This window comes from Martes martes (assembly GCF_963455335.1).
Source record: "Martes martes genome assembly, chromosome: 9".
Taxonomy (NCBI): Eukaryota; Metazoa; Chordata; class Mammalia; order Carnivora; family Mustelidae; genus Martes; species Martes martes.
In genome coordinates this window covers 21,237,033-21,517,675 of record NC_137896.1, presented here as the reverse complement: position 1 = coordinate 21,517,675, position 280,643 = coordinate 21,237,033, and the positions used below count along the sequence as shown (strand labels likewise).

At 42.1% G+C, this 280,643-nt stretch overlaps 5 protein-coding genes across 6 annotated transcripts in view; 1 reads left to right on the top strand and 4 right to left on the bottom strand.

Moving 5' to 3' along the window:
• The window catches only part of SAMHD1 (SAM and HD domain containing deoxynucleoside triphosphate triphosphohydrolase 1), a 59,707-nt gene extending 19,640 nt beyond the window's left edge, over positions 1–40,067 (bottom strand). Inside the window, exons 1-11 of the mRNA XM_080814522.1 lie at positions 39,757–40,067; positions 33,008–33,074; positions 27,895–27,967; positions 18,194–18,354; positions 16,193–16,308; positions 14,061–14,131; positions 6,786–6,941; positions 4,471–4,571; positions 4,190–4,298; positions 2,840–2,931; positions 1,678–1,793 (exon numbers count right to left, since the gene is read on the bottom strand). Coding sequence (XP_080670648.1) covers positions 1,678–1,793; positions 2,840–2,931; positions 4,190–4,298; positions 4,471–4,571; positions 6,786–6,941; positions 14,061–14,131; positions 16,193–16,308; positions 18,194–18,354; positions 27,895–27,967; positions 33,008–33,074; positions 39,757–39,964 — 1,270 coding nt within the window. The 5' untranslated portion in view covers positions 39,965–40,067. The remainder of the gene's footprint in view (positions 1–1,677; positions 1,794–2,839; positions 2,932–4,189; positions 4,299–4,470; positions 4,572–6,785; positions 6,942–14,060; positions 14,132–16,192; positions 16,309–18,193; positions 18,355–27,894; positions 27,968–33,007; positions 33,075–39,756) is intronic.
• A 20,726-nt stretch (positions 40,068–60,793) lies between these two features.
• RBL1 (RB transcriptional corepressor like 1) lies at positions 60,794–125,462 on the bottom strand (the record flags this gene model as incomplete). Its single annotated transcript, XM_080812704.1, has 22 exons — positions 125,234–125,462; positions 121,315–121,448; positions 113,029–113,229; positions 112,565–112,629; positions 112,336–112,464; positions 112,063–112,223; positions 109,622–109,671; positions 106,980–107,166; positions 105,579–105,745; positions 101,109–101,221; positions 100,812–100,915; positions 94,853–94,990; positions 92,877–93,041; positions 90,232–90,364; positions 83,854–84,120; positions 82,860–83,071; positions 75,160–75,336; positions 73,606–73,677; positions 71,933–72,023; positions 64,004–64,152; positions 61,837–62,001; positions 60,794–60,964 (listed from the first exon to the last, which is right to left on the bottom strand). Exons 1-22 carry the CDS (start codon positions 125,387–125,389, stop codon positions 60,794–60,796), a joined length of 3,207 nt encoding a protein of 1,068 aa, XP_080668830.1. The 5' UTR covers positions 125,390–125,462.
• Positions 125,463–135,345: 9,883 nt separating this feature from the next.
• MROH8 (maestro heat like repeat family member 8) lies at positions 135,346–197,765 on the bottom strand (the record flags this gene model as incomplete). Its single annotated transcript, XM_080812705.1, has 24 exons — positions 135,346–135,775; positions 138,722–138,879; positions 143,777–143,842; positions 144,091–144,190; positions 145,634–145,756; positions 147,687–147,842; positions 148,504–148,668; positions 149,780–149,920; positions 150,233–150,347; positions 150,622–150,759; positions 151,837–152,027; positions 155,263–155,398; positions 166,059–166,219; positions 168,776–168,928; positions 170,037–170,155; positions 171,689–171,824; positions 176,628–176,732; positions 178,383–178,478; positions 181,436–181,580; positions 182,326–182,405; positions 186,990–187,112; positions 189,693–189,838; positions 192,214–192,335; positions 197,476–197,765. 23 exons carry the CDS (start codon positions 197,763–197,765, stop codon positions 138,731–138,733), a joined length of 3,156 nt encoding a protein of 1,051 aa, XP_080668831.1. The 3' UTR covers positions 135,346–135,775; positions 138,722–138,730.
• Positions 197,303–253,507, top strand: RPN2 (ribophorin II). Of its 2 annotated transcripts, XM_080812706.1 has the most exons (18): positions 197,365–197,625; positions 202,355–202,548; positions 213,407–213,502; positions 214,058–214,233; positions 218,407–218,482; positions 219,483–219,617; positions 221,616–221,792; positions 223,069–223,187; positions 224,990–225,095; positions 237,283–237,374; positions 238,945–239,059; positions 241,848–242,042; positions 243,239–243,325; positions 245,180–245,275; positions 246,651–246,726; positions 248,515–248,644; positions 250,207–250,254; positions 253,179–253,507. In XM_080812706.1, the coding sequence occupies exons 1-18, from the start codon at positions 197,613–197,615 to the stop codon at positions 253,189–253,191; spliced, it is 1,944 nt and encodes a 647-aa protein (XP_080668832.1). In that variant the 5' UTR covers positions 197,365–197,612; the 3' UTR covers positions 253,192–253,507. The 2 variants fall into 2 exon arrangements, with proteins under 2 accessions (XP_080668833.1, XP_080668832.1); XM_080812707.1 differs by lacking the exon at positions 250,207–250,254 and having other exon boundaries at positions 197,303–197,625.
• Positions 253,508–260,284: 6,777 nt separating this feature from the next.
• Positions 260,285–262,293, bottom strand: GHRH (growth hormone releasing hormone; the record flags this gene model as incomplete). The annotated part of the gene is made up of 3 exons (XM_080813589.1): positions 260,285–260,408; positions 261,794–261,898; positions 262,214–262,293. The coding sequence occupies 3 exons, from the start codon at positions 262,291–262,293 to the stop codon at positions 260,285–260,287; spliced, it is 309 nt and encodes a 102-aa protein (XP_080669715.1).
• Positions 262,294–280,643: the final 18,350 nt, after the last annotated feature.

The window sequence follows — 280,643 nt, the reverse complement described above, 5'->3', positions numbered from 1 at the left end:
GGCTGTTTCATCAATCTAATTTAGATTAATTAAGAAGGAAAATCACTCATTACATTATAAACCTTAAACACTAATGTATACGATGTTCTGAGTGTACACAAAGATAATTAAAATGAGGAATCACTATTTCACTTCTAATTTTTGATTTACTTATGATTGGAAAATGACTAAAAAAGTTACAAGTATAATAGGGACTCTGTATTACCTACATGCATATTTTTAAAGAATAATACATATAACTTTTTAAATTTTGTTTCTCTTGATTATATTTACTGAAATATATGTTAAGTCTGTCAAACTCAGGGCACCTGGGTGGCTCAGTGGGTTAAAGCCTCTGCCTTCGGCTCAGGTCATGATCTCAGGGTCCTGGGATCAAGCCCCGCATCGGGCTCTCTGCTCAGCAGGGAGCCTGCTTCCTCCTCTCTCTCTGCCTGCCTCTCTGCCTACTTGTGATCTCTATCAAATAAATAAATAAAATCTTAAAAAAAAAAAAAAAAGTCTGTCAAACTCAATACTAAATGCTTGGGCTTGTATTTTGTATGTCCTGCCCCAACCCCCCCACCATTTCATTTCACTGGTAATTCATTTTTACTGTTCTACAAAAGTATCTAATCTGCAAATGGTTGGAAAGGAAGAACACTGGTTCTTCAAAGACAGTTTCAGAGTAAGGGGTGTGGGTCTCATTCTGGCAGTGCACTGCAGACAGAATCGAATAGTGACGGAACAGGGGCACCTGGGTGACTCAGTGGGTTAAAGCTTCTGCCTTTAGCTCAGGTCATGATCCCAGGGTCCTGGGATCAAGCTCCGAATAGGGTTCTCTGCTCAGCAGGGAGCCTGCTTCCCTTCCTCTCTCACTGCCTGCCTCTCTGCCTACTTGTGATCTCTGTCTGTCAAATAAATAAATAAAATCTTAAAAAAAAAAAAAAAAGCAACAGAACAGCAGTAGTATCACACAGAAAGCCCATGGAAAGGGATATTGGCTATCTTAGGCCACCGAGCTTGAGTTGCTTTTGCTCATTTTAAGACTCTCTAGCCTTTCCAGTGATTTTACGAGCTATGTGACTGCATTCTAACTTTTTAAACAGAGTCAGTTTTGTGATATGCAACTGGTACAAACTTTTTGGTCTACTCCTTTTGGTTTGCTCATCTTTATTGCTCAGTCTGCACTTCCGCACATGAAAGAACCAGCTACAACTCCTTCGCCTCCCCCTTCCCACCCTAAGCTGCAGGTTTCGTTTCTGCTGAAGTGTGGCAAAATGTTCCTGCTTCCCTGTGTCTTACAACAAAAATAATGTTAAAAGGGCAAATCTGCTATTAGTCCAGCTGTACTATTAAGTTAAATAATAGTAAATATTGGGTACTTATATGCCAAGTACTATATACTTGGTATATATACTATATAGGTGTTACGCCTCATTTAAATACTACAACAAAACTGTATGTGAGATAACAATACTCCCATTTTATAGATGAGGAAATTAAGGATCAGAGAGGTTAAATAACTTCATCCAGGTTATATGGTTAAAATCGCTTCTCGAATTTGGAATTGAGATAAAACTCAATTCCAAAAGCATATAATCACTTGAGAAGCTAAAGATATTGGAATGTTTAGAAAATAACCCACTCAGCTTGTACTTTATCTGAAATGGACCACCTGTATTACCTTCTGGTTCTTACCTGTTAGCTTCGTGAAGGCTTCCATGTCATCAATTGCTGTAGAGATGTGATACTTTTTTCCTTCAGCACCTGTAATCTCTATGTAGGGGTCTGCTTTGAGGAAAGCATTTGTAATCCTAAAGATCATTGCAGAAAAATTTATGTTTATGAGAAAATTTGAGTATTTGCTTAATGCCCACGCTTGAAGTTAAAGAAATCTTTCTACTTCAGAGAAGTAAAATCCTGAGACATGATGTTCTAAAGACAACTGTTTTTGGATCCTACATAAATGCATAAATAAGCCTATGGTGATTTGAGGGCTACCATGTTTACTGTGACCCAGGCATAATGTAGGGCTCTAGATAACATTATCTTATTTAATCTTTCCAACAAGATAGACATAATCAGACTCAATTTTACAGAGGAAGATATTAAGTAATTTTCATTTAACCAAGTTAGGAAGAAGTAGTACCAGGCTTTGCATCTAGATGTCTCTGACTCTCTGAATTAAAAACAAACAAAAACTTCTCATCAAAGGAACAACCATACAAACGGGTGAATGTATTCTAACTAGTCTGCTCATGTCAAGTTAAAACTATTTCAGAGACATGGAATTAACTCACACTCTACTTTCAAGAACTCTTCATGGGTCTGTGAGTCTCACAGAGACATATGGCTCTACTTTTATCTACCTGGCTGAACTTTTCTGCTATGGTTCTCACTAGGTCGGGGAGAAGAGGTGAAATTCCTATTGGTTTTATTATTTTCTACTAATTTTGACTAATAACTGACACAGTGAAGATAGACATTAATCTTAATTCTTAAAATTAATGTTTGTCATTAGTTTCAGAGTGTCAATTATTCATGTCCTATCTCCCACCTTGATCCTAATGTCTGGCACATAAGCAACTGCCTCTGGGGAGGTCTAAGCCATTGCCCCTTCATGTCTTGCTGAAGCCAACTCTTCCACACTTCATCTATCCCCTTTATTCATTCTCCTCTTTTTTCTCCAAGTTTACTTTTTGCTAGTTTTTGTTGTATTAAGGGAACCATTTCAGATTTATTCACTTAAAGTTCACTTAAAATTTGCTTGAATTCACCTAGAGAGCTCAACTTGACCCAAGAATGATCTAACAAAGCATCACAAAAAATTTTATAGGGAAATAGCAGTTGAATTTCTTACATTGTATCAATGATGTTGCCAATTTTGTGTTGATAAGCTCTGCGGTGCAAAGAGTTGCGAGTATGGAACATGTCATATAGATTCCCAACCTCCTGCAGGAAAACATAAAATAAATATTAATGCGGGATCAGGTTCTGTTACCCTTGTTAGTAGACAAGTACACAGGACAAGGAAAAGGGATGGTGACAGACAGACAAGAAAGCTATGCACAGGAGCTACCTCATTAAAATTCCTGAGCCCATTAAAAAACTAAGGGGCAGGAGAGTAAAACCATTTCTTGGTTTGCAACTTTTCTTCTTAGTAACAAAATCTATTGCTTTAACTCTGTAGCAGGTTGTTTTAGGCATCTTCAGTATGTTTTTTAATCTCAACAAGTCTAGAAATTAGGCATTATTCTTCTTATATTCTTTATTCTCAAAAGAAAGACTTTTTCTTTTCTTTTTTTTTTTTTTAAAGATTTTATGTAGTTGACAGAGTGAGAGAGAGAATGCGGAAGCAGAGGGAGAGCAGGCAGAGGGAGAAGCAGGCTCCCCGCTGAGCAAGGGAGTCGATCCCAGGACTGTGGGATCATTACCTGAGCCGAGGGCAGACACTTAACCATCTGAGCTACCCAGGTATCCCAAAGAAAGACTTTCTGTAGTATAATACCATATTACTCTTTAGTTACATGACTCTAATCTAGCAAGGACCTAATGACTTAGTATTTTACTTATTATGAAACACTAATATAGATCACTAACTATGGTTAAGGATGAGACTTGAGTCAAACTTTCTGGGCTGAAATTCTAGTTCTGCCATTTATTAACTCTATGTCTTCTTTGTGCTTCAACTTGCTCACCTGTTAAGTGGCATAAGAATAGTATCTATTTTATTGGGTTGTGAGGACTGAGTTAATCCACCTAAAGCATTTAAAACAGTGTCTAGCACAACACTCAATAAATGTCTGTTGTAATTTTGTTATTATTTAACAATGCAGAAAATGAAAAGAACTTTACGATACTTTTAAGTGCTAAGCATAAGTAAAAAGATTGACAATTTACCAGGTTGTGATTTTTCCAAATTATTATTATTATTTTTTAAGATTTTATTTATTTATTTGACAGACAGAGATCACAAGTAGACAGAGAAGCAGGCAGAGAGAGAAGAAGGGAAGCAGGCTCCCTGCCAAGCAGAGAGCCCGACGTGGGGCTCGATCCCAGGACCCCAGGACCATGACCTGAGCTGAAGGCAGAGGCTTTAACCCACTAAGCCACCCAGGCGCCCCAAGATTTTTCCAAATTATTGAATGATTACTTCTAGACTTCGAACTAGGAACAACACCTTCTTTATTGTTCCTTTGACATAGCTCACCTTATCTCTAGGACAAATACACTTCCCGTTCTCTACTTCACAGACACGGGCAAATTTAATAAAGCGCTTGTAGTCAAAATTATTTTGGATTCCAAGATGATGGCAGTCCCTGGAAAGATTCCAAAGCAGAGAGATGAAATTCTTCAATGAGGAAACTGTACCTTAAATATTAACACTGAATGTACCCAAGGATTTCATTTTTCATTTATTTAAATAAAAATAAAATATATTTAAATGATATAAGGGTTTTAACCAATTTTTCTGAAATGTTCAGTGCATACCTGGCAAAATAATCCCATTTGTCCACATCGATGCCAGTTCTTTTATTGGCCACTATCTCATAAAGGAAGCTCTTCTCTTTAGGACGCCCTTTATATGGCCACTGGAAGACAAGAAAACTCACCGTAGTTTTAGGATACGAATCTATTTACAAGCAAAGCAAAGCAACTGTGTTAACCTAAAAATTATAAACAGATACTTGAATGGGAATGCGAGATAACTTAGAAGGTTCTACTTTTTCCTTCTTCCACTTAATTCCTAAACGAGTAGAAAAAGGAAAAGAAATGCTAAGGTATGTGATATCCTGTTAATACTAAACCTTGTGCCACTGAAAGGATCCTCATTGCATTTTTTTTTTTTTAAGATTTTTATTTAGTTATTTGACAGACAGAGATCACAAGTAGGCAGAGGCAGGCACTGAGAGAGGAGGAAGCAGGCTCGCCGAGGAGCAGAGAGCCCGATGTGGGGCTCGATCCCAGGACCCTGGGATTATGACCTGAGCTGAAGGCAGAAGCTTTAACCCACTGAGCCACCCAGGTGCCCCTCACTGCATTTCTGATAACCAACATCTTTCTTCTTTTCTTGGCTTGAAAGTTTCTTTAAAATATAAAATTTAATTATAAATTGGTAAGAATGTCCCTCATATGCTAACGCTTAAATTCATGCATGAAAATAGTATGATCAAAGTAGTTACACATCTAGTCTAAATGAAATGATTCAGCCCCACGAGCCCCCACATCATGCTCCCTGCTCAGCACGGAGACTGTTATTCCCGTTCCCTCTGCAGCTCCCCCTGCTGATGTGCTCTCTCTCTCTCTCTGTCAAATAAATAAAATCTTTTTAAAAAAAGAATTTTTGAAGCTCCCATATTTTGGAAATAGAATATTTGCTTCAAAATCCAGCTCTTCACCTTCCATTTTACAAATAGATTTGTATATACTCACTGAAAAAAACTTAAACTCAGAGGGAAATTATTTTTCAACTTCTTTTTTATTATTTATTTTTAAAAGTATTTTATTTATTTATTTGAGAGAGAGAGCAAGCATGAGCAGGAGGAGGGGAAGAGGAAGAAGCAGACTTCCTGCTGAGCAGGAAGCTTGATCTCAGAACTCTGGGATCATGACCTGGGCGGAAGGCAGATGCTTAACCAACTTGGCCACCCAGGCGCCCCATTTATCTCTCTCTCTATCTAAGGGGGGAGGGGCAGATGGAGAAGGAGAGACAGAATCCCAAGTAGGCTCCAAGTCCAGCGCAGAGTCTGACCTGGGGCTCAATTCCATGACCCTGAGATCATCACCTGAGCCTAAACCAAAAGTTGGACACTTAACCAACCAAGCCACCCAGTCTTTAAGTGTCTGCCTTCGGCTCAGGTCATGATCCCAGGGTCCTGGGATCGAGCCCCACATCAGGCTCCCTGCTTGGCGGGAAGCTTGCTTCTCTCTCTCCTACTCCCCCTGCTTGTGTTCCCTCTTTCACTGTCTCTCTGTCAAATAAATGGATAAAATCTTTAAAAACAACAACAGCAGCAAAAACAAACAAACAAACAAAAAAAACAAGCCACCCAGGTGCCCCTCAGCTTCTTTTTAATTAAAACAAACAAACAAAAAAACCTAAACTTTCCTTTGAACTATTCAACTTTTTTTCTAGTTCCTCATATATCTAAATATTTCAGATGCGATTTTTAAAAAGATTTATTTATTTATTTGACAGAGATCACAAATAGGCAGAGATGCAGGCAGAGAGAGAGGGGGAAGCAGGGTCCCCCTGAGCAGAGAGCCCCATGGGGCTCGATCCCAGGATCCTGGGATCATGATCTGAGCCGAAGGCAGAGGCTTTAACCCACTGAGCCACCCAGGCGCTATTTTTTTATTTTATTTTTTTCTCTTCTTTTTAAATTTCCTTTTCTGAGCTCTGCCCCCTCTTATCCTTTCCTCCCCCCACTTCCCATTCCCTCCCATCTTTCCCCCCAGCACTCAAACATGTTAATTTTAATGGGGAAACAAGACACACACCTCTACATTTTCCAAACATTACCTCTGGCTCCTATATAGAATACTGCATATATATTCACCAAAAAATATTTACACATGTATTTTAACTTGGGGGGGGTAACTTCTAAAGATCTCAGTTAAGAGATTAAAAAAAAAATAGATAAGCCTTTCATTTTTTTGTATTAAAGAGTAGAAACATATAATGTATTTTATCACTTAGTCTCCCTAAAATAGCCAAATATCTCTTTTCAAATAGCTCTGAAGGAAACTAGGAAAGACTAGATGGGAAACACAGTCAATTCAAATTAAGTGGTACAAAAACTTACCGAAGAATCTTTGATTGGTGATTCAAGTGGTCCTGTAATTTGTTCCTTGATAAAGCAAATGTCTTCTTCAGGGACAAGACCATAGTATTTCATGACCGCTTTGAGTCCATTAGAATTAACGAGGTGCTCAAACATCATCACTGAGCCCTGTTCATGCTAAGAAAAGTCAACACAATATGGTCTGTTACAGACTCCAGTGCATTAGGGACCCCAGATAATCCAAATTATTCTTGATTCCAGGTAATTCAAAGATAAATTTCTACTGCATGTTAATTATCTAGCTTTCGACTACTGTCTTGCAGATATTTTCTTTTTAAAGTAGGCTACACACCCAGCATGGAGCCCAATGCAGGGCTTTAACTCATGATCCTGAGACCCAGACCTGAGCTGAGATCAAGAGTCAGATGCCTAACCAGCTGAGCACCCAGGCACCCCTTGCAGATATTTTTAAAAACCTGTCAAATTTGTCTGTATTTTACTAGCTTATAAATATTTTACATATCATGTTCATTATTATTTCATAAATATATTTAATATGGGGCACCTGGGTGGCTCAGTCAATTAAGCATCTGCCTTCGGCTGAGGTCATGATCCCAGGGTCCTGGGATGGAACCCCTCTTTCAGGCTCCTTGATCAACGAAGAGCCTGCTTCTCCCTCTGCCTGCCTGCCTGCTGCTTCCCTGCTTGTGCACTTGCTCTCTCTCTCACTCTGTCAAATAAATAAAATCTTTTTAAAAAAGTAATAAATATATTTAATGAGATATAATCATTTACACTACAGAAGTATTACACAGTATGATACTAGAAGAATATTACCCAGTCACACAGTAGAATCCTGCTTGAATGAGCATCACTATAAAATTCAGTTCAGTTGAGGGGCCTGGCTGGCTGAATTGGTGGAGCAATCTCGATCTTGGGTTGTGAGTTCAACCCCAACATGGGGTGTGAAGCCTACTTAAAATAAAATTAAAAATTTCAAAAAAGGGATGCCTGGGTGGCTCAGTGGGTTAAGCTTCTGCCTTCGCTCAGGTCATGACCTCAGGGTCCTGGGATCAAGCCCCGCCTTCGGCTCAGGTCATGATCTCAGGGTCGTGGGATTGAGCCCCCCATCGGGCTCTCTGCTCAGCGGGGAGCCTGCTTCCCCCTCTCTCTCTGCCTGCCTCTCTGCCTGCTTGTGATCTCTCTCTCTGTGACATATAAATAAATAAAATCTTTTAAAAATTAAAAAAAAAATCAGCTCTATTGTTTCACCAACCTTGAAACATCAAGTTACAAATTCTGTTAGCACTTCCATCTAGTGGCAAAACGGGGTAACTGCAAACTTGCCAGTAAAAACAAAAGTGTTTTGGAGCTCTGAGGTCAACATCTACATGGGAATCTTGAACTAGCCTCTTTCTATTCCTCTGTCTCTGCTCACTCACTCATAACTGTAAAGATCAAATGATCCCCTGAAGACATCGGTGCCATCACAGGTCTTACCAAAAACTGATTCAATATGAAAACAAAACACCTGAATGGACCTATAACTATTTTTTAAAAAATGAATAAGATGCATATTAATTATAAAGAGAAAAAATAGTTAGTTTATAGTGGAGAAATCTGGTAAACATTGCCTTAATCAAATGATCAAAGTTAGTAACACCAGCAATGTGCTAAACAGATTTTATGTGCCTCTGATGTGAAATACTAAGAAGATATAATGTGGCATTCTACTGAAAATACATACTCTGACAGTATGCAACAGAAAACTGCAAAAAGGGGCGCCTGGGTGGCTCAGTGGGTTAAGCCTCTGCCTTCGGCTCGGGTCGTGATCCCAGGGTCCTGGGATCGAGCCCCGCATCAGGCTCTCTGCTCAGCGGGGAGCCTGCTTCCTCCTCTCTCTTTGCCTGCTTCTCTGCCTACTTGTAATCTCTATCAAACAAATAAATAAAATCTTAAAAAAACACAAAAACTGCAAACATCCCAAATTGACAAATTGAGGGACATTCCAGAAACAACTCAACTGTACTCTTCAAAAATAACAAGGTTGTAAAAGATAAAGACTGAAGACTTATTCCAGATCAAAAGGAGAGTAAAGAGAAATCACAACTAAGTAGTATGTATGCATCAGGGAGGGGGGAAAAAAAGTTTTCTTCCTCCTTTTCTATATGGACAATAGTTGCAATTTGAAAGGAAGTAAAAATTAGATAATAGTATAGCACCAATATTAATTTTCTGATTTTGGTACTTGTACTGGGGTTATGTAAAATAATGTTCTTGATTTTTAGGAAATACCCACTGAAGTATTTAGGAATAAAGGGGTTTGTATACAACTTACTTTCAAATGGTTCAGAAAAAAAATATTACTTTTAAAAAGATTTTTATTAAGTAATCCCTACACCCCATATGGGGCTCAAACTCATAAGCCAGAGATCAAGAGTCCCATGCTCCACTGACTGAGCCAGCCAGGTACCCCCCAAAAATGAATATATTACAGAAAAACTTAAGTCCCCCAAAGATAGTATGGACAAGAGCAAGGAAAATTATAAGCAACTCAGGAGTAAATATAACAAAAGATGTATGAAGTCTTTATGGAGAAAATTATAAAATTTATAATAGAAGAGAATAGGGCCAAAGATACTCAATAAAAGAACAGGGTGCAGGGGCGCCTGGGTGGCTCAGCGGGTTAAAGCCTCTGCCTTCGGCTCAGGTCATGATCCCAGAGTCCTGGGATCGAGCCCCGCATCGGGCTTTCTGCTCAGCAGGGAGCCTGCTTCCCCCCCCCCCGCCTGCCTCTCTGCCTACTTGTGATCTCTCTCTGTCAAATAAATAAATAAAATCTTAAAAAAAAAAAAAAAAGAACAGGGTGTGAACAATTGTCCTACCAACTATCAAGACTTATTATAAAGTAATAGTAATTAAGAAAGTGTGGAATGGGGTACCTGGGTGAGTCAGTGGTTGTGTGTCTGACTCATGATTTCAGCTTGGGGGGGTGATCTTGGGGTCATGGGACTGAGCCCCATGTTGGGCTCCCCACTCAGTGTGGAGTCTGCTTGGGATTCTGTCTCTCTCCCTCTGCCCCTCCCCTGTTCCCATGCGTTCTCTCTCTCTCAAATAAATAAATAAATCTTTAAAAGAATAAATATAAAAATAAAAGAACAAAAACAAATAAATAGGGGACCTGGGTGGCTCAGTCAGGTAGACATCTGACTCTTGGTTTTAACTTTGGTCATGATCTTTTGGGTCATGGAATCTGCTCTCAGTAAAGGGGTCTGCTTGGGGATTCTCTCTCTCTGCCCCTCCCTCCACTCTCTCTCTTGCTCTATCAAAATAAATAAATCTTAAAAAAAACCCACAAAAATAGACAGAATCCTAAAGTGAAAAGCCAAAATTTTTTTTAATTTTAATTTTTTAAAGTTTATTTATTTATGTAATCTTCACACCCAATGTGGGGCTTGAACTCACAACCATGAAATCAAGAGCTGCATACTCTAGTGACTGAGCCAGCCACCCAGGCAGCCCTGAAAGGCCAATTTTTTTTTTTTTTTTTGGAAGTTGTACTTATTTATTTCAGAGACAGAGCACAAGTGGGAGGGGCAGAAGAAAAGAGAATCTCAAGCAGTCAGTGCCAAGCAAGGAGCCCCACATTGGTCTTGACTCCATGACCCGGAAATCAGGGTCTGAGCTGAAACCAAGAGTCAGACCCTAACTGACTGTGTCATCCATTTATTTATTTATTTATTTATTTATCCATTTATTTATTTTTATTCTTTTTGTTGTTGTTGTTCAAGATTTTATTTTTTATTTGACAGAGAGAGAAACACAGAGAGAAAAATACAAAGTCTTTCAAATACGAAGACTTGGAAATCAGGGTGCCTTGATCTCAGGGTTCTGAGCTCAAGCCCCATGTTGGGTGTGGAGCCTACTTTAAAAAATAAATACAAAGACTTGCAAATGGCTGAATAGATCCTATTTAGATCAGTCTTGCTGAAAAAAACTATTAAGTCTGGACAACTTCCTACAGGTACTGGCCAGTGACCAAAAGTGAACAGATGTGAGAAGGAAGTTAACACATAGAAGAAAAAAGCCTTGGGCAACATGCCAGTTCCTTCATGGCCTGTAGCATGAGGTCCCAAGGCAGCAAAACTACAGAGAAACTACCCATCTTAGTTGAAGAACTAGAATACTTCATCAGAATTTAAAATGTGTTTCTCAAAAGGCACCGTTAGAAAAAATGAATTGGCAAGTTCCAGACAGGAGAAAAATCTTCACAATTTATATAACTATTATGTGTGTGTGTGTATATATATATTATATATTATATATATATAGTTATTATATATATATAGTTAAATCATATATATATATATAAAATTACTCAAATCAACAATTAAAAGGCAAACAATGACATTTTTAATTTTTAAATGGGCTAATGTTGAAAGAACTCTTCATGAAAGATGTATCAATAAAGCACAGGGGCACCTGGGTGACTCAGCTGGTTAAACATCTGCCTTCGGCTCAGGTCATGATCTCAGAAGTCTGGGATTGAGCCCCACATCAGGCTCCCTGCTCAGCGAGAGCCTGCTTCTCCCTCTCCTCCCCATTTGTGCTCTCTCGTTATCTGTCACTATCTGTCTCTCTCTCTCAAATAAATAAATAAAATCTTTAAAAAAAAATAACCACAGGAAATAATATTCAATGTATATCAAAGAATGTCAATTTAAAAAAAACCCCAAACAAACCAAAAAACCCCACCTAAACCCCACAAAACACCACTGACACTTTTTAGGCAAATCTAAAAAAACAAATGTTAATGAGGCTACGGAACAGGAAATCTCCCACACTCCTGACAGAGCATAACATGGTACAGTATGGGAGAGGTCAAGGAGTTTCTTACAAAGCAAACATGCATCTACTTTATGATCTGGTACTTGTAGGCATTTTACCTAAAATAAATGAAGACATTTTCCATGAAAATCATGTACAGTGATGTGTATAGCAACCTCATTTGTAATAGTCAAAAAGTGAAAACAACCCAAATTCTATCAAAGGGAAAAAGGATAAATCAATCACAACTTACCCATACAATGGAATATTAACTCAGCAATAAGCAGGGATCAATAGGTGATGCACGCAACATGAAGGAAACTCACAACCATCATGTTGTGTGTGAATAAAAGCAAGACACAAGAGAGTATCTATGAAATGATTCTACTAATATTAAGTCTAAGAACAGGCAAAGCTAAGCTATGTTTATAAAAATCCAGATGAGGGAGAAGCAGGCATTGACTGAGAAAGGCAAGAAGATGAAGACATTCCATATCTTTTTTTTTTTTTAAGATTTTATTTATTTATTTGACAGAGAGAGATCATAAGCAGGCAGAGAGAAAGGCAGAGAGAGAGAAGGGGAAGCAGGCTCTCCGCTGAGCAGAGAGCCTGATGCGGAGCTCGATCCCAGGACTCTGAGATCATGACCTGAGCTGAAGGCAGAGGCTTTAACCCACTGAGCCACCCAGGCGCCCTGACATTCCATATCTTGACTTGGGTAGTGGTTACGTGGATGTATATAACCACCCAAATTCACTGAACCAGGGTCTCGGACTGGCTCAGTGGAGTGTGCGACTCTTGATCTTGGGGTTATGAGTTTGAGCCCCATGTTAGGTGTAGAGATGTCTTAAAATAAACAAACTTTAAAAAATTTTACTGAACTGTACACTTAAGATCAGTACAACTTACTTTATGTGAATATAGTTTTTTCTTTCTTTAAAAGAAAAAAAAATAGGGGCACCTGGTTGGCCCACTTGGTGAAGCATGTGACTCTTGATCTCAGGATCAAGAGTTCAAGCCCCACATTGGGTGTAAATGTTACTTAAGAAAAGTAAAATATTTTTTAAAAAGAAAGAAAATAGAGGTTGACATGGAAGAACCAACCATTCAGGACATACTAATATCCTTTTCTACTCCAGGTTCCAGAAATATAATGTGGCAAAAAATGGAAGCCAGCATAAGTTCACTTTTCAAAAACTGATTCCAAAGATATGGGTCAGCCACCTGCATATCCTTAATTATAAAATAGTTCAGTTAATATAAATGATGAAACTTGCCTGGTATCGGCTACTTCATGATAAAGAAAAAGTAAGTTAAAAAGGAGCTGGCCTTTTATTTAATTTTTTCAACAGTGTGATAGAACAGTAAGAGCATTAAATTAGCAGCTAGAGGGACAACTGGGTGGCTCAGACAGTTAAGCGTCAGCCTTTGGGTCAGGTCATGATCTTGGGGTCCTGGGACTGAACCCCGAGTTTCCTGCTCAGCAGGGAGTCTGCTTCTCCCTGTCCCTCTGCACCTCCACCCCACTTGTGGTCTGTGTGTGTCTCTCTCATATAAATAAATAAAATCTTTTTTAAAAAATTAGCAGCTAGGGGCTCCTGGGTGGTTCAGTGGGTTGAGCCTCTGCTTTCAGCTCAGGTCATGATCTCAGGGTCCTGGGACCGAGCCCAGCATCAGGCTCGCTGCTCAGCAGGGAGCCTGCTTCCCACACTCTCTCTGCCTGCCTCTCTGCCTACTGGTGATCTCTCTCTCTCTGTCAAATAAATAAATAAAAATTTTTTTAAAATTAGCAACTAGAAAACCTGGTTTTCTAGTGCTGGCTCTACCATTTAAAAGCTTTGTGATTTTTTTTTAAAGATTTATTTATTTATTTGAGAGAGAGAGACAAAGAGAGAGAGCATGTGAGCCAGGGGAAGAGGCAGAAGGAGAGGAAATAGACTCCACACTCAGCAAAGTGGGGCAAAATCTCACCACCAAGAGATCATGATCTGAGCCGAAACCAAGAGTCATTCACTTAACTGAGTAGCACCCAGGTGCCCCAAGCTTTGTGATTGTTTTGTATATCAGTACACTTTTGTGAGCTTCAAGTTCCTTTATACTTATAAAATGTAGATAATGGGGGTGCCTGGGTGGCTCAGTGGGTTTAGCCTCTGACTTTGGCTTGGGTCATGATCTCAGGGTCCTGGAATCGAGCCCCACAACAGGCCCCACAACAGGCTCTCTGCTCAGCAGGGAGCCTACTTCCTCCTCTCTCTCTGCCTGCCTCTCTGCCTCCTTGTGATCTCTCTCTCTCTGTGTCAAATAAATAAATAAAATCTTTTAAAAAAATGTAGATAATGATTCTTTCCTTAAAGACTACTGGGAGATCAAATGAAATATATATATATATATATATATATATATGAGTATACTGTAATGGGGAAGTATACTATCACACAGCAGTGGTTGCTTGAATATAGGACTACGTACCGTCCATTTCACATCTGGGCGAGCAAGTGGAATAAATCTTCCATCAAACATATGTGAAAATGGCCCATGACCTTAAAAACAAAAGCAGCCTTAGAACAAGGAAACTGTTTTTAAGCTGGTAAATAGTGAATCTATTTTTTTAATCTTTGAAGCTTAACTTGAAAACCAACGGAAATTAATAATCTATAAGTACATCACAAAATATGACAAAAAAATCCTCCCTTCCTGTTTTCTAAAACAAGAGAACAGGAAATAAAACCACATAGGAGGGGTGCCTGGGTGGCTCAGTGGGTTAAAGCCTCTGCCTTCGGCTCAGGTCATGATCCCAGGGTCCTGGGCTCGAGCCCCGCATTGGGCTCTCTGCTCATGGGGGAGCCTGCTTCCTCCTCTCTCTCTCTCTGCCTGCTTCTCTGCCTACTTGTGATCTCTGTCTGTCGAATAAAAAAAAAACAAAAACAAAAAAACAACCATATAGGAAAGTAAGCTGTCCATGGAAGGGTCTCTGAGCCATCAGAGCTTACATAATTCTGAGGAAAGGAGAGTTTTTGTGTAACTTAAAGGAATGTTAAGGAAAAAACTGGCATCTTCAGATTGAATATATTAGAATAGCCATTTTAAGGGTGCCTGGGTGACTCAGTGGGTTAAAGCCTCTGCCTTCGGCTCAGGTCATGATCCCAGGGTCCTGGGATCAAGCCCCGCATTGGGCTCTCTGCTCAGCAGGGAGCCTGCTTCCCTCTCTCTCTCTGCCTGCCTCTCTGCCTACTTGTGATCTCTGTCAAATAAATAAATAAAATCTTTAAAAAAAAAAGCCATTTTAAGACAATCCACTGGGATGCAGGAAGAAAATAATATAACTTTATTTTTCTACTCTCATCCTTTTAAAAGGGATCTCTTTTCATGTAAATTTTATAATGTACTTAATATATTTTATAGAAATATACACACTCAGATTTTTACTGCTGATGTAGGCAACCAAAAGTAGAGCTCACTAGTTCACCTTATTTATAAGTGATTTTTAATATTCCACTCATTTAATAATATGAAACTCTGTTGACACACAACTCTGTAATTATCAGAATTTCTGAAATGGGTTACTTGGCTGAAGAGGGACTCTACCTGGACCAGGCCAGGGCCTTTCTGCAAATCATAGTCTACAAAAAGCCTCATGAAAGCAGTGCTCCGAATCCTAGGGACTGGCAGTTTTCCCAATGATATCATCTCAAAATACCTAGATCTGTTAATTTATCATCTAGGAGTGTTACTGGTCTACTGAAATCTCCAAGCTAAAGAGAGTGCCCTACCCCTTTAAGAATCCGGCTGTTTGAAAGACTGAGACCTCCTTTTCTCTGACCTGAGGGCACACAAAAACTCTTAGGCTCCTCCAATAGGGTAGGAATAAATTACAAAGATAAGGGGTAAAAACTCCTATAACAAAAGAGGACAATCTCTTTTCTCTTTCTTTGTCAAAGAAGGATGATATTCTTCTACTTGGATTTAAGTGGTCCAAGACCTCACCTGGGTCAGGGAAGAAAAGCAGTTCTCTAAATCTGTTGTTAATCCGCTAGCACAGGGGCGCCTGGGTGGCTCAGTGGGTTAAAGCCTCTGCCTTCAGCTCAGGTCATGATCCCAGGGACCGAGCCCCCCATTGGGTTCTCTGCTCAGCGGCGAGCCTTCTTCCCCCTCTCTCTCTGCCTGCCTCTCTGCCTACTTGTGATCTCTCCTGTCAAATAGATAAATAAAATCTTAAAAAAAAAAAAAAATCTGCTAGCGCAGATTATGTATTCTAGGTATGAGAAGAATGGATTTGATAAAGTTACTGAAAGATAATGGCAATTTTTTAACAAGGACAGTAAAACAAAGATAATACAGCCTCCTAAACACAGTAGTCAAAAAATCTCACTATCCGAAAGTCCTTTCATATAACTTGTAGCAAAGATGTGGAATGCAGGAAATACACTGAACAACAAAAAGTAGCAATGCTTTGGGGTTATGAATCATTCCAGGAAGAAGCAGTGGCACATTTAGATTAATGTTAACTGCAGAATTAAAACACAATTTTCATGTATCTTTTGGTTAATAGGGTTTTTAAATTTCAAATTACGTGAACAGCTTTCATTCTTTGTACAGCATACCGAGATCATGACAAAGGCCAGCAATCTGAACACAGAGCACATCCCGTTCACTTATCTGCAGCTCTGGTTGTTTCTCCCGCAGTGCACGAACCAGACATCCTGCTAGATACCCTACACTGCAAAGTAAGCAAAACAAAAAAGCAACATAAAGTCACTCTTCCGTTTGAAAGATGATACTATTAGACCTCAAGAAATTTAACATGTTTCTCAAATGTTCTAATGTATCTCTACAACAAGTTAACAGAGTAGTCAAATAGTCTGTTTCAGAACTAAGCAGAAACACACAAACAGAATCCCCAAAGCAGGACCTCTTGGCTTACAATCAATAAACACTAGGGAAATGCAACATCAAAGCCACAATGAGATACCACCCTTACATGCATTAGAAAGGCCATTATAAAACCAAACCAAACCAAACCCCCCAAAAACAAAATAACAAATGTTGGCTAGGACAAAGAGAAATTAGAACCCTTATACACTTGTTGGGAATGTATAATGGCGCAGCCACTATGAAAAATAATATGGTGGCTGCTCAAAAAATTAAAAATAGAATTATCATATGTTCTAGCAGTATGTAGCCAAAACACTGAAAGCAGGGTCTCAAAGAGATATATGCACACCCATGTTCTTAGCAACACTATTCACAATAACCAGAGGTGGAAGCAACCTGAGTGTCCACTCACAAATAAAGGGATAAACAAAATATGGTATAACCATATAACTGAGTATTATCGTCTTAAAAAGGAAAGAAATTCTCACACATGCTCCAGCATAGGTGAACTTTGAGAAAATTATGCTAAGTGAAAGGAGCCAGTCACAAAAAGACAAATACTGTAGGATATTACTTATATGAGGTATCTAAAGTAGTTAAATTCACAGAAACAGAATGTAGAATGGTGATGACTGGGGGCTAGAAGGAGAGGAGAATGGGGAATTGTCATTTAATGGATATATAGAGTTTCAGTTTTGCAAAATGAAAAGGTTCTGGAGTTTAGCTGAAGAATAATATAGATATATTTAACACTACTGAACTGTATACTTAAAAATGGTTTAGATGGTAAATTTTATATTCTGTGTATTTTATCACACACAAAAAAATTTTTTTCAAAGAAGCAGGACTTCTGGCTTTTTAATATTTACAGCATAGATTGAAGATAAAGGGCTGACAAATGCTAAATGCACTTTTAGCACTTTCCCCCTGAAAGTAATCCTGAGAATACAGTATCTTTCTTTTCCCCTTTAACTCTGAACTCCACGAAGTTAGAAACAATTGCTACTCGTTGGTTTGGTAGGGCCTAGTGAGTTTTCAATAAATATGTGTTGATAAATGAATGCACATTTGAGTAGACACTTGTGTTGTTGCTATTAAAAACACTTCAAAAAAAAAAAACCCACAAAAGACAAAAAACATTTTAAAACAAACAAAACGAAGTAAAACAGTGTGAATACTTCACGAAACTTAGAACCGTCCAGTTCTTCCCAGCAGAGCCCATGTTCTCCAGGCTCCAGATTTTACAATGGAAAAACAGACCAAATTCTCAACTTAGTTGTATGTAACAGAGGTGTCACCGTCTCTAAGCCTGTGAATATTTTTCTGATCTACAAATTTCCTGATAGGTGAAGAAAATAATCTGCTTTCATAGGCAATTCTATACAAGACTAAACAGGAAAGTTAAATAATCAAACTTACAAAGTTAGTCATATCAGTAACCGACCGTGTTGGGTTTTAAATATTTCAACACAAATACATCATCCAAATGACCTATTAATAGACAGTTTGATTATCTTTCCAGTAAATATCTGAATTGGCTTATAAGAATACATAAAATAAACAGAATATAGCAAGGTAAATCAAAGCTTCAATTTTCTTATCAACAAAATATGGGTGTTATTACTATTTTGTAAAACTATTTATTCTCTAAAAGATGAGATGAGACAGTCATTTCATGCGATAAGGAAGGTGCTTAATAACTGTAAATTCCCCATTTACTGCCTTCTTACCCTAGACTGTGCTCAAATCGATTGTGCGAAGCACCTGGAAAAATGTAGTAACTGCCTCCCAACTGTTTGATATATCGAAGCCGCTGAAATTGAGGTGTGTCAATGATTCGGATGAGGAGAGGGTGGAGTTCAATGTGGCCATGGATAGGATCATTAATTACCTAGAAAATTATGTTTAAATTAATATCAGTAACAACATGTAAGTCCAACTAAAATTTTTGTGCAACTATTCCTACCTACAGTGCACAAAGCTATTCAATTGTTCTCAAGTAAGAACATGACTACAGGCAAGAATAAAATATTAATATCATTACCTTACTACCAGACAGATCAAGTATATTAGATCAGGGTATATTTTACTTCTTCTTAATGGATTCTAGTAATAGGAAGATAAGGATTTCAATCTTGTCATTTTGATTTGATTAGCCTTTAATAAGTTAGTCTTGTATTCAAGTTCAACATACTTAAGACACTCATTCAGATCATAAAAGCCATATTGCCATAGGCAATGTGTATATTTTCTCCCCTAAATGTATCTATATACTACCTAATAGGGAGAGAGGGAGGAAGAGAGGAAGAAAGAAAGCTTCCTATCATATACATAAGAAATCTGAGGCAGGAAAATAAAATTCTATACACTTAATATTACTCAGAAATACTTATATTTAGTAAAAATAAATTTTACAATTATTTGTTACTCTAAGTTTAAACAAGGTTAAACATAGGTCAAGATTTAATGCCTCTCTATATTCTCTAAATAAAGATACTTCTTGGGGCACCTGGGTGGCTCCATTGGTTAAGCAACTGACTCTTGGTTTCGGCTCAGTCATGATCTCAGGGTAGTGAGATGGAGCTCTATGTCAGGCTGTGCTCAGCACAGAGTATGCTTAAGATTCTCTCTCTCGGGGGGCCTGGGTGGCTCAGTGGGTTAAAGCCTCTGCCTTCGGCTCAGGTCATGATCCCAGGGTCCTGGGATTGAGCCCCTGAATTGGGCTCTCTGCTCAGCAGGGAGCCTGCTTCCTCCTCTCTCTGCCTGCCTCTCTGCCTACTTGTGATCTCTGTCTGTCAAATAAATAAATAAAAATTATTAAAAAAAAAAAAAAAAAAGGTTCTCTCTCTCTCTGTGGGGCCTCTGGGTGGCTCAGTTGTTAAGCATCTGCCTTTGGCCCAGGTCATGATCCCAGCATCCTCGGATAGAGCCCTATATCGGGCTCCCCAGTCAGCAGGGAGCCTGCTTCTCCGTCTCCAGCTCCCCTGTGCTTGTGTTACCTCTCTTGCTATATCTGTCATAAATAAATAAAATCTTAGGGGCACCCGGGTGGCTCAGTGGGTTAAAGCCTCTGCCTTCGGCTCAGGTCATGATCCCAGGGTTCTGGGATCGAGCCCCACATCGGCCTCTCTGTTCAGCAGGGGAGCCTGCTTCTTCCACTCCCTCTCTCTGCCTGCCTCTCTGCTTCCTTGTGATCTCTGTCTGTCAAATAAATAAATAAACATTTAATAAATAAATAAATAAATAAATAAAATCTTAAAAAAAAAGATTCTGTACCATTAATAAAGTATACTGTACCCAGCCAAAAAAAAAAAAAAAAAAAAAAAAGATTCTCTCTCTCCAAACTAAATAAATAAGTAAATATAAAAGTTAAGAAAAATTTTAAGGGAGGGGTGCCTGGGTGGCTCAGTGGGTTAAGCCTCTGCCCTTGGCACAGGTCATAATCCCAGGGTTCTGGGATTGAGCCCCACATCGGGCTCTCTGCTCAGCATGGAGCCTGCTTCCTCCTTTCTCTCTCTCTGCCTCTCTGCCTACTTGTGATCTCTATCAAATAAATAAATAAAATCTTAAAAAAAAAAAAAAAGAAAAATTTTAAGGGGTGCCTGGGTGGCTCAGTCATTAAGTGTCTGCCTTCAGCTCAGGTCATGATTCCAGGGTCCTTGGACTGAGTCTTGTATGGGACTCCCTGCTCAGCGGCGAGCCTGCTTCTCCCTCTCCCTCTCGACCTGCTTGTGTTCCCTCTCTCACTGTCTCTCTCTGTCGAATAAACAAATAAAATCTTAAGGAAAAAAAAAAGAAAAATTAAAAAAAGATTCTCGCTATCCCTCTCCCTTTGCCCTTCCGCTCAGTGTATGTGTCCTCCCTCTCTTGCTATAAAATAAATAAATAAAATCTCAAATAATAAATAAAGATACTTCTTTTTTAACTATCCACAACTGCCTTTTAAAGAGAAAGATACAAAAAAAAAAACAAAAAGAAATTTAATGAATGATCTAATTCGTGATTTTTTTTTTAATTCATGATTTTCAAACTGCTTCAAAATTTTCCATGAAGTTTCTTAAAAATGTATGGAATTCTGTGAGGTGAAGGGCGTTATATGTGTCATTTACTGCCATAGTCTTAGAACTCATTACACGGCATAGTGCCTGACAAATAGTAGGAGCTCAAATATGTTATATTTTTGTTTTTTTAAAGATTTTATTGATTTGAGAGAGAGAGAGAACAAGTGGTCAGGAGGGCCAGAGGGAGAGAGAAAGAGAGAGAGAGAGAGAAGCAGGCTTCTCACTGAGCAGGGAGAGGGATGTGGGGCTTGATCCTAGGACCTGGAGATCATGACCTGAGCCGAAGGCAGGTGCTTAACCCAGTGACTCACCCAGGCACCAACTAAGTGTTTTAAATGACTACTGCTGGGCGCCTGGGTGGCTCAGTCATTAAGTGTCTGCCTTTGATTCAGGTCATGATTCCAGGGTCCTTGGACTGAGTCCCACATGGGGCTCTCTGCTCATCGGGGAGCCTGTTTTTCCCTCTCTCCCTACTTGTGTTCCCTCTCTCACTGTCTCTCTCTGTCAAATAAATAAAATCTTTAAAATAAATAAATAAGGGGCGCCTGGGTGGCTCAGTGGATTAAAGCCTCTGCCTTCGGCTCAGGTCATGATCCCGGGTACTGGGATTGAGCCCCGCATCAGGCTCTCTACTCAGTGGGGAGCCTGCTTCCCCCTTCCTCTCTCCCCTTCCCTCTCTCTGCCTACTTGTGATCTCTGTCTGTCAAATAAATAAATAAAATCTTCCTAAAAATAAATAAATAAATCTTTTAAAAAAAGAAATATCTTTAAAATAAAAAAATAAATAAATAAATGACTACTGTTGAGGCAGCTGGGTGGCTCAGTGGGTTGACTGTCTACCTTTGGCTCAGGTCATGATCCCAGAGTCCCAGGATCGAGCCCCACATATGGTTCCCTGCTTAGCACGGAGTCTGCTTCTCCCTCTCCTTCTGCTTCTCCTCCTGCTCATCCTCTTTCTCTATCACTTACACTCTCTCACACATAAATAAAATCATTAAAAATAAATAAATAAATACTGTTAAACTGTCATTGAAATATACATATGTTAAGATACTACTATAGTTAAAGTGTACCATGCCCATACACAGAAATATATAAAATATGAATTAGAGAAGCTCAATGATGTAAAGAAGCTTAAAGGGGTCATCTGGCCCAACATCTGAAGATGCTGGTGATAAAGAAGTCATTTCCTTTAAAAATAACTCAATTCAAGTTGCATACTGACAGTGTGAGTCAAGTAATGACTAGAATTTACAACTTTGTTAAACAATTTGTATTCATATTAACAAAGATGAGATTTATTTTATTTTTTTTAAGATGAGATTTATGGTTGATGACTGATATATTTTTTCACCCTTCTCTACAAAGCCACTTTATCACCATAATAAACTATACCAAGTTCAGTCACCTCTAATAATATACCAAGAATGATGTCGGTATCCCTGGAATAGAAGACACAGTCAATATTGTTAAATTCAAACTTTGGATGTCCTTATCAGACAAGAAAATGTTCCAAAATCTTTAAAGATTTATGTATGTATTTGAGGGGGGCAGGCAGAGGGAGAGGGAGAGAGAGTACTAAGCAGACTCCACGCTGAGCTTGGAGCCCAAATCTGGTCTTGATCTCACCACCCTGAGTCAAAACCAAGAGTCAGATACTCAACTCAGGTGTCAAATCCCAAAATCTTTAAATATATGACAAGCAGGGGGGCACCTGGGTAGCTCAGTGAGTTAAAGCCTCTGCCTTCGGCTCAGGTCATGATCCCAGGGTCCTGGGATCGAGTCCCGTGTCGGGCTCTCTGCTCAGCAGGGAGCCTCTTTCCTCCTCTCGCTCTCTGTCTGCCTCTCTGCCTGCTTGTGATCTCTGTCAAATAAATAAATAAAATCTTAAAAAAAAAAATCTGTAAAATGATTACATGCCTTTGATGCATTTTGACATGAAAAGTGTATATTATATGTTAAAAATATTTTTCAGTGAGTTTATTTTTTTTATTTTTATCTTTTTAATAGATTTTGTTTATCTGTTTGAGAGAGAGAATGCATGGGGGAAGGGATAGAAGGAAATGGAGAGAGTACTCTCCACACTCTCATGACCTCAGGACCCTGAGACCATGACCTGAGCCGAAGGCAGAGGCAGAGGCACCCCTAATTGTGCTTTTTTTTTTTTTAAAGATTCATTTATTTGAGAGAGAGAGAGAGAGAGAGCATGCAATCGTGCACACGAAAGTGGGTAGAGGAGCAGAGGGAAAGCAAGAATCTCAAGCAGCTCCACGCTGAGCATAAGCCCAATAGCAGGGCTTGATTTCATGACTGGAGACCATGACCCGAGCTGAAATCAAGAGCCAGAGACTCTGGGGCGCCTGGGTGGCTTCTGCCTTCTGCTCGGGTCATGATCTCAGGGTCCTGGGATCGAGCCCCACATTGGGCTCTCTCCTCAGCAGGGTGCCTGATTTCCCCTCTCTCTCTGCCTGCCTCTCTGCCTGCTTGTGATCTCTCTCTGTCAGATAAATAAATAAAAAAGATCTCTCTCTGTCAGATAAATTAAAAAAAAAAAAAAGAGCCAGAGACTCAATGACTGAGCCACTCAGGTGCCCCATCCTTTTTTTTTTTTTTTAAAGCAAGCTCTATGCCCAGTGTGGGGCCTGAACTCACGACCTGAGATCAAGAATTGCATGCTAAGACAAAAAGAATCGCATGCCCTACAGACTGATAGACTGACCCAGGCACCCCAATAATTCTCCTTAGAGTGGCTCCATTTCATTAATGAACTTTTAAATTTTTAAAAAAATTTTTTAAAGATTTTATTTATTTATTTGACAGATCACAAGCAGGTAGAGAGGCAGGCAGAGAGAGGAAGGGAAGCAGGCTCCCTGCTGAGCAGAGAGCCCAATGCGGGGCTTGATCCCAGGACTCTGGGATCATGACCTGAGCTGAAGGCAGAGGCTTTAACCCACTGAGCCACCCAGGCGCCCCCATTAATGAACTTTTTCTAAAAAGATTTTTAAATTTATGTTGAGAGAGTGTGCATGCTTGTGCGAGTGCATGAGCAAGTGGGGGAACGAAGGGGCAGTGGAACAGGGAGAATCTCAACCAGACTCCACACTGAGCACAGAGCCGGACAGGAGGCTTAATCTCACACACAGAGATAATGACCTGAGCCAAAATCGAGAGTCAGATGCTTAACTGACTGAGCCACCTAGGTGCCCCTGATGAACTAACATTTTTAAACCATTCCCTAGTGCTGGGTAACAAGTTGCTGGTAATTCAAGTTATATTATTTCCTATTCCCTTTCCAACTCTTGAATATGAATATATTAAAGTGTTTTGATCAGTGTTTATACTGTTATTTTTATTCTCCCAGTATTATTTAATATAAACTACTCCTTACCCTTACTTGTCACTTTTAAAGATTATATGATACGTTTCAAACAATCCTTTTGTCTATGCCAAACACTGAGGATGAGATGAGTAAGGCACCATTCCTGTCCTCTGGGGGAGATAATAGAACATACGTCCAGAGTAGTGGCAAGAGAGAATGGGAAAAAAGAAAAAAGAGGGAGGGGGAGCCATCAGAGAGATACAGAGCTGGTGATGTTATAATTTAACACATATTAAGAGAAAGTACATAAAGCAGGCATTTCACTCCCTTAAGATTCATTTGACAAATTAGCACCCCTTAGGTGCTACTTTAGCACCTATTAGGTCGAACACTATAATTCCTCTTTACTGTTACACAATTCCCAGTTTCAGAGGCCAACTAAATTTAGCATGAAGAAAATTGACCCAAGAATAAAAGTTTTGATCTTGGGTTAGGCAATGGTTCCTTGGATATGATAAGAGACATCTTGGATATGATTGAGAGACAAAAAGAGAAAAAAACTAGGGGCGCCTGGATGGCTCAGTTGGTTAAGCATCTGCCTTCAGTTCAGGTCATGATCCCAGGGTCCTGGGACCAAGCCCCGCATTGGGCTCCCTGTTCAGCAGGTAGCCTGCTTCTCCCTCTCTCTCTGCTTGCTGCTCCCTTTGCTTGTGCTCTGTCAAATGAATAAATAAAAACTTATAAAAAGGGGCACCTGGGTGGCTCAGTGGGTTAAGCCTCTGCCTTCGGCTCAGGTCATGATCCCAGCGTCCTGGGATCGAGCCCCATATCAGGCTCTCTGCTAGCTCGGCGGGAGGCCTGCTTCTCCTTCTCCCACTCCCCCTGCTTGTATTCCCTCTCTCGCTGTGTCTCTCTCTGCCAAATAAATAAAATCTTAAAAAAAAAAAAAAACTTATAAAAAAATAAACTGTACTGTATCAAAATGAAAAACTTTTGTGCTTTAAATAACAGCACCAAAAGGGTGCCTAGGTGGCTCAGTGGGTTAAGCCTCTGCTTCGGCTCAGGTCGTGATCCCAGGGTCCTGGGGTCGAGCCCCGCATTGGGCTCTCTGCTCAGCAGGGAGCCTGCTTCCCCCTCTCTCTCTGCCTGCCTCTCTGCCTACTTGTGATCTCTCTCTCTGTGTCAAATAAATAAATAAAATCTTTAAAAATAAATAAATAAAATAAAATATAAAGAACAGCACCAAGAAAGTAAAGATGATCCAGAGAAGGGGGAAAAATTTGCATATCATATATCTGATAAGGGGCTTGTATCCAGAATACATAAAGAAATTTTTTTTTTTTTTTTAAGTAATCTCTATCCCGATGTGGGACTTTAACTCATGACCCTGAGATTGAGACCTGCACACGTTACTGACTGAGCCAGTCAGGAGCTCCAACTTGTAGGCTTTAAGTGACTGAATCATGAGCTTTGTGAAATATATCTCACTAAATCTGTTCTTTAAAAAAAAAAAAGGAGAATAAAAAGTTGATACCAAATTAGAGTAGGAATCAATTATTTGTTCCACTGTGCTGCTGCTGGAAGTAAAATCATATAAGCTATCAATTTTATTACTATACAGTGACTTACTGACTAAAGTATTTAGTAACTTTAACCTATATTCTCAACAACTGTAATTTATAATTTATAAATGTGGTTAGACAGTTTCCCATTTCTGATGAAAAACAGAGTAAAAGTGAGCAAATGAAACTATTGACCATCTTGAATATTACTGCAAAAATATTTTGTTGTTGGGGCGCCTGGGTGGCTCAGTGGGTTAAAGTCTCTGCCTTCGACTTAGGTCATGATCCCAGGGTCCCGGGATTGAACCCCGCATCAGGCTCTCTGCTCAGTGGGGAGCCTGCTTCCCCCTCTCTCTCTCTGCCTGCCTCTCTGCCTACTTGTGATCTCTGTCTGTCAAATAAATAAACTCTTTAAAAAAAATACCTATAGTTAAAAAATATATATTTTGTTGTAAATTGTAACTGTGAAAATGAGGTCACATGATCTCATCTAATAAAACTTATCTATGTCTTTTCTGAAGAAGACACCCTATGCTGCCCTTCTCATGAAGGACAAAATAGATTACAGAAGAGCAACTTTCTTCCAACAAGACAAAATTGTTAAATATCATCTTTGAAAAGTGGTAACTCTATTTAATTCTTCATGAAAAGAATGAGGCATTTTAATATTAGGAAGATTTTTCAGAAAGGGCTAGGATTTGATTATTCTTCAAATAAAATACTTGCTATAAGAACCACCACTTGGGGGGCGCCTGGGTGGCTCAGTGGGTTGAAGCCTCTGCCTTCAGCTCGGGTTGTGATCCCAGGGTCCTGGGATGGAGCCCCACGGCGGGCTCTCTGCTCAGCGGGGGGCCTGCTTCCACCCCCTCCCCCGCCTGCCTCTCTGCCTGCCTGTGATCTCTGTCAAATAAATAAATAAAATCTTAAAAAAAAAAAAAAAAAAAGAACCACCACTTGGTCTATAAAATTATTGTAGGCCCAAACCAAATACATTCATTAAATATTTTCAAAAATGGGATGCCTTACTGGCTTAGTCCATGGACCATGTGACTCTTGATCTTGGGGTTGTGAGTTCAAGCCCCGCTTTGGGTGTAGAGATTACTTAAAAATAAAATCTTCTAGGGACGCCTGGGTGGCTCAGTTGGTTAAACAGCTGCCTTCGGCTCAGGTCATGATCCCAGCGTCCTGGGATTGAGTCCCACATCGGCCTCCTTGCTCAGCGGGGAGCCTGCTTCTCCCTCTGCCTCTGCTTACCACTCTGTCTGCCTGTGCTCGCTCGTTCTCTCTCTAACAAATAATTAAATTAAAAAAAAAATCTTCTAAAAAAAGGCGAGGGAGGAGTACCTCGGTGGCTCAGTGGGTTAAGCCTCTGCTTTCGGCTCAGGTCATGATCTCAGGTCCTTGGGTCGAGCCCCGCATCAGGCTCTCTACTCAACAGGGAGCATGCTTCCCCCTCTCTCTCTGCCTACCTCTCTACCTACTTGTGATCTCTCTCTCTCTCTGTCAAATAAATAAATAAGATCTTAAAAAAAAAAAAAGGCAAGGGGGCTCCTGGGTGGCTCAGTCAATTCATCAGCCAAGTCTTGGTTTCAGGATAGGTCATGATCTCATTGTCATGGGATGGAGCTCTTTGTCAGGCTCTGTGCTCAGTGCAGTCTGCTTCATATTCTCTTTCCCTCACCTTCTCCCTCTAGCTCACACGTACCCTCTCTCAAGTAAATAAATAAAATCTTTAAAAATAAATAAATAGGGGTGCCTGGATGTTTCAGTCGTTAAACGTCTGCCTTCAGCTCAGGTCATGATCCCAGAGTCCTGGGATTGAACCGTGCATCTGGCTCTGCCCTCAGTGGGGAGTCTGCTTGAGATTCTCTCTCTCTGTGTGTCCCTCCCCTCAGCTTGTATGTGTGTGCTTGCACACCCTCTCTAAAATAAATAAATAAAATCTTTTAAAAAACTAATAAAATGAATTCCACATGTGTTCATTCTAAGTTATATCACTTTATATTAAAAAGAAACATGACACGGGGCGCCTGGGTGGCTCAGTGGGTTAAAGCCTCTGCCTTCAGCTCAGGTCATGATCCCAGGGTCTTGGGTTCGAGCCCCGCATTGGGCTCCCTGCTCAGCCGGTAGCCTGCTTCTCCCTCTCTCTCCTTGCTGCTCCCTTTGCTTGTGCTTTGTCAAATGAATAAATAAAAACTTAAGAAAAAAATAAACTGGACTGTATCAAAATGAAAAGCTTTTGTGCTTTAAATAACAGCACCGAAGGGGTGCCTGGGTGGCTCAGTGGGTTAAGCCTCTGCCTTCGGCTCAGGTCGTGATCTCAGGGTCCTGGGGTCGAGCCCCACATCAGGCTCTCTGCTCAGCAGGGAGCCTGCTTCCTCCTCTCTCCCTGCCTGCCTCTCTGCCTCCTTGTGATCTCTATCTGTCAAATAAATAAATAAAATCTTTAAAAAAAAAAAAGAAAGAAACATGACTCTGATTTCTCTTACCTTCATTGAATCACCATAAATCCCACTCAATTGTTGGATATAATTGTGCAGCTTCTTTCTGTCCCCCAAGGCACTAAAATTATAACAGGATAAGCAAATCTATCATTATTTGCTTAATAATAATCCCTAGAGTATATAATAGTATATAATCAACTCTAAATTATCTACATTAATATAATGAGAGGTCAGATTAAAAGGAACAATTAATAATTCAGACATACATCCCCTCCTAGAAATTCTCTCTTAAGCTTCTGCCCTTGGTAACTCAGACTTCAACATCTCCTATGTCTCTACTAAGTGCTCAATTGATACTTCAAACTTATTTTAATCTAACTGAAGTTGACATCTTCCCTCACAACCCTGAATTGCATGGCTTAAGATAGCACTCTGAAGCAGAGCACAGGGAAAAGGACTCTGAAATCTGAAGTAGAACACATGAAAAAGGACTTTGAAATTAGAAGTGATTCATATCTGTACACAGACTCTGTGTGACCTTGGGCGGGGGGGGGAAATCACTCGGCCTTTTTTAGTACATAAATGTTCTTATCCATAGCACAGGAAAAATGTGAGTACTAGGTATGACTCATGCACAAACCAAATCTATATGAAGGTTATACCTTTACTTGCACCCATCTTCTTTTGTCAGTAATCCCTCATAATGCTCTAGTTTCAATAAATAAGTTTAATGGTATTTAACATAAACAGCTCAAAATCCTATAATTCATTGTCCTGCATCATTTACACTTAGTGATCCAAGCAAGTTAGCCTGACACCTGGCTAATTATTAACAGAAGCAGCAGGCAAAGGGGCAGAATTTACTAATCTACTAGCTAATTAGACTGAAAAATAAATCTTGCGCTCAAAGTCCTAGATAGAATCACTACAATTGGCCTCTATATTGTACTCTATGACTTATGATAACTATATAATCTATGAATGATATTCTTGGGATGTACAGAAGCATTATTACAGCTGATAAATCATAAAGCAGCATACCTTGTGTTTCCCTATTTCCCTATCATCTTCATCAGGTTGTTAAGGGAAAGGCCAAGCTTGGAGAAGTAGTTATAGGTGATCTAAAACTGAGTGAGGTTAAGTATCGTCGCACAGTTGAGTATAACCACGAGTCACAGCATAAGACAGCAAACTTAAACCAATCTCGCTGCCCAATATTTCCCTGAACTAATACTCAACATTCATCATTTAATAAAACCCAAAAAGAAACTATTCACAAAGAAATCACTGATTAAAGTACATAAAAAAAGCCAACCAGAATGCAAGCTGTGCAACCACTCTGGAAAACAGTGTGGAGGTTCCTCAAAAAACTGAAAATAGAGCTACCCTACGACCCAGCAATTGCACTACTGGGTATATATCCTAAAGATACAAACGTGGTGCTCTGAAGGGGCACGTGCACCCGAATGTTTATAGCAGCAATGTCCACAATAGCCAAACTGTGGAAAGAGCCTAGATGTCCATCAACAGATGAATGGATAAAGAAGATGTGGTATATATACACAATGGAATACTATGCAGCCATCAAAAGACATGAAATCTTGCCATTTGCGACGACGTGGATGGAACTAGAGGGTATCATGCTTAGTGAAATAAGTCAATCGGAGAAAGACAACTATCATATGATCTCTTTGATATGAGGAAGTGGAGATGCAAGGCGGGGGGGTTGGGGGGAGGTAAGAAAAGAAAAAATGAAAAGATGGGATTGGGAGGGAGACAAACCATAAAAGACTCAATCTCAAGAAACAGACTGGGGGCACCTGGGTGGCTCAGTGGTTTAAGCCTCTGCCTTCGGCTCAGGTCATGATCTCAGGGTTCTGGGATCGAGCCCCACATCGGGCTCTCTGCTCAGCAGGAGCCTGCTTCCCCCTCTCTCTGTCTGCCTCTCTGCCTAGCTCTGATTTCTCTCTGTCAAATAAATAAAATCTTAAAAAAAAAAAAAAAAAAAAAAGAAACAGACTGAGGGTTGCGGGGGGGAGGGGGGACGGGAGAGGGTGGTGGGGAAATGGACATTGGGGAGGGTATGGGCTATGATGAGTGCTGTGAAATGTGTAAACCTGACAATTCACAGACCTGTACCCCTGGGGATAAAAATACATTATATGTTTATTAAAATAAAAAAATTAAAAAAAAAAAAGCCAACCAAAACCTAGCAGTTTTATTTTAACAAAGGCTATAAAAAATACAGTAATATACATATACATTTTGAAGATTTATTTATTTATTCTAGAAAGAGGGAGAGAGAGCCCCTGTGTGTGAGTCGGGGGTGGGGCAGAGGGAGAGGAGAGAACCCTCAAGCAGACTCCCTGCTGAGCATGGAGCCCAACATGGACCAGATCCAAGATCCCAAGATCATGAACGAGCTGAAATCAAGAGCTGGGGGCCAAACTGACTGTGCCACCCAGGCACCCCTAAATAAACAGTACTTTAAACAAAAATTTAAAGTAGTCATGGGCGGGGGTGCCTCGGTGGCTTAGTCGGTTGAGCCTCCTCCAACTCTTGATTTCAGCTCAGGTCATGATCTCAGCTCGGGTCATAATCTCAGGTTGGTGAGATCCAGCCCTGTGTGGGGCTCCATGCTCAGTGGAGAGTCTATTTCTCTAACTCTCCTTCTGGTCTTTCCCCCGCAGGTCATGCACACGGGTGCATTCTCTCTCTCTAAAAAATAAAGAAATAAATCTTTTTTTTTTTTTTAAAGAAATAAATCTTTAAAGTAGTCACAGGCCATAGTTAGACTACAGTAAGATTTTATTTTGGTATTTTATAATTTTTGAAATCTAAAATTTCTTACAACTGATTTGAATATTTAATATACCAATGTTTTTTACTTATTAGCAAAATCTTTTAGTGTAAGCCTGATGATTCACAGACCTGTATCCCTGGGCAAATAATACATTATATTAATAAATACATATGTTAACACATATGTTAATAAAAAATTTTTAAATCAATGGTTGATCATAAACTTGAGAAAATTTAAGTACTTGTCTAAACTGGATCCCCCCTAGAAAGCAGAGTCTAGAACAAGAGCTTACAGATAGGTCATTTATTTTAGAATATGAATCCTAGAAAAGGTGAAAGAGGAAAGGAGGGGAGAAGAGTACAAGGCTATATTAATAAATTGGTTGAACTTGTACTACTGTTAACAACTTTGACTGGTCCTACTGGGATCACCAAAGGCAGCTCTATACAGCAGAATTTTGCCATAATGGAAATGTCCTATATCTGCCCTGTCCAACATGGTAGCCACTAGTCATAAGTGGCTACTGAGCACTTGAAATATGGCTAGGTGAGGAATTGAAACTTTAATTTAATTTTAATTAATTTAAACATGGAGCTAGTGGCTGCTGCATTGGAAAACACAGCCCTGAGGAATCCTGAAGAATCCACATCAGAGTTATAATAAGGTAGGTAACAAGCTGTGCTGGATAACGTTCTGCTGAAATTCTATTTTGTTCACTCATGTCTCCCAAGTTCCTAGAAAAATTCCTAACACTCAGTGGGCCCTCCATAATATTTGTGGAATAAATAGTAGTATCCAGGTCCACAAAGTAAATGGTTCTCTTTAAAAGCACGACTCTATTAGAGCAAATGCAATTCAATTAAAATAGTAAGCAATTATTATACCTTAGTGGGCGCCTGGGTGGCTCAATGGGTTATACTTCTGCCTTCAGCTCAGGTCATGATCTCAGGGTCCTGAGATCGGGCCCGCATTGGGCTCGCTGCTCAGCAGAAAGCCTGCTTCCCCCTCTCTCCCTCTGCCTGCCTCTCTGCCTACTTGTGATTTTTCTCTTTCTGTTAAATAAATAAATAAAATCTTTTTTAAAAATTAAAAAAAAAAAAAAGTAGTAAGGGGGACTTTGAGGGGACTGAGTGGGCTGAAATGTGATTATGAAAGAGGCAAGATGAGGCTCTTGAAGATTCTGATCCAAAGGACACATTTATTAAAATTCAAGTAAATGTCCTAAGGTTAAAAAAAAAAAAAAGTTCTAAGGTTATCTTTTCTCACAATTTGCTTCTATTATCAACTACTAAACAATAGTGCAGGAAGTAATTAAGTATAATCCTTTGTTTTGATTCTTTGGTTACTGTTACTACAAACATTTAGCTAAATGGAATTCCAGAAGGAAAAAACCTTATTTCACCACTGTTGCCAATTCTCTAAAAAAAACAAAAAACAAAAAAAATCCCAAAGTCTCCATTTTAAGGAATATTTAAATATTTGCTCCTCATCTGTGATCTTTAAAGTGGATCCACACTAATCTAGACCCTGAAACCTCCAGCCTTATACAGGGATCTCTATAATTTATTAAGGGCCAACATGCGAATCACTTTATGTACATTGTCTCATTATTTTCCATTTGACAGGTATAGAAACTGAAGAGTTGGGGCGCCTGGGTGGCTCAGTGGTTTAAAGTCTCTGCCTTCAGCTTAGGTCATATTCCCAGGGACCTGGGATCAAGACCTAAATCAGGCTCTCTGCTCAGCAGAAAGCCTGCTTCCTCCTCTCTCTCTGCCTGCCTCTCTGCCTACTTGTGATCTCTGTCTGCCAAATAAATAAATTAAAAATCTTTAAAAAAAAAGGAAAAAAAAAAAAAAGAAACTGAAGAGTTAAATCACTTGTCCCAAATCACACAACCAAAAAAGGATGAAACTACTTTCAATTGCATCTTTAAATCTAATACCAGGGATACATCTCAGTCTTAAGATAGCTTTAGGAAGACCTAGAAACATGTTCAAGATAGGATACAGCCTTGATTTTTCTTGCCAACGTTTCCCCCATCAGTTCTTATATATTTTATGGTGTGTATAATCCAATTATTCTGAACTTGAGAATAAAAAGTTGATCACTGAAACTTCATGAAGGCTTGTCAGCAAAATTTTTTAAAATAGGAATCATTAGCAATAGTAACACAGGAATTGCACAACAAAAACAAAAACAACTGTGTTAACCAGAAGGCAAGGTATTCTGTTTTAAAACACTCTCTAGATTTAAAATGAGGACAGTTAATATTAGTGATTATGGGCTTTGTCCCTTAGAGGTGAATAAAAAGGTCATAAGTATGCTTGGCTACAAGGTGAATTTTATCATTCTTACCTTATCCCAAGACTTTCAAGATCTGACTCATTAAGATGGAGCAGTGTCAAACCTGTGATTTTATTTTCTTTGGAAGAAAGAGAGAAAAAAAAAAAAGAAAAAATGGTATCAATATTTACAGCATATGCTTTTTTATTTCTTTTAATTTAGATTTGCCAGAATTTAGTCCGATTGACATTTACTAACCACCCACTCCAGGCAATGAACTGTGTTAAGTACCATTTTCTTTTTTTTAAGATTTTATTTATTTATGAGGGGCGCCTGGTGGCTCAGTGGGTTAAGCCTCTGCTTTTGGCTCAGGTCATGTCAGCAGGGAGCCTGCTTCCCCCTCTCCCTCTGTCTGCCTCTCTGCCTACTTGTGATCTCTCTCCCTATGTCATATAAATAAATAAATAAATAAAATCTAAAAAAAAAAAAAGATTTTTTTTATTTATGGGAGAGAGAGAGAGAGCATGAGCAGGTGGCAGAGGGCAGAGGCAGAGGCAGAGGGAGAAACAGACTCCCAACTGAGCAGGAAGCCCCATGTGGGGCTCGATTCCAGGACCCTGGGATCATGGCCTGAGCTGAAGGCAGACGCTTAACCAACTGAGCCACCCAGGTGCCCCTAAGTACCACATTTTCATTTGTCACTTGGAAAGGTTTTTTTCTCAACATGGGGCTCAAACTCATATCCCCAGGTTCAAGAGCCACATGCTCTACTGACTGAGCAGCCAGGAGCCCCTGCCACTTGGAAGGTCTTCATTTTAATTAGATAACTATATCAACAGGCTTTTTTTGATAAATCAAGTAAAAAAAATTTTTTTTAAAGATTTTATTTATTTATTTGACAGACAGAGATCACAAGTAGGCAGAGAGGCAGGCAGAGAGGAGGAAGCAGGCTCCCTGTTGAGCAGAGAGCCCGACGTGGGGCTCAATCCCAGGGCTCTGGGATCGTGACCTGAGCTGAAGACAGAGGCTTTAACCCACTGAGCCACCCAGGCACCCCAAATCAAGTAAAATTTTTTAAAGATTGATTGATTTGTGAGAAAGCGTGTGCGTTTGAGCGAGTGCACAGGGAGGAGGGACAGAGGGAGAGGGACAGAGAGCCTCAAGTAGACTCCACAGATCCTGATGCAGGCTGGGCTCGATGTCATGACCTTGAGAGCAAGACTTGAGCTGAAGCCAAGAGTTGAGCGCTTAAAGGACTGCGCTACCCAGGCAACCCTCAAGTGAAATTTTTAAAATTATTTGAAAAATTATTTGCAGGGAATTCCACGTTGCAAAATTGGCAGCTTCCTTCTAAAACAGGTGAGTTTAAGGTGGGGAGAGGGGTGGGAAAGAAATGTAAATCTATTGTTCATAGAATAGTCAAGCCAAAACCATAGCCTGGGAACACTTAGGTGGTTCAGTAGGTTGAGTGGCAGACTCTTGATCTTGGCTTAGTTCTTGATCTCATGGTCGTGAGTTCAAATCCTGTGATAGGCTATGTCCAGGGCATGTAGCCTACTTAAAACACACAAAAACGGAAAAAAAGAATAATTTCAAGTTCAGTAAAATTTCATTTTGTATTTTTACTCTAGTGCTATCCTGGTTTTCTAAAAATACTCTCAATAAACTTTAAGACATATTTGAGATGCCTGGCTGGCTCAGTCAGTAAAGTATGCAACTCTTGATCTTGAGGTTGTTGAGTTTGAGCCCCACTTTGGATGTAGAGATTACTTAAATAAAAATTCTAAAAACTTCAGGAGCCTGGGTGGCTTAGTTGGTTAAGCATCCAACTCTTAATCTCAGCTCAGGTCTTGATCTCAGGGTTCTGAGTTCAAGCTCTGCATTGGGCTCCATGCAGGACATGGAGCCTACTAAAAAAAAAAAAAAAAAAAAAAATTTTTAATTTTTAAACTTAAAATTAAAAAATACTAATAAATTTGAAGACTTTTTTTTTCGAGTCATCCTTGCACAGGGGCCATGCTAATTTTCTCTATATCATCCCAATTTTAGTATATGTGCTGCTGAAGTGAGCACTTGAAGACATATTTTTCTAAAAAGATCCTGAGCTATGCAATTATGTAGTTTTCCACAAATGGAATTATGCTGTTTATAATTTATTTTTTCACACCTAAGATGTCACAGAAATCTTTTCTGTCAATTTTATTAAACCACATCATTTTTTTTTTTTAAAGATTTTATTTATTTATTTGACAGAGAGAGATCACAAGTAGGCAGAGAGGCAGGCAGAGAGAGTGAGAGTGAAGCAGGCTCCCTGCTGAGCAGAGAGCCCGACGCGGGGCTCGATCCCAGGACCCTGAGATCATGACCTGAGCCGAAGGCAGCGGCCCAAACCACTGAGCCACCCAGGTGCCCCAAACCACATCATTTTTAATGGCTACCTTATATTCTACAATTAGATGCCCCATAGTATATTTAACCAATTTTTTTCTGAGCCTTATGCTCAGAAATGAGGATACCTAAATGAGTATGTCTTAAAATGAGGATACCTAAACCGATATGATAGTTGTTGTAAAGATTTTACAAGATAAAATATGTACACAGAACAGTACTTCATACAAAGTAAATGCTGAGGAAATGTTAGCTATCACTATTATATATAACTATTATCAATGGATAGATTATTTCTACTTTCTTGCTATTTATAACCAATGGTTAAAAGAATGATCTTGAATATATTTCTTTGGACACCTGTACAATTCTATCTGTAAATTCCTCCAAGTGAAATTTCCTAAGTAAAAAAGTATTACGAAGCCACCCATGGTTTGACCCAATAGACACTTCCATCAACTTCACTGGATTACCCATTTCTCTTATTATCAATCTTTAAATATTTTTCTATTTAGGGTTGCCAGGGTGGCTCAGTTGGTTAAGAGTCTGCCTTGGGCTCAGCGGGAAGCCTGCTTCTCCCTCTCCCTCAGCGGCTCCCCCTGCTTGTGTTCCTTCTCTCACTGTGTCTCTCTCTGTCAAATAAATAAATAAAATCTTAAAAAAAAAAAAGGAAAGGGACCAACACTTTGTATGTAGTTTTGCCAAATAAAAATAAATCCAGGGACACCCGGGTGGCTCAGCTGGTTAAGCGGCTGCCTTCAGCTCAGGTCGTGATCCCAGCATCCTGGGATCGAGTCCCACATCCAGCCCCTTGCTCTGCAGGGAGCCTGCTTCTCCCTTTGCCTCTGCCTACCACTCTGTCTGCCTGTGCTCACTTCCTCTCTCTCTCTCTGACAAATAAATAAAATCTTTAAAAATAAATAAATAAATAAATAAATCCAGACTAAGATAGGGATTAGAAAAAAAGACTATTGCAATAGGGAGAATGTTGAGATTTCAGAAATCTCCAAAGTCAAACAGAAGATGGTGCTGCTGTTTTTTTATCAGGTAAAGGAGGGGCAAGCAGAATCTTTAGGAAGGAAGTGACCCCACTGGGGTCTGACATGACAATATCCTGCTATGCTCAGCCGGTTCCAAGAGAAGCTGATCATGGAGCATTCCGCTTTCTTAGTGCTTGCTCCAGTTTAGCGGCAAGCAAGAGTTCAGGGCCCTCTAAGAGAGAGAGAAGCCTGACTAATCTTTGGTCAAGACAAAACAAACAGTTAAGAAATGAGCAGTTGAGGGGGTGCCTGGCTGGCTCAGTCAGTGGAACCTATGACTCTTGATCTTGAGGTTTTAAGTTTGAGCCCCTGATAGGTATACAGATTACTTAAAAAAAAAAAAAAAAAAATCTTGGAGGCCCTGGATGGCACCTTAGTTGAGGGTCCAACTCTTGATTTCTGCTTTGGTCGAGATCTCAGGGTCATGGGATTGAGATCTCACGGCTGTGGGATGGAGCCCGGAATTGAGCTTTGGGCTCAGTAGGGAGTCTGCTTGGGATTCTCTCTCTCCTTCTCCCTGCCTCTCCCCGCCCTGCACTCTTTCTCTGAGAATAAATAAATATGTCTTCAAAAAAAATTTGTTTAAAAAATAAAAATAAAGAACTTTAAAAGAAAAAAAGAAATGAACAATTAATTTTACCATGTGGTCAGTTTGTTTGTTTTTTGTTTTGTGGGTTTTTTTGGTACCAATTAAAAGCATGTAGTGAGGGGTGCCTGGGTGGCTCAGTTGGCTAAGAGCCTGCCTTCAGGGACGCCTGGGTGGCTCAGTTGGTTAAGCAGCTGCCTTTGGCTCAGGTCATGGTCCCAGCGTCCTGGGATGGTGTCCCACATCAGGCTCCTTGCTCAGGAGGGGCCTACTTCTCCCTCTGCCTCTGCCTCTGCCTGCCTCTCTGTCTGCCTGTGCTCACTCTCTCTGACAAATAAATAAATAAAATCTTGGGGAAAAAAAAGAGTCTGCCTTCAGCTCAGGTCATGATCCCAGGGTGCTGGGATCCAGCCAGGCTGGACTCCCTGCTCAGCAGAGGAGTCTGCTTCTACCTCTCCCTCTAACCCTCCCCCCTGCTCATGCACTCGCACTTTCTCTCTCTCAAATAAATAAAATCTTTAAAAAAAAAAGAGGGGCACCTGGGTGGTTCAGTGGGTTAAAGCCTCTGCCTTCAGCTTAGGTCATGATCCCAGGGTCCTGGGATCGAGTCCTGCATCGGGCTTCTCTGCTCAGCAGGAAGCCTCCTTCCTCCTCTCTGCCTGCCTCTCTGCCTACTTGTGATCTCTGTCAAATAAATGAATAAAATCTTTAAGGAAAAAAAAAGCATGTAGTGAATTCGAATTCTGCTAGTATTAGACTAGTATTAGACTGTGCATTCAAGAGAAAAGATGATTCTGAAGGTTGATGAATTATTCTTCAGAACATCACTGATGGGCACCTGGGTGGCTCAGTTGGTTAAGCGTTGGCCTTCGGTTCATGTCATGGTCCCAGGGTGCTGGGATGGAGCCCTAGGGAGCCTGCTTCCTCCTCTCCTCCCCACTCATGATCTCTGACACTATTTCTGTCTGTCTCTCTTTCAAATAAATAAATAAGATCTTTAAAAAAAGAAAAACAGGGGAGCCTGGGTGGCTCAGTGGGTTAAAGCCTCTGTCTTTGGCTCAGGTCATGATCTTGGGGTCCTGGGATCGAGCCCCGCATCAGGCTCTCTGTTCAGTGGGGAGCCTGCTTCCTCCTCTCTCTCTCTCTGCGTGCCTCGCTGCCTACTTGTGATCTCTGTCAAATAAACAAATAAAATCTTTTTTTTTTTTTAATTATTTTTTTTTTTTTAAAGATTTTATTTATTTATTTGACAGACAGATCACAAGTAGGCAGAGAGGCAGGCAGAGAGAGAAGGGAGGAAGCAGGCTCCCTGCTGAGCAGAGAGCCCGATGCGGGGCTCGATCCCAGGACGCTGGGATCATGACCTGAGCCGAAGGCAGCGGCTTTAACCACTGAGCCACCCAGGCGCCCAACAAATAAAATCTTAAAAAAAAAAAAATTAAAAAAGAAGAAGTACAACACCACCATGGAAACAGAGCCAACAACATAGTCAATCATATTTTGGAGACATAAAATATAAAACTACTTCATTCCCACCTATTGCTATTCAGAGAAAGATTCCATCCAGAGTGGAGGAAAACCAAAGGGTAGAGGAGAAAAGAGAATTACGATTCCCAGCACCATTAATCTATATTTTTTGTCTTTGAACAGTTAAAGTTCCTCCTACCCTAGATAAATGGGACTCTACCCCATAATTGCAGAAGTTTACTAAATTTGTAAATGATACCACCTTCCTATAGAACACTTCAGAGGATAAGACAGAGAGAGGTTAAGCTTCATATCCATCAGGGGAAGTTGAGTAGATTTCAAGTGGATAGATACTTGAACTTGAGCCAGTTGCTTAAAATTCACAACCCACACATCTCCCGAAGAGATGTGGCCAAGTTGTGGACTGCTGGAAGTTCAGTGCTCAGATTTAACTAGGGAAATAGATTGTGGAGAGCAAAACATAAACATTACCAAGCTCTACAAGTACAGTCAACAAATATATTGAGCCCTACTGGGACGCTACGGTAAGGCAATGGGGATTCAGGGATTAACAAAGCATGTTTCCTCTCCCTTAGGAAAACGGCACCTAGCCTTGAGAGATGATGGGAGGAAACAGAAACTTAAAAGCAGCAGCACATACTCTAAGGTGGCAAGTGTTCAAGGAGCTGCAGTAGTAACACGGAGGGGTCTCCTGAGCCCAGGGTGCCTGAATGACAGGTCTGGGGAAAAAGTTCTAAGAAAAGGAACTGAGTCCGCCTATCCCGCGCTGAGGTGGCAAGTTTCCAAAGAAACCCACCAGCATCAGACCAGGCGCCCCGCACAAGTTCACAGTCCCCAAAGCTGTTTTTCTTCCAGCGGGTCCCCAACCCCAAAAGCCCCATTTCTCCTTACTCCTTCTCAGGGTGCACTCCGGGCGCCTTCTGTACCTCCAGCGCCTGCTCTCTCCTCGCCGCCTCAGGTTTCCGTTCTCAGACGCAGGTCATTCCTCCCGTAGGGGCCCCACCCCGACCCCCTCCCACCCCCACCCCCCGCCTCAGGTCCACCCCTGCGAGTGCCTCCCCGCGCACTCTTCCTTCCCTGCTTCAGGGCCCCTGCTCAGGAGGGCTCTTCGCCTCAGGTTTCCGTTCTCCGCCGCAGGTCAACCCTGGCTCGGCGCCTCAGGTCCACCCCTTTGGTACCTCCCCGAGCAGGTCTCCCTTCCCCGCTTCGGGACCTCTTTGAGGCCCCCAGCTCACTGTCCCAGGGCGCCCTCTCCTCAGGCCCTCCGCCTCCGCCTCGGGTCGCCGTCCCCCGGCCCCTCAGCCCTCTAGCCCTGCTACCTCGGAAGCGGTCCAGTAGTCGGGGATCACTGAAGCCACTGCGCTCTAGGAAGCGGCACACCTGCTCCGGGCCCCAGGTCTGGGGATCTGGGAGGAGCTCGGGGCCCGGGGACTTCGCCGCCGCCGCGGAACGGTTGTTTGGAGGGGTTCTTGGGCTGCCATCGCATCGGGGCCGCTTGAAGGGCTGTTCCGAGTTGGCTCCCTGCATGGCTACCACCAGCGCCCGGCACAGTACAGTCAAGAACCGCGGCGCTTAGACCGCGCGCAAGCGCACTGACTGCCGGTCGCTGAGGACGAGACCGCACAGCACTGCCAGCCAACTGGCCTCCCGCGCAGGCGTACTGACAGCTCAGACCTTGGGGCTGGGCAGCCCAGCCACTTCAGCCACCGGGCCCCCGTGCGCAGGCGCAATGACAGCCCAATGGTCCTCTACAGGTCCGGGAATTTACAGAAAGGGAGAGAGACTAGAAGTAGAGCCAAGGCCGTGCTAGTAAGGACGAGGTAAGGAAAGACTGTACCTAAGACCCGTGGAAATCCTCTCACAGTCCGGAGCAAGGCCTCTTCTGGTGAATTGAGGATGCCTTCCTCCAAATGAGTATCCCAGGTATACCCTTGGCCGTGTTTCAGATGCCCCAAACTTAAAGAAACCTAAAAGGCCATCAGGCTGGCCATCTTCTCAATTAGAGAAAAACGGGCAAGAAGCTGATCTGGAAGACCCTGGAATGATTTCAAATCTGATATGAAGGTAGTCTTATTGCGCTGCACAGGTTCTACAGTATTTCCAGCCAGTTAGAGGGCCGGGGGGTTCCTATCCATAAACTTTTTTTTTTTTTTTGTAATGTATATTATTCGGGGGTGGGGGCAGGTCTGTGATTCATCAGTCTTACACATATCTGTAAACTCTTATCTACAGGATTCCCTACAGAAGCAGACTTTAGACTTCTCTCCAAAAGAATCCTTAACTCCTCTCCCTATTCCAACTCCCCGTCCAGAGGAAAGGAAGTGGCCAATCTGATTACTGTTAAACAAAATTCACCTGAGTAGATTTGAAGATCTAACTGGCTTTATTCAATGATCCATGAATAGGGCAGCATCCCAGGAGCTGTACAGCATCCGAGGAGCTGTACAAAATGAAAGATTTTTAAAGGCAGAAATGGGGTAAGACAAGGAAGTCACAGCAAAAGAAAGGATGATTTTAGGCAAAGTCACCCAACTTTGGGGGAAAGGCAGGAGTCTACCAGGCTGCTACCTCACCAGTGTTGGCCAGGAAATTCCAGACTGACTAAAGTTCACAGTCCTGGGAAAGGTTGAAACTGCAATTAGGCTAGATATTAAGTCTTGGTTTGCTAATATGGGGCTTAGCACAGGTGACTTTATTTTGGGCCTGTTTCTTTTTCAACATTACTTAAAACTTATCTTCAAGGATTTTTACCACCTGGTGGTAACAGTCTGTAAAAATGAGAGGCATGTCCCCATCACCTTAATCACTCAGGGGCATGACCAAACTTCCCTATAAATCCTAGTGTGTGCAATTAACTGGTAATAGGACCACTACTCCCACCACTAAAGCCAATACACCACACCATCAACCCAGCCACAGACCCATCTAGGAGATAAGGGATGAATGAGCACCTAGCTGGCTCAGTTAGTAGAGCATTTGACACTTGATCCCAGGGGTCATGAGTTTGAGCCTCACTCTGGGTATAGAGATAACTTAAAAAGGCAAAACAAAACATGTAATTTAAAAAAAAAAGGATGAATGAAACAGATTATTATTAAGCAGTATGAACTAGTGGTCTGGTAGAGAGCAAAATATCTTTTTTTAAAAAAGCAATCTCTATAGCCAGTGTGGGGCTTGAACTCAAAACCCTGAGATCAAGTGCATGTTCTACTGACTGAGCCAGGTGGTCACCCCATAAAATATTCTTAGCATACACTTAGATCTTTACTCTGATGCCAGGCATTGTTCTAAGGGTTTTACAAATATATATTTTTTTAAGATTTTATTTATTTATTTGACAGAGATCACAAGTAGGCAGAGAGGCAGGTGGGCGGGATGGGGGTGGGGAGCAGGCTCCCTGCTGAGCAGAGAGCCCTATTCCGGGCTCAACCCAGGACCCTGGGATCATGACCTGAGCCGAAGGCAGAGACTTTAACCCACTGAGCCACCCAGGCACCTGGGCTTTACAAATATTAATTAATGTATGTATCATAACAATCCTAGGGTGTAAGGAACTGAGCTACAGAGAGAAATAAGTAATAATTTGCTCATGGTCTCACAGCTAGTAAGTGATGAAGCCTGGAACTTGCCCTCCATCTGCACAGAAGGGCCAGGCTCAGCAAAAATGCTCTTAAGTGCCAGAATAATTTGAGAAAAGAACAGAGTTGCCAAGACTCATGAAACCCAAACAAAGGGGTAAAAGAGACAATGAATAGCCCATGAATGAAAGCCTATTTCAACTTGGAAATGGCTGGCTTGAAAACTTGTATTTTTTTAGACTTGCAGGAAAATCTCCCCTGACTGCAAGGTTTCCTTGGCAGTAGAAGGTGATATAAGCAGGGTTTTAAATTTAATAGACTGGATTTGTTCAAAGCAGTTGCTTTTGAGAACTTTCATTTTCTGTTTGTTTGTGTTTGTTCAAGAGTGTCATTTAATGCCATGTTTATTATTCATCTCCTTATCCCTTCTTTTCTAGGGGCCCTAGATCTTGAGCAAGGTTGTTGGTTACTTGCTCAAGGTCACATGGCTAGTAAGTGACAGAATGGAAATTCACAGCTGACTCCAAAACTTCAGAGCTTTCCAGTTTGCCAGGGCAGTGAAGTCCACTCATAGCCCCAGTGATCTTGTTCTATCTCGCCTTTCTACAACATGAGAATAGTTACCTCCTTGACATAGGCCCTCTGGTGCTCTGGTCACCTTGAAAGAAATGACAGGTCAACCTCTCCTCTCATGCCAAACTTGTCATAGTTCACACTTGAAAAATCTGTAATGTTCATTAATTGAAGGCCCATTGTTTCATGACCTTGACTATCCCCAAGGATTTTTCCCTGCCCTTACATAGCTACCTTCCACCCACCTAGCTGAGCTGGGGAATTTTATTTCTGTCAGCATTAATTATGTGGTTTTATCTCTCTCCACAGCTTCCTCTTCAACCAGTGCTGCTGGTTCTCAATGCCAGCTGTCACTCTCTGTTTCACTTCCTCTTCACCCTTCGCTGAACTTAGCCTCCTTAAGACATTCTTTTTTTTTTTTTTTTAACATTTGCCACAAATCCCAAAGCCAAGCTAAAATTCATTTTTTTATTTTTAAGTAGGGTCTACACCTGACATGGGCCTTGAACTCACAGCACTGAGATCAAGAGTCGCACGATCCACCAACTAAGCCTACCAGGTGCCACCAAGCCAAAATTCTTTAAAAAAAAAAATAATTGATTTTCTCATCTGATAAAAATAATGCTCAGGAAGGAAAACGTGGAAAGCAAAATGTGTATATATGGTATATATATACCATATATATATGGTAGGTGCTCCATAAACATTTTTTTTTTTAAAGATTTTATTTATCTAGGGGCACCTGAGTGGCTCAGTGGGTTAAAGCCTCTGCCTTCGGCTCAGGTTATGATCCCAGGGTCCTGGGATCAAGCCCCGCATCGGGGTCTCTGCTCCGAGGGAAGTCTCCTTTCTCCTCTCTCTCTCTGCCTGCCTCTGCCTACTTGTGATCTGTCTGTCAAATAAATAAATAAAATCTTTAAAAAAATAAAAAACAAAACAAAAAAAAAAGATTTTATTTATCTATTTGTCAGAGAGAGAGAAACAGAGACAGAGCACAAGCTGGAGGAATGGCAGGCAGAGGGAGAGACAGGCTCCCCACCAAGTAAGGAGCCCGAAGCAGGGCTCATCCGGGGACCCCGGAATCATGACCTGAGTTGAAGGCAGATGCTTAACCAACTGAGCCACCCAGGCATCCCCATAAACCTTTTTCTGTTTCGTGAAAGTAGAAACTCATCTCCAGGTCTCGGAATCTTTGAAAAAAGAGACCTTGCAGAATGACAATAGTTAACCATATTTGAGTACCTAATATGACTCAGACATCCTACGTGTGCTTTACTTTATATCCATATTTTCTTTTTTTTTTTTTTTAAGATTTTATTTATTTATTTGTCAGAGAGAGTGAGCACAGGCAGACAGAGAGGCAGGCAAAGGCAGAGGGAGAAGCAGGCTCCTCGCTGAGCAAGGAGCCTGATGTGGGACTCGATCCCAGGACCCTGGGATCATGACCCGAGCTGAAGGCAGCTGCTTAACCAACTGAGCCACCCAGGTGTCCCAATATTTTCTAATCCTTATAATAACCTCAGTCCATACCTATTATACTAGTTAGACTTATTTGGTTATAAACACATTCATCCATTCATTCAAGAACTATATCTTTTTGGGGCATCTGTGTGGCTCAGTCAGTAGTAAACAGGGGCGCTTGGATGGCTCAGTTAAGCATCTGCCTTCAGTTCAGGTCGTGATCTCAGGTTCCTGGGATTGGTCCCCACATGGGGCTCCCTGCTCAGTGAGAAGTATCTTCTCCCTCTCCCTCTGCCCTCTCCCCCCTTCATGTACTCTCTCACTTTCTCTCAAATAAATAAATAAATAAATATTTTTTTAAAAGTAGCAAACATATTAGAAGTTAGTGATATGGAAAAAAATTTAAGAGGAGTGGAGAAGGACAGAGTCACAATTTTGGATAAGGTAGTCATGATAGGCCTTTTGAGAAAGTGCTATTTTAGCAGAGACTTGGAGGAGATGAAATGAAAGAAAGCTTCTGCTCCTCTAGTTCCAACAGAATAACTTCAACAAGCATGGATCATGTTCATTCCTGGACCAACTGCTGTGTTTTAAGATAATTGACACCCCCCCAAAAAATAATTAAAAAAAAAAAAAGTGGCATCTGGGTGGCTCAGTCAGTTGGGCATCTGCTTCGGCTCAGATCATGGTCTCGGGGTCCTGGGATCAAGCCCCGCATCGGGCTCCCTGCTTAGCGGGGAGTCTGCTCTTCTCTCTGTCCCTCCCCTCTGTGCTCCCTCTCTGGCTCTCTCTCACTCTCTCAAAAAAAAAAAAAAAAGATAATTGACCTAGTCGGGTCACATGTTACCTCTTGTGTTAGAAGACAAGGTCCTGTACAAGAAGAAGAGAATTGGTTCTGAACAAAGACCCGAGGTGTTGTTACACTCATTTAACGTGGAAGGAACTGAAGCTCAGAAAGGTGAAATGACTTGCCCGGGGTCACACACATGTATTAAGTGCTTGGGATTTCAACTAGTTTTGTCAGAAGAACCATTATTCTTGGGGTACCTGGGTGGTGCTGTCAGTTCAGCAGCTGACTCTTGGTTTTGGCTTAGGTCTGATTCTCAGGGTCATGAGATCAAGCTTCACGTTGGGCTTCCCACTCAACTGTTTGGTTGACTCTACCTCTCATTCTGCAACTTATTCCAAATAAGTAAATATATATATATATATATTTATTTTTAAGACTTTATTTATTTATTTGGCAGGCAGAGATCACAAGCAGGCAGAGAGAGAGAGAGATGGAAGCAGGCTCCCCGCTGAGCAGAGAGCCCAATGCGGGGCTTGATCCCAGGACCCTGGGATCATGACCTGAGCCGAAAGCAGAGGCTTTAACCCACTGAGCCACCCAGGCGCCCCAAGTAAATATATCTTTTAAAAAAATTGTTCTTTTCTGCAACTTGAGCTGGATACAAGTTCTGTTGCTTTTAGGCATAGACAGGGTCAGGCCATCCCAACCTAGAGTTTAGCTTATTGTGACTTCCTGTAACTAGCTCAATGTTTGGGGTGATGTGACCATGTATTTGGGGGTTGGGATGCTCAAAAACATAAGGGAGTGGCCAGACTTCAGGGACGGGGTACCGCTAGGTAAAAATAACTCATGGATACTTTTTTTTAAAAAAATAAACTCTGTGCACTGTGGGGCTCAAACTCATCACCCCAAGATCAGGATCTTGGGGTGATGAGTTCTATTGACTGAGCCAGCCAGGCACCCCACTCATCTCATGGATCCTTTTATTTATTTATTTATTTATTACTTTTTAAAGATTTATTTTTTTATTTTTTGAAGATATTTTTTAAAGGGGTGCCTGGGTGGCTCAGTCGTTAAGCATCTGCCTTCAGCTCAGGTCATGATCCCAGGGTCCTCTCCCACTCTTCATGTTTGTGTTCCCTCTCTCACTGTGTGTGTGTGTCTCTCTGTCAAATAAATAAACAAATAAAATCTTTTAAAAAACAGATTTTTAAAAAAAGATTTTATTTATTTATTTGACGAGAGAGATCACAAGTAGGCAGAGAGGCAGGCAGAGGGGGAGAGGGAAGCAGGCTCCCTGCTGAGCAGAGAGCCCAAAGCAGGGCTCCATCCCAGGACCCTGAGATCATGACCTGATCATGACCTGAGCCAAAGGCAGAGGCTTAACCCACTGAGCCACCCAGGCACCCCAGAAAAAAAAATTTTTTTTTAAAGTAATCTCCACATCCAGCCCGGTACTCAAACCCACAACCCTGAGATCAAGAGTTGTACGTTCCACCGACTGAGCCAGCCAGGCCCCCTAGACCTTGGATCTTTGATGAAAATATTTGCCATTTGACTGAGTAACTCAAGAGTTCATTCTTTCTTTGTACTTCCAAATTCATGAGCCAATAAACTTCCTTAGTTTTTAGGCCAGTGTAAGATGGATTTTCTCTTTTGTGTGTGTATGCTTTGAAGCTTTGGATTTTCCCTCATTTGTGGCTGAAAGCATCCCTGATAATACTTCATAACTTTACCATCTGAGAGGGCTGATTTTTTTTCCTTGTTGTGACATTGGTATCTAGACTAGTTTAGTCTGATTCCTCATCACTCATGTCATACTATCCTTAGTGAATACCACTGTCTGTTAGCCGAATTCACAAAGATCTTTGCCTCTGAGAAAGTTCTTGCCACTCATTGAGTGGACCCATATTGTTATGGACTGAATTGTGTCCCCCCAGAATCTCCAGTCCCCAGTGTGACAGGGCTTGCTGTATGTATGTATGTATGTATGTATCTATCTATCTATCTATCCATGCATCTATCATTTATTTATTTTAGGCTCTCCTCTCAACATGGGGCTTGAACTCAGAACCCCAAGATCAAGAGCTGCATGCTTGGGATGCCTGGGTGGTTTAGTCATTAAGCATCTGCTTTCAGCTCAGGTCATGATCCCAGGGTTCTGGGATCAAGTTCCATATCAGGCTCCTTGCTCAGTGAGGAGCCTGCTTCTCCCTCTACCTGCCACTCCCCTGCTTGTGCTCTCTCTCCAATAAATGAAAGAATGAAAGAATGAAAGAATTAATTAATTAATTAATTAAATTTAATTAAATCTTAAAGAAAAAAAAAGTTGCATGCTCTACTGACTGAGAGAGCCAGGTACCCCTGGCCTTTTTTTTTTTTTTTTTTAAAGATTTAATTTATTTATTTGACAGACAGAGATCACAAGTAGGCAGACAGGCAGGCAGAGAGAGAGAGGAGGTAGCAGGCTCCCTGCAGAGCAGAGAGGCTGATGCGGGGCTGTGATCCCGGGACCCTGGGACCATGACCTGAGCTGAAGGCAGAGGCTTTAACCCACTGAGCCACCCAGGCGCCCCACCCGTGGCCTTTTTAAGGAGGTAATTAAGGCTAAATGCAGTCATACAGGTAGGAGCCTAATCTAACAGAACTGATGTCCTTATAGGAAGTGGCACCAGAGATCTCTGAGGCTGGATGCTTGGTTCCTGGATCTCTTTTGAAAGCATAAAGCAAGGTTAAAGTTATATTAGTTATACCATTAATTTAGATGCACATTCTGGGCTTTTTGTTGTTGTTATGTTCCTCTACTTAATTGTGTTTTATGTTCCTCTCAGCCCGATGTATAGTAAATCATTAACTGTGCCTTTTCACTCCTTACTCCCTGTTCCCACTTTGGTTATAGAAACCCAGTGATAACCAGATGATGACATTTGTCTTGAAATTATCTGACATACTCTGATTGTACCAACTCCTGGATGGCACCTTACTATCCAGAAGAATGAGCCCATTCGGATGTTTAAAGGCTTCCCTGCTCTGAGATTTCAAGAAACACATCACCATCCTGATGTTGGCAGGCTGGGTCTAAGGACCAAGAGGAGCCCTGCAGGACCAGCCAAGAGGGTCCTTGGCTTTGCACAGGATAGAAATCAAATGCAAGCCAGTAGGGTTGGGTTATGGACACTGGGAAGGGTATGTGATATGGTGAGTGCTGTGAAGTTTGTAAGCTTGACGATTCACAAACCTGTACCCCCTGGGGTAAATAATACATTATATGTTAATAAAAATTAAAAAAATTTAAAAATGCAAGCCAGGAGGAAGTGAGCACAGAGTTTATGGAGTGGGGTAAGCAGTAAGAGTATAGCAGATGGAGTTCAGGGAGACCTGGGAAAGTGAGCCACACTGTTGCTTGGGGTTAGAGGTTTACATTGGAAACGGGTCCAGAGTACCTTTTGCTTTGGAAATCCAAATCACCTTCGGATTGAAGGTGAGTATCTGGTGAACAATAGGTGTTACTCCGTAAATCACCAAAGGTAGGGGGACTGATGACAGTGATGATGGAGGTTTGTTTGAAACCAGTGTCCTGGAACATGACTGGGATCCAGTTCTTAGATGTTAGCAGGTGTTTGGGGGCCTAGGTTGAAACTTAGAGAATGATTAACTCTCTTGTCTTACCTTGGAGTGGGAACATAGCTTCTTTGGTTTGGTTTGGCCTAAGTTTGGACATCTGGTTTACTCAGATGCAAAATACAGAGCATGAGGAAATGGCCCTTAGCAGAGAAACAGCAGAAAGGGAGCCTTTTTAAAAATGGAGTCCCTAAAAAAAAAAAAAAAAAAAAAAAAAAATGGAGTCCCTTCCATTTCCCCATCTTGTTCCTTTCATGTATTTACCTCCTCCCCCATGCACAAACTCTTCCTAGGCTCAGCAAAGCAAGGCAGCTTTGGGAAGAGCCCTCTGCCTTCTCGTTGGACTGTTTTTCTGATAATAAAGCTTTCTTTGCTTCAAAACCCTGAGTGACTCTCTCCATCGCATGGGAGCCTTCAAATTGGGGCGATGATTGGGTGGAAGCCTGGAAAGTGAAAGGTTTTGCCCAAGACAGAACAAAGGAGACAGAAGTTTACTGATTATAGGGCAAGGGAGCAGAGGACAAGACAGCAGAGAGGCTGTCTGCAATGATACAGTCAGTGGGGGCTGTTTTTAAAGGGGGAAGGTGAGGAGGTATGGCAACCTATGGAATTTTCCCTTTTTTGGTAACTGTGCCTGGTTGTAAGTAGCCCATTGGTTAGTTAGGGCCTATGGATGTTGTGAGTTGGGTCACCTGGTGGGCCTGTCTGGAATCAGCCAGGGGGTGGCTGTGGGCCCTTTCTGCATTCCATGGCTCAAGCCTGTTGCCTAAAAGCAGCTTCTATAGAAACTGCTTTGTCAGACATTGGCTTACTATGCATCAGGAGCATGGATGCACTTCCCCTTGGTAACATCTCCTTCCCCGTGCACACACAACAGAAAGGCCACGTGATAGCACAGCAAGAATGTGGCTGTCTGGAGGCCAGGAAGAGAGGTCTTACCAGAAACCGATTGTGCTAGCACCTTGATCGTGGACTTCCAGCCTCCAGAAGAGAAACTAAATTTCTGTTATTTAAGCTACTCAGTCTGCAGTATTTTGTTTGGGCAGTCTTGGCCTACACATGGCCAACATGTTCTAGATGACTCTACTCCTGAGCTGATGATCTAAGGTTGGACAGTTTGACTTTGTGGTTGCCAATCTTTGGGTCCAGGCTTCTTGGTTATTTTCCCAAACCCCTGTGCTGTAGGATATCATGCAAAATAAAGTCACACGTACTTGTCTATTTCCCCTTGCCGAAGTGCACTGTCTTTATTAACAAAAAACACCTGATGATTCATGTGTTAAGGGAGGCTTTCATCATTTTTTTTTTACATTTCCTCCCCAAGTGAAATACCTTGTTTACCCTGTGGTCCTTCTCATTTAAAAAACCTGACCCTTATCTCAAAGAGAATGTCTGAAGGCATTCATATGCTTGGGACTTGTTAACCACTGTTATTCACAAGGAAAAGAGTCTCAGAATTTCTACTATGGTAGAGCTTAAACCTGTAACCTGAGATTGGAGGATTTGTCTTTGGAGTTACATTTGCATAACAAACAGTGAATTTACCTATATTGTAAGTTCTAGTAGACCACTAAACATAGTGTTTAAAATGCTCTTACTCATTTTTCACAGGCCTGAGAAAAACCTCTATCCCTAGGAAAGAGAAATACCACTTCTATTTGAAGTGGCTGCAGGAGGGGCACCGGGCTGGCTCATCGCTAGAGTGTGTGACTCTTAATCTCAGGTAATGAGTTCAAGCCCAGGGCATTGGGGGCATGGAGCCTACTTTAAAAAAAAAAGAAAGAAAGAAAAGGTGAACTGACTGCAAGAAAGTGAACTTTCCTTAACTTAGAGCTCTCTGAGTATGGTTTGAGTGTCTGGGGGAGGTGGGGTGCAGAATTGGCACCAGATTCCTGGGAGGACAGCAGGGTTCCTTGGGGGAAAAGACCGTTTTCCTTGGGCAAGTAGTTAAGGGGGCACTGAAATTTCAGGGTGTTGGTGGAAGCCACTAGTGTTCGGCCTTCTGAGGTGGGAAGTTCAGGGAAGGCACAGTAAAGTCAATGCATCTGGGGTTTGCTGGAGGCAAGTGGGACAGAAGGTTTAGAAGAGGATTGAGTAAGGGGAGAAGAGTGGCGCTGGAGCACATCAGTACCCCCCTCCGCCCCCACCACTTTTGTTGCCCGGAAATTTTCCAACAGGCTGAGTTCTTTTTGTGGGAGATGGGGGTGGGAGGATCTGTGATGATGTGTCCCATGGCAAAGGAAGAAAACGAAATTTCAGGAGGAAAACGAAACTTAAGGACGAAAAGGAAACTCAACACGAGGGACTTCCCAGAATATGGGGGATGCTTAAATAAATCTGAGTCACACAAGACTAGTGTGGAAAGACATGCTACATCTTACAGATTAAAAATTGGGCTGCAGTCCAAGGACAGATGAATGGATGAAAAAATGTATTCACATACAATGGAATGTTATTGAGCCTTAAAGAGAAGGAAATTCGGGGAAGCCTGGGTGGCTCATTTGGTTAAGTGTCTGACTTTGGCTCTGGTCATGATCTCAGGGTCCTGGGATCCAGCCCCACATGGAGCCCCCACTTCACATCAGGCTCCCTGCTCAGCGGGGATTCTGCTTGTCACTCTCCTTTTGCCCCTCCCCCAGCTCATGCTCTCTCTCTCTCTTTCTCTCTCAAGTAGATAAATAAAATCTTTTTTTTTTTTTTAAGATTTTATTTATTTATTTGACAGACAGAGATCACAAGTAGGCAGAGAGGCAGGCAGAGAGAGAGGAAGGGAAGCAGGTTCCCCGCTGAGCAGAGAGCCTGATGCGGGGCTTGATCCCAGGACCCTGAGATCATGACCTGAGCCGAAGGCAGAGGCTTTAACCCACTGAGCCACCCAGGTGCCCCTCAAGTAGATAAATAAAATCTTATAAAGAATAAACTGATTTACCACTGCTTCTTTTAAAAAAAAAAGAAAAGAAAAGGGAATTTAGACATGCAACAACATGGATGAACTTGAGGACATTGTGTCAGGTGAAATAATCCAGTCACAAAAAGATGAATACTTTATGATTCCACTTATATGAAGGGTCTAGTGTAGTGTAACTCATAGACATTAGAATGGTGATTGCCAGGAACAGGAGGGAAGGAAAAAAGTAAAGTTGTTTACTGGGTGGAGAGTTGCAGTTTTGCAAGATGAAACAATTTTGAAGATCGGTTGCACAACAGTGGGAGTGGAGAGGGCAGAGTCACAGTTCTGGATAGGGTAGTTCCCAGGCCCTTTGAGAAAGTGCCGTTTAAGCAGAGACTTGAAGGAGATGAAGGAGTCAGCCATGCAGGTGTCTGGGGGGAAAGCATTCCAGTCAAAGAGAACAGCAGCTACAAAAGCTTTGAGACAGGATCATGTCTGGATATGGGAAAGGGCGAGGAGGCTGGTATGGATGGGAAAAGTGAAAAAGGGTTAAGTGTTCAAAGCTGAATGCAAACCATGTGGGAACATACAGGCTACAAGCTCTAAGTAGCTCTGAGGTCCCATTCAGTTAAAATACATTTCTAGGGGAGGTTGAAACTGCAGTAAGATTATGTATTAATTAAGCACCGGTTTGGGAAATTAGTGTAAGTAACACCATTTTGGGACTGTGTTTTCTTTTACTGTCCTTTTCCTTCCTTCTCCTTTTTTTTAAAAAAAAACAATCCATAGTATGGAAAATTGCTCAGCACAGAAACAAATTCTTTATATATCCAACATGAGTGAATCTCAGAAACATACTAAATGACAGAACTCAAATACAAAAGGTTACATACTGTGCATACATATATTTTATATGAAATTCTAGGAAAGGCAAAACTAGGGCACCTGGGTGGCTCAGTGGGTTAAAAGCCTCTGCCTTGGGCTCAGGTCATGATCCCAGGGTCCTGGGATCGAGCCCCACATCGGGCTCCCCCCGCCCCCCGCCCCTTCTGCCTGCCTCTCTGCCTACTTGTGATCTCTGTCAAATAAATAAAAAAAATCTTAAAAAAAAAAAAAAGAAAAGGCAAAACTCTAGTGACAAAAAGATTAGCAGTTGACTGATTGGAGTGTGTGGTGGGCAGGATGTGGGGAGGGCGGAGAAGATCAGAGGGCACAAGGAAACGTTTTGAAGTGGTGGAAATGTTCTATATATGGATTGTAGTGGTAGTTATACAACTACATACAATTACTGAAGTTCATCAAACTGTATACTGAAAATGGGTACATCTTACTCTATGTAAATTATACCTCAGTAAAGCTGGAAAAAATTCATTATAGCATATATAATTTAAGACTTACACCTTTCCTTCATGTGAAAAATAACTAACAAAAAAATTTTTTTTTTATTTATTTATTTGACAAAGATCACAAGTAGGCAGAGAGGCAGGCAGAGAGATAGAGAGGAAGGGAAGCAGGCTCCCTGCTGAGCAGAAAGCCTAATGTGGGGCTCGATCCCAGGATCCTGGGATCATGACCTGAGCTGAAGGCAGAGGCTTTAACCCACTGAGCCACCCAGGTGCCCCCAACAAAAATTTTTTAAAAGAGATTTTTAAGTAATCTCTACACCTGACTTGAGGTTCAAACTCACGACCCCAAGATCAACAGTCACTGGCTAGCTCAGTTGGGGGAATGCCTGACTGTTGATCTCAGGGTTGTGAGTTTGAGCCCCAAGTTGGGTGTAGAGGTACTTAAAAATAAAAATCTTTAAAAGGTGACCTCTGACTGCCTTCTGCTCAGGTCATGATCCCAGGGTCCTGAGATCGAGCCCCGAGTCAGGCTTCCTGGTGAGTGGAGTCTGCTTTTTTTTCTCCCTTGCCCTTCCCTACCTCCCACCCCTTGTGCTCTGTCTCTGTCTCTCAAATAAATAAAATCTTTAAAAAGACGATCTCTGAGTAGAGACTATAGGTTTTTTTGTTTGTTTGTTTGTTTGTTTTGTTTATGTATCTTCTAATTTCTGTACAATCAATGTCATTTTCTGTAATTATGTCCTAAGGTGATGATGAAGTCAGTCAGCAGCGCAGTTCAGTTTGTTTTGGTCGTGCAGTGTCAAGGAGGTTATTTGAACCTGGAGCTCCATACTCTTGGCCTTTATCCTCTTCTGCTGGCTTTGAACTTGCCTGGTTAAGAACAGCCTGGGATGCTTCACCAAACTGCACCACACTACCGATCTGTTAGTTAATACATCCTCAACAGTGATTCTTACCACTGGGCAATTTAATGAAACTACTGCCTAGATATAGGATCTGAAACCTCCAGAACAGCTTCTTTTCTTAACCTATTAAGGGTCTGTCGCTGATGCCAAATAACCTCACATGTGTATTAGTTACCCCACCTGGAATCTATTATCATTAATCCTTTCTGGAAAGTCATTCTTTTATTTTTTTTAAAAAGATTTTATTTATTTATTTGACAAAGAGAGATCACAAGTAGGCAGAGAGGCAGGCAGAGAGAGAGGAAGGGAAGCAGGCTCCCCAGTGAGCAGAGAGCCTGATGTGGGACTTGATCCCAGGGCCCTGAGATCATGACCTGAGCCGAAGGCAGAGGCTTTAACCCACTGAGCCACCCAGGTGCCCCTGGAAAGTCATTCTTGACTGGGACCCCATACACGCCCAGTTATGTTGTTCCTCTTCTATCCCCACTACCAGTATCTTAAAGCATACATTTCTTCTGGACCAGGTGTTCACTTTTTTCTTTTTTTTTTTTTTTTAAGATTTTATTTATTGGGCACCTGGGTGGCTCAGATAGTTAAGCGCCTGCCTTCAGGTCAGGTCATGATTTCCAAGTCCTGGGATCCAGCTCGACATTAGGCTCCTGGCTCAGCATGGAATCTGCTTCTATCTCTCCCTCTGCCTCTCCCCTTGCTCATGTTCTCTGTATCTCTCTGTATCAAATGAATAAATAAAATCTTTTAAAAAAGGATTTATTTATTTGAGAGAAAGAGCATGCAAACGAGAGCACAAGCAGGGGGAGCAGCAAAGGGAGAGGGAGAAGCAGACTTCCCCACTGAGTAGGGAGCCCAATGCGGGGCTTGATCTCAGGACCCAGAGATCATGACCTGAGCTGAAGGCTTAACCGACTGAGCCACCCAGGTGCCCACCAGATGTTTACTTAATTCAGGGATTGGCACTAGTGACATGTTGGGCTGGATAATTCTTTGTTATGGGGAGCTGTCCTGTGCATTGCAGGATGGTTAGTAGCATCCCTGGCTTCTACTCACTAGAAACCAGGTAGCAGATACTAGCTAGCATGCCCGGCCCTGGGAATTGTGACGACCAAAAATACAAACAACAATGCCTCCAGCCATTGCCAAATGTTCCTTAAGGGGACAAAATTACTCCAAGTTAAGAACTACTAACCTGGGGCACCGGGGTGTCTTAGTTGGTTAAGCGTCTGCCTTAGGCTCAGGTCCTGATCACAGGGTCCTGGGATTGAGCCCTGCATCAGACTCTCTGCTCCGTGAGGGGCCTGCTTCTGCCTCTCCTGCTCTCCCCCTGCCTGTGCTCTTCTGCTCTCTCTGTCAAATGAATTAAAAAAAAAAAAAAAAAAGAACAAACCTAATTTGTCTCTCATATCAGTCTACCCATCCTCTAATCCATCCTTGGCACAGCTTCCAGATTTCTAAACCTTGCTATTCAAAGTGCAGTCCTTGGGCTAGCAGCATTGATGTTAAGGGAGCTTGTTAGAAAAGCAGATTAGGCCCAACCTCAGATCTACTGAATTAGAATCCAAGTTTTAACAGGATTAACAGTCCCTGGTGATTCCTATGTTCATTAAATTTGAGAAGCACTACCAGGTCTCTAACTAGCTTGAGGGTAAGTATCACTTGGAACAGAGGTTAACAAAACAAAATTCCCAGGTCCTTCCCCTGGAGATTCTTCTTCCACGGTCAAGCTCAAGCGTGGGACCTAGGAAATCTGTATTGTTAACTTGTGTCTCAGGTAATCCTTATCCCTTGGGCAAGCCTGGGAATTGTTCCTCTAAAATAAACATCAGATTTTGTCGTTATCCACCTAAAATTAAATCCTCCTGGGGGGCGCCTGGGTGGATCAGTCATCAAGTGTCTGCCTTTGGCTCAGGTCATGATCCCAGGGTCCTGGGCTGGAGCCTAGCATTGGGCTTCCTGCTCAGTAAGAAGCCTGCTTCTCCCTCTCCCACTCACCCTCCTTGTACTCCCTCTCTCAAATTCCCTCTTTCTCTGTGTTAAATAAAATCTTAAAAAAAAAAAAAACCCAAAACACCAAAACTTCTTTAGTGACTTGCAGTCATCTATAGTAGTGATTCTCAACCTTAGGTGCTTACCTAGGGCATATTTAGAAACCCTGATGTTCCCCAAATCCATTAACAACTCTAGGGGAGGGACCCATCCATTGGAGTTTTTCGAAGCTCCTCAGTTATAGCCAATGTTGAGAACCACTGGAAATGATCAAGGCCTGAATTCCTTAACCTACATGTAAAAACCCTATTATGAAAGGCCCCTGCCTGTTTCCCTAGCCCTACATTGCATGGTATTTTTGCGTATGTACACTATAATCCAGCTTCACTAAATTACCTGCAATTCCCAAATCTGTGGAACTTTCATGCCTCTAGGACTTTCTACAGGTTGTGCTCTCTGAATGGCAAAGTTATGCATCCCTAAGGACTAAATTACCACTTAGCTTCCCCTTTAGAGTGATTTTAGATTTCCCTGACACACTTGCCCAGGCAGAGTAAATCATACCCTTCTGTATGCTAATACTATCCTTCTTGGAAGATTTATTTATTTGAGAGAGAGAGAGAGAGAACCAAGAAGGGACGGAGAATCTCAAGCAGACTCCCTGCTAATTGTGGAGCCTGACCTGAGGCTGGATCTCACAACCCAGAGATCATGACCTCAACGGAAACCAAGAATAAGACACACCCAACCAACCAACTGAGCCACCCTGGTGTCCCAACACCAATCCTCTTTGTGTAGAGCTCTATTACTATACTTATTCTACAGTTGACTCTTGAACAACATGTTTTGAACTGTGTGGGTCCACTTAACTTGCAGATTCTTCCTGATAATAGTATAGTACTATAAATGTATTTTCCTTATCATTTTCTTAACATTTAGAACATATTTTTAATTGTAAGAATACAGTGTGTAATACCTACAGCATACAAAGTAAGTGTTAATCAACTGTTTAGGATATTGGTAAGGCTTCCAGTCAAAAGTATGCTATTAGTAATTAAATATTTGGAAGGGAGTAAAAAATTATACATGGATCTTAAACAGTGGGCTGTGAGGCGTGTATGTGTGGAGATCCCTGGTACTTTCAAGGAACAACTGTAGTAATGGGTTACAATATCTCTAGCACAGGAACTATGGCTGGTTTATTTTTATATCCCTTGCACCCAGTTAAGGGCCAGGAATATAGCAGGCAGCTAGTAATGTTTTTCACTTAGCAAAAGTACTATAAAAGAAGGGGGAAAAAAAAGAAAATAAAAACAAGCAGGAATATTATTATTATTATTTTAAGGTTTTATTTACTTATTTGACAGAGATCACAAGTAGGCAGAGAGGCAGGCAGAGAGAGAGGAAGGGAAGCAGGCTCCCTGCCGAGCAGAGAGCCCGATGCGGGGCTTGATCCCAGGACCCTGGGATCATGACCTGAGCTGAAGGCAGAGGCTTTAACCCACTGAGCCACCCAGGCACCCCTGAAAAAATATTCTTAATTACAAAAGAACTTTAAGCTGTGAGTCTCATCTGGAGAAATGTCTGAATGGACTAAGAGTGCTTCCCTTAATTCAGTATCATAATTTGCTTCACAATTTCATTCTAAGGACTTCAAGTTGTCCTGTTTCTTTATGTGTCTAAGGCATTTTTTGAACTGAGGTGAAATTCCTCAAAAATAAAAATAATCATTTTTTTTGACGATTCATTATTTTGATACAAGAAATAAACCGTTCAACCTACAGAGTGTCACTTGTTTTCATATCACAGAGCAAATTTACAGAATAGGAATCTGTTACTAGCTCCAAGAATATCACATATGCTTTAGGAAAACTCATTGCTATTTGGATTCAAACAAACATCAGTATGGAAGGTGTAACTAACTACTTCCCTCTCCTGATTTTTTGTAATTTTGTTTTTTTTTTTGTTTTTTTTTTTTAAGATTTTATTTATTTGACAGAGATCACAAGTAGGCAGAGAGGCAGAGAGAGAGAGAGAGAGAGGGAAGCAGGCTCCCCGCTGAGCAGAGAGCCCGATGTGGGACTCGATCCCAGGACCCTGAGATCATGACCTGAGCCGAAGGCAGTGGCTTAACCCACTGAGCCACCCAGGCGCCCCTGATTTTTTGTAATTTTGTAAAATCATGACTAGGAAAGCTAAGTTAGGATGTCACATAATTATGCCAGACTCTGGTAAGGGCAGTGAAGCCAGCCATGTGAATCCAGTTAAACTACAAAAACATGACCTTTTATTGTCCTTCTCTCCTGTTTCTAGAGTAGGAAGGCTTTACTTTATAGCCCATGGGTCAGCAATACGCTTGAATTATAATATGTGGGTTCCTTCTGGTTATACTTGTAAAAGAAGCCATGAAATTCTTGAGGGTTGACTGCTGATCTGGTTTTACTTAGATGGAAAAAATTTATGTAAGCAGTCCAGTTGACAGGCGGTTAACGTTGGGAATAACCAAGGCTTGTGGCGCCTGGGTGGCTCAGTCAGCCAAGCATCCAACTCTTGATGTTGGCTCAGGTCATGATCTCAGGGTTGTGAGATCGAGCCCCACTTTGGGCTTGGCACTGGGCATGGAGCCTGCTTAAGATTCTCTCTCTCCCTCTGCCCCTCCCCACCCCCAAAGATATAATCAAGCCTGTACTCATCAACAAGTCCGATCAGCCGATCAGAATAATATATAGATAATACTAGAACTTTAAGCGACACATCTGAAGTTCTCACAGTAAAGTTGGGGCTCCATCAGCTGTGATAATCTTCTTTGATTTTAATGCCCATCAGTCTTTACCAGCTATAGCAGCCACTGCTCGTAAAACTGCCATAAAGTCTGACCTCCGGCTGCCTGACAAATTCATTGCACTCCTGCCCAGCCCAACCTCGAAACGACTGATCCCAAAGACGAACCCGGCACTCAAAGATATGAGCTAGTTGGTTTGCTCCAAACACATTAAGCTGCTCCAGCTCTTCCAGCAGTGGCTGTAATTTTCCTGGCACTGCCTTAGCTACCAGGTCCTGTAGGAAATCTTCATGCCGGGGACCTAACCAACTGGCAAACCAGTGCAGAATACACATCTCCTGGGAAGTGATGTAAGACACTGGGGGACGGGAAGAGTTAGTAATACTCTCTGGTACTGAGGGAAAGGGAGAAGGGAAGGATAGTGGGATCAAAGAGGAAGATGATTCCAGTGGCATCCTCCCCTTTCCTCTCACAGGGACCCAGAGACTGTCACAAAAGTGCTTAAACTCCAACTGTTGCCACCGATTCCATGTTTCCTGAAAATCCTAAGCAGGGCCAGCCCCTCATTTTACTTTTTAAAATAATAATTTTAAAGTGTCACTTAGTGGGGCACCTGGGTGGCTCAGTGGGTTAACCCTCTGCCTTCGGCTCAGGTCATGATCTCAGAGTCCTGAGATCGAGCCCCGCATCCGGCTCTCTGCTCAGTGGAGAGCTTGCTCCCCCCACCCCACCCCGGGCCCCACCTGCCTCTCTGCCTACTTGTGATCTCTTTGTCAAATAAATAAATAAAATCTTTAAAAAACAAAATTTAAAGTGTCACTTAGTAAATTCACACTATACAACCACCTTCTAGATCAAGTTCTAAAATGTTTTCACCTCCTCAAAAAAATACCCTGTATTCAAGCAGCCACTCCCCAATCTCTTCCTAGCCCCTGGAAACTACCAGACCATTAACTTTGAAGTTACACTAAAGTATTTAAAAGATATAAAGCAGGTATTTAAGAAGGTATAATATAGGTTGTAAATGGCTGCAGAATTGCTTCTAGTCATGCAGAAACAACACAAATACAGTGTCTTTAAATATCTCAAAAACTCCGTTTTATTAGCCATTTTATGTACACGGATACTGTCTTAAAAATTGATAAAAACATATCCAGAGCTTCTTATATAGTCAATGTACAATGCTCATGTATATTTTCCACATTAATAAGGAGGATGAAAATGACATAATAGTTACAGCTACATAAAAATATATACAAGGACTTTAGACAAATTTGATGTTATTTGGCTTACAACATGTGTAGATACTACACAAAAATGAGGATGTAATTTTCAGAAAAGTAATGTATTACCAAAATCACTTTTCTTAAAATTTAAAAATAAAATTCCCGACAATAGCAATTACAAATTTACAGCCAAATCTTAGACTAACTCGAATTAGCCAGGGTTAGATATAAGTTAAGTTAAACATTTTGTATTTAAAAAAATAAGGTTTGCAGTTTAAAAAAACATACATTTCATAACTTTCTCAAAATTAATTAAGAATGGTTTATCCATGTCCTTCCAGATTCTGGAAACACATTAGAAAAAGTGAATATTGAACAGCTGATTCTTTGGAAAGCTGCACCCAAGTACCCCTTTTATTAGGCTGTGACATCAACTAAGAGGGCTTAGGGTTAGAAGGCAAGAAGCATAGTAATGCATGGGCTCAAGTACAAATCTGCTTATGCTCAAAGAGAGAAAGGGCATGAGAAGGGAGCTAGACAATCCAGAATGGCAGTGGCACCTGGATGTGGAGTTGCCACAGTGGGTCAGAGGCAGACTAGTGCATCATCCCTTGGCCCAGGTGCTTTGGGAACCAAACCCTACCATATATATATATATATATATATATATATATAATTTTTAAAGTAATCTCTATGCCCAACATGGGGCTCAAACTCATGACCCTGAGATCAAGAGTCTCATGTTCTACCATCCAGGTGCCCCTCTACTCAATATTAAATCTAGAACAGAGATATCTCAAAGCATGCTTATTAAAAACAGATTATTTACCTTCCTATTACAAAGCACAGAAGGAGGAGACATTTATTTTTAAAAATGAGCTAAAAAATTATGAGTTATCTCCTGATTTCATCTTAAAAACTAAACCAAGGAATAGACATTTAAAAAATTCTTTAACTACTAAAATGTTTAAAAGGCACTTGAAATATTGCTTTCCAGTCCAACTCAAAATACGCTGTTAACTACATTTTGGATAAATGTTAAAAAAATAAAAAAGCACATAATTTTGGTGCAATTTTTTGTGTAACTTGATACTTTCCATCTACAGGGCTGAAAGTTTTGAAGGATAGAGCCCCTAACACTCTGCCACCTGAAAGTGCTTTTATCATAGAAATAGGAAGGGCATTAATGATTTGCTCTCTCACTGACAACATCCTGTAGTCGTTTAAGCAAAACATCATCATTTTCTTGACAGAGGCGTTTGGCAGGTGATTCTGCATCACCATCGATGGCTATTGCTCGCTTCTTGGTTCTCTGTTCACCCTGCCTTATCATATTGTTGATATCTTTTAAACTCTGCAAAATAGAGGACATGTGTAAGTAAAAAGGGGGAAAAAGAGGAAATAACAGCAAGGGACTAATAAGCTAACTGTTTTCTCCAGTACTCTATCCAAAGCTCAACAGTAGGGTAGAGATTATTATTTTTTTTAAAGATTTATTTAGTTATTTATTTGACACAGAGAGAGAGAGAGAGAGAGATATCACAAGTAGGCAGAGAGGCAGGCAGAGAGAGAGGGGGAAGCAGGCTCCCCGCTGAGCAGAGAACCTGATGCAGGGCTCAATCCCAGGACCCTGAGATCACGACCTGACTCGAAGCCAGAGGCTTAACCCATTGAGCCACCCAGGCGCCCCTTTTCTTAACTTTTTAAGTAATTTCTACACCGAACATGGAATTCAAACTTACAACCCAAGATCAAGAGTCACAGGCTCCATTGACTGAGTTAGCCAGGTGTCCCAGAGATTATTTTTTGAATCTAGACTAACCTAATAAGGATGATGAGAACTCATTTTCTCATGGCTTTGAAGATTGGATTGACCTTGGGACGCCTGGGTAGCTTAGTCGTTGAGCGTTTGCCTTTGGCTCAGGGCATGGTCCCAGGGTCCTGGGATCAAGACCCACATCGGGCTCCCTGCTTGGCGGGAAGCCCGATTCTCCCTCTCCCTTCTCCCTCTCCCACTCCCCCTGCTTGTGTTCCTGCTCTCACTGTGTCTCTCTCTGTGTCAAATAAATAAATAAATAAAATCTTAAAAAAAATTTGATATTATTATATTTATTAGTAGTAACTTTGCAGACAAAGAGCAAGATTAAAGATTACTAACTGGTAATCTGAAATCCAATTTTTAACACACGTATAGGTTGTTTCGGAGTAAGTCTATGTGTACCTTACCTTAGAAGGGCTGCCATTGAACCTATATAGCAGAGCACTCCTTGGTGTAAGGCCTGACCCATTCTTATGTGGGGAAACATAAACGGAGTGTTGCTGGGAAATGCGTCGTGGTGAGCCTGGTTGTTGCTTAATACGTGGAAAAGGAGAGAGAGGTGGAGCTTCCATCTGAAATAACCAAAAGTAAATTTTTGTAAGATAAGTTTCTTTTTTTTGAATCCCACCACTTTGTGTTTTCTTGTTCTTCTTCTTTTTTTTTTTAAAGTAGGTTTCATGCCCAACAGGGAGCTTGAACTCACGTACCCAAAATCAAGAGTTGCATCCTCTACTAAATGAGCCAGCCAGGCACCCCATATTTTTAATCTTTTTTTAAAATGGTATGTCTTACTTTTTTTTTTTTTTTAAGACTTTGTTTATTTGAATGAAAGGGGGAGAGAGAGAGAGGGTGAGGGTGTGCATGGGTGGGGTGAGGGGCAGAGGTAGGAGCAGACTTCCCACTGAGCAGGGAGCCTGAGGCAGGGCTTGATCCTGGGACTCCTGGATCATGACCTGAGTGGGTGCTTAACCCACTGAGCCACCCAGGTGCCCTCCATACTTTTATTCTCATTGAAATTTCTTAGTTAAGTGTCAGCAATACTGTAAGAGTTTATTTATGGCTGAAAAAAGAAAGACATGGTCCATTACCCCCTTGTTTTTCAACAATTACTAATGGATAAACTAAAATTTATTTTCCTGAATATTTTAGGAATCCTGAAGAATTCTGAGTGAGACGCCCAGAAGTGGTAAGCCAGCAGCACAGGAACCTCTTGATCATGAACAGAAAGTAGAGGCAAAGTAATCGATGTCCTAACACAAAAATAATCTTTCTCTACACACACACACACACACACACACACACACACACACGCACACTAACCAAAGTAGGAGCAGAGGGAATAAAAAAGAGACAGAACTTTCTGAGCCAGGAGAATGAGTTCCAACATGGAAAAAATCTGTTAGGGAAAGGGTTAAGACTCTATATTGAAATGCGAATGATTTAGAAATAGAGGAGCAGGTACTACACTTGACTTTAATATTCTGTATAATGTTTCCATTCTGGAATAAATGGAGACGGCTCCTTAATTAATAATTTCATTCATCATCTTTACTTGAAGCTAATAAAATTCTTTTTTTTTTTTAAAGCAGGCTCCATGCCCAGTCTGGAGCCCAGCGTGGGACTTGAACTCACAGCCTGGAGATTAAGACCTGAGCTGAAATCAAGAGAAACTAAACTGAGTCATCCAGGTGCCCCTAATAAAAGTAGTTCCAGGGGCGCCTGGGTGGCTCAGTGGGTTAAGGCCGCTGCCTTCGGCTCAGGTCATGATCCCAGCGTCCTGGGATCGAGCCCCGCATCGGGCTCTCTGCTCAGCAGAGAGCCTGCTTCCTCCCTTCTCTCTCTGCCTGCCTCTCTGCCTACTTGTGATCTGTCTGTCAAAAAAAAAAAAAAAAAAAAAAAGTAGTTCCAATTGGCTAATGATAATCATACTCATGGCAGGGGAGATGGAACTGATAGAACTGAATGAACAGTCAAAATCTCTGAGAATAGTCACAGACTACACTCCCTGAAAGGGACAAGGGCAGTGAGGGACAAGGACAAGAGATACAAATACACATATATGGCTACTGGCTAGATGCAGTTTCTTCTAGGTCCCTCTACAACTCATGTCTAGTTTCGTATAAACCTCAGTTTATACACTGGTGATACTTTCACAGACTTTCTGGTACTTCCTAATCTCCATAAAAATGTCTTAGTGTTGCCTCTATTAATGATTCACGTCTTTTTATTTCCTTTTTTCTTTATCTTGAGAAAAAGTTATCTCATATATAAATATAACAAGATAAATCAAAACAAAGGGAAAAAATGATCAGAATTGATTTCATTTTTCCATATTCTCATCTAGTACTTGCCCATATGTTAACATAATTTCCAGCAACATAATCACAGTATGGATAACATTTCCATGATTTCCCCTGGTCTGTGTTGTATCAATGCCTTAAACACTAATTACTAGCTTTTTTTCCTCATACATAATGTATCAGTGGCACTTTGCCTCTGAAACACTTACTTAGTAAGCTCACAGTACTCCCAACTATGACTATAAATATTCATACAGTAAAATATAAAACGTACCACATGGTCCTGATTTGACAAGTCGTATTTCAGTGCAAATGACTTCACTCTTCCTACATATATTGTATTGTAAAATTTGATAAGATCACCTCTTTCCTCTTTCACTGGTCCATTGGAACAGTCAGGTGTTTTTGTAGCATCTTCCAAGTCTGTTGAAAGAATTCAGTGTTATGATAGATGCACTTTAATATATAAAGTGGTGATTTGAATTACAACTCTCTCCACAACATAAAAAAAATCGAGTTAACACAAATCTTTATGTAAAGCAATTACTGTTTTTAGAAAAGGTTCAGAAATCCATTTATATGATGTATAAATTAAATTGGAATCCTGAGAAATGCAAATATGTAAACTTATGCTACTATATTTTACTCTAGATATTACTTCAGCAAGAGATGTTTTCACAACATTTTTGAGCTCACTGTCACTGGTGGCCAGAGGGACACTAGCTCTGGACTGGGATTTAGCTAAACTGAGCTCCAGAGTATGGATGGCTGTGGCAAATCATGAGCTTTGGGTAACAAAAGGCCTGCAGATATTCATAATGGCTCTTTGAGGAAGGTGGACAGACTCTAAAAAGGTAAAGCATACCCTCATAGGTGAAGGAAGAAGCAAGATAAATTGCTTGTGTTTATTTTTCTGCAAATACAAGGCAGGTGATTAAGTGTTCTAAGAGCCTTATTTTCCCCAAGCACAACAGAAACGTTGGTGCTCAGTTTACAGTTAGCATCCTCAGTTATAAAATGATAGCTTGCATTGAGGTGCTTTCCTATTTACTGTGTTGCTCTGGGATAGCTTACTGCACCATGAGGAACTTTACCTTACTCTTTCTTTGGGAAGAGTATTACAAACCATTGTCTACTTGAACATGTAAGAATCATCTGCTTACAGGAGTTAAGAAAACCCCTGGCAGTTAAAAATAATTCAGCACAGGGGCAGGTGGCTGTTGGCTGAACATCTACTTTTGGCTCTGGTCATGTTCCTGGGGTCTTGGGATCAAGTCTTGCATGAGGTTCCTTGCTCAGCTGGGCATCAGCTTCACCCTCTGCCCCTCCGCCCCATGTTCTCTTTCTCAAATAAATAAAATCTTAAAAAAAAAAAAAATTCTGCATATGAAAAAAAAGTTCTCATTCTCAATACACTGGCCTGCAAACACTGCAAACATGGATAAAAGCATCCTTCCGTCCTAGGAAAACCAGACAACTCAAACATAGTCCAAGGGCCAAGCAGCCCCAGGGAACTATAGGGATCTCAGTCACAATTTGGATGTCTTTTTTTCACTCTTTGTATTTAAAAAAAATTTTTTTTTAATTTTAAAGATTTTATTTATTTATTTGACAGACAAGTAGGCAGAGAGGCAGGCAGAGACAGAGAGAGGGGGAAACAGGCTCCCTGCTGAGCAGAGAGCCTGATGTGGGGCTTGATCCCAAGACCCTGGGATCATGACCTGAGCCGAAGGCAGAGGCTTAAATCCACTGAGCCACCCGGGGGGCCACTACTCTTGGTATTTTTAAAAAATTTTATTTATGTTTTAAAATATTTATTTACTTATTTATTTGAGACTGTACTTACACATGCGTGGCAGGAGGGGCAGAGGGAGAGGGAGAGAATCTCAGGTAGACTCCCTGATGAGTGAGGAGCCTGATGTGGGGCTCAATCTCACCACCTTGAGATCACGACCTGAGCCAAAATCAGAAGTTGGACCCTTAACTGACTGAACTACCCAGGCATCACTTTTTTTTTTTTTTTAGTTTATTTATTTTTAGCAATCTCTACACCCAGTGTGGGGCTGAAACTCACAATCCTGAAATCAAGACTCTCATGCTCTTTCTACTGAGCCAGTGAGACACCCCTCTTGCTATTTAAAAAAAAATTTTTATTTAATTTTTATTATTATTGTTACTTAAATATTTTATTTATTTGAGAGAAAGAGAGCACAAGCAGCAGGGGGGAGGAGCAGAGAGAGAAGCAAGCTCCCCGCCAAGCAGGGAGCCCAATGCAGAACTTGATCCCTGGACCCTGGGGATCATAACCTGAGCTGAAGGCAGATGCTTAACTGACTGAGCCACCCAGGCACCCAATTATTATTTTTTTTAAGTAAGCTCTATGCCCAATATAGGGCTTGAGCTCATGACTCCAAGATCAAGGGTCACATGTCTACCAACTGAACCAGAAAGGTGCCTCTCTTGCTATTCTGAAGGATTTTAATAGGTGGGAAAAAGCTATGAGGTTAAAGTAAGTTAAGGAAATGGTGCATTATTATACCCTCTCTTGGAAATTCAGAATCCATGTTAGTACATTAAAGGCTCTGAGAAGGGGTGCCTGAGTGCTCAGTCAATTAAGCATCTGCCTTCAGCTCAGGTCATGATCCCAGAGTCCTGGGATCGAGCCCCACATTGGGCTCCAGCAGAGAGCCTGCTTGTCCCTATCCTCCTTGCTTGTGCTCTCTCTCTCAAATAAATAAATAAAATCTTAAAAAAGGCTCCGAGAATTTTTGCAGTTGGAAAAAAACACATATTCATTTTAATTCCATGCTTCTCAAATTTTTTATGCATAGTCCCCCTTCCCTGTAACACCTCCTACCACCTAATGAACACTATTTTCAAGGCATATTGGCTTGGTAACGGGAGTTGTAGGTTATTCTCACGACATGGATCAATTAAAATTATTTAATATTCTTCTTGAATTAGAAATTTCTGGACATACAGACTATACATAGTATTCATATTTGTGTGTCATTCCAATTCTGGTCGTTAACATTTACATAAGGTTAAGAAGCTCTATTTATGGGGTGCCTGGGTGGCTCAGTGGGTTAAAAGCCTCTGCCTTCAGCTCGGGTCAAGATCTCAGGATCCTGGGATAGAGTCCTGCATTGGGCTCTTTGCTCAGCAGGAAGCCTGCTTCCCACCCACCCCCAACCACCTCTCTGCCTACTTGTGATCTCTCTCTGTCAAATAAATAAATAAAATCTTAAAAAAAAAAAATGGACACTTCTGTGCCATCTCCAAAAAAAGAAAAAAAAAGAAGCTCTATTTATTTTGAAGGAATCAAGCATTTAAAACTCTCTCAACCTTGGTGGGGCGCCTGGCTGCCTCAGTCAAGAGAGCATGCAACACTTGATCTCTGGGTTGTGGGTTCGAGTCCCATGTCGGGTGTATTACTTAAAAATAAAATCTTTTTTTTTAGAAGATTTTATTTATTTATTTGACAGAGATCATAAGTAGGCAGAGAGGCAGGCGGAGCGGGTGGGGGGCAGGCTCCCTGCTGAGCACAGAGCCTGATGCGGGGCTCGATCCTAGGACCCCGAGATCATGACCTAAGCTGAAGGCAGAGGGTTAATTAACCCACTGAGCCACCCAGGAGCCCCAAAAATAAAATAAGAAAAATTTTTAAAGATCTTATTTATTTATTTGACGTTTAATAACTGAGCCACCCAGGCACCCCTATTTTAAAAGATTTTTAAAATTTATTTTGAGAGGGGCACCTGGGTGGCTCAGTGGGTTAAAGCCTCTGCCTTCGGCTCAGATCATCATCCCAGGGTCCTGGGATCGAGCCCCACATCAGGCTCTCAGCTCCGCAGGGAGCCTGCTTCCTCCTCTCTCTCTGCCTGCCTCTCTGCCTACTTGTGATCTCTGTCTGGCAACTAACTAACTAACTAACCAAATAACTAAGTAACTAACTAACTAACTAAATAACTAAACACCTAACTAAATAAATAACTAAATAACTAACTAAATAACTGAATAGCTAACTAAATTAATTAATTAAAATAAATATTAAAAAAAGAAAATTTATTTTGAGAGACAGAGAGAGCAAGCGCGCGCGTGCGCGAGCACGCACCTGTGAGCAGGGGGAGGGATAGAGGGAGAGAGAGAATCTCAAGCTGACTCCACACCAAGTGCAGAGCGCCTGGCACGGAGCTTCATCTCACAACACTGATATCATGATCTAAGCTGAAACCAAGGGTCAGATGTTCAACCACCTGAGCCACTCAGGTGCCCTGACCCTGATAATTTTGTGATGAAATCAGTGAACTATTATGGCCTCATGATCCTCCCTACTGCTCCCATGAATAAGAGGAATGTCTTTTTGGATTATCATATAACTACCGTCAAGCAATTAAAATGTGATTTTATAACCACATTTATATAAATTATTAGTGAATGAGAATGTTTTCATTGTTTCTTTTTTGAATGTGTGACCTAGTCTTCAACATTTCAAGTATTTTATTTTTAACACTTTTAAAAAAATATTTTATGTATTTGTTTGACATAGAGAGAGAGCACATAATAAGCAGGGGGAGCAGCAGGCAGAGGGAGAGAGAGCACATAAGCAGGGGGAGCAGCAGGCAGAGGGAGAGAGAGAAGCAGGCTCCCCACTGAGCAGAGAGCCTGATGTGGGGATGACCTGAACCAAAGGCAGGCGCCTAACCAACTGAGCCACCCAGACACCCCTGAAAGTTTTTTTTTTTTTTTTAAAGACTTTATTTATTTGACAGACAGAGATCACCAGTAGGCAAAGAGGCAGGCAGAGAGAGGGGAGGAGGAAAAGCAGGCTCCCTGCTGAGCAGAGAGCCAGATTCGGGGCTCGATCCCAGGACCCTGGGATCATGACCTGAGCCAAAGGCAGAGGCTTTAACCCACTGAGCAACCTAGGTGCCCCACCCCTGAAAGTTTTATTTAACTAATCTCTACACTGAAAATGGGGCTCAAACTTAGGACCCTGTGATAGGAGTTACATGCTCCTCCAACTGAGCCAGCCAAGCACCCCTAACGTATTTTATTTATTTATTTTTGAGAGATTGAGAGAGACTGAGAGGGGGAGAGAGGGGAAGAAGGAGAGAAAGAATCTTAAGCAGGTTCCATGCCCAGTGTGGAGCTCGAGGTAGGGCTTAATCTCACAATCCTGAGATCATGACCTGAGCTGAAATTAAGAGTCAGATGGTTAACTGCTTAACCAACTGGGCCATCCAGGTGCCCTCTACAAAGTACTTTAAATAAAGAATATGGCCTTAGACAAATTAGCTTTTAAGGAAAAAAAAAAAAACATTTAAAATTCCATACTCATTAATAAAATACAGTAAATTTTATGTTACTTAAAAAAATAATAATAGCTATTACTTACTGAGGTCTTAGTATAAGCAGATCTTGTATTAAACATCACATACACATCATTCTTTGTAATCCTTAAAACAAGGCACTGAAGAAGTATTGTAGTTTTCAATGTACTATTATAATACACTTGAGTATTATATTTGTGTTACTTAAACTATAATCTGGGTCTCTCAAGTTTTCTTTTTCTTTAAAGATTGTATTTAGGGGCGCCTGGGTGGCTCAGTGGGCTAAAGCCTCTGCCTTCGGCTCAGGTCATGATCCCAGGGTCCTGGGATCGAGCCGCGCATCGGGCTCTCTGCTCAGCAGGGAGCCTGCTTCCTCCTCTCTCTCTCTGCATGTCTCTCTGCCTACTTGTGATCTCTGTCTGTCAAATAAATAAATAAAATCTTTTTTTTTTTTTAAAGATTTTATTTATTTGACAGACAGAGATCACAAGTAGGCAGAGAGGCAGGCAGAGAGAGGAAGGGGAGCAGGCTCCCTGCTGAGCAGAGAGCCCGATGCGGGGCTCGATCCCAGGACTCTGGGATCATGACCTGAGCCAAAGGCCGAGGCTTTAGCCCACTGAGCCACCCAGGAGCCCCTAAATAAATAAAATCTTTAAAAAAAAAAAAAAGATTGTATTTATTTGAGAGAGAGTGAGAGAGAGAGCTCACACAAGAGTGTGGGGGAGGGGCAGAGTGGAAGACAGAGGGACGAGCAGACTGCATGCTGATCTCAGAGACCCAGGCAGGCTCAACTCCACGAAACTGAGATCATGACCTGAGCTGAAATCAAGAGTTGGTCGCTCAACTGACTAAGCTACACAGGAGCCTCTCAAGTTTTCTAATCAATAAGGCCAGTTTGCGGGGCGCCTAGGTGGCTCAGTTAGTTGAGCATCTGCCTTCAGCTCGGGTCATGGTCCCAGGGTCCTGGGATCAAGCCCTGCATCAGGCTCCTTGCTCATTGGGAGGTCTGCTTCTCTCTCCCTCTCCCACCGCTTGTGTTCCCTCTCTCTCTGTCTTTCTCTCTGTCAAATAAATAAAATCTTAAATAAAAAATCTGCTAACAATAATGAAGAACGCATGGTCCATGAGTGAATTGGTTTTTTATTTTATTTTTTATAGATTTTATTTATTCATTTATTTGTCAGTGAGCGAGAGAATACACACAAGCAGGCAGAGTGGCAGGCAGAGGCAAGGAGAGAAGCAGGCACCTCCCCGAGCAAGGAGCCCAATGCGGGACTCAATCCCAGGACCCCAGGATCATGACCTGAGCCGAAGGCAGCGGCTTAACCAACTGAGCCACCCAGGCGTCCCTGAATCGGTGTTTTAATCAGGAAGCTCATTTGCAAGAGGTGGCTACTACAAGGGTTTCTGTTAGGCATATCTCAATCAAAGGCCAATGCTGTGCTAATTAACATATTCAGTGTCAGAAATGGGTTTTTATTGATGAAAATAGTAAGCATTTATTACCTATGCCTAATGCTTAAAACGGCGTTGGGGAAATTAGAAGTATTTATTTATTGAAAAGTTTTTATTTATTCATTTACTTATCTCTACACCCAATGTGGGGCTCAAACCTACAACCCCAAGATCAAGAGTCTCTTGCTCCACCAACTGAACCAGCTAGGTGCTCTTCTAGGACATTATTACTGAAGAATTTTTTGGTAAGGTCTTTAAAGTTCAGATCCCAGTAAACACCATAATGATCATGGATATTTATGTGATTAAAAAAGAGTCTCTGACTCAGCCAATTTTCTCTAAGAATTATTCTAAGGATGTGGATCAAAGATTAAGCTATAGTGATGTTCCTCATAAAGCTATGTATAATGGTTAACAATCTTAATGTCTCACACTGGTGCTCAGGTGGCTCAGTTGGTTAAGTGTCGAACTCTCGATTTCAGCTCAGGTCATGATCTCAGGGTCCTGGGACTGAGCCCTGTGTCAGGCTCCATGCTCAGTGTGGGGTCTGCTTGTCCCTCTCCTCTGCTCCTCCCTCCGTTCTCTCTCTTAAAAAGAAAATGTCTCACGCTGTGGAATTCGATAAATCATGGCACATGTGACAAACACGTACACAATAAGTAATGGAAAGCTGAGACAAGGAAAAGATGGGCGGAAGAGGCATTTTCACAACTTATCAAATGAATAATCACTGTCTGATTTTCCTTTCTTTGAAAAAAATTTACTAGTGCCTCAAGTCCTAGCATGATGGTAACAACAGGGTGGCAACTTTGCTGGTGGTGGCAGAATACGTATTAATGAACAAGATATTTCACTAATTGTCACCCCAGACAGATCACTGACACTGATCACTGATTACTTTCCCTATAATTCAGATTTATTTAAAAAATTTATTAAGAGCCTTTTATGTGTTTTATTGATGTATGTAAATAGACTATGAAACTTCTAAAACACAACTAACAGGTGACAAATTAATAGTTTCAACTTACAACCTCTTTGGAGGGAGGCAACTGACCCATATTTATCTCACTTGTTTCTTCCCAAATGCATTTACATACGCATTATCTATCCCACCTACATCATTGATTCCATGTTGCCTGACACCCACTGCATTAGATACAATGTAATCAAAGGTATATTACAGGACACCTGGGTGGTCTGTCCGTTAAGCCTCTACCCTTAGCTCAGGTCACGATCCCAGGGTCCTAGGACTGGTCCTGCAACAGGCTTCTTGCTCAGCAGGGAGCCTGCATCTCCCTCTGCCTGCAGCTCCCCGCTCCTGTGCGTTCTCTCTCTCTCTCTCTGACATTTAAATAAGTGAAATCTTAAAAAAAAAAAGATATGTTACATATAGAATATTAAATTGGGCAACTTACCACAATCTGTCATTTCAAAATCACCATTTATGTTTCTACTGTATGCCACAACTTCTCTTGGAATGCTTTTCAACAGTACACTTCTATAAACCTATAGGTCAGAGTAGGAAAAAAAGAAATGCTGAGTCACAAAGAGGCACAGGTTAAGCAAAACCAAAATAAGAAGAAAAAATAGGATGCCAGTGGAAAGCTATTTGTTTGTATGGGTGATAATCAAGGGAAAAGTGTTATTAGCCTGGTAAATGGAGATTACAGCAAATATCTTTACCTAAACCATGCCATTACAGGAGTTTACCAAATAGAAGACTTGAGTTAGTAAGTAGCAACTAAACACTGATGAGGTTTGCCAAATAAAAGCAACTTCAAATATCTGAGCTTGTTTTTCCTTTTTAATTCCTTACATGAGAATTGTCTGGTCTCATTAAGGCTTGTTTCCATCTCATTTCCATCTCCTTTCAGATGGCCACAGGAAAATCTGTTTCCCTTCCTTCCTCTAAATTCCTTCCTACCTCCAATACAGCTAAAAGGCATGATCTGTTTCCGGTCATCCTATGGGTACTGGTGATGAGAGAATATTTAGGAAGCTCTGGCTTGGTCCATTCTGGATCCACACTAACTTCACCTTAATGATCTTTGGGGATAATCTGGACCTCTCCAGGCTCTGCTCCTGAAGGAATTTTCTGAAGGGTCCAGAAAATCTTAGGCTGTCACAGGATATAACAAATGCCTGTACCAGCTCTTCTAATGTCTCTATTACCACCACTGTATTTTGGGACTTAGGTAAAGAAGTGAAACCATATGTGGGCTCTTTTAGAAAGGGGTGTGACTACCAGTACTTGAATATGGGATATCTGAGCAGCCACAACTTTCCTCCTAAGATGGCAGATCACCAAGGCCAGAAAAGAGGCCATTATGCTCTCTAGAGCACAGGAACCAGGCTCTCTAGTGGCCAACGCCTAAAGGTAGCCTAATCTTGTGTTCTTCAAGTACAGTAATTATGAATAATATGGAGATAACAGTCATTAAACACTATGTGCCAGGCCAATAGGCTAATATTTTATATTTCCATGACTGAAAGGCTGTATAGGATTTTCACCATGGCTATCACAAAACAAAATTATCAAAAATGCTTGATACCTATTTAATGATGAAAACATTAAGATTCTTAGTAAACGGCAAAAGAAGCTGGACTTAATAAATCCTCAAATTTCACTGGATTTAAACATCATTAGGGACTCAAGTCTCATACAATTAGAGAATATTATTATTATACATACTTTTCATTGGATTTTTTTTTTTTTTTTAATAAAAGTAGGCTCCATGCCCTATGTGGGGCTTGAACTCATGACCCCGAGACCAAGAGTCACATGCTCTACTGACTGAACCAGCCAGGTGCCCCTCATCAAATTTTTTGTGACAAATGTCCCCATTGTACAAATGAGCAAATGGTATAGGAGAACATGTAAGAAGTATATGCAAATATACGGACGAGTCAGAAATAGGCAATTTCCTGGCTTTTACTGAAACTGTCTTTAGGAGTTTAATGGTATGCATTAAACTAAAAAATCTAAAGTATAGTAAAACTGTAAAAGAAGTTTACCTTTTGTATGACTTGTCAACAGAGAAACAGTACAAATCTATTTTTGGACAGGAGAAAAAATAATGTAACTCACATGACTATTAGCCTGGGGCTGATTCCTGTAACTTTTCATTATTTCTTGAAAAGTTCTTTCTTCTTTTGTTACCTAAGGAAAATAAAAACTGCATTTATCAATTGCTCTTAGAAGAAAAATGGCTCTGAACAAAAACTTCAATTACAGGTTGGCATTGAGAGCAGTCTTGCAGAAAGCCATTAACCCCAGGCCAGTCCATGACTAAAAACTACTACCATTTATGATTTTTACTACCTTCAAAGTTCAGGCTTTGTGGCCTGTGGGGACTCGGCTAATAGTTTCATTAATCAAAAGCACTGATATTGTTATGGTATAACTCTACTGAAAATGCATTTCTTTTTATAAGAAGAATGATACAAGAAAACTCAGATCTGTTGCATACCCTGTAGTCTCTGATGTTATTAGCTTTTAAATTACTTACTTAAAAGTAAATTAACTACATACCAAAGGACAGAAAATGTCTTGCGGTGATTGCAAGAAAACTGAGCAGTTATTATAGGATGAGGTTTTTAACACTTTAGGACAGCTTATAGGGTTTCTAATGCTTAGACAGAAAAGTTACAGTGGGGGCCAAAATGAAGAAAATGGATTAGTGACCCGTAAAGGTATCCTTTCTGGCCTATTTATTATAAAGTTTACTTAAGTTATTCCTTCCCTCTGCTTCACTGAAGTCCATTAGCACTAAATCTGTTCTCTATGATGAGCTAGAAATGGCAAAGCCTGAACTATGATAGTTCTCTGGAAAACACAAATGTTAATAACATTTATTAATATCTATTTTGTATAGAGATTTTAAAAAGGGATTGTGAGAGAGGAGTCAAAAAGGAGTCTGAAAACATATTCTCTGCCTCAAAAAGCTTAAAAATTAGGTCTTAACTATGTACACGTACTAGGACTGCCAGTGTGGCCAATATGGTCCAGACCAAAGTTATAGGTGATTGTTTCAGATATATCAAAATTTTAAAAAGCAAGTAAGATATGTTATTTTATGACTGGAAACATTCAACGTTGTAGCAACTAGAATGTAAAATGCTCTTCTGAGGTGGTGCAACAAATTCCTAGAGAGTAATGTTACAGAAGCTATTTTATGAATTATGAATTCATTAAATTATAAAATAGGAAATCCTAGGTTGCCACTTATTAATTATGTAACTTTGACAAGTTACTTTCAGCTCTAGGCTTAGGCTACCAGCCTATAACACAATGATCATTTACTGTAAAGTACTAGATGGGAGGTATCACAGGGATGGGAGTGGAAATAGTATTGTCCACAGGAATAGTATGGAGAGCCACATACTACAAACAGTCTCTAAGATATTTTCCAATTTTATAACCAGTGTATTCTTATGATGTGGAAAATCTGATTATTATAAAGCGAAACGGAGAGTCCAGAGAATAGATGTAGTGGTTGGAAGTTACTAATTAATTAACAATGGTGGGCAGTGTTGGCATATAGCTTTTAAGGCAAAATAATAATCAAGCGCAAAAGATTTTCACTACATGCTTCAAAAATGGGTAACTAGAACAAAGAGCTTCCCCCAGCTTATACATTACCTTTGCCATGATGTAAAAGGCACAAAGGAGCAGCTGATCCAAATGTCTATCTTTCATTAGATCAGGGCAGTGAACTAAAGTGAATTCAAAACACGTCCATATCTTCCTTCGTAACTCATTTGAAACATCCAATTTTAAACATAAATCACGTAAGCGTACACTTGCCAAATGATAGACCTAAGATGGAAGGTAGTACGTTGATGCAAAAAAAAAACCAGTAAATAATTTCTCTAATTTATCTCTTAATGTGAACATGGGCTTTCAGGCCAAGATTAACAAAATACCTAGGCTGTTGATAAATGTTATCTAAAATTACATACAATTTCTGTTCTATAGTACTAGTTCACTGCTATGGCAGAAAACTATAGATTATTATTATTTTAAAAATATTTTTAAAAGATTTTATTTATTTTGTCAGAGAGAGAGAAAGAGAGTGAGCAGGGGGAGTGGCAGGCAGAGGGAGAAGCAGGCTCCCTGCTGGGAAAGGAGCTGGGTGTGGGACTTGATCCCAGGTCCCTGAGACTATGACTTGACCCAGAGGCAGATGATTAACCGACTGAGCCATCTAGTCATCCCAGAAGACTGCAGATTAAAACAAAATTCTCTTTAGAAAACCATTTAAAAATTCTTTTGGAAAAGATGTCTTCTATGCTGTCATCTATGTGAAGTAAGAAACACTAAAATGCAAGATTTACTTGCATCATAACCATAATGAATACATAATTTTTCAAGTGTTCAGAAATCCCCCCCACCCTTTTTTGTTCAGATAAAATTCAGATAAAATTGCTAGAAAGTCTAAAATGTCAGATAATAGGGGTGCCTGGCTGGCTCAGTTGGTGGAGCATACAACTCTTGATTGTGGGGTTGTGGGTTCAAGCCCCAGGCTGGGTGTAGAGATTACTTAAAAATACGATCATGAGGGGCACCTGGGTGGCTCAGTGGGTTAAAGCCTCTGCCTTCGGCTTGGGTCATGGTCCCAGGGTCCTGGGATAGAGCCCCGCCTCAGGCTCCCTGCTTGGCAGGGAGCCTGCCTCCTCCTCTCTTTCTCTCTGCCTGCCTCTCTGCCTACTTGTGATCTGTCAAACAAATAAATAAAATAAAATAAATAAATAAAATGTAAAATAAAATAAAATAAAATAAAATGTTTGATTTCAAGAATGAGTCAGAAAGCAAAACCCTGGGGCGCCTGGGTGGCTCAGTCAGTTAAGCATCTGCCATTAGCTCAGGTCATAATCCCAGGGTCCTGGGATAGAGCCCGGCAGAGAGCTCCCTGCTCAGCAGGGAGCCTGCTTCTCCCTCTTCCTCTGCCATACTCCCTGCTTGTGTGCTCTCTCTCTCTGTCAAATAAATAAATAAAATCTTTAAAAAAAGAAATTAAAAAAAAAAAAAAAAAGCAAAACCATTTAAGAAACTTCCTATTCTACGTTGTTTTCACAAGCATATAAATGTATTACTAAAGTAAATGAGATACCAAGTTTTTTGTTTCTGTTGTTTCTAAGTACATCAGAGTAAATTCAGTTCAATGCCATGAGCCTTTCATTTTTACAGTCTTTATAAGAACTGATACTAATGCAAATGACCTGAAGGTTCTGCAAGATTCTAAAATGGTTTCCAATCACCCAAGAAGAATTATGTTTTACTGTTTTAAAAACTGGTACCCTGCTGTGGTATTCCTAAATCATACTACTCTGTTTGAACTAAGTCTTTAAATTTAAATGTTCAGGGAAAAATAATGAAAAGAGTCAGGTATCCCTTATATAAAAGTATCTCTGGCAGGAACATAATCCACAGATTAGAGTTTAAAAACAAATGTAAGCTATCCAAAACACTAATCTGACAGAAAGACAAGTGGTTGACTCCAAAGCCACAACTGATTAATTTTATAGCAAACTCATTTTCTGTATCCTATCTCCTTATTTCTGGTCCAGCAGGCCAAGAGATAAACAGAATCCATTTGGGTCAGAGTAGTGGGAAAGATGCTAGAACTTTGTATTTGTGATAGGAAAAGAAAGATACAGTCCTAGTTAAAAAGATAAAAAATAATATGTAATTAGATAATACTTTTTTTTTTTTAATTTTATTTATTCATTTGACAGACAGAGATCACAAGCAGGCAGAGAGGCAGCAGAGAGGGAGAGAGGAGGAAGCAGGCTCCCCGCCGAGCAGAGAGCCCGATGCGGGGCTCGATCCCAGGACCCTGAGATCATGACCCCAGCCGAAGGCAGAGGCTTTAAACCACTGAGCCACCCAGGCGCCCCTAGATAATACTTCTTAAGTGTCTTTTACAGAGTTGATCCAATGAATTAAAGAAACATACTCTGGGAGTCGTCGTCTTCTACTTCTTTTTTTTTTTTTTTTTTAAGATTTTATTTATTTGACAGAGATCACAAGTAGGCAGAGAGGTAGGGGCGCCTGGGTGGCTCAGTGGGTTAAAGCCTCTGCCTTGGGCTCAGGTCATGATCCCAGGGTCCCGGGATTGAGCCCCGCATCGGGCTTTCTGCTCAGCGGGGAGCCTGCTTTCTCCTCTCTGCCTGCTTGTGATCTCTGTCTGTCAAATAAATAGATAAAATCTTTAAAAAAAAAAAAAAAAAGTAGGCAGAGAGGCAGACAGAGAGAGAGAGAGAGAGAGAAGCAGGCTCCCCACTGAGCAGAAAGTCCGGTGCGGGACTTGATCCCAGGACCCTGAGATCATGACCTGAGCCGAAGGCAGTGGCTTAACCCACTGAGCCACCCAGGCGCCCCCTTCTTTTTTTTTTTTTTTTTAAGATTTTATTTATTTATCTGACTGATAGAGTGAGAGAGCACAAGCAGGGGGAGCAGGAGAGGGAGAAATAGGCCCTGAGCAGGAAGCCTGATGCAGGACTTGATCCCAGGACCCTGGGATCATGACCTAAGCCAAAGGCAGATGCTTAACCATCAGAGTCACCCAAGTGCCCTACTGGAAGTTTTCTAACAAAAAATTCACAGAAAATTCTATTCTGGCACAGAACACCAGCAGCACACTGAATTCAGCATAGATAATAGCTGCAGTTTACTCAGGGAAGGGTTATTTTGAATTCACTATAGACATGGATAATTATGCTCTTTATAGATAAAGACATCCTATTAACTTTTAGGATAAAATTTTTCTAGCTTCTAATCTGTATCAAGCAGTCTATATTTATTTATTTATTAAAAAAAAAAAAGATTTTATTTATTTATTTATTTGACAATCAGAGATCACAAGTAGGCAGAGAGGCAGGCAGAGAGAGAAAGGCAGAGGCTTAACCCACTGAGTCGCCCAGGTGCCCCTAAAGCTTTATTTCTGTCAATCTCAGATTATCAAAATTTGTCATTTTGAACATTAAAAATAGGGAATAAATGGGAAAAAAAGTGCATTTTCCAACTCTGTTTTTAAAATAAGCCTTAGTTTGTGGCTCAGTAGGTTAAGCCTCTGCCTTTGGCTCGGGTCATGATCTCAGGGTCCTGGGATCAAGCCCTGCATTAGGCTCTCTGCTCAGCAGGGAGCCTGCTTCCCCCTCTCTCTCTCTGCCTGGTTCTCTGCCTACTTGTGATCTCTGTCAAATAAATAAATAAAATCTTTAAAAAAGAAAAAAAAAAAGAAAAAACAAAAAGCCTTAGAAAGGCACAAGGGGGAGATAGGATTTGGGGAGGTAGAGTAGAGGAGGCAGAGGGAAGAACAGAAAAGGGCAAGTTTTCAAGAATTATGATAAAAAAGACTAGAGGAAATAAACTTAAATTTGCATCAAAGATAATTTAGAAAAAATATTAATTTCTTAAAATGTTTAAGTCCTAAACCCTGGTCACAATGCTAAAACTCTCTGAAAAATAGTGCCTTCTTTTTCCTTTACAATTCTTAAGAATGGGCTAGCCAGCCAAGTTGTGGAGTAGACTAGAGAGATATCTTCCAGTTCTGGAATTTATTTCACAGAAGAGTCATGTTTGATTATAAAACCTGATTAACTCGTCTCTCTTATCAGAAGCTGACAGTGCTTTAAAAACAGGTAGGACAGAGGCACCTGGGTCGTACAGTTAGTTAAGAGTCCGCCTCTTGGTTTCAGCTCAGGTCATGATCTCAGGATCATGGGATAGAGCCCTGCGTGGGCCTCTCTGCTCATGTGAAGTCTGCTTATGACTCTTTCTCCCTTTTCTCCTCCCACCACCCCCTACCCTCTGCCTAAGCTCTCTCTTTCTCTAAAATAAATTAAAAAAATCTTAAAAAAAGAAAAAGATTATTTCAATTGAGGCAGAAAAAAATCTGAAAAATTCAAATCCTTTTTTTTCATAACACACTCAACAAACTAGGAATAGAAGAAAACTACCTCAACAGAATAAATGCCATATATGAAAAATCCAGAGCTAACATCACACTTAAAGTAAAACAAAGAAAACTTTTCCTTTAAGATCAGGAACAAGACAAGAATGCCCAATTTCAGCACTTCTTTTCAACACAGTACTAGCCAGAGCAATTAAGCAAGAAAAAGAAATAAAAAACATCAAAACTGGAAAATAAGTAAAGTCATCTGTTTGCAGATTATATGATTCTATGGTGTAGAAAACTGTAAAGGATCCCCCCAAAAGTGTTAGAAGTAATAAACGAATTCAGCAAAGTTGCAGACTATGAAATCATACAGGGGCACCTCACTGGCTCAGTCAGTATAACATGTGACTCCTGATCTTGGGGTTATAAATTCAAGCCCCGTGTTGGGTGTAGAGATTACTTAAATAAATAAATAAATAAATAAATAAATAATTCATAACAGGGACACCTGGTTGAGCATTTGCCTTCAGCTCAGGTGTTGATCTCAGGGTCCTGGGATAGAGGCTTGCATCGGGTCCCTGCTCAGTGGGGAGTATGCTTCTCCTTCTCCCTCTCCCTTTCCCTCTCTTCCAACCCTGCTCATGCTCTCTCAAATAAATAAATAAAAGCTTAGAAAAAAAAAACACACAAAAATCTATTTCATTCCTATACCACAAACAATAAATAATCCAAAAATAAAATTAAGAAAATGATTATATTTATAGTATCATGAAAAAGAATAAAATAACTTAGTAATCAACTTAACCAAGGAGGTAAAAGAGTATGTACTGAAAACTGCAAAATGCTGCTGAAAGAAATTAAAGATAAATAATAAAACACTCTGTCTTAACTAAAAAACAACAAAAGAAAACCAAAACAAAAAAACCCAAACACAAATAAATGTAAAGACATCCCATATTCATGGACTGGAAGACTTAGTAATGGTAATAAGATGTCAACACCATTCAAAGGATTCTATAGATTCAATGCAATCCCTATCAAAATCCCTATGATGTTTTTTGCAGAAATAGAAAAATCCATCCTAGGGATGCCTGGGTGGCTTCAGTTGGCTAAGTGTCTGCCTTCAGCTCAGGTCATGATCCCAGAGTCCTGGGACTGTCCTGCATTGGGATCCTTGCTCAGCAGGGAGCCTGTTTCTCCCTCTGCCTGCCACTGCCCCTGCTTGTGCTTGTGTGCGCTCTTTCTCTGACAAATAAATAAATAAAAATTTTTAAAAATCCTCAAAAATAAAAAAAAAAGAAAAAGAAAAATCCATCCTTAAAGTCATATGGAATCTCAAGGAACTCTGAATAGCCAAAATAATCTTGAAAAAGAACAAAGTTGGGAGGGCTCACATTTCCTAATTTCAAAACTTACTACAAAGTTACAGTAATCAAAACAGTATAGTACTGGCATACAGACAGACATAAAAAGGACAATGTTTAAAAAAGAGCCCAGAAATTAGCCCTCACATATATGGTGCAATGGCTTATGAAAATGGTGCCAAGACCATTCAAAGGAGAAACAACGGTCTTTTCAACAAATGGTGTTGAGAAAATGGATGCAAAAGAATGAAGCTAGATCCTCCCCTCAGACCATATACAAAATTAACTCAAAATGGATCAAGGAATTAAACACAAATGCTAAAACTATAAAATTCTTATAGGGAGAAAAGATGGGGAAAAGCTTCATGACATTGGAACGGTCAATGATTTTTTGGATGTGACACAAAAAGCAAAGACAGTAAAACAAAACAGAGAAATTGAACTTCATTAAAGTTAGAAACTTCTGTGCATCAAAGGATACTATCAATATGGTGAAAAGGCAACCCCTGGAATGGGAGAAAACATTTGCAAATCATAAATCTGATAAGGGATTCTATCCAGAATATATAAAGGATTAACTACAGCTCAATAGCAACAACAGTAAAACTCAAGCAAAAAATGGGCAAAGAACTTAAATAAATCTTTCTCTAAGGAAGACAGATAGATGGCCAATAAGCACATGAAAAGATGCTCAACATCACTAATAATTAGGGAAATGCAAATAAAAACTATTGAGATACCGCTTTATTCTAATTAGCATGGCTACTATAAAAAATAACAGAAAACAGTGTTGACAAGGATGTGGAGAACTTGGAAACCCATGTATTTGGAGCAGGAATGTAAAATGAAGCAGGCACTGTGGAAAATGGTATGGTAGTTCCTCAAAAAATTATATTCAGAATTATTATTCCACATCTGGGTATAAACCCAAGGGAACTGAGAGCAGACACTTGAATAGATATTTGTACACCTATGTTTATAGCAGCATTATTCACAATAACCAAAAGGTAGAAACACTGCAAATGTTCATCTACAGATGAATGGATAAACAAAATGTGGTATACACATACAATGGGATATTATTCCGGCTTAAAAAGGAAGGAAATTCTGAACAATGCTACAACATGGAAGAATCCTGAAGACTTATGCTAGGTGGAATAAACCTATTTAATATAACATTATATTAGGTGCCGGGTGGCTCAGTTGGTTAAGCAACTGCCTTCAGCTCAGGTCATGATCCTAAGAGTCCTGGGATCGAGTCCCACATCAGGGTCCCAGCTCCACAGGGAGTCTGCTTCTCCGTCTGACCTTCTCCCCTGTCATGCTCGTTCTCACTCTCTCAAATAAATAAAATATTTTTAAAAATATTATATCAATAATTATATTAATAAACTTAACATATTAACATAAATATTGTTTGAGTCTACTTATATGAGGTACCTAGAGTAATCAAATTCATAGAGACAGAAAGTAGAATGGTGGTTACCAGGAGCTGGTGGTGGGAAGAGGAATGGGGAATTATTTTAAGTGGAGGAGATTCTCAGTGTAGGAAGATGAAAAAGTTCTGGAGCTGGATGATGGTGAAAGCTGCACAACAATGTGAATGTACTTAATGACACTTCACTGTACACTAAAATATGGTTAAAATGGTAAATTTTATGTATATTTTACCACACAAAAAAGGAGGCTAAAGCTGCTCTGTTACTCAATATTTCTTGCACTGATTAAATGAGATCATTTTATTTTTATTTACTTTTTAAAAAGATTTTATCTATTTATTTGACAGAGAGAGCGCACAAGCAGGGGGAGCAGCAGAGGGAGAAAAGCAAGACCCCCATTGAGCAGGGAGCCTGATGCGGGGCTCGATCCTAGGTCTCTGGGATCATGACCTGAGCTGAAGGCAGACATTTAACTGACTTAGCCAGCCAGGCGCCCCTTAAAATATTTTATTTTTAAATAATCGCTATATCCAGTATAGGGCACGAACTTACAACCCTATGATCAAGAGTCCCAAGTTCCACTGAGCCAGCCACACACCCCAAATAAGATCTTTTGGATGCCATAAAATCACATACCTTTCTATAAAACAGTGCTAAAGACCCAGTTCTCTTTGGTTTGCTTATTCCAGTTGGATGTGCCTCTTGCACTTTAGTCAGATGGGTCTGTTTCGGAGAAGCACCAATTAATGACTGAGCAGTAAGTGATAGAGGACTCTCGACTTTGGACTCCTGAGCTGTGTTCATGGAAATTGGTATCAGTGTGATCTCTCCAGCGTCATTTGCGATACCTAAATGTATAAGCAAGAGTTTTCAGTTTTAGAAATAAGCAGCATGTATTCCAGAAAGGTTGTCAATTATATCTATCAATCTATCTATGTGTATAAACATAGGAATAGGTTAGAAAAGGAGATGAAAGCCACAAAAATAGTAATTCTAGGTTACAGCACTCTTGTTTTCTATTTCTGCTCTGAAATAATATTGTTTTTCTTTTGAACTTTTGAGTTCTTACAGAGATGTTTTTAATCATTTGTAAAGCTCATATAAGAAAATAAGTTCCAACAAAAAGGGCAGTATATTTAAAAAATGTTAAAACTCAATAAACAGTGTAAGTTCAAAACAAAACAAAAGGTAGAGCACAGAGGATTTTTATGGCAGTGAAACTATTTTGTATAATACTATAATGGTGGCTATGTGTCATTAAACATAGAAACTATAGAATGTATAATAGTGAGAGTAAACCATAATGTAAACTATGGACTTGAGGTGATAATGATGTGTCAATGTAAGTTCGTCAACTGTAACAAATATACCATTCTGGTGCAGGATGATGATGATGATCAAAGCTGTGTGTGTGTGTGTGTGTGTGTGTGGCAGTGGGTGTATGGGAAATCTCTATACCTTCGACTCAATTTTGCTTTGAACCCAAAACTGCTCTAAAATGATAAATTTTAAAAAACAGTATAGGTTCAGAAGAAACTGGATTAAAAAATGCCATGTGATCCAATCCAGCAAAACAAATCTTAATTAACTAATTCAGAAAAAATAGGAAATAAATGCATTAAAATGTTACCATGCAATGGGATTGTAACTTTATGTCCCATTGTTCCTGTGACTATGGCTGTGGCCATAGTTAGAAGACTTTGCCCAGGGGAAATTGATATATTTTCAGCAGTAAGGCTTGAAGAAGGGGCAATTTTCAATTTTGTTCCTTCGGTTATGATCCTGTCCATAAGTATTTCCTTTGGCGGGTCTTCCCCAAAAAGTCTTCTCTTGGCACTCCCCGCAGTAGGAGAACTGTAGCGTTCATGGACAGAAATTGGAGACAACGGTTGCATATCTAACAGAGAGAAAAATAAATTTAAAACAATTTGATACATATTCCAAAATAATAAATCTGGTTCATTCATTCAACAAATAGACTTTGAGTTACTATGGTAAGCCCTAGGGATTCAGCAGTAAATAACATGGCTTCTGTCTTCATGGAATATAGTCTAGTGAAAGAGGCATGAATAAAGTCATTACATGTGAAAATTATGATGGCTCATTTTCTTGGTTTCTTGAACCTGTCTACTATTAAAGGAGCAAAACATTAAGGGTATAGTAGAAGCTAAAAGGTAGAATGAGGTGACCAGTAAATTAAAATAGTCCAATTAGCATCTATCTCCCAATTTTACCTAGTAAATAACAGCTAAGAAGAAGGTAAATCAGTAATTTGGTTCACAGTTTGCCTCCTCCCACACGCCCATACTTAAGCAGTTTAAGGTACTATGGCTTTCTGATTTAGAAGATACACAGTCATCTTTTATGAGCCCTCTAGAAGATAAAGATGAGTAAAGGTGATATGATTCTGTTTAGCTTGCCTTAATCTGAGGGTTGGCAGTAGTATGTTGATCAAAAAGAAAGTTATAGTTTATATCTATTTTCAGTGCTCTTTCCACAGGAGAAGCCTTCCCTTTCTACCAGGTGCAAAGGTTCTCCTAGACCCTCAGAACCCTACATCTTTTTCTATAATCCTTACTTTCCCCAACCCATTGTTTCTTTACAGGTATATGATATGCTTTTATTTTTATTTTTTTTGAGAGATAGCAAGAGAGCATGTGCCAGAGAGAGAAAGCCAGTGAGCAAGCATGTGCACGTGGGGCGGGGGAAGAGCAAAATTAGAGGGAGAGGGAGAAGGAGAATCCCAAGCAGGTTCCATGCCTAGCACAGAACAGAAGCAGGGCTCAATCTCACAACCCTGAGATCATGACCAGAGCCAAAAATCAAGAGTCAGACACTTAACCAACTGAGCCAGTCAGGTGCCTCTTTATTTTTTATCTTATTTTATTTTTTTTAAAGATTTTATTTATTTATTTGACAGAGATCACAGGTAGGCAGAGAGGCAGGCAGAGAGAGAGGAGGAAGCAGGCTCCACGCTGAGGAGAGAGTCCAATGCAGGGCTCGATCCCAGGACCCTGGGATCATGACCTGAGCCAAAGGCAGAGGCTTTAACCCACTGAGACACCCAGGCGCCCCTATTTTTTATTTTAAAACTTTAAAAAATTTTTTTTATTTATTTGACAGAGAGAGAGAGTGAGAGAGCACAAGTATGGGGAGCAGCAAAGGCAGAGGGAGAAGAGGGCTCCCCCACCGATCAGGAAGCCTGATACAGAACTTGATCCCAGGACCTTAGGATCATGACCTGAGCTGAAGGCTGATGCTTAACCAACTGAGTCACCCAGGCACCCTATTTTAAAACCTTTTAAAGGTAATCTCTACACCCAATATGGGGCTTGAACTCACTACCGAGATCAAGTATTCCACACGCCACCAAGATGAGCCAGACAGGCACTCATATACTATCTATCCTTTCCTCCTTCCTTTATTCCTTCCTTCCTTCCTTCCATCCATCAATCCATCCATCCATCCTCCCACTTTCCCTCCCTCCCTCCCTCCCTTCCTAAGATTTTATTTATTTATTTACCAGAGAGAAAGAGAGCACAAGCACAGGGAGCATTAGGCAGAGGGAGAAGCTCTCTGCTGAGCTAGGAGCTTGATGTGGGACCCAATCCCAGGACCCTGAGATCACGACCTGAGTGGAAGTCAGATGCTCAACTGATTGAGCCACCCAGATGCCCCACGTATCCTATGCTTTTAAAGTGAAAGCATTTAAGGGCACCTGGCTGGCTCAGTTGATGGTGCATCGGACTCTTGTTCTCAGGGTCTTGAGTTTGAGCCCCATGTTGGGTGTGGTGATCACTTAAGTAAATAAATGTAAAAAAAAAAAAAGTGAAAGCATTTCACTGTTTATTTTTACATCCATTAGATAATTAGACAGTCATATAATCTATTTACAAAACATGCTTACGAGTTACAAAGGTTACTTCTGGCAATGATTTGACAGCTCTCTGTATTAATGAGGTGAGTGGAGAAATAATCATGGTTTAATAAAAATCTCTCAGTAATTCTGGGGCTTATGAAAGCAGCTCTGATTTTCCAATCTCAGTAGAAAGTATAAAGTGCTACTATAACTCCCATTATCCCTTTACAGGAGCCTACCTAGATCTCTTATACAAAAGAAATCCAAGGCAGCCCTTGAATCTGACTAGGAATGTTCAAAGCTGACATTTCAATAGAGGATTCACATTATAGCCATGAAGTTAGCTACAAACCCCTTCATATTATCTTTCCCTAGCACAGTAGTGGAAAAGCTACAGTGAACAACTAATAAATTTAGTAATTTTACAAATTAATAAATTGTCTTTTTCTCCCCAGTGTTAACGTTCAATATTGTTTTCTAAGGATTTTCCATTATTTGATTCTCTTGTCTGCATCCTTTTTTTTTTTTTTAAGATTTTATTTATTTATTTGACAGAGAGAGATTACAAGTAGGCAGAGGCAGGCAGAGAGAGGCAGGGAAGCAGGCTCCCCACTGAGCAGAGAGCCCGTTGTGGGGCTCGATCCCAGGACCCTGGGATCATGATCTGAGTGGAGGGCAGAGGCTTTAACCCACTGAGCCACCCAGACGCCCCTAATTAATTCATTTTTTAAAGTAATCTCTACACCCAACAGGGGGCTTGAACTTATGACCCCAAGATGAAGAGTCACATACTCTACCCAGTGCTCCTAATGACTGACAGTTTTAAAAACTTTTAAAAAGATTTCTTAAAAGTCATAAAATAATCTAAATCATTTCCATTGCTTATGAAGATTGTTTTTTCTGCACAGCATATTTTTATCTTCACTACATGTAAAGCAAAGACTATCAATGTGCCTGGATACACATACACAAAATTATAGTCCAAAAAAGGATCAAGAGCTTTGTGAAACCTAAATACTTGCTCATCAGAAGTTACTTCAGGGATATGTGATCAAAAGACTTAAACTGACTAAAAAAAAAAAAAAAAAAAAAAAAATTGAAGAGCCATATAATCCAGAAGATGCACTTATCAGATGCATACATAAGAGAAAATAAGGAAAATGCAATAAAATCTTCCTAGAAGTAAGGCTCAAAGTAACCATCTTAAGAGAGTATGGATAAAGTTATTTGTTAGCTGCATTTAAGCACTCCCAAAGAGTATTTTTGCTCTGCTTTAAACTCACACACACACACACACACGCGCACGCGCAACTTTTTAAACAATAGGCTCCATGCCCAGTGTAGAGCCCAATGCAGGACTTGAACTCATGATCTTCATATCAAGACCTGAGCTAAGATCAAGAACTGGATGCTCTATCAGATAAAGGGCTAGTATCCAAAATCTATAAAGAACTTACCAAACTCAACACCCAAAGAACAAATAATCCACTCAAGAAATGGGCAGAAGACATGAACAGACATTTCTGCAAAGAAGACATCCAGATGGACAACAGACACATGAAAAAGTGCTCCACATCACTCGGCATCAGGGAAATACAAATCAAAACCACAATGAGATACCACCTCACGCCAGTCTGAATGGCTAAAATTATCAAGTCTGGAAACGACAGATGCTGGCGGAGATGCGAAGAAAGGGGAACCCTCCTACACTGTTGGTGGGAATGCAACCTGGTGCAGCCACTCTGGAAAACAGCATGGAGGTTTCTCTAAAAGTTGAAAATAGAACTACCCTACGACCCAGCAATTGCACTACTGGGTATTTACCCTAAAAATACAAAGGTAGTGATCCGAAGGGGCACGTGCACCCAAATGTTTATAGCAGCAATGTCCACAATAGCCAAACTACGGAAAGAACCTAGATGCCTATCAAAAGACGAATGGATAAAGAAGATGTGGTGTGTGTGTGTGTGTATATATATGTATATACATATATATATGTGTGTGTGTGTGTGTGTATATATGTATACACATATATATATGTGTGTGTATATATATATGTGTGTGTATATATGTATATACATACATGTATGTGTGTGTATATACACACACACACATACATACATACAATGGAATACTACGCAGCCATCAAAAGAAATGAAATCCTGCCATTTGAGACGACATGTATAGAACTAGAGGCTAGAATGCTGAGTGAAATAAGTCAATCAGAGAAAGACAATTATCATATGATCTTCCTGATATGAGGAAGTTGAGAGGCAAAGTGGGGGGTCTGGGGGGTAGGGAAGGAAAAAATGAAACAAGATGGGATCAGAAGGGAGACAAACCATAATAGACTCTTAATTAATCTCACAAAACAAACTGAGGGTTGCTGGGAGGAGGGGGGTAGGGAGAGGGTTGTTGGGTTATGGACATTGGGTAAGGTAGCTGTGAAGTGTGTAAACCTGGCGATTCACAGACCTGTACCTCTGGGGCTAATAATACATTATACGTTAATAAAAAATTTAAAAAAAAATTGGATGCTCAACCAACTGAGCCACCCAGGTGCCCCTCTGCTTCAAACATGTATCTTTCTACAGACATACAGAGACAGAAAAAGAATATAACTTCTGTCACATTTGAAAAGTAGGTATTTTGCTTATTTACATAGTTTTCCATTAGCATTTAGAAAAGCTGTATATTGGGGTGCCTGAGTGGCTCAGTTGGTTAAGCATCTGCTTTCAGTTCAGGTCATGATACCACGGTCCTGAGATTGAGCCCTGCATTAGGCTCCCTGCTCAGTGGGGGGCCTGCTTCTCCATCTCACTCTGCCCTTCTCCTCCTCCCCCAGCTCAGGCTTGCTCTCTAATAAATAAATAAAATCATTTTTTAAAAAAGATTTTTGTTTATTTATTTGACAGAAAGATCACAAGTAGGCAGAGAGGCAGGCAGAGAGAGAGGGGGAAGCAGCCTCCCTGCTGAGCAGAGAGCCTGACTTGGGGCTTGATTCCAAGACCCTGAGATCATGACCTGAGCCGAAGGCAGAGGCTTAACTCACTGAGCCTTCCAAGCGCCCCAATAAATAAAATCTTAAAAAAAAAGAAAAAAAGAAAAGCTGTACGTTGGGGCACTGGGTGGCTCAGTTGAGGACCCTACTCTTGATTTGGCTCAGGTCATGAGCTCAAGCCCTGTGTTGGGCTTCAGGCTCAGTATGATATCTGTTTGAGATTCTTTCTCTCTCTCTCTCTCTCTGACCCTCCCCCTCACATAAATAAAATCCTAAAAAAAGAAAAGTTATATGTGTATTAAAAGGCTAAAATACTCTTTCCACAATTAACATGGCAATTTAAAAAATAGAAATTAAAAATCAGAGCAACAGGGCTCTGAGATAGAGCCCCGCATCCTGCTCTGTGCTGCCTGAGGTTCTCTCTCCCTCTTCCCCTGCCCCTCCAATGCCCTCCCCACTCTCTTTCTTTTAAAAAAAAAAACAAAAAAACAAAAAACAAACAAACAAACAAAACAGAGTGAAAATCTTACTACTTTGGTATGAGAAACTATACAATGGGCCACACAAGGGTGTTGGCAGAAGTCCCTTCTTATTTTTTCATTAAAAAAATTATTTTTTAAAGTTTTCATTTATTTATTTATTTATATATAGAGAGAGCATGAGCATGAATGGGGGGGGGGAAGCAGAGGGAGAGGGACAAGCAGATTCTGTGCTGAGCATGGAGTCTGATGTGGGGCTCTATCCCAGGACCCCAAGATCGTGACTTGAGCTCAAACCAAGACTCAGATGTTCAACTGACTGAGCCACCCAAGTGCCCCTTTAATTTTTTTTTTTTTGAAGATTTTATTTATTTATTTGAGAGAGAGAGCAAGAGCACCCAAGCAGGGGGAGCAGCAGGCAGAGGGAGAGGGAGAAGGAGAAGCAGGCTCCCTACTGAGTAAGGAGCCCAATGCGGGGCTTGATCCCAGGACCCTGGGATCATGACCTGACCGATTTAATTCTTTTTATAAGCCCCCTTTTAAATTCTGATGAAGAAAAAAAAATCCTGATGAAGAAATTAGATTTCATAATATTAGCAAGACTTGATATCTTCTCGGAGAAAATTATCTTTGTTATTTTGTTCACTGTTTTCCCCATGTTGAACCTACCCCTTCGAAGACTCCCACTGTCAGTCCGAACTTCTTTGACTCTTGGATGTATTAGAGGAGACATAGGCATCATGGGAAGATGTCCCTGTACATTTCCCCCATTTCCTGTTTCAAAGTTATTTGGGAATATAACCTGTGAAAAACAAAAACCTTCTGCTTTACATATTGATATACCCACTAATAAAAACCACGGAAAGTGAGAAAAAAGTCTTTTTAACTACTTTAAATGTTTTATTTCTCTTCCTTCTTGTTCACAAAATAGAACTTGCATTAAGTGTTCAATAGTTAATGCTGTTAAATATATTTCAATCTTATAATTGATCTACTTAAGTTTATTGACTACTTCTAGAAGCAAACTGATTCGGTAGGTACTATTTCCACTTAAGGATAAGAAAACAGAGGCTTGGGTGCCTGGGTAGCTCAGTTGGTTAAGTGACTGCCTTCAGCTCAGATCATGATCCCAGAGTCCCAGAATCGCATCTGGCATCAGGCTCCCTGCTCAGCGGGGAGTCTGTGTCTCCTTCTGTGCACCCCCCACCATGCTCACGCTCTTTTTCTCTCTCTCTCTCCGTCACTCTCTCTAAAATAAATAAAATCTTAAAAAAAAAAACAAAAAACAGGCTCAAAATATGAAATTTGCCCAAGGACGCACTACTATTAAATAACAGAGTAAGGGCTTCAACCCAAATCCTCTTTCTTCAAGTTCAGAGAGATTTTTTTCACTTTCCCAAGGGATTCTACAATGGAGATGAATACTAAAGATTGCCCAGTTAATCACAGTTTGCTACAAAAGTCCAAAGATGCACGGAAGAGAGATTTCAAGAAATCATCTTCTTGGGGTGCTTGGGTGGCTCAGTTGTTAAGCCTCTGCCTTTGGCTTGGGTCATGATCCCAGGATCCTGGGATCAAGCCCGATGTGGGGTTCCCTACTCAGTGGGAGGCCTGTTTCTCCCTCTCCCACTCCCTCTACTTGTGTTCCTTCTCTTGCTGTGTCTCTGTCAAACAAATAAATAAAATCTTAAAAAATAAAAATCATCTCCTTTTTAGTTCTTTCTGCTCTTGGATAGTCCTTCCAGTAGTTTGGAATTAGAGAAAAATTCTCAGGTTTCATGAAGTATAAGAAGACACAGAAAAGCAAATAAGGATGAGAAGACAGGAGTTACAAAAGAGCAACACAGGGGCGCCTGGGTGGCTCAGTGGGTTAAGCCTCTGCCTTCGGCTCAGGTCATGATCTCAGGGTCCTGTGATGGAGCCCTGCGTCGGGTTCTCTGCTCAGTAGGGAGCCTGCTTCACGCTCTCTCTCTCTGCCCACCTCTCTGCCTACTTGTGATCTCTGTCCAAAAAAAAAAAGGCAACACAGAGGTAAAGGGGAAAAAACTCAATTTCTCACCTAACATTAAACTGCAATGTGTCACTTGTATTAGTGACTTCTGATTTTTTTCAATTTTAACTACTACTAACTAAAAATGTTTTTTAGACAGAAATTCCAAAAGCTAAAAACGATAAAATTAACGGGCTTCTTGGATAAGACTTCAAAAGTACCAACAATAAAAGAAAAAATATAGGACATCATCAAAATTAAAAGTTGTAGTTGTATTTACAATATAAAAAGGACTCCTATAATTCAGTAATAAAAAAAACCCAATTAAAAAATGGGCAATGGATTTGGATAGATATTATTCCAAAGAAAAGACAGTAAGCATCTTTAGCCATCAGGGAAATGTAAATAGAAATCACAATGAACTATTACTTCATGCCTACTAATGGGCAGAATAACAAAGGTAAGTGTTAGGGGGAAAATAAAGGTAAGTGTTAGAGAAAATATGAAGAAATTGGAATCTTCATACACTGATGGTGGGAATGTTAAATGGTGCAGCCACTTTGAGAAGAGTCTGACAGTTTCCCCAAACTGGAGTATGTCCATACAAAAGTTGTGCATGAATGTTCACAGCAGCATTATTCATAGAAGCCAAAGGCTGAAACAACCCAAATGTCTATCAATTAATAAATGGAGGAACAAAATGATATATCCATGCAATGGAATATTAAGCCACGGAAAGAAATGAAGTGCTAATATATCCCATAACATGGATGAATCTTGAAAACATTATGCTAAGTGAAAGAAGCCAGTCACAAAGGACACATATTATATGATTCCACATATATGAAATGTCCAGAATAGAAAAATCAATAAAGATGGAAAGTAGATCACTGGTTGTTTAGGACTAGGGAGAGGAAGGGGTATAAGGAAGTGACAGCTAACAGGTACAGTTACTTGTTGAGGTGATGGCTGCACCTATACATGCATGTACTAAACACTAAATTGTATGTTTTTTAAATTATTTATTTTTTGGGAGAGAGGGTGCATGCAAGTGGGTGGAGAGAGAAAGAATCTCCAGCAGACTCCCTACTGAGCAGGACCCTGAGATCATGACGTGGGCTGAAATCAAGAGTTGGACACTTAACTGACTGAGCTACCCAAGCACACCTTGATTGGGTTTTTTTTTGATTTTTAAATGGATGAATTGTATGGTATGTGATTTATACCTCAATACAGCTTTTATTTATTTTTTTTTACAGTCGTTATTTTTTAAATGATTATCACCCTTGCCCCGATTCTGATTATCACTCTTGCCCTGACTCACTTCTTCACAGGTAGGAACCTTGTTTGCTGAAGCCTGGAGAGCCTCCCACAGTGCAGAATCATGACTCCATGCTAAACTCTCTAATATTTGTTCTTCGATGCTGTTGAGGTGTTTCACCATATCCCTGGAGAGTCCCTCCTCTGAGCGGATCACCACCTCAATAACCTGGTAAAGAGAAAATTGAAAAGGTAATATAGTCTCAGTCATTTCTATACTGGGCTTGCATGTATGACTAGCTTTGGTCTTATGATGACACAGAACCAATGATACTGTTGAACCATGATTCAATGGCTTATTAATGTGTTTTAATTTATAAAGGAGTTCTGAAGATCTTCAAAATACTTTCACATACATTTCTGCTTCTTATCCTTTTTGTATACATGGAAAAATGAGGCAATGATCGGTGGAAACTGGTCAACAGCTCAGTAGTAGCAGAACTCAGGTCTTGGGTTCCACTTCCCATGCTATTTTGAATTTACTGCTCATTCTCAGACTATTTTTCCCAATAGCTCAAAAGAACAGAATGAATAACATATTTAACCGTATGCGTGTTGTCAGGCCCGAGGGCCTCTTCCATCCTTGTCAAGGGGAGTGCTAACCTTCTCTCCTTTCATACAACACGAATAACATATTTAAAATAACATATTTAAATGCTTATATATTTAAAATAACATATATAACATATTTATATTATATATTACATATTTATATATTTATATAGAACATGTAACTTATATAACATATTTAAAGTAACATATTTAAAATGCTTATATAATTCCATTTTAATAAGAGTAAATCCTAGAACAAAGTCTGTAAGTATATACACAAAAGTATTAAGTGAGGGGCGCCTGGGTGGCTCAGTCGTTAAGCGTCTGCCTTCGGCTCAGGTCATGATCCCAGGATCGAGCCCCGCATCAGGCTCCCTGCTCAGTGGGGAGCCTGCTTCTCCCTCTCCCACTCCCTCTGCTTGTATTCCCTTTCTCGCCGTGTCTCTATCAAATGAATAAATAAAATCTTAACAAAAAAAGTATTAAGTGATTATTATTTATAATTAGGATTATAATGTATGGTTTTAATATTTATGTTTATATATACGTCCTGTTTTTCTTCAAGGAGAATGTATTATTTATGTGGTTAAAAAACAAAGGCATTTAACTTTTTTTTTTAAAGAATTTATTTATTTATTTGACAGAGAGATCACAAGTAGGCAGAGAGGCAGACAGAGAGAGAGAGGAGGAGACAGGCTCCCTGCCGAGCAGAGAGCCCGATGCGGGACTTGATCCCAGGATCTGATATCATGACCTGAGCCGAAGGCAGAGGCCCAACCCACTGAGCCACCCAGGCGCCAGGCATTTAACTTTTTGAATGAAAAAAGTATGTGAGAGGGGCGCCTGGGTGGCTCAGTTGCTTAAGCGGTTGCCTCCTGCTCAGGTCATGATCCCAGGGTTCTGGGATCAAGTGCCATAGTGGGCTCCCTGCTCAGTGGAGAGCCTGCTTCTCCCTCTCCCTCTGCCTGCCGCTCTGCCTACTTGTGCTCTCTATCTCTCTGTCAAATAAATAAATAAATCTTTAAAAAAAAAATGTATGTTACAAATAAAAATGAGTTGCTATCAGATAAGGTCAAAAACAATATAGTCCTGAATAAAATTACCTTAACTTCCTAAAAGAAAAATGTGAAAACACGCATCAACATTGCAGTAAATATACAGAAACAATTTTTCTTAAGTCACTAAAAAAATATTTAAACCCCACTCAGTCAGCAATTCAAATGGGTAAACTTTCCAATGATCTGCATTTTCCATAACTTTAGGCATATCTTAGGTATAAAAATTTAACTCTTCAAACTAACTTTCCTATCAATACTTTGAAAGTAGCACAGATGACAAAAAATTAACTAAATCATGTCAATAATAGTAGCACCAGTCTTAAATCAGGACACTAGGTAACATTAAATGTTATTGTAGCTCTCATCTCACCTTATAAAAATAAAATGGTCGTAAATTGAGAACTTCAATAATCCAGGGGAAAGTACGAGGTGAGCTATAGGCAAAGAGCACAATTTCCAAACAACAGGCCATCAAGGAATGATGAAATATATCCTGCTCTAAAAGAACCTTGGAGAACAGAAAAATCAGTTTAGTATTTCTCAGCAATTTCAGCCTTTGCCATTCTATAAAGATGACTATAGAAACAAGATAAAATAATCTCTGTACATTATATTATACCAGATTATCAAAGATAAAAATTTGAGTTCTCAAACTGATAGAGTTTTCTTAAAAAATATAATCTTGCTCAATGGTAGATCTTATATTTAAATGAGGCATACACAACAATCTGCTTTGAAATAATAAAACAGTCAATATTCCCATCAAATGGAAGCATCAGGATTAGTCCTATTTTTTTTTCTTTGGTTCCATTTGTTTAAATACCAGTTTAGGACAACTGTTTTGTCAACATAAAAATTTGTTAATCAAAACACTAAAATCAAAGGTATAATGTCACAGCTAAGATTTTTTAAAAGTTCAGAGAAGTTTTTTATTAAGAAGATAAAAGTCCTGCTCACCAAGGAATTTAAGATTTAACATAAGCTGGGGACTTGGTGGCTCAGTAGGTTAAGTATCCTACTCTCGGCTTCGGCTCAGGTCATGATCTCAGAGTCCTGAGATCAAGCCCTGAGTTGGGCTCTACACTCAGTGGGGATGTGCTTGAGATTCTCTCTCTCCCACTGCCCCTCCTCCTTCAAACCGCAGCCCCTCCCCCGACTTCCCACTCACAGGCATACTCTAAGCGTAAATAAATAAATCTTAAAAAAAGGGGGGGGAAGATTTAACATAAAATTTCAGTTTTAAAAAGTGTTTGTCATCATCCTTTTTCAAGTATCATGCCAAATCAGCAAAGAGAATAAGAAACAGAAACTACCTTGGATAAAACTAGAAGTCAGCTGTAACTACAAACTAGAGTACATGACAAATTACTTAGTAGAAAGTAGGATGGTCAAACAAGGGCCTCAAGAGAGACACTGAGAATTAATTAATTTGTTCCATACAACCTAGGAAAAACACAGCAATTGAGGGCACAGATAGAATGGAAAGCCCCACTCAAGCCCCATTCTGAATTAGGGAGAAGTGGAGCTTGAGAACACCAGGCAGAGAAAAGACTGTGGTTTTATGTGAAAGTCTGCATACTGCATTGTGAGACCAAGTTTCCCTTCTTTGCTCTGCTCCACAATACCAATGTTTAGGTAAGAGTTGAGCAGATACTTCTCTACAGAAACAGAAATATTTCAGAAGAACATTAAGGACACCAACAGTTGGGTTTCTGGGTGGCTCAGTCAGTTAAGTGTCTGTCTTCAGCTCAGGTCATGATCCGGGTGTCTTGGGACTGAGCCCCACATAGGGCTCCCTGCATAGCAGGGAGTCTGCTTCTCCCTATGCCCCTCACCCTGCTCATGCTCGCTCTTACTCTAATAAATAAATAAAATCTTAAAAAAGACACCAAGAGTTGAAGATCCCTAATACTACATGGTCACATGAGACTGCTGGACTTACATTCTCATTCTTGCATACAAAGCTTTGAAGCAAACTGCTCAGTCACCATAAGGGTTTATTAATGTTTCATTTTTAGTTTCATTTTTATTCAAATATATGTGGATATTCGAGAATAAGCCAACATATGAGGAAATCCTCCAACTGAAAGACAAAGATTAAGACAGAAAAAGAGCACCTGGCTGGGTCAGAGTTGGTGGAGCATGCAACTCTTGATTCTGGGGTTGTAAGTTTGAGTTCCATGGTAGGTGTAGGGATTACTTAAAAATAAAATCTCAAAGGGGCGCTTGGCTGGCTCAGTCGATAGAGCAAGTGATTCTTGATTTCAAGGTTGTGAGTTCGAGCTCTCTGGGGCATGAAGCCTACTTAAAATTTTTTTAAAAAATTATTAAATAAATAAATAAATAAACTCAGAAGAAAGGGACAACACATTCAACATAAGACAACAAAGAAATCTAAATTTAACCTCATGGAACAAGAAAGAGATCTTAGAAATGAGAATACACCTAAAATAAAAAAATTCACTATTACCGGAGGACAAAAAGTTGAGTAAATATCCTAAGAAGTAGAATAAAGTAAAGAAATGGAAAATAAGAGAAAAGGATCCATCCACAAAGTTCCTCATCTGAGTAATAATAGCTCCAGAAAGATAAACCAGTGGGCAATATATTATCTAAGAAATAATGCAATAAAATGATCCAGAACTGCAAGACATAAATTTCTGTACTAACAGGGCACCTCTGTAGGAATGCTCAACACATGAATGAAAAGACCACAATAAGACTTTACTGTAAATCTTAGAACATAAGACATAAAAGGAAGATACTACTAAGATTCCAGAAAATAAAAACAGGTCGCATAGCAGTAGTAAAAATTAGAATGCCGGGGCACCTGGGTGGCTCAGTGGGTTAAAGCCTCTGCCTTCAGCTCAAGTCATGATCCCAGGGTCCTGGGATTGAGCCCCACATCGGGCTCACTGCTCAGTGGGGAGCCTGCTTTCTCCTCTCTCTCTGCCTGCCTCTCTGCCTGCTTGTGATCTCTGCCTGTCAAATAAATAAATAAAATCTTAAAAAAAAATTAGAATGCCATTGGACTTCTAATTAGCAACACTGGAATGTAGAAGATAATGAAGTAATGCCTTCAAGATCATAAAGCAAAATGACTGTCAGTCTAAAATTCTATAAAGATGACCACCAATCAAGTGTGAATCTAAAGACTTTGTATGCAGAGTGTTTCAAGATTTATTTACTTATTTTTAGAGGTGGGGGAGTGGCAGAGGGAGAGCTTAAGCAGAGAGTCTGTACTGAGCGCAGAGCCCAACATGGGGTTCAATCTCATGACCCTGAGATCACCACCTGAGCTGAAACCAAGAGCTGGATGTTTAACCAACTGCACCATCCAGGTGCTCCCTTTATGCAGACTTTTTAAAAAGGGACTTAAGGCTTCCACATTTTATTGAACTACAAAATGTCTATACTAGTGGACTGTGAAGTTATGCATATATAATGTAATACCTAGAGCAGCCACTAAACAAATCTATAAACTCTAAAAAATGTTCAAGTAAGGGCACCAGGTTGGCTCAGTCAGTAGACTGCGTGACTTTTTTTTTTTAAGATTTTATTTATTTATTTGACAGAGAGTGAGAGAGAGCACGAGAGGGGAGAGGATCAGAGGGAGAAGCTAAGCTGGGAGCCCGATGTGGGACTCAATCCTGGGACTCCAAGATCATGATCTGAGCCAAAGGTAGCTACTCAACCAATTTAATCACCCAGGTGCCCCCATGTGACTCTTGATCTCAGGGGCATGAGTTCAATAACCATGTTGGGCACAGAGCTTACTAAATAATGTTCAAGTAATCAACAGGAAAGGGGGGGGGTAGCGAAAAGAACAATCAGAAAACAAGAAATAAAATGGCAGACTTATACCCTAATATATAATAATTAAATTTAAGTTGTCTAAATTTAACAATTTAAAGAAACTAAGAGAGTAGATTAAAAAACGTGACTCAGTTATACACTGCCTACAAGAAACTCACCTCAAAGGTAATGATACATGTAGGCTGAAAATAAAAGTATGGAAAAGGACAGACCATGCAAACATTAATCAAAAGAAGGCAGGGGTGGCTATATGTAAAAAAAATGACAGACTTTGTAACAGGGGTGCCTGGGTAGTTCAGTTGTTAAGCGTCTGCCTTTGGCTCAAGTCCTGATCCCAGGGTTCTGAGGGTGAGCCCGGTATGGGGCTCCCTGCCGAGCAGGGAGCCTGCTTCTCCCTCTCCCACTCCCTCTGTTTGTGTTCCCTCTCTCACTGTGTCACTCTCTGTCAAATAAAATCAAATCTTAAAAACAAATCAAAAACAGAGTTATCAGCTTCAGAAAGGACATTACCTCATGATAAAAGGATCAATTACCAAGAAGACATAGCAATCCTTAATGCGTATGTATCAAACAGCAGAGCTTCAAAATACATGGATTTAAAAAAATCTAATAGAACTGAAAGGAGAGGGGGGCCTGGCTGACTTTGTCAGTAAAGCATGCAAATCTTGATCTTGGGGTTGTGAGTTTGAGCCCTATACTGGGTGGAACTATTACTTAAAATCTTAAGAAAATAGAACTGAAAGGAGAAATAGATAAATCTATAATAACATTTGGAGACTTCAATACTGTTCTCTCAACACTTGATAAAACTAGGCAGAAGATCGGTAAGAATACAGAGGTCAACACCACCATCAACCAACACAATAGAACTGACATTTAGAGAACACTCCACCCAACAACAGCAGAATACACACTGGGGGTCATAAGATAAACCTCAACAAATTTGAAAGAACTGAACTCACAGGAAATGTGAGTGGAATAAGTGTGACTACAAAAGGTAGCATGAGGGAGATCATTGTGATAACAGAACAACTCAGAATCTTGATTTTTGGGGGCAGTTGAATTAACCTACAAGGATGCAATGATAAACAGGAAGGCAGATATTATTCCAACGTTCATTTCCTGGTTTTGATATTACACCATGTAAAATGCAGCTACTGGGTGCACCTGATCTCTGTACTACTTTTGTAATTTCCTATAATTCTATAATTATTTCAAAATAAAAAGTTGAAAATTTACTTCTTTTTCAGAAAGTTACGGAAGCATATGCTTTGTCAAATATTAGGATGAGGGGCCTGAGTGGCTCAGTTGTTAAGCATTTGCCTTCAGCTCAGGTCATGATCCTAGGGTCCTGGGATTGAGCCCCACATAGGGCTCTCTGGCTCATGGGAAGCCTGCATACCCTCTCCCACTCTCCCTGCTTGTGTTCCTGTTCTCACTGTCTCTCTGTCAAATAAATAAATAAAATCTTTTTAAAAAACCAAAACACATATATTAGGATAAATCATAAAAGAGAAAGCCATGGAATCCAGGAAAAAGGGTGACTAACTCAGAAGAGAGATGAAAATTTCCAGAAAAAGAAAAAAGAGAAATTTTATTACATTCGTTGTGAAGCACCCCTTGATATCAGCCTGTTCCTATTGGAATGCAAAGTCAGAGGACTCCAACAGTGACAAGGAGGAGGAGGAAACTGAAAGATCATATAAGAGCTTTGAGTTTTTATAAACTGTATGTATGTATGTGTGTGTGTGTGTGTGTGTGTGTGTGTGTGTGTATATATATATATATGTTTATTTGCTTATTTATAGTAAGCTCTACATCCAGCAGGCTTGAACTCATGACCCCAAGATCAAGAGTCACATACTCTATCAACTGAGCCAGGCAGGTGCCCCAGCATTCACTTTTTTAAAAAATTCCTTTATATAGCTATTGGAGAGAGTGGCCAGAGTTATCAAATGTTCCAAGAAAACAAAGCAATTTTTTTTTTTTTAGATAGAGTGAAAGAGTGCAAGCACGGAGGGGTGAAAGGAAGAAAGAGAATCCCAAGCAGGCTCCATGCTCAGCATGGAGCCTGATGCAGGTCTTGATCTCACAACCCTGAGATCATGACATGAACCAAAATCAAGTCTGACACTTAACTGACTGAGCCACATAGGCACCCCACAGAGCAATTTTTTAACAAGCATTTTATTCCTCCAAAATCCCTGGGAGGTATGAGCAAATATCTTAATTATCAGTTGGGTTAAGAGTGGGGGGGGGGGCACATCTCATTATTAGCTAGCTGGGATTGAAGGACAAAAAAAGGACCTGAAGGGAAATGATACTGATGGTATACCAGAGGTGGCTAGCTATGGATGTGCAAAAGACAACTAAGGCCAACTAGCAAATCATACTGGCTAAGTTTGGTATTAACTGCTGATTCCCAAGACACACTATGTAGCCTCTCAACACATTGCTTTCAGGCTTAGGAATTTTCAGACCTTGCCAGTGGCTGGAACAGTAGATTTACTTACTGACATGTCCATTCCATGAAGTCTTCGTGTTTCCTGTACCATTACAGTCTCTAATATTTTATAATACAAAATTTCTGCAAGCTTTAGTCTGTTTACAGCAAAGTCTAGGGAGGGGAATAAAAGGGAAAATACGTGTTAATGAAATGTAGCTGTTAAGGACCAAAGAACAAAACTTATATAAATTTAAATCTCATACATTAAGAACAGCTGGGAAGGAAAATAATTTAATTTCTACCTTTTTATCAGGCTAGTCTGTCTACTTTTAATGCTGCGTCAACTTTAGTTTTGTCTTCTTACCTATGTGCGATCCTGGCTGTTCATCTGTTGATTGAGTATAGTGTTGGCAGAAAGTCTCTCCTATTCCTTTCACTATTTTCATAATGTTTTCCATAGGATTACGCATACAAGATCTATGAAATACAAGAGGAAACTAATTACCAGGAGAAAAACACCAGACTACAAACATTTATTCCAATTCTGGTCCCAGTTGTAAGCCTTGATATATAAACAGTGTATTTCAAATAATTGAAAACTTTTTTTTTTTTTTTAAAGATTTTATTTATTTGACAGACAGAGATCACAAGTAGGCAGAGAGGCAGGCAGAGAGAGGGGGGTGAAGCAGGCTCCCTGCTGAGCAGAGAGCCTGATGCGGGGCTCGATCCCAGGACCCTGGGATCATGACCTGAGCCGAAGGCAGAGGCTTTAACCCACTGAGCCACCCAGGCGCCCCTAATTGAAAACTTTTAAACAAAATCATTTGGCATAATGTTTTGGAATTGCAACATTAGCAGAGTCAGTATTATCTCTTTTATGTTTCTATTTATGTAACATTTTAGAAAAGGCAAACTATAGGAATAGAAAATATATCAGTTGTTGCCAGAGGCTGGAGATGACATAGGGGTTGACTAAAAGGGGCATATATTTTGGGAGTTAATAGAATTATTTTAAGTCTTGATTGTGGTTCTGTAACTGCATGCATTTGTCAAATCTCATATAATTATACAGTTAAAAGGATGACTCCCATTGATATAAATTATAATTTAATAAACCCTCCATTTTTCTTTTTTTTTTAAAGATTTTATTTATTTATTTATTTATTTGACAGACAGAGATCACAAGTAGGCAGAAAGGCAGGCAGAGAGAGAGAGGGAAGCAGGCTCCCCACTGAGCAGAGAGCCCAACATGCGGCTCGATCCCAGGACCCTGAGATCATGACCTGAGCCGAAGGCAGAGGTTCAACCTACTGAGCCACCCAGGTGCCCCAAACCCTCTATTTTTCTTAAAATAGAGGTGTGCCTGTGTGGTTCAGTTGGTTAAGTGTCTGACTCTCGATCTTAGGGTTATGAGTTCAAGCCCTCAAATCGACTCCAAGTTCTACATGGAGCTTACTTAAAAAAAAAGAAAGATGATGTGGCAGTATTCATGTATCTATAAAATAGTTACAGTTGACCCTTGAACAAAATGGGTTTGAACTTTGCAAGTCTATTTATAAGTGGTTTTTTCAATAAATACAGTGTAGTATTATAAATGTATTCTCTTCTTAATGATTTTTTAAAGAAGATTTTATTTATTTGACAGAGAGAGACAGAGAGAGAGAGGGAACACACGCAGTGGGAGAGGGAGAAGGAGGGTCCCCGCTGAGCAGGGAGCCCAACGTGGGGCTCGATCCCAGGACCCCGGGATCATGACCTGAGCTGAAGGCAGACACTTAACAACTGAGCCACCCAGGCACCCTCCTTTATGATTCCTTAATAACATTTCCTTTCACTAGCTTAATTTATTCTAAGAATACAGTATTTAATACATACAATGTACAAAACATGTCTATCAACTGTTCATGTTATTGGTAAGTCTTCTTCTGATCAATAGTAGGATGTTACTAGTTAAGTTTATAAGGAGTCAAAAGTTATATACGGGCTGCCTGGCTGGCTCTGTCAGTAGAGCATGGGACTCTTGATTTTGGGGTTGTAAGTTTGAGCCCTATATTAGGTGTTGAGATTACTTAAAATCTTTTTTTTTTTTTTTTAAGATGTATTTATTTTAGAGAGAGAAGTCATAAGTTCCAGCCCCACGTTGGGTGGAGAGATTACTTTAAAAAAAAAAAAAAAAAAAAGCAAGTTTATATACAGATTTTCAACTGTGTGGGGGGGTTAGTGACCTTAACTCCCATGCTGTTCAAGGGTCAACTGTATATATTTATAGTGCTGGAACAATAAACTGCATGTAATTCTTATCAAACCCTACAGAATAACAAATTACAAAATACAGCACTAAAAAGGAAGTCACTTGGCATTACCTTTATATTAACTGTTACCTTTCTGTCATTCATTCAAACACAGAATCTTAATTAAGGAATGACAAATAAATTCAAGACTAAGAGAAAGAGAGTGATTTGCCCAGGGCCAGATAATTAGTGCAGGGTTCAAGGACTCCCAACTCCATGTTCAAACAGACCAGAATCATGTATAGACAGAGGTAGGGAGCACATATGGCAAAATATGTTCTTAGCAACTTCTTCTAATGCAAGCTGTGCCTCTTGAGTTATGTTTCTTCTATTTAGGGTTTTTTTTTTTTTTGAATTATGTATTAAAAAAACATATAACAACAAAAACCACATAACAAATTGACCTTAATTTTTAAGAGTACATTATAGTATTTTCCACTACATGCATACTGTTGTACAACAGATCTCTAAAGCTTTTTCATCTTTTAGGACCGCATCTCTATACCCATTGAACAACAACTTATTTCTCTTCCTTTCAACCCTGGCAACCTTTCTAATTTGTTTCTATCAGGCTGGTTACTTTTTTTTCCTTTGCTATACTTAAGTATTTAAGTTTGATGTATTCCCATTTGTCTATTTTTACTTTTGTTACCTGTACTTGTCATGTCCTATCCAAGAAATCATTGCCCATTTCAATGTCATAAAGCTTTTCTTCTATGCCTTCTTCTAGTTGTAGAGTTTCAGGTCTCGTGTTTAGGTTTTCAAACTTTACTGAGTTAACTTTTGGATATGGTGTGAGATAAGAGTTCATCTTCATTCTTTTGTATAGACATCCACGTTCCCCAGCACCATTTGTTGAAGAGATTATCCTTTCCCTATAGTGTAGTTTTGGCACCCTAGTCAAAGATCATTTCACCAAATACATGAAGATTTATTTTGGCATTCTCTAGTCTGTTCTATTGGTCTACATGCCTGTCTTTTTTTTTTTTTTTTTTAAGATTTTATTTATTTATTTGACACAGAGAGAGAGACAGCAAGAGAGGGAATACAAGCAGGGGTAGTGGGAGAGGGAGAAGCAGGCTTCCGGCTGAGCAGGGAGCCCGATGCGGGGCTTGATCCCAGGACCCTGGGTTCATGACCTGAACTGAAGACAGACACTTTTTTTTTTTTTTTAAAGATTTTATTTATTTGACAGACAGAGATAACAAATAGGCAGAGAGGCAGGCAGAGAGAGAGAGGAGGAAGCAGGCTCCCTGCTGAGCAGAGAGCCCGATGCGGGGCTAGATCCCAGGACCCTGAGATCATGACCTGAGCCAAAGGCAGAGGCTTTAACCCACTGAGCCACCTAGGCGCCCCGATATATGACTTTTTATTCAATTTGTTTACTCATTCATGTTTCTCTTTACATCTGGGGTATTAATGAGCATACTCAGTATCCATCAACATACCCTCTCTTTCTCCAGTAATGCTTCTTAGAGCTGGGCATATCAGAATCATTCCTTTCTTTCTTTCTTTTTAAGATTTTATTTATTTATTTGATAGGCAGAGATCACAAGTAGGCAGAGAGGCAGGCAGAGAAAGAGGGGGAAGCAGGCTCCCTGCTGAGCAGAGAGCCCAATGCAGGGCTTGATCCCAGGACCCTGAGATCATGACCTGAGCTGAAGGCAGAGGCTTTAACCCACTGAGCCACCCAGGCGCCCCTCATCCATTCCTTTCTTGACCATCATTTTGGAAAGTTATAGCATGAAATCATATCCTTTTCCTCATTTGGTTGCTGCTGGTTAAGTAGTTTGCTGGTTTTTACGATTCTCTTATTTCACTAAGTATTAGGAAATTAGGTTCTCTGATTTAGCTTTATTCTACCATCTTTGCTAGGACATATGCCTCTTTATCTTAAACAACTGCACAAAATTCCATTTATGGCTGCACAATCAATAAGTAATCAGTCACCTCATTGATGGGCATTTAGACTGAACCCATTTCAAGTCAATGTAAAAAGAAAAACAATAACTTAGGGGTAGGTACAAGAGTGGAATATTAGGGTTAAATAACCTTCAGAAGTATTTACCCTTTAAAGTCTATAATATGAAATAATATCTCTATTTAATTTTTAAAAAGATTTTATTTATTTGACAGGGAGAGAGAGAGAGAGCACAAGGAGGGGGAGCAAGGGAGAAGCAGGCTCCCCTGCAGAGCAGGGAGCCCAATGTGGGGCTCACCTGAGCTGAAGGCATTTGCTTAACCAACTGAGCTACACAGGTGCCCTCTAATTTTAATAGGTACTTTCATCTAATAGGTCAACATATTTTGTGATTAAAATTTATTTAGAGGGGTGCTTGGGTGGCTCAGTTGGTTAAGTGTCTGCCTTCAGCTCAGGTCATGATCTCAGGGTCCTGGGATTAAGCCCCGCATTGGGCTCCCTGCTAGGCAGGGAGTCTGTTTCTCCCTTTCCCTCTGCCCCTCTCTCTGGCTCGTGCTCTTTCTTCCAAATAAATAAATAAAATCTTTAAAAAATTTATTTAGAAAAATATTATTATACTTACTCAAAAATATTTATAAGTTGTTCACTTGGTGCATTTTTCAGTCCAGCCACAATACTCTGTAACCGGCTCACACTTTGAGTGGCTGAAGCAACAGGAGTAATGACTGCTTCTTTTTCTCGTAAATATCGCCGTCCTGTCAGTGGGGTAGAAGGTGCAAATGATGTTTTCTGTCAAAAAAGAAAAATCTGTGAAATTAAAAAGTTACCTTGCCTTCATTATGTGTTTAATTCAGTATATATACTATCCTCTCTATTCGTATTTAGTAGGACTTTTTTCCTCCCTCCTCTGGTTAACTATCAAAGTTTTACATTTGCTAATAACATCCTTACATTTAAGTAACACTTTTTCAAAGTACCTACTACCTATAATCTCATTTTATCATAATATTAATTTGAAATATACACATTTTCACTTTACATATGAAACAGGCAGAAAAGGTTAAAAAATTGTTTAAGCTCATAAGGTTAATGGCAGAGCTTGAACTGAGACTTAGGTTTTCTACCTTCTAGACCAGTGAATTTTCCATTAGACCTCATCCTCCAACCCCTTTTATTTTATTTTAATTAATTAATTAATTTATAAAAGATTTTACTTATTTGACATAGAGAGAGAGACACAGAGAGAGGGAACACAAGCTGGGAGAGTCGGAGAGGGAGAAGCAGGCTTCCCTGTGAGCAGGGAGCCCTATGCGGGACTCAATCTCAGGACCCTGGGATCATGACCTGAGCCAAAGGCAGATGCTTAAGGACTGAACCACCTGGGCACCCCCCCATCCCATCTTACATATAAAAACGGAATTAAGCCTTTACTATTAACAATCAAGTCCAGCATTCTATGGCTGAAGTTCAGGGAAAGCACAGAATAAATTTTAATGTAAAAGAACAGTGGCTAAGGTGATGCAAAGAAAGAATGATAAGAAAGCATAAATCCTTTTAAGAAAAGATTTTATTTACTTGAGAGCAAGTGAGCTTGTGGGTGGCAGTGGGGGGGCGGGCAGAAGGAGAGGGAGAGAGAAAGCAGACCCCCTGTTGAGCAGTGAGCCCAACATGAGGCTTGATCCCAGGACCCTTGAGATCATGACCTGAGTTGAAGTCAGATGCTTAGCTGACTGAGCCACCCAGGTACCCCACATAAATCCTTTTTAATGTCAAAAAGACACATACCCTACTGAAAAGCCCAGACATTCTGGGAAAATATATTAAAAATATGAAAAACATCAAGAAATGAGGTAAAAATACTAAATGCCATAGTTTAAAAAATTACCTTTTAAGGCTTTCATGGGAAATATAAATTAGTAGAAGAAACTCAAGATTTAACTTGAAAGATGCTTCTGTTGTTAGTAGAATCACACACAGAGAGAAAAAGATCATTCAAGACTGAGGCCAGGCTAAGTTATATTACTTTTTCAAAGTGTTGTTGAAGATTACAGTCCACATTAGCTTGTGCTGTCAGTTTCCCTACTGGGGTTTCACCAGTGAACTTTCGAGGAGTTCCAATTTCTTCTTCTGCATCTGCTCCCAAAAAGATCCTCTCATCAAAATCACCCACAGTTAAAACATATTCTTCATACTCCTTGTTCACGGCTTTGCTGAAAAGAGAATTATTTATTTATTTTAAAAAGATTTTATTTTGTTTTATTTTTATTTTTAAAATTTTTACTTAAATTCTAGTTAGTTAAACATACAGCGCTATGTTGGTTTCAGGAGAATTCAGTGATTCAACACCTTACATACAACACCCAGGGCTCATCATATCCAGTGCCCTTCTTAGTACCCATCACCCATCTAGGCCATCTCCCACCCACCTCCCTGCATCGCCTCTCAGTTTGTTCTCTAAGCGTCTCTTATGGTTTCCCTCTTCCCCTCCTCCCATATGTTCATCTGTTTTGTTTCTTAAATTATACATGAGTGAAATCACAGGGTATTTGTCCTTCTCTGCCTGACTTGTTTCACTTAGGATAATACACATTAGCTCCATCCATGTCATTGCAAAAGGCAAGATTTCATTCTTTTTGATGGCTGAGTAATATTCCATTGTCTATATATACCATGTCTTCTTTATCCATTCATCAGTCAATGGACATTTGGGCTCTCTACATAGTTTGGCTATTATTGTTCATGCTGCTATGAACATCAGGGTGCATGTACCCCTTCAAATCTGCATTTTTGTATGCTTTGGGTAATTATCTAGGAGTGTAACTGCAGGATTGCAGGGTAGTTCTATTTTTAACTTTTTGAGGAAGCTCCATACTGTTTTCTAGAGTGGCTTCACTAGTTTGAATTCCCACCAATAGTGCAAGAGGGCTCCCCTTTCTCTGCATCCTCAACACTTGTTGTTTCCTGTGTTATTGATTTTAGCAATTCTGACAGGTGTGAGGTAGTATCTCATCATGGTTTTGATTTATATTTCCCTATTGATGAGTGATGTTGAGCATCTCTTCATGTGTCTGTTAGCTATCTGGACGTCTTCTTTGGAAAAGTGTCTATTCATATCTTCTGCTCATTTCTTAACTGGATTACTTGCTTTTTGGCTGTTGCGTTTGATAAGTTCTTTATAGATTTTGGATACTAACCCTTGTGAGATATATAATTTGCAAATATCTTCTCCCACCTTGTAAGCTGCCTTACAGTTTTCTTGATTGTTTCCTTTGCTGTGCAGAAGCTTTTTATCTTGATGAAGTCCCAACAGTTCATTTTTGCTTTTGTTTCCCTTGCCTCTGGTGATGTGTTTGGTAAGAAGTTGCTACAGCTAATGTGAAAGAGGTTGCTGCCAATATTCTCCTCTAGGATTTTGATGGGTTTTCTACCTCACATTTAGGTCTTTTATCCATTTTGAATTTGTTTTTGTGTATGATGCAAGGAAGCTCTCCAGTTTGATTCTTCTGCATGTTGCTGTCCAATTTTCCCAGCACCATTTATTGAAGAGACTGCCTTTATTCCATTGGATATTTTTTCCTGTTTTGTCAGAGATTACTTGACCATATAGTTGTGGGTCTAAAGATTTTATTTTTAAGTAATCTCTACACCCAACTCCAACTCACAAGCCCAAGATCAAGAGTTGCATGCTCTTCTGACTGAGCAAGTCAGATAGCCCGAGAATTATGTTAAGCTGCTAGAATAAAACTAAGTTACACAGTGGATTTTTAAAAATATTTATTTAAGGGGCGCCTGGGTGGCTCAGTCATTAAGCATCTGCTTTTGGCTTAGGTCATGATCCCACGGACCTGGGATCAAGTCCTGTGTTGGGCTCCCCAGTCAGCGGGAAGCCTGCTTCTCCCTCTCCAACTCCCCCTGCTTGTGTTCCCTCTCTCTCTGTCTCTCTGTCAAATAAATAAATAAAATCCTTAAAAAATATATATATATATTTAAGTAACCTCTACATCCAACATGGGGTTCAAACCCATAACCCCAAGATTGAGAGTCCCACACTCTACTAACTGAGTCAGCCAGGTACCTCCACAATGGATTTATTTTGACTTGAAGATAAATTTAGACTCCAAGGCCTGGAAAAGCTAATAACTTTCCAGTTTTTAACTCTACCCACCTAACAATAGCAGACATTCCTATCTGGTTATGGACATGCTTCATGTTCACATATACAACAATAATAAATTACTTTGAAAGATGAGCAAAAAGAGAATATAAACTTAATCTGAAAACTACCTGAACCTAATTAAGATGTGATCACTAAGGGAACAATAATTGCTTTGTAATATAGGTATATTCTGAATTCGCCAATATTTCATTAGTAAAGGAACAAACACTCAAATACAGAAATCACTGGGTCTCTTTATGAGTTTCTCTGGAAGGAGCTCTTTTAAGTGCCAAAGATTTCTTTTCTTTTTTTTTAAGTGCCAAAGATTTCTTAAAATATGTCTACTTAGAGACAACAAGGATTAGTAACAACCTCAGTCAATGCCACTAATGCAGAAGGAACCTAAGTTTGGAGTAGTTACCTTAATAAAATGTTCCACTTAAAAAACTGCAATAAATCATCATCAACAGCCTATAATATGGCAGATACCATTAATGCTAGATACTTACCTATTATCGGTAAAACTCGAAAGGTCCAGGAGGCATTCTCCTTTTAAAATCTGAGAAGAAAAAGTCATTTTTTGACATGTAATTAAGCATAATAACATAGACACAAAAACCTGACATTTATCTAAATTTTCACATTGGCAGTTGTTATAAAAAGTATACACACATGGTGATTCACAGACCTGTACCCCGGGGATAAAAATACATTATATGTTTATTAAAATAAATAAATTAATTTAAAAAAAAATATATATATACACACAAAACAGAATTACTCAGTATTTCCTTTAAACCAGTAAAACCTATTTAGCACACAAATAAAATATTTAAAAAATGTAAAATGAACTTTTAAAAATACTTTTAAGTTAGCCTGTGGCAATGGTTTCTAAATTCTAGTGACATAAGAATCACTTAGAAATACATTTTTTTTTCCTAAAGATGTATTTATTTGAGAGAAAAGAGAGAGAGAGAAAGCACATGAACAGGAGGGAGGGGCAAAGGGAGACAGAGAATCTCAAGCAGGCTCAGCATGGAACCCAACTCAGGGTTTGGATCTCATGAGCCTGAGATCATGACCTGAGCCGAAACCAAGTTGGATGCTCAACCAACCGAGCCACTCAGGCAGTTACTTACAGGAATTTTTTAAAAAATGCAGACTGATGGACCACAAGTCCTGAGCTGAGGCAGCATTTTATATAAATTCCCCCAAGTGATTCTGACAAAAGCTGTCCAATTTTAAACATTGGCCTAAGGAGAAGGGAAACTAACATTTACTAAATGATAATATGTGTCAGGCAAGGAAAGATTCAAAGGGCATATAGGTACTATTGCTAGTGAGAGAAGAAAATTACACTGTTTATATAATATTTTCTTTTCTTTCTTTCTTTTTTTTAGGCTCCAACATGGGGCTTGAACTCACAACCCTGAGATCAAGACTTGGATGCTCCACCAATTGAGCTACCCAAGTGCCCCTGTTTATAATATTATCTATGCGCCCACACTATTCCTAGATTATGACATATAAGGGTTGTAAACTCAAATGCCTTCAGCAGTCAGGGTTCAACATACATAAATTTAAGAGGACAGAAAGCACACTTCCCATCTTAAAAAGAGGTGGGCATCACTTAACAATAGTTATCCATGTAGAAATTCATGTAAAAATTCTAACCTTGTATTGCCATAGTCCCTGATTTTTGAAAGAGATTTTCTTTCTTTTTTTTTTCTTTCCCAACATGGAGCTTAAACTCATGACCCCGATATCAAGACCTGAGCAGAGATCAAGTCAGACACTTAACTGAGCCAACCAGGTGCCCCTTGAAAGAGATTTTCATATTAAAAATCTTTATATATAAATTAGAATTGAATGAAATAAAAATAAAGAACACTCTACATAGGCAAAACAAAATATCTGCAGCCCATGAGTAGGAGGACAACTATCCAAACTAGGACTCTTTTGGAGTGAAAGGAGGTGCTATAATAATTATGCTAAGACAACAACCAAAACCTAGATAATCCAGGTAAACCAAAATTTATGCTCATTACACCCCAGGGCCACTAATGTGGTACTTCTGCAGAGCACAGAAGACAATTCTTGAGTTCCCTTCAAAGTTTACTTTGCTGGACGTGTTTAACTTGCAGGTAAGGAGCCATGATACACATAGGCACATACATATACACAGGAAGAAAGATAAAGCTAGATACAAAACTTTGTGTAACAGAAGAACCACCCAGTTAGAGATGACTTTATGACTGAAGAAAAATCTCGTATTATCTACAAAGAGTGGAAGGAACCACAGTGATGACCTAATCCACCCTCCTCCCGCTTTTTTTTTTACCAAAGAGAAAACTCAGGTACTAGCTAGATTAAATGGCTCAATGTTGGGAAAGTAAGAAATTGAGAACAAGAGGAATAAGCCATTTCATAAACACAGAAATAGCTAAGTAAATTGCTGAGAAAAAAAATCCAGAATGCATGCAGGTAGCTATAAAACTATAACAGATTTTCTGCTCTATTTATATAGAATTGAAGCTATAGTTGTTATATATCATCTCATCTTTAGTAAGTAGTCAGCAGTTATTCAAATTGTGGCAGTAAATTAATTTACTCTGATCTTCTGCTTTTCATAATTCTTTATTAGGCTTACTCCAATGTTCTATTCTTTATAATTCTTTTATTAAAACCTCTTACAGCCATCTCTGCCAGTGCATTTACTTGACAGTTTATATAGTTGGTCACAGTCTTTAATAGCTCAGTTTTGCACATCACAAAAGATCATAGGGTGATTCTGCATTACAGCATTTTAAATCACGGCAGAGACTGAAACCTGGAAATCTTGACCCTGAGTCCTATAATGCTGAGAACTTGCTTAAAACATTATTTTTTCCTTAGGGGTTTTTGCTGCTGACCTTTAAAAATCTTAGCCATTTACTTATAAGTGCAGTACCTTTCTGTCAAAGAGTTTTGAAATATATGGCTTAAAGTAGTGCTCCTTTATTCCTTTTGCTTCTACTAGAAGTCCGTCATGCAGTTCACACAGTACAGCAATGATGCAGGGAGGCTCTTCAGAAGCCCGAAAGTCAGCAGTATGGAAATCAGATGGTAAACCTAGTTTGACAGGATACGAAAAGCAAAAGGAAATGGTTAGAAGAATATGGTCAACATTTAAAACTTTTTCTAAATACTGATGACTAGTTTTCAAAAGTAAATAAGGTCTTACCTTTAAATGATGGATTCAGCAAGTCACGTCTATTTGGGCATATAATGGCATTGGCAAAAATCAGATCCAAGCAACACAGAAGTAAATGGTAAGAATTTACTAAGTCATCTCCAATCATACGAAAATTACCTTTATAAGAAAAAAAACCACAAAGACCAGAAACCCTTTATGTCAAATAACACCAAGTTCCCACAGCAGAAATGTAAAACCATTGAAAGTACCACCTTACCCTTAGTATAAACAAACAGTGTCCAACAGAAATTAAAGAGATCCTTAACACTGCAAGGAATCCTCCTAGAAAGGAAAAAATGTACTTTTTAACTAACTTGCTAAATATCACTCCACATGGTCATTTAAATTGAAGCAGCAAATATAAATAACAAATAGTAAAGTCAAATTACATGTAAAATTCCATTCACAAAGGACAACCTATGGTTCATTAAGTGGACTTAAATAAATATTTCTAATCTGCATAAAATAATCAGACCATTAAAAAAAAGTGAAAATATTACCCTGAATTTCCAGGGAATTCCATTATAAATGGATTAAAAAAATTTTTTTTATAAAAAAAAGGTTTTTTTACAAATGGATACTTCTGGTAAAAAGCAAACTTTCAAAAATGCAAATTTCCAAAGTTTATAGCATAATTTGTATATTTTTTAATGTCAATTATATAACAATTAAGAGTCTTACCTCTGCTTCCTGCTTCGTGGTAACTTGGGTGGCTCTTCATATGGATTTTGAAATATATCTAAAAAAATTGGCTCAAATTTTTTGAAAATGACAGTAGACACCTCAAAATTTCTTTCTAGCCTTTCTATACGTTCACGAAATTCTTGCGGCAGGTTTGACATGTCCATCCACTTCTTCATTTTACTAAAAAACTGTATTAAACTAAACAAAAAAAGCAACTTTATTTTTTTAAAAGCTCAACTTTAAAGTGAGTACATATAAAGGACAAGTTAACATTTTATTTATGCCTATGAATCTTAAGAATCTTGATTAAAGAAAAAAAATCTTTACTTAAAAGTGTAAATTTATTTAAAAAAAAAAAAAAAGGCAACCGAAAAACCTTATTCCCAAGTGCTATGAAATACCTCTGGCTTACAGAATCACTATGGGAATATAGATATTGAATTAGTGGTCATTACATAAATGTCTTCTATCCATGAAGTAATGGTACCTATCTACTTCTTTCATTCCCTACAGCACCCAGACAATAATTTGTATATATATTAAAGTAATGTGAACAGATTGAGTTCATGAAATTAGTTTGAAGACAAACAGAATCTCCCAAGTAGTGGATTGTGGAAGTTGATCACAAAGCACCAGACAGTTATAGTTTAGGAATAAAATTCAAGTGTTTGTGTTCCAATATGTGGTTCCACCACCAAATATAAATGAAGAAAGTAGTTCATACCCAGAAAATTACTTAATAGATTATTAGTCCACCTTTTTGGCTTATTCAATCATGAGTACATTTTTTATGTCCTCATGTTAGTATGGTTTTAGATTGAAAATTTGTAGCGTTCATTTAAGTGTCTAGTGCTATATACAGAATTTTTTTTTAAGATTTCATTTTTAAGTAATGTCTATATCCAACATGGGGCTTGAATTTACAAACCTGAGATTAAGAATTGCATGCTTTACTGACTGAACCAGCCAGGTTCAGTAAAGACTGAACCAGCCCCAGAATGATACCTTTTTTTTTTTTTTTAAAGACTTTATTTATTTGACAGAGAGAGAGCACAAGTAAGCAGAGCAGCAGGCAGAAGGAGAGAGAAGCAGGCTCTTTGCTAAGCAGGGAGCCTGATACGGGGCTTGATCCCAGGACCCTGGAATCATGACCTGAGCCAAAGGCAGCTGCTTAACCAACTGAGCCATCCAGGCGCCCCAGTGGGTTAAAGCCTCTGCCTTTGGCTTGGGTCGTGGACCCAGGGTCCTGCGATCGAGCCCCGCATCAGGCTCTCTGCTCAGCGGGGAGCCTGCTTTCTCCCCTCTCTCTGCCTGCTTCTCTGCCTACTTGTGATCTCTGTCAAATGAGTAAATAAAATCTTTAAAAAAAAAAAAAAGGTGGTGAAAGATATCATCAGCTAATTATCCATAGGTATTCAAACTCCAGATATGCAGACTGAAATCTGAGGCTCTTTAAAAGATTCTTAGCAATAATAGCAACAATTTTTTTTTTTTTTTTTTTTTGCTGGATTACTAAATATTTATTTTGGGTAACAAGTTAGAGTCCCTATAGGAGACTGTTTTGGAGGCAGGGATGCTCAGCATGTGAAATTCTTTCTTTTGTTCAAAGAATTCCCCAATTTTGAGTCTTGCTGTCTACTAGATAGATCAGCTTCACTGAAGTTAGGGTGAAGGCATAAAACCTGAGGTCTTTGATATATGTTTGGGATTTTGAAACTGGAGCTGGTGGTGCACAGAACTGAGCAAGTGATAAATTCTTATAGCAGGATCATCAGCAATATTCAGCTATTAGGGACAAACACAGTGGCAATGTCCAGGAATGGCACTGCCAGCCATGTAAGTCGTGTCCTTGTTAGGTGAATTCTTGTGATAACGCTTTTTGGCTCTACCCAGTCTTATTTTATTCCTGGACATTTTCCAACTCTGTTTTCTCAAGTTATCCTAAAGACTCTGTCTAAAGAACAGTTAGCTAGTCAGTAGTTGGTATATCTGTTTTTTTATAAACAAGATGCTTGACTAATATATGCTTATATAAATCCATTGTATTTATTGCTATTCCTAGTATGGCTGTTCTAACCTGGAACAAAGCACATCAGAATGTTTGGAAACAAAAAAATTTATAGCATTATTATTACTTAACCTAGGAGTATGATTTTTTAAAGTAAAATAAGAAGCAAAGTAAACTTCACAGCTTTCAAAACAATTCTGTTCACTGGAATTCTGTTGTAAAGAATACATTACTCTAGGGCAGCTGGGTGACTCATCAGTTAAGTGTCTGCCTTCGGCTCAGGTCATGATCCCAGGGTCCTGGGATCAAGCCCCAAATTGGGATCCGTGCCCAGTGGACAGCATGCTCCTCCCTCTCCTTCTGCCCGCCCCTCACCACTTGTGCTCTCTCGTTATCTCAAATAAATTAAATCTGGGGAAAAAAAATCATACTCCAATAAGCATATGAAAAGAAACTCCACATCACTGGCCATTCGGGAAGTATAAGATACCATTTCATGCCCACTAGAATGGCCTTAAAGAAAAGACAGATAATAACAAGTATTGGCAAGGATATGCATAAAATGGAACCCTCAAACTCTGCTGGTGGGAATGTAAACTTGTGTAGTCACTTTGGAAAACAATCTGACAGTACATCAAAAGATTAAACATGGTGTTCTCATAGGACCCAACAATTCCATTCATACATATATACTCAAGAGAAATGAAAACATATGTCTACATAAAAACTTATACACAAATGTTCATAGCAGCATTATTCATAATGGTCAAAAGGTGGAAACAACTCAAGTATCCATCAACTAATACGCAGATAAACAAAATGTGGTATATATGCAATGGAATATTATTCAGCCATAAAAAGGAATGAAGTACTGATACATGCCAAGGGCTAGGAGGGAGAAGGAAGCTTTTGTTTAATTGTTATGAGGTTTCACTGAGAAGTTGAACAAATTCTGGAAACGGATGGTGGTGATGACTGCACAACAATGTAAATGTATTTAATGCCACTGAACTGTACACTTAAAGTTGGTTAGATGGTAAATTTTATGTATATATATTGTTTAAAGATTCATTTTTTTTAAATATTTTATTTATTTATTTGACAGACATAGATCACAAGTAGGCAGAGAGGCAGGCAGAGAGAGAGGAGGAAGCAGGCTCACTGATGAGCAGAGAGCCCGATGTGGGGCTGGATCCCAGGACCCTGGGATCATGACCTGAGCCAAAGGCAGAGGTTTTAACCCGCTGAGCCATCCAGGCGCCCCAAAGATTCATTTTTATTTATTTTTTTATTTTTTATTTTTTTTAGATTTTATTTATTTATTTGACAGACAGAGATCACAAGTAGGCAGAGAGGCAGGCAAAGAGAGAGAGGAGGAAGCAGGCCCCCCGCTGAGCAGAGAGCCCGACGCGGGGCTCGATCCCAGGACCCCGAGATCATGACCCGAGCTGAAGGCAGAGGCTTTAACCCACTGAGCCACCCAGGCGCCCCAAGATTAATTTTTATATACAGAGAGCGAGCAGGTAGGGGGAGGGGCAGAAGAAGGAGAGAAGCAAACTTTCTGCTGAGCTGGGAGCCTAACAGGGGGCCAAATCCCACAACCCAGAGACGATGATCTGAGCCAAAATCAAGAGGCAGATGCCCAACTGACTAGCCACCCAGGTGCCCCAATGTTATGTATATTTTACCACACGTACACCCCGAAAATAAGTGTAGAGTACGGATGGTAAATATGGGGTGTATGTCCCAATAGCAGAATACTACTGAATTTTAATGGTACTCAAAACATAAAAAAGAAAATTATTTTGTAAAAATTTAGTATCATCAGTGTTCCAGTTAAAATGTATGAAAAATAATTTTTCATGAAATATTCATTCAGATTCTATTATAATATGAAAATAATGAATGAATGGATGTCATCTTGATTTAAACCCTAAGTAACTGAAAAACTTGTGGAAAATGTGGAAAATTACTTCTCAATACTTAAAACAATGAGATGCAGACTTCTTTACTAAATTAAAAATTCAAATTGCACAACAGACACTACTTTTTTTTTTCAAGATTATATTTATTTATTTGAGAGAGAGAGAGAGAGCAGGAGAGGGGGAAGGGTCAGAGGGAGAAGCAGACTCCCTGCCGAGTGGGGAGCCCAATACTGGGGTGGATCCGGGGACTCCAGGATCATAACCTGAATCGAAGGCCGTCGATTAACCAACTGAGCCACCCAGGCACCCCAAAATACTACTTTTTTTTAAAAATTTTATTTATTTTTATTTGACAGACAGAGATCACAAGTAGGCAGAGAGGAAGGCAGAGAGAGAGGAAGAAGCAGGCTCCCTGCTGAGCAGAGAGCCCGATGCAGGGCTCGATCCCAGGATCCTGAGATCATGACCTGAGCCGAAGGCAGAGGCCTTAACCCACTGAGCCACTCGGGTGCCCCCAAATACTACTTTTTAATATTACACTTAATAGCAAAATAAACTTTTATTTGAAACTTTTTTTAAAAGACTTTATTTATTTATTTATTTGTCAGAGAGAGAGAGAGAGAGAGAGAGAGAGAGAATGTGAACAAAAAGGGAGAGTGGCAGGCTGAGCAAGCAGAGGGAGAAACAGGCTCCCTGCTGAGAAAAGACCTGGATGCAGTACTCGACCTGAGACAAAGACAGGAACTTAACTGACTGAGCCACCCAGATGTCCCAGTTGAAACTTATTTTTAAGTTGGAAGTTGTTTTGTTTTTTTCACAAACTGAAGCTGAATATAAATACAGTTCAAAACAGACATATTAATATTATGGGTAGATACATATGTAATACAGTATGGATTTGGGATACTCTGCTACCTGCTAGGTATAAAACCTTTGGGAAGTAATTTAAGCTCTAGGTGACTACGTTTCCTTATCTACAAAATGAGATTTATTTCATGGGATTAACTGTGAGGATTAAATGGATAAAGACATAAAAACCCTTAGCACACATTAAATGCCTAGCTCACAGGTACTCAATAAAAACCTGCTAGTATTACATGTACATCTATAATCTGCACTTATATATATTTTGCAGTATGATTTATTAGCAATATTTGGTATTTTTCCCTATCTATAAAGATATTAAATAATCATTTAAAATTATACTTAAAATTGGAATTTCATAAACAGCCCAAATTATTATAAATCAATGAAAATAATAACATCACTTGTAATTCTTTTTTGTCGGAATGAACATGATGATACTCTTATGCTCTTTTAGTAGTTAAGAATCTGACACCTAAAAAAAAATTTGTACCACTCTACATTTAAAAAATGGGGGTCTTTTGACCCATCCCTACACTTTTAGGAATTTATCTGAAATACATTTCATAATAATCTGTCTGTAATTACAAGGAATTGGATACAATCTAAATGGTCATCAGTAAGGGGTTGGCTAAATATATGAAATATCCTTATATCTTAAGTCCTAAAGTGAGGAAGAGCTACTTATGGTGATATGGAAGAATTACCAGAATATAAAGTAAGAAAAGCAACAACAGGGGCACCTGGGTGGCTCAATTGTTAAGCACCTGCCTTTGGCTCAGGTCATGATCTTAGGGTTCTGGGATTGAGCCCCGTGTCTGGTTCCTGTCTGCTTTGCCCTCTCCTACTCCCCCTGCTTGTGTTCCCTCTTTTGCTGTGTCTGTCAAATAAGTAAATAAAATATTTAAAGGAAAAAAAAAAGAAAAACAACAATACTTAGAGTATGATCTCATTATGTTTTAAAAAAACTAAAACACTGAAAAACAGATTTTTTTTTTTTAGATTTATTTTTTATTTATTTGACAGAGAGAGAGATCACAAGTAGGTAGAGAGGCAGGCAGAGAGAGAGGCGGAAGCAGGCTCCCTGCCAAGCAGAAAGCCCGATGCGGGGCTCGATCCCAGGACCCTGAGATCATGACCTGAGCCGAAGGCAGAGGCCCAACCCACTGAGCCACCCAGGCGCCCCAGATTTTTTTATATTATTTGAAAGTTTGTGAACCTTTTTAAAAATTTTGGTAGAAGTATGTATAATATAAAATTTACTATTTTAACCATGTTTAAGTGTACAGTTAAGTGGTATTAAGTATATTCCCATTGTGTAATCATCACCATCTATTTCCAGAATATTTCATTATTTGAAATTTTTATCATGTACTCCAAATTTTAAGTTATTCTTTTTTTGTTCTGTTTCCCCAACAACCTAGTATTATAAAGATTTTAAAAATTTTATACAGTCAATGATGAGAAGCACTGATAGAAAAAAGTCAGATTATTTTATACTGCAGCAATTAAAAAATTAAAAAAATTACTCAATTAAAAAAATTACTTGAACTCCCATCAATCTTAATTATACTTTCATTTTATTTTTATCATAAATTAAAAAATTGTTATCTACTGAATTTTTTTTTTTGGTATTCTACTGAAGGTTTTTTTTTTTTTTTTTTAAGATTTTTATTTATTTATTTGACAGACAGAGATCACAAGTAGGCAGAGAGGCAGGCAGAGAGTGAGAGAGAAGCAGGTTCCCTGCTGAGCAGAGAGCCCGATGCGGGGCTCAATCCCAGGACCCTGAGATCATGACCTGAGCCGAAGGCAGAGGCTTTAACCCACTGAGCCACCCAGGCACCCCTCTACTGAAGTTTTAAAAATTGTCTTGAATGTATTATTTTTCCACTTATGCAAACTAAAATTGTTCTGAGAAAAAAATTTTTTTTTAAATTTTGCATAAACTGAAACTTAATTGCTCTTCCTCGATAGGTCTTTTAAAGTTTGTTTGTCTTCCATGCTGGAAACCCAGGAAAGCAAATGGACAACAACCTCGAATAGTTTTGTCATGGGTGAAAAACCCAGAAACAGAGAACATTACCACCTATCCAAATCTGGATCCTTCCATTTCTTTTGTTTTGTATCCAGGCAAATAAATAGTTCCATATGGTTAATGCCAGGGCAAGTAAAAGCTATAGCTAAGGGGCGCCTGGGTGGCTCAGTGGGTTAAAACCTCTGCCTTCGGCTCAGGTCATGATCCCAGGGTCCTGGGATAGAGCCCCGCATCGGGCTCTCTGCTCAGCAGGGAGCCTGCGTCCTCCCTTCTCTCTCTCTGCCTACTTGTGATCTGTCTGTCAAATAAATAAATAAAATCTTAAAAAAAAAAAAAGCTATAGCTAAGACCTACTGATTGCTTACTTGTTGCACAGTAAAAAATATTAACTCTATAGTAGAAAAATTGTAGGACAACACACTGAGCAGATTATCAAAATTAACACAAGCAAAGCACAAGGATATTGTGCCTCCAGATGTGATACAGCAAGGACACAAAATTACTTATGTAGTTTTCTATCTGGGGTGTATAATGGGGTGTCTCTAATCATAAGAAAACATAAGACAAATCCAAAATGAGGAGCAATCTATTAAAAAGGGGTTGGAGTGTTTGTGGACTACATTCTTGCAAATATTCCTGATTAAAGGAAACTAAACAGATATAGTAAGTGAATGTAGTACCTAATCCTTGATTGGAATATTCTTTCAAAAAATTGCTATAAAGGGGCGCCTGGGTGGCTCAGTGGGTTAAAGCCTCTGCCTTTGGCTCAGGTCATGATTTCAGGGTCCTGGGATCGAGCCCTGCATCAGGCTCTCTGCTCAGCAGGGAGCCTGCTTCCTTTCCTCTCTCTCTGCCTGCCTCTCTGCCTACTTGTGATCTGTCTGTCAAATAAATAAATAAAATCTTAAAAAAAATTGCTATAAAGATTATTATTGGATCAACTAATAAAACTAGAATAGAGATGACAGATTAAATTATGATATCAATGTTAACTCTGCTGAAGTTGGTAACTGTGGTAGTTATCCAAATACACAATGAAGTATTTAGGGGTAAAGGGCTATAATGCATGCTACTTACTTTGAGATGATTGAGGAAAAAATATTTGAGAATGATCAAATGACAAAGCAAATGGAGTAAAGTGTCAATAAGAGGTGAATTTAGGTCAAGGGTATATGAGTGTTAGGTGCTTTCCTTATTTTGCAGCTTTTCTAAAAGCTTGGAATTCTTTCTAAATCTTAAAAAAATAATGAAAAAATTACAGATTAAAAAATAGTATAAATTCTTCTGTCTGAAGTCAGAATTTGAGGAAGAAAGGCAATGGAAGAATATGAGAATTGGAAAAGGATACCTATAGGACAACAAACTTTAAATGGAATAGAGTTGCAGAAACTAAATTCTAAAAGTAAATTTAGGACTTATAGAAGTGTTTGAAAAATCAAGTGTTTTACCTTAGTTTAGCTGAACGCAGTATTCTGGTAAGTGATACACAATTTCCTTCCATGATACCTTTCCCAACAGTGGGAATAATGCTTTTGCGGCATGCAACATACAATGAACATGCCAACCAGTGTATAACTTCTCCCTGGCAGGCAAAAAACAAACAGCAAAATGAATATATTATGTTAAATTGCTTGAGTTCTAAAACCAGAAAGGATCTTAGAACTATCTGGTCTTATTTTCGTTATGTATCTAACAGGCCAGAGCAGTGAAGATATTTGCCCAAGATCACACAAAGCTTAGTTTTACAGAAATGAGTATAAAACTCCTTACTTTCAGTCCTGTGTAAGATGACATATCAGCATTAATCTAAAAATAGATCTCTCATCTATACCCCAAATCTGATATTATTTGAAGGAGTTCTCTTAAAATTTTTCAGCCTCAGCATTAGCTTACTTGATTTGAAAACACCAGTCATGGCCTTGATGATGCTCAAGTTCCTTTCCACCACTTCAGTTTTATGTCTCCTTTTTTTTTTTTTTTAAAGATTTTATTTATTTATTTGTCAGAGAGATAGAGAGAGTAGAGGCAGGCAGAGTGGCAGGCAGAGGCAGAGGGTTTAGAGGCTTTAAATTGAGGCAGAGGCTTTAGACTTGAGATCTCTCCAAGCTAAAATTACTTCATGACTTTACCACTGAACTACATATGTAATTTAAGGATTAAAAATTAGACACAAATCTTATAGCACAGTTCTGCAGAGCCTCTTTAAGACCAGTCTCTAAAAGAATAAAAACATTGAAAGATTTCTTGTAATAATCCAAAACGGAGGACAGAAATGGGTGGCAACCAATAGAATTAAAACCCAGTGTTAAAAAAACAAAAACAAAAACAAAAACAAAAAAAAACAAAAAGAAAACCCCAGTGTTATACCCTAATGTATGGACAAGTCTTATTTGCTCAAGGTACTAAATGAGGCATGTAAGCTTGTGGCTGAATACTTTTAGAAGCCTTGATTAACAAATTTTGGGGAATAGTATCCAAGTATTAGAGAGCCACCAGATACAAGTTACTAGATGAAAACACCACTAAGAGAAAACTTAAGTACCAGTATTTTTGCTTTTTCTCCCTAAAAAAAAAAAAAAAAAGGAAAAAAAAAGTCAACTATATTACTTATTTTAATTCTTTGATGTTAGACCTTAGAATACAAAGATGGTTTCTGACCTCATATAATATCAAATCTAGAGTAAAGAAAAGGAACAAATAACGGTTATCTTTAATTGGTGAGATGTATGCTATAAGAATTGAAGATAAAGTGTGAGAGAATATATAGTAGAGTAACAGATTTTGAGGAGAGGTTAGAGAATTCAGAAGAAGACTTAAAACTCGTTAAGTGGTGAATCATCAAAATATAAGGGGTGAGAGGGAAAGGCAAGGGGGAAATATAAGTGGGGGCTTGTCAGGTATACTGACAGGGATAGGAGCTGGGGAGAGGGTTTCTTTCTTTCTTTCTTTTTAAAGATTTTATTATTTATTTGTCAGAGAGGGGAAGAGAGAGAGAGAGCGCGCACGCACACAAGCAGGCAGAGTGGCAGGCAGAGGTGGAAAGAGAAGCAGGCTCCCTGCCAAGCAAGAAGCCCGATGTGGCACTCGATCCCAGGACCCTGGGATCATGACCTGAGCTGAAGGCAGAGGCTTAACCGACTGAGCCACCCAGGCATCCCTGGGGACACGGTTAGGGAGAAAGAGTAGATATGGGGCATCTGGGTGGCTCAGTGGGTTAAAGCCTCTGTCTTCGGCTTAGGTCATGATTCTAGGATCCTGGGATGGAGCCCCACATCAGGCTCTCCGCTCGGCGGGGAGCCTGCTTCCCTTCCTCTCTGCCTACTTGTGATCTCTGTCAAATAAATAAAATCTTAAAAAAAAAAAAAGTAGATATATGAAAAGACCTACTCCAAGAGCCTTTCACCAAAAACAAACAAAAGAAAAAAAAGAGGAGGAAGAAAATAAAAAACTTGGGACAAAATAACAGTCCCCAAATCTTAATTCATACATCTGTGCTTTTTTTTTTTTAAAGAATTTATTTATTCATTTGACAGAGAGATCACAAGTAGGCAGAGAGGCAGGCAGAGAGAGAGGAGGAAGCAGGCTCCCTGCGGAGCAGAGAGCCCGATTCGGGGCTCGATCCCACAACACCGGGACCATGCCCTGAGCCGAAGGCAGAGGCTTTAACCCACTGAGCCACCCAGGCGCCCCACATCTGTGCTTTCTGAATCAAACATTTAAGGTGTCCTGATCAACTTCATCTTGTTCACTTAGCTCTTCAGACTTACTTCTTCAATCTGCCTGTTGTAGGGAGTGAGGGAAAGGTTTCCAGACAGAGGGAATGGCACGGAGAAAACATGCAAGTGGGAAGAAACTTGGTATATTCAAGAATTTGAGGGGCACCTGGGTGGGGCAGTTGGTTGAGCATCTGACTCTTGGTTTCTGGTCAGGTCATGATCTCAGGGTCCTGGGATCAAGTCCTGTACCTGGCTAACAGCACAGTCAGCTTGAGACTTTCTCTCTGCCCCTCCCCTCTGCATGCTCTCTTTTTTCTCTCTTAACAGATAAATCTTAAGTTTCTTTTGAAAGAGGTGTCGAGTTTAGTGCCTTGACTACACTTTGCACTCAGTAAATGTTTATTCAATGACAGATCAAAGGAGGGCTTAGGAAGTCAGAAATGCCTTCTCAGGCTTTTAAAAATTAGTTTGTTTTCACTGAGTGGCCATAATTCATAATCTCCCTTACTTGCCTATTCTTCCTTCAGCCACCCATGGATGCAGGTCACAGTCCTTTATCCAATCTACCAGTCCTACCCCAGAGACATACAAGGGCGTCTCTTAGGTATTTTCTCCCTCAACACTCAACTCCAAATATCCAACTACATGCCTCTGAACGCAATTAATTATTTCATTAGTAATAGTAATAATTCATTCATGAATTAACTATTTCACCGGGTGGTAAGTCAGTGAATCCAGGCCCCTTGGATTATGCAGGAAAGTCTCTGAATTTAAGGTTACTGGAGGAGTATGCTGGAATACATCCTATCGCAATGCTATCTCTATACTGGAGTCCTTTAATAATTAGCAGAATGACCTTGAGCAGCACAGTCCTCTGGGCCTTGATATTACTACCTGGAAAGCAGGTATAATACTGCCCTGCCACATTCACAGGGCTGCTGGGGGGGCTTCATGCGAGAACGATTGGGGGGAAAACCCAGTAATGACGGCACTTATTTAATTCAAAGTCAGGCGCTGCGCTAAGCATCAGGATACTGAGACGGGAGGAGGCTGGGGCTGAGGGCTGAGCCCCACTTGCTGATGATGGCTTTCATCAAAGCGAGCAGCCCACAGCTCCGCCCGCCGGGGTGAGGCCGCACCGTGGGGCGGTTCCAAGGCTCGGACTCCGCCCGGCTCCACCACTAACCGCGCGGCCTTGGGCACGTAGCTTGGGCACTCCGGTGGAACGGTTCCCAGGATTGTGGCGAGAACGGAGCGAGATGACATATTTAAAGGGCTGGGCGGTGGTGTCGGCACTACAACTAACTTCAGCTTTTACCATTCCGGCATTTGGTTTTTTAATAGATTTATGGGCGCTATCGTGACGTCTGCGGCTCTCGGCGGGAAGCTGGTGTGGAGTCTAGGGGACCCCCGAGGGGCGTGCGACCGCGGACAAGCCGCCCCTCTTCCGGACTTCAGTTTCCCGCCTCAGAAAGAAAATGGATAGATGGGTCTACACCCGCCCTTCCAACTCCGCACTCGGCGGCGCCCGGCGGGGAAGCGACCCTTCCCGGTGGGGAAACTCCCACCGCCCCACAAGGTGGGGTAGGGGCGGGGCGGGGGTGGGGCCTGGCGGGGGTCGGGTCCGGCCGCCCCACCTGCCGCCGCTCACCTCTAGGCTGTAGTTGCCCCGGATGGCGGTGAAGTCGTCCAGGGCTTCGGCCGCGCTCCCCTCGTCGAGGTTCAGCTCCTGGCACAGGGCCTGCAGCGCCTCCCCGGCCGCGGCGACGACCGCTGCCCCCTCAGCGTGGGGTTCGTGCTCGAACATCCCCTCTGGCCGCGGTCACAGCCCCCCGACTCCTTTCTCCCTCCTGGGCGCTCTACCCACAACCACCCGCGCCAAAGCGCGCGAAAGTCGGTGGCTTCAGAGCGACCGCTGTCCGCTAGTCTGCATCCGCGTTTCTCCTCAAAAAGTCCGTTTCACCTCCAGGGCATTCCGTGGTCTCTCTCTGAAACTGTGATAAGAAGATGGACCTCGGTTCCAGGAAAAAAACCTAGGCTTGGTCCTTGGCGGGCCGTGGTGAACAGCAGGCGGAGTAAATTGGTGCGGAGGGATCGGCAGCCGCGCGCAGAGTCTGTTGGGAATTGTAGTCCATATCCTGCCTTGACTCCCGCGGGTCCACTCTGGTCTCACCAGCTCATTGGTTCGGGCCGGGCTGCCTATCCCGAGGTGTCCTCCATCGTCTTAGGGAGAAGCCTCGTTTGTACCACTAACCCATGGGCCTGGATTTGTCACTGCCCCGCCAAACATAGTCTGACTGCCCCATTAGGAGGGAGGCAGGAACAGAAAAAAAGTGGTTCTGTGACAGCGGGAGACCCCAGGACTCTGTCCCCTGTGCCCAGTGAGTGGTTTGTTGAGCGATTGAAGGGCTGGCGAGGCAAACCAGGCTTGACCTAGGCTGAAAGCACTGCAGTGATAAGCTCTCAGGAGCCTGGGAACTGTCCTGGGAAAGACCATCGTCGTTCCAGGCTTGAACATGGCCTGAGCATAAGCCTGAAGGCATGGAACTGGTCTCCAAGCCGAAACCCCTTCTCCAGGAAGAGCCAGAGTGATCCAGAGCATGTCCATCCTTGGCTCAAAATCTTTCAGTGTATTCCTTTTACCCTTGAAATAGTATCCAAACTCCTTTGGATGCCCCACAGGGTCCCTGTGATCTGGCCTCACCTCATTGCCCCCACCCAAGTGTCTAATGAGGTGCAGCCTCACTGCTTTGTTTTGGGACCTTGAAAATGCCAAGTGCCCAAGCTAGTTCTTGCCTCAAGGCCTTTGTCACACACTGGTCAAATGGCCCCAAATACTCTATACCAGGTCTTTGCTTGTCTGGCTCCTCCTTGTCATTCAAGATCAACCGTTACCTTCTCAGCTCCTTCCTGAGCGCTAAAGGAGCTGACCCCCCCCCCCCGCCCCCATTTAATTGTCTTCATAGCCCCATATCACTATCTGAAATTATCTTGTTTATTCACTGGCTCTTCCTACTAAAATGTGAGTTGCATGAGAGCAGGGGCCTTTTTTTTCCTGTTCACTGTATTACAAAGTTTAGATTAGTGCCTGGCTCATAGCTGGCACTTAGTACTTAACAAAGTATGTTTGAAAAGCTGCAAAGAGCCCACTGATTTTGGATGAGGGAAGGAGTCACCAGTGATGAAAATGGAAGGCAGGTCAAGGTAGGTTGCAAAGGACCTCATATACCCCACTAAAAGCCTAAACATTGTCAGTGGGGGTTTTAATGAAAAGACGTGAGGAATGACCAATAATGTTCTGGGAAGGTCCCTCTGGCTACAGCAGGACACATGGATTGGATGGGGTAGAGACTAGAGGTATGGAGATAGTAGGAGCTGGTCCAGCATTGAAAGGAGCCAGTCTGGAGGGAGGTCTCTTAGAACAGAATGGGGCACTGCTAGAGGGGGAAGAGTCCCCAGTAACAGAAGTTTCTATCTAAGTCAAGAGGGTGAAAGGTAATGTTGTTAACAAAATGGTAGTAGAAGCAGAATGACGAGATCAGTTCCAGAGCAGTTGTGTTTGTGATGCCTCAGATACTTTAAGAGGAGACTGTTGGATCCTAGAAGGTATTCCCTCTCCTCTCTCCCAGCAATTTCCCAGTCTTCTACACTGTCCACACCTGGAGAAGGGTGGGACTTGGGAACCCCCTGCAAGCTGGGTCTCAGATAAGTAAAGACTCAAACTTCTCTCACCCTCCAAATTCAAAATCAAACAGAAACATCCATGTGGCACTTCCAACGCTTCTTCCTTCTAGAAGCTACTACTGCAGTTGACTTTAGCACCACCTCATTATTCTTGGGAGAAGACGTAGTGTCTGCACAGAGACTCCCCTCCCGTTAGTATTTAGAGGATTGGTATGTGTAGTTGAGGGGAAGTCTGTCTCCCATGCCAAGGGGTCTGTAACAGGGTTTATCATCCTTTCCCCTAACTTTTCTTTTCCTGTCAGCAAAGAAATGTCAGGATTAGTGGAGATAACATGAGTGAAGTCCCTCTTGGAGTGGCTTATTTTCTAATTAACCTGTGTTTATTTGAGAGAGAGCTTCAGGAGTAGGGACATGAGGATTTGGGAATATTCAGGCAATACCTGAAGCCTAGGGAGCAGGGAGGGAGGGTGTTGGCATAAGAGGGGACTCAAGGGGAGAAACTTTAGACATGCTTAAATTTCAGGGATGGGCAGAATTTGAGGAATGAATGAGTTAAACTGTCTACAGAGGTATAAAAATAAAGGAGTGGTATCTCAGAGGCCAGGAAAGAAGTACTCCATGGAGCCTAACACTGCAGATAATTCAAATAGAATTCAAAGAAGACCTCTTATATTATCATTCATGTGTTTTCTTTAAAGATTTTATTTACTTATTTGACAGAGAGATCACAAGTTGACAGAGCAGCAGGCAGAGAGAGAGGAGGAAGCAGGTTCCTCCTGAGCAGAGAGCCCGATGCGGGGCTCAATCCCAGGACTCTGGCTGGGATCATGACCTGAGCGGAGGCAGAGGCTTTAACCCACTGAGCCACCCAGGTGCCCCTATCATTCACGTTTTTTTTTTTTTAAGATTTTATTTATTTATTTGACAGAGAGAGATCACAAGTAGACAGAGAGGCAGGCAGAGAGAGAGAGAGAGGGAAGCAGGCTCCCTGCCAAGCAGAGAGCCCGATGCGGGACTCGATCCCAGGACCCTGAGATCATGACCTGAGCCGAAGGCAGCGGCTTAACCCACTGAGCCACCCAGGCGCCCCCCTATCATTCATGTTTTTAGTGACATTTGCCAGAGCAGTTTTCTGTACCATGTGGGAATGAAAGCTGGGAAGGAAGGTCAGAAAGTTGAAAGTAGGAAGTAAAAGCTTCTAAGAAGTTTGGTGGTGGAGAGGAAAAAGGAAGGGAATTTTCTAGCATAGAGGAAACAAGTATGTGAATAATCAGGGACAGGAGCAGGCGGAGAGAGATTGAAGATAAAGAGCTTATTCAGTTAGCCAGGCCCTAGAAAAGTGACCAAGCCAAGAATCTGGAGCTTGGCCTTCCTCTTGGTATAGCTCCTGTCTGGAAGGTTATAACCTTATATCTAGATTAAGCAGAACTGCTAGGTGCTCTGCTGAGTGCAAAATAGAGCAACATGCAGTAGGGAGTTGAGAGTGGTAAAGGTTTGGAACAACTGTTGAGAAATATCACTTGGTCTGTCAAATGCAAACATTATGGTCGGAATTTTTTGAGGAGAAATAAAGTAAAACTAAGTCTGCCCCCCATGAGATCCTGGCTTTCATAGCTGGTCCTGGACAAGATCACTAGAGTTGAGAAGCCTCAAGTTTTTTGCTTTTGCCATAACTAATCACTTTTTTTCTTTAAAAAAAAAAAGACATTTATTTGAGAGAGAGTCAGTGAGAGAGAGCATGAGAGAGCAGAAAGTCAGAGGGAGAAGCAGACTCCCCATGGAGCTGGGAGCCGGATGCAGGACTCAATCCTGGGACTCCAGGATCATGACCTGAGCCAAAGGCAGTTGCTTAACCAACTGAGCCACCCAGGCACCCAACCAATTTCCTTTTTAATCCAGATCTGAACTGTAGAAGGTGATTCTGAGCTTGAAAAGAAACCAAGAAAAAAGGAAAGAGCTCTCAGGGATTATAATCCAAGCCAAACCAGAAACTCCCCCATTTTTCATTTTTATAGTGGTTTGGCTTTCAGTGAATTGCAGTATATGGACTCTAACCTGTTTCTACTTTGCTACTGGATTTGGTTCTCCTGATTCTTTTCACACTTCATGCATACTGAGTCCTGAAAATCCTTCATTTCTTCATTCTACAAATGTTTACTGAATGCCTGCTATGTGCAAGATACTGATTCTTCCTTTGCTGTGACTTTCAGATCACCCAGACTTGAACTGATGGGCTTTGCTGGCTTAAAAATGATCCAAGAACAAAAGAAGCCCCTCTCAAATGTTATCCAGCAAACAAAAAATGAGAAACGTTACACATTTTTCCTTCTCTTCAGGACTGGATCTAGGCTCTTTGGATTTTCAGTAAGTCATATCCTGTCTGCATAAGGCTTCCACTTTCATTCCCTATCTTATGATTCACCTGATCTGTAACCTTTTACATCAAATCAATGAGTTACTTTTTTTTTTAAGATTTTATTTATTTATTTGACACAGAGAGAGAGAGAGATCACAAGCAGGCAGAGAAGCAGGCAGAGAGAGAGGAGGATGCAGGCTCCCTGCCGAGCAGAGAGCCCGATGCGGGTCTCGATCCCAGGACCTGAGATCATGACCTGAGCCGAAGGCAGAGGCTTTAACCCACTGAGCCACCCAGGCATCCCGTATGTCTTTGGTTTTCAATAAATAATACTGCCATGGTCACCAACCTCCCTCTACCACCTGCCCCCAAACGAGCCCATGGTTTCCTCTTAATCATTGACTCTTCAGCTCCTTCATCCCCTATAGCTACATCACTAAATCTTGTGGATTCCTCTTCTATCAGGTTTCTAGTTATCTTTCAATATTTTATGTTTTCTCTTCCAATCCATCTTACGTTTCGTTACTAGTTTTTCTCAAGCAGCATTTATATCATGTCAGTTCTTTTCTCAAAACTCTGCAGGGGTTCACACTATTACAGCTGAATCAGGCTTAGGCAGCTTAGCGTCGAGGACACATCTCTCAGATCCAGCTACACCTGCATGCTTCTTTTTCTTTCATCAATATGCTCTCCCTACTTTTTTAAAATCAGGGTTCATGTTGGTTTTATTTTTTTCTTATTATCCAGTGGTGTGCCCATTTAACACTAAACTGAATTTTGAATAGGAAAGTATGGATAGTGAAACATTTATTCTGCCTTTCATTTCTGCTCTGCTACATCCTCTAGGTTGTTTCTATTTTGATTCCACTGTGTGACGGGCTCTATGATTAGCCTCCTGTGGTTTACTATTTCATAATTCCCCAGAGCATGCGTCCAGAGCCTGATTAAGGCCTTTGGAGGCTCCAAAACTGAAAAGATTATAGTGTACACCCTCTCAATTGTCATTTAAAATATAAACAATTCTAAACTACAGAGTAAGTGTATGAAAGTATAACAAAGTTCTGGCTTTTTCCCAGCATGGCTATTTCATTTTGAAATTCCTTCAAAAACTTTTTATCCCTCGGCTTTGCTATGCCTAAGTAGGTACTTGGTGTGCACATGTTCCTCTAATAAAAAACTACTTACCTAACCTTCTAACTGTCAAAAAAAGCAGTTAGTAGTTGTGGGGGAGGGGCTAGACCTGACCTCATCATTCTTGCTGTTCTTGGTCCTCAAAAGAAACACTAAAGTGGTGGTCCTTAAGCTGGGTCCCTACCAGGAAAGTAGTGCCCAGTCCTAGTCACAAGGACAATTAAGTGATTTTTGTCCCTCTTCCTTTACACTTTGGGGAAATCAGAAACTGAAAAGACCATTTTAACTTAAAAATGTAATTCTAGGGTTTATTCAACAAAATCTATACCTATGGCACTCAATTTGGTCAAAGGAGGATATTTCAAGATAGCATTTTCTTTTAAGTTTTCCTTTAAGAGATTGTCTGACATAGACGTAATTCTACCTATGACCAAAACTTATGACCACTTTTGTTTCCCGAATCCATACATACCTGGATTAATCCTGCTCCCCCTTAAAAAAAGGAGAGAGGGGGGTGCCTGGGTGGCTCAGTGGGTTGGGGCTCTGCCTTTGGCTCAGGTCATGATCCCAGGGTCTTGGGATAAGAGCCCCACATCGGGCTCTCTGCTCAGTGGGGTGCCTGCTTCCTTCTCTCTCTCTCTGCCTGCCTCTCTCCCTGCTTGTGATCTCTGTCAAGTCAATGAATACAATCTTTAAAAAAAAAAAACAACTATAATAAACCAAGAAAAACAAAAATGTTTTCTGAACTTCTCTTTGTAAACACTGTTTTTTAATTTCAAATAAATCCTGATTTAATATCCTGATTAAAGTGTTCAGGTACAGGGTTTTCACATAAGGAATCAGATGCAGAAGTGTCTTGAGATTATTTTGGGATGTGGTCACTTACCGATTTTTTTCCCAAGGCAAAACCACTTAACTAATGTCTATTTCGCACACGTGTGTGTGTTTTGAAGATTTTATTTATTTGAGAGAGAGTGAGTGAGCGAGCAAGAGAGCACAAGTGGGGGGCTGGTGTCAGAGGGAGAAGCAGGCTCCCCTTTGAGAAGGGAGCCCAATGCAGGGATTGATCCCAGGACCTGGCATCATGACCTGAGCTGAAGGCAGAGGCTAGACTAACTGAACCACTCAGGTGCTCCTGTGTGTGTGTGTGTGTGTGTTTTAAGTAGGCTCCCCAGCATGGGGCTTGAACTTGTGACCCTCAGATAAAGAATCAGATGCTCTACAGACTGAGCTAGCCAGGGACCCCAATCTATTTCATGTTTTTATTTCACTTTTGGAGGTGTCAAGGCCTGGGTGGTATTACAGTATTAATATTTCAAATATCTTAAAAGATTCTTTCAAAAATGAGAATGCTATAACAATTTCATTAATTGTTAAGTATCAAAAAGTTCTGAAGTTCTGAATTAAAAGACCCTTTTATAACTTTTTTTAAAACATTTTTTTAAGATTTTATTTATTTATTTGACAGAGAGAGAAATCACAAGTAGGCAGAGAGGCAGGCAGAGAGAGAGGAGGAAGCAGGTTCCCCGCTGAGCAGAGAGCCCGATGCGGGGCTCGATCCCAGGACCCTGAAATCATGACCTGAGCCGAAGGCAGAGGCTTTAATCCACTGAGCCACCCAGGCGCCCCCCTTTTATAACTTTTTAAATGCCATTTTCAATTGTTTTAATAATTCAGTTGATGAAAATAATTTTGCAAAGGACTTTTGGCTTAGAAACCTGAAAAAAGAAAAAAATTCTGACAAGATTACTTAAAGCTCTGAAACAGGATACCACAAAGGAAGTTGTAGAAATGTGTTTGGCCTAATACCTATTTGAAAAAAAATTTCTTTTTAAAAAATGCAGTGGGGGGCACCTGGGTGGCTTAGTTGGTTAAGCGGCTGCCTTTGGCTCAGGTCATGATTCCAGGGTCCTGAGATCGAGCCCCACATCAGGCTCCCTGCTCAGCAGAGAGCCTGTTTCTCTCTCTCTCCCTCTGCCTGCTGCTCTGCTTACTTGTGCTCTCTCTCTCTGTCAAATAAACAAATAAAATCTTGAAAAAAAAATAAAAAATGCAGTGGGAGGGCCACCTGGATGGCTCAGCGGGTTAAAGCCTCTGCCTTCGGCTCGGGTCATGGTCCCAGAGTCCTGGGATCCAGCTCCGCATCAGGCTCTCTGCTCAGCCGGGAGCCTGCTTCCCTTCCCCTCTCTCTGCCTGCCTCTCTGACTACTTGTAATCTCTGCCTGTGGGATAAATAAATAAAATCTTTAAAAAAAATGCAGTGGGATTGGTTAGCCAGACTTTATAATTCTGTGGGCTGTTAAACTGAAATGATAATCTGGGCAGTAATATAACAAAAAAACTTCTTAGAAATCATCAAGGCTCTTGCAGAGGAAACACTGTCTTTCCTAGAAAAATCAGTTTCTTTAATTTTAAGGTCAGAATACCTGAACTGCCTACAAATTCTTTTCCTTTTTAGTGTCCTGCCCTTTTTGCCACAAAAGTGACTTCCTAAGATCATCTGATACACAACCAAGAGTTTAGGTCAGTAGGGTTTAGTAGGTTTGATTCGGTTGGTGGATGGTTAAAAGACAAAGGTTTGGGAGATACATTCTTATACGGAGTAAAGAGAACTGTGACCTCTTGTATATACTTGAGTGACTGGAGAGGCAGGTTCTTTGATTGTGGTGCTCTGAAGTGGTCTGGGGCAAGGTTTCACTAAAAACAACTGTGTGAGGGCCCAATAAGGCTGGATTCCATATTTGATATATCTTCTGTACCGTCTCAACTTTCTACCTTTTATCTCATTCACAGGTGAGCATCCTTTCTGGATTCTCAGATCCATCCCCTTTGTAATCTCTTCCTATATCCCTGCTTCCTTTAAAAATGTCCCTTTCTATATTCACACCACCATCTCTGTTAAAAGAAAATGGGGGAGGGAGGGACGGATAGCGCCTTCATAAAGATTCTTTGGTATTCACAGGAACCATTTTAAACCAGTGCCATCTTCCTTGGACATCAGACTATAAACTCTACGGGGTGAGAGAAAGTATAGAAGACAAATCATTCAATAACGGGCACACAGTCATCTTTTGTGGTGGAAGTCCTCACCATTGTTCAGGAAGAATAGAATCCATCACTTCCTCTGTGTTTTGTATAACAGAAGGCAGTTGTTGATTACCCTTTCTAATCCTTTTCCTTTGCTGTGTTCTGATAAGGGTTTGGGAAGAGGTAGAGAAAGCAACTGATATGATAAAGGGCACCTGGGTGGCTCAGTGGGTTAAGCTTCTCCCTTTCGCTCAGGTCCTGCTCTCAGGATCTGGGATCAAGCCCTGCATGTGGCTCTCTGCTCAGCAGGGAGCCTGCTTCCCCCTCTCTGCCTGCTGCTCTGCCTACTTGTGATCCCTCTCTCTGTGTCAAATAAATAAATAAAAATCTTAAAAAAAAAAAAAAGAAAGCAACTGATATGATATGGTTTCTGGGATGACAGGAAAATCTCTGTTTCCCACCATCACCTCCAGCCTCATTTCCAAATATCTCCTCTCCCCCTTATGCTCAATATGCCTAACACTTCTCAATTAGAGATTCATGCCTTTGGCTTAAGAGCTCTATCTTGTTGAGTTCTTGGGTGGCTCAGTTGGTTAACCGTCTGCCTTTGGCTCAGATCATGATTTCTGGGTCCTGGTATTGAGTCCCATACTCAGTGGGGAGTCGGCTTCTCCCTCTCCCTCTGCCCCTCCCCCTGCTTGTGCTCTCTGGCTCTGTCTCTCTCTCTCAAATAAATAAATAAAATCTTAAAAAAAAAAAAAACCAAAAAACCTCTACCTTATTAAAAAGCAAACATCCATGGTGCCTGGGTGGCTCAGTGGGTTAAAGCCTCTGTCTTCAGCTCAGGTCATGATCCCAGGGTCTTGGGATCAAGCCCCACATCAGGCTCTCTGCTCAGAAGGGTCCCGGCTTCCCCCTGCCTCTCTCTGTCTGCCTCTCTGCCTACTTGTGATCTCTGTCTGTCAAATAAATAAATAAAATCTTAAAAAAAAAAGCAAATACCCCTGGAAGAGTTAAGGTCATTAAAACTTGCATTATTAATCATTTCCACATAACAACCAGTTCATTAGAGAAAGGATAGAAAAGGATCTTGGAGCCAGGAAGGAGGGGGAATCTGAGAGGAGAGAGATTTTAGTTTTACCTAGTGCAAGTTTACTTGCCAGGATTGATGTCTAGGAAATTCTACCCTCCCCCCAATCCCATCTTTTACTTACTCGATAGTTTAATCTTTTTTTTTTTTTTAAGATTTTATTTATTTATTTGACAGAGAGAGAGACAGCAAGCTAGGGAATACAAGCAGGGAGAGTGGGAGAGGGAGAAGAAGCAGGCTTCCCGCCAAGCGGGGAGCCTGATAGGGGGCTCAATCCCAGGATGTTGGGATCATGACCTGAGCCAAACGCAGACGGTTAACAACTGAGCCACCCAGGAGCTCCAGTTTAATCTTTCAATAAGAAAAAAAAAGTAATTTCTTAAAAAGATGTATCTCAGTACAAGGAAGTAAAACAATATTCAGAGTAAAAAAAGTAAGACTCTAAAATAATAAAGACTTGGCTGGGTCAATAATAGATAGTGAATAATACCTTTTAATAGTATATGATGAAAATAAAACTGAAACCATATTCAATTATATTGAACTTTTAACATATTCTAACACAAATGTTCAGACATTTTTGATTTGTATATTTAAAAAATTCTATAAAACACAAACCTATGTCTGAGGAGAGCCTTGTAAAAAAAAAAAAGGAGATATTTAGAATTACAGGACTTGTTACTGTAATCATTATTAAGTACTTCTTCAGCCTTTCCCAAACTGTTGAGGTAGTAAAAAGCAGACCTCTGCTTCTTCTTCTTCTTCTTCTTCTTCTTTTTTTTTTTTTAAGTAATCTCTATATCCAACATTGGGCTTGAACTCTCAACTCCGAGATCAAGTTGCATGTTCCACCAACTGGCCTTGCCAGGCATCCCAGACCTCTGCTTCTTAATGGATGCTTCTCTCTGTGAATTTTAACACAATGAAACATAAGTAAGTACTGTGTGTGCCCCTCCCTGTTGGTGGTATTACTCAGAAAATAAAAATCTGCTTGGAAGGAAAGGGACTCTGGCATAAATATGAGTGAGGAGAACGGATTCTTTTCAAACTCTTACATGTCTCTGGGGATCTAAACCACATCCTAAACCTTGAGGTCTGTTCACTGCTGTGAGACAGGGTAGTACATGCGATCAAACCCAGGATTCAAACAATATTTCTTAAGGAAAACCACCACCTTTTGTTCTAAGTCCACTCTCCCATGGTGTTTGAAGCACATTCTATTCTATTGAAAAATGAGGTATGCTAATTTTGTTTTTATTATTTGGGGCTCAATATCACTTTACAACTTTTTTTTTTTTTTGTTATATGAATTTGGAGTATGAGTTCAGCAACTGGGATTCATGGTAGAGTAGTTCTGTATTTATTGACCACAGAGAGAGAGAGTAGAGGAGAAAAGGGCAGAGCCGACCAGCCAAGGGTGTGGACTTTGCGGCCAGATTCTTGAGTTTGAATTCCGGCATTCACTAGTTATGTGACTTAGGGCAAGTCATTTTCATCTTCTGTCCCTCAGTTTTCCCACATGTAAAATGGGGAGAACCATACATGGAGTGGTTGAGGACTGAAAAAGTTAATCATAAAATGTCCTTAGAGTCTGGCTCATTGTAAACATTCAGTAAGTGTTATTTTCACTGGATAACCCATAAAATGGATAGTTCAAAAGGGGAGAGTGAAGGTGGTTTAATGCAGTGAGGCCAAGGAGTAATTCAAATGTGCTCAGTGCACTGAAGTTTAGCATCCAGCGTCCATCCTCCAGGTGTCCTCTTGGCTCTGCTCAAGGGTGAAGATTTAATTCAGCAGACAGCTGGGGCCTGCACTTGGCTCAAAACTCCTAACTGCTAGTCTCAAATATGAAGACCTCCCTTGGGCAGGGATCCTCTTGAGGTGACACTTGGCATGCTGAGACAGTCCCTAAAACAAACCCAACTCACCATTAATCATAAAGAAGTGTATAAAGATGTCTTGGCAGAGGGCTGGGGGTGAAAGGTGAAAATCAGGGGGACAGGGTGGTGAGGACTCGTGTTGCTCACTTTACAACAAAAACTTCATGTAATTCACCGTTGGGTGTGTCTGTTTTTCACGTGCTGGTTGACTCATTTCCTCTCTTTTCTCATACCACATCCCGGAGGCCTCTCCATTGCCCTAGACAGTTCTGCTGTGGCTCTCCACTTACCTTCCTCAACCGAACAAAAGCCTGGCAAGTAGACCAACAGTGACCATTTCTAATTAATTTGGTATACCTCTTGGGGGTTCCCGCCCTTCTACGTGCAGCTTATCCAAGTATTCACCTAACACAAACTAGTCTCTTTTTGGGGACACTTCTTGAAAATGTTCTCCATCTATGCTTAAAGCAGACAGGTGGGTGCTCAACAAACAGTAGTTCCTATCCTGGAGTCACTTGAGGATCTGACAGTGGTTGTAGGAGAGGGAATCAGGAAAATGAAAAAGGGAAGGAAAGAGTGAAAATCTTACGGGACTGGGGTAGATTTAGTATTATATTACTTCAAAAATTTTTTCTTGCTTCAAGGTTTTTAAGGGAAAGACAAAGAAGGAAAAAGGCCACAGGGATTTTATAAAAATACATCAATAAATATCAAACTATGAGAATTCGTTGTTACTTTATTCTTAAGATTGTTGACAAGTAGATGGGGCTTTGACGAAAGACCCAACGGTACTAACATTGCAATTTTTTTTTAATAATTTGAAAATTTTTTTATAAACACATAATGTATTATTAGCCCCAGGGGTACAGGTGTGTGAATTGCCAGGTTTACACACTTCACAGCACTCACCATAGCACATACCCTCCCCAATGTCTATAACCCCACCACCCTCTCCCGACCCCCCTCCCCCCAGCAACCCTCTGTTTTGTGAGATTAAGAGTCTCTTATGGTTTGCCTCCCTCCTGATCCCAGCTTGTTTCGTTTATTCTTTTCCTACCCCCAACCCCCCCACGTTGCATCTCCACCTCCTCATATCAGGGAGATATGATAGTTGCCTTTCTCCGATTGACTTATTTTGCTAAGCATAATACCCTTTAGTTCCATCCACGTCGTCGCAAATGGCAAGATTTCATTTCTTTTGATGGCTGCATAGTATTTCGTTGTATATATATATACACCACATCTTCTTTATCCATTCATCTGTTGATGGACATCTAGTTTCTTTCCATAGTTTGGCTATTGTGGACATTGCTGCTGTAAACACTCGGGTGAACATGCCCCTTTGGATCACTACGTTTGTATCTTTAGGGTAAATACCCAGTAGTGCAATTGCTGGGTCATACGGTAGCTCTATTTTCAACTTTTTGAGGAACCTCCATGCCTAACATTGCAATATTAACATTTATTTCGAATCTCTTTTGAAGCTGTGCTCGACCTGTTTACCAAGACTGTAACGTCATGGCAGTTCTGGCATGCCTCAGAAACTCAGCAGAATTTCACTATTTCTGCAGATTTAACCAAGAGCTGCCCTCCCTTATATATTCTAATTCTTTTTTTTTTTTTTAAGATTTTATTTATTTATTGTCAGAGAGAGAGAGGGAGAGAACAGCAAGGGGAGCACCAGGCAGAGAGAGAAGCAGACTCTCTGCTGAGTGGGGAGCCTGATGCGGGGACTCAATCCCAGCACCCTGGGGATTATGACCTGAGCCAAAGGCAGACACTTAACTGACTGAGCCAGGGGCCCCTATATTTTAATTTCTTAGAGATTTGGACAGCAAAAAATATGTTCTGAGGTAATTAAATGGGTGGAGGTAGCTTCAGGCTGACATTGCTTGAAGTCTGATTTAAAAAATGGGGCACTATTGTTTTTGTGGTTTCTGAAAGAATTAGTTTTTACCCGATGTTACTTACCTTGCATTTCTAAGTAGGAAGACAGCCCATGAGCTTCCTCAACCCGCAAACGGACTGCCTGGTATCTGGTTCAGCCCCCAACTTGTGCACTCGGAAGAGAGCCCGAGAGGCGAAGATGCGCAGGGAGGGCTCAGGATCACCCAGCAGATCTCTCAGATCTAAATGGTCAGACAACCCAGGTTGGAGGTGAAGATCTATGGAAATGATCACTGTTCCAGACCCCAAACAGCCAACAAGCCTATAGCAGCTGAGATAAAGGACTAACTTTTTCTAAAACCATTTGAAAGCTATACATTTGTAGACCAATTCCAATTTTGACCCATGAAACTTACTCACTTTGAATTGCCAAATAGTTTTTTTCCTTTACAATAACCACACTGCTAAGTAGTCCACCTAAAGTCAAATCATCTGTACCTGTCAAGCTATGTTTAAGATTGTTGATTTCTAAGTTCCTGTGTTGGTCCTAGACGCTACGCTTAAATCATTACTCCCTTTTAAGTTTTTTTCTTAATTTTTTTTTTTAGTTTTTATGTTTCTTATTGCAAAATAAATAAATGTTAATTGTGTAAAAATTTACATAACAGATAAGCACTAGAAGAAAATCAGTTACCCATCATTCGACCACCTGAGAAAATCACTGTTGTTTCCGTTTCTTTTTTCTATTCAGTTACACGTGTGCCTTTTTGTTCAAATGGAACCTCAATATACATATTACCTAATAATTGCTTATTTAATATTGCACATTACTTATCCAAGTCATTAAAATTTCTTTCTGTAATATTTTTCATAGCTTTGGGGTGCCTGGCTGACCTAGTTGGTAGAGCATGCAACTTTTCATCTTGGGGTTGTGAGTTCAAGTCCCATGTTGGGCATAGAGATTATACTTAATTTAAAAAAAATATTTTTCATGGCTTCATATGATTCTGTAATATGGATATACTATACTTTATGAAACTAATTTTTTTGTATTTCTAATCTTGGATGTTTTCCATTTTTTGCTATTTTAAATAACACTGGAATGAATATTCCTGTACCTATTTCTGCTTATTTTCATAGGTTAAATTCTTAGCAGTGAGATTGATACATCAAAGTATATATTTACTTAAAGGGTTTGATACATACTGCCAAACTCCCGTATAAAAAAGGTATATCAATCCATGCTCATACCAGCACAGTGTATAATAATGTCAGTTTTTGGGTGCCTGGCTGGAACATGCAGAAGAGCATGTGATTCTTGATCTCAGGGTCGTGAGTTCAAGCCCCACATTGGATGTGGAGATTACTAGAAAAAATAAATAAACATTATTTTTAATTTTTATTTTTTAATGATAAACTTTAAAAAAAGATAATGTGGGGCACCTGGGTGGCTCAGTGGGTTAAAGCCTCTGTCTTCGGGTCAGGTCATGGTCCCAGGTCCTGGGATCGAGCCCTGCATTGGGCTCTCTGCTCAGCAGGGAGCCTGCTTCCCCTCCTCTCTCTGCCTGCCTCTCTGCCTACTTGTGATCTCTTGTCTGTCAAATAAATAAATAAAATTAAAAAAAATAAGGATAATGTCAGCTTTCCCTTAACATATCTGTGTTAGGTATTAATTAGTATGCTTTGCCATTTTGACAGAAAAACTTATACTGGTTTCTCATCATTGTTTTGTTTTACAAACTGAAAAATTAATTTTTAAAAAAGATTTAATAATTTACTTGAGAGAGGAAGAGAGCAGAAGGAGCAGAGGGAGAGGGAGATGTAGCCTCCCGCTGAGCAGGGAGTCTGATGCAAGGCTCTATCCCAGGACCTTGGGGTCATGACCTGTGCTATGCTGAAGGCAGATGCTTAACTGACTGAGCCACCCAGGTGCCCCCACATGTTTTTTTAAGATTTTATTTATTTATTTGAGAGGGAGCAAGCGTGCACGTGCACAAGTCAGGAGAGGGGCAGTGAGGAGGGAGAGGGAAAGACTCTCAAGCAGACTCCATGCTGAGCACAGAGCCCACATGGAGCTCGAGCTCACAACCCCAAGATCACAACCTGAGCAGAAACCAAGAGTTGGGTGCCCAACCTACCTACCACCCAGGTGCCCCTGTTTTCAAAATTTTAATTACTAGTAATAGTGAATATTTTTTCATACATTTATTGGCCATTCATCTCCTATGAACTGCTTATTCATATTGCTTTCCACTTTTCTTTTGAGATCTACTGATTTATTTAAAGGATATGAACCCTTTATCATATTGCAAATATATTCCCTAAATTTTTGTTTAGTTTTCAGTTTTGTCTGCTTTTTTCCAAAGATGATTTAAAATTTTTTATATAGATAAATCTATCATTCTTTTACTTTATGGATCTGTCTTTGGTATCATACTTAGACAAAGCTCTCTTTTAAAAAAAGTTTTATTTAATTAAGTAATCTTTACACTCACTGTGGGGCTCAAACTCATGACCCCAAGATCAAGAGTCATATGCTTTACCAACTGAGCCAGCCGGGTGCCCCTAGATAAGGTTTTGTGTTTAATTTCCAATTCTCTAAGAACTCGAAAATGCTCAGGGCGTCTTCATAGTTTGAAGTTTTTAATTTTTTATTTTTTTTTAAGATTTTATTTATTTATTTGAGAGAGAGAATGAGAAAGAACATGAGAAGAGGGAAGGTCAGAGGGAGAAGCAGACTCCCTGCCAAGTAGGGAGCCTGAGGCGGGACTTCAGAATCATGACCTGAGCCAAAGGCAGTCACTTAGCCAACTTAGCCACCCAGGCGCCCTCTTTTATAATTTTTAAAAAATTTTATTTTTAAATTTTTTTTTTAAAGAATTTATTTACTTACTTATTTTTAAAGATTTTATTTATTTATTTGACAGACAGAGATCACAAGTAGGCAGAGAAGCAGGCAGAGAGAGAGGCGGGGAAGCAGGCTCCCCGCCGAGCAGGGAGCCCGATGCGGGGCTCGATCCCAGGACCCTGGAATCATGACCTGAGCCAAAGGCAGAGGCTTTAACCCACTGAGCCACCCAGGCACCCCTATTTTTAAATTTTTAAAAAAGATTTTATCTATTTATTTGACACACAGAGAGCACAAGCAGGCAGAATGGCAGGCAGAGGGAGAGAGAGAGAAGCAGGCTCCCCGCCGAGCAAGGAGCCCGATGTGGGACTTGATCCCAGGACCCTGGGATCATATCTGAGCCGAAGGCAGCCGTTTAACCAACTGAGCCACCCAGATGCCCCTATTTTTAATTTTTTTAAGGATTTTGTCTATTTGAGATAGAGTGAGTGAGCACAAGTTGTGGGGGTGGGGTGGGGTAGGCAGAGGGTGAGGGACAAGCAGAGGCTTGAGCAGGGAGCCTAATGGGGCTTGATCCCAGAACCCTGGGATCATGACCTGAGCCAAAGGCAGACACTTAACTGACTGAGCCAGCTAGCTGCCCCTAAAGATTTTAAGTAATCTCTACACTCAGTATGGGGCTGGAACTCATTGTATATACTACAGAATGATCACCACTACAACAAATCTAGTTAATATCTCTAATAATCTTTTTCTACAAGTGTTTTCCTTTTAATTTAATAAATTTATTTTACGTGAACTCTACCCCTGATGTGGGGCTCAAACTTATGACCCTGAGACCAAGAGTTGCATGCTCTATTGACTGAGCCAGCCAGACATCCCTCGCATAATCTTTCTTTTTCTTTTTAAAGGTTTTATTTATTTATTGACAGAGAGAAAGAAAGCACAAGCAGGGGAGTGGGAGGCAGAGTGAGAGGGAGAAGCAGGCTTCCCACCGAGCAGGGAGCTCGATGTGGGGCTTGATCCCAGGACCCTGGGATTGTGATTGTGACCAGAGCCAAAGGCAGATGCTTAACTGACTGAGTCACCAAGGAGCTGCACCTCATAATCTTTCTTTTTCTTAAGATTTTATTTGTCAGAGAGAGAGAGAGAGAAAGAGTGAGCATAAGCAGGGGGGAATGGCAGGCAGTGGGAGAAGTAGGCTTCCTTCCTGCTGAGCAAGGAGCCCAATGTGGGACTTGATCCCAGCACCCTTGGATCATGACCTGGGCCCAAGACAGATGCTTAACCGACTGAGCCACCCAGGCCTCCCATTCTCATAATCTTTCTTAAATAAGGTCCAGCTTCTGGCAATTTTACCAGTTACATATTTTTATTTTAAAAGCAGTGAATTGTTCAGAATTTTTTAAGATTTTTTTTCTCAAGATTTATTTATTTGAGAGTCAGAGAGCTGGGGAGGGGCAGACGGAAAAGGGAAGCTGACTCGCTGCTGAGCGTGGAGCCTGAAGTGGGACTCAATCCCACAACCATGAGATCACAAGCTGAGCTGAAATGAAGAGTTGGACACTTAACCAACTCAGCCACCCAGGCGTCCCTGGAAGATTTTATTTTTAAGTAATCTTTCCATCCAACATGGGGCTTAAACTCAGCATCTAGGTTCAAGAGTCTCATGCTCTATCGACTGAGCCAGCCAGGTGCCCCCAGGATTTTAATTTGGTTCTCACAATACTTTTGAGTTTTGAGGCTTGGTGTTTTCATGGCATTTTCTAATTGTACGACTACTTCTTGAGTGGGAATAAATAATTCTTTGAGAGCTAAATCTTCAAAGCTGTATCGTTATAGAAAATTTCCACTTGCTGCCAATTCAGGAAACCACTTATTTATATGAGGCTTGCCTTATATGACTCTAAACCTCTGTATTACCAAGTCCTGCCCCCTCACAGGACAACCACTTATAGAAAATAGTGCTTCAGGCATCCACATGGGTACTTGGGAGCTATCGTCATAACTTACTAAGATGGTATTTCTAGGTGGAATCAGGAATTGTTCCTGAGACACTCATCAAAGTGGTTTCCAGACCAGTAGGGTCGTGTCCTTTCCTAATGGGGGGACTTGGACTGGGATGAGATTGTCATTCACTTGAGGTCTCCAAGGTCTTCATTATTGCAAAAATCAGGTCCTCTGGTTCCCAGGGTTTGAGCTCTGTCAGACAGCCTGCCCACAGCCATCACCTCCGATCCCTTTTGAAATGTGAGGCACCCCAAACCAAACCCAGGTCTGTGATCACTCACCATTCTCTATCCAGTCAGTGCCCTTCATCCTGAGCTCATTTTGATCCACGTACTTTAATAAGAGTCCTAAATGCAGGAGAAAGTCAGTGAGGCTGGGGTCTGGCTTTGGCTCTAAGCAGTTGGCAGAATTGGTCTTTTGATAATTAGATTCTAAAACTTGACTTTCAAGTGCCTGAAAGTTACCTAGAGATAATAGCCCTTTTCTCCAAAGAAGTGTTTTCAAGGTCATCTTCATAAAGAACTGGGATACCCAACAACACAATTTGGGAAAATATAGGATAAAGTGACTGTAGAAATGAAATGATTGTTTATACCTACAAATAAGACTGCTGCTCTTCTAATAGGAAGTTTTGCATTCTTGGAGAACATCAATGTTTGGGCGAGGAGGTTAACTTTCCCCTGGCATTTTTTTCCCTAAGTGGGGGGAAAAAAAGGAAGAGTAGGAAGGAGTGAAATACACCACAGTTTTTGTCAGCCTCGCTGTAGTTTCCAGAGCCAGGGACGATGCCAGACATGAGACACACAGAATATGGGGCTCGAAATAATAACTACAGTTGCTTACTGAATGTTATGTCACAACAACGTCCCTAGACAGAGTTACATCCTCTGGACACACTGTGCTCACAGTCCCTCACTCCGCAGATTGTGTCCGTGGTGACTCTAAGTCCATCTCCACTTCTCTGTATCTGTCTTCTCTGTTCCCTCAGCTCTGCCTCCCGATTGGCTCCTCCTGGATCGCTCACTCTGCTCTGAGCATTTCTGCAGGTACCCCTCTCTTGGCACATATCATTTTCCATCTTGAGTTTCTATTTAATTTTCCATAGCGGTTTTATTGCCCTTACTAGCTAGCAAGCTCCCTTAGGAAGTTTCTGGCATTGCCATGTTTCTGGGTTCTCCATGGCCTGCTGCATATTGGATGTATTGTGCTTACTGGGTGAATAAATGGACCTTTCGGTGGTTCTGTTACAAAGACAGGCAGCTCAGGGAGAGGAGGAGGATCATCAGAATCTGTCCCCAGAGATCTTATGATGTCACATTGAGAGCACCGAGTTTCTGCTCCCAGTGCCTTGGATATAGGTTCGGGTACAGGTCAGAGAGAGAATCCTCAGTGGAAAGGCTGACACAATGGTACTGTGAGGCTTCCTAGCCCCATTAAGTCTGATCAGAGGAGCCTGCAGTGGGTCCTAAACAGGTTACGCATATGGAAGATCCCTGGGAATAGTCAGTCCTAGCATCTTTGTAGTAGGATCCCAGCAGTCCTAGAGTCAGAAGTCCAGAAAACCATGGATGGGCCCCCTGAAGCTTCCCTGGCTTGAGTCTGCCCCTGAGATGGGCCCCAGTAACCTTTGTCAAGTTTGTGAGGGGAAAGGACGCCATCTGGGCCCTAGCAGAGCCAGTGGCGTGCTGCCATCATGCTGCGTGGCTTACAACAGCAAGGCAACCCTTGCTCGGGGCCCCCTAAACACGCTCTAGTGGAGGGTAAGACAATCCGCTCTATCCAAGAAAAGGATGAGAGATCATTGTAAAGGCGATACACAACCCAGTTCCACCCACTTGCATGTACCATTATCAGCCTGACCCATAGCCTCTGACCCAGGTTAGTGGGGGCTCCCAAGAATTCAAAAGAGAGTCTTTTTTATGAGGAAACGTGGTAACAGAAAGTGAGTCTGTGACTCAGTTCGGAGGAAACTAGAGAAACAGATTCCTCATACAAGACAGTTCATGGATATCAGCTGCTGATGTGAAGGGATGAGAAATGTTTCCTTTATGTCGTGTTCCTCCATTAAAAACTACATCAGAAAAAAATAAGTATGCTAGCCTATAAACGAGTGAACCAAGCCATTATTGCTCACATACAAAGAATTTGCAGACTGCTCCAGCTTCACTAGGGCGGATGTACCAGGGATCTTTGCAGTACACTTCCGGGGGCAGCTTCCACTTCAGGAACTGGGCACATATCGTTAGGACTTGTCTGCTTTCCTGTGAAACGGATTATCCAAGATCAGTATCTTCAGACATTTTTTAGCTGAAGTAAACTTTCTTCAAATAAAACTGGCTAAAGTGAGGGCAGGGATAGAAAGGAACCACAGTCCTGCCCTCTTTCAATTTCCCCAAACAGTCCCCCTAAAGGGGACCCATGAAGCCTGCAGAGTTGTGTGCAGGCTGTAGAAACCACTGGTCTGAGACAGAAGTGAGAGCTATCCGGTATAATACCAGAGCAGGGACTGGGGCAGGGGTTCCCACGAGCCCACGCATGACACATAGGGCTCTTCCACCCACCTGCTGCTCTGTGACATTCTCCTGTCACTTTACACAGGGAAGTGGAGCTCCTCTCCTCACAGCCCTTGTGGAATCTCTGGCTTGGGAGGAATTCTGGACAGTACTGATCCCCTCCCCATCCAGATGCTTGAGTAAAATTTAGCAAGATGCTAAAAATTAGCAAGCTAATGGGTTACTCTGTTCACAGCTCTCAGAATGCCTCCCAGGTACCACACACCACCCCTTACAAGTATTCAAGCAAATACCTTGTCCCAGGTCCACTACATTTGGGCCATTAAAATTCCTTTGGGGACTGATGGGAATACAAGTTAGTTCAGTTACTTTGTTTATTTGTAAATATATAGTAAAAGTTAAAGATACCCAGATATTCTACTTCTGGGTTTGTGCCCTCAAGAAATTCTCACACAGGTACACAAAGAAATACATAAAAGAATGCTCATTGCAGCATTGTAATAATGAAAAACGGGAGACACTCTAAATGTCCAAGAATAGGAGCACCGGAGAAATATGAGGATATCCTCAAGATGCGATTCTGCATAGCAGTGAGAATAAATGAACTAGAGCCTACAACGTTGAGCCAAAGGCAGATGCCCAACTAGCTGAACCACCCAGGTGCCCCTGAAATAGTCCGTATTTCTGGTTACAAGACCATAATATTCCTCCCAGGTTAAGGTACCAGGGCCCACCATAATATTAAGTCTTGTTTCTGATCCTGCTTTTATTTCTGTAATGGGGAACATGGGTAGGGGAAAGCTCCAGCATTTTTCCAGAATCCGGGAACATGGGTAGGGGAAAACTCCAGCATTTTTTCAGAATCCTTGCAGCCTAAACATACTTCTGGACTATTGTATCTGGTGGTCATAGCTAGCAGATTGGAATGAACAGGCTCCTGAGTAATGAGACAGTACCAAAAATGATGACCTCCTACCCACAACTCTATGGCAGAAACTCTTGGAAGATTAAGGAGACGTAGAGGCTTCCCTAGATTGTCAGAGAAGCTACTATTTCTTTCTTTCTTTTTTTTTTTTTTTTAAGATTTTACTTATTTATGACAGAAAGAGAGATCACAAGCAGGCAGAGAGACAGGCGCGGGGGCGGGGGGAAGCAGGCTCCCCACTGAGCAGAGAGCCTGATGCGGGGCTCAATCCCAGGACCCTGAGATCATGACCCGAGCCGAAGGCAGAGGCCCAACCCACTAAGCCACCCAGGCCCCCAAGAAGCTATTTCTGACTTAGCCTCAACACAAGTCTATTTGTCTAAAGGCCAGAAGGCAGTTCTTGAATAAAGGAAAAAGATAATGGGATATTGTCATTGTCAACAAAAAGAGTTTGTTGAATCGGGCACTGTATTTAGGCTCTGTGCTAGGCTAAACACTGGGGTGGGGCTACAAAATGGTATAATAGATTGTTCTTACCCACAAAGGACCATGATATGCTATACAGAAATAAGGAGTAAGATTTTTCACACAATTCACTTAGGCAAAATAATTGAAAGGTAGCCTGTGTTATAGGAGATGGTGAATAAAGATGGTATCACAAAGTCCCCACCCTCAAAGATGGAATGCTTATTTGCAGATTTGGCTTTGGATTGGAAGTTATTCGGGCATGAAAAAAGTTGACAGAGGGATTACCTTTGCTACTGCATCATTTTCATCCTGAGAATACAGAAGTAGTGGAACCAAGCTGTCCAGGACTTGATTCTCTACACCCTTCTTATCTGTGTATTTCACAGACTTTATGGAGGCTCCAAAGAGGGTCATGGAGAAACGATGAACATCAGGTCTCACCTACAAAGGGAGTATCCAAAGGGAAGCAAGTCACTGAAAGTGTTCACGCTTAACTTATAAGGGTTAGGTTGGGTGAAACCCCAGTCCTAACATGAGGCTATTTAGCTGTAGGTAGCTGAGGGCAAGAAGCCAAATATATAGAGATAGCAGGACCTGCTGCTTTGTAGAACTGGTTGTTCTCTCATTCTGCGACTAGGAATTGTGGTCAGCACAGCTACATGCTGTTTTGCTGAAATTCAGAATCCCAGCCTTGCCATACTTGACTCTTCCAAGGAAGAGTTCATTGTGCTCCACGAACTTTTTTGTTTAATCTTTGGGATATGGGATGGGGACAGATGTATAGTCCACCACCCTGACCCAGTCCTGATTGTTCCTTGAAAGACATCTTTTCTTATACAAACTCCTTCCCCAACCCATGATCAGGGTGGTACCCCGGCAAGTCTCTACATCTCAGTTTTTGTTTTTGTTTTTGAATCTGAAAAACAGTTAACACCAGTCCTACTAACATCACAGGTTACCTGGAAGGGTCTTATTAAGAAAGGAGATGTGAACATAAAAAGATCTATATAAAATAGAATATATTTATTACTATCCCAATTTCTATTTCCTGTCATGTTGATTACTCTCCCCTAGGAAAGTCTCTCCTCTCTCATTGTCTTACATCACCAAATAGGGAGAACAGAGTCTTCATCATGGCTGTCAAGGTGGTGAAATCCATTGTTCCAACGAGTTGTAGGAGTATCTGGATGGCCAACAAAACAATCTTCTCATCGGTTTCACATAAGAGGTCTAAGATGCACGGCAACAGACTCTTGATGCCTTCCCTCTGTGTGTCCAAAGGGAGTGCACCATCACCCTCCTGAGAGCATTTCATCTGATAGCAAAGTAGGGCTCCCCACCTTTACTCAGTACCTGGTGCTTGTTGAATTGGTAGCACTGGCTAGTTGAGAGCAGAAAAGTAATCAGAGGCCATGACTGCCCTCTCAGTATTGGCAGGGCTGATACATAGAGAAGGGGGCAGAGCTATTTTAAGTTGCCTCATTGGTCAGAAGTGGGGCCCAGTGGGGACGGCCAGTAACAGATTTAGGATTAATGTAAGAAAGTGCTTCCTATGAGAGAAAAGTGGAATGGCTAGCTCAGGTCATAGTGAGTTCTCTAATATGGAATGTATCCAGAGGCAATAAGATTCCTTAGAGGAATTCAGGCAGAGATTGAGGACTGTTAAGCGTCCTTCCCATTCTGAATTGGGGTTCTATTCTTCTCAAATTCCCAAAAGGAAGCAATTTCAGAGTTTTACAGTTTAAAATATACATGTAAAAAGTAAATAGAATAAGGCAACAAATATTCATGCATCCAAACAACCAGAATTAATATGCTAGCATCTGTCATCTTTGTTTCAGATATAGATACATATTTAAATATTTAAAAAAATAGAACTCAAGTGATAAAATTGAAGGCCCAGGGATTGATTTTTCCTTCTGATCCAGGCCTCATTTCTAGCTAGGTCTGTAGAAAATGAGCTCTCTTTCAACATGAATGTCAGCAATCCTTGTTTAGATGATACGCATCCTGGGAGCAGATATCATGATCTATCCAATGTACTCCTTAGGGCAACACAGTACAAGACATAAAAGGACACCTGTATGTCACCCAGGCTGTGATGACAGTGAGGGTACCACCTTACACAAATTATAGGTTTCAAATATTATGAATATACATGACTTGGAATTATTTCTTAGGATTTCATGAAATACTTAAGTCAGTACTTACATATTTCCTAGGTATAACATTTAAAAGGTATAAAGGGATGTATTCCTACTTGCTCCTATTCCCAGGCTACCCAATTTCCTTCTCGGCTGTTACCAGTTTCTTGGGTATCTTTCTGGGGTATGTTTGATTTGTGACTTACGAATCAATGGTCTGGGGGCCCCTCCTACCATCTCCTGGTGTTTGATAAGATAGCGCAGTCCCTTTAGGGCAAGAAATTTGAAGACGCTATTTCCGTGATGTAGCCAGTCTTTCAAGCGGACGACAGAGTATATGCTGGGTAGTCTCCTAGCCACTGGACTCTGGAGAAGCTGGAAGAACCCAGAAATCAGCCAAAGAAGTTACCTTTAAGCCCTTTTTCATGAGGGGAACGACCTTCCCACCAACTCCAAAATGTATTATTTTCCTCTACTATGTGACAGGGTGATGTTTACACTGTAGGTACATCAAGAATGCTGAATAATGAATATATGGCAAGAAGAATTTCAGTAGGCTTGAATCTGAAACTCTTTCTATCCCATATCTGAAGTGGATCCCAGCCTGCCATGAAGTTGGATAGGGCCCAGGAAGGCAGATACTGTGGCTTTACAGGCTTCTGGAATCCAGTTTCCAACGAATCTTACCTCCACAAAAAATCCTGCAGATGTGAGTTTATGTTTATCATTCCCTCGGTTAAGAAGAGGGACCAACAAGTACATGACTTTATGTGCAAGGAGGTGATTTCTTTCCAGCAATGCACTGCAAAACAGAACACCCAACAGGACACCTCTTAGAAATGCTCCTATCCAGACTGCATTATGCCCGGGGCCAGGGGCCCACTGAAGATTTTGCCCAGCTTTAAGTGCACAGGACGGTATGGCAGTGGCAGGACGTCTGAAAAAAATCTGCCTGAAATTATGGGTATTTTAACCTGTGATGTTATCCAACCTTGGTTGCTATTTTAACTAGAAGGGGGAAAAATATCTAAAGCAATGCTGATTTAGAGCAGGTATGTACGGCAAGGAAATCTTACTTGGCCAGGAGAGATACTCCCTGAAGATGGCACTCTTTTCCTTCCAGGAGGGTCCATCCTTTATTCTTTTCCATGATGTTGAATTCCTGCCAGCACAGTGTTCTGAGGAGGAGAGTCTTTGTAGCTTGTATGGCAAAGCTAAATCAAACCAAACCAGCACAAATGAATAGAATAGGTCCCTCCAACTCCTCAGCACACAATCACCCTGCTCTACCACAGAGGACGGTCATTCATTGATAGCTCTGGATGGTACTTCTCTTCTTTCTAATTTTTCCCCTAAGACTCTTAATGCTCTTAATAACCTGAAAGGCTCCTTCACACAAATTTTTAGTGTAAAGAAATCTAACTAGATTTTGTTTCCCTGGGAGTTTGAAAAGAAATCTATGATAAAATAGATGATATGGGATGCTAAACCCATACCCACTGCTTTTTTAAAAAAGCTTTATTTAGATACAGTATATACCCCTCCCCCCATAAAATATACCCATACTGCTTTTTATTATATTTTATTTATTTATTTTTGAAGTAGGCTCCATGCCATCATGAGTTCAATGAGGGGCTTGAACTCATGACCCTGCAATCAAGAGTCAGGTGCTTAATCGACTGAGCCACCCAGGTGCCCTCAACACTAACCCTACAACTTTAAACTACCCCTACAACTGGGGCCAGTAGAGCATGTGACTCTCGATCTCTGGTTCATGAGTTTAAGCCCACATTTGGTGGAGAGATTACTTAAAAAAATAAAATTAACTATCTCTATTACTTACCGAACTAGTAAGCTAGGTATAACACCAGAGAATCCTAAAACTAGAGGGTCCTTGGAGAACACCTAGTCTGACCTAATTTACGGACAGGAAAACCAAGACACAGAACAAAGGAAGATTTGCCCTAGAGTACATAGCTAGTTCAACGAATGAGAACTATAATTCAGTTCTCCTGATTTTTAGTGAGGTGTTCTTGAATAATCCACATTACAGCACTTCCTCTGAAAGAAAGTCATGTGACACTAACGAATTTCTACTGAGTTTATCTTGGTGCCAATAAAACAACCAGACAACCAACCAGTGAGACCCCAGAATGATTCCTGGGCGTTTCATCCTGATGTCCCATGATAGCAGACTGTAAGCTGGAACCACATCTTGGCTATCTTTGTATCTACTACTATGCATAGAGCTTAGTGTTAGTTAAGGTCAATGAAATCATGACAGGCAGTACCACAAAGGGGTGACCTCTGAAGACATTTCCTGTTCCGCGTACAGGCCACTTGGGATGGCGACATCAGACATAGTGAGACCGATGCTGTGGTGTATCTGGATAAGCAGTGTCATGAGAAGCTGAGGAAAGAGTCGGAATGTAGCTGCTCGGAGCCTGTTCCCCACAAACACCTCATAAAGGGCATCTGTTGCCTGTGGTAGAAAAGGCATAACATAGAGCTGAACTCCTGCTAGCACTGCTCCTTACTTTTGCTTTATTTCTGATTGTGCCTGAGTACTTAACTAACTGAGCCACCCAGGCACCCCAATGTGATATTTTTAATAAATAAACTCCTTTTATGTATTAGTAAGAAAAAAATGGAAAGGCTACTCAAAGTGTGGGCCACATACCAGCAGCACTGGTATCATCTGGGAGATGGTTAGAAATGCAAGCCCCACCCCGGATCTGCTGCATTAGAATGTGCGTTTCAGTAAGACCCTCAGCTGACTGTGGCTTGTGTGCATATTTAATATGAGGAGCTCTGGTATACAGAACATGAGTCATAAAATGTAACGGCAAATTAAAAAACATATATGGGTCGCCTGGGTGGCTCAGTCATTAAGCATCTGCCTTCAGCTCAGGTCATGATCCCAGGGTCCTGGGATCGAGCCCTGCATGGGGCTCCCTGCTCTGCAAGGAGCCTGCTTCTCCCTCTCCCACTCCCCCCACTTCTGTTCCCTCTTTCACTGTCTCTCTATCAAATAAATAAAATCTTTGAAAAAAAAACCCCAAAACATATACAAATGTTTAATCTCACCAATAACAATAATATAATTAAAATAATAATCTTTTTTCACCTATCAGCTAGGCAGCAATGAAAAGGCTAGGAATGCTCAGTGTGGTAAGGGTGTGGGTAAATGGGCATTCTCATATATGACTGGTAGAAGGCAATGTTTTAGAGGACCATCTGGGAATTCTCAAAAATTTAAGTAAGCCTACCCCTTGAGCTAGAAATTCCCCTACAATGGTCTTAATCCTAAGAAAATAATTAGGGGGTGCCTGGGTGGCTTAGTCGGTTAAGTGTCCAACTCTTCTTTTAAAAAAAGATAGATAAATAGATAGATTGATTGTAGAGAGAGAGCATGGCAGGACAAGGAAGAGAGAGTCTTAAAGAGACTCATGATGAGTGGGGAGCCCAATGTGGGGCTCAATCTTACGACCTGGGCCGAAACCAAGAGTCAGGTGCTTAACTGACTGTAGCACCCAGGTGCTCCAAGCATCCTACTCCTGATGTCAGATCAGGTCTTTTTTTTTCTTTTTCAGATCAGTGTTTGATCTTAGGGTTGTGAGTTTAAGCCCCACATTAGGCTCCACACTGGGGGTGGAGCTTAATTAAAAAAGTAATAGTGATTGGGTATGTATGACAAGATTTTATATGCATGATTAAGTTTACTGTAGCTCTGTTTTAATGGCAAAAGTTTAAAAATTGTCAACATGTTCACTAAGAGGAAACCTGGAAATCAAATAAATGGTTCTGTACCATGTTACATATTATCTATTTTTAAGAAGTTAATAATTAATAAATTACTATGTAGCCATGAAAAGGATAACAGAGAGTCTCATATTTTGACATGGAAAGTAGTTCATATATTATTAAATTAAAAAAGCAGATCATCAAATGATATATGTAATTTGATCCTACTAATATATACATACAATTTTATAGGCTAACATGATTAAGTATATAACTTTATCTGACCCAACTCCTAAAACTAAGATAACTTTATAGGGATTAAAAAAAAAGTATAAATCCACAAGAACAGAGAGAATAGGGGAGGAGACAATGGCAGATTAGAGATGTCAGAAAAATTTTGGAAGCTAAAGAAAACTTATATGATAATAACTTAGGTCAGAGAAAGCTGAACTATAAGCTGGTAGGGAAGAAAATAAAATAAAAGTATATATTGATAGTGGGGAGGCTGTACATGTAGGGGACAGAGTAGAAACTGTACTTTCTGCTCAATTTTGTTGTAAACCTAAAACTACTCTAAAAATGTCTACTTAAAAATGTCTACTTCCTTTCCTTAAAAGGAAAAAAATGGGGAAAAGCTATACCAAATAAATATATACACAAAAAAATTTATATATCTATAAATACTTCTAGAAAGTTCATTTTTAGGGAGAAGATACAGCTAGGCTAAGAATGGTCTTTAGATTCTTGAAAGACTGTTTTTTAAAAAATGGAGGGATGCCTGGGTGGCTCAGTTGGTTAAGCGGCTGCCTTCGGCTCAGGTCATGATCCCAGCATCTTGGGATTGAGTCCCAGATCGGGCTCCTTGGTCGGCGGGGAGCCTGCTTCTCCCTCTGCCTCTGCCTGCCACTCTGTCTGCCTGTGCTCGATCGCTCGCTCTCTCTAACAAATAAATAAATTAAAAAAATTTTTTTAAAAATGGAAAGAAGGGGCACCTGGGTGGCTCAGTAGGTTAAGCCTCTGCCTTCGGCTCAGGTCATGATCCCAGAGTCCTGGGATTGAGCCCCGCATCGGGCTCTCTGCTCAGCAGGGAGCCTGCTTCCCCCTCTCTCTCTGCCTGCCTCTCTGCCTACTTGTAATCTCTCTCTCTGTGTCAAATAAATAAATAAATAAAATTTTAAAAAAATCAAAAGAATACGTTTTGGAGACTGTGGGGACTGAAAACCCAAAATATTTGCCTTCTGGTCCTTTACAGAAAATGTTTGCCAACCTCTGCTCAAAAAGAACCTTTTCTATGTTATATTCTTCCATATTATTTGACTCTTTTCTTTACAAGTTGTGTATTACTCTTTAACTATGATGAATATTTCATTTCATTTCATTTCATTTTATGTAGGCTCCATGCCCGAGGTAGAGCCCAATGTGGACCCTGAACTCACAACCCTGAGATGAGACCAGAGGTGAGATCAAGAGCCAGACAATTAACCCAACTGAGACACCCAGGTGCCCCAGATGATACATATTTTTTATTTTATTTTTTAAAGATTCTATTTATTTATTTGACAGAGATCACAGGTAGGCAGAGAGGCAGGCAGAGAGAGAGGAGGAAGCAGGCTCCCTGCCGAGCAGAGAGCCAGATGCAGGGCTTGATCCCAGGACCCTGGAATCATGACCTGAGCCAAAGACAGAGGTTTAACCCACTGAGCCACCCAGGCGCCCCGATACACATTTTTTAAAGGGAACATTTAACCACACGGATTAAGCCAAACTTCATTACCATCCGGATTCCTTCATTCTCCGGAGCCCCCTCCATGTCAATCCCTTGGTAGAGACATTATAGATTTATATATGGATGACAGAAGCAAACTTTGAGAGGGATGAAGAGAGACACCCTCCAAACGGAGTGTTGGACCAGTTATCCCAAGAGAGGGAGCATGTTGTGCTGAAGTAGGGAGGGGCAAATCTCAGTGGCTTACAGCAACAGCCACGTAGGCCATCTTCTCTTGGGTGGGCGCATTATGGCATTTCTGTAGCTTCCTTAGAAGTCTCCACAGAATCCAGGTAGTGCTGGGCAGTTCCACCTCCAGAGTTCTCCACACCTCAGCCAGATGCCTAGAAATCCCAAAGAACAGGAGGCTTTAGGCGATAGCTTATCCCAAGCCCACCATGATGACCATAACCTTTCTAGAATCTGGAATCTGATCTAGAAGTGGTTTTCCTCTCTGCTCAGCTCTTTAGGGTATGAAAAGTCTTATAATCTGATTTCACTACAGTTACTCTTAGTTTTTTTTAAAAAGATTTTATTTATTTGTCAGAGAGAGGGGTGGCTCAGTCGGTTAAGCAGATCATGATCCCAGATCAGCTCAGATCATGATCCCAGTGTCCTGGGATCCAGGCCCATGTCTGGCTCCCCACTCAGTGGGGAGTTTGCCTCTCCCTTTTCCCTGGCCTTGCTTGTGCTCTCTCTCTCACTCTTTCTCAAATAAATAAATAAAATCTTTAAAAAAGAGAGAGGAAAAGTGAGTGAACAAGCAGGGGGAATGGCAGGCAGAGGGAGAAGCAGGCTCCCTGCTGAGCAAGGAGCCTGATGTGGGACTCAATCCCAGGACCCTGGGATCATGATCTGAGCTGAAGTCAGATGCTTAGCTGACTGAACCACGCAGGTGCCCCACTCTCAGGGTTTTATAAACTCAAGTTCCTATGCCTCATCATGGACTTCAGGACAAACTTGTCCTAATTTACCTTTTCAATCTCACCTTTTATTCTGCCAAAAATATGTCACATACATACCTGTGCCTTGGCTATCCCAGACCATTCACCTTTACCAAACTAACAACAGACTTCGACAGCTCTAGCTCTGCTCATCTCATTTCCTTAAACTGGAAGGTCCCTTCCAAAACTCTCCCTTGCCCATCAAAACCCTTCTAGGTCCTGCTCCAATGTCCTCTCTTCTGTGAAGCTCTTGCTGCTTCTTAACCATGTCTCTTATGAGGGTTCTCATAACACTTCCAAAATTTTTTTTAAACTTTATTTTTTTCAAAATTTCTCCCATACAGAGGTTGCCTCAATCTTACGTCTGCTATTTTCAGTTCTCTGTACATGTCTATCTGTTCCCTCTGGAGGCAGGGATGATGCCCAGTTTTTCTTCCATGAATCCCTCAATGTCTAGCACAATGCCAGGCCCACAGAAGGCATTCACAGATAGATTTATTTAACCCAGTCTGTGGTCCTTAAATTTTGGACAAGCGCAAGCACAGAAATAAAACTTTGATTTTCTCTAGAAAAGATCTCTTCTCTCTCTCTCTCTTTTTAAAGACTTTATTTATTTGACGGATAGAGGGGAGGTGCACACAAACAGGGGAAGCTGCAGAGGGGTTGGGAGAAGCAGGCTCTCCGCTGAACAGGGAGCCTGATGCGGGGCTCGATCCCAGGACCCTGGGATCACGACCTGAGCTGATGGCAAATGCTTAACCAACTGAACCAACCAGGCACCAGGAAGAGATCTCCTCTTGAAGAAAGACAGTGTGTAATAACTACCTTCTATTGTTGACTCAAAGGTGGGACATGAGTCATATATATATAACTGTATATAAACACTGTAAAGGAGCATTATGGGGGGAAGACTGGGAGTTACTCATGGTTTTGATCCATTCTCTTTTTTGGAATCTATCACAAGGTATCTTTGTGTGCTAGATCAAATGTGGTCTTCCAGTCTATGTATCAGAATTGCTCTAAAAATTGAGAGGCTTAAGGACTATTACAACATGTCACTCCCTACTCTGATAATTCTAATCTGTGAATAAAACAGAGTAAGAAGGTCCTAAAGGACTCCTAAAGGGAAATCCAGAAAGGCAATGTGAAATGCTGAAAAGGCTCATAGCTGGTGAAGTAGACTACAGAAGATGAACATTCATTCTTGGGATGAAATTAAGAAATTCCTATACTTACTTACCCTTGGTTTTTTTTTTTTTTTCTCTCTCTGAATTCCTGAGGGTGTAAATGAAGTAATTTGAAAAGCTATTTATTGTGAAAGAAGTGTTTTAAAAATGCTTTTGGTCTGCTGCACAGTTGTAAGTGTGCTGGGAATGCAACTGAATTAGGAAAACACAATGTTAGCCGATAAAGCAATGGTTTACATATTTTAGTGTGAAAAAAAAAATCATCTGGAGAGTTTGCTAAAAATATGGGACAGGTTTCACCTCCAGTGATACTGATCCTGTAGATGTGACATGGTTTTTGTTTGTCCATCAGCCCTTTGGGGATGGGAATTCATCAAGCTGTTTCATCCCTTCCTTGTGTTTCGTTTTGCCTTTCCCTTCTGCCTGGAATGCCTTTTCCACTGCCCTGTCCCACCTCCTAGTTGGCTAACTTACACTAAATACTCGGCTTGGGCAGCCCTGCTTTTAGCAATCCCTCCACAGTCTTTCATAGTTAAGTCATCTCCTATGAGCTTCCAAAGAACTGTCTTATATTGCTTTGGAATCCTGTTATTCGTCTGTGTCTGCTCCCAGACTGTGCACTGCCTGAGGTCAGGGTCCGTGTCCTGTCCCTTACCTCCCCAGCCCAAACAGCACCTTGCACATAGCAGATGCTTTGAACAGACTCCTAAAAACAATCGCCCAATCTGCATGTAAACCAGCTAAAAGACTTCAGGTAAATGAATAATAAGAATGAAATTTTCTGACTATGCCATTTTCATTTCTAGCAGATTCCACAATTCTCATATGATCTAAAGCAGTAGGTTCTCAAATTCATCCAAGAGCTAGAACAAATACAAACAATAAAATAATGCTAAAGTTACACTTTAAAATAACTAAGTATATTTAATATTTTGTACTAAATCATGTTTCATATAAGGATCTAGTGTAGATAAGATGAAGCAAGTAGTAAAGATTTTGTTTTGTTTTGTTTTTGTTTTAATTTTATTTATTTGACAGAGAGAAAGAGAGAGCGTGCCAGCAGGGGGAGCAGCAGGCAGAGGGAGAAGAAGACTCCTTGAAGAGCAGGGAGCCCAATGCAGAACTTGATCCCAGGACCCTGGGATTATGACCTGAGCTGAGGGCAGGCGTTTAACGACTGAGACAACCAGGCATCCCGACAAGTAGTAAAGATAACAATAATGTATTAGAGAAACGTATAAAAGAATATTCTATTTTATTTTAGTCAATTAATTTACTTTAAAGATTTTATTTTTAGGTAATCTCTACACCCAATGTGGGGCTTGAACTTACAGCCCTGAAATAGAGTTGTATGCTCTACCAACTGAGTAGAGTTTTTCTTCTTATTAAAGAATAAAATTCTTTAATAAATAAAATTCTTTAATAAATAATAAATAAAATTTATAAAATTCTTTAATAATATTCTTTAATAAAGAATATTAAAAAATAGATATGTATTAACTCATTTTTTTCTTTGGATGGGTAAAAATCTTCTTTTATTTGATTTACTGGTAGAGTGTCTTATATTCAGCTTAAACCAATCAAAATCAGTAAAAAAAGAAAGTCACTAAAAAAAAAAATCAGCACTACACCAAGACACTGTGAGAACCACTCACTGAAAGTGGTTTTCAAACAGTTTAAAGCTAGGAAATCTGGAGGAGTCAAGATGGCAGAGAAGTAGCAGGCTGAGACGACATCGGGTAGCAGGAGATCAGCTAGATAGCTTATCTAACCATCGTGAACACCTACAAATCCAACGGGAAATCGAAGAGAAGAAGAGCAACAATTCTAGAAACAGAAAATCGATCACTTTCTGAAAGGTAGGACCTGCGGAGAAGTGAATCCAAAGCGATGGGAAGATAGACCCCAGGGGGAGGGGCCGGCTCCCGGCAAGCGACGGAGCAACGGAGCACAAAATCGGGACTTTTAAAAGTCGGCTCCACTGGGAGACATCGCTCCAGAGGCTAAACCGGGGGGAAACCCAGGCGGGGTCAGCATAACCCCAGGTCTCGCGGGGTCACAGAAGGACCGGGGGTGTCTGAGTGCCACAGAGCTCGCAGGTATTAGAGCGGGGAAGCTGGCTACAGTGACAAAGCCGAGTGAGCTCTAAGCCCGGGTTACCTTGTGCCGGTCGCAGGCTGGGTGGGCTCGGAGCGCGGCCGGAGGCCACGGAGATCAAAGCGATCGGGTGCTTTTCTCCAGGTTCCAGCAATTGACTGCTTTCCTCAAGGCGCTACCGCAGGCCAGGGAGGCGGGGCGGTTGGGCGCTTTTCTGGGAGGGCGCACTGAGGAGCGGAACCCCAAGCTCTCGGCTCCTCTGGGCAGAGAGATTGGGAGGCCACCATCTTCATTCCCGTCCTCCGGAACTCTACGGAAAGCGCTCAGGGAACAAAAGCTCCCGAAAGCAAACCCGAGCGGATTACTTAGCCCGGCCTCTGGCAAGGGCGGTGCAATTCCGCCTGCGGCAAAGACACTTGAGAATCCCTACAACAGGCCCCTCCCCCAGAAGATCAACAAGAAACCCAGCCAAAACCAACTTCGCACACCAAGAACAGCGGAATTCCACAGCAGGAGAAAGCAAATCTTATCTGGACAAAATGACAAGGCGGAAAAACTCACCTCAAAAAAAAGAACACGAGGCCGTACCCGAAGGCTGGAGACCTAATCAATACGGACATTGGTAACATGACAGATCTAGAGTTCAAAATGACAATTCTCAAGGTTCTAGCCGGGCTTGAAAAAGGCATAGAAGATATTAGAGAAACTCTCTCTGGAGAGATAAAAGCCCTTTCTGGAGAAATAAAAGAACTAAAATCTAACCAAGTTGAAATAAAAAAAGCTATTAATGAGGTGCAATAAAAAATGGAAGCTCTCACTGCTAGGATAAATGAGGCAGAAGAAAGAATTAGTGACATAGAAGACCAAATGACAGAGACTAAAGAAGCTGAGCAAAAGAGAGCTAAATACTGGAGCACGAGGAGAGAATTCGAGAGATAAGCGACATCATAAGATGATACAACATTAGAATAATTGGGATTCCAGAAGAAGAAGAAAGAGAGAGGGGAGCAGAAGGTATATTGGAGACAAATATTGGAGAGAATTTCCCTAATATGGCAAAGGGAACAAACATCAAAATGCAGATGCTAAGAACGCCCCTCAAAATCAATAAAAATAGGTCCACACCTCATCACCTGATAGTAAAATTTACAAGTCTTAGTGACAAAGAGAAAATCCTGAAAGCAGCCCGGGAAAAGAAGTCTGTAACATACAAGGGTAAAAACATTAGATTGGCAGCGGACCTATCCACAGAGACCTGGCAGGCCAGCAAGAACTGGCATGATATATTCAGAGCACTAAACGAGAAAAACATGCAGCCAAGAATACTATATCCGGCTAGGATATCATTGAAAATAGAAGGAGAGATAAAGAGCTTCCAGGACAAACAAAAGCTGAAAGAATTTGCAAACACCAAACCAGCTCTAAAGGAAATATTGAAAGGGGTTCTCTAAGCAAAGAGAGACCCTAAAAGTAGTAGATCAGAAAGAAACAGAGACAATATACAGTAACAGTCACCTTACAGGCAATACAATGGCAATAAATTCATATCTCTCAATAGTTACCCTGAATGTTAATGGGCTCAATGCCCCAATCAAAAGACACAGGGTATCAGAATGGATAAAAAAACAAAACCCATCAATATGCTGCCTACAAGAAACTCATTTTAGACCCGAAGACACCTCCAGATTTAAAGTGAGGGGGTGGAAAACAATGTACCATGCTAATGGACATCAGAAGAAAGCTGGGGTGGCAATCCTTATATCAGATCAATTAGATTTTAAGCCAAAGACTATAATAAGAGATGAGGAAGGACACTATATCATACTCAAAAGGGTCTGTCCAACAAGAAGACCTAACAATCTTAAATATCTATGCCCCTAACATGGGAGCAGCCAACTATATAAACCACTTAATAACAAAATCAAAGAAATACATCGACAGTAATACAATAATAGCAGGGGACTTTAACACTCCCCTCACTGAAATGGACAGATCATCTAAGCAAAAGATCAACAAGGAAATAAAGGCCTTAAATGACACACTGGACCAGATGGACATCACAGATGTATTCAGAAAATTCCATCCCAAAGCAACAGAATATACATTCTTCTCTAGTGCACATGGAACATTCTCCAGAATAGACCACATCCTGGGTCATAAATCAGGTCTCAATCGGTACCAAAAGATTGAGATCATTCCCTGCATATTTTCAGACCACAATGCTCTGAAGCTAGAACTCAATCACAAGAGGAAATTTGGAAAGAACGCAAATACATGGAGACTAAACAGCATCCTTCTAAAAAATGAATGGGTCAACCAGGAAATTAAAGAAGAATTGAAAAAATTCATGGAAACAAATGATAATGAAAACACAACGGTTCAAAATCTGTGGGACACAACAAAGGCAGTCCTGAGAGGAAAATATATAGCGGTGCAAGCCTTTCTCAAGAAACAAGAAAGGTCTCAAATACACAACCTAACCCTACACCTAAAGGAGCTGGAGAGAGAACAACAAAGAAAGTCTAAACCCAGCAGGAGAAGAGAAATCATAAAGATCAGAGCAGAAATCAATGAAATAGAAACTAAAAAAAACAATAGAACAAATCAACGAAACTAGGAGCTGGTTCTTTGAAAGAATTAATAGGATTGAAAAACCCCTGGCAAGACTTATCAAAAAGAAAAGAGAAAGGACGCAAATAAATAAAATCATGAATGAAAGAGGAGAGATCACAACCAACACCAAAGAAATACAAACAATTATAAGAACATACTACGAGCAACTCTACGCAACAAATTTGACAATCTGGAAGAAATGGATACATTTCTAGAGACATATAAACTACCACAACTGAACCAGGAAGAAATAGATAACCTGAACAGACCCATAACCAGTAAGGAGATTGAAACAGTCATCAAAAATCTCCAAACAAACAAAAGTCCAGGACCAGACGGCTTCCCAGGGGAATTCTACCAAAGATTTAAAGAAGAATTAATTCCTATTCTCCTGAAACTGTTCCAAAAAATAGAAATGGAAGGAAAACTTCCAAACTCATTCTATGAGGCCAGCATCACCTTGATCCCAAAACCAGACAAGGATCCCACCAAAAAAGAGAATTACAGACCAATATCCTTGATGAACACAGATGCGAAAATTCTCACCAAAATACTGGCCAATAGGATCCAACAGTACATTAAAAGGATTATTCACCAGGACCAAGTGGGATTTATTCCAGGGCTGCAAGGTTGGTTCAACATCCGCAAATCCATCAATACAATACATTATACATGATACAATACATTAATAAAAGAAAGAGTAAGAACCATATGATACTCTCAATAGATGCCGAAAAAGCATTTGACAAAGTGCAGCATCCCTTCCTGATTAAAACTCTTCAAAGTGTAGGGATAAAAGGCACATACCTCAATATTATCAAAGCCATCTATGAAAAACCCACCGCAAATATCATTCTCAATGGAGAAAAACTGAAAGCTTTTCCGCTAAGGTCAGGAACACGGCAGGGATGTCCGTTATCACCACTGCTGTTCAACATAGTGCTAGAAGTCCTAGCCTCAGCAATCAGACAACAAAAAGAAATTAAAGGCATCCAAACTGGCAAAGAAGAAGTCAAACTATCACTCTTTGCAGATGAGATGATACTATATGTGGAAAACCCAAAAGCCTCCACTCCAAAACTGCTAGAACTTATACAGGAATTCAGTAAAGTGTCAGGATATAAAGTTAATGCACAGAAATCAGTCGCATTTCTTTACACTAACAACAAGACAGAAGAAAGAGAAATTGAGGAGTCAGTCCCATTTACAATCGCACCCAAAACCATAAGATACCTAGGAATAAATCTAACCAAAGAGGCAAAGAATCTGTACTCAGAAAACTATAAAGTACTCATGAAAGAAATTGAGGGAGACACAAAGAAATGGAAAAATATTCCATGCTCATGGATTGGAAGAACAAATATTGTGAAAATGTCTATTCTACCTAAAGCAATCTACACATTTAATGCAATCCCTATCAAAATCCCATCCATTTTTTTTAAAGAAATAGAACAAATAATCCTAAAATTCATATGGAACCAGAAAAGACCTCGAATAGCCAAAGGAATATTGAAAAAGAAAGCCAAAGTCGGTGGCATCACAATTCCAGACTTCAAGCTCTATTACAAAGCTGTCATCATCAAGACAGTATGGTACTGGCACAAAAACAGACATATAGATCAATGGAACAGAATAGAGAGCCCAGAAATAGACCCTCAACTCTATGGTCAACTAATCTTCGACAAAGCAGGAAAGAATATCCAATGGAAAAAAGACAGCCTCTTCAACAAATGGTGCTGGGAAAATTGGACAGCCACATGCAGAAAAATGAAATTGGACCATTTCCTTACACCACACACGAAAATAGACTCAAAATGGATGAAGGACCTCAATGTGAGAAAGGAATCTATCAAAATCCTTGAGGAGAATGCAGGCAGCAACCTCTTTGACCTCAACCGCAGCAACTTCTTCCTAGGAACATCGCCAAAGGCAACAGAAGCAAGGGCAAAAATGAACTATTGGGATTTCATCAAGATCAAAAGCTTTTGCACAGCAAAGGAAACAGTTAACAAAACCAAAAGACAACTGAGAGAATGGGAGAAGATATTTGCAAACGACATATCAGATAAAGGGCTAGTATCCAAAATCTATAAAGAGCTTATCAAACTCAATACCCAAAGAACAAATAATCCAGTCAAGAAATGGGCAGAGGACATGAACAGACATTTCTGCAAAGAAGACATCCAGATGGCCAACAGACACATGAAAAAATGCTCCATATCACTGGGCATCAGGGAAATACAAATAAAACCCACAATGAGATACCACCTCACACCAGTCAGAATGGCTAAAATTAACAAGTCAAGAAATGACAGATGCTGGCAAGGATGCGGAGAGAGGGGAACCCTCCTTCACTGCTGGTGGGAATGCAAGCTGGTGCAACCACTCTGGAAAACAGTGTGGAGGTTCCTCAAAAAACTGAAAATAGAGCTACCCTATGACCCAGCAATTGCACTACTGGGTATATATCCTAAAGATACAAACGTGGTGCTCCGAAGGGGCACGTGCACCCGAATGTTTATAGCAGCAGTGTCCACAATAGCCAAACTGTGGAAAGAGCCTAGATGTCCATCAACAGATGAATGGATAAAGAAGATGTGGTATATATACACAATGGAATACTATGCAGCCATCAAAAGACATGAAATCTTGCCATTTGCAACGACGTGGATGGAACTAGAGGGTATCATGCTTAGCGAAATAAGTCAATCGGAGAAAGAACTATCATATGATCTCTTTGATATGAGGAAGTGGAGATGCAATGCGGGGGGGTTGGGGGGAGGTAGGAAAAGAAAAAATGAAAAGATGGGATTGGGAGGGAGACAAACCATAAAAGACTCAATCTCAAAAAACAGACTGAGGGTTGCTGGGGGGAGGGGGGACGGGAGAGGGTGGTGGGGAAATGGACATTGGGGAGGGTATGTGCTATGATGAGTGCTGTGAAATGTGTAAACCTGGCGATTCACAGACCTGTACCCCTGGGGATAAAAATACATTATATGTTTATTAAAAAAAAAAAAAGCTAGGAAATCTTTTCTCCAAATACAATAACTACCGAGAATCGTGATACATGAAGTAGACAAGATGAGATGCCACTTTGGGGCATCTGGCTGGCTCAGTTGGTAGAGCATGCAACTCAGTCTTGGGGTTATGAGTTTGAGCCCCAAGTTGGGTGTACAGCTTACATTAAAAAAAAAAAAAAGAAAAGTAAGAGACAGATGACACTCTAGTTGAAGGGGGTGGGGGCCTAGAACCTTCTCTTAATGCCTCACTGCCTTCCTCAGAAGGGATCTCTTGGAAATTCCAGGATGTCTCCAACTCTGAAAGCCACAAGTCTAAAAAAAAAATCATTTTGTTTGTTCCTCCAAATGATTTATTCTTATTTATGGATTTATTTTTATTTTCTTTTTTGTGTTTATGTTCTGGCTAAATCTCAAGTACGTCACAGACATCATGATATTTACCCCTAAATCACTTCAGTATTGATCTCCTAGCAATAAGAACATTTTTCTGTATAACCACATTGCCATTTCATTTCTAAGAACGTTACACTAATTCAGTAATCAATTACAGAGTCTATATTTAAATTTTCTCAAAATGTTCTCTTCGTAGCTTTTATTTTCATCCAGGATCCAATAAAGTTCACATATTGCATTTGGTTATGTTTCTTTAGTGTCTTTTTATTTAGAATAGTGCCCCAGCATGTTTTCTTTCATGACATTAACTTTTTTGAAGAGTTCAATCCAGCTGTCTTATAAAATGTTCTCATTCTGGATTTGTTGGATTGTTTCCTTATGTTTATGCATTATATCCTCATTTATATTGCAGTATCTGTCTATATCTTATCTCGTCTACAAGAATATCATCAGATTTTTTTTTTTAAGATTTTGTTTATTTATTTGACAGAGAGAGAGAGATTACAAGTAGACAGAGAGGCAGGCAGAGAGAGAAGGGGAAGCAGGCTCCCCGCTGAGCAGAGAGCCCGATGCGGGGCTCGATCCCAGGACCCTGAGATCATGACCTGAGCCGAAGGCAGAGGCTTAACCCACTGAGCCACCCAGGCGCCCCTATCATCAGATTTTTGAGAGCAGCCACATTCAACAATACCAGGGGCTGTGTCACCCACCCCAGTTTAATTCAGAGGCTGTGCCAGGTTCTGTTACCTGTCATATGGTACTGGATGACACAGAAGGTGGCTGATCACTGTATCTGTGTACTTGGGCCTGGAGATAAACAAACTCACAGTATTTATGATTTGTCGTCGGACTCTAGGCTGGCTGATTATGGAGAGCCGGGCACAGATCACTCCCATAATTTCTGGCACCTGAAGAAGGAAAACAAATCACTAAGACCTTAATCCTATGGGACAATGACAGTTACTGAGGATACTGTGGCTCTTTCTGAAAGGTCCTGGGGGGGTGACAAGAATGTTTAATATATTATCAGAACTACTTAAGGGGCACCTGGGGTGGCATAGTCGGTTGAGCTCTTGGTTTCTGCTCTGGTTGTGATCTCATGGGTCATGATCTCATGGGTTGTGAGAATGAGCCCCACGTCAGCCCCAGCTCTCTCTACCCCCCCATAAATAAATCTTAAAAAAATATTTTATCTATTTATTTGAGAGAGAGAGAGAGAGAGAGAGCGCGTGCACAAGCAAGGGGGAGGGGGCAGAGGGAGAAACCAATTCCCTGCTAAGCTGGGAGCCTGACATAGGCCTCGAACCCAGGACCCTAGGATCACCACCTGAGCCAAAGGCAGACGCTTAATGGCCTGAGGCCCCCAGGCACGCTAATAAATCAATCTCAAAAAAAAAAACTTAAAATAAATCTGCATGTATGTGTATATACATAAAATGATTTAGAGGAACTTACAAAGATATTAATAATATGACTTTGAATGATGGGATATTTATTTTTTTGCTTACATATTTTAAAATTTCTCTTTGATGACTATATATTGATTTTATAATAAACCAAAATAGTATAAGTGTTGCAAGGAATTTGGGATTTTTTTTCCCTTCTGACTCTGAGAATGTCAGAGGAGTCCATACTTGCCTTCCACCCAGAGATGTCTACCATACTCAGGAGAAGCAAACAGGAGCCACCGAGTTTTGGTCCATTATTTTGCTTGGCCTACTCTGCCCACTCATAGACTCATGGCTTCAAGTCTGTGGCAATGTCAGCCTCTCAGAGAGGCAGTCATCAACACCCTTATAATAAAATGGCTCTCATTACGCCCAGTTGCCGGGAGCTGGTTTAAGCTGGCATGCGATGCAATTCTGGTCACTGAAACATGGGGGAAGAAAAACCTTTTGGGAAACACATTTCTCCCTGATTAAAGGGACAAAAGGAGGACAACATCTCTCTTCTTTGCTGGATATAGCCTTATTTTCTCATAAAGTCTAAAATTGCTGTGACCACCTTATGACTACATGAACGGGAAGCGTGGCAGATGGAAAAGCCCCTGGCTCTTTGATGACACTGCTGAGTTGCTGAGCCAGGTTCTAGAAAATGCTTCCAGCCTTCTTCTTATACAAGAAGATAAACCCTTTATTTTTTTTTTTTAAGTTTTATTTATTTATTTATTTGACAGACAGAGATCACAAGTAGGCTGAGAGGCAGGTAGAGAGAGAGGTGGGGCTGAGCAGAGAGCCCGATGTGGGGCTCGATCCCAGGACCCTGGGATCATGACCTGAGCCGAAGGCAGAGGCTTTAACCCACTGAGCCACCCAGGCACCCCTAAACCCTTTATTTTTAAAGATTTATTTATTTGAGAGAAAAAGAGGCACATATGCGAAGCTGCAGGAGGGGCAGGGGCAGAGGCAAAGAGGGAGAGACCATCTCAGGCAGCGTCTCACGCTGGGTGCAGAGCCTGATGTGGAGCTGGAGCTCCATCCCATGACCCTGAGATCACGACCTGAACTGAAACCGAGAGTCAGATGCTTAACCTACTGGGCCACCTAGACGCCGAGATAAACCCTTTAAACTTAAATTGTGTGTAAGCTTCTCAGAGTTGGTCTTTTTGCAGCTGAAAGCACACAACTGATAAAAAGGTCCATCTCACCGTGTTCTCATCACATTGTTTTTTTTGCATCTTTGCTATTATAAGAGGTTAAAGAGTGGGTTTTCGTCATTTCAAAATTAATTTTTTTATTTTTATCAAAGTGCAACATGTATCAATTTAAGTTCAGTGGTATTTCAAGGCTCTCTCCTGCTTATTCCCCATGTACGCTTTCTAGGGACTACTATTTTTATCCTTTTTATCTCTTTCAGCATGTCCTCTCATACTTCTTTTTTCTTTTTAAGATTTTACTTATTTGACTCAGAGAGAGAGAGTGTGTGAATGCATAAGCAGAGGGAGAGGGAGTCCAATGCTGGGTTTGATCCCAGGACTCTGGGATCTTGAACTCAGCCAAAGGCAGACATTTAACTGACTGAACCATCCAGGTGCCCCTCCTCTCATATTTCTAAATGATATCATTGTATTGTTATTTCTATATCTGTTGATTTTAAGCTTACTAAGTTGGCCTCCTTCAAGGATTGATGATGACTTGATTTTTAAAAGTCTGACACCTTTATTAACCTGGATGAGGAAGTAAATTGAAGTTACCATTCTCGTAAGTGCTAATTATATCTTCCCCTATACTGTTCTGGAAAATATGGAGCACACCTTGGATTTTAAAACTATCCATCCCTAGTTGCACATACGGTGGTTGTTTTTCACATGCTTGTCGAATGGAAGTCCCTGGCCCATGGACCCTGGGCCTGTTCAGTTGTTACTCTCTGCGGAACAGGAGCAGCAGGAGAGCCCTTAGCAGCTGCAGGAGGGGAGATGTCTTGCCAATATTTCAAACCCAGGAAATGGCTACTGAGCTTTTTACCTTCTCAAATCGGGACTCCGCATTTTTTACCAAAGTTATCAGCAATTCTCCTGCTGACTGCTGGGTGCAGGGATGTTTCAGATTTTTGAGGCTATCCAATGTAGTCATTACAAACTGGCAGAGCTCATTGGAATTGAGAAAAACTTCGAAGACCTGAAATGATTCATGGAAGATGCATTTTCAAGAGACTTAGTATGATAGAATGCTGAATAAGGAATATTACCGTAATTTTGTTAGGCTAATCAGAGAGGCATACAAATATGTACAAGGCTGTTTATTTCAGTCTTGTCTGCAGAAGTAAAAAACTAGAAGCAAAATGCCCACTAGGGTCTGTGTGTGGCTTTTCTACAGTTCTGAGTTTTAGAAAGAGGTTTTATCACTGAGATCCTCAGAAAGAGTCACACTTTTATAGGAACAGAACTCAAGGAGCTATATAGCTCAAAGTGTCCAGCCACAGCTAAAATACCTTGGCTGGAGACAATCTATTAAAAGAATGTTTCATTCTGCTTCTCATTGTACTTGGCAGTGTATAAGGTCCTTCACATGACGGTAACAGGTATAATCTACTGGGCACTTACTGTATGACAGGCACTAAGCAAAGCATTTTCTGTACAATATCTCATCTAACCTTTACAACCCAATTTTTATAGATCCTCTGTACAGAAGAGGAAACAGACGCACAGAGAATTTAAACTACCTGACACCTTAGACCCTACCTGAGTAAAATCTGTAGGTTTTCTTTTTTCCCCTATCTCCAAGAGAGTGCTGGGTACCTAGTGCTTAAATGTTTGTTGAATAATGAATATATATATTAATTAAAAAGTGTATGGCTTGTCAGGTCAACTACAGCCTCTAACAGCTCCTTTGTTTTTGTTTATTTTTAACAGTTCCTTGTTGGACAAGAGTTTATCACTAGTACGAGGCTAGCTAAGGTTAAGAGAGCGATCAATGAAGCAGAGCTTTTCTGAAGAAACATCCAGAGCTACCAGGCCCACCGACAGGTTGATCTAAACCATTAAACTAATAGGGCAAGGTGTATAAGAGTCACAACCATGGTGCCTTGTCTCCAAACAATGGAATGTTTAGAGAGCAAATTCTCTGGGCAATCTTCTACATTTAGTTTTATAAGAAATTACAAGAACTTTTCCCAAAGTGGTTTTACCAATTTACATTCTCATGACAAAATGTATGGGACTTCTGGTGATTTCCCAACCCCTCCAACATTTCAAGTTGTCTTTATAATTTTAGTCATTCTGATTACCTGGGCAATTTTGAAGGGACAACTGTAGAACCGTTTAATACTGTAGAGTTCGAGGAGTTCTCGACACTTTTTCATTGCTCTTCTCAAGCTTGGGTGATTTTTCTTCTCATAACTGATATCTGAGAAGAAAATGTGAAATATTAATACTTCCTGGTTTCTTTCTTTCTTTCTTTTTTTTTTTTTTTTGATTTTGCAAGTTTGGTCAATCCCCAGGTTGAAGTGAATCCTAAGATCTCATTCCTCTTATCTTTCCCAGTTGGATAAAAACGCCTGGGGGATGGAGTGTGTGTGTTAGCCTGAAGGCTGATTTTTCCCGCTCTGTGGTCAGACAATATATAAAAAAAGGCTGAAAGAAAAAGAGAAGTGCTTTTTTAAGAACAGAACTTTCTGAGTGATTTGGAAGTACAACCATGCCAAACCATTTCGCCAATGGTGAGGACTTTTGAGGGGTTTCCTTTGAAGCTCACATCCCCCCAAAAAAATCGTACAGTTTTGCAGTGTCTGATAATTCCAATACTAGAACTCTTTCTGTGTCCAGTTTTGCTGATTAATGAGTCTGCCAATACTCCGTCATGGTGCTCTGTTTTCATGTTGTGTCGTGACTCATGTTTGTTGGAAATTTATTTATGGGAAGTCTTTGAATGCTTGGTTGGGGATACTGTCTCTCCAACTGGAAAACACACTCTTTGGGGGAAGGGACTTCATCTGTCTTGTTCACCAAGGTACCCCTAGGACAGCAAGTGTTTCATAAATATTTGTTGAATGAATAATCAGTTGTATTTCCTTGGCTATATGTCTACGTACTCAGAGCTGCCCAGAGATGCAATGGCTATTTTGGGAAGCACAGAGCTTCCTTATCCTTGGGATGAAGAAGCCCAGGCAGGGCAACTACTTGGTGGGGGTAGATTAGAGTGAGACTCAAATGCTGGCAGGACACTGGGCTAGATACCTTCTAAAGTCTGTCTTATGTGGTGGGGGGGCCAATGATTAATTCCTTGACCACAGTGGCCCTCTTTCTATTTTTCAAACTCCTCAAGTTCATACCTCTTCCTCCCTCTGCTCAATATGCTCTTCTGACATCTTTACCTGGCTGAAGGTATCTTCAGAGAGGCCTTTTCTGAATCCCACAACTAAATGGGATTCTTCCTCATGGCCCCCGCATTTCCCTTTTAGCACTTATCTTTGTTTATGATAACAGACTTATTTGTTGATTCTTTGATGGTTTGATTCCCTCACTAGACTAAGTTTCATGTAAGGATAGGACCACTTGCGTTCTGGTTACTGTTAGATCCTGAGTAAGCACTCAGAAAACATTTGTGGGATAAATAAATAAATGAAGGCCCAAAAGATGGCAAAAACTTCTTCTACTTCTGACCAAACTAATCAGTCCAGTTCGTCCACAGGGCCATATGTTTGGCTGCTCCAACTCCACGGCCACGCAGACAGCCGACACTGATGGGTCTGACCTGGTGTTCTGATTCTGATCGTTAAGTCCGTGTTCCTTTATCTCTGTCTGTGGATGGTGTACCTTTCTCTTTACAAACTACTGTAAGAAGTCCTAGAAGGTGGGGAATGAGGGCACAAAGAGGACTGGTGCTTGCACTGTGCTAGAGGGTTGACTCGGGACCTCGCTGCCTTCAGCAGAGCCTTACACTTCAGCCTCAGGGTGATACGCAGCAGGTAGTGCGTGCCCTCTGCGGCCTCCTCAGCTACCTGCTTCACTGGGTCCCCGCACAGTAGGGCCATCAGAGCCACTAGGTGCCCAAGCCTTTGGAATCGCAGTGGAAGCTAGTCGGGAAGAAAAAGAAGAAATCCCATTAGCATGCAGGTGCATCTTATGCCTTAGATTTGAATTCTTTTTTTTTTTTTTTTTAAAGATTTTATTTATTTATTTATTTGACAGACAGAGATCACAAGTAGGCAGAGAGGCAGGCAGGGAGAAAGGGGGAAGCAGGCTCCCCACTGAGCAGAGAGCCTGATGCGGGGCTTGATCCCAGAACCCTGGGATCATGACCTGAGCTGAAAGCAGAGGTTTAAACCCACCGAGCCACCCGGGTGCCCCTTAGATTTGAGTTCTTAAGAAGTGATTCCACTTCTCCTCTTGACTCAGGAAAGTGCAAGAGTTACATTCAGCCCCTGGATCTCTTTAGGGTAAACACTTAACATGCATAGATACACTATGTACATCAGATGATATTAAATAGGACAGAGTCCAACCTAAATAGCAATCTGAAAACTGAAAAAGCTTTATATATAGAGATGTTCATTCTAAGAAGATTAAATTCTACTTTAAAAAAACCACAAAGCACTAATTTCTTGTTTAAATTGATGACCTTCCCATGTGTAACAATGGAATAAAAAAGCTAAAACCTGTTATTTCTATTAACATTGTTTTTAAATCAGATTTTTCAAATGTTAGAAACAATGATATAAAGTGCTCTTATCTGCTCAGACCTAAGGAAGAACATTTTAAAGTGGTGTCATACAGGAAACGATTATGTTTCGATTTTGTACTAGTTAAAAAGTGCTAAATTTAACCACATGAAATTATTGTTTACAGATTAGGGACAAGGGCTGATGACAGGATCCAGTGGGGCTGTGACTTCCAGATGCCCTCAAACATACAGTACTTCTAAACTCAAGTCTGGCCAGAAGCTATTTTGCTAGCATGTCAGAGTAACCTGTATTTTTATAAGTGATTTCTTTTTTTTTTTTTTTTAAGATTTTTATTTATTTGACAGAGATCACAAGTAGGCAGAGAGGCAGGCAGAGAGAAAGGAGGAAGTAGGCTCCTCGTGGAGCAGAGAGACCGATATGGGGCTCAATCCCAGGACGCTGGGATCATGCCCTGAGCTGAAGGCAGAGGCTTTAACCACTGAGCCACCCAAGCGCTCCTGATTTCTACTTTTATAGACCTCTTTTTTAAAAAAAAACATTTTTATAAAAATGAAAAAAAAATAGAGGTGCCTGGGTGGCTTGGTCAGTTAAGTGTTTGCCTTTGACTCAGGTCATGTTCCCAGCCAGGGTCCTGGGATCAAGCCCAAGTAGGGCTCCCTGCTTATTGGGAAGCCTGCTTCTCCCTCTGCCTCTGCACAGCTCCCCCTGCTTATGCTCTGCCTCTCTGTCAGATAAGTAAATAAAATCTTTTAAAAATGAAAAGAAAAGGGGCACCTGGGCGGCTCAGTGGGTTAAAGCCTCTGCCTTCAGCTCAGGTCATGATCCCAGGGTCCTGGGGTTGAGCCCCGTATCAGGCTCTCTGCTCAGCGAGGATCCTGCTTCCCTTCCTCTCTCTCTGCCTACTTGTGATCTCTGTCTGTCAAATACATAAATAAATATCTTAAAAAAAATGAAAGGAAAAGAAAAAGATATTTATTCTAGGACTGTTTTTAAAGACCACATATTGGAAATAATTGCCCAATAGTAAAGAGAACTATGGTACAACCACTCCATGAATATAACCATTAGGAATCAAGTATCCCAGGAATTTATAATAAGGCGGGAAAATGTGCTAGTTTGCTAAGTGAAAAAGTTGGATGCAAACTTGACGTGCATCATTTAATACAATTTTAAAAATTTGTCTATTGATTATTTTGCTTATTAGGGAAAAAAGAAATATAATTTAAAATAAATAGTGAAAAAAGTAAAAAGAGTAAAAGTAAATGAACAAAGACAAACTAGAAAGTGAAGGTAGCAAAGATAAATGTTATGAATTTGGTTAGCGTGCAGAATGCACAATCATTTGCTCAAGGTAGGCCCCAGAACTAGGCTCTGAACTTTCTCGGGGCTGATGTGGAGTTACATACTATGTCTCATGTAATATGATTCACACTGCCCATAAGAGAAGCAGCAAACACCAGGCAGAGGAAGCACAACTGTTCCCAGGACTGAAGCAAAGAGAAATTCCTTCTGTGGCTCTTTAGAAAAATGGACTGAGATATTGTGAACAGTAGCCTGTCTCACTGATTTACAATCAGCACAGCAACACCTACACACAGCTGTGTAATGTCTTCCGCTCACAGATATAACCATTCATCCCCTCGACAGATACTGAGTGTCACTTATGAACCGGGAATGGTTACGAGAACGACACTTAACGGTCGCGGCACTGTGACCGGCATGGCGGATACAAGCTGTGAACAAAAGATCACATCCCTGGTCATGGAAGGGATATTCTAGTTGGAGGAACACAAAATAGCAAAGAAATAAAATTTATTATGTATTAAATGGTCATAATTGCTGTGTAAAAAAAAATGTACAGAAGAAAAGACAGGAATTGCAGTTTTAGAATGAGGAGGGAAGACCTCACTGATGTTGAAAGGAGGGACTGAGCCCCGTAGAGATCTGGGAGACCAGCATTCTGGGCAGACGGAACAGCAAGCAAACGTGAAGAGAAAGGGCTGTGTTTGCTGTTTCTGAGGAATGAGTAGGTTGGGTTGGCTGGAGCAAATGAGAGCAAAAGAAATAGGAGCTAGATGAGGCTGATGGTATGGCAATGTAGGCAACACTTGAAGGATTTTGGATATTTTTTCTGTGGAGAGTTGTGAACAGAGAAGGGACATGAGCTGACCCATGTTTGTTGAATACATCTTTTTTTTTTTTTTGAAGATTTTATTTATTTGACAGACAGAGATCACAAGTAGGCAGAGAAGCAGGCAGAGAGAGAGGGGGAAGCAGGCTCCCTGCTGAGCAGAGAGCCCAATGCGGGGCTTGATCCCAGGACCCTGGGATCGTGACCTGAACCGAAGGCAGAGGCTTTAACCCACTGAGCCACCCAGGCACCCCTGCTGAATGCATATTTGATTGAGCATCTACGGTGTGACATAGCTTGTGTTAGGCACTGGGGATGTTCTGGTGAACAAGACAAGGATAATCACCCATGGAATTTACATTCTCTAAGAGAAAAACAGGCAATAAATAAGGAAACAAACATGATAACCTTATTCTAAGAAGCCTTAAGAAGGAAAGAGTGATGAGACAGAGTGTAATCATAGATCTATTTGTAAGTAAATGCCTTTTTGAGGTGGAAATACTTGAACTAAGCACTAAAGAATGAGGAGGAGTTAGCTATGTGAAGAGTTGGGGGAAGTCATTCCAAGCAGAGGAAGTAGTAAGTGCAAAGGCCAGGAGGCAGGAAGAGCTTTATATGGTAAGGAATAGAAAGGAGGCCAGTGTGGCTGGAGTAAGTCAGGGAGTGCAAGGAGGCAGGCAGGAACTAGATCATACAAGACCTTGTATTCTAGGAACAGCTGAAAATCACTGGAGCAAAAGAGTGACATGGGTTTCAAGATGATAACTCTGGCCACATGGGGAGAACTAGAAGGAACTAAAGTGCACACTCATGCACAAGTGTTCTCAGAAGGAATAAATAAAATTGTTAGCACTGCCTATCTCTGGATGATAACAACTCAATTAAGCTGATAAAGCTATGGACCTTCCAGAAAACTCCAGAAGACTACACCACACAAAATTCTGCCTACAGCATTCCAGATGTTTACAGACTCCAACGGCATCTCGGTTTAGCACCCTTAAATGAGCAGATCTCCCTAGGAAGAAAACTCTAAGGAAGACGTTCAGGGCCTAGGGAAAGATTATGTATAAGAGGGAGTCATTTGAAACTCATCTTTAGTCTACAGCCAACATTAGAGGTGGAAAAATGTAGAAGGGAAAACAATGTGATGATAGAATAACAGGGTAGTCAGTGGTGGCTAAAAGTTACTTGTTTTCATTGGCTAAAGAGAGAAAAAAGGAAGTAGCATAATTTGAGGGACTGAACTTACTTCAGTAAGGAGGTGGAAAGTTTGGACATATGTCCAGTAGGAGAAATAAGAAAGTTAGTGGGATGCCAACCTTTTAATAAGCATGACTGTTAGAATATTTATATCAAGGACAAATTCTCGAAGGAAAATTAGCATTAGGACCTAGAATTCCTACCCCACCAACTTCTCTTGCAATTCCCAGGCCTTGTAATGCAGACTGGGGAAATGATGGCTGGAGCACAGAAGCTGTAGTGCCTGGAAGATCTATTAGGAAAGAGGAAAGAGACTCACAGATGAAGAAAGGAATAAATCCAGGAAGGAAGATCTTCCTTCTGAGGAACTCTTTTCAGAAGGCATGGAGAAGCATTCAGAAGAACTGAGAAGCGAGAGAGTGAAAGAGATAAATGAGAGGGTTTAAAAAGAGGAGGCCCAGAACCTTTCTCCGTGAGATGCTGGGAGATATTTAACTTGATTTACTTACATTTGCTGCTGGACTTTGTTACTCTAAATACAACGCTGACAGAGTCCAAGCCACTGGGGAACCTCAGATATTTTTAGGTCACATTTATTCCTTCCTTCATTCAAAAATGTTTACTGTATTGTTATGTTCCAGCTCTTGTGTTAAGCAACAGGGATACAAGATTAATCAACATAGTACCCAGCCTCAAACTGCTCAAATTTTAGAGGGGCAGATATGCAAATAATGCTAAGTGCCATGGTATTATCTGGGGCACCAAGTGAATCACCAGTTTGGGGAGTCATACAGTGGAGGAGAAATAAGCAGTAATGGGATGGCTTTGGATCCTTCCTCCTGAGTGACTGAAGGGCTGCTTACCTTCAGGCTGAGGTGTCCGGATAAGCACTTTAGAACTTGAGCCATGCTGGCTGTGGCCCTTTCCCGCTCATGGTCTTTGGCTGATTGTAACCAGGGGTCCATTTGCTGTGAAAAAAATAAAGGAAGCCTAAATGATTTACCAGGAAGATTTGGGATAACGCCTTTGTTCTGCTTTGAAGAAAATGTAGATAGAGAAGGTCCACAGGTCATCACTATATCTGAAAATGTCTTCCTAAAATGATAAGCCAGTTGGGATTAGAAATGAAAGTGGTGGGAAGGCAAACAGATTTGGAATCAATGGCCTGGCTTCCAAAGAGGCTTATTTTCCAGACTTATTTTCTGTTCATCCCACTTTCTTCAATTATTTATCCTATTCTCCTGTATGTTTCTAGTTTTCTGAAATGTGCTTTGGGAGGAAAGAACACCAATGTCATGTTATTAAAGAACTCTGAGGATGGAGAAATTGCATCGGCCTGCAACAGTCTGGGAAGAATTCCTAGAGAAGGTAACATTCACGACTAGGATCTTCATAAAGGTGCCATTTCGTGGCCCCATGTGTCCAAGAAAAAACTTCTCCTTTTTGGTAAAAGGAAGAGTTTGAATTAAGCTGCCAACACAGAAAAGTACAAGGCACAACTGCATAAAGGGGAGAAACCCAATCTGGCTGGAGTGTTGATGTACAAACAGAAGAAGAATGAGAACTCAAGTTAAGGTCAACTGTGGCAAAGATAAATGTCCATCTACACTTAGGCACAGATGATTAATAATATTTTAAAGGGTCATTCCTTTCTGGGATATCTGTATCTTAAAAGGGGACAAGACAGTAAGACTCTTGAAGTGCAGTGAATGCACTCTAGAGAAAACATCTCTAATGACAGAATGGCATATGCTGGAAGGGGTACAGGTGGGGACAGGCAGTAATTAATGACCTTGAATCCTGCCTGGTGGGCACCTGCCTATTTACTCACTCATGAGGTGACCCTGTTCTCTGGCCACCGACTGAAACCCTTCTACGATAGTAAGCAATAGAAATTTAAGGAACAATAATAGCAACCATTAAACCACTTACTGAAGGTCATTTATTGAATACTCACCATAATTATTATCTCAGTTTGAAAGTGAAGAAATAAGATTCTGAGAGATTACATTCTTTGCTGACTTTATACCCCAGGAATGGCACAGAGTCAGAACTGGAAGCCAAGTCTAATGCAAAATTGATAGCTGATACTCTTAACTACCATACTCTTTTTTTTTTTTTAAAGATATATTTATTTATTTTAGAGAGAGAGAGAAGTGTGTGCACTTCTCTCTGTGGGGGGAGAGAGAGAGGGAGAGAATCTCAAGCAGACTCCCCACTGAGTGCGGAGCCTGACACAGGGCTCAATCTCACGACCCCGAGATCATGACTTGAGCTGAAATCAAGAGTCAGACACTTAACCAACTGTGCCACCCACACACCCCTATGCTAGCTCTTTAAACTTAATTCTTCCACATTTTAAAAAAATTTATTTACTTGACAGAGAGACACAGCGAGAGAGGGAACAGAAGCAGGGGGAGTGTGAGAGGGTGAAGCAGGCTTCCCGATGAGCAGAGAGCCCGATGCGGGGCTCGATCCCAGGACCCTGGGATCATGACCTGAGCTGAAGGCAGCCGCTTAATGACCGAGCCACCCAGGCGCCCACCTTCCACATTTTCTTCTTCCACTTTCACGAGGTAATAGAAATAGTTTCCCTTTTTCTCTGTATCCTAATTTACCTTAAAAATGGTGTCAAGATTTTCCAGATGTGGGTCTTTTACTACCAAACTCTGGAGCATCTCAGAGAATGCTTGAAATGTCTGCCTGTAGAGACACTGAAAAGGCACAGGATCAGTGATGTCCCCCGCCCCCACCAACAGGAAGTTCCCCAACTCTATACAATTTTTTTTTTTTTGCTTCTACACAGTTTATTTTTTCTTCTTTCCAAGTTTTTTTTTTTTAAAGATGTTATTTATTTATTTGAGAGAGAGCAAGAGAGAGCACGAGTGGAGTGAAGGATCAGAGGGAGAAGCAGACTCGCTGCTAAGCAGGGAGCCCAACGTGGGGCTCAATCCTGGACTCTGGGATCACAGCCTGAGCCAAACGGAGACACTTAACCGACTGAGCCACCCAGGTGCTCCTCTTCTTTCCAAGTTTTTGCTTAAATTCCTTTTAGTTAGGGGTACCTGCATGGCTCTGTTGGTTAAGTGTCTGCCTTCGGTTCAGGTCATGATCCTGGGGTCCTGGGATCGAGCCCATATTGGGCTCTCTGCTCAGCGGGGAGCCTGTTTCTTCCACTGCCTGCTGGTCTGCCTACCTGTGCTCCCCCTCTCCCTCTGTGTCAAATAAATTGGTAAAATCTTTAAAACAAACAAACAAAAATCATGTTTAAAAAAATAAATTCCTGTTAACAGAGTGTAATATTAGTTTCAGGTGTAGAATTTAGTGATTCATCACTTATACACAACACCTGGTGCTCTACAGTTCAGCGTCTGCTTCTTGGTTTCCTCTCTCTCCCCACCATGTTCATTTGTTTTGTTTCCTAAATTCCACATAAGAGTGAAATCATATGGTATTTGTCTTTCTCTGCCTGGCTTATTTCACTTAGCATAATACTCTCTAGCTCTATCCACATCTTTGCAAATGGCAAGATGTCCTTCTTTTTTATGGCTGGGTAATATTCCATTGTGTGTATGTGTGTATATATATTCACACCACTTCTTTATCCATTCATCAGTCAACAAACACTTGGGCTCCTTCCATAATTAGGCTATTGGTGACAATGTGGCTGTAAACATCAGGGTGCATGTATCCCTTTGATTTAGTGTTTTTGTTTCCTTTGGGTAAGTTGCTGGATCATAGGTTAGTTCTATCTGTAACTTTTGGAGGAATGTCCACACTCTTTTCCCGAGTGGCTGCACCGGTTTGCATTCCCACCAATTACAACGTACACTATTAATTAAGGCTCTTATCTTGTGACTTTACTCAAAGGCACAGAACCAGTGTAAAAGTACTGGTAGGCAGTTTGCGAGCTGAGGTGAAACAATATATTCATTTTCTTTTCTTTTTCTTTTTTTCTTAAGATTTTATTTTTAAGTAATCTCTACATGGGGCTTGAATTTCCAATCCAGAGATCAAGAGTCACATGTGCCACCAACTGAGCCAACCAGGTGCCCCACAATACGTTCATTTTATTTTTTATTTTATTTATTTATTTTTTTAAACGATTTTATTTATTCATTCGACACAGAGAGAGAGATCACAAGTAGGCAGAGAGGCAGGCAGAGAGAGAGGAGGAAGCAGGCTCCCCGCTGTGCAGAGAGCCCGATGTGGGGCTCGATCCCAGGACCCTGAGATCATGACCCAAGCCGAAGGCAGAGGCTTAACCCACTGAGCCACCCAGGCGCCCCAATACATTCATTTTAAATGGACATCTCAGCATTACTGGGAACACAGTTAATGATTCTAACTATATTTGGGAAGTTAGTTAGGGTCATCAAGATAGTTTTAAAATTCAACTTGTGAATCTTTCTGACATCTTGAAACAAAGGGGAATAAAGTCCCCTTTGGCAACTGCTTTACCAACCAGTTTATTAGCTGCAGAAGAAAATCAAGGCCTTTGCATTTCCTCTTCTCCGCCTGAAAGTTTCTCCTCCCGAGAGACCCATCTCCTCTTTTCAACTGTCACATCAGGAGGACTTTCCCTGACCACCCTACGTACAAAAGCCTCCCAACCACAGTACTCTTTATCTCCTCTTTCCCTGTTCAATTTCTAAAAAAAATTTTTTTATTTGAGAGATCCAGAGAAACAGAAAGCATGCATGTGAGCAGGGGCAGCGGGAGACGGAGAGAGAGAATCTCCAGCAGACTCCATGAAAAGCAGGAGCCTGACACAGGGCTGGATCCCAGGACCCTGAGATCATGATCTGAGCCGAAGTCAAGAGTCAGTCACTTAACCAACTGAGCCATCCAGATGCCCCGTTCTATTTTTTTTTTAATATAGCACATATTACCACCTGATATACTTATCATTGGTTTGTATGTCTACACTAGGATATAAGCTCCCCAGGAGAGAGAGGTTACCACTGTATTTCTGTTGCCTCTCATGATGTTTAGCATATGGTAACTCTAAGTATCTGCCAAGTATATGAACACTCTCACCTTATTTTAAAGCCAAAAGCCAGGAAAGAGGGAATGAAGGGGGAAAAAAAGACAAAGAGAGCACGCACTTGGTTGGCTCAGTTGGTTTAAGCATCTGATTCTTGATTTTGGCTCAGAACATCCCACCACAGGGATGTGGGATGGAGCCCCATGTCGGGCTCAGAGACCGCTTGTCCCTCTTCTTCTGCGCCTCTCTCCCCTTATGCACATGTATACGTGCTCTCTTTCTCAAATAAGTAAAAATCTTAAAAAAAAATAATACAGAGGGGCGCCTGGGTGGCACAGTCAGTTAAGTGTCTGACTCTTGGCTTCAGCTCAGGTCGTGATCTCAGGGTGGTCAGATCTATCGAGCCCCACATCGGGCTCCGTGCTCAGCACAGAGTCTGCTTGAGGTTCTCTCTCCCTCTTCCTCTCTTTCTTAAATAAGTAAATAAATAAATAAGAAAAGGAAAGAGAAGAGAAGAAAGGAAAATAAAGAGGGGGAAAAGCTATTTAATTTAACTGCTTATCTTATTCACCAGACCTGGCTGAAATGACTTTTGGCTAGTTCCACAAAATTAAATGCACTCTCAAAGGGCCATGAGCAGCTGACCCTGTGGATGGCAAGTTAGTAAACCAAAGCAGGAGTTACCTCTGTGTTGTAGGACCCACTTGGCATGATTTCCTGCAGCTGGATAAGAGTCGTTACAGAGGGCAGAGTGATTATACTTTTTGTAATAAGACTGAACAAATCAGCTTGATCTTCAGAGCCAAACAGCAAGTGGACATCTTGGTAACTAAGAAAAGACAGTTTAGGAAGAGTAAGCTGGGAAGAGTTTGATTTGACATTGGTAAGCAGGGGTTGAAGGAACCCAAGAGGAAAGGTGGACTAATTGGTGTGTAATTCTGATGGAAGAGACAAAGGGCGTGCTTCTTAGCCTGTTTAGACAAATCTCACAAAATGCTGGAGGAAGAGTTTCAGGGCTCAGAGCCTCCATCCTTCTTCCCTGTCCCTCCCCGCCTTCCCAAGAGGTTACTAGAATGATATTCTTCTAGGGTTTCCTTCAGCTTAACTACGGAGGAAAGCCTGCTATAGTCTAACATGTAAACCATGATTTTCTGAAAGATGTTCTGCTGAATGTTTGTTAGTTTGGGGATGGTGGATTGAACCAAGTAAAAAAACTTTTTAACTACAGGATATCTTAGGGCCTTTTAGTAAGTTAAATAAACAGCAGGCAGCCCTTCCAAATTTCTTGGACCGTGGAACTCTACTGTCATGAAGCACTCAGGAGAGTAACTTTCCACTGAATATACCATGGACAAAACTGAACTCCAAAGAGGTTCCAGTAAGGTCTTTCAGATATGGAGGGCAGCATATATGAAATCAAATTTCTTACACAGGGAACACGGATTAGTGTCCCCTTCCCTCTATAAATAGTTTGCCAAAGTTAAAGATATGGAGCACGTCAGTTGGCTCTGGTATTGGCCATGCCCAAGAGAGCAGTACATGTGTGTGTGGGGGAGGGGCCGTGTGGGTGTCACCTGAGGTCAGCAATGGTGACAAAGACCTCCTGGCGCACGGAGCTGAAGAGAGAATGCACAGGCTCCTCTTCTACCAGCATCTGCAATGAGAGGGCAAGGACTTTAAACTAGAGTCGAGAACGTGCCACGTCCTTGGGCCAGATGATCGCAGATGTAGATGGCCTGCAAGAACCACTGCAGGGACTTCATCAGGTCCTGCTTTCGGCTCCGCAGGACCAGCAGCAGGACAGTGGCCAGGCCAGGAGTTTAGTCTCTGGAGCCAGAGCCTCAAACCCGGCGCGGCCTATTACTAGCTGTTGGAGCAGACACAAGTTATTTAACCTCCATGTACCTCAGTTTCCCCATTGTAAAATGAGGTAACCGTACTGTTTACCATCACAAGGCAACTGGGAACACTAAGGAGTTAATTCATAATTCCTAGTAGCCCTTGAGAACTGTTAGCATCTATTACTCATTATTTTTGCTACTTGTGATTATTTCCAGTTTAGGCCTCCTAACTCCTCTTTCTACCAAGCAGCAATCTTTATGATAGTGCCTAATATTATTACGTGCTTGTCCTAGAAAAGGAATAGTTTTCCAAATTCCAAACTGGCAGTTTGGAAAGCTGCCTTGCTTTCCAGAAAAATCTGCACAGTGACAAGAGAGGAAAAAAGAGGCTCTGGAGCTAGACAGCATCTGGGTTTGGGCACGGGCTCTGCCACTCCCTCCCTGTGTCACCTGGAATGTAGCATTTACTTTTCCTGGGCCCGAGTTTCCTGCTATGTGTGGAGGAAAAGAGAGAAATCTCGGGGAGTTGACAGAAAGAGCAAAAGCAAATGGTTGCAATGGAAGCCTTCCTGGGCTGTCTACCCAGCCTCTCTGGAAAATGTCCCTGGATCACAGAATGGGCACCTCATAGCCATGCTTCTGCTAAGTCATTCTGTCCCAATAACCACAGCTTATTTGGACAGGAGTGGAGTCTTTTTCTCAGCACTCTGGAATTGAGACCAAGAGCCTCGATCTCAGTCTGGCTGGCCTACTGAAAAGAGAAAATTGAAAATTTGGGAGCCCTGTACCCTGTGGAAAAGGTGACAGAGAGAGCCAATTTTGGGAAGAGAGGTGAGGGACAGAGAGAAATGAAAGTATACACAAAGGAGCAAAGATGAGAGATGGAGAGAAAGTTCTGAGTATGTGAAAATTTTTGTTTTTTGGTTTTTTTCTGGCTTCATTCTCTTCTTGGAGCATGTTGGTCTTCCTGTTACAGGATTCTGGGAACCCAGTTATCCTAAGACTCAATCTCCCCTTTAGTGTTTCAGTTGCCTCTAGTAGATTTCTCTAACCTGCCACCAAAAAGACCCACCAGGAACTTAGTGTCCGGGAGGCAGCATTCAATAATTATTACTGTGTTCTCTTTCTTGCCCCTTCCGGACTCTTCCCCCCTCTTTTTTTTTTTTAGATTTTATTTATTTATTTGACACAGAGAGAGATCACAAGTAGGCAGAGAGGCAGGCAGAGAGAGAGGGGGAAGCAGGCTCCCCGCTGAGCAGAGAGCCCTATGCGGGGCTCAATCCCAGGACCCTGAGATCATGACCTGAGCCGAAGGCAAGAGGCTTTAACCCACTGAGCCACCTAGGTGCCCCTTTCTCCCTTTCCAACTCTGGTCAGATCTTGCTGGTGGCCTGATGCTCTTTCTTGTTTCCCTCAGGAACTCACTTAATTTCATGGCTTCAGCCTCCCAGAGCTCTACTAACCTAAATCTAGCTATCTCACAGGCATCACCACTAAGAGCCTAGCTGCCTCTGGCAATTTGGTGTTAAAAAGTGAGTTCATTATCTTCCTCCTCCAAAGGACAGACCTTCCCAGCCTAAGACTGCTTCCCAGCCTAAGCCTAATGGTACTCTTTCCCAGGGCTCATGAAAGAGATGACCTATGATTTACATTTCTCCCTTTATTCGTTTCCTGCATCCAGTCAACCACGATGATGGCCACTGCCTGCTCTGCACAGTTTCTGACTGTCCATCCCTACAGCCACACGCCTCACATGTGGATGAAGGCGGTGCCCCTTAGCTAAACCACCAGGCCTGCAATTCCTTTTTTCAATCAGTTAGGTATCAAAGGCTTATTATTTATTCACAGTTACGCTAACTTTAATGGGGAATTCAGAAACGAGAGGCTATTTTTTGTTTGTAAAGTATTTGTGTAGTAGGAACCTTTTGGGGTGACTATCCAGATCACAGCAATCATCCCTTCTCTGGGAATGGCCTCCAAGACACAGAGAGGGATGCCCAGAAGTCATGCCCTTCCTATATGATGCTGCCCCCCAAACATGCCTGGTTGAGGAAGGAGGAGAGAACAGACCCAGTCTGGGCCAGTCAGGTTCTTTCTCCCAGCATGTGGAATTTTTGAATGACAGACACAGATTGGGAGCAGCTAAAGATGTAAGTCATCCTGATAGGAGAGCAACCCCCCACCCCCCTTTGAAACCCTAGGAGTTGTCCTGGAACATACTCTTCTGGAGGCTTGATTGATAAAAGTCTTAGATTCTAGGGAGATATCCCAGCCTCCTGTTTGTTTGTTTTCTTGCTTGCTTGCTTGCTTCCTTCCTTTCTTCCTCCTTTTTTTAACTTAAGTGAGCCAGAGTTGATTTTTATTGCTTTCTCCAAGAAGAATCTTAACCAAATGAGACATTTTGTCTCAAAAAGGCCTTAACAAAAGCCAGACAGATATTACTATCTCCATTTTCCAGGTGGAGCTAGAGGTTCAGAGAAGCTAAGTGATCTGCCTCAGATCACACAGGTTGCGCCTGACAGCACCGGAACTAGAAATTGTATCTTCTAATTCATAAAACAGCTCCCTTTCTTCTTCACCGTCGTGCTTCAGGGAGCTCAAAGTCTCACTGGCACAACTGGGCAGTCTTTTTTTTTTTTAATTTTTTTTTCGAAGATTTTATTTATTTATTTGACAGACAGAGATCACAAGTAAACAGAGAAGCAGGCAGAGGGAGAGGAGGAAGCAGGCTCCCTGCTGAGCAGAGAGCCCGATTCAGGACTCGATCCCAGGACCCTGGGATCATGACCTGAGCCGAAGGCAGAGGCTTAACCCACTGAGCCACCTAGGAGCCCCTGGGCAGTCTTTTCATGTTAGTTCAGTCTACTGTGAACTGTTCATCCTCCAAAATCCTTCAGCATTTATTACCCATGCCACTGAAGAGACTTCCTGAAAAGTCTTTCTCATCTACTGCCTGCCTCACGGCTCACGTGATCTGTTCAATGGTGCCTGTTCAATGATGAGTGTAACTTTATTTACCAAACAACATGGAAATAGTAGGATCTTGTGGAGGACCACAGGTGCAGAATTAGATTGGACCCCCAAGCACAAGCTTGACGCCATGAACATTCCAGGATTGTAGGTCTTAGTGCTCACGTCTGCTGTGGGGCACCAGGAGCATCTAAAAAGTACCTGCACTGACATTCTGTCTTGACATAGCTAGGTAGGAATCTGCCGATCAAAGCCCCTACACTCTGGTCCCTTCTGTCTACCCTATCCAGCACATCCTTTGAGGCTTAGATCAGGAGATCTATCTGGATTAATTTCATGCCAATCTTGTCATCTTCCTTCGTATCCTAGCTGCCACTGCATTTCTTATTTTCGATTAAAGTTCTCAACAGAATTTTTTACAGCTTTTTTGACTTTGAGGTAATAGACACACAACAAACTGTACGTATTTTAAGTGTATAGTTTGAGATTTTTGACTTACGTATACATTTGCAAAACACTATCACCACAATCAAGATAATGAACATATGGATTACTCCCAAAAGTTTGTTTGTACAAACTTTGTAATTGCACACTCCTGTTCCTCCCCATTCTACTCCTATTTTCAGGTAACCACTGACCTGATGTCACTTTATATCAGTTGGCATTTTTGAGAATTTTCTACAAATAGAATCATATGACCTGTATCTTCTTCATCTGGCTTCTTTCACACAGCATGATTATTTTGAGATTCATTCACGTTTTAGCATGTATCAATAGCTCATTTCTTTCTATCTTTTTTTTTTTTTAAAGATTTTATTTGTTTATTTGACAGAGATCACAAGTAGGCAAAGAAGCAGGTCGGGGGGTGGGGAAGCAGGCTCCCTGCCGAGCAAGGAGCCCAATGCGGGGCTCAATCCCAGGACCCTGGGATCATGACCTGAGCCGAAAGCAGACGCTTTAACCCACTGAACCATGCAGGCGCCCATGTATGTTTATTTTTAATTTAATACTCTCAATAGCTCTGTGAAGGATACAGCTATTCTTATTTTGTAGATGAGGAAGCTGAGGCACTGAGAAGTTGCACAGATTCCCAAAGTCACACACAGCGGGAAAGAGGCACAGCTGGCAACCTGAACCTGGGCATTGGATTATAGAGTTTGCCTCACGTCTATGGCTTCATTAACAAGAATGCAGTATTGTCCTTACTGAGAATTTGCATGCTGTTTCCCACCTTTCTACTCATCTTTTAGTTGGTTTTCAAGCGTAATTATATTTGTGGAGTACGCCTATTTCTCCTCCATACACAGATACTGACATGAGAAGAGGTCAAGGAAATTGATAATATACATGAAACCACTAAAACATCTATTAGTCAAGTCATGAATTTGTGTGGTCCTGATAATTTCTGATAAGGTCACAATACTTACCTTTAGGATACGCACAATGTCTGCTATGTGGTTGTGAATGAATGATTCTGTGGTTTCATCGTAAGGTAAAGTTCGGCTGAGAGAAGACAAAGATTGTAGGAATGCCAGCTTCTCAAGTTCACTCTGAATTTGTGGAAAAATGATAAAGACACAATTACATATTACAATCTCATTTGATAATTTTAGAGGGTTTTTGAGAAGTTTCTCGTAATGTTCTAAACATCTGACATCTCATTCAAACTAGTCTCAGGTCTTTTATCTATCTATTTATTTATTTTTAAAAAGATTTTATTTATTTGAGAGAGAGGGAAAGAGAGAGAATGAAGGGGAGTAGGGTGAGAGGGAGAAGCAGACTCTCCTCTGAGCAGGGAGCCCAATGCAGGACTGGATCCTGTGACTTCAGATCATTACCTGAGCTGAAGCAGTCATTTAACTGACTGAGCCACCCAGGCGCCCTCAGGTCTTTTATTATAAGGAATGAATAAATTACAGAGGAATGGAACTCTTTGTCCACTCGCCCTGCCTGGGTTTGGGACTTCGTTTTCCCTCTCAGCTAGATGAAATCCTGGATTACTAACTGCTCCATGATGGCTCTCCCCACCTTTAGTCTTTGCTTCCCCATCTACCCATCCTGTCTATATACTGCTGTCTGATTAAACTTCCTAACTTTGACTGTTACTTCTAGATCTCTTGATGTCATTAAATATTATTTTGAGTCTTTAAGGTTCCCTATTAAAATACAAGTTTTTATTTAAAAAGTAAAATCTTTTGTATTATTCTTTTTCTGATTATAAAAGCAGTATCTATCACAGAAACTTGGAAAAAAATAAAGTATGAAGAAGACAATAAAAGATGTCAATAATTCCACAATCTTGGGAAAATTTCTTCCTATCTTTCCCTCCCAACCTATAGATAGTATAACCTGGTATAAGATCTCCACTACAGCAAGTAGTGATATATACAGCCAGAAGCTGACTTCATGGACTAATTCTTTCTCAACTACATTAATGTAACAATCAACATTGAGCTTCTCTGCTCCAGTTTTGCCCCCCTCCAATGTATTCCTCTATCACCACATTCATCTTCATTAAGTGAAAACTTGATCAGGTAACTCCCTACCAACATATCTTTCAATAGCACCCATGGAGGTCAAGGCCTTCCCAATGTGACCCCAGCTAACCTCTTCAAATTCATCTCCTCCTTGCCTGCAGCTTTCTGAGCTTTAGACAGATTAACTTTTATGCTGCCCTTTCTTGGTTCTGGGTCTTTGCACCTACTGAATTCTCTATACCTACTTTGCTTACTGACTAAAATCTATATATCCTTTAAGACTAGAAAAATGCATTTTCTCGTGAACCAGCATTGGGTGCCCTTCCCAGGAGTATCCATAAAGCACATAGTATATATTGCTATCATGGTATTTGTGATACTCTGACAAAATCACCTTCTTATTCATCTATTTTCCCGCCTGGTTGTGGATTCAGGTCAAAGCAGGGAACGGATTTTCTCTTTTTTTCAATTAACTCCAGCAATCCCTGCCCTTTATTAATTACAAAGAAATGTTTTATAAAGTCCTGATGACATGAAGTGTAAAGAAACGTCTGAGTCAAAAGGGAAGACCAACATTCTGGCTTTAAGTGTTTTTCCAAAAAAAAGTTTTTATTAGCATTATATACAGAGAAAATGTAAAGTGTGACAAATTTTCCCAAACTAGAATCCTCTGCGTATATATATTCAAAGGAAATGAAATCTGGATCTGAAAGAGGTAATGTGCACTCCCATGTTCACAGCAACATTATTCATAAGAGCCAAGATATGGAAGCAACCTAAGTGTCTGTTGACAAAGGACAGACAGACATACCAGGCTTCTGTGAGTTTATCAAACATGCTCTGCTCCTTTCTGCCTCAAGGTTGTTACACAGACAATGCCCTATTTCTGGAATACTTCCTCCAATTCTGACTTCTCTTAGTTTTTCCTATTCATTCCTCAGATCTGATCTCAAGGGTTCTTTCCTCAGAAATTCCTTCCCTTACTCCCAGGGTAAGATAAAATTTTCTCTTATGTGCTCTCGCAGAATAAATGAATGAATGAATGAATGTTTTACTAAACAACGGAATACTGTATTAAGTAGGGTAATATAGATCCAAAGCTATTCACCTAGAAAATCTTTTTCCTCCCACCATGTCTGATGTTTATTTTTCTATAATTACATGCATTTGTATGTACAGAAGAAAAAGACTGAAAATATACATACTAAAATGTTAACAGTTATCTCAGGAGAGTGGATTAGGGAAGATTCATTTTTCTTCTTTTCTTTTAGTAGACATTTTATAGTTTTTGTAAACAGAAGCATAAATATAAATACAATTTATAAATGTATATAAATGTTTAATATAAACATAAATATAAACATAAATTTTATAGTCTAAAATATCAATTATCCATATGATAAAGAAATCATAAATGTTTTGGGGTGCCTGGGTGGCTCAGTGGGTTAAGCCTCTGCCTTCGGCTCAGGTCATGATCTCAGGGTCCCGGGATCGAGCCCTGCATTGAGCTCTCTGCTCCGCAGAGATCTTGTGATCTCTGTCTGTCAAATAAATAAATAAAATCTTAAAAAAAAAAAGAAATCATAAATGTTTAAAATAGTTGTTAAAATGGAGGAATAAGTTGGATGACTCAGTATGATTGCTTGTGCATACCTGTAGCTCACCATCAAAAACCTCCTGGATAGATCGGATCAGCCTCTCAACAATGGCCTCACTGAGGGCGCCCTTTTGGGTCAGGTGGCTGAAGCTATCTGTGAGCGAATCCCAAGACAGTCCAGCAATGTCAGAGATGTCGGAGTCTAATACCAAAAGAAACACAGCAGATGACATATCTGTACCACATAGAGTTCTACAGTCATAACGGGAGATCCACTGGTTGTCAGGATAGTCATGTCCTGGTCTCACCCTTACTATCTGCTCCACAACCTCGACGAAGTCCCTTCTGCTCTCCAAGTCTCAGTCTTCCCAATTACAAATTCAGTGTTCTCTAAGGCCCTCCTAAGCTACAAAAACCTTCAAGACTGAGCTACAGCACAGTGGTTAAGAGCATGGACTTTTTTTTTTTTTAAAGATTTTATTTATTTATTTGATAGAGATCCCAAGTAGGCAGAGAGAGAGAGGAAGGGAAGCAGGCTCCCTGCTGAGCAGAGAGCCCGATGTGGGGCTCGATCCCAGGACCCTGGGATCATGACCTGAGCTGAAGGCAGAGGCTTTAACCCACTGAGCCACCCAGGCGCCCCAAGAGCATGGACTTTTTATCTCAGTCTGAGATTAATTTGAATCCTGGCTCTACACCTTATTTATTCTATGATATTTATCAAGTTAGTTTGCCTCTTGGAACCTTAGTTTCTTCACCTGTAAAACAGGGTTATCAGGCTCAGTCTTGGGGCGCCTGGGTGGCTCAGTGGGTTAAAGCCTCTGCCTTCGGCTCGGGTCATGATCCCAGGGTCCTGGGATCGAGCCCCGCATCAGGCTCTCTGCTCAGCGGGAAGCCTGCTTCCTCCTCTCTCTGCCTGTCTCTCTGCCTACTTGTGATCTCTGTCTGTCAAATAAATAAATAAAAATCTTTAAAAAAAAAGCAAACAGGGTTATCATGATGACTAAGTGAGGTACTGAATATAAAGACTTATCTCAGTATGTGGTCCATAGTACTTAAATGGTAGATACTATTATTGAATTCAAACATCTATGACTCTGTGGTGACAAGAGCTTCAAATACAGTAGCATCCGCTTGCTGATCTCTTCCCACTGGACCAGGCTACAGTAAGTGCTTGAGGGATCCTCATTCCAGACCTGGGGTAGACTCTGATAAAGGGCACAGGCTCCGGAGCTGGTCTGCCTAGGCTTGGATCCTTGCTCTGCTATTTTCTAGCATTCTGACCATGTGTGATCTTACTTTTTCTGGGTCTATTTCTTTATTTCCTAGATGGGGATGATAACAGAACCTACCTCATTTAGTTGACACAGAGCTAGCACCAAGAAGTGTTGGCAAATATTATTCCTCTGCTGAGCGACAATGATTAGGGTGGTATCATTTCCCTCTTCATATAGCTTTACATCCTTACCTCCTCTGTTTTCCAAAACCAAGTTCTTTATTCCTGTTGGGGAAACAGTCTTACTATTTCCCTTTTAACACACCCATCATCAGGAATTCTACCCCTCCACTTCTGCACACTTTTTGGTCTCCTGAATTATAGCCTCTTTCCAAATTCCTGCGACCCACTGTCACATTCTTCTCATGCACTAGAAGCCCCATCTCATTTAGGGCTTCTCCCCACCTGTTTCTCCTTCTTCGTCCCCACCTTCCCTACCTCCTACCTCCTTTGCCTAGCTAACTCCTACTCATCCTTCAGGGATCTGCTCCAGGATGCCTTTCTTGAATCACCTCTTAGCCCATTTTGACCAAATATCCTCCTAGCTGCTAAAAAGCTTCTTTATATTTGCTCCCTACTTCCCCACTCCCAATCACCCATATTAAACTGAGTTCCAATCATCTATCCATAAATACGCTGTGTCTGTTCTGTTCATTACTAAATCTCCAGTAGCTAGATCCATGTTTACAACATAGTAGGACTTCAATAAATGTTTGTTGAATGAATGTAGATACGGGAAATGTAGATCCTCAAATAGTCTTTCTGTCTCATGCACATGCTATTATATCCACCTGGGATGTTCGTTCCTCTGCTTCTCACATGGGTTTCTCTTTCACGTCCTCAAGGCCTCCTTTAGGTTTAAACAGTGCTGTCTTAGATAGGCGTTCTCTGACAGCCGTGGCTTAAAATAGGTTCTCATCCCCCTTATTTTTTGGTCTCAGTCCCTTGTATAATTCTTTCATAGTATTAACTACAATTTATAATTATTTAATATCTGTTTACTTACTACTCCTTTTCAGCAAATTCTGTGAGGGCAGGGACCATGTCAGTCTTGTTCATTGCTATATGTTCAACAACTGGTACTCAGTAAATGCTTGCAGAATAAATGAAAAGATAGATATTCTGTAGCCCAATCAAGGGTCCACCCACAACCACCTTTCCCTTCTTAGAATCCTTCTAGCACTTAGACTCTGTGCAAGTCTGCAGGCTTATCTATCTCAGTTTCTTATTATGTCTAGACTAATATATTTTATGTCATTGTGCCAACCATATTCCAAGGTCAATCTTTCCCCCCCTCTTACCTGTAAGTTCAAGGCTACTTGGATCTTTTCTAATATTCTCTAAGTTGCTCAGCTGCAAATCCACACTTCCTGAATCATTGTCAGAAGCACAAGGGATCACTACTTCTTCCCGACTACAGATCCTAGGAATGAAGAGGGGATTAGAAATATTTGTATTTATTTATTTATTTTAGAATCAGTAAATTAACGTATAGTGTGTTATTAATTTCAGAGATTCATCGATTGCATATAACACCTAGTGCTCATTGCATCAAGTGCCCTCCTTAATGCCCCTCAACCAATTACCTCAACCCCACACCCACCTCCCCTCCACCGAACTTCAGTTTGTTTCCTAGAGTTAAGAGTCTCTTACGGTTTGTCAAGAAATATTAGTATTTCAGGACTGCTTCTGTCTCATCACTTGAGACAATGCTTAAATGTCACCTTCTCAGAGAAGCATTTATTGATCACCGGTCTAGGTTAGGCAGCTTCTCCCCAACCCCCTCCCACAGTATTTAACCATTACCTACAATTATCAAGTTCATTTGTGTTTGCTGATGGTCTCCCATCAGACTATAAGCTCCATGAAGGGAGACACCTGTCTACATGGTCACGGTTGAACTGCCAGCACCTAGCATATTGTCAGCCTCATGGGGCATGAATGGATAGGTAAGAAATACTAGGCTGCTGTTAAAAAAAAACTCAGATACAACACCCTTCCCCCCAATTCCTGTTACCCTTTCTTACTTTTTCTTGCTTCTGTAGCATACAATACCTTCTAATATATCAATCTCCTATTTATGATATTGTTCACCATTTATCTCCTCCTGCTAAAGTGTATGCTCCATGAAGGCAAAGATCGGTGGCTGCTTTGTTGATGGATGTATTCGTAGAGACTAGAATGCCTGGTGCATGGTAATGCTCAATGAATATTGGCTGAGTGAGGGAATAGATCTCTATTTGCTAAATGTTTAGCATCTATTAATAGATGAAAAATCAAGTTGTCAAGCAATGTATGTAAACTGTGTGCACCTACAGACACACAGACACATACAAATGTTGGGATACGTGTAGAAAAACTTCAGGTATTCAAACCAAACCTCTGTAGAGTGGAACTGAGAAAAAATTTAGTTTTTAAACTTTTTTTTTTTTAAGATTTTATTTATTTGACAGACAGGCAGAATGGCAGGCAGAGAGAGAGGAGGAAGCACGTACCCCGCGGAGCAGAGAGCCTGATGTGGGGTTTGATCCCAGATCCCTGGGATCATGACCTGAGCCAAAGGCAGAGGCTTTAACCCACTGAGCCACCCAGTGCCCCAAACTTTTTAAACTTTTGCCTGAAATTTTTTTATTGGCATGAATAGCAAATATTGACAAAGATGTGGAGCAGAGAACTCTTACAAATCACATTTGTAGTGTAAATTGGTACAGCCATTTGGGAAATAATTTGGCATTATCTAGTAAAGTTGCAAAGATGCCTCTACCATGACTCACTATTTTACTCCCAGGAATGTATTTCAGTGAAACTCTTACCTGTGTGCATTAGGAATATATGCAAGAATTTTCACAGCAGTATTCATCATAGCAAAAACCTAGAGACATCCAATGGCCTACCAACAGGAGAATAAACTGTAGTAATTCATCCGATAAAGTACTATACAATAGTGAAAATGAATGAGTTCTAGCTATGCACAGCAAAGCAGATAAATCTTAACAATGCTGAGAGAAAAAAGAAAGTCACAGAAAAAATATATAGCAAACTCCATTTATATAAAGTTAAGAAATATGCAAGAGCAAAAAAGTACTGTTTGGAGTTATAAACATACACAGTAAAACTATGAAAAAAAGCAAGGAACCAATATAACCTATAACCTGCAAGATGGGGATCTCTGAGCAGGGAGAAAGGGGATGGAATGCGTAAGACTAGAAAGAGGACCTCAAAGTTATGGTTATGTCTTTTTCTTTCTTTCTTCCTTTCTTTTTTTTTAAGTAGGCTCCACTTCCAGTGTGCAGTGTGGAGCCCAACGTGGGGCTTGAACTCACGACCATGAGAGCAAGACCTGAGCTGAAATCAAGTCAGATGCTTAACTGACACAGTCACCCAGGCGACCCTATCTTTTCTTTAATAGGACGGCAAGTACACAATTTCACTGGATCATTCTTTTTTCTTTATGTATGTTTATAAATATGTTTTTTTCATTTAGTCAATAGTAAATAAAATAATTTTGGGAAAAAACCCAAACCAATAAAATTTGAGCTTCTTCCTGTGTACTTATATTTCTTTAATAATCAAAAGAACTAGTTAATTAAAAACAAACAAACCGGGGCACCTGGGTGGCTTAGTCAGTTAAGCGTCTATCTTTTGCTCAGGTCATGATCCCAGAGGCCTGGGATGCGACCGTGCGTCAGCTGCCTGTTCATCAGGGAGTCTGCTTCTCCCTCTGCCCCTCTCCCTGCTCATTCTCATGTTCCCTCTCCCTCTCAAATAAATAAATAAAATCAACAACAAACAAACAAAATAAAACAAACAAACCCTTTAAGAGTAGAATGGCTGGGTCATGCAGTAGGTCATATAACTGGCTATTTAAAAAGCTACAAATCTGTTTTCCAATATGATTGCACCATTTTCCATGTTCACCAGCAATATATGTGAGTTCCAGTTGTTCCACATCCTTGCCAGTGTTTGGTATTATTGGTCTTTTTTATATTAACTATTTCAGTGGATGTATAGCAATGTCTCCTGGGGACTTAATATACAATGCAATCAATATGTAATGATGTTGATTATCTTTTCATGTGCTTATCTGCCCTACGTGTATCTTGATGAAGTGCCTATTCAAGTCTTTTGCCCGTGTTTTTTACTGGGTTACTTGCAGTGGTATACTGGTAAATGTTTAAAGCAGACTTTCTAAGTGCAGTTTTTAAGTGAATGCTGGTTGATATTTTCATTTACGTTAATGAGTAAGATGTAACCAAAACTTCAGAAGTGACTTCTTTGAGTTGGATAATAGTTTTCAAACACTAGAATGATATTTCCTTAAGTTTTGGGGCTATTTACAATGTAAAGCCTATAGACATGACACACTTCTAAACTTAATCTTTATTAACATTTTTCCATCATTAACTTTAGACATAACAAAGCAAAAAATCAAGCCCTGGTATGTAGCATTTGCTGATTCTATGGTGTAAATATCCCACTGTGGCCAAAATCAAGTTACTGATGTTACTTTGGAAAAAGATGTGCAGTAACACAACACCATATAATATTTCCACCATATAGATGCAATAGATATGAGCAACCACAAAAGCATACAAGATGGTAAAATAATAATGGAATGAACTGGTTTTCAATAGACTTTATTTCATTGTAAGTGTGTATAATTTAATTTTTCTAAATAGCTGTATTTAGCAATCAATTTGCAGAACTTTTGCTAAATTTAAAGATTTTATTTATTTATTTTGAGAGAGGGGAAGTGAGAGCAGGCAGAGGAACAGAAGGGGAGCGAGAGGAAGGGGTAAAGAATCCCAAACAGGCTCTACCCTGAGCCTGGAGCCCTATGTGGTGCTCAATTCTATGACCCCAAGATCATGACCTGAACTGACATCAAGATGCTCAACCGACTGAGCCACCCAGCCATCCCCCTTGCTAAATTTCACAAGTGACTCTTGCAAGCCACTATGAGATGGCTTCAGCACCACAGCAGTTGTCTTACTTTGAATTGGAAGAGGGTTTTTTTTGTTTGTTTGTTTGTTTTTTAAGATTTATTTATTTTGGTGGGTGGGGGGAAGAGGGAGTAGAGGCAAGGGGCAGAGGTGGAGGGAGAGAGGGTCTCAAGCAGATTCCACAATGAGTGCGGATTCTGAGATCAGGACCCTGAAACTATGCCTGGAGCTGAAACCAAAAGTCCCAGGCTCAACCTTGTGCTCTATTCAGACACCCTGGAAGAGTTTTTTTATGTATTCTGTATCAGCACCATCCAATAGAACTTTCTGTGATATTGGAAATATTCTCTAATTCTGTGCTATCCAAAATGATATCCAGTAGCCACATGTGGCCAATGAGCTCTTGAAATGTGCGTAGCACCACTGAGGAATGGAGTTTTAAAATTTAAAATTTTAATTAATTTAAACTCAAATTCAGATAGCCACGTACAGCTAGTATTTACTTTACTGAATAGCACAGCAGCAGAAAGAACTCACTCTTCCCTATCTGGGTTAATAACATCTGGGACACAGTAAGATTTACCATATTGTGCATATGTTGTATGTTGAGTTAAAAGCAGAGATTATGGGGTCAGCCTGTCTGGGTTCAAATCTTTTAGTTTCTTTCTCTATAAAATGGGAGTAACACAGTACAGACCTCACAGAATGGTGATAAGGAGTAAATCAAATAACGTACTTGAATCTTAATACACTGTTAGGCTAACCTATAGATGTCCAATAATTGTAGTTAGTTATTATGGAGTTCCTAGGTAAGTCGCTTCCTTTTTTTTTTTTTTTTTAAAGATTTTATTTATTTATTTGACAGAGAGAGATCACAAGGAAGCAGACAGAGAGAGGGGGAAGCAGGCTCCCCCCCAAGTGGAAAGCCCAATGCGGGCCTCGGACCTAGGACCCACTGAGCCACCCAGGCGCCCGTCCTTTTTTTTTTTTTTTCTTTTTTTTTAATTACTGGATTCTTCTTATTTTAAAACAAGCGAAGCTGTTTTCATCTCGAGTTACTTTTTTTTTCTTTTTCTATTTTTGACCCTCCTCCTTCTGTAACATTGGGCTAATACGTTCCTCAAAGTTATCTAAGTCTACAGAAATGCTCTGCAAACCAAAGAAAACATCACTCGCTAGGTCAGTTATTCACAGGCGAAACAATCTTTGGCAGACATTGCCATAATTTCCTAAAGAGGAAAAAAAAAAAAAAGAACGAACGAAAAAAGAAAACCCAAGCTCCGGAGCACTACTTGCCCTTCCTCCCTGGACCCTTCCCATTCCTTTAAAATTGGCCGGGCTGCCGAGAGACGACTGAGTGACGGCGCCATCGGCCAATCACCGCGGTCATCCAATCAGCGGAGGCCCCGTTTCAGGCCCACCCCGAAGCCTCGTCCAACCGCGTACTGGTAGCACCCGGATTAGGACGGTTGCGAGGCGGCCGGTTCCAAGTGGTCCAGGTCGCGGGGGGAGGGAGGCGGGCCTGTACGCGAGGACGGCGTCGCCCTTTCGCGCGGGAACTGGAATTTGGGCCGCGGCCTGCGGGGACCGGGCCGACCCAGCGGGACGGCGGAGACTGACCTGTGCCTAGATCCCATCCCAGCACGCGCAGCCTGCCGCGAGTCCCTGGCGTCCCCTCCGGCGCGCTTTTGGAGCCACTTCCCCGAGCGGAAGTCAGCCTGCGGCTCGGGCCCTGGTGGTGGGACCTGCTCGGAGGAATGGCGTCGCCGGGTGAGGCGTTGTGCATGGCTCGACGACGGGGCCCCGCGGCCGGCACGCCTTGGCGAGTGGGCCGTAGCCCGCGGGAGGCTAGTGCTCGCCACTCGGGAGCCGGCCACGCGGGAGCCTCTTCCCCTGTGGGGCAGGGGCATGGGCTCGGGCTCGGGCTCTTTTGGGGTCGAGTGTGTGACGGAGGGCCGGCGAGCGGGTGGGACTGCGGGCGAGTAGAGGTGGGGTAGGTGCCAGTGCGGCACGGAGCTACGGGTGCCCCCAAGGCCCAGCCGGGGGCCGCGGTTAACCTTAGATGTGGCTTCACTCATTCATTTGACTCGCGGAGTCTCCTGGGCCGGGTGGCCTACGAGTGAGCTTTTGGCCAAGTCGACCGTGGCCTCCTTTTTAGTAAAAAGGAGCAAGGAAAGCACTCACTTCTCTGGGAGCTTAGACTATAAATTCTGAAGTTAGATTCTCCTGGTGCAAACTTGTAGTGTGCCAAGTATTCGTTATGTGATCCGGTCCAAGTTCCTTAACCCCTCTGCATCTCAGTTTCTGATCTGTAAAGTAGGTTAGTCACATTTTCTGCCGCATAAGTTGCTGCATTAAATAAGCTGAGCCCCGTGCATAGTTGAGAATAGTACACGGCGCTACGCAAGCATCAATAAAGTTAACTGCATTGCTAGTTACGGAGCGGGCACTGCATGATGGACCCTCATATAGTCTCACCGCGGCGTGGGGAACGTGTACTATTATGTACGTTTGACAGATAGGAAGACAAAATTTCAGAGAAAAAAAGTAGCTTGCCCAAGATAGCAGTGAATAAGACAGTGGGTCATTGCTCCATTTTTGGAAAAGTTGAGGGTAATAGAGTGGTTAAAAACAAACTGTATTCAAACTGCCTGCATTTTGTTTGTCAGTTATGTGTCTTAGGGAAGTAACTCCTAGTAGAGTCTCAATTTCTTGGTATGTAAACTACACTCACTTGGATGTTGTGAAGATTTAATGACTCAGTGTATGCCAGCTACTTAGCATAGTATGGGCATACCCCACACATGTTAAGTGCTCAATTTTAGCCAAAAATGTTGTCGCTATTAAATCGAGGTGGGAGGATTAGAATTCTGACACAGATGCTGTGTTAGGGGAATTTATAGTCTAGCTGGGGAAATGCCGGTTGTCATTTACTAAATCTTAGTCTATTGAGTACATGCATGTACACAAGGCACTGGAATTCAGCATTAGTATCTTGGCTCCTCTTTTTCTTATATTTTTCTATTCTTTAGCACTTCTGGCTTTGACTTTGAATTCTAGCCAGACTCTGACCACTTCTCATCTCTACTGCTGTCACTCTGGCTGTGACCACATCATCTTTTTACTTGGATTATTACTAACTGGTGACCCTCTTCAGGTTCTTTCTCCTGCCTAGTCTCAACACAGTTTTGTTTATTCTTAACACAATGATCCTGTTAAATTGTAAGTCAAATCACTCCTCTTCTCGAAACTTTCTGTTGGGTCCCATCTCAGTATAAGCCAGAGTCCCTACAGAGGTTTAAAAGGCCCTTCATATTTTGCCTCTGCTACCTCTGTTGCCTCTTCCATACTTTTCACCCTTTGCTTATGCCACTCTAGCTGTACTTTATTCTTTGCTAATGTCAAAGAATACCATATATACAGGGTCTTTGCACTTGCTTTTCTTCTTAGGATAGTTTCCCCCAAAATATCCTTGTGACACTCCCTTATTTTCCCTCAGGTCTACACACAGTCACTTTATTTCTTAGTTAGATCTTCATAGACTACCATATTTAAAATCGTTCTGGGGTGCCTGGGTGGCTCAGTCTGTTAGTCATCTGCCTTTGGCTTAGATCATGTTCCCAGGGTCTTGGGATTAAGCCCCGAGTTGGGCTCCCTACTTTGTAGAGAGCCTGCTTTTCCCTCTCCCTTTGCTTCTCCCGCCCTTGTGTGTGTTCTCTCTCTAAATAAATAAATAAATAAAATCTTTTAAAAAATAAAATAAAATGTAGCTTTTCTCAGATCTCTTCTGTGCTTTATTTTTCTCCATAGCACTTTTCACCTTGTAACATGATAATGGTTTTTTTTTTTTAAAGACTTTATTTGCAAGAGCACAAGAGAGAGCCCAAGAGGTGGCATGAGAGGGAGGTAGGGCAGAAGGAGAGCGAAGAAGAGGCTCTGTTGAACAGGGAGCCCGATTGGGTTCGATCCCAGGACCCAAGATCATGACCTGAGCTGAAGGCAGAGGCTCATCCTACTGAGCTACCCAGGTGCCCCAGCTTTATTATTTATTTATTTATTTAAAAAAAAAGATTTTATTTATTTATTTATTTGACAGACAGAGATCACAAGTAGGCAGAGAGGCAGGCCGAGAGAGGAGGAAACAGGCTTCCTGCTGAGCAGAGCCTGACGTGGGGCTTAATCCCAGGACCCTGGCATCATGACCTGAGCAGAAGGCAGAGGCTTTAACCCACTGAGCCACCCAGGCGCCCCCCGCCTACTTTATTTTTAATACCAAAAATAGTGCTTGGTAAGCATTCAGTAAATATTTTATAATTGAATACTGCACGCTATAGGTCCCTTTCTGGCGTTTTAAAAAAACTTCCACATTCTTTAGATTATCTAACACATACAAGGATTTAAATAGAACTAGCCTTCATAGAAGAACAATTCTGAGGTACCGCTAATATAGCCATTGTTTCTACCACAATCTCCCCAAAAATAGTGGAGTGTAAACTGTATAGTTAGATTTGAGTTTGAGTCCAAGATTGTAAGGTACTCTTGTTCTCAGTTCTCTTATTTGTAAAATAGATACAATGATGCCTTTTTTTTTTTTTTAAAGTAATCTATGCCCAATGTGGGGCTTGAATTCACATTGCAAGATCAAGAGTCCCATGCTCCACCGACGGAGCCCGACAAGCTCCCCCTAATAAAGCCTTTCTTGAGGGATTCTAGTTCAAACTAAATTTGACACTGTGAGCAGAGGATTTAGTACCATTACCATTAGCCTTGCAATTACAGTAGTGCTCCCTTATCTGCAGGGCTCACTTTCCAAGATCCTCAGTAGATGCCTGAAACTGCAGATAGTACTGAACCCTTATATATATTGTGGTTTTTTCCCATACATACATAACTGATAAAATTTAATTTATAAGTTAGGCACAGTAAGATTAACAATGATAACTAATAATGAAAGAACAATTAAGATATTGTAATAAAAGTCATGTGAATGTGGTTTCTCAAAATATCTTGTACTGTACTCACCCTTCTTGATAATAGATGCCTTTGTGATAAAATGTCTGCATGATGAGATGAAGTAAGGTGAATGACGTAGGCATTGTGTTGTAGCATTAGGCTACTACTGACCTGACCTGACAATACTGGACCATGGCTGAACGTGGGTGACTGAAATCGTGGAGAATGGATAACGTGGGTGGTTGTGGGGGGTGGTGGTGGATACTGTTGTGTTAATTGGATGGCAGTCAATTCATGAAGCAGCCCAGAGAATGTACCACTTAAAACTGCTTCCTGTCTCCTAGAGCATTGTAGACAAGGATTAATTTTTCTTTCCACTTACTTAGCAAATATTAATTCAGTACTACTACGTGCCAAGGATCGTTTAATACTTGGAAATACTGGGATGTATAGAAGAAACTGTCTCTTCTCTTGGAGTTTACAGTTTAGCAGAGGAATCAGACATTACAGTATGAGTTATAGTTCTGAAAAAGACTACATAGAAGTTCAGGTTGCTATGCATGAATATAGCAACAACAATAGTAACGGTAATAGAAGTACCTAACATGTAGCTCTTGTTACAAGCCAGTCACTATTCTAAGATCTTTCTCTGTTAACTCATGTAATCCTTATTACACCTCTGAGGTAGGTACTGTTATTATCCCACTTTACACTTGAGGAAACTGAGGACAGACTGGCCACATTGTAACTGCCAGAGCCATATTGCTAATAAATGGCAGAACTCGGATTTATTCATTTATTTTCAAAGTATGTATGTATTTATTTGTTTAGAGAGTGCGCAAGCAGGCTTCCTTTCCAGTGCAGAGTGTGATGAGGGGCTCATTCTCAACCCTAAGATCACGACCTGAGCCAAAACCAAGAGTCGACACTGAACCGACTGACTGAGCCACTGGGGCATCCAGGCAAACTAGTATTTAAACCTGGCCTCAGAGGTCACATTCTTTAGTACTTCATAGTACTGGCGACCTAACCCAAGGAAGGGCTGTTGGGGAGACTTCTTGAGGAGGAGATACTTGAACTAAAATCAGAGAGTTAAAAAAAAAGTTGGAAGTTGAAGTAAGGGAAAGCATGAAAAAGTTCTGGGTAGCGTACAACGTGACTTGTTAGAGGAACAGAGAAGGGTCCAGAGAGCCACAGATGGAGGAAAGAGTAACTGAAGGAAGAAATCTGGTGAGAGGCGGGTGAGGCCACGGGGATTCAGGATTGGCTCTATCTTAGAGGCATAGGTGTTACAAATGTATTTGAAATCGGAATGGCATGCTGGGTCCTGTGCTTTAGCGACACAGGCTACTGGGAGGACTGTCCTTCAGAGGGATGAAGACAGTGCCCGCCATTTTCCCAGGACTTCTCTCCCAATTAAACCTCCCATTTGCCTTCCCCTTCCTCACATGATTTGGTTCCCAAACCTTGATGCACACCACCATTGGAACTGTATATAGAACTTTGGAATCATTTGGATTGTGTTTAATAGTCATTTTCCCCCAAGGTTCAAGCACTGTCTTCCTGTTGGCCCTGACAATCATAGCCAGGACTCAGGCTCTGACGCCCACTCACTACCTCACCAAGCCAGATGTGGAGAGACTGAAAGCCTCACTGGATCGCCCTTTCACAAGTTTGGAATCTGCTTTCTACTCCATCGTGGGACTCAGCAGCCTAGGTGCCCAGGTGCCAGATGTAAAGGTAAGGCTGCTTTTGTCTTGGTCTCATCCCTTAACTATGGTCCCTGTGTGTACTTTAGAACTCTTGCTCATTTGAGGATGACCCAAGGCTATTCCAATATATAAATACTTAGTTCAGTCTGCCAGATGTTTTTCTCTTTTAATGCCTAATGTATGTTTGGGGCCATGAGAGGTGTTTTAGTAGAATATAAAGAAGAACAAGTCTTAGAAACTTTACTTTTTATTAGCTTAAATTTTGCCTATAGAACCTATTGATAGAGTTCTGAGTGAGACTGTATAGTACCACATGTACTTGTTAGGTGCCGTGTATGTGTGACTTATAAACAGTAAAGGAGTTCAAGATGGAGGCATTCATTTTTACTAAACACTGACAGTCACTGCATCAGGCAGTTTTTTTTTTTTAAGAATCTTTTTTTAAAAGATTTTATTTATTAATTTGTCAGATCACAAGTAGGCAGAGAGGCAGGCAGAGAGAGGGGGAAGCAGGCTCCCTGCTGAGCAGAGAGCCCGATGCGGGGGTCGATCCCAGGACCCTGGGACCATGACCTGAGCCGAAGGCAGAGGCTTTAAACCACTGAGCCACCCAGGCGCCCCGCATCAGGCAGTTTTGATATACTTTTTGGAACTTTGATGAGGAAAATGCATCACAACTAAAACTCTTCCTGGATTTAGGAAAAGGTTCAGTCTTTTTTTTTTAGAGATTTTATCTGTTCATTTGAGAGAGAGAGTGTGAGTGCACACAAGCAGGCGGGAGGGGCAGAGGCAGAGGGAGAGGGAGAAGAAGACTTCCTGCTGAGCAGGGAGCCTGATATGGGGTTCCATCCCAGGACCTTGAGATCATGACCTGAGCTGAAGGCAGAGGCTTAACTGACTGAGCCACCCAGGAGTCCTGGAAAATGTTCAGTCTTAAGTGAATTTACATTTTATTCGCTACAGTAGCGTGGACTACTAGGGCAAAGAAGTTAAGGCCAGGTTTCCTATATAAGCCTTGTGTATTAGTTTTCCTTTTTTTTTTTTTTAAGATTTATTTATTTATTTTAGAGAAAGAGAAAGAGAATGTGAGTGGGGGAAGGAGCAGAGGGAGAGAATCTCAAGTAGACTCCTGTTAAGTGTAGAGCCCATCGCAGGGCTCAATATCTGAGCCTTGGGATCAAAGACCCTGGGATCAAAATCATGAATTGGCCACTTCACTGAGCCACCCAGGTGCCCCTGTGTATTAGTTTTCTATGGCTGCATAACAAATGACCATACATGTAGTTATTTAAAATAGCGCTCATTTATTAGCTAATGGTTCTGTGGTCAGAAGTCCAGGCAGGCTTGGCAGGGCTCCCTAGTTAGTGTCTCAGAAGGTCAAAATAATGGTGTCAACCAGACTGGGTTCTTATCTGGCCATTCTGGGGAAGAATCTGCTTCAGTCTCTTGTTCAGGCGGTTAACAGAATGCTTGCAGTTCCTTGTGGTTGTAAGTCTGAGATCTCTGTTTTCTTGTGGGCTGTCAGCCAAAGGCTGCTCTCTGTTCCTCTTGGCCACCCACTTTTTTTCTTATGTTGTCCCCTCCCCATTTAAATCAGTAATGATATATTGAGTTCTTACTCTTCAAATCTCTGACCTCTTCTGCTACCAATAGGAGAAAAGTCTGCTTTTAAAGACTTTGTTCATCTATAACAGTTTGCATCTCCCCTCTTCCACCCCCAACCACTATCTTTTATTTGTGGAACAAGCCAGATCATTTATCCTGGAGAAGATCCACATTCTGCCTTCGATTAATAGCATCCTCATGCTGTTTGTTTGTGGATTTTTAAAGTTTTTAAAAAAATTAATTTGAAAGAGAGAAAGAGCATGATCTGGGGGAAGGGGCACAGGAAGAGGGAGAAGCACTCTCCCCACTCAACAGGGAGCCCTATGTTGAGCTCATCCCAGGACCCCAGCATGATGACCTGAGCTGAAGGCAGGCACTTAGCCTCCTAAGCCATCTAGGTGCCCCTCATGCTGTTTTTGAACATACTTCCTATCTTTTATAGTCCTATAAACTGGTGATTAGCTCTTGAGGCTTAATTAGATTCAGGTCAGTTTTCTTGGCATAAGTATTTCATAGGTGGTGATGTGTACTTCCTGTCATTGGTGCATGGTATCTGGTTATTTCACTTTTAGTTATGATAAAGTTGGGTCAGTAGATTTGGGTATTGTCACATTAACCTATCTCTTGTAAACAGTATATAGTAGGGACTTGTTTTTTTGTTTTTTATTTTTAATACAGTCTGACAATCTCTATCTTTTCATTGGGGAGTTTAGTCTGTTGATGTTTAATGTAACTATACTGTTGGGTTGAAGTCTACTATCTTGTTATTTGTTTTTTATTTGTCTAACCATTTTTTTCCTCCTTCTTTCCTGTCTTAGATTGAATAATTTTTTATTATTTTGTTTGATCTCTTCTGTTGGTTTTTTAGCTCTACTTATTTTTTTAGTAGTTGCTCTAGAGATTGTAATATGCATTTGAATTTATCACAGTGTACTTTGAATTCTTATTTCACCATGTCACAAGTAATGAAAGAACCTTAGAAGAGTATATTTCTATTTAAATTCCCATCATTTGTGCTCTCATTTTCACACTTTTACTTTCTTTTAAGTATCACAGCCTTATACTGTCTGTTGTCCAGTGTCTTCATATATTTTTTCAGTTTTATAGTTATTTATGGGAGGAGGGTAAGTTCAATACCTTTAATTCTGCCATGGCCAGAACTGGTAGTCCCAGTTAATGTTTTGCAATCCATGCAGTTGCTATTCTTTTTTTTTTTTTTTCTTTTTTGAAGTGTAGTTGACATACAGTAATAGTTATTGTTCTTTTTGATGCCCAAAATGTCCCATTTTGACAAGTGGGCTGAAATGTCTTTCTGTATGTGTTTTTTGTTTGTTTTTATGCGATATGATGTCTTAGGCTTACTTTTACATTTCCTGCTCCAGCCTAGAATCAGTAATCGCTACTGATTTGTTGACTGCCTTGTATATGCTGGGTACAGTAGATATGTTATCTTGAGTTAATTGTCTTAATTCTATGTGGTCAGAAATATTATCCTGTAATAGAGGAGGAAATGGAAGCTCAGAGAGGTTAAGTAGTTTGCCTGATGTCTGCCAGGCATCATCTGAATACCATATGGCAGAACTGTTGACAAACTATGGCCTCCAGAGTCAAATCCAGCTTAAAGCCCGTTTTTGTAAATAAAGTTTTATTGAAACAGCCATGCCCACTCATTTATATATTGACTTTGGCTGCTTTTGCACTTTGGTGCTAGAGTTGACTAGTTACTTAAGAGACTGGCCCCCCAAACCTGAAACATTTACTCTGTGGTCCTTTGCAGAAAATTTGCTAATCCCTGCTATGTGAGGTCCACACTCATTCAGGTTTCTTCCTGATAGTTGTTTCTTATTTCTGCCTGCTGTTTCCTTCCTGTGTTTGACTGTATTAAGGAAACAGACTTTTCCTTGTGATTGCCCTGTTACAAATCCTGTAGGGGAATGTATCTTTTTAGTAAAATTAGTTTCACTTCAAAGAAAGAGTGCAAGCATCAGTGCTACTGAACCCAAGTTTGTTTTTAAAGATTTTATTTGTTTATTGGAGAGAGAGAGTGCAGAGCAAGTGAGTGAGAGAGTGAGCGAGCGAGAGAGCAAGAGAAGTCATGAGCTAGGGCGGGGGAGAGGGAGAGGCAAATTCCCCACTTAGCAGGGAGCCTGATGCGGGCTTGATCCCAGGCTCCTGGGATCATGACCTGAGCAGAAGGCAGATGCTTAACTGACAACCACCCAGGCACCCCTTGCCCCAGTTTTTGATTCTGGTTCCATTTCTCTGTAAAAGAGGAGTTATGATGCCTTCCTCACTGGATCATTGTAAAGATAAAGGGAAATCATATTATGCCAAGTAAGTGATTGGCCCCCAAAAGGCCCTTTAAGTGGTAGTTATTATCATCATCAATATTTAAAAAGTTTTGCCTCTATTTACAATTTATTCACTTGAGTTCAGATAATGCCTGGCACAGAGACTGAAATGTACAGAAGGCTGCAGTGTCTGTAGAGGGGGGATGCCTGGCGAAGAGAGAAAACTGGGAGACACAGTGGAGCAGCCTTGACTCGTAGAGGTTTTGTATGGTGAGGTGTAAGAGATAAAATTGGAATATTAGGTCAAGGTTGAATTTTGGTGGATTCGAATGCAGGAAGAGCGGTTTATACTGGTCATTTTCAAGCTTCCATGGAACTGTAGGTTTCAGTTCCATGAACTGTAGATTCAGGAGGGATCATGGGGGAGTGAGCCGCTCTCACATTAGTTAGAACAATGCCTTTTTCTCAGTCTTCGTGATTGGGAGTTCCACATGGATTTAGGTTGAACACATACTCCTAGAGGTATTCCCTACGGATGTCCTGAATTTGAAGAGACATTGATCAGGGCTGAAGATACAGACTGAAGCTATCCAGACAACTGCACACTACACTGTGGTCAGGGTATTGCATGATTGGGCCAGCTGTGGCTTTAGGTTTATAAAGTCAGACTTCACAACCAAGTGACATGTGCAGCTTACTGAACCTTTCAGAATCTGTTTTTCTCATCTGTAAGATAGAAATAATAATAATAATAGTCTGCTCACAGGTGATGCATGTTAGGGTAGTTAGCATGGTGCTGGCATATGTGAGTATGTACTAGTATTAGCTCTCAGCTCTTCTCTATAGTAATAGGGTTAATGTACATTGATTGACATTTTTCCTCAAACTGTCCTCCCCACTGCTTGATGTCTAATAAACACAGGGTGTTCAACAAATAGTTGTTGAATGAATTGTAAATGTTAGCATATTAGAAATGAAAGCTCTCAGATGTGCCTGTTGATTAGAAAATAAATGGGCGAATCACATACTTCACTTTCCCAGTAGCTTATGGAGTGTGCTGTGGTGATTGTGTGATGTTTGCGTTATAAGCAATGGAAGGAAGAGAATTGTATGGAAGTTTCAAGTGATCGAATTGCCTTATTGGATGTGCACACTAAACAAATTCATTGAGGACAGTCTCCATTACTGCCACTTTTGTGTGGTGGAATGTGTCCTGCTCCATTGTTGTTGCTTTCAGCTGAGCAGAGGGAACTCCGGTCCTGCTAGGGGCACTGAACTGGTTGTTCTCACAGATAGGTTCTTAGGGGAGATTTTGGTTATTCTACCAGAGATTTTAGCAGCAAAACCAAGAGGAATGGGGCTTAATTAGAAGATGAGGATAGAAAGCAGTTCTAGGACAGCGGAGTGTGGGATGAGAGTTGATTTTAGGTGTTATGAAGAGTGAACAACTTTCATTTTAATAGTCAGGTACTGTACACATGTATTTAAAAACCATAAGCACATGAGAAGGGTGATTTTATAGATATATTGCTCAGCTTTCTCTAAGATTTAAGAACAATGGCAGGAGTTTTGTATTCATTATACTGAAAATTTGAAGTAAGTAGGATATATACTATGGCAAAAATTGTGATGTAGTATTTGTGCAACGGCAGTCAGTGAACTTTAGGCACTGTAACAGGTTGTCAATGATACACTTTCCCTGTTGGTAAAAGAGGGTGGTGAACCCCTTACAGGGTTGTTTTGGGTACTAAATGAGATGCTAAGGCTAAAGTGCTTAGCTCAGTACCTGGTACGTGGTGAGTACTTAGGAAGGTCAGTATATTGTACCATTCAACAAGGACTGAGTACGTGCCGAGGGCCAGCTACTCAGCTGGTTGCTGGGCATAGGAGGCAGCCAGATATTTCTTCCAGCAGTAGTTATTTATGGAGCATCTGCTGTGTGCCAGGCATTATGCTAAGTGCAGAGAGACAACAGCTTATTATCTAGTGAAAGGCAGGGGACATGATAGTGAGACCAGGTGCTGCGTGCAAAGGGGCACCTAGTGCGTGGAAAGTCCCAGACACATGTGTGTGAGAGTCCAGCAGAGGGAGCAGCGCTCACCCTGTCTGCTGAGAAAGCTCACTATAAGCCCCGACCTTGTGCAGGGGGTTGTGGTCTGTACTGGCCGCTGCACAGTTTAGTCAGTCACTCAATAGATACTTAGTAAGTTTCTGCTCTGTGCTAGGCACTGGGGATTCAGTGTTGAACAGTGAGAGAGAGCCTCTGCCCTCTTGGAATGTATACTCCAATAGTGGAGATTGGCATTGGTCATATAATCAAATAGATGTATGAATATTTGTAACAATGCTAAATTTTATGAAGGTGAGATAGATGGTGCTATAAATAGGGAACTTTGACCTGGTCAGGGATGGCTTTCCCAAAGAAATCTCTGAACCTAAATCTCACTCTGTATCCCCCTAAGTTACAGCTCCTTGAGGGCAGGGACTGTATTCATTTTATTTGTCGTGCTTCTCCAAGGCCTAGAGTAGCACCTGCTAGGCACTCAGTAGCTGTTTACTAAGTGAAGGAAGGTATAGTTGATCTGAGTTCTGAAGGGAAAGTAGGAGTTAACTGGGAGACAGGGGAGGGAAGGAACTTCAGGCAGCGGGAATGGCAGGTGCAAGGGTCCTGTGCAGGCAGGGAGCAGATTACATTTGAGAGACTGAGAGGAGGCAGCATGTGGAGCGGACCATGGGAGAGAGAGAGAGAGACAGGGAGGAGTGGAGCCTGGGGGGAAAGTGAGGGCTAAGTCTCAGTGCCTTGGCAGCCACAGGAAAATGTTTACTTTTTCTCTAAAGAGCAGTTGATTTTAAGCAGCAGTTATCAGGATCCATTTTCATTTTGGAGAGGTTTCTCTCCTGTTCTGTAGAGGACAGACTTTGGCAGGGGAATATGGGGCAGGACTGAATACAGAAAGGGTTCAAAAGATAACACCCAGACTTCCAACTTCTGCTGCACAGGTGGGTGGTTGGGCCATTCTGTAAGATAGAAACACAGAAGGAGAATTAGGTTTGTGTGGGCAAGATCATGGGTTTGGTCTTAAACATGTTGAGCTTGAAGTGCCTTTGAGTTATTTCAGTGGCCATTGAGAGAAGTCTGGCCCGGGAGTACAACTCTGAGATGATCTGCACAGGGGTTCTGTAGAAGTCGTGGGTGTGAATGAGATTGCCTAGGGAGAGAGAGAATGAATGAGAAATGGGCCAAGGAGTTTAAAAACTCCAGTGTTGAATGGTCAGGTAGAAGAAAATGAAAATAAGGAGCAGCTGAGAGTAGGATAAGAGCCAGGAGAGTGCAGGGGAATCCTGGAAGGGAAGGGAGGGAATATTTCAGAATGAGGACGTGATCAGTTCTGTCCAGTGTCGAGGGAGGGAGCTTTTCTAATTTGGAGATTCACTGGTAGAGAAAGAAGGTAGCAGGTTGGGTGGAGGGGTGTGGGGAGAAGGATCAAGGAAAGCTTATTTTATTTTACTTTTTTAAAGATTTTATTTATTTATTTGACAGACAGAGATCACAAGTAGGCAGAGAGGCAGGCAGAGAAAGAGGAAGGGAAGCAGGCTCCCCACTGAGCAGAGAGCCTAATGCGGTGCTCCATCCCAGGATCCGGGGATCATGACCTGAGCCAAAGGCAGAGGCTTTAACCCACTGAGCCACCCGGGAGCCCCAAGGAAAGCTTATTTTAAAAGAAGTCTTGAGTTTGTTTGTTTTTTTTCAAGATTTTATTTATTTATTTATTTGTCAGAGAGAGAGAAAGAGAGAGAGCGGGAGCACACAAGCAGGCAGAGTGGCAGGCAGAGGGGGAGAGTGAAGCAAGTTCCCTGCCCAGCGAGGAGCCCAATGTGGGACTTGATCCCAGGACCTTGGGATCATGACCTGAGCCAAAGGCAGTGGCTTAACCGACTGAGCCACCCAGGCGTCCCTGGAGTTTTGTTAGTATGTCGGGAGTTACCTGTTGAAAGGGAGAAGTTGAACTGACAAGGTAAATGAGCTTCCAGATGGAGAGAAGAGCCTGTACTAAGCCTGGAGGCTTAACTGTGCTTGTTGGGTGTTGTGGGGGCAGTGGGTTGATTGTCCGGGGCAGCTGGAGGAGAGGCGTGGGGAGAAGTGTGGTAAGAAGTGCATATGAAAAAGGTAGGCCCAGTTACAAAGGACCTGTTGCGGAGGCTCTCGTCTGGGTATGCCTCGACAGCACAACGCCATAACAGAGTCTGGCGAGAATACAGAGTGTGGTGTGAGAGGAGTTAAGAGTAGTTGGGAGACGTTAATGGAGAAAATAAGGGAGAGGTAAGCGTAGCTGAGAGATTTCGGTGTCTTTTCTTGGCTGCTGATTCTGTTCGGGGAACTGGAGGGAAGCATGGGTAGAGAAAAGCACTGACGTTCTTCGCTCAGGAGGATGTTTAGATAATTGGAGTCTCAATAGAGGGCACAGAAGGTTGGAGAGGAGCAGATAGGGAAGGACATTTAGGGGGGTGATTTGCAGGCGTCAGTTGGGAGGATGAATCTAGAATGAGGACAGCTGAAGTCAAAATTACAGTGGCCAGTTGAGGCCTCAGCCCTGGGTGGGCTTACTGAGCCTCCAGGGTGTGTCTCCTGGGGCCTTCTCTCCCTTCTGCTGCTGCTTTTAAAACCAAGTTGACATTGGGAGCTTGGAAGCCACTGACTGCTTGTACTGTTTACCTTGATTTGTCTGGGCGAAGATTTAGAATTGGCATGTTGCTGGTTTTCTTCCAGCACAAATCAGAGGTTGTGCAGCTCAGACTGTGGAGCCAGGCTGCCTGGGTTTGAATTCCAGCTCCTCCATTAAGAGCTGAGTGACCTTGGATAAGTCACTCTGGCTCTCTGATGTTTCAGTTTTCTTATCTGTAAACTTAAGATAATAGGAGGACCCAATGCATAATGAGAAATGCACATAAAGCACTTAGAAGAGCGTTGACACATTTTAAGTCCTCAAAAAGGGGTAGCAATGACCATAATCCATGTTTGAGGTCTCAGATGCTGTTATTCTATCGTTGAAGCACCAGATGGCGACAAAGCACATGGCTTAAGCTTACCCACGGTCTGCAGAGGGATTCCTTGACTAGATTGTTTTCTTCAAACCCCTAATTTGTGCAGTGTGAAGTATTCCTTTCTTTGTTTTCTTTCTTTCTTTCTTTTTTAAAGATTTTATTTATTTATTTGTCAGAGAGAGAGAGAGAGGGAGAGAGCACAAGCATGGGGAGCAGTGGGGAGAGGGAGAATAGGCTCCCTGCCAAGCAGGGAGTCCTCTGATGGGGGACTTGATCCCAGGGCCCTGGGATCATGACTCAAGCCAAAGGCATACGCTTAACTGTCTGAGTCACCCAGGCTTCCCTCTTCGGTTTCTTTCGAACTTCTGGTTGAAGCTCATTTGTTTTGAGACTGCTATTTAAATTTTATTTATAAAATTAAAAAATAGGTTTTTGGTTAAAGTAACACATGTACACAGTTAAACGTCAGATAATACAGCACAGCAGTTAGTAGAAAGCAGGAATCTATTATATACGTGGCCCACCTTGCCCTATACCCTGTCCTACTCCTCAGAAGCACCCACTTTTAACTATTTCATTGCCATTTAATTATGAATAGGTAGATTTTGTGTTACCTCAATCAAAATATTTAGTGATAGAACTATTAAATAATATGTCTTTGAGTTTGATACAGTAAGAATAGTATCGGTTTTATAATGTGCCTACTTTGTGGCAGACACTGTGATTGGGGTTCATCAAAGTCTTTGCTCTTAGGTAACTTAGGTAGTTAGTACCATATGGTAAGTGCTTTGGGGAAGCACTGTGGAGAGAAGGCACCTGGCCTAACTTGAATGGCCTACCTTGAATGAGCAGAGATGTGGATAGGAGCTGGGTTGGCAGATGGGAGGGACAACGGACCCGTGCTTCCAGTGGCAGGAATAGCAGGGTCACATACATGCCAAGGCGAGATTCTAGTGTCTTTGGGTTGCCACAGTAGGCTGGAGGGCAAGATTTGGGAATTTTGAGGTGGTGTAGTGATAAAGCTGGCACTGAAAGTGAATGTCAGTCATGAGGGCATTTTACGCTGTATCAGAAACTTGGAATCTTGTTCTGAGGATAATAAGGAACTACCCAAGGGTCTCGAGAGCAAAGTAACATGGTTGCATTTGTATTTTGTAAAGATCACCCTTGAGCAGTCAGTATACAGAATGGACTATGTGATTTGAGACCAGTTAGGAGATGATTGTAACAATCTAGGTGAGAGATGGCAAGTGCCTGAAATAAGGCAATGAGAGAAGCCCGAGGGTGGGGATTGGGTTTGAAAAATGCGAAGGGAGGTAAGCTCACTAGGCCTGTAGGGTAAGGGAAAAGTCAAGAATGATTCCTAGGTTTCTGCCTCAGGTAGTTGGGTACGTGGTGATGCCTAACACGAGCTAGAAAGTCCAGGTGAACAAATAAAAGGTTTCAAGCTCGTTTTAGATGTGTTGAACCTGACTTAGCTTTGGAAACATCTAAGTGGAGACCCCAGTACATTTAGAATCAGAGGAAACACTTAGCTTTGTCACCTTCACCAGGTAACTTACTACTCCGAGCCTCAGTTTCTTTTTCTGTTAAATGGGAATGATAATATCTACCACAGGGTTCTTAGGTGTTCATTAAAAGGGAGAACATCATAAACTTCCAGCACAGATTATGGCCAGAGCAGGTGGTCAGTGGAAGCGGTTTCTTTCCTTTTTTCTAGGGTTCGGAAGGACTAAAGTACTTGAGGTTTGTTGCTTTGGGCATGAACTCAGCAATTTTGTGTAATATAGTGTCCTATGGAAAATACCTGCTTAAAACATGAACTCTTGCATAGCTCATACTTTAAGCCATCACAGATTGCTTAGAATTTTGTCATCAAAATGCATGTATACTTTCCTAGTCTCTGTGTATATCACCACTTATCACTGACTTTCCACCCCTGTTTAGAAAGCGTGCACCTTCATTAAGTCAAACCTTGATCCAGGCAATGTGGATTCCCTTTTCTATGCTGCCCAGTCCAGCCAGGCCCTCTCGGGGTGCGTGGTGAGTCTAGCTTCTACCTTTATATTTACTTTTAAACCATAAAATGTTTTTTAAAGAGGGAAGGTTGTGTCAGATTAAATTTTTTTTTAACAATGAGACTCCATTAGTGTGGGTGGAAGTTCCATTCTTATGATTTTATTTTTCTTAAGAAAATGGAGTTTACTTTTTCCCCAAGTCTTCGCTTTTTGTGCCTTTTAAATAACTTTTCTCCTCTATTGCCTCTCTTCTGGGAAGCCTTGATTTTTCTTTCCATCTTCCTTTAATGTTTAAAAATGTTCAAAGTAAAGGAAGAATGTCCCTCATACCAGAGTTCTGGAAATCCAATTTATTGAACAGAGGGGACCCATACAAGTAGGCCAGTGACTTGCCAGAATCTTTTCAAAAGTGTCGTGTGGCATTCCTACAGACACTGAATTCTGGCGTCTGAGGAGCTGGGGGGTGGGGGGGGACGATCGTGCACCACCGGGTGGTGTGACTTGGGCGGTCCCTTCCCGTGTTGTTTGCCACAGACTGCCAGCACCTGTTCTAAAACTGTGTCTGCCAATCCTTTCTTAGATCTCTATTTCAAATGAGACCAAAGATCTGCTCCTGGCAGCTGTCAGCGAAGACTCATCTGTTACCCAGATCTACCATGCCGTGGCCGCCCTCAGCGGCTTTGGCCTTCCCTTGGCTTCCCAAGAAGCACTCAGCGCCCTTACCGCTCGCCTCAGCAAGGAGGAGACTGTGTTAGCGTAAGTTGTCGTGTCGAGTGCGTCTCAGGCTTCATTTGTGGTGGAGACTGTTTCGGAGAAGGTTCATCCACTGGTTCAGCAAGTCTTTTCTGGGCGTCTCGTATGAGCCATGGGCTCTGCCAGGTGCTGCAGACGCGGTATTGAACTGAGGCAGGCAAGATCCCTGTCCTGATGGGCTCACCTGGACACCATGTTCCTCATGACACTGAGGCGAGCATGAACGCACTGCCCCAGAAAGACAGAATTGCTTTTGAGGTGAGAGGCTGCAGCAAGGGTTAGGAGATGACTGAGGGAGCGTGAGGCCAGCGAGCCATGTACATCTCTTGTTGAGCATGGTGAGCTGTTGGCAGTGGAGGCTCTGCACTGGAAGAGGGCGTACAGGATCCCTTGAAGTTGTGAGAGACAGCATCTGGTGGGAGACGTGGGTGCTCAGAGCGGGGAGCGTTCTAGGAATCAGACTCTACTACTCTGCAAAAGGCTTGGGTGAAGGAGAAGTACCTTATAGGAAAAGAACTCAGCAATTTTCCTCTTCATTTCGAACTTAAATGTTGTAACTGACTTGAGGATGTTGACCAAACTTGAGAGTAACGGTATATGTAGGTTTCTCCTTTAACACTGAAACTCCTCATTTAAAACGGTCTATGTATTTTTTGTTTGTTTGTGTCCCCCATTCAGTTGCAACCCCCGAAAAAGGGTGGAGCGTGCCTGGCCTCCTGTTAATTATTTAGCAAGAGGTTGGGGGCACTGATTCCCTGTTGCAGAATAGTTCAGTTGTTTCCCAGCTTTTTTTTGGTGGGGAATGGGGATTGTTTTGGCTAAGTAAGATCAAAATGTTTCTAAACTGGAAGCTTTAGAAAGGGCTCTTAGTCAGTTACATTCTCTGTGTCATTTACACCCTACTCATTTTCACATGGTCAGTCATCAGTGACTCTGGGGCTACTTTTCCTAAGGCTGACGTTTTGTATACACTTTGCCTAATACTTGACCCTGCTGTCCCTCAGTTTTAGGTCACATTATTTTGGTCTCTCATCTCTTGGGGAAGATCCCCAAGGATCCCCAGTGAGATCCCTAGTCTCATGTTATGATATCACTGCCAGTGCCTCAATTTGATGCCACCTTCTGCAACAGAATCTTTTCCATTTCCCTCCAAGCAAAAAAGAAAGTCTTCTTCCTCAAGTTTCCAGAACAGGAAAAAATACAAAGAGAGTATATCCATTTTGGAGTTAGTTAGCTAGTTAATTAGTTAGTATGAACACCAGCTCTGTTCCTTCCTTGCTGTGTGACTTTGGGTTAGTTACGAGCCTCCGTGAGCCTCATCTGTAAAAGGTGGACCAATAATCCTTACATTGTAGAATAGTGACAGGATTAAATGAGATAATGCATGCAAAGAATCTAGTGCAGTTCCTGGTTCTTAGTGGGCATACAATGAAAGCTCCTCCTCCTCTTGAGCATTTCTTTCCTAGGTCCCTTTCTTAGGAAGCTAGTTGCTTCCTTGGTTGTACTATAGTCATTTCTATATTAGATTGTAAGCTTCTTTATTTATGGGGCTCACACATTGGTGCTTGGTAGGTGCCCCACAAAGAGTGAATAAAGGCTGAAACTGTACTTTGATGTTTCTAGTCTCTTGAAGAAAGCCTGCAGGTAGAAAGAGCACGTGCTTGGGATCGAAAGAACTGTGTTCAGATCCAAATCCTTCTACTTAATACCCCTGCAACCATGAGCAGGCTGTTTAATTGCCCTACACCTCAGCGTTTTCATGTGTAAAATGGGGACAGTGATAGTTTTCTCCTAAGATTATTGTGAAGATCAAACTAGCAGGATGCCTTGTATAACATTACTACCAACTTGCCCTTGCCCTGTTTAAGGAAATCCGATATAAATTAGGACTTCTAAATGGGCCTTCTGCATTTAAGTGGACTTATTTTAGGATATGAATGTTCGGAAACTTGTCTAGAATGGAGAAAAAAATCTGCAGGTTTGAATGAACCATCTGAAAAGATGCCATTGTGGTCTCTCATAACCCAATTTCTTTTAAAGCATCTGCTGTATATTAGCAAGATAAGATCGGCTTTCTTAGGGTTTGAATACAGTATTCCAGAGGGAAAGAAATTACCGACTGGAGAGTAAGTAATTAAAGCCAGTGACAAAACTTTTCAAAAGCTAAGTGGATTAATTTTATTCTTAAAAACTTCTGAAGTTGTTACCAGCATGACATTCACTCGTTCTGAAGAGAAAAACGATATCTTAATTGAAAAGTTCTTTCCTGGCTATCTTAGCAGCCTTTTGTGGGCTCAGCATTTATCACGGGCAGATGTGGGATTTTTATCTTGTTTGGAAGTTCAGGTTTCATTTTCTCTAGTGCATTTTAACAACAGGCATCCCATAGGAGTCTTTGAATGTTTGGGGCTTCCCTGCCCATGAACTGTAACTGCTCTGTTTTCTAGCTTGTCACCTTAGTGGGATTAGTTTTCCACAGAGGGAATCTAAATGGTTATGATCTCAATGGAAGCAGACAGATTCTCTCTCCATTCCCCACCATGACGACTTGATGGACAAGTGGTGGTTTTATAGAAAAGCCCCGTCACCTCTTGGGAAATAAGGGATCGTTCTGGGGTTGAGCAGCTTTTGCTTAACCACCGGGAGTCCTCTGCTTTCTCTATTCCACCCGGAAAACCACCATTTCTGTTTTCCAAGTTATCTGCACTAAGAGAGTAGAATCTAATTAAAAAAATCTTATGTGTGTGCACCTACCACATTCTACCTGTAAAGTTTATCTTACAGAAATTATATTCATCAGTGGATGCAGCTACATGAACAAGCCATAGAAAGGATGACGTACTGACACACGCCACAACAAAGTGAGCCTTGAACACATGAGGCGAAGGGAAAGGAGCCAGACGCAGGTTACGTAGTGTATGATCCCATTAAATGAGTTGTCCAGAGTAGGTAAATCCATAGACCCAGATGCAGATTGGGGGTCCTAGGGGCTGTGCCCGTTAGGCTGGGAAGAAGCTGCTCAATGGCTTCAGGGTTTTCTTTTGAAAACAGATAGAAACATTTTGGAACTACACAGAGGTGGTGAGATACATACTAGATACCACTGCACTGTTCACTTTTCAAATGGTTAATTTTCTTATGTAAATTTCAGTTCAATTTAAAAATAGACCGGTGAATGAGGCCTGTTGCAGCACCGTATGACATGGTACAACATAAATGTGTGTCCACGAGAGAGGGAATAAATTGTGGTACATCCAAGCAGTAGAGTACTATGTCCTGGTTCATAGGAGTGAAGTACATTTATATGTACTGATACTGAAAGACATATACATTGTATTATTAAGTTAATAAGTTGGAAAAGAGTTATCTTTAGGGGTAGGTGTTAAAGGAATTTTATTTTTGACAAATACATGCTTTTATAATCAGGAATAAATGGTAGGGAAAGAAAAAGAGAATAAATTCTGGTTTCAGAACCAAATTCCTCTTATCTTATTTAATGCCTGAAGGGTGAGTAACTTTCAGGTCTCCCAGCAGGGCAAGGATGGCACAAGTATTGGAGCAGTCAGCACGTGTCTAGTGACAGCTTCCTGTTCATAGCACGTGGATCTGGTTTCAGAAAAGTTGCTCCAAATTCTATCCAACAGTCTGCAAATGTAGATTCCATAATATTATTTCGGTCTTAGGGTGAGAAAAGTAGAAAGTTTCCAGGCAGCTAAGTTCTGCCTAACGCAATGCTTTGTGCAACTCGGAGCTGTCAGATACTTGAATTCTTGAATTCTGTTCTTGAATTCTGCTACTTGAATTCTGTTCTCCCGAAAGAGCCTAACTCTTCTAAACCTAAGTGAGTCTTATTCAGTGTTTGGTTTGCGAAGCCACTAGGAACAAAATGGATTTCCAGAAAGGGTGAACTTGCTCTCTGTCTCTTCTCTAAGTGCCCACACTAAGTGCCCACAGTACTTACTTCAGGTCATGTTGCCTGGATTGCCTTTTCCTGCTGTTAGGATCTTTGTAATGTAGCAGCCTTTCCCAACTGGATTGTAATTAAGCTCCTTAACGGCTGAGACAGTCTTATACTTCTAAAGAACAGGAGAGGGATATTCCTGAAAGCATCCCAATTCGAGCAGAAGTGAGCAGATGAAAGGAGGTAAGACTTGATATTCACTCTTTATCTTCCAGAACTGTCCAGGCTCTGCAGACGGCATCCCACCTGTCCCAGCACGCTGACTTGAGGAGCATTGTGGAGGAGATTGAGGTGTGAATTTATTTCGCCAAATGAATTTCCCATCTCCTGTCTTTGAAACCTTTTAAAAGAGTCTTGCAAATAGACATGCATGGCTTATTTTGGCCAGTGACATTTCTTTTCACACCCATGCCACACTTCTGTTCTTTGTATGAGAGCAATATGTCCTGGGGGATATTTGCTAGGGTAGGATAGTTACACCATCCGTTAGGTAACAGTTTACTTTGCCAGCCCTTTGTCGGTATAGGTTCATAGTCCACAGATTTTAGAGCCTAACAAACCTGAAATTTAGGTATTTTTTTCTGCTACTTAGTTTTTTGTAATCTCGGACAAATTATTTCATGTCTGAGCCATGATTCCTTATATGGTGTTGTAAGAACAAGTGAGGTTCTAAAGTACCTGATTTGTAATAGGTGGTTGGCAAGGGGTCACTGTGTTTTTAGAATGACCTGATCCTTTCCTTTGCCCAGGACCTCCCGCTGCTCAGAGACTGCTCTCGTGGACGACATAGTCTGTGATGACAGGCAGTCCACCTGGTGTCCTCACTGGGTGCCCCACAGGCACGTTTGCTGCCTTATCTTGTTGCCCAGGAGAGGAGCATGTCTCTGTCCATCCTTTAGAGCACTGAATGAGAAAGAGCAGTGTTCTGCTCTGTAGATTGTATCCAGACAGATGGCTGTGGAATCCACCTGTGTCCTGATGCTTCCTGGGTGCCGTGCAGCCTGGGGTCCTCAGTGCCCTGACTCCGGGGCTTGGGCTTGAGTACCAGGGGTCAGGGAAGGGGGCGCTCCCAGGGCTGCAGAAGACACTGTCTCTCCAGGTGCCTGTGGGGTACACTTTATTCTCTGCCTCAGCATCTTGTTTGACAGAGTACTCCAGATTTAATGTGGTTCTCCAGATTTAGAGATTTAGAGTGAAATTTCTCAAAACAGCCTGCACGGGGTGACTGTGGTTTGCGTATCTCCTTCTGTGATCCCTTGACTTCCAGCCTGCTTCCATTTTGTTGTGACAGGATCTTGTTGCTCGCCTTGATGAACTGGGAGGTGTGTATCTCCAGTTTGAAGAAGGACTGGAAACCACAGCCTTATTTGTGGCTGCCACCTACAAGCTCATGGACCACGTGGGCACGGAGCCATCCATTAAAGAGGTACCTAACCATTCTCGGGCTTGAAACCCAAAGGGGTTGTTGACTTCATCTGCTAAGAACAGCTTTTCTCAGAGAGGGTGTTGAGTTGGGCTTGGGGTGTAGTCACGCGGAGTCTTGGGTTAGGCATTGAAAATGAGAAATAGATGTAATGCCTATCCTCAAGAAACTGGTTATAGGTGGAATAGACATATAAATGGTGTCACACTTGACTTATTTTATTATTTTTGTCTTATAACCCTTTATAGTTTATAAAGCATTTTTATGTGTGGCTCATTTGATCGCCATAGGAAATCTGAGTAATATGCTCTTTCAGACTTGGTCCCTCTGTAGAATGGCAGCGTGACACATGTGGGGACACACAGATAATAGGTAGTAGCGATGCCCCTAAACCAAGTCTCCCCATGCTGCAGGCTCTCTCTTTCCCACATGTTGGGTAGTAGATCTCCAGCCTTGTTACATTTGCTTTAAATTGGGGAAGATATGTCATGAGGTGGTGACAAGAAGGCCACTTGATTACACTAGTTTCACCTCTCTCTCTTCTGGTACTCCTTACTGCTTGTTTCTTGAGTGATTTCCACGTCGGTGGCCCAGGCAAACCCTCCTCCTTGAGAGGTGCCCTGTTCTCCCTTCCACCTCATCTTTGGCAGTGGCTAAATCTTAATTAATCTTTGCTGATTGATCTAGTTATCTGAGAGGCATGTGTGTCTACCAGACATTACCAAGACTTAGTTCTTTTTTTCTTTTCTTTGTGGGCCCCCCCCCAAGAGGAGCTCATTAACCTGAAAGAACCTTTGGTTGGAATGTGTGTGGGAAGTCTTTTTGAGCCGGACCCTCTTTGTACCCTTTGTTTGTGAGAAGACTACCAACCCTTGAGCTAAAGGATTTAAAAGACAAGCTGCTGTTTTAATTTTAGGAGGAGATATTTGGGTTCCAAGTTAGAACTTTGATTTCTTTCATGCATTTTGAGTTTTGTGCTGAGTTTCTTCAAGTAAATAGTAATTAATGATCTGTCTTGGGTAATTTGAATTGATTTTCTATTTTCTCTGGAGGATATGACCTAATAATTTATTCATGTATTAGCATTCTTCTCTTGTCTTTGGTTCATCCTGAGTATAGAAGATCTGGAGATGCCGTACTCTCTTAATTTCTATGATGGGTGGAGTACAGGAATGTGGGTCTTACAGTACAAATCATTTAGGAACTCTCCTATACACAGCACGGTAGATGAGTTGGTGATATTCTACATATACAACTTACGCTTTTTCTTGCTTTATTCCCAAGCTTCTGCTAACCAGGTATTTGGATGGAGTAATTTTGCTGTCACTGCTTTTGACATAACCATTCTGGTGAATAGTCACCCATTTTAACATGTCAACAGCTTAGTGATGGAAAAATGTAATTGGTACAATTAAAGAAAATTATTTCATGTCGACTGTGAATAACACTGTCGGGAACAAGGGAGCTCTTTTGTTAGATTGGAGGTTTTAAAAAACAAAACTGATTGAAGTGGAAAATGTTTCCTCTTAAGCAAACAACCTCCAGAATTTTAATAATGCCTTTTAGCTTCCACTTTTTTAAAAAACTGCTTTTAGTTTTCTTCTCGAAACAGCCCATTAGTTCTTAATGGAAAGTTATTTTAGTTTCTTTCTAATGTACATTTTGGCTATAAGGTTTGGTCTTGTGAATTCAAAGTTAACTCCAGTGTACTGCTCAGAGGGTGGTCGGGAGGGAAGTTAGGTGGGAGGGTAAGAGGAATTAGGAAAGAATATATTTTCTTCTGGGAGGAGACAGACTTACACGTGAATTTTGGTCTTGCTTTTTTTTTTTTTTTTCCGTTTTTTCTTTTCCTGTTATAACTTGTAGGAGTTACTTAACCTTTTAACCTCATTTTCCTCATTTGGAAAACATTGATAATATCAATCTTTTCAGGGTTTTGGTCAAGATGACCACCTTCCTGCCAGAGGACGATCTCAAGTTGCATTTCCCCTTTTCTTTCAGGATCAGGTCATCCAACTCATGAATGCCATCTTCAGCAAGAAGAACTTTGAGTCACTCTCAGAAGCCTTCAGCGTGGCCTCTGCTGCCGCTGCGCTCTCTCAGAACCGCTATCACGTGCCAGTTGTGGTTGTGCCTGAGGGCTCTCCTTCCGACACTTACGAGCAGGCTATCCTTCGGGTATGACTTCCGTGTCCAAACTGTGTGGCCCTGACCTTTTTCCAGTGGAAGGCTCAGAAATCTAAGGACTGGTGGACATCTAATTGTAACCATCTTCCTGCCCCAACCGAGGACATACCCATTAAAAGTAGAGCAAGGCTCATTTCCCTTAGCCTGGAATTGGGGATATGACCCGTGGATGAACTAGTCACAGAACTCTTCAAAAAAATCCAGAAAAGTTTTTTTTTTTTCCTGGAAGATTTTTTATCGTCATTCTTTTGAGAAATTAAATGCAAGAAAATTGTATTTCTGGGGTTGTAACACTAAATGTATAGAGGAGTCTTGCTTCTAAAAGGCATTTTCCAGTACCAGAACTTTCTAAATACATTATTTAAAGACCACTTTTTAAATTCCTCTGTAATTCTGGTGCTTAGAGTTGTTAACACCAGGTCTCTTCCTCCTGTTGTTGGCAGTTTGTCTTTCTGCCTCTTCATAGCATGTCCCTCCCTCTCGCTCAGCAGGAAGCAGAGACTGCTTTTTTATGGTGACTCTGAACAGAGGAAATGCACAGATCTTGAATGAGCTTGGAGTTTTCATCTCAAATGAGGCATATTTTGATGTTTGGAAATCAGTGATAAGCTAACATCTTCATAAGAACTTAGCGTTCTATTTATGTCTAAACATTGGGGTTCCACGCAGGACAGTTCCATCAGTTCTACTTTGGTGGCCTCTTTAAATATTCTCCTGAGGAAGTGCCTTCTCTTTCAGAATTGCCTCTCCTCTCCTTGCCTGTACTCACACCCCCTCAGCGAAGGCTGGGGTGAGAAATCATCTGATTAACATAGTTCACCGTAAGTTAGGAGGGGGCAGCTAGGAGAGCAAAGTAGTAGTACTGGCTTTGTAGCTAGATGGGCTGCGGTTTGAGTCCTAGACCAACTGAACTGGCCATGTGGCCTCAGTTTCTTCATCTGTAAAGTAGAGATTATCTATCTCAGATGATTGATAAAGGAGGTTGTGTGTAAAGTGCCCATCCCCGTCTGAAGAATGAGTGTTGGACGAGATCATCTTTTAAGATCCCCCCCTACCTCTAACATTCTATAATCTATCCCATTACCAATCTCCTTGTATTTTGTGTCTGATTTCTGATAGATCGTAGACCAGAGTCAGTGCAGATGTCTTGAAATGAAGTGTCTCTTCCCCTGCAGAGCTGGCTCCCTGTGGATAAATCTCCCCAGAAACAAAATTTTTTACTCCTTTGGCCTTTGTTGCTACAGATAATTTTAAAATTTATTTCTAGTTGCAGGTCACCAATGTTCTGTCTCAGCCTCTGACTCAGGCCACTGTTAAACTAGAACATGCTAAATCTGTTGCTTCCAGAGCCACTGTCCTCCAGAAGACATCTTTTACCCCTGTCGGGTAAGTCTTGAACTTATTTTTGAAGGGTACCGATAGACTTGTTTTGCCTGCAGCCAATATAACACGAATTAATATGGATATTATGAAATACCCCCAAATCAAATTTACCTAAACTTTGCTTAGGTAAATTTGACTTCCTAATGTTTAGTTATTTAAGAAAAGGATTTTTTTAAAGCTAGAAGAGGGGCACCTGGCTGACATAATTGGTAGAGCATAGGAATCTTAATTTCAGGGTTGTGAGTTCAAGCCGCAAATTGGGTGTAGAGATCACTAAAAAACAAACAACAACAACAACAAAAAATAAAGCTAAAAGAATTTTGTTTTAGTTTTAATGTTTCCTTCCATATCTATTTCTAGTTGTCTCTGTCTTGTCATTGTGATGTAAGTAGCAAGTTTTAAATTTGATACTGTTTTTTCTTGATATATGAGTAATATATATTTATTGTAGGAGAAATACAGAAAATCCCAAAAATAAAATATAAATCACTGATAGTTCTACCACCTAGAAATAACTCCTGTTCACATTTTGTCTTTTTTTGTCAACCCTTTTTCTATGCAAATAAATATATTTTTAATTGAATTAGGATTATGCTTTATCTATAACAATGTCTCATGATTATTTCCCCCATAGGATTAAATCTTCTTCAGTCTTATTTTTTAAAAAATATTTTTAAAAAATATTTATTTATTTGAGAGAGAGAGAGATTAGAATGGGTGGGAACGGGGTGGAGGAGGGGTTGCGCAGCAGGGGAGGGGGGTGTGCCGCAGGCGATGAGTACAGAGAGGGAGCCCAACGACAGGGCCTGACCCAGGGATCCCAGGATCCCAGGGTCATGACCTGACCTGAGCCAAAGGCAGACCTTTAACCGACAGAGCCACCAAGGTGCCCCTTTAGTCTTATTTTTAATGGTTGCATATTGTTAAGGAAATTTTAAAAGAATTAAGGATCAATTTTTATATGAGATCTTGTTAAGTGTTAAATTGGTAAGCTAAGACTGGGAACTCTGAGTTTTAGAGAGAATATCCATTTCTTTTATTTATTTTTTATTTTAAGTAAGCTTTAGGTGCAATAAGGGGCTTGAACCCCAGAGGGTCAAGAGTCACATGCTAAAAAAAAAAAAAAATTGTCGCATGCTCTACTGACTGAGCCAGCCAGGTGCCCCAAGAATATTCATTTCTTAGACAATGATAAAGATAAACAGACAATATGTCAAATTAAAAAGCAAAATCATTTTTAGGAATGATGAGTGGAATGGTAAAAGACATTTGGGATTTTGCTATGTAGTTGGAGTTAATTCTCTACCTTCCCCCCCTTTAAAAGAAAAGTTATTGATATTTTCATAAAAGTAAGACATGTCATTTTTAGGAAATTCACAAAACACAGAAAAGTGGAAGTAATATAAAAAATTGCCTGCAATTATACTGCTCTGCACCAACCTTTTTGAACATTTCTACTCTCTCGCTGTCTCTTTTTTAAACATAATAGGGATCATACTGTAGACTGTTTTGCATGTAATTGTGGCAGTCTACCCGAGGGGGTGGGGTTTTAGGAGTGGAGAGGAGGAAACAAAGGAAAGAAGACTTCAGAGACTAGAAGGAGGAGGTCATTTTAGATCTCTCTGAAGTTTCGCCCACACCATAATCTGTGATTGAGCAGAAGGTGGCCCAACTGGGTGGGAAGTTTAAAGGAGAAGACGTGGCGTAATGCTGGCTTATCTCAAGGAGGGCCACGTGCGGCCCATTTGTTACATTCATGTCTTTGCTATGTGAGTTCTTGCTAACCCCGCTGTCATTCTTAACAGGGATGTTTTTGAACTAAACTTCATGAATGTCAAATTTTCCAGTGGTTATTATGACTTCTCTGTCAAAGTTGAAGGTGACAACCGTTACATTGCAAATAGTGTCGAGGTAAGTGCTTTTCTTGTCATCCCCATTAAATCCAAGGAAATGACCAAGTAGGCACACAGGATTTATCGTCTGGTATATTGACTTCATTTTACAGCCAAGTTAATGTGAATATGTTAAGAGAAGGGTAAGTTTAAACTACACTTCACCAAGAACTTGATCATAGTGAGTTTTATTTGTAAATTATTCATTTTCTGGTATGATTTAGTATCTCACATAAAATGTAGGAGGTAGAAAAAAATAAAAATCACCTATAATTTCACTGAGACATAAGTATTCTTATTATGATATTTTGTGTGGTTAGTCTTGATAGATTTAGAAAAGTGCCTGATGCTAATTAGGTGATGAAAAGCACCCAGGGACATACTGTAACGAGGCTCTCTGGGTAAAATACAAAAGAAAATCAGTAAGTTTCTTTCTTTTTTTGGGGGGGGGGTGGGCAGCACAAGTTTATGGAGTGATACCAAAGAGATAGTACAACGCTCCTGAGGAAGGAGGGGACCCGAGAGGGTTGCCCGAAAATCAGTTAAGTTTCATAATGAATTGTGTTTCAGATATTTAGCTAACGCTAGTTGTGTTGAAGATCCAAAGATCCAAAGTGGTTCTAAGGATGGCAAACTACCCCTCATTTATCAGATGCTTGGGGAGTGAGGAATTTCACATTAGTGGTTTTCCTAGCTAATTGGAGTATACCCCTTCAGGCATTGTGGCTTTCATTTTACCCTTTTCCGTAGAAGTTTATTTAAGATGAATTACATGTTTTTCTACTTTCTTAAACTATGGGATATGATTTAACCATCTTTTTATTCCTCTATTTATTTGACAGAGAGAGACCATAAGTAGGCAGAGAGGTAGGCAGAGAGAGAGGGGGAAGCAGGCTCCATGCAGAGCAGAGCGCCCAGTGTGGGGCTCGATCCCAGGACCCTGAGACCATGAGCTGAGCCGAAGGCAGAGGCTTAACCCACTGAGCCACCCAGGCGCCCCAGCCATTTCTTATTCTTAATTAGAATCATCAGTATGAACCCTTTACTGAAGGCCTATGAATGAGAAGCCTAGTTACTACAACCCTAAGACACAGATGAAGCCATCTTCACTGCACAGAAGAGGCTCATAGGGGTGGAGTAACTTGTCCAAGGTCATCCAGCCTGTGCTTGGGTGGGTTCCCTGCCCAGTATGAGTTTGGTTAGCACGCTCTGGTGAATAGGCAGCCTGCCTGGAGGCTGCAGGGCTGTGTGCAGCTCCAGCTCTGGCCTTTGTATGGCGTCACTCCCTTCAGCTGTCCTTTCTCAGTGCTTTTGCTGTGTCTTTGCTGTATCTCTTAATTCTTGTGCATTCTGTTGGGTGAGGGAAACTTGGAGTGGTCCTGTGCCTCTCCTGAATAGTTAAATACATACTCTTTGGGAGAACTCTTTCTTCTTCGCTATTCAGGTGTCATTTACCACTCACTTTTTTTTTTTTCTTTTTTAAAAGTTTATTTTAGTCTTTATTTTTTTAAGTAAATCCTGTGCCCAGCATGGGGCTCAAACTCATGACCCTGCGATCAGGAGTCACACGCTCCAGCAACTGAGTCAGCCAGTCACCCCTCGTTTTTCTTTCTTTAATAAAACTTTTTCATTTTTTTCATTTTGAAATAATTTTGATCTTAAGTTGCAAAAACGGTATGTAGAATTTCCGTGTGAAGTAATGAAGTTTTTGGGTTTTTTTTTTAACATATGTTTTTAAACTTTTTAAAAAGATTCTTCATTTATTTATTTTTGAGAGCGAGATAGAAAGAGTGAGCGTACAGAGGGAGCAGACTCCCTACTGAGCAGAGAGCCTGGCGTAGGACTCAATCCCGGGACCCGGAGACCATGACCTGAGCTGAAGGCAGAGGCTTAACCAACTGAGCCATGAGGCGCCCTGAGTTTTTAGGTTTTAAGGATGGAAAACTATACCTCATTTATCTGTTGCTTTGTGGGAATGGACTTAACCAAGTAAAGTAGTATCAAGAATGCCCTTTACCCAGCTCCCCCAAATATTAATGTCTTATATAACTGTTATGTAATTATCAGACCCAGGAAATTAACGTGATGCATGCTACTAACTAATCTATAGACTTTAATTCAAATTTCACTAGTTATCCTACCAGTGTCCCTATTCTAATCTGGGATTCAACTTAGGGTCTTATGTCCCTTTCACCTCCTCTAAGTTATAGTATAGTTTCTTTCATGACCTTGACACTTTAGAAGTACTCTCTGTTTAGCTTGTAGAATGTCCCTCACTTTGGGTTTTGAGTTTCCTCAAAATTAAACTCAGGCCATGTGTTTTTTTGCAAGAAAACTCCAAAAGTGATGCTTTGTCCCTCTCAGTGCATCTTCTTAGGAAGTACATGATGTTGATATGTCTCATTGCTGGTGTAAATGTTAACCATGATCACTTGATTAAGGTGGTGCCTGCTAGGTTTCTCTCTATAAAGTTGCTGTTTTCTGCTTTGTAATTGAGTCTGCAAATATCCTGATGATCTTGCCTGCAACTATTGTTAATAGGTTGACTGCCAAAAGGTGATTTTCTCTTTCATTCTTTCTACATTTATTAATTAGAATTCTGCTGTAAGGAAAAGCTATCCCTCTCCCAACCCTGTCTTCATTTATTTATTTATTCAATTATTTATAACATTTTGGGCTTATGGAGGTTTATTTCACTCTGTAGGTTATGATCCTTTACTATCATCATTTATTTTGTTGCTCACATTATCCCAGATTTGACCTTTAGAAAGCTCCTCAGGTTGGCTCCAATGACACTTGAAAGGACAAGGCAGCTGAAAAGTTTGACCTTTTCAAAAGTGGGGCATTACTTAAAGTAGGTAGATTAAACACTTATATTTAAAGTTTGTCGGAAAGGAAGATATTTTCTGGAACTCTCATCTCTGCCTTTTCTCTCCCTCATGTCTGACCTTTTTGGGCATGAGACATCTGATCCTAGTCCATCCACTAACACAAAATTTGGGTGAAAACTATTGTAGTGTGCACCTTAAAACTTTAAAATCTAGATTCTATGAATTTTAGCTTCCCTCATTAAGGGTCCTTATTTGCAACCAAACACATTAAAAGGCAGACATTCCTTTCTTTCATTTTTTCTTTTTTAAATTTTTTTTCCGGAAATCTTTTCTTCTTTCTACCTATACAGTCTTTTTTTTTTTTAAGATTTTTATTTATTTATTTGACACAGAGAGAGAGAATGAGCGAGAGAGGGCATATAAGCAGGGGGAGTGGGAGAGGGAGGAGTGGGCTTCCTGCTGAGCAGGGATTGATCTCAGGACTTTGTGATCATGACCTGAGCAGAAGGCAGACGCTTAACGATTGAGCTACCCAGGTGCCCCTACCTTTACAGTCTTAATGACAGCATATCTAGTTTAAGTGCCATACCTGTAGGACACTTTTTTTTTTTAACTGTAAAAAGTTACAAAACTTCTTCTTCTTCTTTTTTTTTTTTTTAAGATTTTATGTATTTGAGAGAGAGAGCAGGAGCGGAGTTGGGGAATGAGGGGGGCGGCATAGGGAGACAGAAAAACAGGCTCCTCACTGAGCAAGAAGCCTGATACGGGGCTCAGTCCTAGGACCATGGGATTAGGACCTGAGCTGAAGGCAGATGCTTAACTGACTAAGCCAACCAGGTGCCCCTCTTAATGACATTTTCTTATGTTTAGCTTTATTGTAAGAATATAGTATACGATATGTATAATATACAAAATAAATGTTTATCAGCTATGTTATCCGTAAGACTCCTGGTCAACAGTAGGCCATCAGTAGTTAAGGTTTGGGGGAGTCGAAAGTTACACATGGATTTTCAGCTGTACTGCGTGGGAGTTGGCTCTCCACCCCCTACCATTGTTCAAGAATCAACTGTATTTCCACTGACTTCAGTTTCTGCCCCTTCCATTTAATTTTCCTTAAGAGCCACTAGGATGATAAAATCACATTGTTCCCTGGGTTAAACATTTCTTTGGTTCCCTATCGCCTGTGAGGTATACACTCCTGAGAATGGTTTAAAGGTCCTCCGCGAGCCATGTGCACATGTGTGGACATGATGTGGATGTGTGGGCCCACCCTCATCTCAGTGCCAGCTGCTGTTGACTGCGTACTGACCCTCAGATATGCTTGATGTGCAGATCTTTGGATCTTTGGATCTCAACTCTTCTTCCCTCCATAAGAAAGGCTCTTCCCCTCTGTTGCTCATACGTTCAGCTACTCATCCTGGAAGGTCTGGTTCCAGTGTGTGTTCAAATGTGTACTGGTTCAAATGTTCAGACTCCTTCATCTGTGCTCCCATAGAATTTTAGGTTTTATTTTTTTAGTATGGACCGTTTCAAATATACAGAAAAGAGTTTAATGAATCCTCATGTACCTACCAGCCATTCATCTCCTTCATATCCCAACATTTCGGTATATTTATTCTACACCCCCACCTCTTTGTAAGATATTTCTTTATTTCTGTTACACATATACATATTTTTAAACAATATAATGCATTGATTTGCATCTTCTCAAATTTATTATGTTGTATGCATCCTTTTGCAGTTTGCTTGTTGTCATTCAATATTAATTTTATGACAGCCCCATTTATGCCTGTAGAGCTAGAACTGTATGCATTCTATGGATAATTGTCATGAAATTGTCTTCCTTTTATGAATGAATCAGATTTTTATTAATTCATTTTCCTGTTGGTGGACATTTAGATTTCCACTATTACAAACAGTGTGACTGTGAACATCTTAGCCCATGTTTCCTTATGTGCATTTTGTTTGTCTGGAGTGTAGTTGTGGGATCATAGGTTGCATTTAGCTTCCAGCTTTATTAGGTATTGCCAAATTGCTCTTCTCTTCATATTCTTACCACTGTTTGGTATTACGAATTTTTGATAAATTGATGGATGTGAAGTGGTGTCTATTTTTTCTTTTTAAGTTTTATTTTTTAGTAATGGCTGACCCTAATGTGGGGCTTGAACTCATGACCCTGAGATCAAGAATCCCACGTTTCACCAACTGAGCCAGCTGGGCACTCCATAATGATGTCTTGTTTTTATGTTTTTCCTTGGTTACTAATGAGATTGAACATTTTTTTCCTTGTATTTATTGGCCTTTTAGTTTTCCTTTTCTGTGAACTGTTGTCTGCGTTTGTCTGTTTTTCTTTGGGTTTGTTAGTCTTTTTGTTACTGAATTTTGGAGGCTGTTGATGTTCTGGAAACTGACCCTTAGTTAAAAGCATCAGATATCTTCCCTCGGTATTGGTTTATGGCATCTTTTGATGCACAGAAGTTATTTTCAATGAAGCCTAATTTAAAAATGTTTTGCCTAGGTTGTTTATGCGTTTTGTGTTTTTAAAAAGCCCTCTGCTACTCCAAGGCGATAAAGATAATCTCCAATATTTTTTTCTAACGGTTTTTAAGGTTTTTTCCCCCTATATTTATATTTAGGGTTTCAACATACTTCAAGTTTATTTTTGTTGCTATAGTATCTTATATCCTGTCAGTAACTGTTCTTATTGATTTGTATTACCATTGCTTGCTTATGTGTGTTGCTTTTTCATTGGACTGGGAACTCCCTGTGAGTGGAGACCAAACCTTATTTTCTCAGTGCTTAGTCTCCATCTCAGACCATTTTAGAAGAAAAGGATGGAGTGGTATAAAGACGTTTACCTACATTCCTGGGCTGCTAGAACTATGGTAATTCATCTTTGAAGGGTGAGCTTTATATCCTAGATAAAATATCTTGGGTTTGTTTTTTTTTTTTTAAATAACATCTTTATTGAAAATATAATTCATATACCCATTAAAGTATATATAATTCAGTGTTTTTAGTATATATTTTCTTTAAAGATTTATTTATTTTAGAGAGAGGGAGAGAGAGCACGCATGTGCACACAGGCTAAGGGGCAGAGGTTATGGGAGAGAGAATCTCAAGGAGACTCTGTGCTGAACTCCAAGCCCGACATGGGTCTCAAACCCACCTCCCTGAGATCATGACCTGAGCTGAAACCAAGAGTCGACCACTTAACCAATTGAGCCACCTGGGGCCCCAATGGTTTTTTTAGAAAATTTGCAGAGTTTTGCAACCATCACCACTATCAAATTCCAGAACACATTTATCACCCAGAAAACAATCCCATGTCTGTACTAGACATTCCTTATTCTATAGCAATATAGCCTCTTTCCAGTACTGACAATTACTACTCTACTTTTTGTCTCTATGATTTGCCTATTTGGGACATCTCATATAAATGGTATCATATAATATGTGGCATTTTGTGTCTGGCCTTTTTAATTAGCATGATACTTTTCATGTTAATTCATGTTGTAGCCTATATGAGTACTTTATTCCTTTTATGGCCAAGTAATATTCCAGTGTGTAGGTGTAGCATTTTATCAGTTCATCAGTTGATGGACATTTGGAGTTTTTCCACTTTTTTGGCAATTATACATAATGCTGCTATGAACATTCACGTACACATTTTTGTTAGGACTTCTGTTTTCGGTTTTATGAGATGTGTGCCGAGCAGTGGAATGGTAGGTTATATGATAAACTCTGTGTTTAACTTTTCGAGAAACTGACAAACTGTTTTGCAAAGAACTTGCACCATTTTACATTTCTACTAGTAATATATAAGAGCTTCAGTTTCTCTACATCCTAACCAACACTTGTTATTTTTCTTTTCATCCTGGCCATCATATGTGGGTAGGAAGTGGTTTCTGATTTGAAATTTTGATTTGGATTTCCCTGATGGCTAATGATATTGAGCATCTTTTCATATGCTTATTGGTCATTTGTATATCTTTGTATATCTTTTGCCCATTAAAAATTTTTTTCTTTTTATTTCTTCCTTTCTAATCTGTATACCTCTTATTTTCTCTTTTTGTTATGTTGTTTGTCTTTTTATGTTATTGAGCTAATATATTCTGGATACAGGTCTCTTATCAGATACATGATTTGTTTTAATTTTGACGAGGTTCAGTTTCTTTATTTCTCTTTCATTGCTTCTGGTTTAAGTGCCACATCTAAGAAACCAATGCCTAATCCAAGGTTGTGAAGATTTACTCCTCTTACAGCTTTAGCTCTCATATTAGGTTCCTAATTGATTTTGAGTTTTTGTATGTGGTAAGGGCAGGGTCTAACTGGGCGGGGTCTAACTTCCTTCGTATGTATGTGGAAATCCCAGCAGCTTTTGTTGAAGATCATTCTTTCCCTATTGAATTGTCTTGGCATCAAAAATCAGTCGACCATAAAGGCAAGGGTTAATTTCTAGGCTTGCAGTTGTAGTCCATTTTTTTTTTTTATAAATGTTTATTTATTTATTTGACAGACAGAGATCACAAGGAGGCAGAGAGGCAGGCAGAGAGAGGGAGTGGAGGAAACAAGCTCCCCTGCTGAACAGAGAGCCCGACGTGGGGCTCGATCCCAGGACCCTGGGATCACGACCCGAGCCGAAGGCAGAGGCTTTAACCCACTGAGCCACCCAGATGCCCCAGCTGTAGTCCATTTTTAAAAAAAATTTTTTTAAGATTTTATTTATTTATTTGACAGATCACAAGTAGGCAGAGAGGCAGGCAGAGAGATGGGGGAAGCAGGGCCCCTGCTGAGCAGAGAGCCTGATGCGGGACTTGATCCCAGGACCCTGAGATCATGACCTGAGCTGAAGGCAGAGGCTTAACCCACTGAGCCACCCAGGCACCCCGCAGTTGTAGTCCATTAACCTGTATTTTTATCCCTATACCAATACTGTGCTGTCTTGGTTACTGTGACAGCTTGGCTTTTTGTAACTTCAAATCTGGTGTTTGTCCAAGTGTTTCTGTGATTGTTAGAAATATTATCTAAGTGCAAAATAGCAGAAATGGCTAATAACTATTATTCGTACAATGATAAGCCCCAACTGAGGCCATTGCTGTCCTTTTCCTTCCCAGTGATGAAGTAAGCTTTACAAAATCTCTCCTTCTTCATTATGTTATAGCTTTATGTGTGTGTGTGTTCTGACCTCTGTCACATATGCAACGTTACTTTGTAATTTCAGTAATAATCACACTTACAGCCTCAGAGCGGGTCAGCAGGTCCTGTTTACCCTCCTGAGAGATGCTTGACATTGGTCAGAGTGCAGTAACGGTGGTTTGGTGTGGAAGGCCTGTAATAGCATTCATTGACATTGGACTTGCTGTCAGGGGAAACATGGGTTTTCGAAGCTGTCATTAGCATTAATTGCCCCTAATGCACCATCATTTTTGACAGTAATGAGCTAAACTGGGGGTTATTACTCTCAGCAGAAAGACTGCATTTCCTGGTGTTAAAACGTTTTTTGAGGTGTATGTGGGATGCAGAACCAGCAAAGAAAGCACTAGTACGATTCAGTGTGAAGCAGGCTTAGCTGCATTTAAAGTGGCTAAACACGTCCCTTTCCTATTGTAAAAACTAATCCTGGAGTGTTAGTGTGAAGGAAGAAGCAGCTAACGCAGCGGGATGCTACTCTGAATTCTTTATAACACATCTTTGGAAAAAGTTATACTTTTTATTTTTCAGTTTGCTTTAAAAGTAGCATAAAAACGCTTTTCTTTTCAGTGTTTCCAGAGACCCATTTGTAGTAAGATTTTAGGAGCAGAAGGACTTGTTTTAAACTGTTCCCTATTCAAGAACAGCCCTACATTGTTTCTCTGCAACAAAAAACCCTTTAACTTAAGAAGCCTTTTAGAATTAGGGCTGAGAGCAAACCCAAGATGACTTGAGTTCACTGTGATTTGCCCTTTTGTCATCCGTGTGTCTGTATTGTCTGGAGGTGCTTATGATGTCTTTAGAACAAACACACAGTTGAATGTTGATTAGCAGACCTTAGCGACCATGTTCTTGTTGAAATATAGTCAGGATTCTAAGTAAAAACCCAGAAAGTTGATGACTTTTCTTTCGTTATAATGAAGATACATTCGGAGCCTTACACAAATCATTTAACATCTGTCTCCATATACCCGTCTACGGAAAGGAAGAGTATTATTTTTAAAATCATATTTATGGGGTGTTGCTTTTTAATACAAAATGTTTATAAAGAAGAAAGTAAAGGGCACACAGTCTCATTGCTCAGATAATCCATGTTTTTTTTAAAAAAAAGGAGTAAAATATGCATGTGGTTTAAAAAAATTCAAAGTGCAAAAAGGTATATAATGAAACGTAAGAGCCTTCTCATCTCTTCAGTCCAGCTCCTCTTCTCAGAGGAATCTTAACAGTTAGCTATATACATTTTAAGAGAAAGAAGGATGCGTTTTTTAATGAATGTGCATATCCTTTCTTGTTTATACAAAAAAGGATTATTCTATAAACAGCTGTATTTATCACAAAGTAGAGGCTTCCAGCTTTCTCCTCTGGGGTCTTTTCAACTTGATGGCCTCCCTCCCTCAACACCCCTCACCCTCCCACCCCACCCCCAACCCTCTGCCACTCTGCCATAATTCACCCAATTGTCTGGACTCCATGACAGACAGCGCTGTCAGTGGATGGCTGTGTATTCTAAAGTAGGTGATAATATCTCTGTATCTGTCCATAGACATCTACCTTGTCTTTTTAAATTATTCCGTGGTGATTCATAGTGTATTCATGTAACTAGTCTTCTGTTTATGGACATTTAGGTGGAACAGTGATTTTAAGATCACATTTACAAATTAAATGAGTAAGGCATTAAGAGAATGAGTCAAAAAAGTGAAGAAGGAATTATCTGGTTAACGTTGGTGAAGATTGCAGAGTAGTTAACTGTGAAGACAGATGTTTCGGTAGTGTGGAATATCATCAGGCTCCTTTCTCGCTGCCTGACCCAGGGCCACCCGCAGGCCGACTGAGGTCGCAGTTCCTTCTCCTGTGCTTTGGTAGCACTTGGAACATCCCTCCATTAAAGCAGCAGCCTGGGGACGCCTGGGTGGCTCAGTCGGTTAAGCCGCTGTCTTCGGCTCAGGTCATGATCCCAGGGTTCTGGGATCGAGTCCCACATCAGGCTCCTTGCTCAGCAGGGAGCCTGCTTCTCTCTCTGTCTCTGCCTGCTTGTGCATGCTCTCTCTCTCTCTGACAAATAAAGGAATAAAATCTTTAAAAAAAAAAAAAAGCAGCATCCTGGTTTGTTAAAGTTTAGCTTTGCATCTGTGCTTCCCTGTAGGACAGGAAGTTCATCTTGCCCTCCCTGTATATTCCCTGCGCCCGGGTGCTCCAGATGCCCTTGGGGGATGTCGGGAAGGTGCTCTTAGTGGGCTCTCTTGCTGAATATCAGTAGCCTGACCACAGCTTTTGGGCTGCTTCTTTGCTTGAGCCTTCCACTCTAGTTTTTCCTTCAGATGGTATCAGTGCCTCTCCACACTGGGTTTTATATACCAGAGTTTGCTCTGCTTCTGAGCCCTCTATTGAGTCATGAAGCTGTTTGCCAGCACAGAGCCCAAAGAGCCGAAGGAGAGGCCCCCCAGCTCTTCCTCTGGGGGTTTATTCAACTTGAAGGCCATCTATTTCCCTTCCCTACCACCATGATTCACCCAGTTGCCTAGACTCAGTGATAGGCAGTGCTGCTGGATATAATTCTGCCAATAGATGGCTGTATATGCAAAAGTAGGAGGTAATAATCATCCTTACAGACTCTGGTAATAACTCTTTTACATTTCAGGGTTTTTTTTTGTTGTTGTTGTTTTTTAAGTAAAACAGAATACTCTATTCAATCTGATAATTGAGGCCGTTGTCACAAAATGGTTATTACGGAGGTGGGAAAGAAGGCTGTTAAAAGGAATTGCTTGGTAGTTATCTTTATCCCTTTTTAATTTTTCTTCTTAGTCCTTGATTTGAGACTGTCACACCTAGATAGTGCATTTTAGCAAAATGCCAAAGCTGTCGTTCAGTTATTTGCCCAGCCCTCTGTCTCTGTTCCTTGATCTTGACTTAGACTATAAACCAGTGGATTTGGCAAGGATTTCCTAAGCGTTACATTCAAGCTTATCAAATATTTGGAAGTCTTATGGGTATGTTTGCACATAAGAAGTGCCTTGGGTTTTTGTAATTTGCACATTAAAACTTAGATTTTAGTTAAAAAATTTCCCATGAATAGACTTTCAGAATGGTTTCTGCCTCTTGGAATTTTATACACTTAAGCAATTTTTTAAAAGTTCCTGTTTATTGTGTTGGCTAGCTCCTCTTCGTGAACATGTTTATAGGGCATGCATAGAATTCAAACACTAACAGTCAAGATGGACTGGTTTCTGCTGCTGTCAAACTCCAAGTCTCCGTAGCTTAGAACAGCAGAAGTTTGTTTTTTCGCCGTGCTAGGTTCCTTAGTGTGTCAGCTGGAGGTCCGCCTTCAGGTTGTCCTTCCTCCAGGACCCAGGCTGAAGGAGCAAACCTCTCTCTGCACATTGTCTATGTCCATGTTGGAGAAAAGGAGAGAATCACACACTGACTTTTAAAGCTTCCATTGAGGGGCTCACATTTCACTGCCCAAAGCAAGTCATGTGGCCACACCTGACTCCAATGGTCCAGGAAGTACAACTCTGCCACGTGCTCAGAGGGAAAACCAGAAGTCTCTGGCGAACGGTGCAGATGACAGCCGTGGTGTCGTAGGGCTTCGTGGGCAGACCTCCAATACTGCCTGGCGTAGAGTTAAGTGTTCCCGGGAAGCTGGATGGCAAGGTGCTTAAGAGCATGGACGCTGAGTCAGAATGTCTGAGCTTGAATACCAAGTTTAGCCAGCTAAACTCAAGCGAGTGGCTTCATCTTTTTCATCTTTGATTTCCTCACCTCAAATAGCACTGCCTTAGAGAGTTGTGAGGATTAAATGAAATCGTTGTTACAGAGTCCATGTATGAAGTCTTCCACGTAGCAAACAATAGCCGTCCTGGGAATTGAGTACTTGTTGATTTGAATTATTTGAAGGTTACTGCTTACAGGTTTCCCCCCTTATTTATTTTAAAGGGCACATGAAAAAATCGGTTTTCTTTTCCTCTTTTAGTATACACCATCCAACCAAAGCCAAAGAAGGGAAGAAGGGGTAAGAACCAAGGAGTCGCTTTTGAGCCTTGGTGGTAGGAGAAGTGGAAATCCTACCTGGCTGAGGCAGTTTTACTAAAATTGTTGAAGACTCCCATCCTAGGATCATCTTTGTGAGGAAAATTTGGATATACCTGTTAATTCCTGGTGATTTTCTTGTGTGTTTCACTCTAGCTCCGAGTCAAGATCTCCACTGAAGTTGGCATCACGAATGTTGATCTCTCCACTGTGGACAAGGATCAGAGCATTGCACCCAAAACCACCCGGTAGGTGGGGCGCCTTCTTGGCACAGGGGGAGCTCGGGCTTGTGCTGACAGGAGCGCACCCAGGCACGGAACCCTATTCCTGTGTCAGCAGTGACCGAGCTTGCACCTGCAGCTACAGAGGCTCCAGTTTTGCTGGCACCACGCCAAGCAGCATCGTGGCAGATCTGGGTGGTTATCTATATGGGCGGTCCATCCACAAAGGAATGGGGAGTGTCTGAGTCCAAGTCAGCTCTGCTACCAAGCACATTATTTAGTTCTGATGACATTTTTTTTTTTTTCAAAGACTTTATCTTCATAGTCCTGAATTGGTTTTTAATGGCCTCATGACAACTCTCTTTGACCCATGGTGGGTCTGAAATTGGTTGAAGACCTCAGAGGTCCTTCTAATTGAGATGGCAGATAACTAGTACTGGGGCCGTGATTTCCTTTTCTCAAGTTCGTGGACGGCATCACTGATCAGTCATAGCATTTGCTCCCGCTGTGCTCAGAATCTTTTTTTAACACAAACTTCTAGGTAGCTGTTGGCAGTTGATCAAGGGGGCAGAGCACTGTATGAAGCCTCTTTGTCAGCCCTCTCCCAGATCCTTGGGTTTTTGGGGGGCCTATCTAGACCTCTGGGTTAGTTCAGACCCCAGCTTTACTCAGCTAGGTGACTATAGCTGCCAAAGAAGGAAGGTGAACCCTCTAGGCCATTATGAAGACCAGAGATGTTAGCCAGAGCCTAGAAGCTAAGCATTCACTCCTTCTAAGTCCTATGAGAGAGCTGGGCCTTTGTCCCTCAGGCTTAGTTTTCAGTGACATTGACGATGAGAGCACTGTTGAGAATCCACTGACATAAGATCTGTGAGAGTGCTTTGTGAAGTTTAATTCTCTATATGGGTGAAGCGTTGGTTTTACTAATAAGTAAATAGAAAGCCTAAGTGTAAAACCTTGTTTTTCCCCTGGCCATCTTCCCTACTATCCCAGGAGGTAGCTGTGAAAAGCTTTTTCATCAGGTCTGCCTTTTGAGAAAATGACTCTTTAAAAAACCCAATTTCAGGCAGGAAAAATACATTGAGACTGTGTCCAGGAAAAAATACAGCATTCAAAAAAAAAAAAAAAAAGAAAAAGAAAAAGAAATGAGTGCCCTTCTTGTTTTGCGTCTCCTACCCCCTCAACGTCCCGACCTCGCTTGCACGTAACTGCCGACATCAACGCCGTGATGACTTCTCGTGGCAGTCACGGCCTTGCCCGCCTGGCTCTCCACTCCACTTGCGTGCATGCGGCCTGCTGGTGCCTGACGTGGTGCAGCTGACATCCTTAGGTCCTTGAAGTGAAAGCCTGGAGTGTCTGCATAGCCTTGCCCCAGAGCCCGGGGAGAGTTTATTCTGTGCTTTTCTCGTCCTGGCTCTTTCAGTGCGGTTTGCCCTCCGGCCACAGACAGCTTCTCTCTTCCTGTCTGTCCACAGCAGGAAAGTGTTCCAGTGGGAGAGGGAGGATTAGGCAGTGAAGCGCCGTTTGTCTTCTTTATTCTGTTCTCAGATATTTGCAGATCCTCTCTGAAGACTTGCTGTATACATGTTTCTTTCAGGGTGACCTACCCAGCGAAAGCCAAGGGCACATTCATCGCAGATAGCCACCAGAACTTCGCTTTGTTCTTCCAGCTGGTAGATGTGAACACCGGTGCTGAACTCACCCCTCACCAGGTCAGAACAAAGCCCAGGTGCTTCTGTTGGTCTGTGCCATTAACGCATGCCAGCCTTGTTGGTGTGGCGTATATACTCCACATTCCTGCTTCTGGGTCTTCACTGTGGACCTGATGGTACATCACATTCTCCCACATGACACTGTCCCCTCATGTACTGGCTGTAACCCTGAATGTGGAAGACACGGTTCTTTTTAAAAGATCAACTGCTGGGGCACCTGGGTGGCCAGTTGGTTAAACAGCTGCCTTTGGCTCGGGTCATGACCCAGGGTCCTGGGATCGGGCCCTGCATCGGGTTCCCTGCTCAGTGGAGAGCCTGCTTCTCCTTCTCCCCCTGCCTGCCACTCTGCTTTCTTGTGCTCTTTATCTCTCTGTCAAATAAAACCTTAAAAAAAAAATCAATTGGTATTGAGAAGATTTATTTAAGACAGATTAGCACTTATTTGAGGCTTTTTTCTTTCTGGGGGAAAACAAAACAAAACAGATTGAAATAATTTTAAAAAAGGAAAACCTAGGCAGTGGGCCAAAGCGTTTTGTTCTGACTGCAGCAGAGTTTGTGGAAATCTGAAGAATGGCCCTTTTTTAACTTGTGCCTGCTTTGTATTATGAAAGCAACTGCTTTCATTTTTGTTTTCCATATATAAAATAATGATTATTATTTAAAAGATTTTCAAATCATACCCTTTCCCCAGAGAATCTGATATGGCCCCTTGTCTTCTCAGACACCTTCTCCCCAACGTCTGTCATCCCCCTTGATTGAGAATAACTGCTCTCGGCCCTTCCCCATCCGTGGCAGTATTATGAAGGGAAATTCAGGTAAATATTTTGCTGAAAGATGGGAAAGCATGGGACCAGGGACCTTGGTTTAGGTGCTTCATAGGGATACTTGAGCAGAGCTAGCAGATTCAAGTTCATGCCGAGAGATAGCTTCAAAGCGGATGACTGACATAAGTGGATTTACTTGGAAACTTTTTTGCTGTTTCTTTTTTTTTTTTTTTTAAGATTTTATTTATTTATTTGTCAGAGAGAAAGGGAGAGAGAGACAGAGGACAAGCACAAGCAGGGGGAGCTGCAGGCAGAGGGAGAAGCAGACTCCCCACTGAGCAGGGAGCCTGATGCAGGACTTGATCCCAGGATCCTGGGATCATGACCTGAGCCGAAGGGAGACACTTAACTGACTGAGCCACCCAGGCACCCCTCGCTTTCTGTTTCTTTCTTTCTTTCTTTCTTTCTTTCTTTCTTTCTTTCTTTCTTTCTTTCTTTTTTTTTTTTCGCTTTCTGTTTCTTATAGCTAACAGCTGCTACACATGTGCCCAGGACCCAAAGTGGCTGCCCCCAGGACCACTGCCCTGGCACTTCTCTGCTCCTCTCCCCTGTCCCCTTCACCCCCGGCTCCAGAGAGCTCAGTCAGGGCACTTAGCCATGGCTCACTGACTCAAAGCACTTCAGCCTCTTAGCATTTCCCAGCTCCTTTTCAGAATGACATTTGCCAGCGAAACAGCACAAGAGAAGAAAGAATGAGGAGAAGAAATCATGAGACTAAATTGGTGGGATTAGGGCTGGGATGGGGAGAGTTAGGGAGTGTAACTTAACTGGATACTTGTCTCACCCAAGATTCTGCTTTGGAACCATGACATAGAGACCTCCCAGGTAGAGCTGGCATTTTGCAGGTAAGCCTGGCTGCCGCCTGCCCTTGGCTATGGCAGGAGGAACATCAGGCATCCAGGCTCCTAAATCCCATTCTTGGCCAAGGCTGCCGTAGTCAGGATGCCTCACATCTCTGGGCCTTTCCCCTAAATACTTTGATGGTCGTTCTTTGTTGCCCAGGTGTAAAGTAATAAATGAGATTTACATTTTTTTTCCTGTGGATCCAGCGCTGAATTTTGTGACCATGGCAACTCATTTAATCCTCATGCCTTATGATCTGTTAAATGGAACCAATCTACCTTTCTTGTTCAGTTCTTTATTTTAAAACACCTGAGAGAAAAGCTCTGCGTGGGTGTTAAATCGTGCTGCAGTTCTAATATGCAGAAGCCTTAATTTTTTATGCCACTGGCAGGATAAGGTGATTAGACTTGTACCATCGCACTGACGAGAATCTCAGCTACTGTTTGTTGACTCGCTAGCATTCTACCAAGCCTGGCACTAAATGCTTCACATTCATCATTGTGGATCTTGACACAGATACACCAAAGATGAAGAGCTCGAGGCCCGAGGAGGTTAAGTAACATGCTCGCCTAATAAGCAGTAGAACCCAAACTGCCTGTCTTCAGAGCCTGGGCTCTCTCTGTGACACCAGGCTGCTCCACTCAGTTAGAACTCGGCCTTGCTATCAATCCCCGAGCCTCTTCCACTAAATCTTTAGCTGGAGGCACTAGGAAATTGAAAATGGGCCTCTTACAGTTCCACCTCATTTCCCTTCTTTTCACCCTCTGGTGAAGAAGTTAATTGGGCAGCAAAGTGGCCAAAAGGCTGGCAGGAAGAAGAAATTGCAGTGGCAGCAAGGAGCTTAAATCATCCGCAAACTGGGCATTCAGCCTCCAAGTAGTTGAGAATTGGCTGGACCCCTTAGTGAAATTTCTTACACTAACAAAAAGTGAACTCTGCTCTCCGAGCTGGTAATGAGAATGGGATGGCCACTCCTTCCTCTCACTTGGGCAGGTCTGGCAGATCCCAGAGCTCCCACTGTGACAAAAGAGCCAACAGTCTGTTGCTTTGTCCATTTGGTGTTGGGCACAGAGGGAGTTTTGAAATGATCAGATTAAAGATTGTGGTACTCTTCCATCCAGACATTTGTCCGACTCCATAATCAGAAGACTGGCCAGGAAGTTGTGTTTGTTGCTGAGCCGGACAGCAAGAATGTGTACAAGTTCGAACTGGATACCTCTGAGAGAAAGATCGAATTTGACTCTGCGTCCGGCACCTACACTCTCTATCTAATCATCGGAGATGCCACTTTGAAGAACCCAATCCTTTGGAATGTGGTATGTGCCCAGATGCTCCTTGACCTAGGCAAGGGTGGCTGTGCCCACCACAGAAACTGCTCTTTTCCCCTAGCCTCGCCTGTGCAGGGCAATAAATGGGCCTGGTGAGGTGAGGAGCCATGCTGTTTTCCACTAGAAGTCTTAGGGGTATGCACGTGGCCCAGCACCTAGGGTGTGCTCCATAAGTAGTGACTGAGTGAGTGCATGGAGCCTAAATTTGCCCTCGTGGGTCCTAGCGAATTTCTAGAAAAGTTACACTTGAAGGAGGTTTTCATTTTATAGCAAAATGCTATGGGGGCATCCATAGATGTAAGAGATGAAGGCCCCAGTCTTTGAGATATGGTACAGCCTCATGGTGGGGTGGGAGAGGGTAAGACTTGAATTGTTGTAATAATTCAGGATGGTTTGGGATAGTGAGTTCTAGAATATGCAAGGTGCTCGTAAACTATGAACCAGCATTTGCCTGCTGTGTACAGTTTACATACTGCTTCTCACTGCGTAACTCACTTTTGCTTGGTGTGATGAGAGACAAATTTGAAAGACCACATTCGAGCTAGGGGTTGAAGAATTGCAGGGTTTATCAGAATAGTATCTGGGGGCTGTGGAATGGTCGTTGGGGAACATCCCGCAGAAGGTGCTTTCGGTGAAACCTGAGTGGGTCCATTTTGCTGGAGTACCTGAGTCTGGTTCAGAGCAGGAGGTGGTTGGAAAAGTAGCAGAGGCCAGTCCACAGGCTGTGAATGGTGGACACTCCGTCTGCAAGTCGAAGGGGCAGCCACATCTCTGTGTTGTAGTCAGAGTTTTTTTTCTCCTGAACTTTGGGCTGTTTTTTGTACAAGAGCACTTTTATTTTTTTCCTGTGACTAAATCACACTTCCCAGGGACACCAAGCAGTTTCTGATTGCAACTGTAACAGCCTGAATACCAGCTGGGATTTTTGTATTAAGCAGCTCTGTGGGGTCACCAGACCAGTAGAAAATTGGAAATCTTGCTCTAAAAAGCATTTCAACAAATACTTGTTTTGTTCTTGAAATTTTTACTGCCCCAATTTGTCAGCTAATGGATCAGAAGTGATTGAACCGCTTGCAGCTGTTTTCAGTGATGGTCCCGGATGTGAGATAGGGGTGCTACCCAGGTGACAAGTTCCAGCCCCTTCCCTGCCCTGTGCGTTTCAAAACTGCCCTTGGTTTTTTTAGGCTGACGTGGTCATCAAGTTCCCTGAAGAAGATGCTCCATCGACTGTCCTGTCCAAGAACCTTTTCACCCCCAAACAGGAAATTCAGGTATAAGAAGCCTAAGGGCTCCTGCACTGAACACGGAGGGGAAACATGAAATGGGCAGTAAACGCCTGGGCTGTGGCTCTGGCTGCTGCTTTAGCCTGTTCATACGCTATTTTAGTGTGGGCTTCGCCATTCTGTGAATTAGGACAAATACAGTCCCATCCTAGAACTTGAAGAAACAGGCTCAGAGCCCAGTGTCCACCTCCCTGAAAGCAGATAGCTGGACACAAAATCAGAGGCTGTGTTTCCTAAGCATCCAGAATATTCAGCCTTAAGCTAGCTGCTTGAGAGCTATAGCACAGGTGGGTTTGGCTTTCTTCCTCTGCTCCTGCAGAAATCAGGGCTTTTGGGGCCTCTCGGTGGAAAACTCACCTGGGCAGGAGGACAGGGCCTTCCTTTCCCACGCAGTCCTTTCCCCAGAGATTCCCCGTCCCTGCACATAGTTAGCACCTCTGCCCAGCTCAGCTCACAGGACTGTGGTGAGGATCAAAATAGGTAAACAGGCACGCCCGGGTGACTCAGTCGTTAAGCGTCTGCCTTTGGCTCTGGTCATGATCCCAGGGTCCTGGGATCAAGCCCCATATTGGGCTCCCTGCTCAGTGGGAAGCCTGCTTCTCCCTCTCCCACTCCCCCTGCTTATGTTTCTGCTCTCACTGTGTGTCTCTCTGTCAAATAAATAAAATCTTAAAAAAAAAAAAAAAGTAACCAAAAAGGAAAGAAAGGCTTTGAAAAATTTCTAAAATATTTTGTAAAATAAACATAAACAAAACAAAATAAAGCTAGTAATCGTTAAGCAGTTTGAGGCACTGGTTGAGGAAACGGAGGTAGACGCACTCTGGACTATATTGCAGTCATGAGAAATGATCATACTCTAGTAACATGGAAACTGTTTATACCACATATGAATTTATGTTGAAATGTTTCAGGCAGACTACTTACTTCTTTTTCACTAATGAAAGGACAAGGGCCCAAACAGTGTCATAGTAGGATTCTTTTTTGAAATTCTCCTAATGTTGCTCCTAAGAGCAATGCTTGCCCAGCTTTCTGGTTCGATTCCAGAAATCAGACAGAACAAGGAAGGGAGAAAGTTTATTTAGGGCTTCCTTAGTGCCATGGGCTGGATGCAGAAGGGTTGAGTTATGGTTGGAACCATCCATAGTGAGGCTCTTTTAAAGTTATAGAGGGGAGTGAGGTTACTTAACTTAAGTGGGGCAGCAGCATATGAGAGTGCCACCCTGGGAAGCATTATGGGAAGCATTATGAAATCCAGAGTCCTGCCTTGGATATCTGTCACCTAAACCACCCATATACCTGCGCACCCTCTTCTTGTTTTGTTTTAAGATTTTTTAAAAAATTTATTTGAGAGAGAGAGAGAGAGATCATGAATGTGGGGGAAGGGCAGAGGGATAAGCAGACTCCCTGCTGAGTGGGGAGCCCAACACAGGGCTCGATCCCAGGACCCTGAGATCATGACCTAAGCTGAAGTCAAACGCTTAACCGACTGAGCCACCCAGGTCTCCCCCTTCGCCCCACAGGCACCCTCTTTGACACTAGGCAGATACCACTAGATTGGTTGTATTTTCTAACCACTAAATAGCAGTGAGTCTTTGAGGGGAAAAAGAGGGTTGACCAAGTAGTAAACTGGCACTGGTGTGTTTGGAAGAAGACCTCTAGGATTAGAAGCCAGCATTGTGAAGAGGCAAAAGGCCAGGTGTCTGCTCACTGCCAGGAGGGTGTAGCCTCTGGGAAGCATTTCTGCTTGAGTGTCATTGGCATTTTGGTCCCTGGTCTACGTGGCAGCCCCTGCTGTGGGAAGGGCACATTCTTAAACATTCTTGGTATGTCTTCTTTCGGCAGCACCTGTTCCGAGAGCCTGAGAAGAGGCCCCCCACGGTGGTGTCCAATACATTCACTGCCCTGATCCTCTCGCCCTTGCTCCTGCTCTTTGCTCTGGTGAGTAGCTGTAATTAGCATGGGCAGTGTGTGTCTGGCGCCAGACTCAGCAGATGTAGCCATTCTAAAGGAGGCTTTGTGCTCTGGCCTCAGCAGAACTCCAAAGGGGTCCAGCAGCTGTGACCTGAACCGATGGTCAAAAAATTTTAGAATAACTAAAATTCCCCACTGTTGGGGAGCAGCCAAATAAACTGATCCATTAACGGGGGGGGCATGAGAAAGTACCTAACAGCCACTAAGGATGATAAAAGTACCTAGACTGGGATGCTCTGTAGGAGTGTTCAGATGAGGTCAAGTGGGAAAAAAGCAAGGCCCAATGCTGATAGCTACATAAAAACAGGGTACAGAGGCTGTGGGTTTCAGCATTTGGAGCCTAAAACTATAAACAAATAAACAACTCAGAGTCCTCATACAAAACTAGTGTTAAATAAATTATTTTTCATCATATAATGGGATAATATGCAAGTTTATTAAAAGAATGGATAGATTTACATGCTGATATAAGATTGCCATGATGTCGCACTGAGTGAAGCAGGTCAGGGGTAGGATAGTATGTTTGTATGATACTCTTGATGTAAAACCTTAAAAAGGCATTATCTGTTAGTGTTGGTCACCTCCCAGGAGAGGACCTTTTAGGGAGTAAAGAAGAAGGAAATTTTTATACTTTAATGTACTGTTTGAATTTTTTTGTTTTTTTACCAATTTTTTTTTCTTTGTCTCTCTTTGAAAATTATAAGATGCATATCCTCAGAGAATATTGAGAACTGCATGGAAAACTCATTAGCTCTTACTTTGGGAAGGTTACTTGCTTGTGTTCCTAATTCATTCATCGATTTCAGTAGAAGAATTACTGGTCAGTCTAAATCTGGAAGGCATGGCATGATCTTTTAGCAACCTGACATTGGGTAGGCACCTGTTCTTGTATTTGAGTGATCGGAATTCCAAAAGGCACAGAACCCGGAGCAAGAGCGTGCACCCTGCCAGCTGCCAGGGGGCTTGTCTTACCCGTATTTAGAGGAATTAGGCTGAGTGCCAGTGACTTCATCATAAATGCAGTCTCTGACCTTTCGGCCTCGTGGTCTCACCTGCTTTAAAATAGAAAAATTGCTGTCATTATAAAGGATGTTCAGGTTTGAGTTACCCATGCACATTTGAAAGCAGGTGTCGGAATGCCTTTCTACAGAGGAAAGGGAACAATTTTTTTCCTGAGGACTTACAATAGGGTGGTTGTCACTTGGAAAAATTTCCCGTCCTTCAAGTGTGGATGAACTTTTAAGCCCTTGGGGCTGTTCATTGGATTAGCATTGACGTGGCATGTGTTGCCTTCTGTTTGAAGTTCTAATGTCTTTTTAATTTATTTCTCCCCATCGTTCAGTGGATCCGGATTGGTGCCAATGTCTCCAACTTCACTTTTGCTCCAAGCACAATCATCTTTCACCTGGGACATGCTGGTAAGCGCCCCCGGCTGCTAATTCCATTTAACCTCCTCTGACATTTCGCCTGCCCACATGAAAGCCCTGTTAAGTAGACCCACAACCTATTAACTATAATGACTTAATAGCATAACATTTCCCTCTTCCTCCTGGCCTTTTAGGACAGTTGATATGATGATAAACCTGTTTGGTCCATCAGCTTAGAACAGCTGTCATTATATTGGGTTTCATTGTGCTAGGCTGCCGTTGGCTGGCCATTTACCCCTACTTAATAGCCCTGTTCATTTCCAGAGATTACTCACTTATCGTATCTTTACATTGAGCCATCTTCCTGGATGACGAGCGTTAATGCAGTTTCCAAAGGTTATCTTTCCCCCACCGTATCGATCTTCACGTTTGCTGGCGGCTGCGTCTGGACAGTAATAGAAAACAGTTTCTTCCACAATTGGACACATTGTTCTGCATTGTTCTCTTGAGAACTCCATACCTAAACATAACAAGACAGTAAATTCACAAATCAGCTAAGCATTTCAGAGATGTTTGACCCTCTTGGGTCTGTGGTGCCTTGCATTTCACTGAGACTTCAATATCCTTTTTTTTTTTTTTTTTTTTAATTTTTTAAAAGATTTTTTTTGAGATAGAGCACACACGAGCAGGGTAAGAGGGAGAAGCAGACTCTCCTGCTAAGCAGGGAGCCTGATGCGGGGCTCGATCCCAGGACCCTGAACTTGATCCTGGGACCCTGGGATCATGACCTGAGCCAAAAGCAGATGCTTAACTGAACAAGCCACCTAGGCGCCCTGAGACTTCAGTATTCTTTTCTGATTTTGTTGATTCTTTGAGGAGTAATCCTGTGTTTGTCGATAGTGTGCAGAGTCTGTGGGGCTCCACAGATGTGTCTGTGTTTTTCTGGGGAAAGAGGGAGTCCGTAACTTCGGTCAGATTCTCACAGTGGTCCTTGACCTCAGAGATGGTTAAGAACCCCTGCTGTAGTTCATCCGTCATCCTTCTGGGCAGAATTGACAGGATGACCTTTCTCTCCAGCCCAGTTACTGGATTTGAGTGATAGCCCTCCTGAGTCAGACTGAGAACAAAACCTGAATATAAATTTGTTTAGAAGCGTGACTTTTTTGCCAGAGAACTTTTTGCGCACATTCCCTCATTTGATTTTCATCACAACCCTGATGGGATGCCTAGGGCAGGAATTATGATCCCCGTTTGACAAGTGAGAGAATGTCGGCTCAGAGAAGTGGAGGTGGCTGGGAAGAGCAGAGCCTGGACTTGAACCCAAGGCTCCCAGTGCCCAGACCTGAGCCCTTTTCACCAACCCTCCCTAGTGCTCCTTGCCTCCCTTCCTAGTCACACTGGCAAAATACCCATAATCATTTTTTGCAATTGAAAGGAAATTATTCATTTATTTAATCCTGCATGCTTTTGTTCAGAATTTGAAAAGTAAAATGAATCCTGACTATAATAAGACAGTCATGTTTAAAAAAAAAAAAACCAAACAACAAAACAAAAAATAAAAATAAAACCTACGATAAAACAGATGTGAGCTGGAACATGGAATAAGGTAGTTAACGTAGCTGAGGTGCTGAGGTCTGATGTTTACCTCTGGATTTTTTGGTAGCCAAAATAAGTATATTGAGTTATTAATTTTCTGGCATTGGATACAAGGAATAAAACCAGCTGATCTAGAAAGAGAGACTTCTTCAGAATCCAGCAGGTACTGTTCCTGACTGTCCTCTGCCCCAGGCCATTGTCACTGTTTCACTTAACCGGCTGTCATGATGTCTGTTCCTTCAGCGATGCTGGGGCTCATGTATGTCTATTGGACTCAGCTCAACATGTTCCAGACCCTGAAGTACCTGGCCATCTTAGGCAGTGTGACGTTTCTGGCTGGCAATCGGATGCTGGCCCAGCAGGCAATCAAGAGGTAAGACTAAGGAGGGGCCGGGGACTCCGAGTGGGATTAGAAATATTTTTGTCAGCTCTGCTCACCCAGCTCTTTGAACAAGGGTTTGTGACTGTGGTTGAACGATTCGGATCCTTGGGGGCAAGTGTGACACCTTAATCCCACCTTTTAAGTCCAAAAAGGGCCTTTGCGATCAGCTTTAAATATATTAAAACCACAGTGACTTATGCCCTGACACATTAGAATAAGAGAAGAAAATTATTTCTTTATGAAGATTAAAATGGATTAGAACACGTGGGACAGAAGATTGTTGGTCATGTGCTGGCTGGTATAAAAATGTTCTCTCCTGCCACACAGACTCTTCTGCTGCCCTCCTCCCAGGCCCCAGGGAGGGACTCCTCTGTCACCCCTAGCAGACTCACAGAGCTTTTCCTCCTCAGTGTGAGGTCCTTGTGTGTCCCACCCCCACCCTCACCCCAAAACTGCCGCAGGTTCCAAGAGGCCCCTCCAGCCGGAGCCCTGCTCAGTAGCCTCCACCACGTCCCTGACAGCCAGACAACCTCAGGTTCGCACAGATAGTCAGATCTTAACGCGGCAGCAGCCGCTTGCTGGCAGCTTGACTGCCGAACCTGGGTGTGAGGCCAATTTAAATGTCACGTAGGTGTTTCTCATTGATTTGACTTTATTAGAACTTGGGTGATTTCAGCCACGTAAAGGTCAATAAGAAAAGGTCAGAGTTGCTTTCACCTTTGGAAGTTAACAGCTTCAGATGTGCCCTGCTTTCTCCTCTCCAAGATGTTTGCTGTAAGAATCGAACTCAATAGTGTGCCCTCCAGGGCGGCTGCCAGTTAAGTTGGTCAGATCAGAGACGCTTTCTGAGAGACCGCTAGCAGGCGGGAGAGCCCCGTGGCTCAGCCCTGCTCCAGTCTCCATCGTGAACTTGCTTAGTGCCTTGCCATGGAGACCGGTCCCGATGTGCTTCCTCACTTCCACTGAGTCATCCACGTTCCGCCAAAGCTTCCCTTAGCACTGGCTGCGGCAGCTGCTTCATTTCTCTTCCCCTCCAGCAGCCTTTGCTTGGCAGCTCTGCAGTCCATCTGAGCAAGAGCCCGGGATTCAGCTGTTTTTTTCTAAGCAGAGCCTTGTTCCCTGGCAGCAGCCAGTCCAGGCCCCAAGGAGCCAAAAGGCTACACTCTGTGGAGTACTGTCTGTTCTGGAAGTTGCCCACACAAGATGAACAGAATCAAGGGGAAGGTGAGGTAGATTTAGAGCCTGCTTAGCAGGAGTTCCTAATCTGGAATCCTAAAATTATGTACCTTTTCTGAGGAGAGAGACCATGGTTCTCATCCCCTCTCCAGGACGCGCACACACACACTCGCATGTGTGCGTACACACACGCACACCGCTTATACAGAAAGTTAGAGCCTACTTTTCTGTTGCTGTCTTTGTAAGTCCTAGAACAAACTCTGCCACTTGGGAAATCATTGAGGCTCTGGTTGGGTGTATGCTGCTATTTCTTTTCTCAAGCTTATTTCTCTTCCCACTGTCCTTTCTTGATTCTCAAACCGTCTTTCCTTTGGCAGGATCGCTGCAGAGCAGAGCAGTAGATTGGCAAAATATAGGACACTACGGTAAAAATGAAGGGTGGACTTCTCCCAGAAGCAGGGCCCCTTTCCCATCTTGCCCACCTTGTGCATGTCAGTTGTTTATCAGATTTTCAGCCCACTCATTCCTCCCCAACTTCCCCAACCCATAGCTGAATTCTGGGGCCATTTTCCAACTTGTTGGACTAGGTTATGACTGGACCAGGGCAAAAATTAAAGCTCCCTGAGTTAGCCCAGCTGATGGGGTAACTTGACCTGGCGTTGACATTAGACTCCATCCTCCCTTATGTCCATGGAGTACTTTATACACAGCAGCCCCTTTCTCTGTGTTTTTAGGAGGGCGGAGTTGAGGATAACATAAATGCAACCTTGGACTTCTTGAATGGGGACCCCATTCAGAACATCTAAATTCATGAAACGATGGTCCCATGGCAAATCCTGGCACACCTTGTCACTGTTTCTAGGCCTTTTTGTAACACTGATCTTTGGTGGGGCCAAGCAGTGTGGTTAGGTGAGACTCAATTATGAAGGACTATTGGGCATAACTCAAAGCCAGAATCAGAATGCTGGTTCCTAAAACTCAGGGTGTAGTTCAGAGCTATTCCCTGTGTGGCTAAAATGTCAAGTGAAAGATCACCCATTTTCTAAGTATAATCCTGGGGTGAGGATGGAAGTGGGGGCAAGGGGAAGGGGGGTAGGGAGAGTGAGTGAGTGCTTCATTGATCTGCTCATCTAAGCTAGGGATCGGCAGAAGTTTTCTGGAAAGATAGTATTTTTGGGCTTTGCAGACCATATGGTCTGTGTTGCAGCTGCTCAGCTCTGCCACTGCTTTTCGAAAGCAGCTGGAGACTGTGTAAACAAGTGAGTGTGGCTGTGTTCCAATAAAACTTTATTGTTTCAAAAGATTTTATTTGAGAGAGAGAGAGCATGTGCACGAGCTGGGGGAGGGGCAGAAGAGGAGGGAGAGGGATAAGCAGACTCCATGATGAGCGAGGAGCCCGATTTGGGGCTCGATCCTATGACCCTGAGATTGTGACCTGAGCCGAAACCAAGAGTCACTCGCTTAGCTGACAGAGCCACCCAGGTGCCTCCCATTAAACTTTAATTTACAAAAACAGGTGGTGGGCTGGATTTGGCCCTTGTGGCATCGTTTGTTGACACCTGCACTAGGCCAACAAAGAGAAGGGGGGCTATTTGAGTTTTCTTTTATGTTCCCTGATCCCTTGCCTTGGAAGTGGCTTTCTCCGCCAAAGCAAAAAACTTTGCTTTGCCAAAGCAAAAAACTAATTTTTAATTCTCTGCAAATCGGAAAGATCAACAAAAGCATAGGATGTAGTCTTTTCACTGATGAGTGAGCATAAGCTGGCATAGCTAATCCTCAGCACATTTGTCTTGGTTTTGTTTTTGCTGGTTAATTGAGGTATAATTTATATCTGGTAAAATTCACTTTTTTTGTGTACAATCTGTGAATCTGGACAAATTTACTCAGTCATGTAAATACCACTTCAGTCAAGACATAGACTATTTCCACACTCAAGAAACTTCCCCTGGGTAGTCAGTCCTTGTCCCCACCCCCATTCCCTGACATACCCAATTGGTTTTGTCCTGAATTAGAGTTGCCCTGAGATTTTGCTTTTGAACTAGTCCTTTCTGCTAAATATTGAGCTCTTTAATTGTTTAAAATAACTCTGGATTGATTTTTTTTCTTGCTGTTTAGATAGTCTACCCTCACGCTACTGCTACCCCAAATCACACTGCTTGAGAGAAAGGAAAGTTGCTTGATCATGGGGACGTTTGGGACTTCCAGAGCTTGGGACCTAGTATTTTAAAGGAAAGTCTCCGCTTTTGATCCGAGGACAGACATTAATTTGATGAGGCTTGGCAGAGGGTATAACTTCTTAGCCAAGATGGCGGCTTGTGAGCCACTCCCCTTTCAGCTCTTCTTCCTTCACACGCATGCTGTCCTTTCCACACGGACATTTCAGAGCACACACATTTTAGTGTACCTGGGAACCTCTGGATGTTGGCAGGGAATTAGGGCACTCCCTTCAGCCCTCAGGGTTAGTCCTGTGCCTGTGTAAGTCCCCCAGCACTACTGACACATCGGCTTGGAGCCTGACATCCTGTAAGACCGTGGCACCGTCACGTCAGCCCTCACCACTGGGTGTAACGGCCCACTCGGGACGGCGTGTGTGGCAGTGCTGTGCTTGCCAGAGCTGCCAAAACACTCATTTACTGCTTCAACCTCCTGGGTGCACCGTGGCCGTCTGGATTGTCATTTTCATTCCTGTGTTTCCCCGTCGTTCTTCGAGTCTAGGGAAGGGCAGCCGGGGGGAAAGAAGGAATAAAGAGATTGAAAGGTTTTTGTCCCCTCTTAAAATTTTTCTGGGAGCTAAGTCCCATTTTTGAGACGCCTTCTTGGTTTAGATGCTGAGGTTGACCGTTGGCAGGAACTCGACAGGAGCCATTCATGGCGGGAGTGTGGTGCAGGTTTCTGTACTGAACGGCCAGAATGCCGTCTTACAAGCTCGCAAAGGCCCTGCGCTGCTTGGCAGACCCAGAGTCTGGGAGATTAAAGATGAACATTCTTCAGGCTTTCCTTTTTCTTCCCCTACTTGAAATTTACACTGTCTTTTTGGCCTTGCACTGTGAGAGGTGTGCCTGGAATTCCCTCATCTCAGAGCTCCATTTGCCACTTTCTTAGTTGTCAGGTTTGTGTCATTGTTTTCTGTTTACGTTGTCATCAGCTGTAGTTAGAACCAGCTGTCTCACAACCGCTTGTGAAATGAGATGGGGCATAAATAAATAGAATTAATAGATAAATGATTACTCCTATATAAGTGGGGCCTTACTGAAGGTAGAGGACCTTGGTCCCTCTGTTGTCACCAGTTAGGAACTGTAACTGAATTGAAACCTTGAGTAATGCCGTGTTTGCCCCCATTTTCTTTCAGAACAGCACACTAGTGCCGGAAAAGGGAAGGAAGTGCTGAAAGCCGAAATGAGTATCAAGAAAAGGAGTCAAGAACAATTCACAGTTTGTAAAGAGGAATGAAGAAACTTTATTTAAACAGGAAAAGGTCGAAATTGTGGCTATACTTTGGCTTGTTGTTTTTCTCTTCCCCCAACATGGAGTGGATACCTGTGAGCCCCGATACTCCGATTCCTCGGCATGGTGCCCTCGCCAGATGCTGTGAATAATCCTAACTTAGCCGCCAGGTGTTGCATTTGAAAAGTTGAAATTTGTAATTAATCTGTTTTGGAATAAAGAGAATAACAGGAACAGAGGCTTGACTGAGAGTTTGTTCTAGGGCTTCGGGGCACGTAACAGGACTTAGTCGGGAAGTACTGTTGACACGGGGCCATGGTCTTTCTCCAGGCCTTTTTCCATTGCTCCTTCTTGCCTCTTGCCCAGCAGGACTGCGAAGTGCCTGGAAAAGCAAGCATCCTTTCTTCTGCAGCGGCGGGCACCCTCTGTCTGCAAAGGAATCCTGTTGGTATCTGAAGACCCTTCTGCTTTTGCCTTGAGAGTTTGGGCTTGGCATGAAGTGGGGAAGGAAGGAATTGTCTTAAAAGGAGGGTGACCGCATGAGTATTCTTAGACTCAGACATACCTGTCTTAGGAATGCCCCCTTTGAAGTTGTGCGGGGACTGCCATCACCTGGGTGTATAATACCATGTAGAGAAGTCATAGTGAATAGTGGTGTTCATGGATAGACTCGGGCGTCAGGCAAGCCTGCTGTCACCACTTGGTAGGATGGTTGAGGCCGAGGGACGTGGGGCCAGTGGCTGCAGTTCTCTAAGCCTCTTCTGTGGATGAGAGATAATAACTTGCCCACATTGTATAACTAAAGGAGCTTCGTGCATCTGGAGTGCTTGGCCCAGCGCTTGACACCTTCCCTCATTAGCGCCTAGTTACATACTCTGGCTCTTCACCTCTAATTTTATTGGTTGAAACATCATAAATGCATTTAGATAACTTTTGAAATAACTTTTGAAATACAGGTAATTCATACATAATAAATACAGGTATTTATTGAATTGGCGGGCGGAAATGATTTTGATCGGAATGCTTTCCAACTCAGCTGGAACCTTCTACTGCCCCTCAGGTGACGTCTGACCACCCTGGCCTGTCTTCAGCAAGGGTCCCTACAGGTCCAGGTAGGTTTAGCCAGAAGTTCCTTCCAACCATCGATCCCCACCCTGCCCCTTGGCTGTGAATTCCCACTTTCCCACACTGTATTCGGAATTGAGCCCGGTTCTATATTGAGGTCTCTTTCCCCCTATCATAGTCATCCTGAATGAAACCTATTTTTACTGCTTTAACTACCATGTGGGCTTGGTTTTCTCCTGTTCCCCTCCTTACCCCTCAGGGTAAAGTTTCCCATCAGTAAAAATGGGGATAATACCTCTAAGGGCTTTATAAGGATTAAATGAGGTCATGCCCCAAACAACCAAAGTGCCTGGCCCTTCTCATTGACTCAGTGTTGGATCAGCGTAGATACGGTCCTCACTGTTCCTTCCTGTGTGTTGGGAGGAGCACAGTGAGCAGTCTGTACTATGTTCACGGCGTTTGTTTGATTGTTGAATTCACTCGATTCCCCAGCTTGAATTTACTGAGGCACCTGAAGTCTTAAAACCACACCAGAGCCCTGCCTTGGAATCAGGAGTCAGTTCCCAGCTGCACCCAACCCCCCTACTCCCCTTCCCACCCCACCCCCACCCCGCCACCGTACAGTGCAGTAGGACCCAGCAGGGGTGCCTGACCTCCCAAACCTCCGTGAGGCCGGCGAGGCCAGCCCTGCACCGCCTTTCTCCAGGGGACTGTGGGAGGGAGCAAATGCAGCAATGGACGGGAAGCCTCTTTGTGAACTTGAAGTTAATACAAACAAAAGGGATTTTCGTTAAAAGTGACGAGTTCCCATTGATTAGAGCATTTCTTTAGGGGAAAAAAAAACAGGACCCCCATGGGAACAAGAAACTCCCAGCCCCTCTGTAGGGAAGGGTGAAGTCTTTCACGATGCCATTAGTGATAAAGCGCAGGGATTGTGGCCACCGTGGTTTTTTTCCTTTATAATTGCATTCCCTTCTGAAAGCACAAGGAGCAGTGGGCTCCAGGGGTCATTATTTCATCTGAAAGACTAATTGGAAGTTGAGAGAGACCTCCGTTTTTGCTTTTGTCAGGGTGGAGGAAAGAGATGAGCAGGTGGGTCTGGGGGAGGGAAGGAGCCTCGTGACTGGCCATGGCCAGTCCAGCATCCAGCAGTTTCTCCACCGGCCGGCCTGTCTCAGCTGAAGTGCACTGCCAGCACTCAGTGGCCAACCTTCACCTCTGGAGGGGGCTTTTGTCCCCCATTGTTGGTATGGCCTCCTGGGCAGAGCTACCACAGTGGCCCCCTGCAGAGCCTTTCCCATGCTTGACATGCCTTCTGGAGGGTACCCTGGGGGCTCCCAGAGAGAGCAGGTGGTCTAAACCCTGTGAAGAATCAAGCTGGCTTTACAGCTCTAGTGCAAGGAGACAGGAGACCTGCCCTCCAGACCCGAGGTCAGCTCTGTGTGTCCCTGGAGGCCAGGATCACTGTCTTGGGGGTCCTCTGCAACTCGAGATTGCTGCGATGCTTCCTGCACTTTTAATCAAAACAGACATCTCATCCTGACTTTTCCTAGTTGTTTTTAATTCAGTTAGAGCAAAATGCACAAATCTTAAGTGTACAGCTCATTGAATGTTTATATCTAATGACACTGGTGTAACCATTACTCAAAGCAAAATAGAGAACAATTTGATCGTCCACCCCCCCCGAAAGTCCATGGATCCTAAGAGGCATGTATAGGGTAGGTCACGTGTAGAGGTATCTGGCCCAGGTGAAATGCTCCCGGGATAGAAAAAGCTAATCACTGACATAGGCACCTGTGGTCAGTGGCTTCCGTTCTCTGCCTCCGGTTAACAACAAAACTGCAACAAAAGAATTCTCTCTACCGGCCTATCTCCTAGAGATAGAATGCAAGCTGCACAGGTGATTTTAAATTTTCTAAAACCAGGGGCTCCTGGATGGCTCAGTCGGTTAAGCATTTGACTTTTTTTTTTTTTTTTAAGATTTTATTTATTTGACAGAGAGAGAGAGGTCACAAGTAGGCAGAGAGGCAGGCAGAGAGAGGTGGGGGGAAGCAGGCTCCCTGCTGAGCAGAGCCCAATGCAGGGCTCCATCCCAGGACCCTGAAATCATGACCTGAGCTGAAGGCAGAGGCTTAACCTACTGAGCCACCCAGGCATCCAGGGTCACTCCCTTCTCGAAACCCTGTCTTTGGTGGGCTTCTGGAATTCCTTTCTTTTGTACTTATCTCCCTGCCTGCTCCTTCTTAGTCTCTTTCACTGGCTCCTCATCTTTCTGTGAAACTTTAAATGTAGAGGTTCCCTGGGGTAAGTCCTTGGACCTTTTTTCTATACTTTCTGTTCGTCTTTGGTGATCTCGCCTACCCCCCAACTTTCAAGACCGAACTGGCTGCCTGGATCTCCCTCCAACTCCAGACTTACACACGCCGGTGCCCCCATAGCTTCCTCACTTGGACCGTTAAGAGGCATCTCAGACTCAACTGCTCAACTGTTCCAAACCCAAACTCCTCTTTTTTTTTCCCCCATAGATTTTATTTATTTGAGAGGGAGAAAGAGCACAAGCAGGGGGAGCTTCAGAGGTAGAGGGAGAAGAAGGTTCTCCTCCGAGCAGGGAGCCCTACATGGGACTCGATCCCAGGACCCTGGGATCATGACCTGAGCTGAAGGCAGACGTCCAACGAAGTGAGCCACCCAGGCGCCCCCAAACCCAAACTCCTAATTCTGTCCTCAACTCCTAATTCTCCTCCCTCAAAGCTCCTAAATGGCTACTCCATCCTTCTAGTTGCTCAGGCCAAAAACTTTGGAATCATTCTTGACTTCACTCTAATCTCCACTTTACCCATCAGCAAATTAGTTCTCCTCTAAGAAAGCATGCAGAACTTGGCCCTTTCTCAGAGTGACTTAAAATGCAAATCAGATCATGTCATTCTTCCATTTAAACCCTGTGATGACTCCTGTCCCGCCAAGAGTGAGATCCCAAGTCCTCACGATGGCCTGTGAGGCTCCCCGTGAGCTGGCCTCCCAGTCCCCCTCAGCCTCCTTCTGCTCATCCCCTCACAATGGTCCAGCTGGCCGCGCTGGCCTCCTTGCTCTTACTCCTTCTGGGTTCTTGCCTCAGGGCCTTCGTGTTGGGTTTTCACTCTGCTTGGAATGTTTCAGCCCAGATACATAGCCAACCCCCTCTCTTCCTTCAGACCTTTGCTCGAATGTCACCCTCTCATTGAGGCCTTCCCTGACCACAGCACAGCACGTGTATGGGTGATAGCTACAAAAATGTCCTTCTGCACTCTCCAGTCCCTTAAATCTTTCTCCTTGGCAGCTGCCACCATCTAACGTATTCTGTATATACTTGTTTTTATTATTCTTCCCCCTCATTAGAATATAAGGTCTCTGAGATCAGGGACTTGGCCTCTTTGCGCACAGTCGTATTCCCAGTCCCCATAACAGGGCCTGGCACCTAGTGGGTACTCTATAAATATTTGTTGAATGAATAAATGATATCCCTCGTAGATGTACAAGTCACTAGTGGATGAAGGATGACTTGGCCCAGAGTGGACGGATATGGTGAAGAGCCTGGGTCTGAGCTGGCCTACCGGGGTTTGAATCTCAGTTCTCTCACTTGTCAGCAGTGACCTTGGCAGTTCAGTTACTTTTCCTGTGCTTCGAGTGCTTTGTCTGTGAAATGAGTACACCGATACCTCCCAGTAGGCTGTGTGAGGAGCATATGAGATTCTATGCACCAAGCTGCTGGGCTGGCATTCCGAGTACTTGTTTGATTAATGTTAGCTATTTTTGTAGTATACCTTGTCATACTTCTTTGGGAAATGGAACTATGTAAAACACATTTAAAAAAATTAGGCTGGAGAGAGAAGGAAATTGAGATGCAGACCAGTATGGGGGAATTTTATTGTATTTATGATGGAAAAAATGGGTCAGAAATTCAATAGGGTTCACTGGATATGACTGTCTTTTGGCTGCCGGTAGCATAAAACACAGGTGGTATCTTCATCCTCAGGAATTCCTGTTGCAGAAAGAAAGATAAAACTCAATTGAGGAGACCAAAGCTAGGGTGAGTTTGGCCAAGACACGTGGAACTAGGGTGATAGGCACACCAGGATCAGGACGAGCGCTCTGGGTTCCAGAAGAGGCAATGTGGGAAGAAGGGAAGGATCTCATGCGTTCCAGCAGAGCGAACCCAGTCCTAGCCCCAGCTCTGCCAACCCACTCCTACTGACATCCCGGATCAATTACTTTCCCTTGAAGGAGCCTCCTCTAATCCCCGGACAGAATCGGGTTAGGTCATTCCTTCCCAAACACACGTTCAGCCACACCCCCTACATCTCTTACCACTTATCACAGATTACATAATCCACCATTCAGATGCTTGCATAATTTCTGTCTGCCTCAGTGAGGCAGTATGAAAGTAAATTCCATGAGAGCAGGGACCCCTGTTGTCCTAGGCACTGCTGTACCCTCAGCCCAGAGCCTGGCACACAGTAGCCATTGGATGACTTTTCCAGGGAGGGGAGAACAGGTACTTCTGAAGCTCAATTTCCTCACAGGGCCATGAGGTGTACATAACGTGTGGTGGGTGTACAAATGGGCTGTCTTCCAAATCATTCTCCTCTAACAATCGAGGTATGAGAACTCATTCTTCTGTTGTTTCCTTAGCCCCCCTCCCCGCCTCCAAGAGATTCTGGGATTTGCAGCCCTTAAGCTGGAGGGGGAACAATGGTTGGAGCAGTCTCCAGACCCCTTCCCTCCTGCTCTGCGGCACTGGGAAGTCTCTGGCTTTTAACCTGCAGGAACAAAGCCTGTTTTCTTGGGACTTGGCCCTCCCTGGGGACACTCCACCCTACCCACTGGAGCCTGGCAGGAGCCATAAAGCCCGGGAATGATGCCCTAATCTCAGCATGAGTGGCTGGCGGGAGGCACTATTCTTAGAATTCTAGTCTTAGGGACCTTAGAGGTGATTGGAGCTCCTCTTCCCTCCACCAAGCGGGAAAGAAGGAAGCCGTCTTGCTGGGTACCTCCCGGGCTGGTTTTCGCCCCTCCTGCAGCCCGCCCATCTTCCTGCTGCTTTTGTCTCCACAGGGCTATAGTTGGTGAGATCTCTGGGCTCTTGGTGTCTAATTAGGTTGAGAAGAAGGTGAGGGAGTACATGGAGAGCTCTGTTGGGAACAGGATTTGCTTAATAGGTTGGTGCAGAAGTGACTGGCAGAGCCATGCTGGGACACGTTTGTGCTCACAGTTTCAAATCAGCCTCGAAAATACAGCAGAGTTTCTTCACAAACAGTCATGTCATCCCTGGGAAACTTTGTGAAGTGGAGCTCCATGTGAAGAAGGGAAGCAAACAGGTCTTGGGACCAGCTGCTTTGCTTCAGTTTCCCTCTTCTGTAAGACGAGTGCACTCACTCCTGATCTTCCCTTACACCCAGTGGGACCATGAAGGTCAGTGACAGGAGGAATGACTGTCATCTGTTGTCCTCATCTTTCCTCCTCCTGAGTGCTGCCCTTGCTAGTCTGCCCGAGGGTGTTGGGAGGGTCTGGCGTTCTCTTGGCTTTATAGTTTGGGGAACTTGCCAAGGGTTCCAGGGTGTGCCTGTCAAATCACCCACATCAGAACCCCCTGGGACCCTGGTTAAAATTCAGGTTCCTGGGTCCTATCCCAGCACTATTGAGTATGTAACAATTTTCATACATAGATGCTGAGCCTGGCCCCTTGCTTCACGCTGGAGACAAAACAGTAGGTAAGATCCAGTCTCTGGCATGCATTTTCTCCCCTTCCTCCAGTTCTTGATGTGTGTAAGGAGGGACCTAGTTCCCAGTTTGCTTGGCAGAGCCCCAGGCCTTTGGAGAGATGGAGATCCTTCCCTTTTCCCGGCAGCCCATGGGGAAGGAAGCCTCCGAGGTCCCGGACCACACACACGCATGCGCACAGCCGTACTTCTACCTCTGCTTCTGCAACATGGCCGCCAGGGTGCTCTCCAGGGGCGTCTGCTTTGCACCTGCCCACATACGGTCCACTTGACGGCCGAGCCGTGCCTTCGCTCCTTGCTCCCGGTTTTTCTCTCTAGTAGATTAGAAAAAGAGCAACAGTTGAGGTGGCCCTTTGGGTGGGATGTGGAGAAGCCTGGTAAAGGCCAGGGCAAAGTAAACAAAAGTGGTGGGTCCCTATGCCTCTTCCAAAATCTGGTGTGGACTCTTCCACCCAACTGAATGAGACTCAGCAACATTGAGGAAGGCACTTAGTAGTGGAGTACGGGTTGTGAAACACGTATTTGCAAAGTATCTCCCTACAGATTTCTTATTAATTATAAGGGGGAAGTATTAACTGGACGGAGGAGAAAGCTGGCAGACATCACGTTAACCAAGCAACTGAAGTTACTGTCACCAGTAACGGGGCAGATGGACACCACCTGCCTCCTGATAGGGTGAACCAAGAAGGACCCAATATCACTGCTGTGAACGCGTAACTGGAATCTAATCACGACACAACATCAGGCAAATCCAACATGAGGGACGTTCTATAAAGAAGAGTTGGTCTTTACTAACACAAAATGTCAATGTCATGAGAGACTCCAGAACTGTCCAGGTAAAAGAAACTAAAGAGACAGGACCATTGCGTGCAACCCACGATCCTGGATTGGATCCCGGATCAGGAAACTTAAAAATTGCTACAAAGGACATTTGGGGGAAAACTGGTGAAATGCATATATGTACACTAAGTGCTAATTATGCTGTGATTATGTCCGAGAAGTTTCTTTTGTTAGCTGTTAGCAGGCACCATGCAGGAGTATTTAAGGGTAAAGGGTTGTGATGACTGCGGTTTACTCTCACACGGTTCATTGAAACAATGGGCACCTATGTTTGTGTGGGTGTGTTGGCAAATAGGATAAAACAGTAGTAATTGTGAAAGGCGGGGGAGGGGACGTGGACGTCCATTATGTGACTCCTGCGACTTTTCTGTAAGTGTGGAAATTTTCCAAAATAACAAAAGGTACAGGCTGTGATGTCAGGCTCTTTGGATCCGAGCCCTGCCACTATTCGGTGTGTGTCCTTTGGACGCTATTAACTGCGCTGTGAGATGGGAGTCAACAGCGCCTACTTCATAAGGTTGTTAAAGGTAGGAGACTAAGAGTAACGGCCGATTCTTGTGAGTCCAGCTCTGTCCTGAGGGCAGGGAAATGTCCCAGGGCAGAGCCTTGGTTTCCAGCACAGAATCATGTCAAATGGTTAACCACCGTCAGTATTACTATGGGAGACTTGCATGGGGAGAAGCACAGTTGGTGTTCAGCGATCATTTTGTGGGTAGAGGTAAGCTAGGACTTCACATTATGGCCCTGCTGCTAAGGCAAATCCGGAAGCGATAGATGCTGTGCAAAGGGAGGGACCAAATGTCCCTCCACCCTCTGATGCATCGAGACATAGGGAAAAATCCTCAGGCCGTCTGCTTACCCCTGCTGGCGGCTCATGATGTCGTGCAGTAGCTTGCGGGCTGACAGCTGGCCCAGCACCTTCCGGTAGCTGTTGGTGAAGATGGCGTCTGCATACCGAGGGACTCTATATGAAAGGAGTCGGAGGTCAGAGGGTGGGGTGGCAGGGTCAGGTGAGGAAACCGGGAGCTGTACTCATCCTGTCCCTGTAAGGTCCTTCTGCCCATTGCCCTGGTCACCCCCAGAGAGGATAGGACCCAGGCCGGCAGGCTTCTCTGGAGGTCAGGGGCAGACCCCTGAGATGGGCAGTGGGGGGGCTGCTGTGGAGTTGGCTGGAGGCCAGCTTAGGGCTCTATTCTGCACCCCCTAAGACATCCCCCACTAGGGTGCAGGGATAGTTTGGAGACATTGGGACATAGGCCCTGGGGGCAGGACGGCTTACCTGAGGGGCAGGGATGGTGGGAAAGAGTGGGAGTCACTGCTGAGGGTGAGGATCACCAGGAAGAACACCCAGAGCAGCATCCTTCACCCCTGTGGTTGTCCCTGGACAATGACAGAAGGAGAAGGTCAAGTGTAGCCATAGCCACAGGGATGCCCTTCGCTGGCAGGGCCCAGCCCTGGGCTTGGCTCTATGCAAACCTTAGTCCTTGTCCTTTGGAAGCTGTGAGGTAGGAAAAAGGACCCAGACTCTGGAAGTCAGACAGACCTGGGTTCAAGTCCTGCTTTTGCCAGTCACGAGCTCTGATCTCATTTTCTGCATCTGTAAAATGGGCATGATATGCTACCCTGCTGATCCCACAGTGTTGGATGGAAAATTCATGATATTGGGGAGACTGCCCCTTGCTGTAAGGCATTGTTGGTGGAATTCAGGCCTCAGCAAGGGATAGGGGGACCTTCCCCTGGTCGTCTAAGTCAGCCACATCCACTGTGGCACCGACAGCAGTGAGCAGGGCTTGCAGCTCAGGTTCTGAGTCCCACAGATCTCAGTTCATACCTGGGTTCTACCATCGCTAGCTGTATGGCCCAGGAAAAGTGGCTTCTCCTCTCTGGGCCTCAGTTTCCCTACCCATAAAATGGAGTCTGTTATACTGACTGCATATGGTCCTTGTCAGTGTTCGATGAGATGAGAGAAGCCTGGAACATAAGGAATTCTCCAAAACACTTGCTGCTGTGACCTCATACCAGACCCACTCAGGGCGCAGGACTCCCGTCCTGTTCTGTTATGTGTGAAGTCAGAGGGAAGAGAAAGCTATACATCTCGCTCCAGACATTTCCATTCCTCCAAAGGGTTTTAGTCTTAGAAGAGACCAGGGAGCCTGGGGAGCCAGTGCGACAGAGTCATCTAATAGATCATGTAATTACCCTTAATTGGGGCCTGCTGACACCATGCTCTGCAGTCGGGGGAGAACAGGCAGCGGGGGGGGGGGGGGAGGGGAAAGGCGCCCGCCTCAGTGGGGGGCCGAGCCTCACCTGGCAACTCAGACCTGCTGGCAATGAAGCTGGGGTGACTCAGCTACCTAGGAATTGGGTCTCCGCACTTCCTATGCCCCCTCCTCAGCAGGATATCTACTCCATGGGGCTACAGGCCCATGCGGGGGCCCAGCCCGTGCAGAGAGGGGCAGGGACACCTCCTTTCCCAACATCACCCCGTGTCTTTCATTTTCTCTCCTGTCCTGTTGAAGAGTGATTTTCAGCAGGCAGGGCCAGCCCTGGCAGGATCACCTTTCCTTTTCTGGGCTTACCTGCCCTCTTAGGGTATCACGTCCCTTGTACCAGACCCCAAGGTCTTGGCTAACCCAGGCACACTGTGAGACGCAGGGAACCATCTGTAGAGATGGCTCAATGCAGCCTGAGACCCTGCACCTCCAGAGCTGGAGGGAGCAGTCCCTCCTTGGTGTGCATCCCCACCACTCCCTCCTGCCACCAGCAATCCTCCAATTCCTGCTCATATGCTGTCCGCCAGTGAGTGACAGGGAACTCACTACCTCTAAACCAGGATGTACTATTCTCAGCCAGCTCTTCTTCTTCTTTTTTTTTTTTTTTAAATAACATATAATGTATTATTAGCCCCAGGGGTACAGGTCTGTGAATTGTCAGGCTTACACATTTCACAGCACTCACCATAGCACATACCCTCCCCAATGTCCATAACCCAGCCACCCTATCCTTACCCTCTACCCCCCAGCAACCCTCAATTTATTTCATGAGATTAAGAGTCTCTTATGGTTTGTCTCCCTCCCGATCCCATCTTGTCTCATTTTCCCCCCTCTACCCCCACGACCCCCTGCCCTGTCTCTTAAATTCTTCATATCAGAGAGATCACATGAGTGCTTGCTTCGGCAGCACATATACAGAGAGATCACATGATAATTGTCTTTCTCTGATTGACTTCTTTCGCTTAGGATAATACCCTCTAGTTCCATCCACATCATTGCAAGTGGCAAGATTTCGTTTCTCTTGATGCCTGCTAGCTCTTCTTGTTGGGAAGTTTTTCTCATCATGTCAAGGCCAAAGCCCCTTGTCCTGCAAAGGTGTGTTGAGCTTCTACTTTCCTCATAAGGACTGGGGCTAGAGAAAGGATGAGAACGTGACATCTGCCCTCTACCCCTTGCTCACATCTACCTGCTGGGCCACTCGAAGCTTCTGCTCCTTCCTCCACAGAAAAAACTCTTAGCATCTGACTTCTTTGCTCCCCAGACGGAGGATCTCAGTCTTCTGTACTCCTCCTCATGCCAAATCTCATCTAGCCCTCCCTTCTCCTTGCCTGGTCCAGGCTGTCTCTCTAACAATGAACTTTCCTAAGCACGGAGATCTTTGGAGGTGAAGAGAGCCCCTTGACACGAGCTCTACTGTTTCTGTCTCCCAGCTGCAGCCTGGACTTTCTTGTCTTTTTTGCTGCTGATCTTTTAAAGACCTGGGCACATCCAGTCCCCTCAACACTTCATTCCCCTGCTCAGAAGCCCTTGTTGTCCACTCCCTCTGGAGCAAAGCCGAAACTCCTGCTCTTGGCCTAAGTTCTCCCTTGGCCTCCTGCACCTTTTCCTGTGGTCCTGTGCCCCCCTGGTCCTCACGGCCCAAGCTCACACTCGCCCTCTGGAACAGGTATCACGGTCTTCATTTTACAGCTGAGGAAATGAGCCCAGAGTGGGGAAAGGGTCTTTTTCCATGGTCTTCCTTCAAATTAGTTTTGGAGTGGGCACTTCAGAATGGCCTCACAGTCCCCAGGCCAGCAGGCTTCCTCCTGCCCCTCGAGGCAGCCTCCCAGATACAATATCCTATTCAGAGCGCTCCCTATTCATGGGCCCTGCAGAATTCATCACCTGCACGTGGGAAGCATTCTGAAAAAAAGGGAAAGCTTTTGTTCTTTGTCATGGGGTCTCTAGAGAAGAAAAAAAGGGAGACAAACAGGAACATCTGCTTCGGTGCCTTTCCTGTGCACATCCAGGGGTTTCAGGGAGTTGAAAATAACCGGATAGGAGGGCAGACTTTGGGGGGCAAGTCATAGTACATTCCATAACCCCCAGCTTATTCAGAACACGGGTGAGCAACCATATAGTCTGGAGGTACAACATTTGCTACAAACCATGCACCCCAGGGATGGGTCCAGACGCCATCGAAACCTCTGGGCTAGGAGAACCTAATCCACAGCATTGCAAAATTGCTCTGAACAGAGTTGGGACACAATAAGAACGACCTCGCTTATGGCTCCATAAGGGTAGAGGTTGCATCACCAAGGATAAAACAACTATTGCCAGATGTATTCTACATGAGCCGTCTACAGAGACAGAATTCCAGGGAATTAAGTGGAGCACAAATCCAAGAGCATCACAAACGACTCCTTGATGGCTCCAAAGGCATTTTAAGGTTTATCATCTATCGCTATGAGTATCAGCTGTCCGCCGTGTTTACAAATGAATTCTGTGGTTAGATCTATTTGGGGTCATCTGGAATCGGGATAAATGGGCACTCGATCTACATTCGCTGGCACCTCTTGCCAGCCTCTGTGCCAAGAATGCCACAAGAGTCCTGCAGATGCGGCTTCAGCTAATGACAATCTCGAGTGCCCACTTCTGAACCCCGAGGAAGAAAATCTTTTTTCCTTTTCCTAAACATTCTGCTTTGTAATTTAAGAACGTTGAAGCACTGACCTTCTGGTCCAGTTTATCAAATGTATCAGTGATAGATTTCCAAATGGAAGGAGAGCTAAGTTTTTAATGAGGAAGCATCTTGCATTGTCACTCAGAAGAGGGACACTCCCACCTCCTTCCAGAAAGGGTTTGAGGCGGCTTATGGTGAAAGGCACAAATACATCAGACCTTCCAAGCATGGATCAGGAGACAAGCGTTGGGTAATGGAGCGCTCGCTCCAAGGGCAGATAATTGCATCTGAAACCTTGAGTAAGGAGCGCAGCTGCCATTGAGCAAGAAAGCAAAACGTTATCAATTTCCAGGCAATTACATTGATGGGTTCGGAGCCATAGATGGGCAGTATTGATTGGCACAGTCACTTGGCTCCTTTCCTATCCACAGGACCCTGTTGTTGATGGGCGACTCTAGCCAGCTCATGTCTTGCCCCAGACGTCTGCCTGCACACCTGTGAGGGGGAGCCGAGACCTCGCCCACCGCCGATGGACACTGGGAACTCGTCTGTCTGCCTGCCAGCAGCTTCCCCAAGGTTGAGATGCCACCGATCCAAGACAATCTCAACGTGGCGCCAACCATCCAAAGCATGTTCCAGAGCCCCTAACTGGGGGTTTGAGTGTACTTACTAGTCCACAGGCAAAGAGGATGGTGGTGGCCCTCTTGGACTCGGTTTCTCTGAGTTGGTGAGAAGGTCAACATTTTTGCCCCATCCAGCCCCAGCCCCCAGGGTCACCCTCTCTCACCTCCGATGTGGCAGGTGTCCCTCCGCTGTGAGGCGCTGCTCCAGCTCCCTGGACCCCGGGCTTGGCGTTTGCTCGGTAGCTGCGAGGCGCTCCCACCATTTATACCTTCATTTTCCTAAGCGTCATCCACGTCAGAGAATCAATTACCCACGAGTCAACCAGAGGACCGTTTTTAGCATCACACTGACAAACCCTAATGGGGGAAGAGGTTTTTCCCTTTACAAATGAAGACTTGTATGGAACTTTCCCTTTATTCTGGTGGGAATGGCCAGAGCACGAAGTTATGATCTTATTCTGAGGTGAACGGAGAGTAAAATGCTGTTTCTCTAGTAATTGGAGTAATCATCTCAGGGAAACACCAAGGGTTCACTTACTCTCTGAGTTAAATGTGCCTTTTAAAAAGTTGAGATGGGGGTACCTGGGTGGCTCAGTGGGTTAAGCCTCTGCCTTCAGCTCAGGTCATGATCCCAGGGTCCTGGGATGGAGCCCTGCATTGGGCTCTCTGCTCAGCAGGGAGCCTGCTTCTCTCTCTCTGCCTGCCTCTCTGCCTACTTGTGATCTTTCTCTCTCTGTCAAATAAATAAATAAAATGTTAAAAAAAAAGTTGAGATAATTTTGTGCAACTTTATTTCACGTTAGCGTAGCTCCTTAGCGAGGAGCACTGTTTGTTTGCTTTATTCCATTTACGCCAGCTGAGGCAGCGAGCCGGGGGAGTACCTGCTGTCAGGTGTCAAGGCGGCCGCGCACGGGTAGCTGCCTCGGAATGTGTGAAGTGAGAGGAAAGAGTTGGCAAACCTTGGGGGGGGGGTGCTGTGTTTCCAGACTTTTGTGAGCCTGGAGCTGAAGAATCCTTAAGAATGGCATCAAAGCGTGTGAGGCAGGGGCGCCCGTGTCCCCCGCGGCTGTTGAGGGGGAGTGGAAGGAGCACTAAGCTTCACCCGCTGCCCCACCTGGGTCTGTCAGTCGCAACCTCTCTGACCCTCAGCAAGATAGTTCTACCCTCCAGGACTCCGAGAGCGGCTTTCAAACTAAAAAAAAAAATAAAAAAAAGTGGCATAGACCTTTCTCTGGAAATCTTCTTCTTCTTCCTTTTTAAAGATTTATTTATTTGAGAGAGTTGTGTGTGTGTGCACTAACGCGTGAGTGGGGGGAGGGACAGAGGGAGCCGGTGACAAGCAGGATCCTGAGATCATGACCTGACTGGAAATCCAGAGTCGGGGCTTGACCCCCTGAGGCATTCAGGTGCCCCTTTTTGGAAATCCTCAACAGAAGTGCAGTATATAAAGCAGATTTAAAACACGAGACTGCTCGGGTTGAAGCAGGGAAAGTGAAGACTCTCTTTGGCGGCCCCTTGGGGGGAACCGGTTTTTTCTGAAGGAGCCTCCATGCAGGATTTTGTGATCCTTCTTCTCAGCCTGCCCTGCACCGCATTCTTGGCACAGAGCACACATAGGATGTTTCCCACAGAAGCAGGGACTGAGCCAGGCTGGACACAAAGTGGGACTAAGAGTGGGCAGACCGAGCAGTGGGGAGCCCCCCAGCCCCAATACAGTAAAGTTATCTCAGGGAACACAGGGTGGGGACTGCACTGACGTGAGCAACTAGAGTAGACACCAGGCCAGAGAGCAGACGACGGGCTCAGGGAACAGGCTGGAGAAGCCAGGGGGGTCGGCGTTCAACCTCGGCTGGAGCTTGGCCGCTGGCCAGGCATTGTGCTGAGGGCTTCAGGCTTGTTCTCAGATTTTTCATCTGTAACGTGAGAATGATAGGGCTTAACTGATAAGGCTTTTGGGTGAGGATTAAATGTGCCAGGGCTTCGGGTACGGACCTGCTCTAGAGTGAGCATCAAGACCGAGCTCTTACCGTTGTCATTATTGTACTTGGAACAAAGCGAGAAAGCAGAGACACGGGGGTGACCCACTTATCCATGGTCATCTAACTGGACAGGGGGAGAGCCAGGACATGAGCAGAGCTTTCTCGCTTCCAGATTTAGTGCCCTGCACCAGGCAAATGTTCTCCTAAGGCCCTTCCTTGGCCTACCAGTTCTTCTTCTACTCTTTTTTAAAAAAAACTTTAACAGTTTTATTGAAGTATAATTCACACACCTTAAAAGGCACTAGTTTGACATTATGGTTCAATGAGTTTTTGTCAGTTTTTTAAAAAGATTTTAATTTAATTAAATTAATTTATTTATTTATCAGAGAGAGCACAAGCCCAAGCAAAGGGAAAGGCAGGCAGGTAGAAGGAGAAGCAGGCTCCCCACCGAGCAAGGAGCCCGATGCGGGACTCGATCCCAGGATCCTGTGATCATGACCTGAGCCGAAGGCAGACGCTCACCCAACTGAGCCACTCAGGCATCCCAAGTTTTTGTAAGTTTATAAAATGATGTCACTATCACACAACCTGTTTAGAATACCTGTGTCACCCCACAAGTTCCCTTTCAGCCCGTTTGCTATTAATTCCCACTCCAACCCCAGACCCAGACAACCACAGTTCTGCTTCCTGCCTTTATAGGTTTTTCCTTTGCTACAAAGTTCATCTGAATTATGGCGTCACATAGTCTTTGGTGTCAGGCTTCTTCCACTTACCCTCATGTTTTTGAGATTGGCTGATCCAAGTGTTCACGGCCCTTTCCACTTTATGGCAGAGTACCATTCCGTCGTGCGGAAGTCTGACAGCTTGTTTACATATGATGGACATTTAGGCTGATTTCCGTTTATTTCAGGGCCTATTATGAAAAGATGCCGCTGCGAACACTCGTGTGCAAGAGTTTGTCCGAACGTGTGCTTTTTTTGTTGCTCTTGGGTGGTTGTCCAGGAGCAGAACTGCTGGGTCATATGGCAAGTGAATGGTTAGCTTTTTAAAGAAACTGCCAAACTATTTCCCAAAGTGGCTGTGATATTCACATTCCTGCCAGCTGCCATGGAGAGCTCCTCAAGCGCTTCTGAAAGGAGCTTTTCTCTATCCCACAAACACCTCTGAAGCACTGAATTAGGCCCCCACAGAGCTCGCTGCACTGGGTGTTTGTCTCCGAAGGTCTGGTCCTATTTCTAACCTTAGGGGAGGGGGATAGACATTTTCTTGGGCGCTCAAGGACAATGGCACATGCTTGTCTTCAGAGAGCTGTAGGGGGCAGGTGTGCGACAAGCTGAGTAATTATTTCAGGCAGGGAGATCCAGAGACAGACACACGGTGAAATGTTCCCAGAATGGAGAGAAGGGAAAAGTCACAGGGAAGCCGGGAGAGCATCGGACAGGAGCAGAGAGAAGCATGACTTGGGAGGCAAATGGATTTGAATTGGAAACTCAGCTCTGCCACTTGCAAACTGTGATTCTGGGCGAGGGGTCTAATCTCTCTGGGCCTCGGTTATCGCATCTATACAATGGAGATGATACTATCTGTCCACCCAGCAAGGGCAGCTTATCGTGAGGATCAGAACATGTCTGAAAAGTGTTGGATACACGTCGCAAGAGGCATTCAGGAGTTCTGAATGATCAGAGTTCGGAAAAGCTGGGCAGGGTGGTGGTGAGGAGATCTGGGAGCCCTCTGGGATGATGGGCTTCATTTGTTGTATATTCTCAAAACCCTTGAGAGCCCAGCCCCCTCCACCATCGTCCTTATCCTCTGAGAGGCGGTGGGAACGCCTTGCTCGCCTCCGGCTTTCTTCCCAGGACCGGTTTTAACCCAGAGTTAATTAGCGATCATGCCTGCACTAGGGGCTGGGGACTTGAGCGGTGGAAAGAAAGAGTCCCAGAGAAAGGCAGGCTCTAAAAGGCCCCAAAAGGCTGGGGCAGAGAGGCTCCGCCTGGAGAGACAAGCCGTGCATTTGTGTGGCCAATTTCCAGTGTGTTGGAGCCAGCCACTCAAGGAGGGCGATGCTAAAGGCGGTGGGCCTGGGTTGTGGGGTGGGGGTGGGGTGGGGGACGGGTCATGGTGGGGGGTTTGTGGGGGAGAGAAGGGCAGAGGAAATTGACAAAGGGGGCCTGTTTGAGGGCCTCAGACCCTGCTTTGTAAAAGCTGCTTTCATTGCCCTCCCTGGATGATGGCAGCATTCCCAGCCCAAGGCCAGTGTGCCGGGAAGGGGAGGCCTGGACCCCAGACTCCCAGCTTCCCTTGACACTCCCCACCCAGTGTGCCTTCTAGGCCTGTGTTTATGGAATCAGCAGCAGGAGCTGTCACATGAAGGCTCGTGAGTGTTATGTCAGGGTGAGGGAACCAGGGTAGTGGCCTCAGGCAAAGTCACCTGACATCCCTGAGCCTCAGTTTCCTCTTCTGTAAAATGGGGCTAATGGGGTCCTTTCTCCCACTTCATATCTTACGCAGGGAGAAGTGCCTGTGATTGGCTGGTTATCCAATAATCATCAGAAGTTCATCTCTTTTTGGAAGAGTCTGTATTTGGGAAGGTAATTAGGAGAGCTTTTTTGGAGAGGGGAAGTGGATTGCATTTAGCAAATCAATTAAGCAATTCTAGGTTGCTTGGAAATGTCACTCCCTTAAGTATTTCAAACATTCCCCTTGCTTGGAATCTTTGGGTCTGCCCCAAGGGAGTTATGAATGTTAACCAGGTTGGTTTTCTGGGTTGGTAGAGGCAGTGGGGGTGTCAGGCACGGTGGCACGGGAGGCAAGCTCTCCCTGGTGGAGATCTGACTAACCCTTATTTTATTTTATTTTCTAAATATTTTATTTATTCATTTGAGAGAGCATGAGCCAGGGGGAGGGGCAGCAGGAGAGGGAGAAGAAGACTCCCGCTGAGCAGGAACCCCCCCCTCGCATGCAAGGGGGGCAGCATCCCAGGACCCCAGATTCATGACCTGAGCCCAAGGCAGACGCCCAACTGACTGAGCCACCCAGGCACCCTGTGACTAGCCTTTAAACACCTCATTGGATCCCACCTTTCCAAGAAGCATTCCCATACCCTATTCCTTCCTCCTGGCCTTGCCCTGTGGTCGACTGATTTTATATGTGAAAGTGTCTCCTTTCCTGAGACATTTGGGATGTCTGCAACCAGACCTGATGAATTTTTGAGCCCCCTAAAGCTTTCTTTTCTCAGCCTTATTGAGATATAACTGAAATACATAAAGCTTTCTAATCTAGGTATGGTTCCTAGACCAGCAGTATCAGTATCTCTGGGGAGCTTGTTAGAAATGCAGAAACTCGACTCCACCGCAGACTGACTGAATCAGAGGCCAAATCCTCTTTGTTCCAGGCTTTTAAAGGCGTCAGGCTCCTAAGATGGTCTCTGAAGGCCCCGTGGTTCTCTAAACAGGGAGGAGGGCCGTTACCGCGGGAAGCCAGGAGGTGTCGCTGTTCCCTAGTCATTGGGAATGTCAGGCTTCCCTACAAACGCCAGAGGTCCCCCAGTGTGGGGTTTTGTTTGCCGTGAAATCCAGGAGCACCGAGGGGTCCCGGGCAATTACTTCTGTCAGACAGCCCCCTCCTCAGCCACCGGGGCCACCTGTCTTTCTCTGCCCAGTTCCTGCCCTGGGTTCTCAGCTGTGTTTCGAGTTAGGGAAGGCTGTGTGTTCTGCAAGTTCAGCCCCCGCCCCAGGATCCCCAGGAGAAAGCCCAGGGGAGAAAACCCACCATATAGAGGTTTCCTCCAGCCTGGCTCATCAAGTAACAACATAGGAGGGGGCGTCTCTCCGGTGGGAGGCCCCTTCTCCCTTGGAATCTGAGTTGGAGGAGCTTAGTTGACAATAAGACCTGCAGACACAGCCAGACGAAGTTCCCATTATTGGACTGTGTACAGGAAAAACTCACAGCCTGTCTGGGACTCCACAGTTTCCAGTTTCCCATCTGAACAGGGTGCCCAGTGTCATGGGCAGGCTGTGGCATCACTTCCCCTCCACAGTTCTAGTGCAGCTATCAGAGCTCCAAGAGTCCTGGAGGCAGCAGACCTGGGCTCCAGAGTCAGGTCCAAAGACCGGAAGCAGAGCCACTGGTTTCTCTCCAGGGTAGAAGTTTCCAGTCTGGCCACGTCCGCCTGACCTTTCCCCACCTCGTGTCATCTGGTCCCTGAACACCGAGGCCGCGGAGGTGGAATGCGGATCAGCCTCCACACCCAGCCCCACCCTTGGAACTGGAACTCTCCTCTAAGCCCCAGAATCCACCCCTAATCCATGGCCGACACCCGGCTTCCTGTCTAACTCCTGTCACTCCAGCCCCTGTGTCATCCCCATTCACCCCCACCAGATCCCTTATAGGAAGCCAGTTGTCCTGGATCGAGACACTATAGCCGTAATATCTCTTCGATGCTTAACTAAGTGCTAGTCATGTAACATACACGATCTCCTTCAATAACCTTAAGGGTCAGGAGCACAAAGTGGTCACATTTCAGGGTTGGAGTCATTGGGTAATTCTCAGATCTCACTCAGATAGTGAATGGGGGAGTAGGGGCCCTGGAGCCGTGCTTACCACCCACCCCACCCTGCACCCCTCACTCACCCTGCCCCCAGCCTCACCATCTTAAGGCTGATCTCTGCCAGCTCCCCAATCAGATTTCCGTTTGAGCAGTATCAGTAGGGTCTCTGTGGACTCTGTGAGGTGGAGTGATAAATGTAGTAAGGATTTCCCTAGGCCGGTGACAATGGTGGCATTGCACTTTTCACACACGCTTGTCGTGGGGATAGTTACATTTCTTATTAACATCAGAACTTTGGTGGTTTCCCCAGTGAGCTTAGAACCAAAAGTCCCAGGCTCACATCTGACCCAATTCCCACATCCTTCTTCAGGTTAGAAATAGACTCAGGCATGCCACGAGCGTTTCAGAATATTAATCAGTGATGAAAATTCATCATTAATTTATTTGCATATTTCATCATTCATTCAGGCTTTCATCCATCCTTTGATAATTCATCCATCAGACAGCAATGTAATTATGCCTGCTGGGTGCCAAGCATTGCGTTTGGTAGCCAGGAGCCAAGAAATGGTAAGATACAATTCAAATCAATAGCTATTTCTCCAGTGTTTGCTGTGGGCCTTTCCCTGGGTTGGGGGCTCCAAGTTCTGTGGACTTACTCTGGTGGAGATTTCATTCTATCTAGGAAGGAAGGCCGGCAAACAGATAACCAGATAGGATGCGATACCTATGGTCTGTAGGAGAGGTGTGTGCCACGTGCTAAAGGAGCAGAGTGAGTGGGGATCTGTTCTGCTAGGGCAGAGCAAAGGCGGCAGAAGAGATGACATTTAAGCTGGGCCTTGAGGAGAAGGGAAGGAAGGCTTACTACAGCATGAGTAGAGGCCGGGCGGCATGATCACAATCAATGAGTGACAAATTGTCTGGTGTGGCTAGAGTGAGCGTCCTTGGAGCTTTGCATGCATTGGACCTGGACCCCCACATTCAGTGGTCTGGGGGTAGGGTTCAGGGTTCTGCCTTTTTTTTTTTTTTTTATAGGCTCCACGCACATTCAGAGTGGAGCCTAACGCAGGACTTGAATTCACCACCGTGACCTCAAGACCTGAGCCGAGATCAAGAGTAGGACACTTAACTGACCAATCCACCCAGGCGCCCCATGGATTCTGAATGTTTAACCAGAGCCCCGGGGTGATTCTGATGCAGGCGTGAGAGACCACAGTCTGAGAAACCCAGGCCTGCAACTTCTTTGGCAGGCAATATAGAAAATGATTCTGGAACAATGCGTGAAGGCCCAGCTGTGCAGGGTGTCAAATACCATGCTTCGGAATGTGGGCCTTTTCTCTTCTCAGGGGAGAGAGCCCCATGGGAGGCTTTTGAGCCAGCAGCCCGGAGCGGGTACTGGAAAGCAGAGTGGCCACAGGGAGGGAGCCTGGCTAGTATGCTTTGACGGCCGTTCAGGCCTGTGGTTCTGAGGGTCTGAGCCAAGACCCAGCAAGGAGGTGGTGGAGACCACATGGGGCTGGACTGGAGAGGGGTCTGGAAGATGGGACCACTGGGCCTGGGGTAGAAAGGACAAAGGAGGTGAAGGAGGAGGAGATGTTGAGAACGAGGTGATGCTTCTAGCTGGGGGCCTGGGGGGCGGTTGGGTACTGGGTACTCTGGGGGAGCAGGTTGTGGGGAGGAGCAATGAGCTCTGATCTACACGCAGTGAGCTTTTCGGACTCAAGGGGCTTCCAGAAGGAAGCAGGTAACAGGTGGTTGGATCAAGTCTGGAGCTGGGAGCTGGGCCATTGGCCAGTGAGGAGAACGAAGCCAGAGCTGTGGATTCTGGGTGGGATCTTCGAGAGAAGCACACTGTGGGGCACGTGGCAGCAGAATCAGAAACAGTGGTCAAGAGGATAATTAGAAAAGAACACTGTTTGCTGTCAATGTACGACTTCTGTTTTGCAGATGGGAAAACCAGGACTAAGACATGTAAATGTCTTGTCTTTGGTCACTGTGCTCATCAGGGTGGAGCCTAAGGACTTTGAACTTGAACCTCTTTTTTCTTTTCTTTTTTTTTTTTTAATTTTATTTATTTATTTTTGAGAGAGAGAAAGAGAAAGACCATAAGTGGGGGAAAGGGGCAGAGGGAGAAGCAGGCTCCCCGCTGAGCAGGGAACTTGATGTGGGCCTCAATCCCAGCATTCTGGGATCATGACCTGAGCCAAAGGCAGACACTTAACTGACTGAGCCACCCAGGTGCTCTGTACCTCTTCGGCTCCAGCATCCATCCTGTCTTCTCTGGGGAGACTCCAGGAAGCAAAGCACATCCCCAGAGACAAAATAAATGGATTCATAGACTGGGGGTGGGAGGATGGGAAAGACGCAGCGAAAAGAACTTGCAAGAGAAAGGTGGTAGGAAACAGTATATTAAGGGAGTCGCATTTTTCTTTATCTTTCCCCACTAGCATATTTTGAAGCAAATCCTAGACCTCTTATCATTGCACCCATAAATATTTAAGTATGTAATCTCGAAAAGATAAGGGCTCTTTCTTGAACATAGTCACAATACCATTATCACACTTAAAAAAAATCTAACAATAATTCCTATTAAGTGAACCTACTGAGGGCAATTTGACAGGACCTCAGAACAGAAGCCTGGCTTGCTTATCTTGAGCCGGTATTGTCACAAAGCCATGATAAGGAATTTAAATTTTCCCAAGATAATTACAGAGAAGGCGAACAGGGGATTGGAAATGCAGATTTGAGAAGCTTGTCAGGGCCCTGGAAAGGAAATGTTATAAAGGGAGGGAAAAAAACGGTCTGGAAAGATTTGCTGAGTACAAAAGAAAAGAATCTTCTTTCTGACTTCCCTTTTCCTCGCCCAAAGGCCTTTAGTCATAAATGTGAAATAGGAACCGAGTCTAAAGTGAAACCAAACAGATTAAAAATAACACAACGAGTAGCTGCAAAACGCAACAAGACCAACTTCTGGGGCTCGCTTCCCACCAAGGCTCTCCCGACTGCTCGCTTCAAAGCGGAGGACGGCTCTGATGCCGTTCAGAAATCTGGCTCCCGGGAGGTCCTGCAGATTGTTTATTAACTGCCTTACTAACTGGACTCTGCCCTTCTGCTCGGCATCAGGAAACCTGGATTCCGGGTCCAGCTCCTCGACAGAGTTGCCCTGTGACCTTGGACAAGTTACTTCCATTCTCTGAACTGCTCTGCAATGAATGCGAGGGTGTGAGACCCCAAGATCTCAACGTTCCCTTCATGTTCCAAATTCTCTGGCCCAACGAACACCTAATGAAATGTCCCTCATGCCCTGGGCTTCAGGATTTGGTGTGATGTTACCCCGTATCAGCAACATGCTTGGATGACTCAGTTGAACGAACCCATGGAGACACCGAGCGTTTATTACGATGATCTGTGCTTCCCGGGCACCCAGGGTTGCACTCGACTTGGAAGGAAATCCAAGAGGTGGCTCTGTGGGCGCTCTTGGGAAACCAGCGGTGGGTAGAGGACAGGTGGGAACCGCACACAGCCATCGGCAGATGGAGCCCACTGCCTGAGGTCCAAGGAGCAAATGGTAGAAATAACTTTAAGGGACAGCCCGTTGTTCTCTCTATGGCAGGTAAAGGGGCTGATTGATGAATGGCAACCAGGGATTGGGGGCCGAGATGGCCCTAAAAGCAAGTGGTGGTGAGAAGCTGTCCGATCATGGTGCCACACGCTACCGGCATTGTGGGCCTCGACCTGTGGAGCCGCATTCGAGCAGAGACGTAAGAACCGAGGTTGGAGGGAAGCCAGAGGAAGACACATAGGAACATAAACCAAAATGGGCAGGGAAGGAATAATTCGGATCCCTCCCTGGGCCAGAAGAGCAGCTCCTTTTCTGAAAGCCTGTCCCCTGCCACCAGCCCCAGCTCCTCACAGGCATGAGCCCTGCTGGGGTGTGGCAGCCCTCCCTCCAGAGGCCTGCTTCCCATTTTCTCAGTTCCTCCAGTGTGCTCTCTCTTTCCCATGACAAGGTTTCTGCTGGAGCCCTGTCCTCTGCCTGGAAGGCAGCTCTCTCTTCTCCTGGTCAGCTTCGGCTCAGACTGTAGCTCAAACCTGTCGCTTTCATGAAGCCCTCCTTAACCTCCCAGTCTAAGACAAACCATTCCATGTTTAGGTCCTTACACCATTATGTACTTTGTTATATATATTTTTAAAGATTTTTGAGAGTTATTTTTTAAAAATTTATTTATTTGAGAGAGAATGAGAGCAAGAGAGATCACAGAGGAAGAGGAAGAAGCCGACTCGCTGCTGAGCAGGGAGCCCGATACAGGGCTCGATCCCAGCACCCTGAGATCATGACCAGAGCTGAAGGCAGGTGCCCAACCGACTGAGCCACCCAGGTGCCCCCACCATTATGTATGTAAAAAAAAAACAAACAACCAAAAAATAGCACTCACCACTATTACAATTTCCAAGTAGTTTTGTGATCCTTTAAAAAATTTCCAGGGGCGCCTGGGTGGCTCAGTCGTTAAGTGTCTGCCTTCGGCTCAGGTCATGATGCCAGGGTCCTGGGATAGAGCCCCACATCGGGCTCCCTGCTAATCGGGACTCCTGCTTCTCCCTCTCTCTCTGCCCCTACTTGTGTTCCCTCTCTCTGTGTCAAATAAATAAATAAAATCTTTAACAAAATAATAAAATGAAATAAAATTTCTAGAAATAATTTCATGCTTTTAGAAAATTTGCAGGAGTAATACAAAGAACTCCCATAGACTCTTGGTCTGGAACCAACACTTGTTAACATTTTGTCACATTTGCTTTATTAATTTCTCTCTGTTTCTCTGTGTGTATGATAGATTATATAAGTTATATATACAAACTACATGTATAGCTAATATATATATGATTGTTATTTTTTTAAGTGCTCGAGAAAAAGTTGTAGATGTCTTGCCCTTTACCCCTAAATATTTAAGGATTCTTTCCTAAGAACACGATCCTTCACTTACAGAACCACACAATTAAATCAGGTGATTCTTTGAGTAATGTCTGTCTCTTTTCACTTAAATGTAGACTCCATGAGGTCACGGGCTACTTCTGGCTCACTGCCCGTGTGTGGGTCACCTAGCATAGCATCTGACGCGTCGTCGTCGGTGCTCTATAAATATTTGTTGAATGTATAAGAAATCCTGAGTTGGGAAGGACTTGTCATCAATGCTGCCTTCTACCCTAGCCCTGTGCTTTCTCAATCAGCATGCTCTTGGTGTTGGATGGGGTTGGATGTTTGGATTTGTCTTCTTGTCTCCATTTCTGTGGGGAATCAGAATCCCCCGTGGTAAATTACAGTGCCTGGAGATTTGGCTTCTGTCAGTTTCAAATCCTCTCCAACCAGCCCTGGCCCTTGCTCAGCCTGTCTTGAGTGGCAGCCGCCTTTCCTCTGGCCCAGCGGCACCTGTCGGCTATCTCACCCAGTTAATTAGCCCCACGAGAGAGTTCTGGCAAAGACGGCTGGAATGCCAGCCAATCTTTCCATGCAATTGCTTGTATGAGGTGTTGGCCCCTGCCTTGGAAACTGCCCTGTAAGCTGTTGGCCCGCTAGGTGCTTTGAGCTACCTTGCAACCTGTGCTGGGCCATCCTTTGGAATATTGTAGCTGCTTAGTTAACCGAGGAGCCGATGGAGACAATGGATGTGTTCAGGGCAAATGGGAGCTGGAGCCCACAGCGCCTGGAATCCAAATTGGAGAGGTCTTTTTTTTAAGATTTCATTTTAACTATTAGATATAGAGAGAGCGAGCACAAGCCAGGGTAGGAGCAGAGGGAGAAGCAGACTCCCCACTGAGTAGGGAGCCTGACGCAGGACTTGATCCCAGGATTCTGGGATCATGACATGAGACAAATGTGGACACTTAACCAGCTGAGCCACCCAGGCACCCCTGGAAAGGTCTTCAGAGATTTTTTAGGACCGTGGTTCTGTAAGTATAAGTACAGTCCCCAAACCACAGTATTCATACCTCCTGGGAACTTGTTAGAAATGCCCCACCCCAGACCTATTGAATTAGGATCTCTGGGGGTGGGCTCAGCAATCAGTGTTTTAACTAGCCCCCCTCCTTGTCTAGATACACGCTCCTGTTTACAACCCTCTGCTTTAGGCCAACCCCACCAGTTTTCAAGGAGGGGAAACTCAAGCCCTAGGAAGATCACTCTGATGCTTCCTTTCACACAGGAACCTTTGCTGCTCCTTGCTGCCTATCTGCAGCTTGCTGTGTGTGGGGTTTTTTTTTTTTTTTTAATGTTTTCAGAATCATAAATAAGCTTTTCACAGGCCATTACATTACCATGGCAACCTGGCAGCTGGCTAGAAAGAAGCAGGTAGCACAACTGCCTTGTGGTCTCGGTGGTACTAGAGTAATTGTGATTTTCTCACTGCCGGGGTCATTCTCTTTATGCATGGCCTCTTTGTTTCTCTCCTCTCTTCCTCCTTCATTTTCCTCTTTGCTTCTCTGTTTGGCCCTTATTCCTACCTGGTCTCAATAGGAGCAACATGTGTTCTAATTGTTTTAGATCTTACCAGGGCTGCCAAATCTGACCTCAGCTTTAAAACCAACAATAGCATCGCAAGGTGGGCGAATGTGAGCAGGGTTATTTGACTGCGTTTGTGTTCCCATCAAAGTGTTGTATTAATTTTTTTAATCGATTAACTTAGCTTTCAAGAAGTTACATGCAGAGTGCGAAATTCAAAAGGTAAAAATGGCACACATTAAGAGGAGGTCTCCCCATGATCCCTGGTGTCCGGGTCCCCTGCCTGGTGGGTGGAGGTGGGAGCAGGAGGGGCAGGGGGGCGTGGCCCATTACCTGTTTCTTGTGCATCTTTGCTGGAATAGCCCATGCACAGACAAGCATGTTCCTTTACCTCCTTTTTTTATGCACACAATGGGCAGCATTCTGTACCCACCATCCTATGCCTTATTCTTTTACTCAGTGATGTCTTAACGATCCATCTCTAGCATTTCCAGTTGTCTCATGTTTCTTAATGGTTGCTAATTCCATGGTGTAAGTGTACCATCATTTATGTAAACCGTCCCCTGTTGATGGGTATTTGGGTTGCTTCCAGTCGTTTGTTATTTTTCATTCCCATTTTACAGCTGGGGAAGCTGTGATTAGGAAAGGGAAGTGATCTGTGGATATTCCCAAAGCAATTGTGGGCATCTTTAGGCGTTGCTCGGCTACAGAATCTAAAAAAAAAAAAAAAAACAAAAAAAGGAAGAGTTGACTAATCCTTGAATTACAGGAAAGAAGGAGCCATCCAAGCACCAGATTTCTTTTTTCACCCTGCTAAGTGTCTTATCCAGTTGAGTTACGTTCTGCTAACATTGCCTGATGACCGATGTGTAATTAGATAATTGTTTGTGGAAGGATTTTAAATTTGTCTTCCCTGCTAGACAGGGACGGACGATGTTTTCCTGCATCCCTAGCAAGTATTATACTCTTAGCATCCCCAGCAAGCCGTGGGTATACAGTAGGTGCTCAATAAATACTTGTTGAATGAAAGATCAAATGGGCCAGGATTGTGTGTGTTTAAGACGATGGGCTCAGAGGCCTGGCTTTGAATCCTGACCCTGATACTTCTTAGCTGTGCAGTCCAAGACCCATCTCTC

What these genes read in the sequence shown, in the direction of transcription:
- RPN2 (XM_080812706.1), top strand. An exon ending in ACATTGCAAATAGTGTCGAG is followed by an intron (nt 225,096 to 237,282) that starts GTAAGTGCTTTT and finishes GTTTCACTCTAG; the next exon opens with CTCCGAGTCAAGATCTCCAC. An exon ending in TGCTCCTGCTCTTTGCTCTG is followed by an intron (nt 245,276 to 246,650) that starts GTGAGTAGCTGT and finishes CCCATCGTTCAG; the next exon opens with TGGATCCGGATTGGTGCCAA.